Consider the following 243,793-nt stretch of genomic DNA (forward strand, 5'->3'; position numbering starts at 1 on the left):
CCGTGTGGTGTCCGTCCGCGTTCCGTCCGACTGCCCCCGGACGTTATTCCTCAAAATCCAATGCGCCAGCACATTTCAACATAGTTTTCGCTAGGTTCAATCCAACCGTAATAACGCGTTTATGAAAGAACAAATCTATTATTCTTGTGAAGTAATGTATAAACTTTTAATAGTCTTGGGTAGGTTGGCGGAATATTTCGGAACGACTGTCTGCCCTATCTCCTGAAATGTTGTTTACAATGTTTATTTACGTTTGGACCTGCAGTATCAACCTCGTCCGCTATAGTATGAGCGTTTAGAGACGGAGATAGACATCACGTTTCATCGCCCGAATATTTAATTCGCAATTAAAATAAGTTTTCTGAACGTCGCGTCTCTCGAACGACTGACTGTGATGGGAAGAAAGTGCACGTCGTAGATATCAGTCTTTGGATTATGTCGCATGGTAGAGCGAACGATATGTACACGTTGTTAGAGCAGGGAATAAATCTTTGAAATTTTAACGTTTTGACAGAGATCTACTTCTTGACTGATGAAGATAAATTGCTAACAAAATGTTGACAGTCGCATCTGCCTTTAGCATTGAACGTTGTGGATCAAGAGATAATTTATCGAGAACTTATTATTTTGAAAATTTTAATTTCAAAATAATGCTATCCATTTTGCACAGTTTTTTCAATGAAGGAAATGAAACTGATGAAGGGTGAATAGATTTTTATCTATTCATTAACGGATTCATCTTTAGTTCAGGGAGCATGGTTAGATACAGATTAGATAAATTATAGTGAATAAGGAGTAAAAAAGGCTAAAGAATAATCGAGTAGAGTGCATAAAGGGGGCTACCCCATTTGGCATAATACCATTTGAGGGGGTTAGAAGCAGAGGGGCGTAAGTAACATATTTGTCAAAATTGAGTTAACTACAGCAAAAAATGCTTTGGTTCTAGAGCTTTGCGGCTATAATGATATAATTTGTACTTTGTTTATAAAATATGTGAAAATTCACATAAAATTAGTATTTTTTAACCATTGATTATTTCCATTGATTATTTTTTTTCACTGAAATAAACTATAAATTTGAAATCAGGACCACTTGGGGTACTGGCTTATTTGGGGTAATGGCGTTCGGGGTAGTGGCCTTTGGGGTATCGGCATTATGGGTAATGGATATATGGGTGGCGTCATAGAGTCGAAAAGGTTCCTTCTTTGAATTCAGGAATTTGCTTGGTTTAAGACACGGAACGATATTTCCCTTCTTTCAGAAGGTGCATTTTCCCGGCAGACGGCAAGAGACGATATGACTCCTTCTTTCAATTCAAGCATTTGTTTCGCTCGGTTCAATGCAAGGGGAGATATGGTCCTTTCTTAGAAACCGTTTGCTTAAGTTCTCTTTCTTGCCCGTACAGAAAAAATATTCAATGTCAATTTAATTTAATGCTGATCTATCTTGCTGGACCTGAACGCACCTATTAATATTTCAAATGGTCCCGTTCTGACAGGAAGCATCTTTATTCTAAATTTGTCACGCCGTACAACTCCGTTCCCAATTATTACTCATATGAAGGAAATCACGTAACTGAATGGCTCTAAAAATCTTACTTATCAATTAAAGAGCTAAAATAACAATTATGCCAAATAGTAATTATGCCTTATGCCAAACGACCATTATGCCAAACGGCCGTTATGCCAAACGACCATTATGCCAAACGACATTATGCCAAACGGCATTATGCCAAATGACTTTATGCCAAACGGGGTACAATCGAACAATCATCAAATCGTCATCATTTTCATCATTGAATGCTTAATTTTTTTCCTACAACAAATATGATTTTGAAAAAGTATCAGCGGCGTGTGCTTACTCGCAATCTATGTGCTGATACTTTTACAGTTACATCAAACAACTGAAAACCGAAATACGCCGCTTCAAAGTTACGAGGTGATAATGCTAGAAAGAGACAAAAGATAGGAAAAATAACACGGTGTGTAGTGCTTCCCCGAGTCACCTTAAATGAGGTTTGGAACAAGCAACGTATCCATGTTGCCGCTGTTAAATTACCTTACGAAACGCGTAATAAATCTGTTGAAATCCCAATCAGCATAACTTTGCGTAGAAAAAATCCGTTTTTGATAAAACCGGTACCATCGGACGCGGAAACTTTATGTGACGTTAACTTTCATCATGTTTTAAGTTTCCTCCAAAAACTAGAACTATAATGCCGACCAATATTGGATGTAGATCGAGAATCCATAAAAATTACGAGATATGGCCATTTCCGTAAAACCGGTTCCGGGAACATGACGAAATGATAACAAATCGGAATAATGCAAATATGGGTATTAGGGTGGCTCAAAAAACACTTTTTCAAATTTCTGCATAACATTCTGTATTAAATTCTTCAAGATCTGAATGAGTATCATAGTCCTTTATCGTAAGTTGTGCCGTCCAACTGCAATTCACTGTTTTTGGGTGTTTCTGCATACATTTTTCCATACAGCATACTCCAACGAGTTTAGTACCGCCCAAACGTTGACCGATTTGGCTGAAATTTTGTCCAGAGCATCAAGGCATCAAATAGAACCGAATAAGAGGGCGGCCCATCAAAAAAATTGAGAAAAGTTTTTCCTATACTAATTTGAGCCACCCTAATGGGTATCTATTTTCATGGCTTTGGGAGACGATGATTACAGAAACATTTCCAGTGTGATAGTATCCACTGCCACCCTTGTAGCAGGCTCCAGGGGCCGGTTTTAAAACCATCTGGAACCATCTAAATTCATGTTTTCCATGAAATGCATTTTAAACATTCCCTCAGATAACCCGGAACATCTACGGTAGCCAAGAGCCAATCTAAGGTTTTGGATGAGAGTTTCCGCGTCTGAAGGTCCCGGTTTTATCAAAATTGGATTATTCTACGCAAAGTTATGCTTATTTGATTTTCGCCAAAATTTTGCATATCTCAACCTTTTAGTCAACCCCGCAAATTAAAAAAAAATCTAAATAACAAATGAATCACAAATTTCCACATAACTCAAGAACTAATCAAGCGATTGGAACCCAATGTGCCATGTGCGGGTTTTTGATGACAAGAAATGTGTCTATGGATGGTTCGAGACGCATCCCCGTTCTAAAAAGTGCACCCACACAAATATAACAAAAAATTCTGCATAGCTCGAGAATTAATCAAGCAAATGGAACCAAATTTGGTATGTGAAAAAAACAGTAGTTTTGACGTTTGCTCTGCGATTACATTCCATCTGGATTGTTTCAATTAATTTTGGGCGAGACGAGGTTCAACGGATCAGCTAGTGGATAATATAACATAATAATATTATAAATTGAGTCATATAAAATATATCGGAAATATTTCACGCCCTAATACACGCTTCGAGGTCGCATCTCTCCATCCTCGAATACGCCCCACGCTCGCCAAGTCGTTTGCCCATCTCGCTCGCTGCGCTCCACGCCGTCTCGTACCTGCCGGATCGGAAGTGAACACCATCTTTGCAGGGTTGCTGTCCGGCATTCTCGCAACATGCCTTGCCCATCGTACCCTTCCGACTTTAGCTACCTTCTGGATACTGGGTTCACCGTAGAGTTGGGCGAGCTCGTGCTTCATTCTTCGCCGCCACATACCGTCTTCTTGTACACCGCCAAAGATGGTCCTAAGCACCCGTCTCTCGACTGCTTGCAAGTCCTCCTCGAGCATTGTCCATGTTTCATTTCCGTAGAGGACAACCGGTCTTATTAGCGTCTTGTACATGACACATTTGGTGCGGTGGCGAATCTTTTTTGACCGCAGTTTCTACTGGAGCCCGTAATAGGCCCGACTGCCGATATCGGAAACGAAATTCCAAGAGACAAATTACGAGATTCGATTATGGAATGGAAAAGTGGGAGAGTAAGAGGTTGTATAAGTGAGTAAGAGAATCAGTGAATAAGAAGATGACACAGACAAACAGACATAACACATTGAATATTCACTCATCAAAGTCGTTCAAACAGTAACGAAATCTGTTGATTTTAGTTAGTTGGACAAACCACGAACCAGATGGTGGTAGTGTGCAAACATCAAACTCGAGCAAATCCGATGCGCGCGCCACGAGTGATCGATTGACCAACTAATGATTATTTGAATTGACCAGTAAATCAGGGAATGATGGAAATTTGCCGAGTGTTATGTGTGTTTGTCTGTGAAGATAATATAAAGATTGAACGAGTGAATCTGTGAATGGTTTTAAATTTGAATGACCGAATATTTAAGACTGTAAACTAAAAATGAGTCAGTCAGTACCATTTGACGCTTTTCTGGAGACTATCGTGCTTTTTTATAGGACTGTTCGAACTAAGATTTGATCAATAACTCTTGGTTGGAAAGCTGTCTATAGCGAATATTTTCTCACGCCTGCAATCTATTTACATTGCTCAAAATGTTGAATCATTGTTGATATCGTTTCTATGGAAATATGTATCCAATAAACGGATCTTTTATTGTACCCTACATTACCCTTTTTGTCTACTCTTTGCCAGTTATTAGTGAAATGGAAAGTGATTCCGAGACTATTCCGAGACGAACAAATCATTCTTCCCCTGAAGAAGACACTAATCCCGTGCCGAAACGTCGGACGAATAAAAACTCGTTTTATCATATGAGACTGCGTAGCCGTTAATTAATGATCTATGCTTATTTTTCATAATAATTAAATTATTTATCAAATGTTAGTTGTAATTTTTAAATGATTTGGCTCTTTTATCAATCACGTTATCAACTATTCCAGGTCAGTTCAATTATTCATATTTGGTGTTCAACAGCATTTACGGTTTTGACGAATATTAGGAGCTGGATTATAGTTCTAGTTCTAGATATGCCCGGATGCAAATTCCGGTTAATACGGTACATCATTGTGACAGCTGTAGAGCAAGATCCGTAATTCATCCACTTTCATTTGTCTGTGAGAAGTTAGTCGTATTTTTGTGGTCAAATGATCGAACGCGTGTTTACGGTACACATTACAGTTTACCCAGTACAGATGTCAATTAAGTTTAAAATTTGGCTTCACAAATTTAAATTATTTATGAAAATCATTTTACATGCTTGCTGCCAGAGCCTAAAATTTTCATCTTCATGAAGCAACTTTAGTCCGAATTTTAACAAACATCGCATGATTATTCAAAACATAGAATGAAATAATCAGACGACTACTCCACGAACTCATTCATTCGACTGTCACTGAGTGTACTTACTATGTGCAGAAAAAACATAATTAGCATTGTTTATATTGATGTTTACCATTGAAAGTGCCTCACGTATGCAAATCGGATTCAGTTCTATGTGATAAATTACTTCACTCATTTAAAATGTATTTAGATTTCAGATAATTTATCAATTTGTAGAATGTGCATGAATATTCAATGACTAATCGGGACCGCTTTGCGATTTGGGCGTAACTTATTTTGTAAACAAACATTGGAAGGCGAATTCCTGCTAAAACAAGCATTTTATGAGGAAACCACGGTATGGATCCGACAGATTAAGCTTTCCTCTACCAGATAAGGGAATTAGTTTAGGATGAAAACGCTTGTATTCTTCGGAATTCATGAAGCAATGTTTGTTTACAAAATAAGTTACGCCCAAATCGCAAATCAGTCCCGTAATATTCAATCGAATATTGACAGTCCAGAGCCAACTATGAATGCGTCTGAAAGTGAGCTGACAAGTGAAGGGAGGTGGACTTCACCAACAATTTTCGATTATTTTACACTCTGATTCTTATCCTTAAACTTTAACATGTCCTGTTATGGTTTCAGACTTTATGACAATTCCACTGTACCGTGCGGGACCGAAATCCGTACAGCACCGAAATCCGTCCACCTCATGAGATATCAATAAATTAAAGGGGGTTAAAGGTAATTAATTTAGAAATAATACATCTTATCCTGTTCAGATTCTTGGCAGTAAGCTTTTAGGGCATAGAATTGGAAAGAAGGCTTTGATAATAAAATAACAAAAATCAAAAACACATCTCCACCCACCAAACGCGGAGTTTGTGCCGCCATTTTGTTTCGGGTAGAGCATAATTGCACCAAAAGTAACTGTGTTTTAATTGCTAATTGCTAATCATTACATAAGATAAGCGGAATACAAATCGAAGGGATCGCTTCTCAAGATGCGTATCGAACTATTTACAGTGGTAGTTTAGTCAATCAGACTGTTTCAATTTAAATATTTAGTTAAATAATAGCTGTACGGATTTTGATCCTTTGATTCGGATTTCGAGTCAGGAGTAGTTGATTTAATTCATTATTTTATCATGTTTTTCGTAGTTTTTAATGAGTAAATGTGAAACACAAAGTAGGAGCTTTCATGCTCCTGTGTCGATGACAAACGTTTTATTTGCATTCGATTCCTATATTCTAATAACTTTTTCATATACTAAGGTGCTTAAGGTGAAGGTGGGTTGAGTACCAAAACAAAGCTTTGAAAGTATTGGTACAATAAAAACTGTCGTATACTGTAGTAGTATTGGTGACGTATTTATAAAAAGAACAAAGAATATTAGTAGGGTGGTTCAAAAAACGACCCAGCTCCACCACGCTCACTCGATTCCGTCCCATGCTCCGAGTGTCCTCCAAAAACTGATTTGAACAAAAACTGGTTGAACACTAGCCGGTTCAAGTTTGTATGAAAACTAGTATGAGCAACTAAACTTTTCATTACACTGGTTACAGCGCCTTCTCTCCAAACGCGTGCGAAAAGAGAATCCACATAGTTTAAAGCAACATTCCGGAGACTTCACTGAACGAAAACCGCATCGCAGGGAAGATCCATTGATTATGTAACGCAAAAAATAAGCCTAATTATCATGCTGAAGATTCGCAACCTCGATTAAAATCGACTCCCAACCATTGAAACCACAATTCAATGTCCATTGTCTATGGAATTAAAGCTCTTGAATATTTCATCCAGTCATATGGTCTCCCCCCTCGCCAGCGCCCAATGACGGAGTGCCACAATTAAAAATAATGTAAAATTCAACCTCGCCATATCAACTGTCATACAAACCTGAAACGACCTGTGCACGGTAAGCCTCCATTCAAACCAACCCAAACCATCGGATGACACCCAAATTATGAATCATAATCGACTGAGCGCGACGGAGCAAAATAATTTTTTTAACCACCCTATGTATTAGTTTGCTGCTGCCGCTGCCGGTGTTTACATTCGCTCCGCGGTCAGTTTTTGATCGTTTTTTCGGGCAAAAATAGCAGTTTATATTAGGTTTTCGGTTCAAACGAGTAACTGATTTCAAAAGGTGATGTTCAATTTGCATTCTATCAACATTTCGGGCTGCTCATGTGCGGAGAAGTGAGTAAAAACTTGATTTTTCTATGCCCTTTGAGAAGAAGTGAAGTGCAGTGATAATAAGCCCATCGAATCGCGAACGGCTATTAAATTGGCACGAAACTGCTAATTTACGATAAAATTCGAGCCGAAATTCATAGGACTCTTTGAAGAAATATGTTCATTATCACGGGAAGTGAATAAATATGCTGTGAACAGGTTAGTAATTTGAATATTTAACTTTTGTTCGATGCTGTTCGATGCATTCAAATGTTGGTGGGAGAGGAGTGCGGGAGGTGTGGGGTTGACCCGTGGAAGGTCCGGTGCCATATTGACTGCCATCTTGGTACTCCTCCAACTATGTCCTTAAGTGTACGGATTTCGATGCCCCACGGTAGCATATTTTTGAAATGCGAAGAATTTTAAATAAACGCACACCCTCTTACAGGATCTAATCTTATAGGGCACTGCACGGACTGCTTTGTCTCTCTCTCACTGCAAAGAAATTAGAAAACAACAAGGCCAGTAAACGTCAAAATTTATGAAGAACGAAAGAGAAAAAGATATTTCCGTGCAGTGCCCTATAAACATATTTACTTTTGCTTGCCCTTCACATACAGACATGATCTGCTCATTCAATGCACAAAGTATCGAGCGTCTCCATCAGAAAAGCATAAACCATATTATGTATCATTGTGCTCAAAGCACATTATTCACAACACGTAGGCCTACGAGTGTATTCACGCACTCACGCTTGTGAGGTACGAAATTGGAGTGAGCGAAAAGCTTAGGAAGCTTTTCGCTTGAACTTGACTGCCATCTGGAGTTTGAGACAAAAAGCAACAAGGTTCAAAATGCTTTATTATGGTTTGTATACAAGTCAAGTTTGGTTTAAAAATGTGCTTCACTACATTGATCAAGCTATCGATATCAGGACATCTATTTATTTACTTATTCATTATTTTATTTTAATAAATATTTATTTTCTTATTTTATTTTCGTTGATTTGTTAATTTATTTATTGAAATGCTTTTTTTATATTTTTGCCTTTCTCGTATACTAAGTATACGTAAAGGCTATATGATCGCTCCAAAAACAAACTTTTTATAGAAGGCCCGGATACCAATAGTGTTATATACCGATCGACTCAGCTCGACGAATTGAGGTGATGTCTGTGTGTATGTGTGTGTGTGTGTGTGTGTGTGTGTGTGTGTGTGTGTGTGTGTGTGTGTGTGTGTGTGCGTCTGTGCGCACCTACCCAAAAAAAATGTCACTCATTTTTCAGGTACTTATCCTTAACCGATTTACTCGCAACAAGTTGCATTCGACGCAGGACATTCTGTCATTGTTTCCTATTGAAAATTGATTAGATCGGACTATGGGCTCGGAAGTTATGGCCAAAATACCATTTTTTACAGAAAAAAAATGTCACTCATTTTTCAAGTACTTATCCTTAACCGATTTACTCGCAACAAGTTGCATTCGACGCAGGATACTCTGCCATTGTTTCCTATTGAAAATTGGTCAGATCAGACTATGGGCTCGGAAGTTATGGCCAAAACATCTCATTTTTATAGAAAAATTGAGTAAAAAAATGTCACTCATTTTTCAGGCACTTATCCTTAACCGATTTACTCGCAACAAGTTGCATTCGACGCAGAATACTCTCCCATTGTTTCCTATTGAAAATTGGCCAGATCGGACTATGGGCTCAAGAATAATGGCCAAAATACTATTTTTATAATGCACGAGAAAGGCACCATCACCGCTAGGTGGATTAATCAGGGTTTTAACTTATGTATTTATAACTTTGAAAAGCTTTAGCGTCGCAGCATGCGTTAATAAAAATGACAGTTGTGCGTTACTTCCATATCGAGTGGTGTGCCCTTGAAATCGCGAGTACTTTGAAATTTGGATTCCGTGAGGAGTGCCCTTAAAAGGCGTGATGCCACATTTAGGGGCCGCACACTTAATACGTAAGGGCTTTGGGGGGAGCAGGGTCCGTCGTTTTTTTTCGTTCCCTTAAATCGAAAAAATCTTAAATGGAGAAGAAAGGGTTGAAAACCCTTATTTATCATGTGCTGCTACATATTCACACTTTATTCAAACATCCTAAAGCTTCCAATCCCAACATGCGCGAAAAAGTAATCCGCGCACCAGTATAAGCAAGCTCCTGTAGAGATCGAACACGTTTAAATCGGATCGGAAGTTAGCTACCAGAAACGCAAATTCCCGACGAACCTAGCCCGCCATAGAATTGTGCACAGGCAATTATCGCTTCAATTCAGTGCCACGGTGTTTCTGGGCAAATCTTTAGCAATCGGTGTTTGTTTTACCTGCGGATGGGGACAAATCAGACCCGATATTTAATCTTTCAATTAAATCGGTAATAATAGATTGCTCAAATTGTGCGGGAAGTATTTCGTTCACATATCAATTGGATGGGACTTGTATTTATTTCAGGCTATGGGGTTTATTGTGAAGAGCTTCTGAGGACGAACGTGTTTGCTGGTATGTGATGCGTAGTTAAATCAGTTAGCACATCCCGTCGATGGACTGAACGGATTTGTGAACACTTTGGTTGAAGGGATTGGCTCGAGCGATGAGTTTACATCTGCTTTGTGGTTTTATTTTAGTCTTCGATATGATTGAAGTTAATACTTCGCGCAATAATTAACACATTATTGTTTGGGCCAAATAAAACATGATCAGATTGAAAACCTTGAATAATTCTTCTTCATCATTAATCTTCCTACATTATAATTTGTACCAGGTAAAAAGCAAAAATTAGCCTTTTTTCAAGATCGTTTATTTGGAAGGCTCAGGCGTGTATAACACTTTACGGAGCCACGGTTCATTATGATATGTACAATCATCTTATTATTAAGTTAGTAAGCTAGGAACATGAGCCAACGTACTCGTGGTGACTCGAGTTTAGATTTACAATATTTATAGAAGGACGGATCTTTGTATTCGGGATCAGCGAATTTCGGCTGCTCATCCGGGCATTAGGCGCCAGGGACGAAGTGGCGTGTCGTCGTGCTCGAAGAATGGTTCGACTGAGAGCATCTTCCGGATGGCCAGATTAACGTAGATCTACGCAACATTGAGGCAGAGACAATACAGAAAAAACTTTGACGAAAGTATTAGATTTTGATTTCAGCAAAACAAAGGAAACTATAAATGGCCTGCATATAGACCACGATTCCCCAAAAATTTGTCTTTGGAAAATATTATTCACTCCACATCACTTGCGGGTTTGGATTTAATCCTCAGTTTGAACAAGGTTTCACGCAGAGCAGACGCATCAAAGCGATCGCAGCGGAGCGGACACATCATCACGGAGGCGCTTATAACATTTTCGAAAGAAATCCATCGCATTGGTGGTGGTACTCGATGTGTTGCTGCATTCAACCTCAACGAACCAGCATTTCATATGAAGAAAGGGTTGACCATAAAAATAGCACTGTGGCGATCCCGCACCGCCAGTGCCGATGCTGAAAATTTATTACAAATTGTGGTGTCAGTTAGTTGGCAAATTGGGAAAAGAAAAGTTGGTTCTTCTCAGGACCAACATTTTATGAAAAGAGAGAGTTAATTGCGAAAATGGACTGTTTCGGTGGCATCGGGTTTGGCGTGGTAGCTTGGTTGCTGTTAGTGATTCCATCCATTAAAATTTACTGCATCATCTCCCTCCGGTGCTCTAAAATTCGCTATTTACGATTGAGTTTTGCACTTTGAAGAAAGTTTTTGGCTTTTGTATAAAATCAATGAAGACGCCACCTCAGTGGAAACTTTCTACAGCAACCACCCATCGGTGAACGTCGCTCGGACAGACAGATGCTAAGAGATAATGTTTGGTAATATGAAGAAACTTCGTCTTGAGTCAAATTTCTGATATTATTTCTCGCAACAATACGCATTCTAGATAACCAACATATCATAACCAAATCCAATCTTGCGAGGAAATTTCATAGGATTCTTAGAATTTGTCATTTTCCGAACGGTCCGTTGTCTGCTGCGGAATCCCGTTCAGAATGACTCGCGCGCGTCGAAAAGCAGCTTTCTTATATCTAATGAAGAAACTTCATAAGCCCCGTCCCTTCATTAATCGTTATGAGTGCACATTATATGTACACCCATATCAGATCTCAAAGGAGCGGGACTAACGGGCTTAATTTATTGAATACAAGAAAGCTGCTTTTCGGCGCGCGCGAGCCATTTTGATCAGGATTCCGCGGAAAGAGCAGAATGAGCGGTTCTACAAGATTTGATGCAGCGGAGCGGACACAGCAGCACGAAGGCGTGGGTAGCAGTGGAAATGCTTAAAAAAATCCAAATGGTGGAGGTTTAGCGAAAAATCATCAAGTAGCGGTCGGACAATTTCAACGCAAGGTGCTGACAAGCGTTTGGATGCAGTTAGTTATTGGAAAGACGCATTGGGAAAAGAAAATTGGTTCTTCTCAGGACCATTTTACGGAAAGAAAGAGTTAATTGCGAAAATGGATTGTTACGGCGGCATCGGGTTTAGCGTGGTTGCTGGTTGCTGTTAATGATTCCATCCGTCCAAATTAATTACATAATCTCCCTCCGCCGCGCTATCAAATTTGCTAGTTACGATTGAGTTTTGCACTTTGAAGAAAGTTCATATCGGATTGTCGGACCAATCTTCTTTTGTATAAAAACCTTTTTGGAGGACACCATCCTCAAAAATGTCCGAAATAAAGAAGAAATAAGCAGAATCAGAAATCAGAAGTGGCGTGAAGCCAAACACAAATATATTTATTTGCAACGTTTGGTTTTCGCCCGCGATGTAAGCGTACGTGGCAAAGTAAGGATTGTGATGTCCCCGACTGAAAGCCAGTCGAGTGGCTTCAGCGGCCGATGAGTCATGTCAATTCCACGGTTAGAGAATCGAAGTCCATCCAACTGGGAACAACTATTCGACTTCTTGATTCAGTTGGCCTCCGAGCAGTTTGCTCAATGTTAGGGGAGGAGGTTCGGTTGTGGGCACCGTTCGGTTATGGGCACCCCTATGTATCTTTTGACAGATAAGAGATGCTGTCATTCTGACAACCGTCATTTGTTTGCTATAATAGCATGATGTTTTGTGCTCAATATCAAACCGGATGGGCATCTCTACTTTGAACTAGAAACAAATAAATTTTTCGTACAAGAAAAACAACACGGAAGTTTTTTTTTTTACCTTTTTCAAAGTGTCATAAATTAAAGGATTTAATTCAAAAAATGAGTTCTAATGTGTATTTACACAGTAAATTTAATCTATTTTGAGGCCCAATGTCGATTGCCATCAAAATTTTAGCGCGAATTTTTTTTTCTTCTCGTTCCAAAAAGGCTGCGAAATTCGGTTGTGGTCACCTTTATTGGTTCGGTTATGGGCACCCTCATTTTATTGACAAATCATTCAATATCGTTTTACTTGCCCTTAACTTATTTCTAATAACGTTTTAAGGCAGTTTTTAGAATTAGTTTGACATAATTGTTCGAAATAATGAGTTTATTTATTATTTTTGTTCTTTGGGCATGTCTAGTCATTATACACACACTTTTTGGAACAAAGCGTTGACCGATTTGCTTGCAACAAGTTGGATTCAACGGGGAATGCTTTCCCATTGTTTCCTATTGAAAATTGGTCAGATCGGACTATGGGATCAAAATTTATGGCCAAAATATTATTTTTTGAAATGAACGAGAAAGGCACTATTGCCGCTAGGGTGATTAATCAGGATTTTTTTTTACTGTGATGCATACCAATAAAACGTAAACCAATGAAAAATTAAAACCCATTTACCTAAAGTGCTATTTTAGACCTTTCTTATGTGATTTTTTTCAACATCCTCCTTAACCTTCCTAATGCATTAGAAAAAAGTGACACATTGTGCATTGGGGTCCATTTGGACCCAAGATTTCATCTCGATCACAAAAACTCAAATTTCAACCGATTTTCAATCTTTAGGCACCAAACGAAAGCTGTAGGTTCCAATAACAAGTCCACGGGGTGATTCATTCAAATTGACCACTCTAGTCCCCGGGGAACCTGTGCTAAAGAGGTACTGTTTGAGCTTCTTAATTTGGTACCAAATTATCGAGTTTCGTGTTATGAAACATAAAATTGCTTGCAAATATGTGCTCTGATGATACCAACTGTATTTGCTATATTGTATATGCCATTTCTGGGCAAATTTATCCCTCGAGCGGTCATCGGAAAGCCCTCTGGAAGATCCGGAGCTTCCGTAAAATTGGCCAATTCTAAAAGTTCATCCCAGAGCTTCGCGATTTTTTGATAACCATTCATTCTGGCAATATGTGGGTGCTATCAATAGTTAAAGCCTTCTGTGACCTACAAATATCCCAGAAACGGTCCTCCGGAAGATCCGGAACATCCGTAAAACGGCCAATTCCAAAAGTTTTTCCTAGAGCTCCGCGATTTTTTCGTAATGATTCATTCTGGCAAATTGTGGGTGCAATCAATAGGTAAAATCTTCTGTGACCTCCAAATGTCCTAGAAACAGTCCTCCGGAAGATCCGGGACATCTGTAAAAGTGGCCAATTCTAAATGTTCATCCCAGAGCTTCGCAATTTTTTGATAACCATTCATTCTGGCAGATTGTGGGGGTAATCAATAGTTAAAGCCTTCTGTGACCCCCAAATGTCTCAGAAATCGGTCCTCCGGAAGATCCGGAACATCCGTAGAACGGCCAAATCCGAAAGTTTATTCTAGTGCTTAGTGATTTTTTGATAACCATTCATTCTGACAAATTGTGGGTGCAACAAACAGTTAAAGTCTTCTGTGACCCCTAAATGTCCAGAAACGGTCCTCCGGAAGATCCGGAACATCCATTCATTCTGGCAAATTGTGGGTGCAATCAATAGTGAATGTCTTCTGTGACCTCCAAATGCCCCAGAAACGGTTCTCCGGAAGATCCGGAACATCCGTAAAATGGCCAATTCTAAAAGTTCATCCCAGAGCTTCGCAATTTTTTGACAACCATTCATTTTGACAAATTGTGGGTGCATCAAACAGTTAAAGTCTTCTGTGACCCCAAAATGTCCCAGAAACGGTCCTTCAGAAGATCCGAAACATCCGTAAAATGGCCAATTCTAAAAGTTAATCCCAGAATTTTGTGATTTTTTGGAACATCCGTGAAAATGGTCAATTCCAAAAGGTAATCCCAGAGATTCGCATTATTTCGTAATCATCCATCCTCACGAATAATGGATGTAGTGAAAGTTTTCAGTAATCCCAAAAAGCTCCAGAAACGGTCATCCGAAAGATCCGGACCGTACGTAAAAGTGGCCAATTTCAAAAATACATCTCAGAGCTTCGCAATTCATTCATAACCGAATCGCCTGTGCAATCAATTGTGCAAGTCTTCTGCGACCCGGAAATGCTCCCGAAAGGAGCAGATACCACAAAATCTTTCAAAGCATTGCTATTTTATTCATAACCATCCATACGGGCAAATTGTGTACGCAATAAATTGTTTAAGTCTTCTGAGATGACCACAAACGGCCCTCCGGGAAATCCGAAACATTCGTAAAAGTGGCCAATTCAAAGCAATTTCTCGAATCTGTTTATATCATCCAATGGATTATGCAATCAATAGTGAAAGTCTATTGTGGCCCGAAGTGACCACAATACAGTCCTCAAGAAGCCCGAAACTTCCGTAAAATACGTTAATCCTAACATTTGATCCCAGACTTGAGCACTTTTGTTAGCATTCACGTAGTAATGGTGAATTATATGTGGAGTAAATAGTGACAGTCCTCTGTGACCTACCAAAGTTAATCACATTCGATTTTTTAGACATTAACATTCACATTGTTAACGGCTCCGGTTCTCCGGGAAATTTGGGACATCCTCTAAAAGTATGAAGTCTAGAAGTTTCTCCCAGAGCTACACATTTTATTTCGAAAACAGCCATAGCGGAGAAGTGATTGTGCAATCAATAGGGGAAGGTGGAGAGACTTGATCACCCCCTGTTTTATCGAGAACTTAAGTAGTTTTGTTCTAGCGTATTTTTAAGTATAGATCCTCTAGACAAATAACCTTTATGTGGTGCGTTGTTTTCTGGATTGACAAACCTTATCCATTCTGCAGGCCGGTTTGTGTGTTTTGACTTTCCCAAAGATTTGTTTATTGGCCACGCAAAATTTGAACAACTTTTCATAACAATGACGAAATGCTTTCGTTTTTTCACAGCACAAAGCCATAAATATGCTTAATGATCTGTACTGATGACAATGTCAACATTCCATCAATGTTTTAGAATATTTGGATTTGAAGTTATTGCCTCAATATGAGGACACTTGATCCCCCATTAGTTTTTTATTTATTTTATTTCGTCAACCAACGTAAACTAGCACATATACATATACATGTTTGTTTTTGTAATGCTATAGTATGATTAAATAATAGTTTTTTTTTTAGTAAAGTGATGTATAATTTTGATTTTGAATTTATATTGCTGAATTTGTAATGTTTGTTCCTTGAAAATATTGTCTGTTGTTATGCCGAAACATTGTCAAGTCAATATTTTCGCAGTGTTGATTGTAAACAGCCATCATTCGGTTGAGAAGCCCAAATTCGGCGTAATTTGTTCGGTAGTGGTTGGTTAAAAATAATGTTTTATGTCGAAGTAGCCGAGAAGGTATGTAAAAATTAAATTTCGATAATTCTTAGAGAGTCTGTGTGAAAATCGCGTATGTTTATTTATTCTTGGTTGTGATACATCGGAAATCAGAGAATGGGATCAAGTCAACCCAGTCTCCCCTAGTTGGAATTTTCTAGGACGCCTGAATGTGCACAAAACCGTCCTCCGGGAGATCAGGAATATCAGTGAAAATGGTCAATTCCAAAAGTTCATCCCACAGCTTTGCTAATTTTCGCTTTCATTCATATGGGTGAATTATGTACGCAATCAATAGCGAAAATCCTCCGCAGTGGCGTAGCCACGGGGGTGGTTTTGGACATAACCCGCCCCCCCCCCCCAGAGACAAAATATTTAGAAGAATTTTTTTTCTCAAAAAAAAAATGTTCAGAAATAGACACCACCCTCCGCCCCCCCCACCAATTTTCTGGCTACGCCACTGATCCTCCGTGATATGCAGTGACAATAATAAAAGTCGAGTCTAGTACGAGATACTGAAGACGGCCTTACTATTAAGGTCGAAATACATATCTGCAAAACACATAGTGGAATCAAATGGAATTGAACAAACTCGTCTGATGACAAGTAATGACATTTCACTGATAGCTCAAAATAATTTTCATATCAATAATAAAAATTCCTTCATAAAATCCGGAACATCCGTAAAAGACGCCAAATCCAACAGTTAGCGTAACAGATCATCATTAGCCAACGACGGCGGCGTGGTGGCATTCCTCGTTGAATTCCTCCGGAAGTTTGTTTAGATGTTCTTCCGGTAATCCCTTCGGAAGTTCATCAAGTAATCCCTCGGAAAGCTCTTAAAGGCATTCCTCTAGAAGTTCTTCTGAGAATTCTGAGAGTTCTTCCGCAAATCTCTCCAGAAGTTCATCAAGTAATTCCTCGGGGAGCTGCTCCGGGAGCTCCACCGAACTTCTTCCGGAAGTTCCTCCAGAAATTCTCAACGAAGTGTTCGAAAGTTCCTCCGCGAATTCTTTTTTGAATTGGCCACATTCACGGATGTTCCGGATCTTCCGGAGTACCATTACCGTACAGTACCGAAAACTTTTATTATTGATTGCAAACAAAATTTGCCAGGATAGGTGGTTACGAAAAAATTGCGATGCTCTTAGATATTATTTTGGAATTGAGCACTTTCACGAATGAACTGGATCTTCCGGAGGACCGTTTCTTAAGAACTTGGAGGTCACAGAAGACTTTCCCTCATTCCGTGCCGATAGTTCGAACGAGCCAGACGTGTGTGCTGTGTCTCATCGCGGATTGTGTTCGGTAGTGCGAGTCTATTGTGTGGTGCCTACCTACGGATCCAAGGCGATCGCTGTCGGCGAGTGAAGTAGCTGCTTCTGGCGACGCCAGTGAAGCAGGCTATTGTTACTGCTGCTACCTACAGCAGCAGGGGCAGATAAGTAGAAACGTTTTATTGTTCTCCCATCTGCTTTATTCGGAGTGGGACTGATAGAATAAATAAAATTAGTTTTTTTTTCTGATTAGCTATTAGTCTTAAGTTAACATAAGCAAAATCATCCTTCCACCTTACGGGGTGAGAATGGAGACAGAGACTGTGGAAGGCAATGGGCCTCCAAAAGATGGAGGGCGCACACGATTGTACCATGCGGCTTCGCCTGAGCCTTGGGTTGTTTACTTTCGGCAGAAAGTGAAGAGCCTAGATTTTCTGGGCATAAAACGAGATTTGACGCGTCGTTTTACGAAGCTTGAATTCAGCCAAATCAACAGGAACAAACTACGCATCACCGCACCTACATACCAGGTGGCGAATGAAATTGCTGGCGACAGGGCGTACAATGTTGAATATTTAGTTTATGTGCCCTCGCGGGAGGTCGAGATAGAAGGCGTAATCAACGCAGCGAGCTTGACTTGCAAGGATGTGCTTGCAGGAAAGGTCGCCTAAAGAAAGCCTGCAATCTACCGGGGGTATTCTGGACTGCAAGGAGTTGGATTCGCCAGCCACGGGAGAGTGGAAAATGGTGTATTCCAAGTCAGGCTCGCTTCGGGTGACATTCGCCGGTTCGATGCTTCCTAAGTATGTCGATATAGAAAATATGTTGTTTCCGGTGCGTCTTTTGTGCCAAGGGTATTTAATTGTACCAACTGCAAACAACTTGGTCACACTGCCGAGTTTTGTGACAACAAACCACGTTGTGGCAAATGCTCAGAAAGACATCGGGAGGAGTTCTGCCAGCAACAAGCAACAAAATGTGCTTATTGTGGTTTGAACCCTCCCCATGGTTTGCAAGAATGCCCGGTGTACAAAAAGCGCACCCAAAAAGTGAAGCGCTCGTTGGTACAGCGCTCCAAGCAGTCGTATGCGGAAATGGTTAGGTCGCAAGACACATCCGCCACAGCCACTGCATCGACTGCTATTTCAGCCACCGTTCGTGTAAGTGATTACTATGATTCCATATCAATTGACGAATTGGACTCTGACGCAGCCGACATGGATGATTCTGCGGAGGTACACGTGCCCGAAAAGAGGAAGCAACCGTCTTACCCGGGATCGCGCCGTAAGAGAACAAAAGTCATCCATAAAAGCTTGCCAAAATCTGAAGGTAATGGGGTTTATTTAAAATCCCGAAGCAATCTGTCCCTACTGCTTCTTTTGATCCTAGTTGCAGTAAGACATTCCCGCCATTGCCTAAATCCGATGTTTCGAAGAAACATCCGGCTAGGGAATCAACGAAAGAAAAAACAAATTCGCACTTCTAGAAAAGTATTCCGTCCAAGCGAGGATTGATCTCCTTTAAGGACCTTGTGGACCGTTTTTGAACTTGTTCAATATTCCGAATTCATTGAGGCCAATCATTGACCTCTTTATTCCAACAGTTGAAAGTTATCTGAAGCAATTGACTGTTTCATGGCCCCTTCTTGCAGAAATTGTATCTTTCGATGGATAATACGGCCAACACCGAAGATACAATCACTGTGCTGCAGTGGAACTGTCACAGTCTGAAAAATAAATTAGACGTGTTCAAGTTTTTGATTCGCAATTCCGATTGTGATGTATTTGCTCTCTGTGAAACATGGCTTTCTTCTGAAAATGAAATCAACTTCCACGATTTTAACATTATTCGCCAAGATCGGGATGATCATTATGGTGGCGTTCTTTTGGGGATAAAAAAATGTTACTCCTTCTACAGAATTCCCATTCCGACTGTTCCCGGCTTAGAAATCGTCGCATGCCAAGTAAATGTGAAGAATAAAGATCTTTGCATAGCTTCAGTGTACATTCCTCCAAATGCCTCTATTAATCGTCGACATTTTTGGAGCGCAGTCTCCCTCCTATCATCTCCAGTATTGATATTGGGTGATATGAACGCACATGGTATTGGATGGGGCGAAACGTATGACGATTATAGAGCGCCTATTTCTATGATTTGTGTGACGATTTCAATTTGAATATTTTGAACACTGGTGAAGTAACTCGAATAGGACCAAATGGTCAACAAAGCCGTATTGATCTGTCTTTATGTTCAAATTCACTATCATTAGATTGCACGTGGAAGGTAATTCAAGATCCCCATGGTAGTGATCATATGCCGATAGTTACCACAATTAAAAGTAGCTATCAACAGTCTGAGCCAGTTAATGTTCCTTTCGACCTCACGAAAAACATTGACTGGCCAAAATTTGCATCGGCGGTAAAAAATGGTATTGAATCAACTGATACTCTTCCACCTTTGGATGAATATCGATTCCTTACTGAGTTGATTCAAAAAAGCGCACAAGAAGCTCAGAAACGACGCGTTCCAAGTACATCCGTCATAAGAAGACCAGCCACTCCTGGATGGGATGATGAATGTACTAAGTTGTATTCTGAGAAATCTGATGCCTTCAAGACCTTCCGTAAATACGGAATGTCTGAGCTCCTTGAAGATTATTTCAGCGTCAAAAGAAAGCTCAAAAATCTTCTCAAGGCAAAAAACGTAGCTACTGGCGACGTTTTGTCGAGGGTCTATCACGAGAAACCTCAATGACAACACTTTGGAAAACGGCCCGCAACATGCGGAACCGCATTTCCACCAACGAGAGTGAAGAATACTCCAATCGATGGATATTCAACTTCGCAAAAAGGTCTGTCCAGATTCCGTACCAGCAGAACCGCTATTTCGAGAATCAGTTACTGATCCCGGTTCTTTGGGTGGACCATTCTCAATGCTGGAACTTTCTATGTCTCTTCTTTCATCGAATAACTCTGCTCCGGGATGCGATAACATCAAATTCAATCTTCTGAAAAACCTCCCAGATATCGCAAAAAGACGATTACTTGACCTGTACAACTGTTTCATGGAGTACAACATTGTGCCACCTGAATGGCGACAGGTCAAAGTAATAGCTATTCAAAAGCCTGGAAAACCAGCGTCTAATCACAATTCATACCGACCGATTGCCATGCTATCATGCATGAGAAAATTATTGGAGAAAATGATCCTTTCAAGAGTCGACCATTGGGTCGAAGAAAATGCATTGCTTTCAAATACTCAGTTTGGATTTAGAAAAGGGAAAGGAACAAACGATTGTCTAGCGTTGCTGAAGAAAGCAACGCTAGACAATCGTTTGTTCCTTTCCCTTTTCTAAATACAACTGGCCTTTGCGCACAAGGAGCAATTGGCTTCAGTATTCTTGGACATTAAGGGCGCTTTTGATTCAGTTTCCATAGAAGTACTGTCAGGCAATCTGCACAGTAGTGGATTACCCGTTATTTTGAATAATTTCTTGTACAATTTGTTGTCAGAAAAACAAATGAACTTCACACTCGGCACTCTGACAACTTCCAGAAATAGCTACATGGGCCTTCCCCAAGGTTCGTGTTTAAGTCCCTTGCTTTATAATTTCTATGTTAAAGATATTGACAATTGTTTGGAAGGACAATGCACGCTCAGACAACTTGCAGATGATGCCGTGGTCTCTCTAAGAGGTCCATGTGCAGCTGTCTTGCAAGACCATTGCAAAGTACCCTGGATAATCTGACTGTTTGGGCCAGACATTTAGGGATCGAGTTTTCACCGCAAAAAACTCAGTTGGTTGTGTTTACTAAGAAGCGGTATCCTGCTCAACTGAAACTCAAGCTGTTGAATGATGACATCAACCAATCTTTATCTTCTAAATACCTTGGGGTCGTGTTTGATTCCAAATGCACCTGGAAACTCCACATTGAGTATTTGATACAAAATGCCGGAAAAGGATCCATTTTCTACGTTCTATCTCCGGAACATGGTGGGGTGCTCACCGGAAGACCTCATCAAACTCTATAGAACGACTATTCTCTCTGTTTTAGAGTATGGCTCTTTCTGCTTCCTCTCAGCAGCTGATTGCCACCTGATCAAATTGGAACGAATTCAGTATCGTTGTTTGCGTATTGCCCTTGGCTGCATGCATTCAACGCATAACATGAGCCTGGAGGTGCTTGCTGGAGTCACTCCTTTAAAGCACCGTTACTGGGAGCTCTCACTTAGAATACTCATCAAATGTGGAACAAGTAACACACTTGTTCTAGATAACTTCGATAATATGCTTGAACTAACTTGTCGTTCAAGATTCCTGAGAGTTTATCTCAACTACATATCGTCAGATCTTTGTCTTCCGTGTTATAATCCCCTCGAGTTCACTTCACCAACGACAGTTCCTCAATTGTATACGATCTGTCCATGAAACATGCTATTCAAGGAATACCAGATCATCTTCGACAAATATCTATTCCCTCACTTTTTCTGAAAATATGAACATGTCAATTGCAACAACAGATATTTCACTGATGGTTCTCGCATCAACGGATCCACTGGCTTCGGTGTTTTCAATGTAACTTCAACCACCTTCCAAAAACTTCAGGAACCGTGTTCGGTTTATGTTGCTGAGCTGGCAGCAATTAACTTCGCTTTGGGGATAATTTCCAATCAGCCCGTAGACCATTATTTCATCTTCTCGGATAGTCTTAGTTCTATCGAGGCACTCCGGTCGATGAAACCTGTTAAGCACGCATCTTACTTTCTTACAAACATAAGAGAGCAGATGTGTGTTTTGATCAAAAGATTATTCAAGATTACCTTTGTTTGGGTCCCATCTCACTGCTCAATCTATGGCAATGAGAAGGCAGACTCGCTGGCAAAGGTGGGCGCACAGGAAGGTGAGGTTTATGATAGACAATTCTCGAGCAACGAGTTTTTCCCATTAGTCCGTCAGAGTACTCTTCAAAGTTGGCAAAGGAATTGGACACACAATGAACTTGGACGGTGGCTATTTTCCATAGTTCCAAAAGTTTCTGGGCGAGCGTGGTTCAGAGGTGAGGACTTAAGTCGAGGCTTCATTCGCGTGATGTCGAGACTTATGTCCAATCACTATTCACTAAACGCACATCTGTACAGAATAAACCTTGTCGATAGCAACTTATGTAGGTGCGGAGCCGGTTATGATGACATCGATCACGTAGTTTGGTCCTGCTCGGAAAATGACGCCTCCAGAGAGCAATTATTGGATACCCTTGTGGCCCGAGGTAAACAACCCTTCAGGGAAGTTCGAGGTGTTTTGGGAGATCGTGATGTTGTCTATATGCAGGCCATTTATAGTTTTCTTTGTGCTTCTGACATCAAAATCTAATATTTTGTTTTTTTTTCTTTAAAGTTTTTTTGTTCTGTCTCTGTCTTTTGTTCCGTAGAGCTCCATAGCTCTTGCCATCCGGAAGATGCTCCCAGTCGAACCATTCCTCGAGCATGACGACACGCCACATCGTCACTGACGCCAAATGCCCGGATGAGAAGCTGAAATTTCCTTATCCCAAATCCTAAGCCCCGTCCATCCTTAAACATTGTAAACTAACCTCGAGTCACCACGAGTACGCTGGCTCCTTCCCCTCTCTTATTAACTGTATAATAAAATGATATTGATTGTATATATCACAAAGAACCATGGCTCCGTGAAGTGTTATACACGCCTGAGCCTACCAAATAAACGAACTTGGAAAAAAAAAAAAAAGACTTTCCCTATTATTTTGCCAGAATGAAAGGTCACGAAAAAAAATCACTTTGCTGAAGTTTTGGAATTGTCCACTTTTACAGATGTTTCAGATCTTTCAGATCGAAGGATTGTTTCTACGACATTTGTAGACCACAGAAGACTTTCACTATTGATTGCACCCACAATTCACCAGAATGGATGGTTACGAAAAAAGTGCTATGTTCTGGGTTGAACTTTTAGAATGGCCTCTTTCACGGATGTCCCGGATCTTCTGGAGGACCGATTTTGTGGCATTTTGGAGGTCACAGAAGATTTTCATTATTGATTGCATCCATAATTCGCCAGAATATATTATTATGAAAAAAATACAAAGCTCTGGGACGAACTTTTGGGATTGGTCATTTTTACGGATGTTCCGGTAGATCTGGAAAAACCGTTTTTGAGACATTTAGGGGTCACTGAAGACTTTCACTATTTACTGCACATACAATTTGTCAGAATGGATGCTTGCGAAAAAATCACGAAGCTCTGGGATGAACTTTTGGAATTGGCCATTTTACGGATGTTCCAGATCTTCCCAAGAATTATTTCTGGGGCATTTGGAGGTCACAGAAGACATTTACTATTGATTGCATCCACAATTTGCCAGAATGAATGGTTTTAAAAAAAATCCCGACACTCTAGGGTGAACTTTTGGAATTGGCTACTTTTACGGATGTTCCGGATCTTCTGGAGGACCGTTTTTGGGACATTTGTAGGTCACAGAAGGCTTTAACTACTGATTGCGCCCACAATTTGCCAGATTGAATGGTTATCAAAAAATCGCGAAGCTCTGGGATGAACTTTTAGAATTGGCCACTTTTACGGATGTTCCGGATTTTCCGGAGGACAGTTTCTGGGACATTTTGAAGTCACAGAAGACATTAACTGTTTATTGCACCCACAATTTGCCAGAATAAATGGTTATCAAAAAATCGTGAAGCTCTAGGATAAACTTTTGGAATTGGCCACTTTTACGGATGTTCCAGATCTTCCGGAGGACCGTTTCTGAGACATTCGGGGGTCACAGAAGGCTTTTTTTGATTGCCCCCATAATTTGCCAGAATGAATGGTTATCAAAAAATCGCGAAGCTCTGGGATTAACTTTTAAAATTGGCCACTTTTACGGATGTTCCGGATCTTCCGGAGGAACGTTTCTGGGACATTTGGAGGTCACAGAAGACTTTACCTATTGATTGCACCCACAATTCGCCAGAATGAATGGTTTTAAAAAAATCGCGAAGCTCTAGGATAAACTTGTGGAATTGGTTGTTTTACGGATGTTCCGGATCTTCCGGAGGACCGTTTCTGGGACATTTGTAGGTCACAGAAGGCTTTAACTATTGATAGCACCCACAATTTGCCAGAATGAAACATTACGAAAAAATCGCGGAGCTCTAGGATAAACTTTTGGAATTGGCCGTTACACAGATGTTCCGGATTTTCGAGAGGACTGTTTCTGGGACATTTGTAGGTCACAGATGGCTTTAACTATTGATTGCACACACAATTTGCCAGAATGAATCATTACGAAAAAATCGCGGAGCTCTAGGATAAACTTTTGGAATTGGCCGTTTTACGGATGTTCCGGATCTTCCGGAGGACCGTTTCTGGGATATTTGTAGGTCACAGAAGGCTTTAACTATTGATATCACCCACATATTGCCAGAATGAATGGTTATCAAAAAATCACGAAGCTCTGGGATGAACTTTTAGAATTGGCCAATTTTACGGAAGCTCCGGATCTTCCAGAGGGCTTTCCGATGACCGCTCGAGGGATGAATTTGCCCAGAAATGGCATATACAATATAGCAAATACAGTTGGTATCATCAGAGCACATATTTGCAAGCAATTTTATGTTTCATAACACGAAACTCGATAATTTGGTACCAAATTGAGAAGCTCAAACAGTACCTCTTTAGCACAGGTTCCCCGGGGACTAGAGTGGTCAATTTGGATGAATCACCCCGTGGGCTTGTTATTGGAACCTACAGCTTTCGTTTGGTGCCTAAAGATCGAAAATCGGTTGAAATTTGAGTTTTTGTGATCGAGATGAAATCTTGGGTCCAAATGGACCCCAATGCACAATGTGTCACTTTTTTTGTGGCGCCTCTCCTAGATGTCGCTGGAAGCTGATTTTCGCAGGGAATCCTTATTTCCGAAAGTTAGGAAAAGTCAGAATTTTTCAGATTTTTATCTCGTTGCGTTACAAAGTTACAGCGGTGTTTTGGGTGTGCTTGGGTCGAAATGGACCCCAATGCACTAGGAAGGTTAATGCACCGAGGGAGGCATCATCACTGCTAGGTGAATTGATTTGAGTTTTTTAGCGTCTCCTGGCTTTTAGAATGAATAAACTATTCCTTGTCTTTAAATCTGGGTGATTTTTATTCATGCTTCTTTATTTTTAGCTAAGTTTTCAAGGGTGCCCACAACCGAACCACGAAATGAAAATGTCCAAAATGTCAAATTTTCTAAATTGTCAATATTTTTTTCTAAATCGATGAAATCATATTAATTTCTTTGCTAAGTAAGGTTATAAGTTTAGCTTTCGATTGCTATGCAAATGTCGACATAAGATCAACCAGGGCCAAAGTTATGGACCAAACACAAAAGGGTGCCCACAACCGAACCTCCTCCCCTAATAAAACGACACAAATTATTATGGCAAATATCATCAATTTCGAATAGCTACGTAGTCCTACGTCACCTTTGCGTACAACCCGATTGGGCTGCACCTTTGAGTTTTTTCGAACCCTCTCAAATTAAATAAAAACAGCAAAAACAAAATTCCCTGATTTTTCCATGTGTTTTCCATTAATTTCCAGGTAGTGGGCTTCGTGGCCGTGCGGTTAGCGACGTCAATCGTCTAGACGCATGTGCTATGGGGCGAGGGTTCGATTCCCGCTCCGGTAAGGAGGAAACTTTTCGCGATCGAAAAATTCTCCACCGGTCCACTGGGTGTTATGTGTCCTGTCCCCGTTGTCTAGGTGTTAAGTAGGGGAAGAGGCCCCAAAACGCCCCCCCGATGCAAAATGACTTTTGTGGTTTCCCTCATATTTACCATCATTCAGATGTCCGTAACAAAACTAGATCTAAAATTATGTAGGATAGGCGAAGAAAGTTTCAAAAAAGTGCATGGGAAGGTCGGAAAAACCGAAAATTTCCACATTTTGAAGAAACATCTAACATTTTGGCGAGGCAAAACGCCCTAGTGGCAATAACTTATAAAGTACTTGCGTCTCCACGGACTATCCATACTAGAATGCTGATCCGCCGACGCGTAGTACTTTGTTCCCTTGGAGCTGCCAGCTAAAAGGCGTTTTGCCTCATGAGTTTTCCGGCAACAGAATATCACCACGTTTTTGAAATGTGAATATTATCAATATGATTGAGATTTTTGACAATTTTTGAATGGCATCAACTAGCTATCTTGTTTAACTGATGCATAATGTAAAAATACCCATGAATAGCGTTACAAATAAGACAATAGAGCAGTGTTTGCTAAGCTAGGCCATAGATTCCATCGAAAAATCTACCGGATTTTAAGAATCGCTTCAGGATTGCTTCCTCCAGGATTTAATTTGAAAATTTCTTTGCTAAAACTTTAAAAAACATCTCAAGGAATTGTTCCGGAAATTCCTTTAGAGAAGCATTTGGCGATTTCTTTACGATTTTTTTTAAATTTCTTTAGGTGTTTGTTCGAAAATGTCTTGTGAAAATCGCTCGGAAATACCTAAAATTTTATGAATTTCTATGGAAATTTGATTAAGAATTCTTTCGGAAATTTCTTTGAATTTTATTTTAGCTGTCTTTTTTAAAGAAACTTAATAAAACTTCTTAAGAAAATGTTCCGGAAACATGTTTGGGAATTTCTTCAGAAAATCCTTCAGAACTTCTTACGAAAACTCCTTCAGGAAATGTGTTGATGCAAAAATATGAGATTGCTGGGTCCATGACGTTAGGTATAATACCTTTTTTATGTCGTGGGCTATTTTTGGGGCATTTTATGCTTAACATCCTTTATGCCTCACGTACGCAGATAGAAAAATGTGTTACACGAAAGTAATGCACATAAAGGGAATGCCAAAAAGAGCGTAATTTTAAACGATATTTTCGCTTGAATGTATGCAATTTGTATTGCATTATGCCACTATTTATTCGATTAAGTGGCATAATCCTATACAAACTGCATACATGAAGGGCGAAGTTAATGGAAAACATTCATGTATGCTCAGACTAGTGTAATTTTCCGCGCCTGTATTTTTTACGCGCTGATTAGTTTTCATTATTTTTTTCTGTGTACTCATGCCTAACGTCCTTATGGTCACTCCTCACCGAATCCAAGTTTCAAAGTGCTCGCGTTTTCGGGGACACATCACTCGATACGGAAGCAACGCACAACATCTAGTTTGAGACCAACATCTAGTTTGCCAACAGCCAAGGTACCGGTACTAGAAGTGTCAAACGGCCAATTTATAGCCTATTCAGATTACGCCATTTATGATCATAAATATCATGATAAACAACAACCTGATGCCATCCCCATTCATTCAATTTTCTTTCTCAGCGATATTTATTACGATAAATAATCCAATCGTAATCTGAATAGGCTATTAAGCTTATTGAAGCATATTTTAGCAAAATAATTTCAATGGTTGCAGCGTCACTAGTGTTCTATTACTGCTTTACTGTAAACACTTTCAGAAAATGCTTCGGATATTCTTTAGAAATTCCTTGGGATTTTTTAGGAACTCGTTCAGAAGAATCTTGAGGAAAACTATCCAAAGTTTTTCCGGATATTTTGCTTTTAAGAATTCTTTGGAAATTTATTTATTTATTTATTTCTTCGTCTTGAATTATAAAACTCCTCAGACTGCTTCTTATCTAATATTTCTTATTCTATTCTTAAAAACTAGTTTAGACACATTAAAATCAAAAACAGCACTTGCACTATTAAACGACCGAAAACAGTTTTCCAGAGGGTTGTTAAAACCATATGACGTCCTGTGACGCTGAATCATAATAAGATCGCGTTCACGCAGATGCCGAGAAGGAGCGTAAAACGTAACGTTTTGCAATAAATATGGACACTGCACGACATTTTTTAAAATATCAAAAACAAACAGCCTTTGCAGATTAGTCCGACGAAGCGCAAGTGTCTCCAGCCCTATAAGTTTGCAGCGGCTGGAATAGTCCGGGAGGTTTACAGGATCATTCCAGGGAAGCCGACGGAGGGCGTATCTGATGAAACATCGTTGAACCTTTTCAATCCTGATAGATTGTGTCACGTGGTATGGGGACCACACACATACTGCATACTCCAAGATACTTCGCACCGTTGAACAGTATAGTGCTTTGAGTGCATAGATGTCCGTGAAGTCCTTTGTATTTCGACGAATGAAACCCAATGCAGCAAATGCTTTCGCGGTAGTCATGCTGATGTGCTCATTAAAACGAAATTCTTCGAGAATACATTTAGAAACTCCTTTGAAAAATCCATTCGGGATTCCTTCGGCTATTTTTTCAAGAATTCCTTTAGCAAAAACCTTTCACAAATCACTTTACATTTTTTTGAACGAAAAATTCCGGACGAAAAATCGTCCGGATATTCGTTTTGAAATTCCTCCGGGATTTTTTTCGGTTTTTATCTTGGGAATTCCTCCAGAAATAATTTTAAAAATTGCTAATTATTCTTATAGACAATCTTTTAGTGAATTCTTTGAAAAATTCCTTGGAAAACTGATCCCGAAATTCCTTCGGAACTTCCTCCAGGAATTGCTTTGAAAAGTTCTAACTAATTTAGTATTTTTTAATGTATTCATAAAGAATTTCCGAGAGAATACTCAAAAGAATTTACAAAGTAATACCTAATTGATTTCCTGAATAAATTCCTAGACTTCACCAAGAATAGCTTCGGAAATTCTCCAGGAATTCTTTTGAAGAAGACAACACTTTTTTTGCGGAACAACGATCTATTAACTTTCACACAATTTCAATAGATTTGATTGGTATATAATTTTTTTCATCTTTTTAAAGAATTTCACTCATGATCACCGGTTATTGAAATTTCCCTGATTATGTCAGGAATTCCCTGGTAATTCCAGGTTTTCCAGGTTTTTTCAGGTAGTAGATACCCTGGTATACTACGGAAAAATTCTGAAATAAAAAAAATACCCAAATACAATTTTTCCGTAATTTACATATCCTTTGTGAAAAATCGCCTCCAGGTATTTGCTAGTCGGATTTGATCTTGTTCATTTAGTCCATATTAAACTGTAAACAACCACCTCTCGGGTTGGTATTAGTTACAGCACATCCGATGTGTGTTTTACTAATTTGAGCTTTCTGCCAGTATCCAAACAACACCACGTTTGGTGATTGATGTGTGTCGGCAGCTCAGTTCGCGCATAAACCACCCGAATGGGTAAAAGTTCGTTCAGTATCATTTCTACGCCGGCCGACTCGAGATGTTCAAACGCTCGCGGCTCTTGATATAAGCTCGCGCTACTTTTTTACTTTTCCACTGGATACGTTCCAGCTCCTTCCCTTGCGCGTTGTTATTTTTCGATCGAAGTGATAATTTGTGTGCACTCAAATCACTCAACCCGTCACAAATGCGATCAACAACAGTTCGATAAAATCAAGTTTCGTCACTCGGTTGGCGGTTAGTAGTTTCTTCTACTTTGGCTATCGTCGTCGTCGTCGCGTGTTTTTTGCGATCGATCATACATATCTCAATATCAGACGATGAAGATGCAGAAAAAATTCAATGTGATTTAACTGTTGATCGATCAAATTAGTGCGATCCGTTGGTGTTCGATTGGAAAATTTGGTTTGTTGCTTCATTTCGTACGACTAAGTTGGATAAGTAAAGTTAGTGCGGTTATCAGTATCCGAAACAAGCACGATCTCAACAGTCATTACATCAGTCAGTAGCAACGACGACAATCATGCCTGTGTATCTGGAAGTGAGCACCAACTGCGATGATGAACAGTACGATAACCACGGCTTTAGCGTGCCTAGTCAACCGAATCTGCTGTCATTGCAATGCATATCTAGTGTAAGTTTCACCACAACATAATATGTACAACATGATCTGTGTGGGCTGATGGGAAAGTAGCATAATATAAATGGGAACAAAGAAAGTCACCACATTGTGGGTGAGTTTAGGGTGAGTCATATTATCGAAGATTCACGTCCACATTAAAGACAGAAGCAATATCGAAGAATTGTTTCTCTATTCGTACAACTTGACGACCAATTTGGTTGCAGCAACGCAGTTAGGACCATTGGATCACATACATATGTTTGAAATTTAAATATGAGTAAAAGAAACTTGTCTTCAAGGTTATCGTTGCTCAAGCTATCATCACGAAAAACAATCTCATTTTAGAATGTGTTGCACACGTTATTTTGCAGTGCATTAATTTTATTAGCGCTCATAAAATATACTATTCCTGCCACAGGCTCGAAAACCTTTGATAGCTGAAGTCCCTCGTAATACTCGAGAATGTACAATGCCGTCGGTCGTAAATCGGAGCGTCTCGTGTCAATGAATTTACATTAAAATGCCACTAGACAAAATGTAATTAAAATCTTTTTGAAAGCATTTTGCTGTCATATTGCAGAGTTTCTTCGATCCTTTGTTTACCTCAAACGTTTAGGGTTACCCGGTCCAATTCTATCGCGCGTTCGTGACCTTTTCGATGCCCACGAAACGGGTTTTAAACGCCATGAGCACGCAGTGTTAAAATAACGCAGAAGTGTAACGACGTGGCGACTCTGCGTTACCGCTTTTCCCGGTGTACACTTGCGCCTTTTCAAGGCCACGTGCACGCAGCGTTGAAAAGACGCTAAGTGGGCATCGAGCCTAAGAAGGCGTCGACTTGTAATCGGTTCTCCGTTGAATATTTTGTTCGCAATGCTTCATTTCGACAGTCACCAATCTGCGACCAACATTGAAGTTCGCCGTATTTCATACGATTCACAATACCTCCTTTGAGGACAGCAGGGACTATGTCCAAGGGCTTGACGAGTTGACGCCTGCCTAGATGTGGATTTGGATGTGTCGAGCTCCAACAGTGGACTCTGTTGAACTTCTATAAAAAGCTGCATGTATCTGCAAGCTGGCTCCGCCACTTAATTCGCTCAGAAATCCCGAAAACTGTTTCCTCTACCCTCTCAATGCCCCACTTCATATCCGTTATAGGCCTTTCTTTAGGATTTTATGCAGGGCGACATCTGTAAGTGGCGGAGCCTAAGCTAGTTTCGTTAACTGTATGTACATACAGTACGTTACTCATAGCAGCAATGCATCATTTTCATAATGAAAAACATGATTGTCACAATCGTTCCAAGGAAAATAAATTCTTCAGCAACTTCAAACACATCTCGATCAAGAACTACATCAGATGGAAAACCACAAAATCTTCCTCTGCGATAAATCTTTCGCCAATTCCCAATCAGAATTTGGTGCTATCCCTAGCTTCTAAACCATGTTCTGGAACATCACACACTATGGGTTATATGTACGAACGCTCTATTAAAATCACGTAATGATATCCATCAGGATTATCTGCATGTTTTCCAAACTGCGTTTAGGGTGAGGGCAGGTTGACAATTGTTGTCAAACTCATCCGAACCTAGTCATAAACTCAGGAGAAACGGAAAGTGGAGTTCTAGCAAATGGACATTGCTTTCGTTGTATTTAGCCCCTACGACGATGGACGGAAATGTCTGTCGTGTCCCCAATTGTAAATAACATGTCTCTCATGAGGTTTTGGGTGCCAAACTTTTGCACACTTGGCCAGACGCTGGTGCTGTATCGTCAGTTTTCTCATTTTTTGCGTGCAAAGTATAACAGTACCTATACAGACGACCCAGTTCACTTGACTTCCGGTATGCAGGTCATCGCCACTCACTTTACCGCTGAAAAACACAACGCTTTTCCTGGAATTTTCTAGCCGTCGTACCGATCACAAGTACCGCCATTGAAATCTGAATCATTTCATCGCCCACTAAACAACATGACCTTCACCATCAACTCGCAAGTTAAGACCATTCTTGGTCTGGTTTAACTTTTCAATACTCAAAAACATTGACTTGCACCGCAGATGTATTCATTGGCGTAAATAAGGGGGGGCTAGGGGGGGCTTAGCCCTCCCTAGAAAAAAATTAGCCCCCCCTAGGATTTGATAAGTTAGTTAGCAGTGATATCAGTTTTCAACATATAGCATAATGAATTACCGAAAAAGTGTGAAGACAAAAGAGTTATCTCTCATATTCACTCTTTCATACTTAATGAAATGAGTGGAAGAAAAATTAAGCTTGTTTCAGAATTCTGAGAAAGATTCCCATCAGCATCCGAGAAGGATTCGCATCAGAATCCGAGAAGAATTCTCATTTCAATCTCTAAAGAATTCTTTTCGGATTCATCGAAGTATTCCAATCGTAATCCAGAAGAATTCCTACTGGATTCTTTCCAGAATTATTAAGCAATACCCTTGGGAATCTGTGAAGAATACCCTTTAAAATCCATGGAGGATTTGCTTTAGAATCTCTCGTTGATTTGCTCCGGAATATCTCCAGATTCGTTTTAAGATTGATTTAGAAATTCCTTGACAAATCAGAATCCTTCGGCGATTTGCTTTGTAATCCTTTGAAGATTTAATTCGGAGTCTCTCGACGTTTTGCAAATGATCTGCGCTGGGATCTCTAGACGATAAGGAATCCGGCTGACGATTAGCTTCGAAATCCCGCGAAGAATTGCTTCAGAATCATTCGACGTTTCGTTTCGGAATACATCGACGGATTGCTTAAGAATTTCTCATAGATTTTGTTCAGAGTCCCTTAACGATTTTTTTTGGAACCATTCGACGATTTGCTTCGAAATCCTTTGATGATTTGCATCGGAATCCCTCAAAGATTTTCTTCAACATCCTTGGGGGATTCCCTTCGGGATCGCTGGAGGATTCTTTTCGAAATAACTGAAGGATTAATTCGGAGTCGCTCGACGATTTGCTTCGAAGTCCTTCGGCGGATTGCTTCGGAATTCTTCGACGATATGCGTCTTCATCGGAACATTGCTCATGAAATACCTGGAACCATCATATTGAAATTCCTGGAGGGTTTTTGACGAAATCCCTGGAATATTCCCCTTCGAATTCCTGAAATATTCCCGTCGAAATTCCTGGTGGATTCCCTTCATGATCCCTGGAGGCTCCCATCGGTATTCTTGAAGGATTCCTGTCGAAATATCTAGAGATACCCATCGGAGACCCTGGAACATTCCAGTCAGGATCACTAAAGAATTCTCATCAGAATTCTTGGAAGATTCTCGGCGCAATCCATGGAAAGTTGCACTATTTTTTTTTCATTTGAGATAGATAGAATATTTATGAAGTATGCAAATATATCCACTGCCTGACGCTAGTCGAGCGCAATTAAGCATAGACTGTGAGTTGTTCGAGAATTTTTGAAAAGAGGGTCAATTTCGAGAAAAAATATAAAGGGGCTATAGCCCCCCCTAGGCATCGGAGGTAGTTACGCCAATGGATGTATTACAACGCACACCGGGGGAATCCGATTTCAAAGGTGGAAACTTTCTTTACGAACAATGGACGTGTATCATGGACGTGGTACACTACTCATGGTGACCAGCGAACCGGGAAAACCGGGAGAACCGGGAAAAAACCGGGAATTGAAAATCACCGGGAAAATGTCGGGAAATATGCGGGAAATTTAATAACCACCGGGAAAATTTTCTAATCTGCATTTGTCTCTCAGTAAAAAAATAGTGCAGTAATCTCAAACATCATGAGAGAATTGGTAGACTCATTCGCTCATCCATTCTATTTCAGAGTTTACAAATTTCTAAAGTAGCTCACGTATTTATGAAGACTCTAGATACCCCATTCAATCAAGTTGACCAAAGTTGATTTTTAGACATACTTTTATACCCGAAACATGAGCAATCAACTTTGATTGCACCGATTTTTTTTGTATTAAATCTGATTTCAGCTCTCCTTAATTTTTAATTATCTCAATCTATTCCTTTTAGGTTCTCCAATTTGTCCAAATAAATATATTTGGTATTCCTCCTCTTTTATTTCAAATATTGAAACATTTCCAAAACCTTTCAAAAAAGCTAAAAAACACCTTCTTTTTCAACAATAAATCTTGTATTCAACAAACAAAAAATCAAATTTGTCTTTCACGTTCCTCATGATGCATCAAAGAGTTTTGACGATGGAAATTTTATTCACAGTTACACATTATATTAGTTCGTGACATCATATGAGGTTTAGGTTCGGTATTCTTGTTTACGGACGAACTATACTTTCAAACGTTAACTAGAATATGGACTTTCGATTAATAGAACATGTTCATAGAAAATAAGGTTTATTATCAAATTGTGGAATGGTTTGAATGATTGCGATACAGAGAAGATGTTTAAACATTTTATTTTTTTAGATTTTTCGATATTTTTCTGCAGAATTGCAATGTTTAAATAATTTGTCATGAGTTCATACTTACTAGAAAAAAAAAACAAACTAATTAAGTGAAACAATAGTATCACTTAGCCAGCAAAAATCACTCTTTTACATTTAATGCATTAATTGCAGTATAAATGTTTATAGAAAAAACGAGCAATGGGTAATGTTTTCACCATAACCGCGAGTAGACGTAGGACTTGTATAAACGTAACGTATTTACATTTAACTTATAACTTTTGGATCTATGGAGTTTGATTATAGGTATTGATATTGGAAACGACAACTTCCATGCCGTGTAGAATTGATTGTAGATTTGTTTATTCAAAACTTCTGGAAATAAAACTAATTAAATACATAATTAAAATTACTTTGTTTCTAACTATTAAGTCCTTATTTACTCAAGCAAATGTAGGTCATTTATAGATTTCTTATTGATGATAGTATTTGAAGTTTACTATTTATAAAATTTTCAGACTTGGGCAAAATGTGTTATTTTAGAGGAACTGACCCGTTTTCCAAACAAAGAAATACAGCACTAATTTCGTTGCTTTTTTGCTAACATGCGTGCTTACTGCTGGAAAAAATCACAATAATAAGAAACAAGTTAAGGAGCAGTAATCCTACTAAAATAGAGGAGGTACTGTTAATACGTCAACAAAAATTATTTAATGTTTTGATTCCAAACTTCGAGTCTACGTCAAGTTTAATAATGCAATTTCTCAGAAAACGAAAAACAAAGAATAAGATAAAGTTTATTTAAATTTATTTCTAGATTAAAATCTAGAAATTATTTTTTGAGGTTTTTCTTAAAACATTTACATGTAATACAGCAAAAATTTCTAATCTAAAATGGATATTAACGCTATTGCTGATTGTGCATCTTTAATTGCTAATGCTTTCTGCAAAAAAATAAAAGACATCATCGGCCTCTAGCCGGGAACTCCTAGCGATGCGATGAGCGATTGCATCCATCGCAACCGACACCACGGCATCCGACCATAATCAAGCACAGTATGACAAAAAATGCGCCCACTTCATGCATATTCGCAGACCCACCACCCACCGACAGTTCTACCGCTGCTGACAGCATGCTGTCGCTGTGTAACACGGCGAACGGACGAACGAAACGAAAAATGAGCGAGCAAAAAGCACGTCAGTACGCGCTGCTGTCACAAATTGTAATGCCTCGCACACGGCAGGCACTGTTTCTTTTATACACAAAGAAAATCTTCCGGTAGACCCGACGGCCCGTGACATACCGCATTCTGATGTCCGTGTTAGGAATGCATGGGATTGGTTACATATGAAATTTTTACTGGTTTTGATAAGAATTGATATTTTCAATAGCTTATCGTTAATAATCTTAAGTTTCATAGGCAAAATGGTGGAGAGTGTCTGAGTCGATTGATATATAAATCTTAAAAATCCATCGAAAGATAAAGGCGCTAGTAATGTTCAAAATCTTCCCTTCCAGCGTAACGCTCTCGATTTTCAAAAATCTAAATGACACCCAGTATAGTAAAGAAAGACGTAAGTCCTACGTCAAAATTCTTTTCTATTTTAAATATTTATGAATTTGTGTGTTTTTGAATTTTTTTTTTAATACCGAGAAATTTTCCATAATACCGGGAGAAAACCGGGAAATAACCGGGAATTTGAAATTCAAAATTCACTGGCCACCCTGACTACTGTATGTAGTTATTGAGCTAGTTTTGCCCCAATGCCCATATATTAAGAGTTTTCATATTTTTTGCTATTTTATCTTAAAGACATTGTTCTAAAATTGTGTTTATCTCTTCACTGTGGATCCACAGAATGCGCTGTGTTTTATTTCGTCATTTTCACGATCGAAATACAAAAACTTGAAAAGTGTTGATTTTGGTTCACGAATGTTTCAAGATATTTAGGAGCGCATCTTAATACGAGCAACTTTGCTAAACATGCCGAGTCTCTATGTCTTATATATAACATACTTAAGACGTTTTATGTAAAAACCCCTTTTAAATCTTACTTTTCATTCTAACCCTTTCAAATGATTTTTCCCATTTTCCGTTCTACAAAGTTGTTAAACAAGCAAAATAACATGATTTTGCTGAACATTGTAACATTCCATCTCACATACAACAAAATTCAACTTCAAATTATACATATTTGTAGAGGTATTTCCATTTATAATTTCTTCCTTAATTAGGGGAACGGTTTGCCACTTCATCTCATAGCTCCTATTTCCATCCCATAAAAAACAAAGCAATAGAAGGGAATTTGGTTTGTTTATTATTTTTGTGATTTTTTCAGCAGTGAGCACGCATGTTGACAAAAAGAAGCGATGAATTTGCTCCCGTATTTCTTTGGTTAGCGATGAGATGGATATATGTACAGTGAGATGGAGATCGGAACAAGTCCCCTACAAAAAGTCGCAAATTTCTTCACAATATGCTGAAAGTCGCCCATTTTATCTTTCTACTGGCATTGAAGCTTTTGTCGACAAGAGTCTTCTCGGTTGCTGTGTAAAAAAAATTGGAATAACTTTGGATAGAAATTGGATAGGAGAGATAGAAAGTTACAATGTTCAGCAAAAACATGTATTTTGGCTTGTTTGACAATTTTGTAGAAGAGACGGAAAATGTGAATGATCATTACAATTAGTAATCGTTTTTTTCTTTCAGCCCTAGGCTGGCTCGTCTCCGTATTCGTTATTCTCTTTGTCATCGCTTTCACTTACTTACTTGATACTTGATGGGCTACAGCTCTTCGATGAGCCTACGCCGAATGGAGTATCCATCTCCACTGGACTCGATCCTGGGCCAATCGCTTCCAGTCGCCCTGGACATTGAGCGCCCTCAGGTCCTCTTCAACTGCAAAAAGCCATCGTGTACGCGGCCTTCCACGAAGCTTGCAGCCTCTTCCGGGTTTTCTACTAAATATTATCTTCGCTTGACGTTCTTCCGGCATACGAACAACGTGGCCAGCCCACCGTAGTCTGCCGTGTTGAAAAAGCTTAATAATATCCAGCCCTTTATACACCTGGTACAGTTCGTGATTTATGCGACGCCGCCAGATACCGTTCTCCTGTTTACCGCGGAGTATTATCCGCAACACCTTACGCTCAAACACTCCAAAAGCTCTCCGATCAACCTCCTTTATACTTGTGACAGATATATGATACCAATATCACTGTACAGCATAAAATCATATGTCTGTCACCCAGAATCACGCTGGTATTACGATAGCACGATGATTTCCGTACCCTGCCCTTCGACCGTTGTATTGTACGAAACAGAACATAATTTGTTATTTGAAATGTAATATGAAATTAAAACAAACATTTGCAAAGTGATGGAGCAAAACTCGTTTTTTTTGCAATTCCGGATCAATTCACAATATTTGAAATTCACGATTCACAATATTTGCAAAATAATGACTGTAAGAAGTGGGAAATGAAAAGTGAATAGTACGCAGCAATAAATCTGATTTTTGTTATTAATTTATTCTCTTTATTTCTAGATTGCTTTGAGAATAGGTCGTATGTGCAAACGAGAGATTCTCTTTGGTCACGCTCTCTTTCGCTAATATATCGGCTAGTTTTGCATGTTTTGCTACATTTCCACTTCAGCATGATAAACAAAGCTATTGTCTTTGGATATCTAACAAGAAATTCGAAGTAAACTTTTGTATAGTTTCGTAATAATCGAAAGAGAATAGATCCAAAGAGAGACTCTCTTTTGCACATACGACCTATTTTCAAAGCACTCTAGATTTTTCATGTGACTGAAACACAGTGCTGCCAAGGCGAAAAAATTGAAAAAAAAGAATTCAATGTTGAGCATAGACTAACGCAAAATGAACTCCCCCAAGAAATTATGACGTTTGAGCGGGTCGCATAATGAACGCAAAATGAACTTTTGTTCAAGAAGACGACCCGCTCAAATGTCAAAATCCGTCGGGTGAGTGAATTCGATGAACCCCTGCATAAGTCTATTGGGCAACATATTTGATGAATTAAAACAAACGCCACCTTAATTTCAGGAAATAGTACGATGTATGTTTATGCCTTTTCAGCATTGAATTCACCTTATAATTAGTTTAGTTCAATATTTTCGTTAAGCTCATTGGAATTTAAATTAATTAGTTCAATATTTTCATTAAACGGAATTGTCCGTACAATGCTCTAAACATTAAACATTGTTTTAAAAGAACAATACTTCATATTAATTATTCGTAAGCCCATTTTTTGCTACAATTATGCTCCTAAGATATCTTTCCATTGATTTGCCAGTTTTTGGGTTGTTTCCTTCTCAAAGGTTTAAGTTCTGTATCGTGTGATTTCAATCTTTGTTCAAGGATCCCATGGATTTTAAATGGAGTTGAGTTCTGGGGATAGACCTGTGCAGCGGTTCATTAAATTCACTCACCCGATGGATTTTGACATTTGAGCGGGTCGTCTTCTCGAACAAAAGTTCATTTTGCGTTCATTATGCGACCCACTCAAACGTCATAATTTCTTGGGGGAGTTCATTTTGCGTTAGTCTATTGGGGTGAATGCTGGAGCTTTGATTTGACATTGGTCAGCAGCTACTTTTTGAGATGGGAAGAATGTTTTGTATCATTGTTTTGGACAACTTCAAAATTGGATCTATGACCCAATTGAACGGTGCATGCTTTATCCTTCAAAATGTTCAAATGAATGAAGCGATCAATAGAACTACTGATAAACGTTAGTGTGGGGTTTGAGTAAGTTACCATCAGTGTGATTATACTGTTGATGTTCCAGTTTCAGCACGAGGTGTTAATTCTCAACGTGGCGATCGGTAAGCAGCAAGCCATGACCATGCTGCTGTCATGACATTTCGCTCCGGTCATTAGGGGCCCCACAGTTAGGTTTTTGGTGCCGTTTGCTCTGAAACCACCTCAAACCATAATGTAGAGTGAGTCCGAAGAAATAAATGCCCTGTGGAATATTTGCATGAGCTCGCACATTTCTGCTAAAATGTCCGAAGAATTGAATGAATGCGAATTCACAATTTATTTAAAAACTATGGGGAAATATTGTTTAATACTCAGAAAAACTATATTAACAATTTATGATTTCTACATTTCGATAAAAAAATATTGTTTCGGAATTGACGCTTTGATAGATACAACAGTGGAAATAAAATACGTGTGTCACGTTATCACTGTACACGTACAGCGTGATGCGAAAATCACTGTGGGGAAATCATATGTCTGTCGATAGTATTAACGTCCATGTTTAAAAGCCGTATAAAGCCACCGGAAGAATCAGAGTAGTATACAGCGTAAGTTTTGTTTTCGTTTGCAGACTACGGGACTTAAGCTGGTTACGAAGTCCGTAATAAGCGCTATTTGCAGCTGCAATACGCCTTTTCACCTCGCGGGTAACATCATTATCGCACGTCACTAATGTTCCAAGATACACAAATTCTTCTACCACTTCAATTTTTTTTACCATCCAGCACCATTTCGCTACCACCACCACTAATGAGCCCACGTTGAATGCCAGCGACCATGTAAAGCCTGTCCACGTTAAATTTCGGACAGTCAGATAATGTTCAATTCATTTGTCGCCATTTCATCAGTTTGGACGAGAACTAAAACATGCTGAAAGCAGCAGTTAAGCGAAGAGATTGAGCTGTCATGTAAATAGTTTGTCTCAGTGGTTGGTAAAAATGTTTAAAAATCGCGTTGGATGATAGGTGTCCGAAATTTAACGTGGACAGGCTTTACTTCGTTTTGCTAATATTGATCGTGAGTCCAATCCTCGCTGTATCCCTCTTAAAAGGCATAAAAGCCTCTTCCATGGCACGGCGATCAATCCCGATAATATCGATATTGTCCTCAAATCCCAGGAGCATATGCAATCTGGGATTTCCCGGGCAGCAGGGACTATGTCCAAGGGCTTGACGATCCCTCCCCAGGCCATCTGCGAGTTTTGGGGCTTGCCTAGGATGTTGTGGGGTATGACAGTGGGCCCTGTAATTCATATAACAAGCTGCATGTATCCGCAAGTAGGCCCCACCAAAGCGACCGTGTGTCGCTCAAAGCGCACAAGCCAAAGTCCTGTTGTCAGGTGGGACACAAAACAGATCTGATACGACGGCCCTTCGACGAGACAGGAGGTGTACGCAGGCTCAATAAGCCGCCTGGAAAACCAATAATTACGAACAATATAAGAGATAATACGACTCGATATAATCGACAAAGACCTAGGCGACGAATGAAGGATCACGATTGGAAGCTAGCAACATGGGACTGCAAGTCGCTAGATTTCGCAGGTTGCGACAGGATAATCTACGATGAATTACATCTCCGCAACTTCGACGTCGTGGCGCTGCGGGAGATTTGTTGGATAGGACAGAAAGTGTGGAAAAGCAGGCATCGAGCGGTTACCTTCTACCAAAGCTGTGGCACTACCAACGAGCTCGGAACCGGCTTCATAGTGCTGGGTAAGATGTGCCAACGTGTGATTGGGTGGCAGCCAATCAACGCAAGGATGTGCAACCTAAGGATAAATGGCCGTTTCTTCAACTATAGCATCATCAGCATGCCCAAACGAAGGGAAACCCGACGACGAGAAAGAGGCGTTCTACGCACAGCTGGAGCAGACATACGATGGATGCCCACCGCGGGACGTCAAAATCGTCATCGGCGACATGAACGCACAGGTAGGAAAGGAGGAATTGTATATACCGGTCATCGGACCGGATAGTCTGCACACCGTATCGAATGACAACGGCCAACGATGCATAAACTTTGCAGCCTCCCGCGGAATGGTAGTTCGAAGCACCTTCTTTCCCCGCAAAAAAATATCCACAAGGCCACATGGAGATCAACTAACCAAGAAACGGAAAACCAAATCGACCATGTTTTAATCAACGATAAATTCTTCTCCGACATCACGAACGTCCGCACTTACCGCAGTGCGAATAATGAATCCGACCACTACCTCGTTGCAGTATACCTGCGCTCAAAACTCTCGACGGTGTACAACACGCGTCGAAGTCGGACGCTAGACGCTAGACTAGCCCAAGGATACGCGCAGCAGCTGGAAGTGCCACTACCAACGCAAGAGCAGCTCTTGATGATGGCTGTAGAGATATTCGATCGGCCATTGGAAGCACCGCAACCGCTGCACTTGGCACGGTGCCCCCAGATCAGAGAAACGACTGGTATGACGGTGAATGTGAGCAGTTAGTGGAAGAGAAGAATGCAGCGTGGGCGAGATTGCTGCAACACCGCACGAAGGCGAACGAGGCACGATATAAACGGGCGCGGAACAGACAAAACTCGATTTTTCGAAGGAAAAAGCGCCAGCAGGAAGAAGGAGACCGTGAAGAGGCGGAGCAACTATACCGAGCTAATAACACACAAAAGTTCTATGAGAAGTTGAACCGTTCACGTAAGGGCCACGTGCCATAGCCTGATATGTGTAAGGACATAAACAGGAACCTTCTTACGAACGAGAGTGAGGTGATCCAAAGGTGGCGGCAGCTCTACGAAGAACACCTGAATGGCGATGTGGCAGACGACGATGGTGGTATTGTAATGGACCTGGGAGAACGCACGCAGGACATAACTTTACCGGCTCCGGATCTCCAGGAAATCCAGGAGGAGATTGGCCGGATGAAGAACAACAAAGCCCCTGGGGTTGACCAACTACTTGGAGAGCTATTTAAAAGACGATGGATCGGGTGATGTGCGTAGTTCGAGTTTCAGGGGCATTCTCGAGTCCCTTCGAAACCCGCAGAGGGTTACGGCAAGGTGATGGTCTTTCGTGTCTGCTATTCGACATCGCTTTGGAAGGGGTCCGTCCAGCTATTTGGCTTCGCAAAGATGGAGATGGAGGAAGCTTACATCAGACTGAAGAGGGAAGCTAAGCGGATCGGACTAGTCATCAACACGTCGAAGACGAAGTACATGATAGGAAGGGGTTCAAGAGAAGACAATGTGAGCCACCCACCTCGAGTGGTGATGAAATCGAGGTTGTAGAAGAATTTGTGTACTTGGGCTCACTGGTGACTGCCGAAAATGATATCAGTAGAGAAATTCGGAGTCGCATAGCGGCTGGAAATCGTACGTACTTTTGACTCCGAAAGACACTCTAATCGAATAGAGTTCGCCGCCGTACCATACTGACAATCTCCAAAACGCTCATTAGACTGGTAGTCCTCTACGGACACGAGACCTAGACGATGCTCGTGGAGGACCAACACGCACTTGGATTTTTCGAAAGGAAAGTGCTGCGTACCATCTATGGTGGGTTTGCAGATGGCGGACGGTACGTGGAGAAGGCGAATGAACCACGAGTTGCATGAGCTGCTGGGAGAACCATCCATCGTTCACACCGCGAAAATCAGACGACTGCGGTGGGCCGGGCACGTAGCCAGAATGTCGGACAGTAACCCGGTGAAAATGGTTCTCGACAACGATCCGACGGGCACAAGAAGGCGATCAGGTGGAAGATGACTTGCGAACCCTCCGTAGACTGCGTGGTTGGCGACGTGCAGCCATGGATCGAGCCGAATGAAGAAGACTCTTATATACCGCACAGGCCACTCTGACCTTAGTCTGAATAAATAAAATAAATAATATCAAAACCAGATGTTCTAGGTTTTCCAAACGGTTCTGGAGTTTGGATCAATCGGTCTACCAGGTCAACTGCGATCGATAGACATCTGAAAACAACCAGTCATGTTGATATATTTTGTAACTCAATAACGTATATTTTGCACTCAGTTATACCTAATCAGATGTTCTTCGTTCTCTTATATGTTCTGGAATTTGGATAAATTGCTCTACCAGGTCAACTACACTCGATACAAACCGACAGTCTTCAGTCATGTATGTATGTATGTATGTATGTAGTTAGCCACTATCCTGGAACTGCAAGCAAAGACACTTACACGAAACCCACGGGAAAATGAGAATCTCCTTCCAGCATAAAGATGCAACAAAAAAGAAAAAAGAAATTTGCAATAATTGTAAAGCTTACAAAACGACAGTATTCAGACATGTCAATAAAGCTCTTTAGATACAACACATATGATTTGCAACTTCAGGAGTTCCTCCAGAAATTCCTCCGAAAGTTTTACCAGGAGTTACTTCGGAAGTTCCTCAATAAATTCATCCATAAATTCTGCCGGGAATTCTTCCAGCAATTTCCCCAGAAGTTCATACAGGAATTCCCCTGGAAATTACTCTAGAAATTCATCTGGAAGTTCCTCCAGGGACTCCTTCGAAAGTTCTTCCATGAAATCACCCGAAAGTTATTCCATGAATTCATTCGACGAAACCTTCGGAAAATGCTCTAAAAATGAGTGAGTGCTGAATTCCTCCGGAAGTTCCTCCAGGAATTCCTCCGGAAGTTCCTTCAAACATTCCTCCAGCAATTCCTCCGAAAGTTCCTCCACGAATTCCTTTCAAAGTTGCTCCAGAGATTTCTTCAGAAGTTCCTTCAGGAAGTTGTTCCAAACATTCCTCCAGGAAGTTGCTCCAAAATTTCTCCGGCAGCTGTTCCATGGATTCCCCAGGAAATAGTTCCAAAAATTCTTCCCGGAACAGCGGTGTAAGAAAATCTTCGGCGGTCTACTACATACTTGTATGAACATGATTCGTGGATGTCATTCGAGTAAAGTTGAATTGGTAGACTAATTGATACGAACTTCAGAAAAGTTAGGACAACCTTGAACTTCTGGTTTAGATGAGTTGCAAATCATATACGTGAGCTCTACGGACGTGTATGGGCAATGGGCATGACTGATCGTTGTAAATATTATGATCTTTAAAGAATATGTACAGGAAAATTTCACATAAAATGAACTTTGATGCTCATTTGACCCACAAGTCCCTTAACTTTCCAGATTTTACCAGCAAAATATATTTAGTGCCCTTCTGTGGATCCACAGTGATGAGATAAACACAATTTTCGAACAATGTCTTAAAGTTAAAATAACAAAAAATACGAAAACTCGTAATATATGGGACATTGGGGTAAAACAAGCACAATAACTACATACAGAATCGTTCCACTTCCATGAAACAGCACTCATTGAATTCCTTGAAAAATTCCCTTTCGAATAAGCTCTTGTTGTCTGCTGTTAGTTGTTCGTAAAGAAAGTCGGATTTCCCCAGTGTACATTACAATGAATATCACCTTAAGTACAAATGTAATGCACTGTCAGTAACTTAATACATCACAATGCATTGTGTTAGTCACGGTTCGATTCATTTCTCCATTGTTAATAATCAAATCAAATATAACTCGATAATATTTCAAATTATTCTGGCTTCTTGATGATGATCCTTGAACAGTGCCACATAGTTCAATTCTGTAACTATTTACAAACATGAGATGAGAACTCAGCTGGTTGACTCTCTACAAAAGATTTGTAAAGATTGGTTGAATAATTTAAGTTCGTATTACAATTGTTACTTAGGATCACTAATCATGAAGTGCCCTCCAGATTTATGAGCATGTTCGTAGTAGTTAATTAGCTTGTCTCGCACGCCAAACAACTAACAGCGAAAACAGCTTACGACAATAGCTTTTTAGTCGACAACCGGAATGCACGATGTTGGTTACTCTTATCAAAACAATATAAAAATTCTAACACTTCACAGGGCATTGCTAACTACCAAAGACCGAGTGAGTGCTTTGAATTGTGGGCCACCACAACCCACAAACAATCTTGAGGGTAATAGGGGAGTGTGTGCCAAAACGCTTTCGGTAATCAATTAGTGTTTGACGATTCCTCAATGAATGCCGTGTAAAAATGCTTTCAACCCCATCACCGCCCGTCCAGCGTGGATGAATGCAATAATGATGGATTGGATTGTCGGTTGGTTCGACTTCTGAGATTGCGGTGTAGGCCTTCGCGATAAGACGGACGGGTGGCAGAAACAGCGGACACCGCGCTCACGTTGATAACATAATGGGAAAATTTCAATTATCTGTTAGCTACAAACCTGGCGAGTAAACTGTCATGTATGAGCGATTGAGTGGTTGTAGCGGGGCCACATTGCTAAAGACAGATAATACTTAAATGTAATTGAAACAATCGAATGCTTCCGAATATCGGATTTACCAGCAATTGATGTCAATTGTTTGGAATCATCCGAGAAAATAAGACATTGAAAGTTTACCAAATACTTTTATGGATGGATATTTACCTACTGTTCAACACCGTTCACGATATCAATATCGTTGTAAACAAAGTAATTAGTTACAAAAACTTTAAGAAGCTGCAATATGTGTAACAAATGTGACTAATTGGAAAAGTTGTTTACTTCAATATTTACCTTTCTCACCACAAGCTCTTCTTACCCTACTTAATAGCATTTCAAAAGTTTTTAGTTGAAGGTTTTCTACGCAGTCCTCACATCTGATAAAATAATCTGCATAGGGCACTTTGGGTTCTTTAATATTGTTACAGTACTTGTTAAATTGTTTTTCCAGCGTTGAACATTTTATAACCGTCAAAAACATAAAATGGAAATGCATCTTCATTAGCATCTCCAAGCTGTAGAAGCTTTTCACTATAAAAACGAATGATATCTATTAAATAGTATTTCAAGAAGAACATTTTCTAACGAAATTTTATAACCAACAAGTCGTTTGAAAATACATACAGATTAACAGCTCTTCTAAAGATGCCCTAAAGATAAATTTTCACTGTTTCGATTTGACGCTTTGTGTGAAAATTATTTGGACTGTAACGCTCTGAAAACCGATCTAATGAATGATTCATACTTATTGTTATCACCGTTTCGCCAAATGCTCTATAGTTCAAGCACACGCAATTTCTCAAGTCTAAATGTCTACTTTATTACACATATGTCTATTTCACTCGGTAGAAATTCATTAATTTTCCGATTGACCTGAACTTATATTTTAATACCACCTCATTTTTTCATAGCAGCCAAAGGACAAGATCAACCAAAACCGAACCGCAAATTTATTTTCATGAAAATATTTGGCGTATGCAAAAAAACACAAAATTCAATTAGACCTACAATTATTTAAAAAAAAAATAAACTGCGCTTGCTTGTAAAATTAAATCCTTTTGAATTGAATGTCAAATGTTTACCCCTTTGTTGGAAACAGCAGCGTATTTACATTTCGTCTTTTTTCCAATCGAACCATCAAAAGCGGTTCCAATTCGACTCGTTTACATTTAGCATCCTTAGACCCTTACACGCACAGCTGAAAGTATGCTCTTTTCGACAGAAATACACTCTTTTGCGGGAGAGTGGGACTACCCACAAAAGGTGTAAAATTTGATGTATAAAAAGGATAAGTTTTACACACTTTTCCTGTTTTTATGCATAAATGTTAGTCATTTGTGAATAAAAGATAGTCATAATTGTGCATAATATTTATTCCTTTTTGTGTGTAGTCCCATTCTCCCACGAAAGAGCGTACTTTGAAGTCATAATTGAATACTTCATAGTCAAAAGAGCATACTTCAAAGTCTTTTGTGTGTAAACTTTTTTAGCAGTGTAGGGCATCTTTAGGAGAGTTATAAATTGTATGGGAGTTAGGAAATGAAATTGAAACTGTAAAAATGCCATCTTCAGCAGACGTAATAGTTTTAAAAATTCGAACAGTTTCGTCGGGAAATTTACTGCTCAGTTGTATTTTTGCACGAATTTGCAACAGAATTCACTCGACTTTTATTTCATTCAAAACAATAGAAGATGACGTCATCAGCTACAAAAAATACTATTTCATCGACATCATAAGGGCATCTTTAGTAATGTTACAATTATAGTTATATTTATTTCCCGAGTTTTACATTTTATAACTGTCAAAGATATAAAACAAGAAATGCATCTTCAGTAGCAGTTATAAGCTGCACATGTTTTATACTGGAAAACGAAAAAATAATCTTCCTAGGCCAATTCAAATGTCAAACTGTTATGATGTCGACGAAATAGTATTTTTTGTAGCTGATGACGTCATCTTCTATTGTTTTGAGTGAAATAAAACTCGAGTAAATTCTGTTGCAAATTCGTGCAAAAATACAACTGAGCAGTATTCCAGTTATAAATTTCCCGACGAAACTGTTCGAATTTTTCAAACTATAACGTCTGTTGAAGATGGCATTTTTACAGTTGCAATTTCATTTCCTAACTCCCATACAATTTATAACTCTACTAAAGATGCCCTAAGATTATTTTCTCGTTTTCCAGTATAAAACATATGCTGCTTATAACTGCTACTGAAGATGCATTTCTTGTTTTATATCTTTGACAGTTATAAAATGTAAAACTCGGGAAATAAACATAACTATAACTGTAACATTACTAAAGATGGCAAGCAAGGGCAAGCAAGCAAAAAGTTCAAGTGATGCCAGTATTATTTTCACGATTTCATACATTTTCATACGTTGCCATTTCGACAGTTTTTCATTCCGCTGGCCCCTGGTTAAAGGGTTGCTACTGTTTATGAGTGTATTGAAGGGTAAGATGCGCGGCTACAAAGCAAGACCATGCTGGAGCTGGCTAGGTTCGATTCCCGGTCCGGTTCAGGAAATTTTCGGGTTATAAATTTGAGGACGTCGGCTCCGGCATAGACCCCGCACTCGCTGGCTATGTGAAAGCAAGGTCAGTGTACTGTCAAATGGAGATTAGCGGCCCAAGAACGAGCGTTCTGGAGTATGATATATGATGTCACATTCGGTTTTGCTCCGAGCACCACGGAGTGTACGACCAGTATACTGCCACTGCAAGCATAAAATTATCCCCCCTATGTCACACTTTTTGTATGAATCACTTAAAATTTTTGTATGGATTGTCACACTTCGGGCAACCCCCTCCCCCTCGAAGCGTTACGTAATTTATGGATACTTCCAAATTATAAAATTTTAACCGTGCATCGCAAGTTCGCACGTTTCGCTTATCTTATCCGATGCGCGGTCTGTAAGTCAAAATAAAGATCGTGTACAACTTATTGGACCACTTTCTGGGCTGTTCGTCGTCAGAGAAGTCCCGTCGAATAAAACCGATAACGAAACAATCAAATGTTACGATTGTTTCTAATAATAAAAATGTTTCTTTTCTGTGTTCTGAGACACGAATTGATAACGATAAATACTTAAAACATCTATTCTGTACGAAAAACTAAAATTTGTAGATTTATCTGATGGTAGTTAGCAGCACACTGATGAACATGACATTTTACACATTTATCGCTACGTCAGAGTTATAAATGTTAGAGCAAATATCCAATATAAAAAAGGGAACGTGGCATATTACGGCGCGAATGTTGTCAGTCATTGACAAATATAGTGGTTTATATTCAGTTAGGTATTTCGATATGGGTTCGTTCAACAATGATGTCACAGGTTATAGGGGGGGAGGGGGTCTAAGATTTTGTGACAGTACATGTACTAGGTATACAAAAAAGCGTGACAGAGGGGGGAGGGGGGGTCTAGAAATCCCAAAAAGTAGTGGACGTCATATTTGAATCACCCCTATCTAAGAATATCTGGATACCTACCCGTTTGTTGTATAGCTATGAGGTAAGATGTGCGACTACAAAGCAAAACTATACTGAAGGTTATTTTTTTAAATTCCATGCTGAAGATGGCTAGGTTCGATTTTCTTGACTTCCCTGGGCACAAAAGAATCATCGTGTTAGTATGTAATGATATAAACATGCAAAAATGGTAACCTAGATTAGAAACCTCGGTGTTAATAACTATGGAAATGCCTTATGAATACTAAACTGTTAGGTGGCATTGTCGCTGTGGGGGATGTGATGTCAATATAAAGAAGAAAAAATCATTATGACTTTCTTCAATCCGTTCGATAGACTTATAATCAACGTTTTGTTATTACAAACAAACCAACCAAGTTTCAGACAATTATATTGAACCTAGAAACCAAGCAACGCTAAAAGAGCAGAAAACTTCTCTGGCTGGCTCGGTGGAAAATATAATAACGAAAATCCCTGTGGCAGATCTCAAGACTACTGGGGATATGGGAAGTACGCCAATTTCTACAAATGAATGCCTGCCAGGACCTAGTGGGGTAGAAAACATGAATAAAAATCACGTTCATGTTAATAAAACTCCTGAAGGTACTGTCATAAACAAGGTAGGATCGGACATTACTATCCCAAAATCTCCAGGATCTAAGGAAACGTCGGGATTAAAACGAAATTCTAAAAGTCCGGCAGGCCATCGCGGTACACAAACCGCTACAAACATAAGTAAGAGCACTTTTCACAAAAATAAATACATTGCTAAATACATTAAAAGTTTGGGTAATCGCGGAACCAACACAGGGGAGCAGATAGCGACCCGCGAAAGCGATATTTCAGAGAAAAATGTCAAGCAATAATTTAAACATAAATAAAGCAACTATTATTAACAAAAATAACCAAAATTCTAGCAGCAACAACAAAAATATCACGAATCACATCACTAACCAAAACAGTAGTACCAACAATCACATACAATTCATTCAAATAAACTTACATCATGCAAAGGAGCCACAGCTATTTTGCACAAAAGTTTACTGAAAATAATTTCAATGTTGCATTGATTCAAGAACCTTGGACCAATAAAGGTAGAGTATTAGGAATACCTACATCATCTTGTAAAATAATCTATGACGAAAATCAGATTGCCCCCAGAGCAACTATTCTCGTTAGTAATCAAACTAAATTTCTGCCAATTACAGAATTTATTAAAAGAGATATTGTAGTGATTCAAATAGAAGTTCCTACCTCTAGAGGAATTACAGAAATATATGTTGCGTCTGCTTACTTCCCGGGAGATATAGAAGAAATCCCTCCCCCTGATGTTGTGGATTTTGTTTCGTTTTGTAAACAAAATAACAAACCGTTTATCATAGGATGCGATGCGAATGCTCATCACACAGTGTGGAGCAGTACTGATACCAATAGCAGAGGTGAGTATCTTTTAGAATATATTATTAACAACAATATAGATATTTGCAATAAAGGGTGTGAACCAACATTCATGAACACAATTAGAGAGGAAGTTTTGGACTTAACTCTCTGTAGTACAAACGTTTCTGAAAATATAAAAAATGGAATGTTTCAAATGAAGTATCATTGTCTGACCACAGACATATTTTGTTTCTGTATGAGGCAAACGATATAATCACTGATATTTACCACAATCCTAGGAAAACTAACTGGGATCTCTATTACTCACATCTTGCAAATGGAAGTTCACTCCCAGAAGGCAATTTCAACACAGTTCAAGAACTTGAAAAAGCTTCTGAACAATTAACACAAATAATTCAACAGGCGTTTCATGCAAGCTGCCCGACCACTATGCGTTGCAGAAGCAGAGATGTATCCTGGTGGAATAATTACTTAGAAACTTTGAGGAAAAAAACCAGAAAATTGTTCAATAGATGTAAAAGAACTAAGATATGGGATCAATATAAAATTGCTCTAACTGAATATAATAGAGAAATTAGAAAGTCGAAACGAATGGACTGGAGGCAAACATGCGAAAGCATTGAAAGTACTCCTGTAGTCCTTTCAAAAGATCATACAAATGGATTAGGTACTGTTAAAAAAGAAAACAACTGCCTTACTTCGAATGGAATGGAAACTTTGGAAGTAATGATGCAGACACATTTTCCTTGCTCAATTCTGCTCGACAATAACGATGGAACTGAAGACATCACAGGGGATGGAATTATCAGAGAAAATTCCCACGATAGCCCTGATGAAGAAAGCGTCTATACTAGTATTACATCAACAAATAATGTAAAAAAATAGCGAATGATATATTTACCGACACCAAGGTAGAATGGGCAATACAATCTTTTAAACCATTTAAGTCTCCGGGTAAAGATGGTTTATTTCCCGCATTTTTACAAAAAAGCAATGGAATGTTATCTCCATGTCTTAATAACATGTTCAAGGCAAGTCTGATACTTGGATACATTCCAAAACCTTGGCGACAAGTACGTGTGGTTTTCATTCCGAAGGCTAATAAAAAAGATAAGACTTCACCCAAATCATTCAGACCTATATGTCTATCGTCCATATTACTCAAAATTATGGAGAAACTTATAGATCATCATATAAAAGAATCTTATTTAGTGAAAAGTCCTTTGAATAATTTCCAGTTTGCCTATCAATCAGGAAAATCAACTGTGACAGCACTACATACGCTTATTTCAAAATAGAAAAAACTTTTGAAACAAAAGAAATTTTACTCGCTACATTTCTTGATATAGAAGGAGCATTTGATAATGCATCTCATAAATCGATGACGAGAACAATGTTGAAACGAGGTTTTGACATATGTATCGTTAAATGGATTAAAGAGATGCTATCAAAACGTGTAATGTCATCAGAACTTGGTAGTTCATGCATATCTGTGAAAGCTGTAAACGGGTGTCCACAAGGAGGCGTCTTATCGCCTCTCCTCTGGTCATTAATAGTAGATGAACTATTAACAAATCTAGAATTACTAGGATTCGAAGTAATAGGGTTTGCTGATGACATTGTCATAATAGTTAGAGGAAGGTATGATAGTATCCTTTCAAATAGAATGCAACAGGCTTTAAATTTTACAACTAATTGGTGCAAATCTGAAGGATTAAACATAAATCCATTGAAAACACACGTAATTCCATTTACAAGGAAGAGAAACTTCAAAATATCTGGTCTTCAAATGGACGGAACTTTGTTAGTACTTTCATCTGAAGTCAAATATTTGGGAATCATCTTGGGCTGCAAATTTCAATGGTATTCTCATCTAAAACAAGTCCTAGACCTAGACAAAGCAACAAGTGCTCTATGGATTAGTGCAAGGTTTATGGTAATAAATGGGGCCTTAGACCTAATATGATCTTTTGGATATATACGGCCATTATTAGACCCAGAATTACATATGCTTCGTTGCTATGGTGGCCAAAAACTAAAGAAAAGTGTGCGATGAAGAAGCTAGATAAACTACAAAGACTGGCAACTATATCCACAACTGGCGCGCTACGCAGTACACCTACAAACGCTGTAGATGCAATGCTCAACCTTCTCCCATTACATCAATACGTTCAGTTAGAGGCCGAGAAAGCAGCGCTACGACTTCAACGAACGACTTCTTTTTACGATGATAATGCAAAAGGGCATTTACGGATTTTGAAAGAAATATCGATAACTCCATTAGTTACAGTCAATAATAACTGGATGGAAACAAAATTTAACTTCAATCGACTATTTAATGTGGAAGCCCCAGACCGCACTATATGGAGCGCAGGAGGACCACAAATTCGCTCAGGATCAATTAATTTCTATACCGACGGATCAAAACAAAACGATCTTGTAGGAGCTGGTGTGACAGGTCCTGGTATAAATATATCCGTTTCAATGGGAAAATGGCCAACCGTTTTCCAGGCTGAGGTACAAGCAATTTTGGAATGCACTACCGTCTGTTTAACAAGAAACTATAAGCATGCTAATATATGTATTTTTTCAGACAGTCAAGCAGCATTAACTGCTCTGGCATCGTTCACGTGTACCTCAAAATTGGTATGGGAGTGCGTAAGTTTACTACAACAGTTGTCTAGTAGAAATACAGTTAATCTGTACTGGGTGCCTGGACACTGTGGAATAGATGGAAATGAGAATGCAGATGAGTTGGCCAGGTCAGGATCATCTCAACAATTTCTAGGACCAGAGCCATTTTGTGGAGTCTCCTCAAGCTCTATCAAAATGGAACTCAGGAACTGGGAAAAATGATGATAAATAGGAACTGGAATAATTCCACAATAGCCCGTCAAACTAAAAGATTCTTAACGCCAAATGCGTTAAACACACAAAAGCTTCTCGCTTTGTCAAAAAAAGATCTGTGTACTTATACAGGTTTAATAACAGGACATTGCTCGGCGAAATATCATTTAAAACTAATGAAGAAGGTCGAAGATGATGTTTGTCGTTTTTGTAATGAGGACTGTGAGACCTCTGATCATTTATTATGCAGTTGTGCTGCACTTATCAACAGAAGAATCAAGTTCTTTGATAAGGGTATCTTACAGCCATCTGAAATATGGTCTTTATCGCCATGTAAGGTGGTGCGGTTCATACGTCACATCTTTCCATGCTGGGATAATACCTAAAATCATGTGTTGAAAGTCACTTCTTATAGTACTTATCACCTTGAACAGGTAAATATTAAACGGTTGGTATATCACAATAGATCTAAAAAATGGTCGCAGTGATAATCACCCAACAGAAAGAAAAAAAAACGTTTTGTTATGGTTATATATCAATTATACCGTCATTGGAAATTACAGTGGGTCGAATGGGGGTGAGAACGGGCCACTGTTTCATCAACTTAGAATGTCTTCTTCTTCTTCTTCTTCTTCTTCTTCTTTGGCCTTACATTCCCCTGGGACATTGCCGCCTCACAGCTTAGTGTTCATTTAGCACTTCCACAGTTATTAACTGGAAGGTTTCTAAGCCAAGTTACCATTTCTGCATTCGTATATCATGAGGCTAACACGATGATACTTTTATGCCCAAGGAAGTCGAGACAATTTGCAAGAAAATTGTCTAGAAAATTGTCTAGACCGGCACCGGGCATCGAACTCAGCCACCCTTAGCATGGTCTTGCTTTGTAGCCGCGCATCTTACCGCACGGCTAAAAAGGGCCCCTTAGAATGTCACTATAATGAAATTAATGTATCTGAAGACAAGAATACTGAAATACAGACGTAACACTTCTCATTTCAACATCGTTCATTTGTTCGGCTGATGATGCTACGCGATTGTGCCAAGAGAGGCGCTAGCGCTAGTGTACATGCTGCTGAATGTTTTCTGTATTGATGACGATATGATGATGATTCATGTAGAAGTATGCGTTAGAAACAAATGTCAAATGGAAATCAATCATAGTCGACTGTATTTCTCACGATTCTGATAATGGATGGCAGCAGTATTTTCTGTAAAACCAATAATGTTCCAAACAATGGCCGGATGAGAAGCTAAAATTTCTTGATCCCAAATCCTAAGCTCCGCCCATCCTTAAACATTGTAAACTAGCCTCGAGTCACCACGAGTACATTGGCTTCTACGCCTCTCTTTCTAACTTCATAATATTCAGAAAAAATATTTTAAGCTCTTTTTAGTGGAATGTATTCAACCGTCTAAGACAGTTCGAAATAGTTGGTGGAATTAAATGGAGAATACTTAACTCGTCTTAGACGGTTTCATAATATTGATTATAGGTATCACAAAGAACCATGGCTCCGTAAAGTGTTATACACGCATGAGCCTACCAAATAAACGAAATTGGAAAAAAAAAATACAAACGATTTATATGATGAGTTACGCCAATTTGTCTATAGTAGTATCAATTATACAAAATAAAAACTATTTTTACTCTTTTACTAACGAATAAACTGTGATTTGTTTTTTTTTTTAGCTATCGCATCCAAATTGTTTATTCAACCCTAGTCCTAAGAACGATGAACCATACGGAAAGACTGAGAAACGTAAACTGCTTTGGGCGATTGCCTTCACGCTAGTTTTCATGGTAAGTAATGTATTTTAATTTCTAATCTTTAAAAAGTGCTAAATTCTTGCATTGCGATGTTCTATCTGAACCCAAACTTAATCTTGAAAACGACTGAAAACTGATTCACTACCGCCCCTTAACGAATATCAGTCACATATCGGATGATGCTCTTTCGGTTTCCCCTCAACATATGAAAAGCGACCGAATGAGAGTCATCCAGTAACCGAATGAGTTAACACTATAAATACGAATGAATTATCGATCGATTGTCGTCCGATTCTGTTATGAAAATAAAACGAAGAGAATATTAATTTCAGATGAAAAACGAGTGAAATACAAACTAGTAAAATATCGGCGGAAATGGTAGACATAAAAAAGAGAACATGCGTGTGTGTAACAAATTTATTTATTATTATTATTCAAAAATGGAAATGGATTGTTCAACAGCGGAGAAAATTTGCGGTCCCAATTTATGTTTCCGAACATACACGTGGCCTGATCCGCGGGAGCGCTAGTTTCGCTCTGCCTTTTTTGCATGTTACCGCAGTACTCTTTTCCGACCTCCTGGGTAACTAACTTTCCGGCAACTAATTCTGCGGCCGGATTCCGATTAGCCGGTCGTGGCGGCATCCCGATTCGGTTGCGGTGATTTTTGAAATTCATGTTTAATAATGTGGCCATTTCATGGGAAACTGTCCCTCAACTTTCGCTCTGAATGCCGATGCTTGTTCTTGCCTATTTGTTGAACTGTTCCGTGGCTGTATGATGAATTAAGTCAATAAGTAAATTGCAATTTGATAATAAACTATTATTATTAAATTACTTACCAGCTCAACCTTTTCAAACTACGCTCTATACTTCCGCGCCGACACAAGCGAAAATTCCAAAAATCTGAAGCACTGTACGAGACGAGACATAATAGCGATCAGCGAAAATATTTGAACGCTATACCGGGCCCGGGCGTCACTAACAGAAACCAACAGAGTATCATCCCAAAAATGAGTGATAATCGTCATAGGGCATGTCCAAAACACTTTTCATTCGCTTTCGTGATGACAATCAGATGGCGTGTGAAAATATAGAAAACGAATGATGAAGCATGTTGAACACAACTTATTATCATCAACAAATGGAATGATTGTTAGATGATCGATGGACGATAGATCATATACTTGATTTCGTCATATGATTTAGGAAGGATGCATTTTGAATACATAGGGTATGACAAATCCTACGTTAGGAGCATGATGTTTGGGCTCAGTGTACATTTAGTATTCCTATATTTGCAAATCCCAGAATGAAACACCTACACTAGAGTGATTCAAATTTTGACTTTTTTGCCCCCCGATGCTTAAACGATTACATTTGCCATTTTAATAACCCTCCTAAATTTTTAGCAATTTTGGATGTAATTTGACTGTGCACACGTCATTTGAAGTTTGTATAGAAATTACTGTGAAAACTGACCCTTATGTGGAAGATCGCTCCGTGAGGTGTCCCATGAACTATTCAAATATAATCAACACATTGCCTACACAGAATAGTTCTCAAACTAAGAGGCATTTGTTGGTGCGAAGCTATTTCTCGTTTGGAGGCAAAGTTATGAAGAAAACAAAAATGCTCATTATTGATATTGATTATTCTTTTACGTGTTAAATTGAATTTCCCACGATTCAGTATTTCCTTAATAACTTTTCTTGCGAGCATCAAATCGTTTCGCAATAAAGACGGCCTGTTTCCTTATAAAATTTCTTATGTTGTCGATGTACTCATATGTTTTTAGAGCTTAAAGGAAAGCGTTGGGGAACGGTTTTCCATGAAAGTTACTGTTTTCATAGCAATTTTCATACAAACTTCAAACCGCGCGTGCTCACTCAATTTACATCCAAATTAGCTAAAAATGTTGGTGGGTTAATAAAAAGGTAAATGCAATCGTTTAAGCATCGGGGGGGCAAACAAGTCAAAATTTGAATCACTCTAATCTACACTCTTAGGTTTTTTGTACCAGGATCTCAGCAATTTGTTCAACTTTTGCCGAGATTCGCACAGCCGAGCCCCTGCAATAATTCGCCGAAAATCAGCTAACAAACGTTCATTTTCGCCGGGAAATCAGTTTTTATTTTGCTGGGCACGCCTCTTCCTCTTATTGGCATTACATCCCCCACTGGGACATTGCCACCTCACTGCTTAATGTTACCATTTTTGCATTCGTATATCATGAGGCTAACACGATGATACTTTATGCCCAGGAAAGTCGAGACAGTTTTCAAACCAAACCCAGCCACCCTCAGCGTGGTCTTGCTTTATAGCCGCGCATCTTACCGCTAGGCTAAGGAGGGCCCCACGCGGCTGGCCTTTTGGCTCCAAAACTTTGAAATTGTAGTTTTATTTTGTAACATTTTTCTAATTTAATTTTTAGTCATTTGCTTATTGAAGGAGGCATTGTTCTGGTTTAAAACATGTTTCTACAAATTTGATAATCTATCTACATATTTACAACATTAAAATATACCTAATATGGAGCAAAAGATAGGTTCGTCGGAGGATAAGCAGCGGACCTAAGGTGCCTGCCAGAGTAAACGCGACGTGCGATGCGACAGCCTGTTGATAATGATTGTTATTCTTTTACGTGAGTCGCGTCGCGTCGCATCGCTCGTCGCGTTTACTCTGGCTTCACCCTAAGCCGGGCCCTTTTTGCTCACGAAAGCGTTAGTGAAGCTTTATAATTCCTTCCAGATGATGGATCTCAGAGGTTTTTGTTATGAAAGAGGTGTTGAAAATCATTCACAGGAACTTGTTCTGGACGCGTTGATGTTTGAATTGGTAGGTTTTCGCGCGCGCTGCTTTCTCACACTGTCACACAGTGGCAGAAAACCGTTTTTTTTCATTTTTCGTGAAGCTCGTTTTTTTAAATAATTTTACACATAGGGGGAATGATGGCTTTGGCAGGTTTTGTTCTATTATTGTCAGGGGGGTTTTTATGACCGATTATGCTCAAATTTGGCCTGAACATTCTTTGCATATCATATTTGGTCAACAAAAACCCCCCTGACAATAATAGAACAAAACCTGCCAAAGTCGTCTTTTCCCCTATATAGTGAACGTTCGCTATTTTTTTGTTGGGACGCTTTTTAGTTGGGGGTTTGCTAATTGGGGCAAAACCAAATTAAAAAGCAGTTAACGTTTGTTTCCGTGTTTGGCGGGATCGATACATTTTTGTGCGTGAAATTTTCCTTTGTTCAATGCAAAAAAAGTGGAAATTGACTTTTCCATTGTTAGAATAAAGCCGCTGTTTCAGATCTTAAGGCATGTGCTTCCGGAAGTCCTTGAGTAGCATATCATATGTCGGATAGCAATTTAACCTCAAAATGAATTCAGGGATCCAAAATTACTCTTTGGTGAAGAATTCGAGCAACATATTAGGTTTTATCCGGCATTTGTATGGGGACCCGCCACTGTGCGTCAACAGGAAGAATGCTCTACTTGTAGACAGCAAACTTATTTTTCAGGTACAATGACGACCAACCAGCGATCAGCGGGAGCGTAGTAGTTGCCAAGCTAGCACATGGTAGTGTACTGACTGGAATTTGGGACTCTCACCCACTAAACCCTCCTTGGGCTCTAACCCTAATTTCCCCCCGGGACAGCTTTCCAGCATTACTCCTCCAGAAGTAATGCTGGAAAGCTGTCCCGGGGGGAAGGCTGTACTTAATGTACTCATATTCACACAGGCACTCACACCATTTGAGACTTATTTGGATGCTCAATTCTAACACTCAACAACCATGCCTCGAGGAGTCAATAGCGGTTACTGACTGGGCCAACAGATACTACGCTAAGACATTCCTACCTCAGCACGTGTAGTCTATGCACAAACTTCAGTCATGCCACGGGGTGACCATAGCGAGCGGTTACCCGCTACGACACTCCTTTCCTCAGCACAGGCCGATCGCTCACTCTTCTGCCGAAGCAGACCACGCGCTACCCTACCGAAGTAGGGGCACTCCTAACGCACCATGAATTCAACCTACTACCACCTTGTCGCCGAAGCAGCTTCTCCAAATATCACTCACCCCATGTGAGTCATAACAATCCACTGGCATGCCTCGAGGTGTCAATAGCGGTATGTAGGGGCCAACCAACGATACTACGCTGCGACACTCCTGCTTCAGCATGCGCAGACATAGTGGTGATGCACTATGATGACCCTCCTGCCGTAATACAAGCAGATCACTCGCTATCTGCTAAAACAATACACGCACTACCCTACCGAAGTAGGGACACTAAACTTCTGTACGCTTTGAGCGGCACACGGTCGCTTTGATAGGGCCTGCTTGCGGTCACATGTAGCTTTTTGAAGAGGTTTAACAGAGCCCACTGCCAGACCCCACCACGTCCTAGGCAGGCCCCCTAACAAGCAGAGGCCGGCCGTGGGGAGGGATCGTAAAGCCCTTGAACATAGTCCCTGCAACCAGTGTTGGTAAAATCACTCATAAATCTCAATCAACGAGCGCTCCCGTACGAACGAATTCGTCTGCGATTTTAAAGGAATGCATCACGCTTGAATTTTTCATGCTAAAACGCATCATTTCACTCATTTGCCAAAAAATCATTTTGGTTTAAAAACGCATTTGAAATTAATTTGGGGGCAATTTATTGCTTATACATAAAAGAGTGTTTAATATTTTATGCGACAAACGTCAATTCACTGTTTTTAACGAAGAAGAACAAAAGAAAACCTACAATGATTCAAATGGATGATTCAACTCATCCATGAGTTTTTAGGTGTTGAGTTGGGTGCGTTTCAACTCACGCTTGATTTGAATCATCCATGAGTTTTGAGATTTTGAGTTTTTACCAACACTGCCTGCAACGCCTGTTGCCTGCAGATAAGCTTACTGTCTGAGGTCAAGCCAAGGTAGCCAGCCTCATTGATTCATTCTACTATCGTTTAAGGGATTTTGAGTGGAAGAAGATGATGAGCAGGGTCTTCGCTTCGCCGCATTAATACAGATTTTCTAGCTAGTTATTTACTCTGTAAGAACACCCTTGAGGGCCGAGCCTCATTGGAGTTTTGTCACTAGCGCTCTATCCACTCTACATTTGTAGACGAGAGATGTGTCATCTGAGAAAAGAGCCATAATTCTTTTCTTTCTGGTTGGTTAACTGCAGAAGCCCGACGTTACTGGTCTGAAGTGATGTTATACGTATCGGAAAGTGCTCCGCTTATTGAGGTAGGTAGGTAGCTGGGAAAATTGCATTGTTGTAGTTCGTACATCAGGCCATCATGTCAAATATTGTTGAATGTCTGGCGTAGATTGAAAAAAAACCGCGCAATGGGTAATGTTTTCAATATAACCGCGAGTAGACATAGGACTTGTATAAACGTAACGTATTTACATTTAACTTCTATCTTTTGGATCTATGGATTTTGATTATAGGTATTGATATTGGAAACGACAACTTCCATGCTGTGTAGAATTATTAGCAATTTGTTCATTCAAAAACTTCTAGAAATAAAACTAATAATGAAATACATAATTAGAATTGCTTTGTTTCTAACTATTAAGCCCTTATTGATTTTGATTCCAAACTCCGAGTCAAGTTTAATAATCTAATTTCTCAAAAATGAAAAACAAAGAATAAGATAAAGTTTATTTTAATATTCTTCTGGAAATTATTTTTTGCGGACTTTTTCGAAACATTTACATGTCATAGAGCGAAATTTCCTAATCTAAAATGAATATTAACACTATTGCTGATTGTGCATCTTTAATTGCTAATGCCTACTACAAATAAATGAAAGTAATTATTTTAATCAAATTTTTATTTTCACCAGTGTAGTTGTAGGAATCAGAACCATGTTTAAATGTACCAAGCACAACTTAACATATGGTCAGTCATATGACATAACTCGTACCCGGGTATACCCCGTTAGGCATAAGTACGTTAGGCATAAGGACGTTAGGCATAATTACGTTAGGCATTACGGACGTTAGGCATAACGGACGATAGGCATAATGTACGTTAGGCATAATGGACGTTAGGCATAAAATGACCCAAAGGCAGAATTATGCCAAACGTCCATTATGCCAAATGTACATTATGCCTATCGTCCGTTATGCCTAACGTCCATTATGCCTAACGTCCATTATGCTTAACGTACTTATGCCTAACGTCGCGGACCCCTCGTACCCATCCCGGGATCATGTGGATTATGAAACCATTTTTCTTCATCCACCACTGCTGCCCTCGCTGCCTCAGCCATCATCGGCTTCTGGCCGTGAACTCCGAGCGATGCAATGGGCGATTGCATCCATAGCAACCGACACCACTGCATCCGACCATAATCAAGCACAGAATGACGAAAAAAAGGCGCCCACTTTCATGCATATTCGCAGACCCACCGGCAGTTCTACCGCTGGCGACTGCATGCTGTGTAAATAAACACAGCGAACGAATGAACGAAAAATGCGCGAGCAAAAAGCACGTCAGCATGCACTGCTGTCACAAATTGTAATGACTCGCACACGGCAGGCAGTGCTTCTTTTATACACAAAAAAAAATATTCCGGTAGACTTGAAGGCCCGTGACATACCGCATTCTGATGTCCGTGTTAGGAATGCACGGGATTGGTTACATATGAAATTTTTACTGGCTTTGACAAGAATTGAAATTTTCAATAACTTATCGTTAATAATCTTAGGTTTCAATGAAATAGGCAAAATGGTGGAGTGTTTTCGAGTCGATTGATATAAAAATCTTAAAAATCCATCGAAAGATAAAGGCGTTAGTAACGTTCAAAATCTTCCCTTCCAGCGTAACGCTCTCGATTTCCAAAAATCTAAATGACACCCAGTATTGTAAAGAAAGACGTAAGTCCTACGTCAAAAAGAGGCTGACTGCATTGTCGAATTCCTGGTGGAGGTTTTGAAAAAAAAATGTTGGTGCAAAAGGCCCACTAAACGATCTCCATTCTGAATGATGCGCAGCTATCGCCTTAACCTGCCAGGTTAGATTTCAGTCGATTTCTTTTATTTGTTTTTGAGGCTTCGCCGCCATGAGTTTCTGGGTCTACCTCTGCTACGATGTACCGCTGGGTTCCAGTTTAATGCTTGTTTACAGATTTCGTTTCTCCCCCTACGTAAGCCATGGCCAACCCAGTCCCGCTTCCGATCCCGAATTTCTGTTGCTATCGGCCTCTGGTGAGATCCAGTTGTGTGTAAAGGTTGACATGCTTTCTTGACCCGTACGCCTATGTCGATCTTGGTACCGTCGTCTGACGCCATTTGGCTACCAAGATGTTGGAAGCTTTCAACATTCTCCACTGATTGCCCGGCTAATGTGAAACTGGAAGAGTCGCTGTGTTTACATCCAACGATTTGGTTTTGTTGACTTTGATGACTAAACCTGCCCAAGAAGAGCGCCTGGCAAGGTCGTTAGGCGAGGAGTACAACGTCATCAGCCAATTCTAAGCCGTTTAGATGTTCCATGATTATAGGCTGCCATAGCAGCCCGCGGTTTGATTCATAGTCAAACGCACCTACCAGAATCTCGTCGATTACAATGAGAAACAGAAGAGGTGGCAGAATACATCCCTGCATCACACCAGCTACGACCCGGATAGGGACGGACAACACCCCATTGTGAAGCACTCTATACGAGAAGGCCTCGTACTGTGCCTCGATGAGGCCGATGATTTTATCAGGAACCCACTTCCGTCTCACGGCCCCCAAAATATTCTCGTGATTGAGACGGTCGAAATCTTTTTCGCAATAAATGAGTACTAAGTAAGGGGACTCTTGAAATTAGTTGACCTGCTCCAGAATTATACAGAGCGTGACACGGCACGGAATCCAGCTTGCTGCCTCCGGAGAGTGGAATCTGTCCCCTCCTGAATCCGGGGTAGGATATCTTTGCCCAGAACTTCGAGAACGGTACAAAACAACATAATGCCTCGCCAGTTGTCGCATACAGTCAGGTCACACTTTTTGGACACCTTCACTAAGGTACCTTGCATCCAGTCGACTGGGAAAGTTGCGGTTGTCTCAGATATTACGAAATAAACAATGCAGCAATTGGGCTGATGTCATAGGGTCAGCTTTGAGCATCTCCGCTGATATGCGATCGACCCTGGGGCTTTGTTCGATTTTATACCTTGGATGACTGTTTGAATCTCTTGCAGTGATTAAGCTTTGGCATTGACGCGTGTTATACATCCGATCCTCAACAGATCATGCCGAGCTGGTAATGGCCTGACTGGCCCTTGAAAAAGTGTTCGAAGTGTTCGAAGCAGCGTTTCAGCTGGTCAGTTAGGACGGTCAATAACTGACCATTCGCGTCTTTCATAGCCTTAGTTGCATTCATCTTCGCCCTGCGTTGTGAGGAAGCGAATGTCCCCGGTTGCTGCGGCTCGCTCTCCTTCGTCGGCTAGAGAGTCCGCCCACGCTCGCTTGTCTCGTCGACATGAGCATTTCACTTCCTTCTCTAGAGCCGAGTTAACGATCTAAGACTTCTAAGGCTCCTCTGGTTTTTGTTCGCTCTATCGCGCCTTTGGCTGCTCTTCGCTGCTCTATCTTCTCATCATGTTTCTATAAGGTCTCATCGGTGATCCATTGTTTTTTCTGGGTCGCAGTTCGCCAAGATTATTCTTGCTGGTGGCGATGATTGCACGGTCCATTGGTCTTCCACGCTGCCACCTTCCAGAATATCTGCAACACGTGTCTCCAGTTCTTCAACGATAAACCGTTTCACCATGGCATCTACCCGTCGCCGTGTGTTGAACCGTCGTTCAACTCTCTCCTCCTGCCGGCGAATCCGCGCAATGCGCAGGCGTATTTCGCCGACGAGAAAGTGATGATCATACGGGAAATCGGCACTACGTTTATTTCGTAGATCAAGATGGCTCCGTTCCCATTTTCGGCTAATGCATATGTGGTCGATTTGATTTTCTGTAAAGAGACACACGTGACTTTATGAACCGGTCGATAAGGGAAGTGTGATCCCTCGATCACCCTGTCGCTATTACCACACACAGCAAAAAAATATTAATATGCTGCGACGCAATTTTGGTTGATGTACTCAAAAAGTCTACGTAATAATCAATTAGTTGTATTTTTAAGCTATTTCGATATTTTATTACATTACTCAACGTAAAATCTGACGGGCAAAATATTTTTTTCTGTTACGCTTAAAGTACACAAAATTACCAGTATAAATCGGTATTTTATTACATGAAAAATGATGCACATCATGCCAGTTGAAAATGTTGCACATTATTATTACCTATTCTGATGTATTATTGTGTAAAATCAATGTAAAATTGCATAAAATGGTGCGATCGCGCCCGAGCTAACCCCAGGACGAACTGTCAAACAGATTGAATTTTCTCTCGTATCGGTTGGCGCATAACATTGGGTTACAGTAAGGATTCAGACTATAACTCACCTTTTTTAACACCTTGGATAACCCTGAGAGAAGCCTGATGGGAGAGGAAGGACCCTTCCCAGGCTTCCGAATAGGGATGACTTTCGCTGACTTCGAGGACGATGGGAAGTAGCTGAATCAGAGAAACTTGAAGATCAACGAAATGTGCTCGATGTTTGGAAATTGTCAGCTGAGATTTCACATCAAACTCCTCCGAGAAGTCGTTGGGCGTCAGATGTATGTTGTTCGCATGCTTGTTAACGGGCTGATGGGCGCATGCTTCCAGCCCCCTGAAACGGCTGTCATCTGCATACAATATGATTGAAGCCGAAAACTTGGTGCTAAACTTGGTGCTAGCTGTCAAGCAGTGGCTTTAAGCACGGAACACAGTGACGCATGCGACAATATCGCTCGAGAAGAAATTTAATTCGAATAAAAAAAAAAAAGTTTTTTAAAGCGCTAAATATGTTTCATTAATGTATTGCAATTATCTCTACAGCTGATTCGTTAATTTCAGATACACATGTTTCGTTATAGCGCAAAAGTTATCAGCATTGTATTTGTCACAATAACAAATACCAAATTATTAATAATAACAAATTTGTCAAGTCTGCCTGATACTCATGTCGATATCTTAACGGTTTGATAGATGTCTGAAGGAATTTGACAAATATTTGGCATTGTGATAAAGAGTGGGCCTTTAATTTCTAATGCATCGTTCTGTTAAAAAAAAACAAATTTTTGCAAGTAGAAAAAATAAGACTGCAAACCAATTAATTGATTGATCAGCAGTGATTTATTTTTCCTCCAAATTTAAGAACACTATTCTCGTTGGAATCTGAAGCAAAATAAAAAAAAGCTGGTATCTCCAGCAGTTTTCTGTTCATGTTTAAATTTTATTTAAATAAATAAAATAATTATTTATTCTATTGCTCAGAAATGCGGCGTAATTGCAAAGTGCATTGATCCAAATTCCGTAGTTAAAATAAGGCGTTCAATCGCCAAGACATACACAATTTAAATCTCGTGATTCAATCTGCAGAAAATAGAACAAAGCTGTGCAACAGTATTGAGCTTTTGAATCTGAACTTAAATTAATCTGAGGCAACTGCTGGGAGAATGCATGTTTCAGATTCATATTAAAATTAAATGCAGCAGTACAATTTGAATCACTACTAATCTGATTTTATTCTTGGGTTACTTAGGATTCTTAAGATTAACTCATAATCGATAAAAATTCAAATGGTACACATTTGCGACATGAGCAGTATGGTTAGGTTTCTCGTCAGCTAAAAGAACTTTTTTCCGGTGCATGAAAAGATATTTTAGTTACCAGATAAACATTGTCGCTGTCCGGAACATCTTTTGCTGGCAAGGATAGGGGATCTAAATGTCAAAATGTAAAAATACATACGATTTGACAGGTAGGTACCCAACATGTTTCGGACAGCAGAACAAAGGGAACTGAAGCGACAATATTTATCTGGTAATTAAAATATCTTTTGGTGCATGATCATTGGCAGCTCGATAGTTATTATTTTTAGTCTCTTGACTTAAACGCTAAATCAGTTATGCTTCAAAAAACTATTATTCTGTCAACACACAAATGGTATAGTTTAAAGAAAATTTTTATCCAAAATGCGACATCCACTTCCAGTTGGATCAGATCAAATGTAAAGAAAAAAGGTTCCAATGGTGTTTCATAAAACACCTGTCGATGACACGTACAATGACTAGATTAATTTATCTTAGTTTCGACGCCCACATTATAGTGAGCTCAAGTTTGTAACCAAAGAGTTAATGCGTCAAGATCAAATAGATGAATTAAGTTCGTCAACTGAAAAGTAGTTGCTGTGCTGTCTCATATCTCATAGGGGCAGTTCAATAATTATCATATAACCCTGCTTGCAGGGCAAGATTACTTTTGATAGATTTACGTTTTAATGGTTTTGGGAGGTGCATCAGCTTTTTTTAAGACTGGGTATTTTTTTAAATCTTCGAACTACTGGCACTTTCAAGTTTAGGGTAAATGTTGCAACATTTCATAGACGAAATTCTTATTTATGAAAAGAAAGTTTGAAATGAAATTCGGATGTTTATAAATCGCTTAGATTTTTAACTATCTGAAATGAAAATATTCTTCGTTTTGGAAAGTGCAACGTATTTTGGATCCCCAAATGTACACATTTTGGACACCCCCCTTTTGAGTCTGTTCAAAAATGAATTTTCAATTTGCACAGGTCATTTGAGCAAAAGCAAAGTCTTATCTTTCGATTGACATGCATCAATGAGAAGATTGCAGCGATTTAAATTTGCAATTTCAACATGAACTGATTGTGTTCGTTCTGAGATATTCAATGACGTATGCTTTGAAGCGTAACGCATTGTAACGCTTACCTTCTTGAAAAAATTGATTTCATCAACATTTCATCCAAATATCGTTATTTTCGCACATGAAACTAGTTAAACACATTCGCAGCAATCTTATTTGCATAAAGACCATGCGGGATTCAGCAGCGGCATTGAATTTAGTTAAGATATCAATAAAATGTCAACAGGAGGGTCCAAAATATGTAGGGGTCCAAATCAAGTTGGTTACCCTAATTTTTCGGTAAATTTCCGGTGCAGGCATCCCTAAATTGTCAAAATCGAGCGCTAACGGCCGCTTATTTTGGAATGTCTGGAAGTAGTTTGATTTAAAACGGAAAACAGTACGGGGTTTGACTTTTCTCATACTGTGTATCAAGTGTGATATCACAAAATAAAATTTGAAATCGAAAAATTGCGTTTATTATGCAGTAGAAGAGAAGTCCAGCCCCGTACTGCTAACCGTTTTTAATCAAATTGCTCCTAAAATTTTTGAGAAGAATTTTAAAACACTTCCCGTATGTTTCCTCGTGCATTTTTTTTCAAATATTATCCTTAGACTTCCTCTTCTTCATGCAACTTTTATCCGCCAATTTTTTTTTTTTTTTTTTTGCATGATGACCTTGCATTTTGTAGTTGCTACTCCCAGAGACGATGGTATTATATAGAGACACGCGGAGAGAATAAAAGCAATTATGGCTTCACGGCCAGCAGACAAAAAAATTCTGTGCGATCGGCAACGTAAAAATTTGTGAGAACTTGAAGTGACTCTCAGTGTGAGCATTTATTTCGTTTGCTCCAATTACATATTTTCTCTTCTTTAGCACCATTACCTTATATTCAATAATAAGTATGATTAAATACCTTATATAAATATGTTATGAGAACTTTGAAAACATCTTCATTTACTTAACTTTTCAAACTTTTTTATAATTTGTATAATGTTGATTACAATACTTATCTTGCATTTAGTACCGATTGGTAATGTTTGTTTACTTTGCTCGTTTGGTACCGCGTTTGACGGTTCGTTTGGTACTTTCGGATTCACTGTTTGCGGGTCTCTATCTATAAACAACGTCTCTGGCTACTCCGTGATCGACCAGAACATGCAACCTTTATTCGCCAATAATGATAAATTCATGAGGATGATGGTGATCACTGCGATGACAAACGACACAAGACAAAAGTCAAATAGATTGCACCTTATCAGAATATGTTAAATTGTGACGGCTATTGAAATTAATTCATTGTTTTTTTTTTGGTGATAATTTCGGCTGATTTTGATGATAATTATATTGTGGCAGCTATTACCGCACGTAAAATGCTGGATAAATGAAGAAAACAGAACAATATAACTTAAGTTATTGAAATTTAAATTTTCACGATTGAAAATCATTTTGCGATACATAATTAAATACCCGCGCGAAATGCACGGTATAATATGAACGGAGCTTTAAACTTCAAAAACAGCACTAGCGCCACACCAACAAACGGTGGCTTCAAGAACTAGTGCTTGTTTCACGGGGTTGCATGCTTCAGGTGGATTTAAGAATGTTGATAATTTATAGAACGACTTAAAATAGTCTATGAGAGCGTGAATCTTATTTGAAAAAAATCACTATGAGGTGCTTCATTCTGGCCTTGATGATTTTTATCATGCGATTGCAACGGGTCTTTAGTGCAGGCAGCCCATCAGTACGCTGGTACTGCCTGCGAGTGACATTTCGCAGACGAATTAAATCTTTGGTGAGTGTGTCAATGGTCAGGATGTTTCTTACCTGTCGAGCCATTGGTACATGTTGGTCACGGGCCTGGGAAAGCGCGATGACGTGGGGCTGCTCATCAATGTCTTCAGATATGGCAGGATGTTGTTAGTAGACGATGTTGTCATCTACGCAGTTTTGGAAACGATCCCAAACGACTCAATGGTAGTTTCGCAGGGATAACTAGCGCCTATTCACCAAAGTCCCAACTTCTGCCACTTCCAGGTAATGGTCCGCATAGCTTAGCTTAGCTTAACTTAACCCTTGGTAGACCATCGGCTGCGAGATTTTGTCACTCATGTTGGTGATGCAGATGTCAAGCGTAGCGTGGACCTCGCCGTTGCACCAGACGACCATTCTGATTTGAGCGCGAATTGCCCTATGGTGGATGTTTGGCGCTCTTGGGGGTCCTACACTAATAACGTAAGCACTTATGGGGGGAGGGGGGTTGGCCATTTTCTTACGCTCAATATAAATAAGAAAAACCCAGAAAAATTGCTTACGTAATTTGTGTACGGCCCCTTGCGATTGTGAAATGTTCCTGCCGCCGAGGGAGTTTGGCGATGTCACTTCGCAGATCATGCGATGCTCCACCGCCGACTTTGACTGTTTTGAACAATAAACCACGATGGCGCCGACCGATTTGGTAACTTTTACCCCAATAAATTCCAACTTAATGCTCAACAGCAGGAAGCAGGCGACGTTATTTTGTTATGGAACGTACACACGGTCAAGCAGTTTGACCAACATTGACTCCACCTCTCGTTTATTCAAACATCCATCAAGTTTTACCAACAGCGGCACGAACAATCAATTTATTCGACTAACAATATCACACACGAACGACCGAAGCCCCAACTTGAGCACCAACCATCAAAAAATATATGGGGGTTTGTGCAACTTCATTACAAATGCTCAAACACGTTCGGCGAACCTTGACTCCACCCCCGAGAACTCAAACCAAAATCAAACCGTTTTAATTTTTTCCAACCGAGCCGCCAACTGTCAAATGGTTGTTCGAACAACTTCACACACGTTCGAACAAAGCAGCAACCGAAGCGTTTTCTTGGGGGCGGAGTCAATGTTCGTCAAACTGCTTGACTGGTGTGTACGTTGCATTAAGTATTCGATCCAACCTTACCAGCCTGAAATCCGGAGTTGTTGCACTTACCTGAGTTTCAGGTGGGTTTCGGTGATTGTGTGGGTGTGAAAGAGCTCTTACATTCTTGTGTACAATGTGCTTAATATTTGCTACTCACTACAGCGTGTTCGGCACTCACCTGGAGTGCGATCGTAGCAGGCTCGTCCAGGCAGCAAGTCAATCTGTCATATTCGACAGCAAAGACGCGTCGCATCTGGATAGGTGGTTCCTTTCCAGCTCATCTCCGATTCTCACAATGGCGATCCTGCCAGGAGCTGCGAAATTCGCAGCACATTTAGTAGGAACAAAGTGTACCGGAAAGGAACCACCTATTTGCATTGCAAAAAAAAAAAAAACAGCGGATCATCATAATCGCGCAACGAAAAGCGGACATCGAATGTCGCGCACTTGAAGCGGGTAAAAGACCGCGCTTTTGAAAATAGCGGATTTAGTTGCACGCTTCCAAGCGGCTAAAAGAATCGCGCTTTCTTGTAGCGGACGAAAGGTCGCGCATTGGAGTAGCGGACGGAAGGTCGCGCATTGGAGTAGCGGACGGAAGGTCGCGCATTGGAGTAGCGGACGGAAGGTCGCGTATTTTAGTAGCGGACAAAAGGTCGCGCAATCAAAAAACGGACATGTCGCGCAAGTTCGAAGCGGACATGAAGTCGCGCAAGTTAGAAGCGGACATGAAGTCGCGCAAGTTAGAAGCGGACATGAAGTCGCGCATTTATTAAGCGGACTCCAGTGTGGCGCATTTCATAAGCGAGCGCACATAAAAGACGACACAAAAGTCGCGCATCGTAAATAAAGATCACGTATACGAAAAAGATACATTAAAAAACGGACAAAATATTTGAGCAGGTGGTTAAGAAGCTGGACAGAAGGCCGCGCATAACAGAAGCGGGTATGAAGGGCATGCACCCAAAAAAAAAGAAAAGAAAAAAGCAACATGATCGTGCTACAGAAGCGGATCGTGAAGATCGCGTAATAGCAAAAGGTTTCGACTTTTATTTCATTGAGGTACTGACTGTTTATTTCGATGAAATTCACTTCCAACTGGCAGCAGCAGTGATAAGTGTGGACAATAACCTTTTGAGCATCTAGTTTACAGTGTCCATCGTTAAGAGACGATATCAGAGTTTGTATCTGTTGTATTAAACCTGCTAGGGTAAAACGACCTATTATGGAGGGGTTAAGCACCGTGTCAAAATAAAATTGATTACAAAAATTCTTCAAAAATTACCTGTTGGTCGATTTCCATATTGTAGTAGTTGAATAGGATGCTCGTTAACTATAGTTTCGTAAATATTACGTGAATTGTGTTGAACTTATGTTGTTTTGTTTTTATCACAATAAAAACAAACTACCGCAATAATAGGACGCAGTTGCCTATCGTTGCGATATTTTTTTGAAGGTCAGTCCTATTGTTGCGGTATTGCATGTAATTCTTATGGAGAGCGATACCGCAACAATAGGACCTTAGCACTACCGCAATAATAGGCTCAAGGGATTCAAATTTTTAACGAAAAATGTTGATTTTTCATCATTTTGAACGGATTTTTGTAAAACAAAAGCTGTTCTAGTCGTTAATTCGAAGAGTTTTAGCGTACCCACAATTGCTTTCAATGGTGTTATATCCAGAATGGACTACTTTAACACTACCGCAACCTTAGGGCATACCACAACGATAGGACGTTTTACCCTACTCTTTGTTTTGAAATTTGAATCATGTGGTCACATAATGGTTAGGAATCGATAAAATGTTCGAGAAAATCTGGATTTACGTAAATTTATGGAAAATTGGGGTGTTTAGAAGTAGGATGATAAATGAAGAATATGGTGAAATGTTATCTCCTGAATTTGCTACTGAATAAGCAAATAGTGACTTTATAAAAATTGTATTTTGAATCAACGCCAGATCTTGTATGCCACGTTTCGCTTGGTATCTCTGTATAATAGGCGTTCATAGCAAAAAAACGTACGGAGCATGTCGAAGATAACCGCACTCAACAACCACCCGCGATGATATGCCAAACAAGATACATATCCATGTTATTGGCAGACACAGAAAAGTTTTCACTTTTCAGAAATGCTAGTATAAAACAGTCGAAGAGTAGACCTATTTCTAGTTGGAATGTAAATCCATTGAAAAATAGGAAGAGGGCTACGATATTCAATATATGTTGAAATGTATTTATGCACAAAACTAATCACAATTGACACAAATAATTAATGATAAATAAATAACAATAATAATCAAATAATTCCATTGAATAATGATCTGCAACGTCCTGTACAACAGGAAGTAAAGCTATGTGCACAAACTATAATCATACTATAGCAGAAAAGTGATGCAGTAAGCGGATGCAATAAGATGCAGACCGGCCTCTGAAGTAGAAAACTTCCAAATCATTATGAATAAAGTATACCATGGAGAAAATTAGCTTAACCTTTGGGTACTGCTTCGTTGTAAGTATTACAACCTTTGATGAAACACGCTTGTTTGTTCACAGCTTGTGTGGAACTACATTATTGAGGCAGGATCCGGAAAATCAATCTATATAAATAAAAATTAGTTTAGGCTCCCTTCCTGATGATTTAACTCGTGAATGGGTTGAACGATTTTCAAAAAAATTCTCCCTAATCGATTCGTCTTACAAAAAGTACAAAAAGTTGATTAATTTAACGAGGAAAGGTAGAAAATCAGTAGAATACAGCTTTGGGTCAGTAGTTGAGGAAAAAAACAATAGCACGGAAATCGATCTAAAGTGCGGTAGTTCATTTTAACATTTGCAACCAAGGGCAAAGCTGGGTTTCTTTCGCTAGTATATCATATAGATTGTCCGGATCTGTTGTCTTAAATTTCATTTTTACGTATTTCAGCATTAAACAAAAAAAAATATAACATGTCTAACGTAAAACGAAATGAACCAGATGCCCATGGATTTGGCGATTGGAGATACCGAAGTTTCGATAATTAATTATCAGACCATCTGTAATACAATTTATTTACAGTATTTTCAATGAAAATTTTGAAAGTTAGTCCGTAATCACTGTCGTTTAATCAATGAGAAAATGGCAACAAAAGGAATATTACAATATTATTTGTAATTATTCAAAATTATTCATCGAATTATCTTTAAATGTTCAGACGTATAATAGGTACAAGATAGAATTATAATTATATCGGCAGTGGCGTGAATAATGAACATTTGCGTATTAAGTTATTCGGAGCTGTATTATGGACTATCTTATATACAAATGCATGTATTGGTTGGCATCGAAGGCATTCAACCAATGGAAGTGCAAGGTTATAGTGGACAATAAATTAACTAAAATAAACTTGCAAAATCCCAGAAGAAGAACATCTTGGAAAAATAATTGAGCTCTGCCAAAGCGTATTTTTTGCCAACATTGAAGTCGACGTGTAAGATGTATGAAATAAAAATGAATGCAATCACAATTACTTTTAGCTGTCTACCTCACAGTGACATTCTTTTGTCGAGGAATCTATTTCTTAGTTAAGAATGACCAAATCCTTCAAACAAGTCAGAATTTTTTCGATTTTGTTAACTTCCTCTCTTCCACTAGGCTAGCTAGAGCTTGAGGGTCTTACTCGCAGGGGCGGCTCTTTCAGCTTATCAAGGGTTCAACAACAAAAGTCACTATTTTTGATTGAGCTTAATAATGAATTTATTAATATTACTCACAAGGGGGTATGTGTGTGTGTGGATTTCGGTACGTTGGCCGGCCGGCGTGAATTGCTGATGCCGGGGGTAGCGATAGTTCGTCGTGCAGCGGGTGAACGGGACATTAGCCGCTGTCTTTCGGTGGGCTAAACTTCTCGCTAGACAGGTTATCCAGAGCCATCAAAGCTTACGGCCGGCTCTAGGGCGTACTGCCCTATTCTATGGCTTCTGGGTGACTAGATAAGGTCCGAACGTTCCGTATTCGGTGAAGGACGATTCTTCGAGGCATCCACCAGACTCCAGCTTTGAGCGATTCGGTTTCCGTAGCAATCGCTGGGTCAGTTGGGGTGTTGGGTTCAACTACCAGGCTCTTAAACTGAGCACTTTCGGGTCCTGATTCGTTAAAAATAGTAAGTACCACGAATTAACGATCACTTTGGCATTCTTAGGGACCTAATAGGTCAAATTAGACTCTTCCAATACGAATTTCGTCTTTAACGTCTGTACTCTTCGGTGTTCTTTGTAGGAAAGAGATCAGATCCTCTCTAGTCTCCGTTTACCTATAGCCTATCCATTCTTGCCCTGTAGCTTTACCATCCCTTTTATGGCGATAATTGCTCAACAAGCGACAACTTTTCGGCTGATACCCATGCAGCAGTTTTATGTGTGTTTTGTGTTCGAAAGTGTTTTACAAATTTTGTTTTATTTTATTTTAGCTCTTCGTTTTTGAATATTTTATTATCTTTTATTTACTCGTGTGCATGCTAATATTTTTAATTCTTAGGCTTTAGATTACATACATATATATTTAATATTGCTATACATAATAATTAAGTTTCATAATTAGTTAATGTTACTTTTTAATCGGCAGTCTACTTAGGGACATTTTGTGTGAACGGTAACAATTTTCATAGTTACGAAGACCGGAGTGGCCTATGCCGAACGTAAAAGATTTCTTCCTTCCAGTCGGTCTATGGTTGCACGTCGTTAACCACTCAGTCTACCGATGGGTTGAAAATCCTATTCCACTTGAAGATTCAACTTGTTTGCTGCGCACCTCGCCTTTATGTGTCCGTCTAGAACCATTTTAACGGAGTTGTTGTCCGCCATTCTGATAGTTGTCGTCCGTTGTCCGCCATTCTGAAGTCGTCCGATTATCGCGATGTGAACGACCGATGGTTCTCCCATCAGAACGTCGTGGTTCATTCGCATCCTCCATGTAGTTCCATATGCACTCCGCCATAGATGATACGCAGTAATTTTCTTTGTAAGATTGTAAGTACACGGTGGTCCTCCATGAGCATTGTCCAGGTTTCATACTTATACAGTGCTATCGGTCTAATGAGCGTTTTCTAGATTTTTGTTCGGGATGAACCACTGCGTCCATTTCATTGAACTTTTGTAGTTTTCTAGATAGTTTGATACGACGGCGCACTCTATTCGATCAGAGTCCAAAGTACGCGCGATGTCCTGTCACGATGTGTTGGTGATTCTTTCGATGCGTTCGCTCATTTGACTTTGCGAGCACATAAAAAGGAATGCCAATCAAATTTTGTCCTGAAGTACATCCGAACATAACAAGATTATGAGTGATGCTTGATCAATACATTTTTTATTTTGGAGAGAGAAGTGGATGTGTGGGTTTGAAAGAGCTCTTACATTCTTGTGTACAATGTGCTTAATATTTGCTACTCACTACAGCGTGTTCGGCACTCACCTGGAGTGCGATCGTAGCAGGCTCGTCCAGGCAGCAAGTCAATCTGTCATATTCGACAGCAAATCAGCGGACAGGTAAGACGCGTCGCATCTGGATAGGTGGTTCCTTTCCAGCTCATTTCCGATTCTCACAGTGATGACAGCTACATTGATGTCCTTCTTTTCGGGGATTATTTTGCTCTTGAGTAAGCAAGCGTTCCAGCTGACCAGACCAACCCTAGAAGCTATTTTCAATTTCGAAAGAGCCAGAGTGTAGAATTGGGTGTAATGAGTTTTGCAACTTCGTAGAGGAGCCGCAAGTTGGCTGAAAATCGGAGCCAGCTGCTCTGGTGTATAAAGGGGAGCGGAATTCTCGGTAGCAGCAAAGCGTAGAGATTGTTGGTCACGATACGATTGGAATCCAGGGAGAGGAAGCGGTGGGTTCTAGTCTACAGCCCTCTGCACTTCAGTTCCTTGGAAATTAGTTGGCGTATTTTTGGGGCGCAAGTTCGGCGGACCACCCTTTACAAACACAGGTGGGTCTCCCTCCGCTCTTGTTGCACATGCGTCAGGCAGATTTCCAGCAACGACGCATAAAATGTGTTGGACTAAAGATGTTTGGATGGGTTTCCCTCGCCTCCAATGCGATCGGCCCCCTTGGCATTGACCTGATCGACCATCAAACCTTCCATGCTGGACCTGAGAGAAAAACGTCAACGCGAGCAAACCATTTTTTTTATTAAATATCTTGGCTGTGCATATGCACAGCACATGTTTCGAAATGGACAAATTGATATGAAACTTGCGTAAAAGAATCCACGTGTCTTGGAAGGACTCGAACCCTCAACCTCCTACTCATATCTAGAGAAAGATGTGCTGTGCATATGCACAGCCACGATATTTAACAAAAAACATGCTTTTTAATTCTAGTTTGTATTCTATTATTTTTTTATTATCTCAATTAGGCCGATAGAAATATTAAAAAACAATTATGTCTCCCTCGAATTTATTTGCCCAAAAATAGTATTTTGAGGGGGCAACAAAAAAATCGGATGATTTTGAGGATTTTCAAAACATTCTTTAACAAATCCGAGGAGAGTTTTGTTGATTTTTTAAATTTTAATATTAATTTTTTACCTTCACCCCCCCCCCCCCTCCTTGACCTTTCGAAGACCTATAGGACATAATTTCTAATGTCGCTTCTGTGCTTGGCATTAAATTAGGAAAAAATGCTTACATTAAAAACTATATTTGTGATATTTACGAAGAAAACATTATTGTTTATATTCTGAATTTTCGTCCAAAAATCTCCTAAACCGGATTCTGCTCTTTTAAAACTCAAGAAACACCTTGTTTAATAGTAATAAATAAAACACATATTTTTTTATCTGTTCAAAAATCAGGTAGCAGAATTCGTCGGAGGCTATCTGTCCGGCAGTTTAGCCATCATGACCGACGCCGCCCATCTGTTGTCCGACTGCATCAGCTTCTTGATAGCAGTTATCTCCATCTGGATATCCAACAAGCCTCCTGACGGGAAGATGTCCTTCGGCTATCGCAGAGTAGGTAATAATTGTCACTTTAGTGGATGTCGACATAACATGGAGCTAATACGTCAATATTTTTTACAGAGGTTATCGGTGCTATCCTATCTATCGTGGGCATTTGGGCATTGACGGCTGCCCTCGTCGTTGTGTCCATCCAGCGGTTGATAGACGGAGACTTTGATATCGACGCCGATACCATGATCATCGTCGCCATACTGGGAGTCGTCATGAACATTATGACGGCATTCATTCTGCACGGATCGTGTAGTATCGTACCGCACATGCACCACGGCCATTCACACGGTGGTCACTCGCACGGTGGTCACTCACATGGTGGCCACTCGCACTCCTTCCCTCACACCAACTCGCAAGCGAACCTGATAGAATCATCGACCACGCCAAAATCCACACCACTGACGCGGTCCAGGTCGGGGTCCCCATGCAAAAAGACCCGCCATAAGCTGGAGAAACTGAAAATCTGCAACGAGAAAAAGTGCGATCGCATGGAAGAGCTGACCATTCCCAATCTACCGCCGAGCCCCAGCCCCAGTCCTAACGAATCGATTCCCAATACTCGACACAATTCGTTTGCAGCCAACTCGACCATACAGCGCCCCAACCTGGACAGCATGCTGTCTATAGCAAAGAAAAAACTCAACAAAGAGGCCCTGCGGCATCGGATGAGCGTGGACGCCGCGTTGCACTCTCCCGACATTATACCGTCCAGTAAATTCTTCTACAACAAGATCGGCATCGACATTGATCCTTCGATGGCCGAGAATCGGCGCGATAGCAACATTAGCACCGACTCGCACATACATGAGGAACCGTGCTCCGGAAGCGACCATAACGATGACGAAAACCTCAACGTTCGGGCCGCTATTATTCACGTGATTGGGGATTTTATTCAGAGCATTGGGGTGTTGCTAGCTGCCATCGTCATCAAGTTTGCGGTATGTATTAGCACCTAACCGAATTGCTCGAGTTTCATCCATGCTCTAATTTCGTTTTCCTCTTTTAGCCTAATCTCAAGGTTTTTGATCCGATATGTACGTTTCTGTTTTCGGTGATCGTGATCTTCACGACTGTTCGAATTTTCCGGGACTCGATGCGGATCTTGATGGATGCCGTTCCCTCAAATATTTCCGTCGAAAAGCTAAGGACTGAACTGGGGTGCATCAACGGTGTGAAATCCGTCCACGAGCTGAACGTTTGGAGTATATCTACCGGATTGAATCTGATGACCGTTCATTTGATGGTTGGTAAGTGTGGCTGAAGTTGTGCTTTGATATGTAGTTGCAAAATAAATTATACATCGACATTTTTCTCGCAGATCCAATAGCTAATACATCGGAAATTCTTATCGCAGCCCACACGATTGCTCAGAAAGGATTCCACATCAAGAAGTGTACAGTACAAATAGAGAAAATTTGTTTTTGACCTACGTAATAAGTGGTTGTCTGTGATTAAGTAATTTTAATGTTAGGCTAAGTTGTTAAAATACAACACAATGTACATTATTGAGGTATTAAACTTATTTTTCATTACGAAGCATATCGTTTTCGACTTCTTCTTCTTCGAAAGTTCACAGTTTCAATAGAGCTTTTTTCCGACAACAAACGGGTTCCATTCAAGCTTCGGTAGCGAATTCAACCTAGTAATTTCCGGACATGCTCCAGATAACGCCGTCAACACGACGTACCCGCATGCCTCGACATTCCGAGAGCCTATAAACGGCTCGGACTTCAGATCTTTTTCTTCTCTCGCATAAGCGCACAAGAGCTTATAGCTCATTACCACAACGGGTTATGAACAACAGAATACTCTGAAGGTTCGAGTCAATTTCACTACACTATAAAAAAAATACACGAGAGGACCGTGTGTTCTACACATGATTTTGCGCATGTTGTCAAAGCAAGTCAATATCACGTGTAAAGCACATGACATGGCTCATTCAAAACTGAGCATTTTTTTATAAACAAACCACACGGTATTAACGTGTAAAACAAATCGAATTCGGTTGCTCGACTTGTCATAGTCGCTTGTTTAATATTTGATATCTAAGAATAATAATGTTGAATTTCATTTGAATTGTGAGTGAATTTCGTGTTTTCTTTCATATTTTAATAATGATAATGATTGCATATCCGTCCGGATGCCAATTTCCGTCATCGGATCGAAATCCATTTCAATAAATAGTTATTCTATAACTTCGACGAATCAACGGTGGAAGTATAGAAAAACGCCTCGTTGGTTTTCGTACCTCTGACGGAAATTGATATCCGGACAGATAGAAAAAAATCAAGTTGGTAAAAATGTAATATCCAGCGGGTGGTTGTATTTATTTATGTTTAGAAAAGCCGAACCACTTCTACTACTAACGAGCTGATGCCGACGATTTTGTCCTCGAACAGGTAAGTGCTTTTATTTTCCGAAATCTGTAACCGGTGAATAAGGTTGTTATTATCCACACAGATCACCAAAAAAAATCAAGTTACCTACATCTAAAAGAGCTGCTGCCGGAGAACATGATCGGTTCGGTACTTATTCCTGCTAGCAAGAAGCCCCCACGTAGTACATACGTCGCAATGGATAGTCGGAAGAAGCCGGTATTAAAGATGCGTCTCCGCCGCCTTGAGTATAATGTCATCTTGCTATCAATTAGAAAAAGTAACAAATTAGTATGCCTCGATACGATTCAACATAAACGAGGAGCCACAGCAGATAAGCCAGATTTTCCAGAGCTAGAAAATTAATTTTAAAATATTGATGTATTGAATTAATGGTTTTCAACCGTATAACGGAAGTCGCATTCCGGATGGATCAAATTAAACGAAAACAAATTATGAAAAAGAAGTGAAAAATCTACATTTTCTTTCATTTAATTACAGTTCCAAGCCATATGGATTAACATTTTTTTTGAACATTTCTTCGTAGATTTATAGACGTTTATAAATATTTTTTTGATAAATAAATAAATAAATAAATATTTAATAAATAAACATTTTTCAATTGGTTGAATCAAACATTATACTTGTGTTTACTTAAGATAGCCAGGTGAACTTCACTTTTTCGTTTATTTATGTGGCAGGGTTGCTTGTTCCACACATCCTATACACATCTTCTGTCCTCCCGGTCACTTAACAATAAAATGCCCCTTCTTTTTCTGTTCATAAATAAATAAGTGCAATTTAAATAATATAAAATCAGTTCACTACCGATAACTGAACAATGTTGCGGCCTTTTCGAAACATGCATGAACATGTGCGTTTTTATTGAAATAATGACACATGGAGGATTTCTGAATCGTCTGAATGCATACTCAAATTCGTTTGAAGTAATTCATAACATGTTTTAGATAAACATATGACATCGTGGTGTATCAATTATATAATTTGCTATAAACATAGTCATTTGAACTGAGTTTGTGAAGAACATCTCAGTGATGTGAAATACATCAGACTTGATGGTGTAATTTGGAATGAAATATCAACATTCTGAAACACACGAGTCGAACGTGTATTTGTTATGGTTTTTCATGGATATGCATATCATATGGTAGTGTATCAATAATGAATTTGCATGTATACATTGACATTTGAACTAAGGATGTCAAGAACATCGTAGTGATGTGGATTGCACTAGAATTGATGGTGTAAGCTTATTGAAAATATCCATATTCCGAAAAACATGAATCGAACGTGTATTTTTTTATCAGTGTAAGTAAGTGTTTGGGGGCGATTCAAATATGACGTCCACTACTTTTTAAGATTTTTAGAACCCCCTCTCCCTCTGTCACGCTTTTTTGTATATCTTTCCTAGTAGATGTACTGTCACAAAATCGTGGACCCCCCTAAAACATGTGACGTCATTATTGAAAGACCCCTTAACAAATAATTGGAAACGCAATTGCGTATAAACTGGGCAGTTACATATCAGATGATAATAAGTTCCATAATCGGATTCACAACTATCACAAACAAATGATTCAACGCGTTGAATATTTGCCATGTGATAGTTCAGTCGGCAGTGACCTTTCAAGGCCTTGACTAAGACGCTGTAATTCTGTTTAGACATATTAGCCAAATAGCTTGCTACTACCAAGGATGGCTCCCGGATGTACAATTTTGTTTGATGACATGAATCCAGACTACTCCAATGCTAATTAAAAGCTCCACAAAACACTTGGATATTGGAATACCTGGCTCAGGATCAATAAAGTCATGTAATGCTCCATTACGAGGTAACTTGTCATCCAATTCGTTTCCAGCTATGGGAGAATGGCCGGGTACCGGTATATAAGGTGTAAGTGAATTCAGTTCCTCAATTTGAGTTCCACATGCGATTACTAACTTCGACCTTGAGTTGGCCAAAGCCAGAGCTTTAACAGCTGCTTGGCAATCTGAACAGAATTGTATTACTTTGCCCATAATGTGTTGTTGCGGATTGCACTCCACAAATATTGGCAAACGAGTGAAACTGTTACAATCTCAGCTCACGTGAATAGACGCCTGCATCTACTCTACCTTCGAGGAGGGATCCGTCAGTGTAACAAACAATGCTGTCCACTATACTTCTCTCCAAATGCAAATAGCCATATGTCCACTCATCCCGCGAGGGGAATCGTGTCGATAATGTTCTTTATGGAAAACTACTAACGTGTTTGATATCACTTGGAGCAAGGACAATTTTGTCCCAATTAGCCATAAGCGGTAACAACGAAGTGTGTGTGTACAACTGCGGTTTACAGGATTCTCTTCCATAAAACCGAATACCGATAATCGGAAAGTACAAGAAAATGCTTCTTGTTTGAGATGCTTTTTTTTTGTTTAAGATGGCCTAATTTAGACTGAATTGTCCTTACTTAACCTTTTTGCCACCACACAAGACATCCATAAGCCAAAATTGGTCGTACAACTGTTGTGTAAATCCTTTTGATGTCTTTGGGTTCAAGACCTTAAGTTTAACCACAGGTTCGTCGGCATTGGCCGAAAGCCATACACGACTTTTTGATTCTGAACTAAATGTTAGGAGCCCAGGAAAGCTTGAAATCAAGAATTAGACCCACATACTTTATCTGAGCAGTTACATTGATATCAGAACAAAAAAGATGTAATGGAAGAATTCCATTACGGTTCCGTTTTTCCGTGAAAAGAACAATAGATATTTTATTCGTATGCCTCGGGCTGAAAGTCTCGATAATAAAGACAAAAAAATATTTTATTCGGATTAACCGAAAGGACATATTGGCGAAGCCAACTTTCAACAACCTGAAGAACCTTTTTCATCAGGTCGAATAAGGTAACCTTAGGGAAGATCGGGTAACCAACCCCGGTGGGAACTATGATCGTATGCTGACAGGAAATGGGGGGTTTGCTCCTTTTCGGAGGTGCAAATCTTACCGAGCGTCTGTTCTCCATCTTAGGGGCGGCTGTTCATCGTCCGAGTGCCAGCGAGGGACTCTAAGTGAAACTGTGCACCATGGTCCACCGGGAATAAGGAGGAATGGTCCTCAGGAAATTTAGGGGGTTTGGTGGCAGGCCCTGCAAGCCAGCCAAAAAAAACTCACGCAACGAACAATCAACAAGAGAGTACGGACCGGAACCATCGGCGAATCGGTGAGTACGACAGCTGCCAAAGCCACGACTTCAAAATCATCATAGGAGATTCGAACGCTCAGGTTTAGACCGACTATTGGAAAGTTCAGCGCTCATCGGCTTACGAACGAAAACGGCCTACGACTAATTGATTTCGCCGCCTCCAAGAATGTGACCAGTACTTACTTCCAACACAGCATTCCGTATCGGTACACCTGGAGATCTTGTCCACTTCAGACAGAATCACAAATCGACCACGTTCTGATTGATGGACGGCACTTCTCCGATATTATCGACGTCAGGATATATCTTAGCGTTAACATCGACTCTGACCATTACCTGGTGATGGTTGAACTGCGCCCAAAACTATCCGTCATCAAGAATGTTCGGTACCGACGACCGCCGCGGTACGACCTGGAGCGACTGAAGCAACCTGATGTCACTGCATACGCGCAGCATCTCGAGGCAGCGTTGTCAGAAGAAGGTGAGCTCGACGGGGCCTCTCTTGAGGACTGCTGGAATACAGTCAAAGCAGCCATTAACGACGCAGCGGATAACAACGTCGGGTATGTTGAACGAAGTCGACGGAACGATTGGTTCGACAAAGAGTGCCGACAGATTCTGGAGGAGAAAGACGCAGCGCGGGCGGTTGCGCTGTAGCAAGGTACCAGGCCGAAAGTGGAACATTATAGATGGAAGCGGAGACAGCAGACCCGCAGTTTTTTTCTTTATTTCTTTTGCTAGACTGGTGTTTTTAATTAACTAAGCTCCGAATCTCGGGTTCAACAGTTTAGCCCCCCTCCCCCCCAAATTATAGTTCCGCCAATGGAAATTACATAGGAGTAGTGGACTTGGTATGTGAGGCCACTATCTAGCATAACACCCAAGTCTCGTATTTGCGTTACTCTTTGCAAAGGCTGGTTTGCGATGGTGTTATTAATGACAAAAACTTTGGTCTCTCGATAAACGAGATGATCCTGCATTTAGCAATGCGTCTGATTTCTACTTCACATTTCGTGGCAACTACTACAAACAGACGAAAGGAGCACCGATGGGAAATCCGCTATCACCGTTTTTGTGCGAACTGTTCATGGCGAATCTGGAGAACAACCTACAAGAACAAGGAATACTACCCCAGAAGTGGTGGAGATACGTCGACGACATTTTCAGCATCATCAACCGAAAGGATCTACCCAGGATTTTGGAAGCGATAAACAACGTGCATAAGGACATCAAATTTACCTTCGAAGAGGAAAAAGAAGGTAAACTACCTTTCTTGGATCTACTAGTCATCAGGGAAGCTAAATACAACATTGAGCCTCGAAATCTACAGGAAGCCCACGAACACCATGAGAGTCATCCCATATACATCAGAACCATTCGTACCAACATAAAATGGCAGCATTTCATCACATGATCCACAGGATGCAGACGATACCCCTGAGCGAAGAAGGAAAAACGAAGGAACTACAATACATCTTGGAAACAGCGAAGATCAACGGATACCAGGAGAGGACTATACGAGCGATCATCAACAAGAAGGAAATGACCCTACGACGAAATGGACATACAACGCTGACACCGATAGAGGAGCCGCTGAAAAGAGTTTCGGTCCCTCGACTAAGGAAATTCGGCATCGATCTAGTATTCTCCAGTAGAAGCAACCAACTCAAGTCTCTATTGGGTTCAACGAAGGATAAAGTAGAAATGTTGAATAAGGCAGGCGTTTATAAGATAAGTTGTTCCCAATGTGAAAAAATCTATGTAGGCCAAACAAAAAGATCATTAGACATAAGGTTCAAGGAACATATGGCGGAAGTGAGTAAGGCGAAAAGAGAAAACGATAAGGGATTACATTACGAATTTAGATCTAAGGTAGCAGAGCATGTGTATAAGGAAAATCACCCAATTACGGCATCAAATATTAAAATCTTAAGAAATGTCTCTTCCCCATGGAAACTCGATGTAGCTGAGAGTTTGGAAATCCACCGACAAAAAATGTACAAACAGCGCTGTTGAATAAGGATCAGGGAAATGGCAGCTCTTGGTTCTTCAAGTTTCTACCTAAACAATAAAGTAATTTACTGTATAGGGTAAATAAAGTAGGCAAATAAGATTAGATTAGGTACCTAGCGTAGTATAAATAGTGTAAGTTGCGATTGTTTTCTTCAAGTCGAGTCAAGTACAAGACACTGAAGACGACCACACAGTTGTGGTCGAAATACGTATCTGCAAAGATAACGAAAATTAACTGGTGGAATTAAATGGACAGTACTTAATTCGTCTTAGACGGTTTAATAGAATTCGATTACCGAGGTGACTACCGAGAGCTCAGCTGTTGAGAAATCGGTAATTCATTTACCGAGCCCGGTAAATAGAATTAAGTGTCAAGTTATTAAGCCGGCTTCGTTGACGGCCGCTCGACAACGGACCAGATCTTTACTGTACGGCAAATCCTTCAAAAATGCCGTGAATACCAAGTCTCAATGCACCATCTGTTCATCGATTTCGAAACGACATACGACAGTATAGACCGCGTAGAGCTATGGAAAATTATGAACGAGAACAGCTTCCCTGGCAAGCTTTCCAGACTGATCAAAGCAACGACGGATGGCGTGCAAAACTGTGTGAAGATTTTGAGCTAACACTCCAGTTCGTTCAAATCGCGCCGGAGACTAAGACTTTCATGCCTGTTGTTCAACATTTCGGTAGTAGGTGTCATGCGGAGAGCCGGGTGTAACAGCCGGGGTACAATTTTCTATAGATCCAGTCAATTTATTTGTTTCGCGGATGACATGGACATTGTCGGAACTGTACACCCGCCTGAAACGTGAAGCAACAAAAGTTGGACTGGTGGTGAATGCGTCAAAGACAAAGTACATGGTTGTGGGCGGAACCGAGCGCGACAGGGCCCGCCTGGGAAGCAGTATTACGATAGACGGGGATACCTTCGAGGTGGTCGAAGAATTCGTCTACTTTGGACCCTTCCTAACGGTTGATAACAATGTTAGTCGTGAAATACGAAGGCGCATCATCTGTTGAAGCCGGGCCTACTACGAGCTCCAAAAGAAACTGTGGTCAAAAAAGATTCGCCACCGCACCAAATGTGTCATATTAGGGTGGTTCAAAAAATCGATTTTGCTCCACAGTGTTCATCTGATTCTTTACCATGTTCTAAGTGTCCTCTGAAAATTTGAGCTCGGAACGATTAATTAAGACGCGGTTTTCGATTTTTGAACCACCCTAGTGTCATATACAAGACGCTGTTAAGACCGGTTGTCCTCTACGGACATGAAACATGGACAATGCTCGAGGAGGACTTGCAAGCACTCGAAGTATTCGAGAGACGGGTGCTTAGGACCATCTTTAACGGTGTGCAAGAAGACGGTGTGTGGCGGCGAAGAATGAATCACGAGCTCGCCCAACTCTACGGCGAACCCAGTATCCAGAAGGTAGCTAAAGCCGGAAGGGTACGATGGGCAGGGCGTGTTGCAACAATGCCGGACTGCAACCCTGCAAAGATGGTGTTCTCTTCCGATCCGGCAGGTGCGAGACGGCGTGGATCGCAGCGAGGTGGACAGACCAGGTACAAAACGACTTGGCGAGCGTGGGGCGCATTCGAGGATGGACTTACCCCCCTAAATTGTGGAAAGATTGAACGGGTACTGAAATGAATTTCCTCAAACATGTGCACTTTACGATCCAATCATATACAGATATAGGTGGTTGAAATTCAAAAGATTTCCAAAACTTATTAGGGCATCCAGGATCCATAATATATGAAAGTTCAAAACAACTCGAAACATTTCGGGCTCAAAAATTCTCCTTGAAATCCTTCTAGAAGCTTCCCTGGGAACTTCTGAATTCCTCCGGAAAGTTATCCACAAATTCCTCTGAAAATCGTTCGAAAATCCTTCTCATGTAATTGTAATTATCTAGAAACCCCCCACTAAATTTTGTTTTAGGAAATTCACGAGGAAATTCCTTGAAGATTTCTTTTCTTCTCTTCAAGATTTACTTCTAGATATTTCTTCGGCTATTCTTTCTTCAGGAAAAATCCGGCATTTCCTTCAGGCATGCATTCGAGAGTTCGGTCAAGAATACATACGAATTTCTTCCAAAATTCTACCAGAAGTTTCTTAAAAATTTATGACGGATATCCTCCGATTTCGCTCCAATATTTCACTTGTAAATCTATAAGAAATTCCTTCGGAAATTCTTCTAGGAACTTCTCCGGGCATTCCTCTCGGAACTCTTCCTTTAATTCCTCCAGGATTACTTCCAGGAAATTTTCCGGGAATACCTCCAAACATTCAATAGCGAAATCATCTAGCATTCCAATCTGGAATTCTTTTCGCAATTAAGGTACACTGGGGGAAGTGGAAAAGGGGGTAAGTGTAAAAAGCGACTCGAAAAATTGGAATTGTACATACTTTACACTTTTTACCACATCATAACATTATGCAAGAATATACTTTGATGTTCACACTAATACTATGTTGAAGTTTGTATAATACATACACTAACACGGTTAACACTTGAACTGTAATTTTAGGTTTCGCGAAAAGTTATTTTTTGCATTCATAAAATCAATTCTTATTTGCACAAATTGTCCCTTTTTCCAGTGAATTTATATCACATGTGACCATTAAAATACAATTAAACTAATCCCATTCAATTGGTAATGGTTTGTACCAAGAAAGCAAATTATTCAAAGATTTTACACTTACCCCAGGTATCAAACACTGCGGGGAAGTAGATAATGTTCTAATTACGCAATGTTTTCCTCCCTCCAGGGTTTATTTCGATAGCTGTGAATCTTAATAGGTTCCTTCTTTGTTATCATTGCGATTCCAGTGGTGATTGGACTGATATAAATGAGAAAATGCCTTATTAATCCACCTATCGGTATTGATATTTTTCACATGTTTTACATATGAAAAAAAATGTATGAAAAAGTTAAAAATAGCACTGATAGGTAAATATATTGTATAATTCACATTAATTTTTATTCATAACAAGTTTCGCCGTTGAATGCAATTTTTTTGCGAACAAATTGGTTAAGGACAAGTGCTTAAGAATAGCTGATAATTTTGTACGTGCTTTGCGCACACACATACATACAAATACGCACATACAGACATCATCTCAATTCGTTAAACTAAGTTGATTGGTCTATAACCCTGTAAGTCCCATTTTTCCTTTAAAAAGTTCATCTTTGGGGCGAACATAAAGATTTTACGTACACTTAGTGTTCGAGAAGGCAAAACCAGCCCTCCCCTAGCTATTACGAGATTTCCTTGAGGATCTTTTCCGTTAAGGTAATGAAATTATTCCACAAAAGATACTCAGAGCAATTATCGTATTGATTTGAGTTATATGTAACTACTCATCACTATTGAAGGTCAAGGTAACATGGGTTTTCGACTTACCCCATCCCACTAGGGTAAGTGGAAAAACAACTCCTGAGTTTAAAATCTATTTCCATAAATTTCAAGCGACCAAAATGGTATGAATTAACGCACAGTTGGTGCAAAATTGACTGTTTTTGATAGCCCATTTTGATTTAACGCATTTAGATCTTTTAAACTGGTTTTACACCAATTCAAACATGCACTATCGATTTTTCCTTTTCCACTTCCCCCAGTGTACCTTACTTCAGAATATCCTTCAAGAAATCCTCTAGAAATATCTTCATGAATTTCTCCTGGAATTCGTCCAAGTATTTCCCCAGAAATTCTTACAGCTATTTCTTCGGGAGTTTCTTCAGGTACTTCTCCAGGAATTCCTTCAGGAATTTCTACGGGAGATTTTCCGCGGAAGTGTACTAGAACTCCTTCCGGATTTCACTCGGAATTTACTCGGATATCTGCCAAGAGTTCTTCCAAAAATTTTATCGGAACAATCCGCAGGGATTTTCTTCAGCAATTCATCTGAGAATACTTTCAGGATTTCATCTGGGAATTTCTGCATTAATTTCTCCTGGTATTTTTCTGGGAATTCCTTCAGATATTTTTTCGAAAATTCCTTTAGGAACTTCTCTAAGAATTATTTCAGGTTTTCCATGTGGGAATTAATCCGGAAGTGCTGGTTTGAGTTTCTCCGGGAGTTCTTACAGGAGTTTTTCCAAGAAATTCTCCGGTAATACCTCCAGGAACTTTACAGGGAATTCCTGGACGATATTTGGGAGGAATTTCACGGGAAATGGGATTTCGGAAGTTCCTTCAGAAATATTTTTTCTCTTCCTCTAGGGTATTCCACCGGATGTTTCTCTGAAGTTCCACCAGTAGTTCCTTCGGGAATTCAATAAGCATTTCTTCCAGGAATTCATTTAGCATTTCTTTAGGCATTTATCTACAAATTCCTCCAGAAGTTTCTCGGAGAATTTCTCTGGGAGTTCTTACGGGAATTCCTCCGGGAGGTTCTTTTAAGAATTCTTACGGAAGTTCCTTTGGGAGTTCATCCTAGAATTCTTACGAGAGTTCCTCCAGGATTTCCTCCGGAAATTCTTCTTGTAGTTCTTCAATAAATTCCTCCAGATATTCCACCGGCAGTTCCTCCGAGAATTCCTCTGATAATTTCTCCGGAAATTCCCATAGAAAATCCCCCGGGAGTTCCTCCGGAAATTACTCTGGGAGTTCCTTTTCAGAGAAACACCCGGAGAAACTGACGGTGAAACTCCCGGAGGGATTCTCGTAGAAACTGCTGGTGGATCTCCCGGAGGAATTCCTGAAGGAACTGCCGGAGGAGCTCCCGTAAGATCTCCCGTAAGAACTTCCGGAGGAAACTCAGGAAGAACTCCTAGAAGAATTCCTAGAGGACCTCCCGGATGAGCTCCCAGAGAAACTATCGGAAGAATTTCGGGAGGAATTTCCAGCTTAATTTCTGAAGAAAGCCTAAATGATTTCCTGAAAAAAGCCTGAATTATTTCCTGGAATAGCTTCTGGTGGAACTCCCGGAGGAATTTTCTGAGAAACTCCCGGATGAATTGCTGGTGGAATTCCCGGAGGAACTCTCGAATGAATTTTCTGGAAGAATTTCTGAAGAAACTCCCGGGAGAATTTTCAAAGGAACCCCGAGGAAACTACCAGAAGCATTCTCGGAAACAAGAGAATTCATCTTATAGACAAATCTCGTCTAGCTGAAACCTTTGTTGGGGTTTGCAGCTGGACCATCATCATCATCAGAGGACCTCCCGGAGAATTCCCTGAGGAGCTCGCAGAGAAATTCTCGGAGGAGCTTCTGGTGGAAAATCTATATAAATTCCTGAAGAAGTCTAAATTCTTGGTCGAAATACCGGTGGAACTCCTGTAGGATCTACCAGTGGAAATGTTGAAGTTTCCACCGGAATTCTTTCAGGATTTCATTGCGAATTAATCTAGGAATTCCTCCGAAAATTCCTGAAGAAGTCTAAATTCTTGGTCGAAATACCGGTGGAACTCCTGTAGGATCTACCAGTGGAAATCTTGAAGTTTCCACCGGAATTCTTTCAGGATTTCATTGCGAATTAATCTAGGAATTCCTCCGAAAATTCCTGAAGAAGTCTAAATTCTTGGTCGAAATACCGGTGGAACTCCTGTAGGATCTACCAGTGGAAATCTTGAAGTTTCCACCGGAATTCTTTCAGGATTTCATTGCGAATTAATCTAGGAATTCCTCCGAAAATTCCATTGTTAATTTCATTTTCGGTATAATTTCTGTATAAATTTCCGGTGGAATTCCTGGAGAAATTCTTTGAAATTTTCACAAGAAATTATTCGAAACAATTCACGGAAAATTTTATGGAAATTTTTCGTGAAATTCTCAGGAATGTTTACTGGCAATTCTGCGGAATTTCCACGGAATATTCTTATTCCTAAAATTTTTTAAATCCATTATTGTTTTAATCATTATTGTTTCGATTTGGTTTCATGTGTTAATATTCATGTGTTTTTATAAAACTACTATAAAACTACAATTTAGAAGGCCCCCCCTTCTGGAAACCCTGGCTACGCCCATGGGATCGGGTGATGTGCGTAGTTCGAGTTTCAGGTGCATTCTCGAGTCCCTTCGAAACACGCAGAGGGTTACGGCAAGGTGTTGGGTTTTCGAGTCTGCTATTCAACATCGCTTTAGAGGGAGTAATACGAAGAGCAGGGATTGACACAAGTGGTACGATTTTCACGAAGTCCGTCCAGTTATTTGGTTTCGCCGACGACATTGACTGAAATCTACGACTACATCAAACTGAAACTAGTCATGGACTAGTCATCAACTCGTCTAAGACGAAGTACAGGAAGGAAGGAAGAGGCTCAAGAGAGGTCAATGTAAGCCACCCACCACGAGTTTCTATCGGTGGTGACGAAATCGAGGTGGTTGAAGAATTCATGTACATGGGCTCACTGGTGACCGCCAATAACGATACCAAAAGAAATTCGGAGACGCATCATGGCACTCCGCAAAACGTTCCGATCGAATAGAGTTCGCTGCCGTACCAAACTGACAATCTACAAAACACTTATTAGACCGGTAGTACTCTACGGACACGAGATCTGGACGATGCTCGTGAAGGACCAACGCGCACTGGGAGTTTTCGAAAGGAAAGTGCTGCGTACCATCTATGGTGGGATGCAGATGGCGAACGGTACGTGGAGGAGGCGAATGAACAACGAGTTGCATCAGCTGTTGGGAGAACCATCCATCGTTCACACCGCGAAAATCGGAATACTGCGGTGGGCCGGCACGTAGCCAGAATGTCGGACAGTAATCCGGTGAAAATGTGGTGGATCGATCAGGTGCATAACGATTTGCGGACCCTCCGCAGACTGCGTGGTTGGCGAAGTGCAGCCATGGACCGAGCTGAATGGAGAAGACTTTTATGTATTGCGCAGGCCATAAAAATCATGGAGTTTCGAAGAAATTGATCAATCGTACAATTATTTGCTTTGCATTTAGCATGGTGTTTCAAAGTTACACATTTTATTAATTTCTCACATTCATCAACGATCTAGATCTTTGTCTCAACAGCTAACACACATCGAAGATACACCTGTTAGTCTTGGCGTGGCTTAGATATTAAAAGTGGAACGTCCAGACAGAATTCAATAAATGAATCACCTCACGATTTCAGAGTCACATATGGCATCAAACCAGCAAATTCCATTGTAGTGTTCTTAATTTGATTCCATGCTGCATGCAAAAAGTTTTAAAATCGACATGTTCATTACTTTCTCAGTGAATCAAATATGTGCCAACGAAAACGCAAGGTGAAGACTGATCCGGCTATTTGGGGCAACCATTTTAAGGATTCTGAAGCGTTTGTCCCATCGTGTGTGGTGATTTTCTGACATCGTTCAGTTTTACATCAGATCGTTCAAACTACATTGTGAGTCTAGTTGTTATCAGTTGAAGTCAATATAGATACAATATACAGAGTGTTTGTGTAGTTGATTTTGAGAGTAGTATTATTAACTTTTTTTTATGTAATATGAAAACTTTGCTTAGACTTGTATAGAACTTCAATATAATTCACTACGCGTGTAAACTCGAATTTCCATAAGAAAGCATTGTTTATATATTTTTACAGGTGAATCCAATGCAATGATTAACCATAGAACGGTTTATTTTAAAAATGTATCTTCTTTTTTAAGCGTGAGCAAATTTCTCTTTTAAGTAGGGTATAGAAAACAAAATTAAATGAGTAGCAGATTGAACCCGACATTTCTCCAAACCAAACTCAGTACAAACTACTCAATATTCGAGAGTTAGGAACAAAACGAGAAAGAAAAACACAAAATATCAATAGTTTGTACTACTTTGTACGCGATCAATGATCAAAAGGCACTCATTATTCATTACATAAAAATTGGTGTGATTAAACGGCCAAACAATAATCTGTAGGAATGTTCGGGAGTCGACAGAATTGATCGATGGATTCTAAAAAGCTATCACTGGGTGGAAAAATGCCGAGAATTCTAGACAAATTAAAAAAAACAACAGAAAAATATTAAAAAAAAACTTAACACGGTAAATAGTTTCCAGAAACATACAACAGCACGATATTGGAAAAAGAATTTGAAAAAAAAATTAATCTGATTTAGACGAAACAATGAGGAGTACCTGCTGGTAGCCGATCACTTTCTATACACGCACGTCATTTATAAGTGTACCTAATATAATATATTTACGAAAATTTCAAACGAGATAAGATTGCCATTTCTGTTTACGAATTTAAATTAAATGGAGTAAGCATTCGAACGAATCACTGCATCGAAGCCCTTCCTTTTCTCTTAGAAGACGAGCCAGCCTAGGGCTGAAAGTCTCGCTAATAAAGACAAAAAAATCTTTTTCTCTCAGGTGGTGATCAGTTTGGTTAATTATTCTTCGACATTTCTATTGCGCGATATAAAGTGATTGGCTACCATGTAATACACTGATCATTAAAGCACATGTTTGCTTGAAATCCTATCCAATTTGTTAGTTTCCCTCAAATCTTCTTTTCCGTAGATAAAGGCGAAAGTGCGTCAATGTGCAGTGGTTACTTTACAATTGCCCTCTTGGTAAATTTTAACCCACCCAAATTTCGGAAAATCCTTTCCTCGTGGGTTGAAAATTTAAACTGATGCCTTAGATTATCCATCAGATTTCTTGGATTCTTTATTTTTTCCGAGTGGTGGTTTCAACAAAAATAAAAATGAAATGCTGTGATTCAAAAGATTACCACAAGTGCAAACTAATCGTGGTGCAAATGATAAAACAAGGAAGTTAGTAATGTTAAAGGTGAAAGAATAAAGGTCCTTCTAAATAATTCAAAACGATCTACTTTCTTAGTTTAGTATAAATAGTAGCTGGATAATAAAAGTGTTAGTGGAGGTGAACGGCGATCGTGAAATTGCTTACCAACCTATGTTCTACCAAGAAAAAAGAAGCAATTCCGTTCACCGTGGGAACCTTTCAGAATACACAATCCACGTTTCGCACGCAAATTTCGATGTAGATCTCCTCTCTTTCGCGTAAAAGATAATAGAAAAATATGCAAATCTCGTCCTTTCGACTACTGATCTTTCTACTTGTCGCATTAAACGTGAATTTCGACTACATTTAAGCTTTGATTCATGACTCTTATAACTAAATAAATATGTTTTATTATGCCTTATTTCTTCGCATTGTTTTATTGTTGTATCGTAATACCAGCTAACTAATAATAAGTTTATTCAACATATAAAAAGTTTGTCATTTCTCGTAAAATCACATTTGATGCATTTCAGTTTCGTGTTTACCTCATTTTTCACTTTCGAAAAGCTCGCTCGCTTGCTCAATATTTCACCCCACATTTGTCTCGAATTCTCATTCATTCCGGAATTTTCCAATCTCTCTTAGTGTCGTCTTGTTAATCAGTCAGTCGATCCACGTGTGTCATCTCTACTACTATTTCTACTACTAATGGTTATGTGTGTTAGCATGAGTGAATGCGTGTCCCATGTGCAGGGTTCGAGCCGTACGTGTACACATATGATTTAGCGCCTATACCAATGTCCAAGATAACGAAAAATCTTCCTCTATAATTACAAACAAACGATAATCTACGTAACATCCGGCTCTGGTCCGGTTGAGTCCAGTAAAGGTCAAGCATCGGGAGCGCGGGATCAGCTCGCGTCCACTAGAGGTGGCACCGATGCACCGTTTGTGTCAGCAGCTGCCGTATTCACCGCCGATGACGTCCCATTGGCAACGGCTCCAGGAACGAATATTTCCACATTCTGTTGGCTGTTGGCGAGTTTCTGTTTCCGTTTCAACTCCATCAGCTGTTTCCGCTGGGCTTCACGTTTGGCAGCGGCTGCAGCTGCCGCAGCTTTCTTCGCATCGGCTGCCGAACTGCCGTCGGCCTGGTTACTGCTACCGTTGGTCGTTGACGCTGTGGCCGGTGACTTGAAGGGTCGCTTCGTGAGCTTGGTACTCCGAGCGGTGCTGCGTACTTGCGGTGTGGGACTTTTTGGTGCGGGTTTCTAGAACGTAATAATTAGATAAATATTTAGATAATATTTCAATAGAATGCCTTCACTTATGGTATAAGAGTTAGTTCCACTTAGTACTTCTTCTTCTTCTTATTGGAATTACATCCCCACACTGGGACAGAGCCGCCTCGCAACTTTGGTTTCTAAGCCAATTTTTGCATTTGTATATCATGAGGCTAACACGATGATACTTTTATGCCCAGGGAAGTCGAGACAATTTCCAATCCGAAAATTGGAATGGAAATGGAAATTGGAATGGAAGTGGATATCGATGAAAATAGTACTAACTCGTATTATGAAAGAATAAAAGTATTTTAGTGGAAGAATTAAATTGCGAATCTTCTTTTCAAACCTTCCATAATAATGATACTCACCTTCCATCCATTTCTCCGGAACGAATCAATCTCACTAAAAGACGCGTCTACATCATTAACCTGCAACATCACCATATCCCAGAATCCGCGCAAATCCTCGCACGTCGTTTGAAATTTCTCCTCCGGTGATTGGTTTAGATTTTTATAACACAGACCTGAAAGTATAATACATTAAATGAAAATCGTGTCGAAAGCCATTGAAAATAATATAAACTGTCATACAAAATCTTGTGTACATTAAAATTTGAAGCAATCCATTTGATTGAGATTGAATTGAAAATGTGTTTCATGAATTCTATTTAACAACGGGCAGAAACGTTATGACATTTTTATAACTTCTATAATTTAAATTTCGAACTTGTTTAGCAAAGTTTCGAATATCGATTTAAAAAGGGATTTTTTAATGTGACATAATTTGTAAATGTGCTTTAGAGAAATACTTGCAGAATTGAAATTGGTTAGAATGGTTAGAATAGGTTAGAATTATTACGATAACAGAACAAATTAAATCTGGGAAGAATTCCCGAATGTTGATATGCAGTGAAATGCCGGCCATATCGTGAGAGTAATAAACATCAAGATAACAAACATCTCGACTCACAAGCTCGGAGAGAAGGTCGAATCAACTATGCATATGGTACATTGTACACGCATTAGCTGACTCAAAAAAATTAAAAAATGTCACATATCAGTCATATGACGACAATACATTAAAACGGATTGCAATGAAATAAACGTCATAAAAAATGCACCTCCAAATTTGCAGAGTAATCCGGGATGAGACATGTGACATATCAATAAAAATTAGCACTCACTTCTCATCTCAGCAGTAAAGTTTCCAAAAAACCGAAATGACTGGCTCTGCTTACGAATCCACTTATCACATTTCGCATGGCGCTGATGTCGTAATGTGTTAAAATTTTCGATAACACCAGAATTGCTTGGCAATCGCGTCGCATGTGATAACGAATACAAACAACAAAACCATTTGATAAAAGAGTCAGATGTGACGATATTTTTTGGTTTATTTTTATTTGAAATAACAGAAGCATGAGGATTACCCCGCTATGCCCTTCTTCACCGTAATTAGAGTGAGGAATTTAACGCGAAGGCACCGACTTAGCGCCGCACGGAATTGAAAATTCGGGAAGGTATTCGTTGGGTCAGGATTTGCCTGAAGCTGGCAATGTTACCGTGGTAAATCTTACCTCGTAACATACCACGTAAAGGTATCCCCCAACGTTGTGGATCTCAGAGGCAGATACTTCTGCCGGTGTAGCCAACAATAAATTTTATCCACGGATTGCTTTGAGAATTCTTCAACGCGGATTCTTCCAAGAATCCCAAAGCGAACTCTTCTAAGAATTGTTCCGTAAGTACTTCTAAGAATTTCTGAGAAAGTTGTTCCACGAATTCCTTTTGCTTTTTTTTTAATAAAAGTGATTCCTTCCTAATTAAATTTTTGAAAAAGATCAAGGGAAAGAAAGGGAAACAATGATATGGAACCGTTAAAATCAAACTTTAGGAAGCGCAGATCAAGAAGCTGATATCTTCATGAAGTCATTGAATACAATTTTTAATAGAAAAATTGTTTTCCCAGTACGATACAGCCAATATTATCTCCATACATTGGGATTGATTTAGTCTTAAATTTGCCGATTAGATATTCCAGGAGTCCGCCCAACTAAATCGCTCCACTAACAGCAGATCTAAGGGCAACATATTCCAGTTCACTTGATGAAGTAGATACCGTTACTGTTTGCCACGATACGGTCGATCCGAACACTTTCAAAACAAAACACAGATGTGTTATAACAATAATAATAACTCCCTGGTGTTGAAATGAAAAATTCAATGCGATATTGTTGAAGTTCGGATTTGCAAAATTAAAGAATATTTTCTTAATCCGACGTCCAATTTGCATCCACAAAAATGCTTAACGCTGATGAGGATTCATAATCTCTTTAATCTTGCAAATCCGAACTTCAACAATACCGCATTGAATTTTTCATTTCAACACCAGGGAGACTGCTTGAGTACATTGATATAACCAGTTTGCAGACGGTTCCTGATGTAGGCTTACCAGATGGTATCCTTCGGGACATGCCCTTCTTTTATTTTTCTTTAACTAATTTTATTTTCTAATTTTCTAATACATGCATTCATCTCTTAGACTAGGTGTTCCGTGTTTTCTTAAACACTATCATCCTTATTTGCTATGTTACAGTTTTAGTTATTATTAATACATGTCAATAGCCTCCTCTGGCAGTTAGGATATTTCCTCTGGTTGAATTGAACCATGTAGGAATTACAATGTTTTCTACTTAACCTAAACTTAACCTAATTTATACTAAGGGTACAAGGAGCTAATCGTTGCAATAGAAGATTGCAACGATTTTTGTCTAAAATTGGAAATTATTTTGTTGGACATTTGTTGCAATGTCTCAATATTAGAAATTCTATTAAGTTCAATGGTACAATACCACGGAGGCAACTTCAGAATCATAGTGACAATATGTCTGCTAGAAACGCTACAATAGATCTAATAATTGGTCGCAGTGGCACACCCGAACAGGAAAAGAAAAAATGTCTGCTAGAAGGTTTCAAATAAGAAGCTCTCGGCTTATGTGGGAAAATTATAAGCTGAGTTTTGGAAGCATTCGGGGAAATTTTCCATTTTAACAAGTAAGTGGAAAAAATATCAAAACTTTTTTGCAATCTACTACAAATGACACGAAGGCTTCTCCCTTTGACTGAAAGGCTCGTGTCATCTGCAAACAAAGATTTTTTACACCCTGGTGGTAAATCGGGTAAGTCAGAAGTAAAAATGTTATACAATATGGGCCTCAGTATGCTGCCTTGGGGGACGACAGCCCTTACAGGTAATCTATCAGATTTGGAATTCTGATGGTTTACCTGCAGTGAGCAATCGGATAAATTATTTATTTTGGATCAATTTAATAATGTACAGAGGAAAATTAAAATTCATCAATTTTATAATCAAACCTTCATGCCAAACACGGTCACTGCTTTCTCTATATCAAGAAGAGCAACTCCAGTCGAATATCCTTCAGATTTGTTGAGCCGAATTAAATTCGTTACTCTTAATAACTGATGAGTGGATGAATGCCCATGGCGAAAACCAAATTGCTCATCAGCAAAAATAGAATTGTCATTAATATGAACCATCATTCTATTTAAAAATAATCTTTTCAAACAGTTTGCTTATTGAATCCACAAAATGCTTAACGCTGATGAGGATTCATAATCTCTTTAATCTTGCAAATCCGAACTTCAGCAATACCGTATTGGATTTTTCATTTCAACACCAGGAAGACTGCTTGAGTACATTGATATAACCAGTACATTTAGTACATTGATATAACCAGTTTGATTGGGCGATAACTAGAAGCCTAAGCTGGATTTTTGTCCGGCTTCAAAATTGGAACAACTTTGGCGTTTTTCCATTTATCTGGGAAGTATGCCAATTGAAAACAGTTGTTAAATAAATTAACCAAAAAGGATAAAGAGCTCTCAAGAAGTTTTTTGCTAAGTATGTAGAAAATATCATCATCACCTGGGGCTTTCATATTTTTAAATTTTCTAGTAATAGATCTCACTTCATCCAAATTAGTTCCCAACGAAGGGTCGAAATATTCTCTTGAATGAGCTGAATGAAAGCTCCGTGTAACCTGATCCTTCATTGGACTAGTGAGACCTAGACTAAAATTATGGGCACTCTCGAACTGCTGAGCAAGTTTTTGAGCCTTTTCCCCATTTGTTAATAAAAAAATTTCTCCCTCTTTAAGCGCTGGATTTGGATTTTGAGATTTTTAAAAATTTTCGTTAATTTCCAAAAGGGTTTCGAACTGGGATCCAACTTCGAGACATTATTCCCAAAGTTGGTATTTCTCAGAATAGCGAAACGTTTTTTAATTTCATTTTGCAAATCACGCCAAATAACTTTCAACGCGGGATCGCGAGTTCTTTAGTATTGCCTTCTTCTCACATTTTTAAGACGGATTAGTAGCTGAAGATCGTCGTCAATAATAATGGAGTTGAATTTAACTTCACATTTTCGGAATTGCAATGCCTCTGGCTTCGACAATTAAATTTGTCAAAGATACGAGCGCATTGTCAATATCACTTTAAGGTGTCCATAGGAATATCAAAATTAAAATTCCTATTGATATTTGTTTTAAATATATACGTCCCAATCAGCTCTATGATAATTAAAAGCAGAGGTGATTGGATTATAAATGGCTTATTGTGAGATTTCAAATGTCACAGGAAGGTGATCAGAGTCAAAAGTCAGCATGAGTTACCAATTGACCACACAGCTGACTTGAATCCGTTAAAACCAAATCAATTGTCGAAGGATTTCGAGTGAATGAAAAACAAGTTGGGCTATTGGGATATTGAATAGTATAATATCCTGCAGAACAATCTTCAAATAAAATTTTACCATTGGAATTGCTTTGAGCATTATTCCATGAACGGTGTTTGCATTGAAGTCACCAATTACGAAGAATTTAGATTTGTTACGAGTTAGAATTTGAAGATCAGCTTTCAACAAATTCTTTTGCTGCCCATTGCATTGAAAAGGCAAGTAGGCTGCAATGAAGGAAAATTGTCCAAAGTTTGTTTCAACAGAAACTCCAAAGGTTTCAAAAACTTTGGTTTCGAACGAAAGAAAATAATTTATGTTTGATACGTCTATTAATAGCAATGGCGACCCCAGCACAGGCGCTGTCAAGACGATCATTTCTGTAGATAAAATAATTTGGATCTCTTTTAATGGAGAGTCCTGGTTTTAACTAAGTTTCAGTTATAATGGCAATATGCACATTATGAACGGTTAGGAAGTTGAATAATTCATCTTCCTTACCCTTTACAGAGCGGGCAATCCAATTTAAAACTTTCACACAATTATTTGGATCCATTAAAACGGAGTCCGATAACAGTTTTTTGTGTGTACTTTATACCAACCTGAACAGCTTCAGGTATGGTATTTGCTTTGAACATTGCATCAATCATGTGATGCAATTGTTCAGTTAAAAAATCAAAATCCGAAGCAGACATTACGTAGTTTATTATTGTTATTGTTTAGTTCCGTATTTGGGGGTGCTTGGTGGCCTTGCTTCTGCCTCATAAGCAGGAGATTAAGGGTTTGATCCCTGGCGCTTTCCAATTTCCTATTAGATAATTTCGTTAATCATATAACTCAATCTCTTTGCAAATCCAATTCTCAATGCTATCAAGTATGATTCTAAATATAGAATTGTTATAAAAAAGCTGCCTGTTACTTAGTAGCAGTAAATAAAATGTAAAAATAGATTGGTATTCATTTGTACCCGCATACGAATGCTGTATACGGTCGCTATGCTCGTGCAGGCCTCATACAAGTAAGAATGTGTGAGGTTGATGTGCGGGTAGCGATAGTGTGGTAGACGTATGCGTGGTATTAGAATCCAAAAGCATTTAAATTCTAATTGTAAAAAACGAATCCCATTAGAATTCACTTTAATACTTTCTCATTACTCTAGTACTTCTAATTCTCATTCATATATCGCATCACTTACCAAAGTGAATCCAGATAATATATCCCTTCATACTAACACAATATCCTATCCTAAGACTATCGTGGAGATGCAGAGGTATACTCGGTCTCTAGTAGCAACGAGAGATGAACTAATAATCCTTCCTTCCCTTGATGACCGTAAGGACGTGGCCGGCGCCGTAATTGACTTAGTAAAATGCATTGAATTTCCGAAATTTGAACATTGAGAATGATAGCTAAGCCCAAGCTCCATTCAATTGGTTCCCTGTGCAATTTCGCAAGTTCTAATCAATCACGGAGTAGCAACTACGAATTGTACGGCTATCCTGCTCATGCTCATGCTCATGTTATTGTTTCGTTCCGTATTGATGACTTTTCGGATTCCCGAAATAAATTATAGCCATTACCCGTCTGGGCGTCTGAATGGTTCCAAGCAGTGGTGGAAATCTGCGAACCTTACTCACAAAACGAGAAGTAGGCACTGCAAAAGACTCGCGAACATTTGTTTTGCCTTTTCCTTGCCTACCTACTACTCGCAGAGAAAACAAAAAAAAGAACCCCGAAAATGTTCGTGAAGCTTCGCGGAGTCATTCGAGTTAATTTGCCATTTGCCATTACAGTCATAAAACAATATCGGAATATGTTTCTCACTGATGTTCGAGCAAGAACACAATTGTTTATTGTTATTGTGTTTATGTCAAGTCAAATTTATCCATTGTATTCGAAGTAATCACAAATACTCGCGACCGTGATTTTAACTCCCAATTACACTCTTTTCTTACTCATGAATCGAGTATTTCCACCACTGGTTCCAAGTTGGCAATTTCAAATTAGCTAGTTTATTTTTAAATCGGGTTCCACAGCATTGTAAAAGTAAAACCAATATAGCACCACGCTTTGACCCATTAAAGCCTTTGAATTCGTCCTAGGTTATTTCCTTAGGGTAGCCATGAAGTGTTTTTCAAAAAAAAAAGCATCTGCAAAGGCATACACGGAGGCAAGTTTCTGATTTTGAAGGCAAACTTCTAAGGTGAATTTTCTTTGACTCTTGGTGGTTCGATGTTTTAGAATTTCCTTTATTTTTAGACCATTCCCCATAGTGTTCCGGACCTTTCGAAGGAACACATTCGGTAATCTTCCGGGCTAATTCCTAGTCACTTCACAGGTCTGGTCTATACCAATGCAATGTTTAGGAAAAGGTAGCTTTCTAGGACAGATTTGATGGACAAATGTCACTTTTCTAAACGTTTGGGAGCTGCGGCAGATCAATTACTGCGTGCCTAAGGGGCAAGCCAGAGTAAACGCGACGAGCGATGCGACTCACGTAAAAGAATAACAATTAAGGTACACTGGGGAAGTGGAAAAGGAAAAATCGATAGTGCATGTTCGAATTAGTGTAAAACCAATTTAAATGATCTAAATGCATTCAATCAAAATGGGCTATCAAAAACAGTCAATTTTGCACCAATTGTGCGGTAATTCATACCATTTTGGTTGCTTGAAATTTATGAAAAAAATTTAAAAATTAGGAGTTGTTTTTCCACTTAACCCAGTGGGATGGGGTAAGTGGAAAACCCATGTTACCTTGACCTCCAATTGTGATGAGAAGTTACATATAACTAAAATCAAAACGATAATTGCTCTGAGTATCTTTTGTTGAATAATTTCATTGGCTTAACGGAATAGGTCCCCAAGGAATTCTCGTAATAGCTAGTGGATGGCTGGTTTTGCCTTCTCGAACATTAAGTGTACGTAAAATCTATATATTCGCCCCAAAGATGAACTTTTTATTAGGAAAACAGGGCTTACAGGTTTATAAACTAATCAACTTAGTTTAACGATTTGATGATGTCTGTGTGTGCAAAACACGTACAAAATTATCTCCTATTTTTAAGAACTTGTTCTTAACCAATTTGTTCGCATAAAAAATTGCATTCAATTGCAAAACTTGCTATAAATATAAATGAATGTGAATTATGGAATATATTCACCTACCGGTGCTATTTTCTTCTTTCTCATACTTTTTTTCATATGTTAAACATGTGAAAGGCATTAATACCGATAGGTGGATTAATCAGGTGTTTTCTTATGTACATTAGTCTAATCACCACTGAAATCACAATGATAAAAAAAAGGAACATATTAAGATTCACAGCTATCAAAATAAACCCTGGAGGGAAGGAAAAAAATTGCGTGATCAGAACATTTTCCACTTCCCCTGCAGTGTTTGATACCAGGGGTAAGTGTAAAATCTTTGAATTATTTGCTTTCATGGTACAAACCACTACAAATTGAATGGGATTAGTTTAATTGTATTGTAATAGTCACCTGTGAAATAAATTTACTTGAAAAAGGGACAATTGTTGCAAATAAAATTTGCTTTTATGAACGGAAAAATCAACTTCTCGCGAAACCTAAAATGACAGTTCAAGCGTTAACCATGTTAGTGTATGTATTATACAAATTTCAATATAGTATTAGTATGTACATCAAAATATATTCTTGCACAATGTTATGGTGTGGTAAAAATTGTAAAATATGTACAATTCCAATTTTTCGAGTCGATTTTTACACTTACCCCTTTTTTCCACTTCCCCCAGTGTACCTTATTATCAACAGGCTGTCAAATTGTACTGTCGCGTCGCGTCGCATCGCACGTCGCGTTTACTCTGGCTTGCCCCTAAGGGTCAAATAATGGTCATTGTGTTGGTAAAAAATATATCGATATTGTGTTTCGATTTGATTCCCACCAGCATTCGACATGAACAAAATTAGGCACACGTAAAAAAAATTAATGTTGTTTATTATTAATATTTCTAATACATTTTTGCCAAAGCAGGCGCTTAATGACATGTATAAGAAAAAACTTATACATCACATTAGTCACATACACTCGGAAACTTATACTTTTCATTAACTTATGAATGTTATTAGCCTTTTGATATGGGATCATTCATTAGGTGGCATAATGAAGAGTATAAGTATTTTCGAATGGTTTTTTGCCATAACATATAAGGTTTTTTTTTACGTGTACCTACTGTTTACAGTTAATGAAGAATGCTATCACCTCCGTCACTCGTTTGATCTGAAAATTTGTTATGATTGCTCGATTGAGCTCAGAATTGCAAAAAGGTCAGTTGGTATGCTAAGAACAATTTCACATAACATTTTACGATGATTAAATGAACTTTTACTTGGCTTTTGGCTGATTTAGTAGGAGCTGGATTGTGTAATTTTGGATTTATTTATCGAATTGCATCAGCCGAAAACTATATAAAAGTTCATTTGATCATCGTATGTTCTGTGAAATTGTTCTGTAACATATCAACTGCCCTTTTTGCAATTCTGAGCTCAATCCAGCAATCAGAACAAATTTCCAGATCAAATGAGTGACGGAGGTGTATTTTCCTATACATTTTGACTGAAACCCCCATACAAACTTTAAATCAAATACGCCAGCTTATGCAACAAGCGATCGAGCTGAAATTTTGGGAGATTGATTTTCTCACCAAAAGACACAATCGTGGGGGGTGCCCAGTGGAATCCGACAACTTTTTTTTCTGGGCCAGTCTAATAGTTATACATATTAAAGCCTTAGTAAATATCAATTTGTGCTGAAAAATTAGTAATTTTAATACTAAATTATAAGAAAATTCAAATGCCTTGTTGAACTTAATGTAGCGTTAAAAAAAAACACGTTAATAAAGTTTAAAAGAAAGGAAAATTCTAATTTCAACCACAAATCTTTCAAATCTTAAATTATATAAATACTAAATTATAAGAAAATCCGAATGCCGTGTTGAACTTAATGTAACGTTAAAAAACACATTAATAAAGTTTAAAAAAAGGAAAATTCGAATTTCAACCACACCACCTTAACATCAATATTTCAAAAACAAGTGAGGTTGTCAAAATGCGTTTTTCTGTTTATAGCCCTTTTACATTATTGTTAACCATCCCTCGTAATAATAATGTGAATATAATACTCACTTAAATCATAATCAACGTTGGCTGTCTTGCCCCACTTTACCCTATTACACGAAATATTGCCAAACGGGCCACAGTAGTAAAAGTTTCTTTACAGTCGATGTCTGGACATTGCAGGAAACGTTTCACGACTGGGCCTTGCTTTGTTTCGTACCGCTTAACCAAGATAATTGACCTTTCCCTTCAAAATTCGTTTTATTATCTCAGTCGATTCTGCCAAGCTTATTTAAGATCAATCTTTCCCAAAGAATCCATATTTTTTTGAAGCCCTATTACTATTATTAATATCGAAAACAAAAATCGAAAAAGTGCTGTTTTTTTTTGAAGATTGGCCCGATTTTGAACGAACATTGAATGAATTTTTCAGGCCGGTTCACACGTGCAGCACTTTTCGGTTTTTGTTTTCGATTTAAAAAATAGTTAGAGGCTTCAAATAGTATGGGTTCTTTGGGAAAATTGACCTTAAGTAGGCCAAAGTATTGATTGAGCAAATAAAAAAAATTGACAAGAAAGGTCAATTCTTTTTCAACCGGAACACCCATTTGGATTTCAAGGGCTTGACACCTTCTGGTCGTTGAAATTTTGACAATAAAGAGCTGCTAAGCTACTTCGAGTTAGGTTCTAAATGAACGCTCACTAGCACAATAAAAACATTTTAATTTTTTTTTTTAAACAGGGAGTTATTTTCAAATATTTGCTATAATTGATATACAGAAACAGTGCTTCGAAAGAATACTGACAATATTACAATTCTTATGCTAGAATAAGCCTTTCCGACAAATTTTCAGCTAATGCTGATGAAATTTAGAGGTGACTCAAGTCAATTTTGCGTTTTTGAGCTATTTCCAAAGTATCAAAAAAATCTAACACGAAATATGAACGTCGAAAATCATCACACCAACCTCTAAACGAAAGCTTTTGGTATGCTCTAAAAGTCCTATGAATATTGCGATAAATGTCGATTAGATTCTGACCATATTTTAGTGTGTTTCAAGCATTTATGTGCTTAAAATTATTGTTTTATTCATAAGTTGTTGTTCTACAAAATTCTCGAATTTATTATGAATCATCATATATTCATTACTAGCAGATCGGAGCCTCGGCGTTGCTTAACCGGTACTTAGTTCGATTACGTTCCTGGTGCTGGGAATTTGTTTTCATCAGTACCCGCTAAGCTGAGGAGGTCGACGGAGGTCCTTCGTAGCTTAGTAGAGAAAGCACCTGTCTACCTTACTGCCATGCCAATGCTAAATATTGAATTAGCATAAAAGTTTCTACCAGTATCACCATATGTTAACAACAGTTCTAACCAATCCAAGTGTGACTTCAGACGAAAATTTTCTTCCATGCATAATTCTTCAATCGTTTCTTATAAACATAGTATTATGTTTAATATTGACATATACTGCCGTTATACGCATTTTTGTCCCATGTATATAGGGAATCCCAGCAAACATGGAACAAATATGCTTATGACGGCAGTATATGTATTTGCTATTTATTTGACGTATTCATCTACTAATTTAGTCACGCAACCGAGTGAAAATTAAGAATTGGAGATAACTGATGAATAAAACAGATACACTTTAATGCTAAATTAGTATATCCACAAAAGATAATGTGACATTGTCGCAACGTGTTTGCATAGAATTCTGGTAGATCAAGTGTTTAGTAATATTTTAATAAATAATATCCAATGAGTTTTCTACTCCATTCAATCTCAATTTGGTATGACCGAGCCTGGCCAAGATAGTAGTTCTAAAAAATTTTGTCATAATAAAATCAAGAAAAGAAAACCTTCCTGAACCAGAGTCAGTTAACATTCGTGTTTATGGGACATATTATACGGTTACTTTCACAGGGAGATCGCAGCAAGCCATGCGCGCGGACGGTTGCTTTTAAATTTGCTGTCACGGTTTTTGTTCGTTTCCGCAAGAAATAGATTCGGCTGATGTGTATTTTTTGCATTTGTACTAGAAGAAAAAAGTTTAAGTTATCTGAAGTTTGAGATTTACGAGTTTGGTGACTTTTTCTCAAGTGTATTCTTATTTGAGTGCGCGAAATCGTTTGTGTAGTTTGAATACGGGGATGAATTTGGTGAAAACATATATGAATTTGTGAAAATACCAGGAAAATATGGATCAATAAAGAATTGATCGGAATAGCGCTGGAAGAGTAGTGGTTTGTTCGTGGACACTAGTTGTAATCTGCTCATCCTCAGTTCATTTATACGGAATTGGATCAATTTGGTGAGATTGTTTCAATATGTTTTAATATGATTCAAAAACTATATACGCGCTGGATTTAAAAATCCGGAAGTTTATTTATGGATCCATTATCCAATTGATAATGGTAGCATAAACAGGCGGGGCTTATTGCAAGTGAAAGTGACCTCGGACTGGACGTGAGTTACCAGGCAGTCTGAAATGGGTCACTGGAGCTGCAGTAGAGCTAACACCTTCTAACTCCCGGGCTAAAGCTGACTTTATTAAATACAGCTTTCTTCCATAATACCACTGCCGGACAGTGGGGGTTAGATTGAAGATACACACACACACATATTATACGGTTACTTTCACAATGGGACTCAAATTCGGTTACTTTCAAGATGGGACAAATCGACTTTGTATTTTTTTTTCGAAATTTTTAGAATAAATAACACAGTTTTATTTAAAAGCATACAAATATAAACAAAAATATAACCATTGGTCATCAAAACTAATAAATGATGAAAAGTCATATGGGACAGTTATGCGATTACAGGCATTAAACCGCCTTCAAAAAAATGAATTCCCAAAAATTCAATGTTTCACATGAGATAATAATACCCCAAAATACCGTCAGTGACAAAGGTAACGACTAGTGAAAAATATTGTTGGAAAGCGATGTTCGTGCCACCAGTTTCACAACCTACTAAAGAGAGAATGAGCATGCAAAAGGTAGGTACAGAAAATTGGCAACAAATGGCACCCAAGCGGAAGACCGTATGGATGCGGCCGAACACAAATTTGGATGCGATCCAAAAAAGTTCTGTATTATCATCATCATCGCGACTCTGTCTGAATCCATTATTACGATTGAAGCCAAACATGCGATTCTCATTCCGCACGAAGCCTTCCAGTTAAAATCTGCCTTTTCAACGTATAGTTTTAGGTAGGTAGCCAGTCAATCCGGATTTCTTTGGTGCTCTGCTATTTTGCAAATTAGTATGGACTAACCAGTTTCCTCGCGGATGAAATCGAGATGTTCGAAATTTTAATCTAATTTACAAATATGTTATAGAAGTTTTTGCTTCAATAAATTAGGTTCTCTTCTGCGACACCGCCTCAGTTAATAAAGCACCGTCCGAACTGAACAAACTGCTTTAATGCGAGCAATGCCTGAATTAAGGAAAATGTGTTTCATTGGTATTCATTTCTGCCATATCCCGATTATTATATTTATTATATTGAACTGTATGTTTTCGAATGATTGGATTAAGAAGGAATTCGTTTGTATGATTATCAATAACAAAAATTCATCTAAAAAATATTCAGTTCATCGCACGAAAACAATGTCCACCTACCTTCAAACTGCTTCATCTTTTGGGAACATAGAAGTCGCGCCTTGCCGGCAGCCACTAGCACATAACCGGCCACTTCTTCACTGATCTCCACACCATCAGCCTAAAATAAAAGTGAAACGAAACCGATGATTCACCATCTTTCGTATCATCAAATCCAATTACAAGTGCTGATAGAGAGTAAGCACCATCGAATTGTTTGCGCACATTATCCGGCCTAATGCATCGACTTACCTTCAACTGATCAACGTCCCTCTCAATGTTCGCTGCCATTGTAAGTAGTCTATTCTGTTCGTTTTTGAGCACCTGAAGAAAGTAGTTTCCATCTTTGACTTGTGTCTTGGCCGGCATAACTTCCACGACCGGATCGGTTCCGTTCACATTCTCCTTATTCTCAATCGGATAATGATGATGGCCATTTTTCCTGCTGGCTGCACTCCTCGTCACCATGCCCACAACGCAATCCCCAACGTCTCCCCCGTTGACCGCCATCGTCGTCGGTTCAGCAATTATCATCTTTTGTTCTACACCACTGGGCTGCTGTTCAACTGATGCTTGCTCGATTGCTACTGGCACACTCTTCGTCGTACCCGACTTTGTAGTGATAGGCAAGCGAGATTCTAACGTGGTTCTTCTATTATCGTAAAGGGGAGCAACTGTAGCGTCACTGGTGACACCGGACGTCACAGGTTTCGACGGCGTGACTACTGATAACGTCGGTTCGGATCGAGATTCACTGCAAGCCACGGATGACTTGATGGTTGTGGTTTTGGTGGTTGTCACTGTAGTGTGCTGTTCTCGCTTCGATTCTAATGCCGAAGACGAGGACGATGAGGAGAGAAGTGACGATGCAGACGAGAGCGATGTGATCGTTCCGTTGGATGTGACTTTGCCATTGGCGAAATGCGAGTGATGATGATGGTGACTGAAAGATAGCGAGATCAGGGTAAGAAAATAGATTAGATTAGGACTGCACATGGATACAATAAATATTGTAAACAAATATGAATAAACAGAAATAGAATCACATTAACTGTTAAGGGTCCGTACACTAATTACGTAAGCAATTTTTCTGGGTTTTTCAATCCCCCTCCCCCATGTAAGATTTTTCCTATACAAATATTATTTTGTTTATATGGACTATGGAGCGTAAGAAAATGGCAAACCCTCCCTCCTCCATAAGTGCTTACGTAATTAGTGTACGACCCCTAACCTGAGAGCTGCGGACTCGATCGATTCTAATAGGGGAGGAGAAGACCACCAGCTGTCATCGAGAGAAAAAGTAGAATCATTGAAATTTCACACGATGCGGTATAGGAAATGAAGTATATTTTTGTATTAAAACAAAAATTAAGGACGTTTCTCAACAAAATCTTGGTTTACGGGGTTAGAATTTCAAAAGCACACAAAATAGACATGATATCTCGATTTTTATATTTTTTCGAATACGCAGTTAATGCTTAAGATTGTTGAATTTCTAACCCCACAAACTAAAAATTGTTTGACAAAAAAAATTCTATAACGTTCTAGAGACATTTTTATTCTCATTTTCTATAGCATGCCATGTCAAATTTCCATGGTTCTACTTTTTCACTAAACTTTTCCAGGTGGCAGCACTGATGAAGGAACCTCCCCCATGGTCAAGATATTTTGCTAGAAACCCTCAAATTTCCTCTCAGTGTTCAATGTACACGTTACGATTTTCTAACATTGCATTATCATTATGTTTATCTTTTAAAAATTAATTGCAAAGATCTCGACGATTCACTGCATTGGGATCATTCAATTATTACGTAAGCATTTATTTTTTGTTTTTCGGAAATCGCCCCGCCAACCCACCCTTCCCCACTCCTGTTAAAAATTTTACCATACAAATTAGAGTAAGAAAGAGACAGACCAAAAGATATTTTAGTTACAAGATAAAGATTGTCGCTGTCGTCGCTGTCCGGAACATCTTTTGCTGGCAGGTGCTAAATGTCAATGAAGGAAAAATACATACGATTTGACAGTTCGGTTACCCAACATGTTTCGGATAGCAGAACAAAGGGAACCGAAGCGACAATCTTTATCTAGTAACTAAAATATCTTTTAACAAACCCCCTTCACCCCTATTGAACTCACGTAATTAGTGAACGACCCCATTGCATAAATTAATGTGCCGATCGTAAAATTAAATCATGCTGTTCACTTATTATATTCATCGATAGGTTTGAAATGGCACCAAATAATTGAGTTTAGTTACAAATTAACTACAATTAGTATGAGTTGGGGGGTAGCAGGGACTATGTCCAAGGGCTTGACGATCCCTCCCCAGTCTATCTACGAGTTGTGAATGTCCTAGGAAGCCTAGGATGTGGTGGGGCTTGATAGTGGGCCCTGTTAAATTCCTATAAAAAGCTGCATGTATCCCCAAGTAGGCTCCGCCAAAGCGACCGTGTGCCGCTCAAAGCGCACAAGCCCATCCTGGTGTCAGGTGGGACACAAAACAGACCTGACACGACGGCCCTCCGACGAGACAGGAGGTTTGCGCAGGCCCAATAAGCCGCCTGGAAAACCAATAATTACGAACAATATACGAGATAATACGGCTCGATATAATCTGTAAAGACCTATGCGACGAATAAAGGATCACGATTGGAAGCTTGAAACTAGAGGCCTGGATAAGAGAAACGCGGATAGAAGATATAACTCTGCCAACACTGCAGTCAATCTTCTTCATCAAAGACCAACACATGAAAAGAAAGAAATGGTTTATGCACAGACAAACAGACATAACACATTGAACATTCACTCATCAAATTCATCGTATTTTAAACACTAACGACATCTGTTGATTTCAGTTAGTTGGGCAAATCACAAACCAGATGGCGGTAGTGGGCAAATGTCAAACTCGAGCAAATCCGATGCGCGCGCCACTAGTGACCGATTGACCAACTAATGATTATTTGTATTGACCAGTAAATCAGTGAACGATGGACATTTAACGAGTGTTATGTCTGTTTGTCTGTGGTTTATGTATGTAGATAAAATCTCACAATCCGTTATTTAATGTGTCCACATTACATAACAATAGAATCCAATGAATAATGCAATTTTATTTCATAATCTATAAATGACTTGCATATTTTATTGCAAATTAACGTAAAATTCATTAAAATTTCTCTTGTCATAAGACGAGTTTGTGCAATCCCATTGAATTCCACCACTTAATTGTATCTTGACAGATACGTATTTCGACCTCAACAGTAAGGCCGTCTTCAGTGTCTCGTACTTGACTCGACTAAGTCGGTTAGCAGTACATGATAAACGCATTCTTTTTATTTCAAATTTTATTTTATAATATCATACTTCATACACAGTATAAGAAAAATCCAAACCCGCACTGCTTTCCGTTTTTAATTAAATTGCTTCTAGAATTTTTGAGAAGAGTTTTAAAAAAAATTCCATCTGCTTCCAGTGCAATATTTTCGACTTCGACTTCTTCTTCTTCTTCATGCGACCTTTAATCGTCAATAGTGCTGGGCAGGGTTTGCAGAAATCGCTCTCAATAGATAACGAACAGCGATAAAAGAGAGGCAAAAATCTCTTCGAATCATAACAAGCCATGAAAACAAAACTATCGCACTTGTATACAAGTAGGAAGCAAACTATTCGGAAAAGTCGGTTCACACCGAGGGGGTTTGATAAAGCGCTTTGTTCTCGCTCATTTTATGTTGGGGATAATATTTATTCGCACAGCTATGTAAAACATGTTTAAATGCATCTTTTTTTTTTTTTTTTATTTCAAATATATTTGTTTATTAAGTTTCATCGCAATAGTTCATAATAATAATAAGATAATAATACATGGCAGATTGACAGCTTGTAATTTGAACATTTCCTACTGAACCTATGTTCTTCTAAAGGTTTGTTCGCTACTAAACTATAAACAATTTTAGGGGAAAGAATACAGATCACTGAATTTCATTCAGAGACTACTAGTTAATTATCGTATTTCTATAGTTATTACATATGTGTTGTTTGAGATGTTGCTTAAAGATAGCAAGACTGGGAGAATTTTTAATGTTTTCGGGAATTTTGTTATATAAACTTGGTCCTAAGTTGGAAAATCTTCGTCGTCCCCTCTCAGTTCTAAATCCGGGTCGCTGAAGATGATGCGCGTTACGTGTACTATGTCGATGAGAAGCGTTAGTGAATGACCAGTTATGATGAATGTCTAGTCGATTGATAATTTTGTACATAGAAGTACAAACATGCAGCTCATGTATACCTGCTATTGGTAGCACTTTATGATGAGGCATAGAGTAAAGTTCACTTGTTGGGAAAAGGTAAGGTAGCTTAAAGACTGCTTTGATACATCGGTTTTGCTGGATTTGTAAGGGTTTCAAATGCGTTTATTACTAGTACCCCAGGTGGAAATGCCGTATTGGTAGCGACTGTGGATGAACGAATGATATATTTTCATCAGCGCATGAGTTGGGGTAAACTTGGAAAGTTTCCGTAGCATTCCGCAGAGTGAGGAGCATTTGGATATAACTTTCTGGATATGCACATCCCAATTTATGCGGTCATCTATGTGTATTCCCAGATACTCATACTCAGATACTCTTTCGATTATAGAACCATTGACTATTAAATTTGGACATGTAGCTTTATCGCGTTTGAGCAAACTGAATATCATCATTTTAGATTTTTTCAGATTGAGGGCCAATAGGTTGTTTTCCAGATAAGCAGAGATAAGCTTCATGTCTTGTACCATATCTTGAACCACTTTTTCCGCGTTAGGGCCTTTTCAAGGAAATAGCGGTGTCATCCGCAAATAATCTTGGTTTGCCTATAAGTGGAAGCTTGGACATGTCGTTTATATATATGAGGAAAAATAATGGTCCAAGGTTACTGCCTTGAGGAACGCCGCAGCTTATACTACATGACTCGCTCTTCATCCTTCGATTACCACTTGTTGATTCCTATCTGACAAATAGCTTTTTATTAAACGGCAGGGCACTCCTCGAACGCCTTATGCGGATATTTTTTTCACGGCATCCCGTGCTTAATCGTATCCAACGCTTTGGACAAGTCCAGAAAAATAGTTCCTGCACAGTTATTTTGATCCATAGTAAACGAAATTTCATCAATTAGCTCTAGTACCGCAACCTCAGTTGAAGCTCCTTGTCTGAATCCGAACTGATGCTGATAGTGCATGTCAGTAGATTCGAGAAAGTTTTTAAGTCGCATGTATAATACCTTTCAAATACCTTATTAATAGCAGGTAATACTCGAGATGGGTCTATAGTTGGTTGCATCCATGGGATCTCCTCCTTTAAAGATGGGATAAACCAGCGAACGTTTCAGACAATCTGGGTAGTTCGTTCCGCAGATGCTGTCGTTGATGCATTGAGCTAACACACCAGAAAGAACTAGAGAATGTTTCTTCAAAGCTGCAACAGGAAATCCGTCAATTCCTGTTGCCTTTGTTGTATCCAGGTTGCTTATTATAGTAACGATCTCCGCTGCAGATGTTGGTCTGAGGAACATCGAAATGCTACAGCTCCCTATTGTGTTGAACTTATGTATATCGCCATCAGTTTTCAAGCTGCGTGCTAGATGCTCCCCGACCGTCGAGAAAAATGTGTTAAACGCATCGCCTACCTTCGCAGGATCCTTATGTTCTGTTCCATTGATTCGCAGTTGAATATTGTTACATTTCTTTACTTTGTTTCCGATCAGCTCATTAATTTTTTTCCAGAGATCTTTTGGATTATTTGTTGATAGAATCTTATAATGATTAATTATTTTAGAGCGTCTTAGGGGAAATGCTACAAGGTTAAAAGACTATTATTCTTCCATTTACTTCCACTATTAACTTTTTTATGTATCAACAAGCAGATACGCATTTCGTTTCCTACTTGGAAACTTCTTCAGTGTTTGTTATCGACAATAACAAACACTGAAGAAGTTTCCAAGTAGGAAACGAAATGCGTATCTGCTTGTTGATACATAAAAAAGTTAATAGTGGAAGTAAATGGAAGAATAATAGTCTTTTAACCTAGAATCTTATAATAATACGCTGACTTGGCCTTCCTTTTACAATCAGCTAGTTCCTTATTAGAATGGTCCAGTAGCAGTTTCAAATGTTGGTCATGACGATTCCGCTTCCATTTCTTATAAAGCTTGTTTGACTTTCTACTCAGATCTTTTATTTCTACATTGAACAACGGACAGCAGTTATTTTTAACTTTGATTTCAACAGATATAGTTGTTGAATTCATCTGACGAAGGTTAGCGTAATGATCCGTTATTGCTAGTAGGCGATCATTGGGGGACATCACATCAAAATCCGTTGAATTTAGGAACAATACAAACTGTTCATCCAGACGATGATAATCTGTAAGCACTTTGGTGAATACCCGTGTTTTTTTGCTTACTTTAACTTGGAACAGTGTCAGAATATATCGATGATCACTTAAGTTGCAATCCAGTGTATAGTTGTAAATTTGATTACAGTGTTCCTAATTAACGATTACATGGTCTAATACGTTGTTACTTATTGGTCGAGTAACATCAGTGTTACATACCACCATATTGTATGATGCAAGGAGCTGCAGATATGCTTGAACACCTCTTGAAGCTGTATTATTTATCGGTAGATTCATGTCCCCCAATACGAATTGTGGTGTCAATGGATCTGAAGAAGCAATAATGGTTTCCAACCATGTGACTAAACGACAAAATTCGTAATCTGGCGGTCTATAAAATCCATGTATAAAGAATTTATTAGCTTTGACAATCAGCTTTAGACCTATGTGATGGCATCCCTCGTCAATTGAATTTCCTGTCACTTCATACTTCAGCTCTTTCTTGACAAAAACAGAAAGTCCTCCAGCAGATGAAGTACGGCACGAATGTATGCTATCATATCCTCTAATATTGTAAAATGTAGACCGATCTTTCTTTATCCAAGTTTCCCCAACAATCAACACGTCGACCACCACCGGTAAATCTCTAAAATCGAACTTTTCCAAACGATTTAAGCCACGAACGTTAAATCGTAGCAAGCTCAATCCCTCAAATGAAGATGGTATATGGATGCTATATCAACCATCGAATCCAAAGAGCGTTGGCTGCTCGTCTAACTTCTATAGTCGTATGATAGGGTACTTTTTACCAATGTTTGTGAGGTAAAACCTTAGATTCCCCTGATCAAATTATTTAAATCTTCTCTGGACCTTACTGCTATTGGTTTAGACTGTTCATGGTATTTAAGAAAAATAATACCGTTCCTACCAGGCCAGATGTAGCGAATTTTCAAGGCTGCTTGGTGCTTTTTAAGTGCATGCCATATTTCCAATGGTAGGGGCGATAAATCATCCCGAATTATAACTTTATGAGTCCAACCAGTATGCCAACGGACTCCTGGTATCTGTGAGACCGTCAGTGGACCAAACATCCTTTTGTTTGTCATAATTTCCTCCTTTACTCGCGCATCTTTAAATGTAATCCTAATAGGGTTGCAACCTTCTTTAGTAGAACTAACTCGTTTGCAAGCTACGACCATCCGTTTGTCTACTTCATATCCAATTGTCTTGCATGTTTTAGAAACTAGATCCAAGGTGTCTTCATTGGGTGTTTTTGGTATACCCAATATGATAGCATTTGTGGATAACTCAGTTCTCAATTGAGCATCGGTTTCAACTTCCTTCCGGTGAACGAGATTGGAAACTGAATTCGTATGGTCAGATAAGGTTTTCAGTGAATTCTTTAGGTAGACATTCTCCGCCTTCAGAGTTTTCACTTCTAGTTTCAATTTTTGCAATTGACCAATTATATCGTCAAATTTGTCCGAAAGGAAATTTTGACTCAAAATAATTTTCTCGATTAGTTTGGACGAACAATCTTCAAGCATAGATGAGCACATATCTGGCAACTCTGCTATACTTATTTCTGATTTTAAATTCATTTCTAGTATTGACTAAGAGATGGCGCTGAATCGAATCAAATAAAAAGCGGAGTACGTGCACCGAGCGGGACTGATTGCCAAATTATGAGCAGACTCTCATACAGTACCTAAGAGAGTTTTAGTAGATCCAACGTCGTTTCACTGATTCACGGATCGGGTTCGTCTAGGCATTAGTATGAGAATATTGCCTTCTCGTTAATGATGTTGATGAGATAAGCTGACAGTTTCTGCTACTGATTCCTAGGTGGCCACGGTGGTACAACGATGATCTTCAGAACCGGTGCCCCCCGCAATTGAGGCTCAATAAAAGAAATGTATCATGGGTTGTTGCCCCACCAAATCAGTTCATTATCATAACAGCTACCTAAAAACGTCTATTATACTACCTATCGAGAGTGTGTACTAGAGTGGGGCGTCCTTTAGCATAGCATTAGCATTGTTACGGTGTAATTCGTAGATTGGACACTAGTGATACTCATGTTTTACTTTTGAGATCCTTATCTAGAATGCTATCAGAAATCAAGAAGGGGAGTGGTCCTTGATTCCAGTCTTAAACAAAAATAACAAAAGCATGAGAATTACTACTCCTGGCCACGCCCATCTTCACCATAACTAGGGAGAGGAAGGAAGTGTTGATGTGGTACTTACTTAACGAGAGGCCACCGACTTAGCGACACCCTCATAAGTACCACGGAGTTGGATAATGAGGAAGGTATTCGTTGGGTCAGGATTTGTAGCTGACAATGTAACCGTGGTAGATCTTACCCCGTAACACACCACGTAAAGGTGTCTACCCAGCATTACGGGTATGTGTACTAGAGTGTGGCGTCATGGTCATTTTTTTAAATCAATGGTTTTCCGAAGCCATTCTGCAGAATTTGGGACCGATTGATTGCTTCCTCGCTTTCCGCATCGCGTTTTAAGTTTGTATGGAAATTAGTATGGGAAAACGTATATTTTTGTATTTCTACTATTAGAGGTTTCAGTTCATCGTAAAACAAGTAGCACATTGCGTTAAAGTATAACCCAAAAGATGCCGAAAAGCTTTGCTGAAGAAGGCACGTTGCTGGAACGTCCAAGGAAAAAGTTATAACGTTTCGAAGATTTAATGTTCAAACCGTATGCAAAAAATCCTTTATTCTGCCAGCACTGCCGAACTACGTAGACCAATAATTTAACTGAGTGTTATTTCAAAATAATTGATCGTATAGGGCTTTAGAGCTAATGGGAGCTATCCGGAATAATTTCACAAAGAAAAAATCCGACAACAAGGAAGATGGATTTTGCCCTACACGGTAAAAAATATACACGTCCATGCGAACTGTTCTGCATTTGAATATGCACTACTTTGGAATCAAATCAATATCAATAGCTGAGCTTGTCGCATTCAAAGACCACCACTTCCATTTGACGTGCACAATGTTTTGAATTTAAAACAACAAAATAAAAAAATAGAATTACCTCAGCTCAGATTTGAATTACATACCTTTGCTTGAAAGTCCTCCGTCTTACCATGACTCCATCTCACACACGGTAAATAATCAACACGGTCAATTCAACTGTTCTATCCATTGAATTGGCAATTTTACAATCACTATGATTGATAGTGATATTCCTTTGATTTTGTACTGATGTCATACATTTCAAAAGTGCGTTAAATATGGACAATTCCAAAACATCAACACTATTGAACAAAGTGATTTTCCCTGGGAGTTGAAATGATTGGCACTTCGATCAGCACCAATAATGTCTTCACTAGATTTGGAAGTGATACATTATTGAATTCAGAGATGCAAGGTTATTGACTTAAAAAATGATCAATATTGGTATAGTTCTAAAAATAGATGACAGTTTGTATCAACTGTTCTGCTTTCTTCACAAGGATTTTCGAAGTGTGAGATGGAGTCATGGTAAGATGCAGGACTTTCAAGCAATGGCACGTTATCAAATCTAGGCTGTGGTGATTCTTTTTTTATTTGCTTAGTTTTACAATCAAAATATTGCGCACGTCAAATGGAAGTGGTGGTCTTTGAATTTGGAAAGGGCAGCTATTAATATTGATTGGATTCTAAAGTAGTGCAAATTCAAATGCATAACAATTCTCATGGACGTGCATATTTTTTACCGTGCACTTCGAAATACCTCTTGAAATAAGCAGAACAGATGAAAGAACTGTCATCTATTTTTAGAACAACACTAATATCGCTCCACTCTTAAATCAATAGCCTTGAACCTGTGAATTCAATAGCATAGCACTTTCAATTCTAGTGGAGACATTATTGGTGCTGATCGAAGTGCTAATCATTTCAACATCCAGTGAGTAGCACTTTGATCAACAGTGTTGATGTTATGGAATTGTCTGCATTCAACACACTCGTGAAAGGTGTGACACCACTTCAAAATCAAAGGAATATCATTTTCAATAATAGTGATTTTAAAGTTGATCATTCAATAGATGGAACAGTTAAATTGAGCGTGTTGATTTTTTACCGTGTACGATAACCATAGGTCGTCCGGTAGTGCTGGCAGAAACATTGATTTCTTGCATATGCAGGGCTGTTACAAAATAGTCGAATTCCAATCCGCGAAATCCGCGACTAGCAAATTGAAAACCGCGACTGTAAAAACAAATCCGCGACAAACAAAAATATAATTTTTTACTTATAATTATACGTTTTATAATTTTAAATTTTTTCAATATTTTTGCTTCTAATCTATTGGCATATTCATCGATAGAAAACAAAATGAAAAAACATTTACTTATTTATGTAATATATGAAAGAACATAGTTAACGCTTTAACTATATCATGAGCCACAGAAAATATATGTGCAGCGTTGAACTATGCCCGAAAGTAATTCAATTTTTAATGTTGCCGGGAAACCCCCCATTTGAATCGATGTTGTATCATTGCATTTCTTTATAAGTAGGCTGTGCAGATGCCAGTCTGTTGTCATAGGACTATATTTGAATTATACTTTTTAGTACACTATATAGTGTTCTTCTTATCTCTACTATCGTTTTACAAGGGCTTGGACGCATCAATAACCTGTCAGGCTATTTATTGATCAGTCATTGCATTGTGTACTTCCATCAATTCGCCAGTTAGGAAATAATATAAGACCATTTTTTTAAAAGCAAGCGATTCTCTACAGAACTCTGCAGAGGCCCGAGCAAAGCCTGACGAATCTGATTTAAAAGTACTCAGGCGAAATGTAACCAGAGATGAACAGGAACAGGCCTGCGAATTTTTAATAACTTGGATAATATTCACGATTTGAAAAATGATGTCATTATCACTACGTATGAGATAATGGATGGGTATTGCTAAGCTTACACAACACGGCAGACTCGACACGTTGTTCATTTTCCGGAAGAGCGTCAAGCGAAGATAACATGCACTAGACATCCTAGAAGAGGCCGTAGTCTTCATGGAAGGCCACGTACACGAAGGCATTTTGCCATCTATAGTGAGCATTACAACATCGTATGTGCTATCCATCGTAGGATTCGTTTGGACTCTCAAGGATCAAGTTCAGTCAGACAGTTTACTGCAACTCAGTAATCACGAACGAACTCTCAATGGATATAAGAACAGCTAGAAATTTTGAAGTAATGGACTAAAAAATAGCCTACCAAAAAGTTATTGGAATGCATAATAGAACAAAGGATTAATACTGAATGGTTTGAATAAGATGCCTGCAATAGTGGGAGTCATTGAGCATGGTACAAAACTATACGCAACTGATGGTCGGGAAATAAAAAAAAAACTATCGTTCAACCGACGATATTCGGATTTCTGAATATCACCCCAACAATTGAAAGGCTGTCTGATCTTTTCTCACAAAAAAAAGGTCGAACATTCCACAATGATTTTCTGTGTGGCAGCTTATATTGGCGAGAATGGTCAAAATGTGGCATTCCCAACCTAGACCTCAATCCTTCAGCTTCAGCAGCAAGTTAACATACCACCGGAGAACAGCGCGCATAAAAAAGATTACTGCGAGACACTCGAAGATGCAGATGAACCATATTCGCACCACCCTTAGAAAAAAGCCATACAAAGCGGCAGGAACCCCAAGATTCCAGTCCTCAGGGAGAAGCCGGAACCGTCGGACCCTATCATCGCAATTGTTGTCTATTTTATTAGTGTTTTTGTGTTTTTTTCTACCCAATTTTATTCTTACAATCATTTCAATGTGGTAATTTTAATTCAAATAACTGACGAAGCCCTTGGTTGACTCACAAGACGGTCCTTCTGGTCCGGCCTTCCTCTTAATTAAAATTGCTAAATCCTTTTAATTTCTTTCCTCATTGGCGTTGAACCTAAAATTATAAATTTCAAAACACCTAAATAAAGACAGCTTCGATCAGCTATCAGTTCCGTCCCGACAGTTGCAGGTGTGAATATTACTGCGTTTGATCCGACTTTATCGTCGACACTCTATGCAGCGCAAGTAATCATAATTGTAATCCCGCAATTAGCGGCACAAAAGTTCTAAGCAATAAAATAAATAGCTCTCGGTATTTCGGTAATCCAGAAATGCAATATGATCGATCTGACAATTCGACAGACTTTCTATGTGTCCACTCAAACCAACATTCATACGACTATTGAAAGATTATTCAAATACTATGTGTTTGGATTTCGACGGGTTGCCCATTTTGCAAACGCCCAAATAAATGACATGTTGACTTAATCCTAAAATTAAATTGAGGGAAATCGCGATTTTCGCGAGAGTGTAATTATCAATCCGTGATTTTCGCGACAATACTTGACGGAACCGCGATTTTCGCGACTGGAAGTGTAAATTCGCGAAAAATTCGCAAAATTCGCGAAAAACGCGAAAATTGCGAAATCCGCGACTGTTGTAACAGCCCTGCATATGGTTTGAACAATCAATTTTCGAAACGTAATAACATTGTTGTAGACCTTCCAGCTACGTACCTTCTTCGGCAAAGTCTTTCGGCATCTTCCAGACTAAATGCTAACGTATTGAGTCACGTGATTGATGATAAATTGAAGCCGCTGATTGCAAAAATGTAAAAAAGTACGTTTTCCCATACTAATCTCCATGTAAATTTAAAAGTCGATGCGGCATGTGAGGTCGCAACCAATCGAGCCCATATTTTGCACAGTTGATTGGGGTCTAAAAACGATTCAGGAAAACCTTGATTTCACTTGATCGGACGAAGTTTGCGTTTTTCCATACAACTGCGCCCCACTCTAGTGTGTACAGACATGATAAGTGAGAGATTTGCTCATTCTCCTTTGGATTCGAACCCTGGTGCTGGGAATTTGATTTCATCAGTACCCGCTAAGCTGCGAAGGACGACGGAGGTCCTTCGTAGCTTAGTAGCGAAAGCACTTGTTAAGCGTACTGGGGTCGTGGGATTGAATCCCGCCTAAAGGAAGTGGTTACCTTTCATTACATTTTTCGAACTAAATCTGTCACATGTTGTGCATAGCATAGCATATGTGATTGTACAAATCGTGGGTGCCTATACAATGCTCAAAAATGTTTGGGACCTAGAACCAAGTAGTAAATAAGAACTGAATCTTTCATTTTTTCAAAAGAAATAGCTCTGAAACATCAATCATAATATGCATGCAGACAAATTTTCAGCTTTATTAATCACCTTGATATAGAAATTTTCATTTCCGAAATCTCGAGGTGACAAATTTTTAAGAATGAAAGATAGAAGGAAAACACGGTGCGTAGACCCGCTCCAGTCACTATAAAAAATACACTTTTTCCATTAACGGTGGCACGGAAACATTTATTTATGTGTCCGACTGATAAAGCGCCGTCACCACTAGTAGGAATACTAGGAATACTTCATGTTTTACTTACGTCCATCAATGATCAATTTGAATTTTTTACCCGTACCTTCTATCCATGCCTTCTGTTTTTTTTTTTTTTTTTTGGTAAACTTGAACTGTCAAATATACTCTAGTTATGGTCACCATATATGTCGAAAAATGATCATTCAGCATTTGTAACAGTCATTCGAAACTTCATACATGCCCTATCTAAACATTATGATTTTATGGTTGATTTCATCGAAGCAAAACAATGTGAATAAATAGATGGCGAAAAATCATCTCGGATGCCATCGCCATATTTTTTTCACTACAGATTAGGAGAGAATTTGAATTGAAATATCACAAATAACTAGTGAAGTTACGAAATTTCGTTGAATGGTCTTTTGAATAAGAGGCCAATTTTAACCATATTATCCGTTCAATAATTAACATTTTGCCGTAGACGAGCTCGGTGGTCTACTGGCTACCGCTTCTGCCTTATAAGCAGGAGGTCGTGGGTTCAATTCCAGGCTCGTCCCTTTCCTACTTTGTATTTCTATCTTAGTTCTTTCTGTGTTTCACGTTCTACCAAAACGATTCCTACTGTGATAACCTTCCACACAATCCCAAAACCTCCCGTGGCACCTATGAGAGGTCGTAGAGTTCTCTGCATCTTTCTTAAGTAGGTGTCCAACAAACCATCCTTCCCCTTCCTCAGCATTCGCAAGGACGTGGCCAGGACAGATCTCGACTATTGGAGAGTACATTGCTTCCATCTAAGAGTTAGTGATTAGTCCCAAATCAATATCTGTGGTAACGGATGAATGTAATGCTACTCTCATACAATAGTCTTGGCTTGTACCACCTACGAATTTGTGCGAACTGCTAAATGCTAATGCTAGATAAGTGAAAATTTAACATAAATTTATTGTTCGAAAAATTTTTTAAAACGGGGTTTACTGAGAGCGCATCAGTTATTTTGGAGTTTCGCACCATATGACGCAATAAATCTCATTTGGCACCAAAAATTGAAGCACCACACATCAAATCTGCTTCGAATATTTTTCTCGGTGATTATAAATATTTCATTTTATTATTTGATTATGGCATTTCATGGATTCATGTACAATAAACTTTAATTTATTTTGTTGGGACTTAACGTATTTTATTATTTTATGTGAATGTTTGCATAAAGCTAGATCTAGAGATCTCCGCAGGGATCAAGATTAAATGGCTTAAAAAGGGTTTTAAATGGTGCCAACTGTCTTTTATAATGGTTTACAAATATATTACGAAAGGTTCTTGGTGCCTGATTCGTATTCGTGTTCAGTCATATTCCGATCTTGAAACCCGTCTTGCATTTACCCTTCAAAACCATTTCAAGAGTGGGCCAACTAGGCAGATACTACTCTTCAAGAGGTTGTGGTGTAAGCGATGAAGAATAAAATGCCTTGACTATGGTTTTATTGTTGTAGGATTCAAATACTCTTGCAGTAAATCATAAATCTAAAAATGTTACTTGAGCGGAACTTTCAATTTCTGCCAGGTCAATCCAAAGTCAAAATGAACGGTTTCACTGGCCTGTTCACCGTATCGTCCCAATCCAGATCCTGTAGCGTTACAAAACTCTGGAACATGGTAGCGTAAGATATGAAATTTGGAGCTGTTTGGAAGCCCAGCCTGAAGCCAGTTTTTTTGCAAATTCTTTAAGTTTTATCTCGTATCCAGCAACCAACTTTTCTTGCAGGCATGCAGCAAATACCTCGGCAAAGTTGTCAAGCACCTGTAAATTTCAATCAAATAATTTGATTTTATTTTATTTTTTATAATTTTATTATTATTTTATTACTCATGCGTTCATGCTTCTAATTCCGAATGATTCAAACAACAATTTGGGAATGGTACATGTTTTCGCTATGAAACACGATCATCTAACTTAAAAAAAAGTTGTACTAGACCCCCCGACAGATTATTTACATCCCGGTCGCAAATGAAAGGTATATGCCTCCTCTGTCATGTGGCAAAATTTCAGACATGCCGAATTTTTTGAAATAAAGTTATTGGAAAAAGACACCGTGAGTCCGATTGAGCTGAAATTTTGCATAGGGACTTTTTTCGAGGAGACGAAGTTTTTGAAATTAGAAAAGTCGATTTTCATTGTCACCCTAGTGTGTAGTTATTTTTTCTTGGTACCCCGTTCAAGCTTTCCACTATTTAGGGGGAGTCGGCAGAGCTAGTTTTATTGCAAAATACTTCAAAGTAAATATAGTACGTACCTAAAAAAACTCAACCTACCTTAGGTCTCCATTGGAGATTATATGATTGTTGTTGGTGCCGTTGACAGTTCCGTTCCCAGCCACCGCAATAGACCGACTCGGCGACGTCTTGGGAACTTTTTTAGGTGAGAAGATTTGGAGCTGCGCACGAAACTCGGGCCTCAAATGCCTCAACACTGGCAGCGCTTCCATATCTGGATCATCGGCTATTTCCTTATTGTTTTCATCGAGATTCTCTTTTGTTCCACTACCAAAACCCAGAGCACAACCACCACCACCGCCGCCCCCGGGACCGACCCCATGAGTTGCACCATTAGTGGCTACACTTCCGATCCCATTCATGTGCAGCGCGTTCGCGTAGTTTTTGCTTACATTTTCGTTAGCAATGTTGTTCAAATATTTCCTCTCATTGCTATTGTAGATTTGCTTATTAATCACAACACCTTCCGCGTTACCATACAACTTTTCGACGCGCTGCTGAATAAAGCTCTTCTTAACAACCTTTTCTGTCTCCTTCACGCTGCTAATTTGGGACTGCGATGAAATCACTTTTGTCCTCAACCCCCCGCCACTGAATCCGTTCCCATTAAACACGGCATTATCCGTCACATCCTGACCGGTGGCAGCACCGCCCCCGCCACCACCTACATACCGACCCGAACCATTCACCATCCCACCGAATTTGCCCCCACTGTTGATGTTGTTGTTGATTGTATTGTTCATACTGATGTAGCTGAGCGTGGGAGCAGTCAGCTGGAAATTGCCACCCTCCGACCGGTTGTAGTGCAGCGTGGCAATGATCGGTCGGTTCGGTGACACTTCCCGGGACTTGTTGATGTCCTGCCTCAGCTTCGAATCGTACGTCGTCAGATTCGAGTAGCCATTCACACAGCAGGCCAGATTCAGGTAGCTGGGCTTTTTGCTGGCAACCGGCGTGGTAGCCGTCTCTGCCTGTGGGGACGTCGTCGTGAGAACGGTGCTGATGTTTCCGGTCAAGGGATCCAACACGGTCGTTACTGCCTGGCAGTTGATCACCGGAATTTTGCAACGCTCCTTGATGCCGGCGGTGAATTCTCGCTGAATGTCCTTAGCCGAGTTGGGAGTGAGAAAGTTTAGCTCTCCGGAGGTGTCTGTAAGGGGGAGAACAAAAAAGTCGGAATAAATAACAATTGTAATCATTGATTGAGTGATAACGACGATATTAAAGGACCGTGGTCATACCCATATACTAACACCCCTCCCTTAAAATCAAAGTTCAATAAGCTTTTCTTTTTATTGCAAAAAAATACCATCTTGTAGGGCGTAGGCAATTGAATCGTGAACTTTCATAACTATGTTTAATGAATGTCGAATCCTTGTGTTCGAATTGACCGACTATCAATTATTGTAAACAAGCGTATCATATTGTGTTGTGAAATTATTTGTAGAAACGTTACCCTCAAGCAATCACAGCACAACAAGGCTGAGAACAAATCCTTGAAAAGGTCCGCTTGTAAGCATTTCTCTGGCGTGCGTAATAAAATAACTATTAATTATGGGGTCCTTCGCCATGACATCCTGTAGCCACCGCTCCTAGTTGAGCGCATAAAAATAACCAATGTCAGACATTGAATGGAACGCTGAGTCACCTCCTACACAATGTACAACAACTGGACTGGCGTGTGGCATAATGTCCAACCCAGTCACGTCAGTACATCGCAGATTTTACGATTGTACATGTGACCTTTAACCTCACTGAAAACAGCGGTGCGGTTAAAATTACTATTTTGATAGGTTAAATTAAATACACAACGCCACTTGATTTGTGCAGACTATACATTACAGTCATCCCAAACGAAATATGTTGTTAAAATTACCATGGATGCTTAGATAAGAATGACAGAAGAAAATACCATGTTTGTGGTTAACTTAATAATAATGAATAGTAAAAATAAAAATTCTGGTGCGTTCAAAATAACAACTATTTGGTAGTTAGTAGAAAATCAAAATAAACAAACAAAAAATAATCCGATTAAAATCAATGCATATTTGGTGCCATTTATTTCCGTTTTTTTCTCTTGAATAGTACAGAAATTTAAAAGGGAACGACACAAGGTTCCAATGCCGCAAAATCGAAGCCATATCTTGTCTTTTTTAGGGATTTGCCGGCTTCTTCTGGATTTTTTGGCTTAAAAAAATTTTGCCATTCACCTCACAAACAATATGCTGACCGAGGAGCTGTAAATTATCTTCTCTTGCCAAAACTCCGGAGCAATGCCTTAATGATGATTCCATGGTGTTGAAATTTCCGTCGAGTAAGTAATCAGAAAGTTTCCACCAGTTTTTATTTATTGGAGAACATCTGACAATTGTATGAAAAAGCATATTACTAATAGTTACGAAAGTAGGCGAAAAAGATCATACCTCATCTTAGCTACCAAACAATTCTTCTTGGTGCTGTTACTGAGTTGAAAACGTTTATTTTCTGCCGCCTGCAAAATGAAAATATTTATTTGCATAAAATTTAGTGTTGTCTTGAGAAAATTCATACATACGAACCTGGAATGCATAGCCGATTACACGAAGATCTTTGCTAACGCCAATGTTATGATATGAAATATATTCAATTTAATGAAAAACAAAACTCTCAAGCTTATTTTGTTTCTTGAACTAACGTCGCTGCAGAACTGATTTGATCGCGCCAAAAGTACCATGCATGATTGTTGATAATACCATGTACTATTGACACCATAGTATTTTCAACAAACATGTAGTTATTTTAAGCGTTTATTTGTTTAATATAAACACATTCTAAAATAGTATTTTTAAATACTGTTCCATGGTTATAATTACAACAATATTTATTTCAGTGTAGAAACCTCATGAGAGTGAGGAAAAGCTACTCTCCCCATTTGTTTTGCCTTGCTTTTAACCCCCTACAGTGAAAACAGTGGCAAATCATGCCGTTTTACATCCATTCATCGCATGGTATAGTGGTACACATTGATCGAATGGAATTGCATCGCTACAGATTAGGGTATTCATAAGAAGTTCAATATTGAAACTAATGTAATTTTGCATACATTCAGAAATATCAATTTGAACTCTATTAAAAAATAGATTGATCCACACTTGCCTTATATTTCAAGTTATAAGAAGTTCAAGATTAAAACTTTTATAAGGATATGATTAACATTAATTGCATTTATGTGCCACTGTCATTCCTAAGTGTATTTTTGTTGATTGTGCGAGTTATATAGAACTTCCATTTTATGATGGGGTGCCATAGCTTTCAGCAATATTATTTTTAAGAGCACCCTATTCCACATACGATCATACACGCGTAGAAATCTTCTACCATCTTGGCGGCTAATAGCATCGAAGTTAGGTTTTTCGCTTTCGATGGTCAGCAGACAGACAACCACCACCAATCTATTTTAAAGACGAAGCCGATAGTTGATCTATCTTTATTTTACCACTGGATCACTTTGTATTTTACCTTCACCGTGTTTTGCTAGCAAAAAGCACCGCGGGGAGCAATCAGGAAGTTCCGAACCCACTACAACCACCCGTCGTTGCGATTGCCCCTTGGCGCACGTTGGCTGCATCCGATTGATGCTTTCGGGGAGTAAACCGTTAACGAATCAAAGAAAGCACGTTCAAGAGGCTGATTTCACCCAGAAATGGAGAAAAAATGAAACTAATAATCTGATCCATATATGTACGTTCAACTTACAACAAAACGAACACTAAATACATATTAGCATTAAGTACAAATGGCGATGGTTTATTTAAACATAATACTGTTCTTTGGGGTATTTGAGGTTTTTTAATGGATTTGGATTAGGAAAAAGGTCATGCAAGTAAATGTGCTGCGTGAAAGCAATGATTATTGATAAAAATGAGTACCTGAGCAGCACGAACATAACAGCAAGTATGTCCTGGGGCCAGTGTTGTCCTACACTCAGTGCGAAAAATTCTGCTCTTTGATTTTACTTCATCTAAACGATTTTACAGTCTTAACTAAGTAAGTGTAACTAATAGAAGGATATTTGAATTTTCTAAATGTCATGTCAAACTATTGAAAAAATTCACACCAGAGCCTCAGGAGCGCGCGCGCTGAAAATACACTCCAGTGAAAACACTCCAGTGTATTTTCAGTGCGCGCGCTCCTGAGGCTCTGGTGTGCATTTTTTCAATAGTTTGACATGACATTTAGAAAATTCAAATATCCCTCTATTAGTTACACTTACTTAACTAAGATTATAAAATCGTTTAGATGGAGTAAAATCAAAGAGCAGAATTTTTCGCATTGAGTGTAGGACAACACTGCCTGGGGCTCGTCAGAGTTGTGGGGCTCGCCTAGGACGTCTCTTCTGCCTGCTAGTTCACCTTCCCATAGTGCCAAAAAAAACTCACACTTAAGGTATTTGTGTCGTATTTAGCAACTTTAGCATAATCAACGTCCATAGCCCACACTCCGGAAGCACTGGTTATGGTAAGGACGCATTCTAAGCTCGAACGTGAGTACGACAGCTGCCCAAGCCAAGACGTCAAAATCATCATAGGACATAGAAGATTAAAACGCTCACCTGGAGATCACTTGGATACAGACTCACAAATCGATGTTCTGATTGATGGACGGCACTTCTCCGACATTATCGACGTCAGGATATATCGTGGCGCTAACATCGAGTCTGACCACTATCTAGTGATGGTTAAACTGCGCCCAGACCTATCCGTCTTCAACAATGTTCGGTACCGACGGCTGCCCCGGTACGACCTAGAGCGACTGAAGCAATCTGATGTCGCCACTGCATTACGCGCAGCGTCTCGAAGCAGCGTTGCCGGAAGATGATGGCGTCCCTCTCGAGGACTGCTGGAGAACAGCCAGCCAGAAGCAGCCATTAAGGTCACTCCTGACGGAATCCAAGATTATAAGTGCTCGCGTTTTCGGAGGCACACCACTCGATTCAGAGGCGGCGCACAACTGTCATTTTTGTTGATTTAGCTTTGCTGCGTCGCAGCATGCGTGAAATAATAAAAATGACAGTTTTGCGTTGCTTCCGTATCGAGTGGTGTGCGCCCGAAAACGCGAGCACTTTTAATCTTGGATTCCGTCAGGAGTGACCTTAACGACACAGCGGAGAGCAACATCGTGTAATGTAGGACGTAATCGACGCACCTATTGGATCAACAACGAATGCAGACAGATTTTGAAGAAGTAGAAGGATGCAGCGCGGGCGGTTCGGCAGGTACAAGTAGGCGTGGAGCAAAGCGAGCGAGGTGGGCTGACCAGGAGAACGACTTGGCGATAATAATAAATAATGACATAGATTTGGCTGCTTGGCCATATCTTCGACATTTCTCAGCTAAATTTACATATTTACATACCCAAAATAGTCGCCAGCACATATATTGTCTGAAACTGACTTCAAATTGTTTACCGAACACACCTACGATCTATTATAATCGGAGAACGGATCGACAGTTGGCTACTTTTAAATGGACGCAAACTTGACAATAACACCGCACAATAACGATTCTATTACTGTTTTTCTCAAAAATGTGCCAACACCTATTTCAAAGATTATCGAAAACATGGTTCAATATTGCCACTGATGTTTTTCAAACTATTCTAGAGTTCTGAACTTCGGTCTACCAGGTCAATTACGCTTGGTACAAAACTATTATCAATCCATACAGGCACTGTCCTGCGGGCATCAAGGGCTATGTCAAGGACTCTCCCCATGGCCACTGCGAGCTAGAGGGGTTTGACAGTGGGCTCTGTTAAACCTCTACAAATCGATACATGCATCCGCAAGTAAGTCATACCAATGCGACCGTGCGCCGCTCAAGGCACACTAGCCCAGTCAAGAGCTTCGACAACGCAACGTCAACGGACACGAGCGAAAATCGAGATGGATACAGTGCAGCAAAGGTTGACAGTCGGATCATTCCACTCCTTGAGTAAAGCCTGTGGCACCATCTTGAAATGGTGGGTAATGCCACAGCTGCCTTTTGTCCCGTGAGAGGCAGTAAAGCACGCCGTCCCAATCCAGCCAGCTGGCCCACCCAACCAGATGGCAGTAGAACCAGTTGATTTCATCCTGACTTACGCCGATTCGGCTCTGAACACCAGCATGCCAAACCCACATGGCTTCACTGCATCAGCAGACATAACCATGGGATTAAGAATAGAAAGCGACTATTCCAACTGGGTTTGAGGGTTGTCCCAAGGAAGGATTTAATAGTCATGGATAAAATTAAACCAACCAACAGAGCAAAGAAAGTGAATACCTTCACAAGGAGAGGTTTGCATAGGTGTCCAACTAACGCATCGGATGCAAGAGAGATGAAGCTAGAGAAGACGAGTGGCGAAGCAGTCGTCGAGGAAAACGCTAACGGTGGACACGCTGCAGCCGAGCTTGACCGTTGTCATGGTGCAGCTCGATGCCATCATCGACTTCACCAATGGACGGGCAAATATGTCGAGAAACCTGAAGCTGAACCTATTTAAGCTTCGCAATTCGGTTATTACTGCAAAGCAGGAACAGGCAGTGGTCGCGGTTAGCATGGAAGGCGGAAAAGAGCACACGGACGGCTCCCTTCTCTTTCCATCGTACCACAACCATGGCACAGGAGGCGTTAGATTTCGAACTCAGCAATAGAGTGGCTGAATGGAGGACAGACAAGCGCGCCAGGGACTCACCCGGCAATAAGCACTACTTACAGAGCGCAAACCCGGAGAGCAGACCCATGCAAGCAAAGATGAAGGGCGTAAGAAGAGAGCAAGGCTGAAACAAGCCAGTCGGCCGCCGGAGGCGGGAAGCCAAGCCGATCAAGAGAAGCATCGGTTGGATGGTTCCTAGCAAACGGTAGCCATGAAATCGATAAAGGAGAAAGTGGCAGCAATGCGCCGGGCGAGAGCTCGGGAGAAGGGTATGCGCTGCTTATGAAAACAGAGAAAGAGCGTTACGGCGGCGTGCTCACCGCGATGGCAGGGCTGTGAAGCTGGCGGACCTCGGTAAAAAAATGTTCGTAGCATAAAGCAGACGAGAACGAGAGAGATGATCCTTGTACTAAGGAAGCACGCTAACTTTCACTTACTCAGTGACTGAGTAAAATTGTATTGCCCTCTCTTTTCTTCTCACGGAAATTTTACTCAGTTTCCGCCAAAAGCAGGATAACTCATAGCTATGAGTAGTCCCGCTTTTGACGGAAACTGAGTAAAATTTCCATGAGAAAAAAAGAGATAGCAATACAATTTTACTCAGTCTTTGAGTAAGTGAAAGTTAGAGTGAGGGTTCACAGGCAGGCGGTACCTCATATGGAGCGCTAGCTCAGAAAGTCCTAGGTGAGGGCGTTGAAGTGTGGACTCTGCACGATGAGGTGACCCTCCAATGTAAACAGCTAAACGAGTCCACGATAGGGGTAGAGATAACCTCTGCCATCAAAAACGAAGGTAAAGTGGTGGCAGCCAGTACTGGAATAAGTCGTGATCGTCATAAGGCAGAGAGCAAAACGCTTTTTTCTATTTCAGGCGATCAAATGAAATAATCGTGGGTTCTTTGATCAATTTCGCATGAAAGGCAGTCATGAAAGGATGTTGTGCTTTATTTTAAAATTTAAGTTTAAAGTTATTTTAATAGATATATGCGAAGAATAGTGACTAGTCGATAAACTAATCATATTCCTTTAATTCACCGGGTTGAAAATGGTAATAAACACAAAAATAAAGCAGATATTGCACACTTTCATGCTCTGTCACGGGACAAATATTTTTTTAGATTTTTGTGACATGCCATTCATTCTCCGCGTTTCTATACATATTGAAAGAAGCAGATATGTAAACATCGCGTGACATCTTTCATTGAAAATGAGAAATTCCAGTACTGGTGGCAGCACATGCGTACGAACAGGAGTTACCCATGTAGGCAGTGCGGCAAAGATGGCAAAAAGAACCATCGTGCACGCTATATGCGAGCAGGAACCAGGCATACAACCACGATATGGGTGAGCCTGCTTGCCCGATGAGCGATAATATGAGGAAATCGTACAAGTAACGCAGCTCACCCTCTACAATTGACCCAGTCAGCACAAGATAGTATATAGTGTCAAATAAGATGCTTAAATGGAGGCGATATACGCACTTCCCCATACAAATTGTACGTATATAGCCTCCACTATAACATCCTATACGAGTTCGTGTTGACTGGGTGGGTGACAGAGTGGGGAAGCCACTGTACTAACCGGAGAGGGCAAACGCTGCTAGAGGCCAAAAACAAGTGGAACACTGGCTCCTCCCGAGCGATGTCCAATGAGGATGAAGAGGATAATTGAAGTACTATTCCCACACCATAGGCCAACTCATTGACCGCGAGGATTGGATCAGATGACGAAAAGGTGGTGAGGATGGCGGTAGAGTAGCTACTAACGGTGGCCAATACCCTTGACCTGAGTAAAGCACCTGGTCCGGACCAGATCCCGAACATGGCGTTAAAGGCATCCATAATGACAAATCTGGACATGTTCAGCCATGCAGAGGAGCCAGGACGAGCAGCCATTCTCGAATATATTGGAGAGACAGCGTATGGTCATGTTACCGAAACATGACAAGCCTAGGAAACCCCTTACCGAACATAGTTGACCTGGTAGAAAATTTGGTCTGAACTCCAGTTGACATCGTTAATCAATTGATTTGAGCTCCAGATTGATTTCGAGACCTTGAAACCTCATATTTGCACATTTCTAATTAGTTAATCATACGCATGGTCTTGAAAGGCCTTTGTAGATATGATGGGTGATGGGATGATATTAGTTAAGAACCGAGGCTAAATGACCTGGTAAGCCAACAATCGGAACTCTAGAATGATTTAGAAAACTCAGAGCTTCCGATTAGGACATATCTAAATCGTGAAACATGCGCATAATCTCTAACAACATGTAAGGACATGATGGGTTGCTATCGATTTTGTACCGAGCTCAGTCTAAAAAGATATAAAGGAAGTCGATAGGAATAAGGGCCCAGATCAGCCGCCTAGGATGAAGATCTTTCACATTGGGTCCATGTACCCCTAGGGGTGCTCAGAACACATGAGTGAGTGAGTTTCTGAAGGAAAACTTTGTTGAAGGCATCATACATAGGACGCAGGCCCAACGAGCTGATATCATGATTTCATGTTGTTCCGACCACAACGCGATGTGCAACTATGAAATCAAGAGGACCTATGGGCGCTAAACTTCAGGAGGCGACTGGAAGCGATTGGCCCAGGATACTCCATTCGGCGTAGGTTCATCGAGGAGCTGTGGCCCATCAAGTATCAAGTAAGTAAGTATTAGCAACTCCTTATCTGATCTTTTAGTATAGGTGCTCAATTGCTTATCCATCGCGAGGATTAAGCGATTATTTATTTGAATTTGTACTAAAACGCCAGCGAAGGGGCGATGATGTAACAATGAATTGTTAAAATTCCTGTTTTTTTTTTCCTGTTCGGGTGTGCCACTGCGACCAATTATTAGATTTATTGTAGCGTTACCCGTATCCTCAGTTCCTGGTTAAATACCATAAAAGCAGTGAATACCTGGAAAATAGGCAATTAACTTTGATTGAACTGAATATTTTTATGTTGATAAATAATCAACCTAAGCACGTTTTGATCAATAGAAATTTTTTACTAGTGATTTCATCAATTTCGCAATTTTTGGAATTTTGTTTATCCAGTTTTTTATCCATTATAAAAATATCTTGAATCTATCAATTTTTTTTTATTTTTCGACATATTTTCAACATAAATTCCCATTCATTTACTAAATATTGGAATTTTCAAAATTTTTAAACTTTTATTTTCCATGTAAGAAGTTTGAGAAATATTTTAGAGTGTGTTAGATATATTGGATTATGCATGCAATATTTAAATTTATTTTATGGGAATACACCCAATATTTTTTACACGGTTGGTATTCTTTAATTTCCCGATTAACCTGATCGTTCAAAGCTTTTCAAATGCCACCTGAATTTTCTTTGATTTTTTGTAAATTTCTCCATGGGGTAAACTCATAATTTCATTAACGCTCAAGGTCTTGATCGACCAAAACCCACCGTGTAAAAAAAAAACTAGATATATTCATTTTTCAAAATAAATCAGATATATTACTTATAAAAGATAATAAGATACTTACATACAAAAAAGATTGATGCAGCAAAATATTACTCTTGTAGTGATCAATCTGATCACAAAGCACCCAAGTATTACTAAAACTTGATTTGAATTGCAAATTCTTATACACAGACGGCCACTCAAAACCCTTCATGCAAACTGAGCCACATGTCACATTGTAAATTGATGCACTTGTTTTCAGACGGAACAATTCCCTTCGCAGGCGGCGCAACCTAGAATTCAAACAATTTTCCCCCGCCGTTTCGCTTAGTCACTCTTCAAAGTCTCATTCCATCATCCACTTGCACTGTGTTGCCAATTCCCCGTTGCACATTCGGTATCCGACAATGATTCATCTAAAACTCCTCCATCCAAAGGTTCGTTCTTCGATTCCGGGAAGCGTAACGACAATATGCGTCAACCCCTCACCGGTGGTTATCGCATCAAGGGGGTGTCTACAAGGTAAACTCTCACTTGCGTCACTTGAAAACAATTCAATCAATCTGGACACACACTTAGCACGTTCATTCAATTCTTTTTTTCTGCTTCTCCTGTTGTGTCCCAACAGCATCCCATGGGACTTTCTGCAACTTGGACTTTCTTCCACGTTTATGTTCGCATCCATACATTGACCGAGCAGCTGAGTTGTGCGGAATTCACCGCTTCGTCTGATGCACGAACACGACCGTATACGATATAGGGTCCAGCAAACAGTAAAGTGGCATGGGAGGATGGAAATACTTCATTTGGCATAAAAACGATATACATAAAATATTTATGGCATAAATGGCTTTATGCAAAGTTTAAAAAAAGTCGCTGAGATCATTACGACATACTTCTAATGTTTAGATCGTTCATATGCGTAACGTTAATATACCAAATGTTGAGCTTCCTGAACAGATGCTTGCTGCTGGAATGTTTGACAGTCCAGCGGATTTCTTGCTCAGACGAAGCATAGGATGCTGGTGGATAATGAAATCGCTATCGTATAACCGTTCTACGCAAGTAACAATATTCACTCTTAATTTCTCAATTACCAAGTTTTACAAGCACACAAAAACGATTTCCTATTGCCCCATGGGGCTACACTTGATCGGACCGACAACTTCTGAGACGCACAATCGACTGCTACAAATCGAGTACTCGCGACCACAGTATGGAACTGAAAGAGCCATTCGACGAACCGACCGCGACGCAAAAAAAGGCCCTGCAACACAACACACAGAGGTGGACCCATCGAAGGCCTGAATGAGACTGCCTACGCACAGACTCATTCGCATTAATGGATCTCGCTGACGCCGACGACCGAGGAAGGAACGGGCGAGAGACTCATGAATAAAGCGCGACTACTGCGGTTGAATGGTTGTTGGAAATAACACGACCAATGAAGTGGAGTGAAAGGGAGAGCCCGAGCTCTCAACCGAGTAGACGGTGCACTGTGGGCCAATACTTTAAATTATGGAAGAATTTACGAACGTATCAAAAAAGAAGTTAAATGAAAAATGTTGGCAAATTCTAATGATTTTGTTACCAAAATTAAATGCTACAAAATTCGAATGAGGTCTGTATTGATAAATTAATTACGCTAGTAAACTGTGTTTTACTCCCTTCAACCATATCTAGGTATTTTTTTTTACACGGGTGGTATTCATTAATTTCTCGCCTAATCTTAACTTTCAATGCTTTTTATATACCACCTGAATATTCCACCTGAAATTCTTTGATTTTTTGTGAAGTTTTTCGTGGGATAACTCATAGTTTCATTGACGGTAAAGGTCTTAATCGATTTAAAAAAATGTAATTTTTTGTAACACGGCCAGTTTTTGAGAAAAACGGGTTTTATTTAAATACACACGTATTTTCGTGGAATCCGACCACTACCTCGTTGCAGTATGCTTGCGCTCGAAACTCTCAACGGTGTACAACACGCGTCGAAGTCGGACGTCGCGGCTTAACATTGGGCTACAAGACGGTAGACTAGCCCAAGAATACGCGCAGCAGCTGGAAGTGGTACTCCCAACGGAAGAGCAGCTAGGCGCAGCGTCTCTTGAAGATGGCTGGAGAGATATTCGCAGCAACCGCTGCACTTGGCACGGTGCCCCCGGATCTGAGAAACGACTGGTATGACGGCGAATGTGAGCAGTTGGTAGAAGAGAAGAATGCAGCATAGGCGAAATTGCTGCAACACCGCACGAGGTCGAACGAGGCACGATATAAACAGGCGCGGAACAGACAAAACTCGATTTTCCGGAGGAAAAAGCGCCAGCAGGAAGATCGAGACCGTGATGAGACGGAGCAACTGTACCGCGCTAATAACACACGAAAATTCTATGAGAAGTTAAACCGTTCACGTAAGAGCCACGTGCCACAGCCTGATATGTGTAAGGACATAAACGGGAAACTTCTTACGAACGAGCGTGAGGTGATCCAAAGGTGGCGGCAGCACTACGAAGAACACCTGAATGGCGATGTGTCAGACGAAGATGGCGTGGGAGAACGCGTGCAGGACATATTTTTACCGGCTCCGGATCTCCAGGAAATTCAGGTGGAGATTGGCCGGCTGAAGAACAACAAAGCCCCTGGGGTTGACCAACTACCAGGAGAGCTACCCAGTAAACCACATATCGTATAACAAACAGCAAATAAAGTCGCATTTGCGTCCATCAAAAATCTTAATCGCATTCCATATCAAACTTTGTCAGATTATTGTCGAACAATGTTGTATTGAATGCATCGTATACGATAATTTTTACCATAGAGAAAATCAATCGTAATTGTGTAAATAAAAACTCGTAATAACTTATATTCCTTGCAATATTCTATATCAGTGCGAATGAATGTCTACGTGAATCGTAATACAATCGAAACCACTACAGTCCAAATGGCTTGTAGACGTTTCAAGCAGTTGTAAAGATATAAATTGTGTAGTTTATGTTGAACAAAAATCCATAGTGGCTGGAAATCGTACGTACTTTGGACTCCGCAAGACGCTCCGATCGAATAGAGTTCGCCGCCGAACCAAACTGACAATCTACAAAACGCTCATTAAACCGGTAGTCCTCTACGGACACGAGACCTGGACGATGCTCGTGGAGGACCAACGCGCACTTGGAGTTTTCGAAAGGAAAGTGCTGTATACCATCTATGGTGGGGTGCAGATGGCGGACGGTACGTGGAGGAGGCGAATGAACCACGAGTTGCATGAGCTGCTGTGAGAACCATCCATCGTTCACACCGCGAAAATCGGACGGCTGCGGTGGGCCGAGCACTTAGCCAGAATGTCGGACAGTAATCCGGTGAAAATGGTTCTCGGCAACGATCCAACGGGCACAAGAAGGCGAGGTGCGCAGCGGGCAAGGTGGATCGATCAGGTAGAAGATGACTTGCGGACCCTCCGTAAACTGCGTGATTGGCGACGTGTAGCCATGGACCGAGCCGAATGGAGAAGACTCTTATATACCGCACAGGCCACTTCGGCCTTAGTCTGAATAAATAATAATAACTGGATTTATTCAACTGTTTTGGCTGTCGATCTTGGATATTATCTGTTGTATGTGGGTACAGAGCTTTCAACCTTTGACTGGCTCACCTCTGGATGGGGTACAGATTACTCATCCGTGTATTCCTGCTTCTGCGCTTGTCGCCAGCAGGAAGGAAGGAAGAATCAGAGGTTTCGCTTCCGGACTATCAACTGATATTGTTAGGAATTTGCCTACTATCTAGAAGGCGGGTTCCAATCAGAGTTGCTTGCATTTATAGTCGAGGGATTGAAAGAAGTTATGTTTGTACCTTCCCTGGAAGATATGCATAGAAGACATGTGCATTCTTGCTGGCATGATCGAAAACGTGGATTTGCACATTTTCCAACAAGAGGGCATTGTTTTAAAATGATTTGGGACCTGAACTACCCTTATTTTCTGCAAAACCATCTCCTCCATTTTCCAAGTAAGTCTCCAGTGATCACTTCGCACCAATCAGCTCCAGAGCCACAGTTCATCTTGCCGTGTACAGGTTACAACATGAGAATGCATGTGTGCAGATGGCGGATGGTACGTGTAGGATGCGAATAAACCACGCCTTGCATCAGCTGTTAGGAAAACCTTCCATCGTTCACACCGTGAAAATCGGACGACATCAGTAAGACGGCCACGTAGCCAGAATGCCGGACAGTAATGGGCACAAGAAGGCGAAGTACACAGCGAGAAAGGTTGATCCACCTGGTGGAAGATGATTCGCAGTCCGTAGACTGCGTGGCTGGCGACGTGCAGCCATGGCCCTACCTAGAACACAGGAAGTTTTGTATTCGGTATCTTTTATTCCAATGTCCTCTTTTTCCAACCAAATGTCCTTCTTTTTCGCCACGATTCGGGTGAATTGTCCTCCTTTGGATAAATTTCATATGATCACCCGATACAGATACAAATATTTAATTAGATTTATGTCCTACTGGTCTTTGTGAGGTCACGGGGGAGAGGGGGGTATAATAAAAAATAAATATTAAAATGTGAAAAAAAAGCTCCTCGGATTTGGGGAAGAATTATTTGAAAATCCTCAAAATTTACCGAAAAATTTAATGTTGCCCCCATAAAATTATTATTTTTGGGCATAAAAATTCGCGGGGGAAAATAATTGTTTTCAAATATTTGTATCGGCCTAACTATGATAAAGAATATTTTTCACTTGATCTTGAATGCCCTGATTGGAATTTTTCCCGCATAATCCGGTCGTGTCTTGTTTCCGTTTTGCCCGTTTCCTTGCCATGCCCATAAAGTAAAACTTATTGTGCTTCATATGATAATGCACCTGGATGAGCTTAGGTTGGGCGGAAAAACAATGGATGAGCTAGCAGCAAATTCATTTTATATTTCTAAAAGATGACCTCAAACTTTTGGCCGATGTAACCCATAAATGTTTTTCACTATTTCAGTGATTAGAAACAGGAGGGTGAAACTCTTGTCATCCGCGGTACAATAGCACTCTGCCAACATCGTTTTTGGTAGGGGAAGTGTACCGGTTTTGGCCACCTTAGTGCCTAATTTGGCCAATCCTGAAAAATGCATATTTTCCCAAACATATCGATCAGTTTCAACAGCAAAGAAAGATAAGGAATATATCTGCTGTTAGAGCTAATAAAACCCTCGAAAATGGCTTCACTTTTGGAGTTATGCGAGAAATTGGCCAAATTAGGAACATGGGCAAAACTTGTTGCGTTACTCTACTTCTGTTTTTGGTACCCAGTTTCTGGGCGGTATACCCGAATTCAGCACGGCACGGCAAATGCTGGGTAAAGCGTACCATTGGTACTTCGCGTACCTGAAGGAATAAAATAGACCCCATCTCGCGGTCCTTAGCCTCTTACCCAGCAACTCCTATCCCTACCTCCCCGCGGTGCTGGCCGGGATACGAGCAACCTTAGGGAAGATCGGGTAACCAACCCCGGTGGGAACTATTGTCGTATGCTGACAGGGAAGGGGGGGTTTGCTCCTCTCCGGAGGTGCAAATCTTATCGAGCGTCTGTTCTCCATGTCAGGATCGGCTCACAACAGCGTCTGTTCTCCATGTTAGGGGCGGCTGATCATCGTCCGAGTGCCAGCGAGGGACTCTAAGTGAAACTGTGCACCATGGTCCACCGGAAATAAGGAGGAATGGTCCTCCGGAAATTTAGGGGGTTTGGTGTCAGGCCCTGCAAGCCAGCCTTTAAAAAATCATAAGCAACGAACAATCAACAAGAGATTGGACCGGAACCGGACCGGACCGGAACCATCGGCGAAGACCACTGCGACGAAAAGGGACTAGCGATTGGAAACTCGGTTCGTGGAACTGCAAATCTCTCAACTTCATCGGGAGCACACGCATACTCGCCGATGTGCTCAAGGACCGTGGATTCGGCATCGTAGCGCTGCAGGAGGTTTGTTGGAAGGGATCAATGGTGCGAACGTTTAGAGGTAATCATACCATCTACCAGAGCTGCGGCAACACACACGAGCTGGGAACAGCTTTCATAGTGATGGGCGACATGCAAAGGCGCGTGATCGGGTGGTGGCCGATCAATGAAAGAATGTGCAGGTTGAGGATCAAAGGCCGGTTCTTCAACTTCAGCATAATCAACGTCCATAGCCCACACTCCGGAAGCACTGATGATTATAAGGACGCATTCTACGCACAGCTGGAACGTGAGTACGACAGCTGCCCAAGACACGACGTCAAAATCATCATAGGAGATTTGAACGCTCAGGTTGGCCAAGAGGAGGAGTTTAGACCGACTATTGGAAAGTTCAGCGCTCACCGGCTGACGAACGAAAACGGCCTACGACTAATTGATTTCGCCGCATCCAAGAATATGGCCATTCGACAGCACCTACTTCCAACACAGCCTCCCGTATCGGTACACCTGGAATCACCACTGCAGACAGAATCAAAAATCGACCACGTTCTGATTGATGGACGGCACTTCTCCGACATTATCGACGTCAGGACATATCGTGGCGCTAACATCGACTCTGACCACTATCTGGTGATGGTTAAACTGCGCCCAAAACTATCCGTCATTAACAATGTTCGGTACCGACGACCGCCGCGGTACGACCTAGAGCGACTGAAGCAACCTGATGTCGCCACTGCATACGCGCAGCATCTCGAGGCAGCGTTGCCGGAAGAGGGTGAGCTCGATGGGGCCCCTCTTGAGGACCGCTGGAGTACAGTTAAAGCAGCCATTAACGACGCAGCGGAGAACAACGTCGGGTATATGGGTCGAAGTCGACGGAACGATTGGTTCGACGAAGAGTGCAGACAGATTCTGGAGGAGAAGGACGCAGCGCGGGCGGTCGCGCTGCAGCAAGGTACCCGGCAGAACGTGGAACGTTATAGACGGAAGCGGAGACAGCAGACCCGCCTTTTTCAGGAGAAGAAACGCCGCCTGGAAGAAGCGGAGTGCGAGGAGATGGAACAGCTGTGCCGTTCTCAAGATACACGCAAGTTCTATCAGAAGCTCAACGCATCCCGCAAAGGCTTCGTGCCGCGAGCCGAAATGTGCCGGGATAAGGATGGGAGCATCTTGACGGACGAACGTGTGGTGATCGAAAGGTGGAAGCAGTACTACGAGGAACATCTGAATGGCGCTGAGAGTACAGGCAGTGAAAGTCAAGGCAGCGGAGGAGATGACTACGTCAGTTCAGCGGACGATGGAAGCCAACCAGTCCCACCTTGAGGGAAGTTAAGGATGCCATTCAACAGCTAAAGACCAATAAAGCAGCTGGTAAGGATGGTATCGAAGATGGGCCGGAAAAGCTGGCCACTTGCCTGCACAAACTGATAGTCAGAATCTGGGAAACCGAACAGCTACCGGAGGAGTGGAAGGAAGGGGTTATATGCCCCATCTACAAGAAAGGCGACAAACTGGAGTGTGAGAACTTTCGAGCGATCACCATCCTTAATGCCGCCTACAAAGTGATATCCCAGATCATCTTCCGTCGTCTGTCACCATTAGTGAACGAGTTCGTGGAAAGTTATCAAGCCGGCTTCGTTGACGGCCGCTCGACAACGGACCAGATCTTTACTGTACGGCAAATCCTTCAACAATGCCGTGAATACCAGGTCCCAACGCACCATCTGTTCGTTGATTTCAAGGCGGCATACGACAGTATAGACCGCGTAGAGCTATGGAAAATTATGGACGAGAACAGCTGGGAAGCTTACCAGACTGATCAAAGCAACGGTGGATGGTGTGCAAAACTGTGTGAAGATTTCGGGCGAACACTCCAGTTCGTTCGAATCGCGCCGGGGACTAAGACAAGGTGATGGACTTTCGTGCCTGTTGTTCAACATTGCGCTAGAAGGTGTCATGCGGAGAGCCGGGTGTAACAGCCTGGGTACGATTTTCAACAGATCCAGTCAATTTATTTGTTTCGCGGATGACATGGACATTGTCGGCCGAACATCTGCAAAGGTGGCAGAACTGTACACCCGCCTGAAACGTGAAGCAACAAAAGTTGGACTGGTGGTGAATGCGTCAAAGACAAAGTACATGCTTGTGGGCGGAACCGAGCGCGACAGGGCCCGCCTGGGAAGCAGTGTTACGATAGACGGGGATACCTTCGAGGTGGTCGAGGAATTCGTCTACCTCGGATCCTTGCTAACGGCTGACAACAACGTTAGTCGTGAAATACGAAGGCGCATCATCTGTGGAAGTCGGGCCTACTACGGGCTCCAGAAGAAACTGCGGTCGAAAAAGATTCGCCACCGCACCAAATGTGTCATGTACAAGACGTTAATAAGACCGGTAGTCCTCTACGGACATGAAACATGGACAATGCTCGAGGAGGACTTGCAAGCACTCGGAGTATTCGAGAGACGGGTGCTTAGGACCATCTTTGGCGGTGTGCAAGAAGACGGTGTGTGGCGGCGAAGAATGAACCATGAGCTCGCCCAACTCTACGGCGAACCCAGTATCCAGAAGGTAGCTAAAGCCGGAAGGGTACGATGGGCAGGACATGTTGCAAGAATGCCGGACAGCAACCCTGCAAAGATGGTGTTCGCTTCCGATCCGGCAGGTACGAGACGCCGTGGAGCGCAGCGAGCGAGATGGGCAGACCAGGTGCAGAACGACTTGGCGAGCGTGGGGCGTATCCGAGGATGGAGAGATGCGGCCTCGAACCGTGCATTGTGGCGTCAAATTGTTGATTCAGTGTTATCTGTTTAGATGTTAACTAAATAAATGAATGAAATGAACCCGAATTCAGACGCTCATTTTGGGTGATTGGTTCGTACGCAGTTAGTGCAAATTATCAGCAGTAAACTTTTCCTGGCGAAAACTTGCAATTAGTTGAGGTATATCGAGCCTTTTGTGTTTGAATGGCTTTTTAATGTTGAAAAACAGCCTGTCAATATTTCCGAAGCTTTGTTATCATGAATTAAACGAAATTAAAACAAAAACATTATACTCCATATTAAATGAATAAAGTAGGCGTATTAGTCCTTCAGTCCCATGATTAGAAACGAATCGCCTTATTCACAAAAATGGCATTAATAGAGTGTAGATCTATTGCTTAGTACCAGATTTTTTTTTCGAAATTTTGTCAATTCATTTTCCCAAAATTCAAGTTTAAACTTGGACAAAAAGTGCAACTTTAGGCTAAATTTGAGCAAACAGTCCTAACAAATATTTAGGATCTTTTATGAAAAAAGCGTATGGGTTGGATAAATTGGGATAAAAAAAATCCAATTTAAAGCGTCAATTTCGTTTAATGATTCAATTGGCATTCGCAATTTTGATAGCGCGTTTTTTTTTCAGTTACTTTTTTCAAACCATGGCCCATTGTGGGAAGGTATGAACATCGTGGGTAATGCTATCCAATGGCCCAAACAAAGTTAATACCGTACACATCTGTATAGGTATGGTATATCTAGCAGTGCAATAAGCTGGTCGAATACGCTTTGATGGGTGCCTTCATGAGGCGCCTTCCTTTGTACAGTGGGATGTGCGGCTGCAAAACAGACCACACCGGAGGCGACTGGGTTCGGATTTCGGCTCTTTCTAAGATATCTCCGAGTAACAAGTTTTCTCAACTTGTCTTGGCAAAGGGTAAATCATAACACAGCAATGCTTAAATTATAAATTTTGCGTAGGATTCTTGGTCTTCTAATTACCAACTGTGGAAGTGCTCAATAAATACAAAGCTTCGTGACGGTAATGTTTCACTTCGGGGATGTAATATCAGTAAAGAGCACTAAATGCGTTTAGTACTGACTGACACTTGGCATCGGACTGCACGGGGAGTAGACTGGACTGAAACACTGACTGACTGTCTGAAGTCCGAACGGAATACATATCTACCATCGCATCGAGTGCCGACAGGTCGCAAAGGGTGCTCGATTTGCTAACAAGATGTAGGGTTTTGCGCCCGGTGCATCGACGAAGGTGGCGCAGCGTAGGAATGCTAACATATGTCGGAGTTTGGGGTTGCAACACGTGAATTTACTGCAGCATTGGGATTAGGAGCCCATACAGCAGAACGAGATCACACATGTGTAGGTAATCAATAGGGGTTTTGTAAAGAATTGAAAAAGTTAACGCGATGACCTGGTTGGCGTAACATGGATTTGCTATTTGGTTGTAAACTAGCAACAAATGGGATTAGGTTTTTAGAAATTCTATATGTGCAAGAATTTAACGACGGTTCTAGCTTTTCTTAGGTTACCGATTATGTTGTGCGTTAGAATGGAGGTTGCTTGACAGCTTGGCCTTCTAGAATGCTTAGAGAATTTTTTTGAAGATCGCCTGTACTGCCGTCATACGCATAGTTGTCCCATGTTTGCTGGGGTTTCCTATGTACATGGGACAGTTATGCGTATAACGGCAGTGTACTCATAATAGAAATAATTAGAATTTTTCACCATTGATCACATTTTTTGAACGTTTGGAATGGACTAGCGGTAATCACGCCTTTCTTGTGTACATTCAGAATCTTTTTTTGACCTCATTTTCAACAGAAAATAATAGAACACGATTCAAAATGGAATACTGTTTTAAAAGGAAGAATTGGTTAAGGAAAAATGCCTGTATACTACGTTCTGAGATTTCATATCTTGGTCTTAATTTTCTAATGAACATAATGTTGTATGTTAGAAAAATTGCCGGAAAATTGCTATCATTTCAATTTGTTATTTTTAAACATTCATCGGTAAAATTTTCAGTCAAAAAAAGATTTTCAGCAGAATCCGGATCAGTCGGATTGACGACGTATAGCAAAACCGATTTTGCATTCTACTTAGGACTATAAACTATGGTAGCTATGATAATTTTCTCAATTTATTATTTGATTATGATTTCGTGTTTAACATTATTGACTACCAAAACTCATATTGACCGAAAGAATAATCTCGATCCATTGAGCCTAACCAAATCCAATAAAAGGGTTGAACCACTCCTTATCTCATTAGTATAGAAAGGTATGCGAACAACAAAAACCAGTCTGTCTCGGTTGACCATGATCGCACGCACATACCAACACACCTACTGAACATCCATTCATCCAAATAAGCGCAAACAAGAAAAGTCCAAAATCAAGTTTAGCGAAGTGGGATGTCCGTCAAACACCAGCAAAATTCACATCACGTTTCGGACGACAATATTTGATTCGTTTGGGTTGAATTTGATGTTTTGTTTGTGTATACAAAAAAAAAGCCAAGTACGGTCACCGGCTTTTGCTTTCAATGCCATTGAGGTTCTTTCACATACAAGAGTAGTGAGTAGATGTATATCAGCAAGAGTATTTCGCGCTTATACACCCGCACGCGATCACCCACTCACCCGCTCTGAAGACATTCGGCCTTCGTGGAATCATTGCACTATGGGAAATTCTTATACAAATGGGTGGCCAACAATATTACAACATATATTATGAGAAGAAACATTAAGAAACTCTTTTTTAACCCTTTATAAGCAAACATTTTTTTGTTTGTTTTTAATACAGCATGCATAAAATGGCAAAAAAAATATTTCCAATAATAATGTTGCTAATTTTTTAATCATTACGAGGTATAGAGAATAAAAACAAGTTTCAAAAACAGAAGTTTCATGCTAAGAAATGGTATGTAAAAACCTCATATTTGAAGAAAAATTGACTTTATACCATACAAATCAAAGTTAGGAATTATTTTCTATTTTGAGCTTTTTCTATTTTCTTTTGAGCTATTTTCAGCTTTTTCACCTCGCCATCCCATATCTTTGGACTGAATAAACATAACGCTCCAATGTTTTCCGATTCTCTTATCTAGGGTATATACTTTCATATGATATATAAATTAGTCAAATTGGAGATATTCAATTTTTCGATTAACGGCCACCCTTTTCCCCATTGTGCATTGGATTAAAGTGACGGCCGATGATGCTTGTTGGCGTTGTTATTTGGAATTAATTCCGTCAATTGTTTTGGAGTGTTCAAAATACCAGAAAATTAGCCACCCCCACGGTCTCAGTCTGCACATTGGGTACAGTTTATTCTAGATGGGTGTGATTCTCGTAAGTTCAAGAACGTTAATCGTGATGCGCCAATAAAAAAATATATTGCTGCATTTTCTCCGTTTTTTCACCGGTTTGGGTATAATTTTATGGCTGGTCATTTAGGTTGGACGATTTTCACCTGTCGGAGCGTGATTGTGTCGAGTACATTTGGATTCAAGTTCAACCAATTAGTCGTCCAATTTCGTCGAAAGCACGTTCAAGCCGTTAGTGGTGGCATGGCAGTGTGTTAACGTTCAATCGTCATTCCATGTTTTGATCGCATCGTTCTTCTTATCACTATTTTTAGAAATGGAAGCCTTGCTTATTCTATCGTTCTATATGGCATACCAGAAGCATGCCGGTTTATAAATATTAATGAAATTTTTCTCGCCAGTTTCCTGTTTGACTGTTTTTGCGTGTGGAATTTTAAAGTGGTTTACCTGAGTATCCGTGAGCTAGGCAGCGCGACATGTCTCCCAGTGTTCCACAAAATGTAACCAATTTTGGTAAACATTCGCTCAGTATGGAAAATACAGAATTCTGTTTTTACACTTTTTCCCCTTAATTTTTGAGCGTGTGATTTGTTCCCAAAATCAATGCATCATGCTTAAAAAAATCCTAAATAATGCAAATAAAATTCAAATTGTGCAGTAAATAGTCAGATTAAGTTGTGAATACTGAGAAAATGCAAATCGTGTGAAAACCAGAATTCCGAGTATTAAAATTACTCAAACTTAACATATTTGTACACATCGTGTTGTACAAATGCTCGATAATCAATTACTTGCTTGTTTTTTTTTTCGCACAGTTCAGGCACAAATCTTTTTAACTCAGACGGTTAACAGGACAAAAAATTGAAATGATAGTCCGAACTTGAATACATGTAAGATGAAAATATTTTAAAAGTCTCGTGTTTGATAAGACGACTGCCATGGTTGGTATGCCTAGTTTTGTTAATGGAAGAAAGTTTACTTTGCTAAAACCGGGGCACAACATTAGACATAATTTAAGTTATAAATAATGTTCATACGGTTCATTCTTATAAATGAATCAAACAAAGCCGTTAGTTAGCCCCTACTAAGATAATTTACATTAGCATTGTATGAACATTCAACGATATAAGACGTCGGTCTTAGATGATTCCGCTAGGTCGGATGATCTAAATTAAAATCTTGCAACTTCAAACATTCAGCCACATCTTCGGATACATTCATAAGCCCCTCACATCACACAGTAGGTGGCATCATTAGTAACTCAACTTCAGACACAGGCCATGGTAGGTCCAGATCGCTTTAATAATCATTGCGCTTGTCTAACGATGCAACCGACGCGTCGGTGGCGTTGCGTTCGGTTGCCATTCCCATAGCCGTAGCTGTTTCTGCTAACTTCGACGATACTCTTCAAAATTGCATCACGTTTGAGTTATGGTCGGCGTAGATGAATGCACTACTATTGGAAGCAAACAGCAGCAGGAGAAGTTCAAAATAATGACGCGCGATTGATTTACAACACAGGTTTTGGATTCTTTTTTGTGTTGTTACATCGAGGTGGGCAACGTGTTGCATCTAGCTTGCTGTTAACTAGCGGCTATTTGTTTTATTTGTTCACCCTACGCACCAAGCGCGGCAACTTGATCGTGCATATTTGCTGACCGCGAGTCATTTTGTAGTGAACACAACCTGTTCGGCCCTATTTCAACAAGTAATTTACACATATTCATGTGAATGTACAACATTGCCCTTAGGGTTTTGTTTGAGACAAAAAATGTATAAGGGCTAACAGTTTGGAAAATGGTTGGCCATGTTGAATGTTCAGATAGATAAGTATTGAGTTTTTATGCAACATTCATCAGCTTACAGATAAGACTTTTGATAATAAAAATCAATGAGCCTGCATCAAGACATCTCATAACACAATCATGTGGATAGACTAAGTGTCTCTTTTTTGCATACACATAGAGAGTTTTTCATAGAGAGCTGTGCATCCTCAACATGACACATTAACTATGCATAATTATCATAAAAAAATATGCGAGTTTGACCGGTAGATCTCCATTTCGGGGTAAATTTAGATTGAAACACAATTTACCAAGACAATTATTTTATAACATGTGTAGGGTATCCAATCATGGTTTGAACTAGTGAAAAGCGTATCATGCTTTGAACCATTTTGAAATCAGTAGAAATTACCATCTTATTGGTAGGAAATGAACCTAATACAATATGAATGGCATATTTAGGTATACTGGAAGTGATAGAGTTCATTTAAACATTCGTACATATTGTTTAAGTAATAAAATGGAGCGATTTAAAAATGTTCTGAATTTGCGCTAAATTCCCCCCACCAGTGGCATAATTTCAAAAAGCTCGTAAAGGATGCATTTTATGACACAGGAGTGAGATCAATATATCAAAAGAACGCTATTTTTATCTGTTATCGATTGACATAATCATAAAATTGAGAAACAGTTTTAAATAGTTAAAATAGTAACATTTATACAAGGAAAAAACTGATCATGGTTTGAACTAAATTCGTACCATGGTTTGAACTTATAAATGCAGTCATGTTCTGCTGCTGTCTGCTAGGAGCGCTGCATACGCCTAGCATTTTGTTTACATTTCTAATATGAAAAAATCGCAATGTTCATATCGTTAATTTAGACGATTTTCACACGTTTCGAGTTACTAATCTAATGCGAGAAGATTAATAGTAAAACAAATTTGCTTTTCTATTGATTTCCTCAGCGTTTCATGCATGTGATTAGTATTATATTTAGGAGCTGCTGCGTCGGGACAGGTATTTTAATATTCCGGTATTCGAAGCGACAACGCTTCCCGGCACTGAGGAGTTGGTTTCCTACTGAGCGCCCAGGCACATGGGGTGCTCATCAAGTGATAGTCAAATAATGAGAGAATATTCATTGCCAGGTTCAGAACATGGGTCAGGGACCTCACGATAATCCGATGTTATAAGCGAAAAGAGTAAACTACCGTCCAAATATTAAGGAGCGCAGAAAAGCAATGGGCACGATAGAGCAGAGAAGAATCAGAGTAGCCAAATACGTGGATGGACTACCTGACCAACGAAAGGGAGAAGATAATCGCCTTCTCTACAACGCATTGCCTGAGTGGGCGAGGACCTGTCCAGCTGATCAGCTGAAACGTTGTTTAGAGCACTTCTAAAAACTTCTTCAAGCTTCGACATCCAGCCAATCATAAACATCTCGGCATGTTCCGCAAAGGGTGATTGAAGCAGCCCCCGAAGCTGAAATTCAACAAGGTTTCCGAGATCAATCGCATATTAGCAGAGATGCTCAAAGATGACACTTCCGTATATCTACGCAAATGTTGCATCAACTATTATATGCAATATTTGAGACACCGCGTCCTAGAGAATGATCGCGCGATTTGCCGAAATGTTGTGTTTTGCATTGCGCGGCCGGTAATAAAGTTAATTAGTTCAGTGCGTGTTGGCTCTTGTTTCGGACGGCAGAATGATCGCGATAGTTTGCCGAAATTTTGTGTTTTGCATTGCGCGGCCAGTAATAAAGTTAATTAGTTCAGTGCGTGTTAGCTCTTGTTTCGGACGGCAGAATGATCGCGCGATTTGCCGAAATCTTGTGTTTTGCATTGCGCGGCCGGTGATAAAGTTAATTAGTTCAGTGCGTGTTGGCTCTTGTTTCGGACGGCAGAATGATCGCGATAGTTTGCCGAAATTTTGTGTTTTGCATTGCGCGGCCAGTAATAAAGTTAATTAGTTCAGTGCGTGAAATTTTGTGTTTTGCATTGCGCGGCCGGTAATAAAGTTAATTAGTTCAGTGCGTGTTGGCTCTTGATTCGGACGGCAGAACGATCGCGCAATTTGCCGAAATTTTGTGTTTTGCATTGCGCGGCCGGTAATAAAGTTAATTAGTTCAGTGCGTGTTGGCTCTTGTTTCGGACGGCAGAACGATCGCGCGATTTGCCGAAATTTTGTGTTTTGTTTTTCCCTTAGGACGGTTCGTAAGTAAATTGATGAATATATTTTATTATTTTTACAGCATATACTGTTATTGACAAACGCTCTATATTGTCGAATAGAGCTCCCTATTATTCACCTTTCCCACTAACACAAATTTTCCTTCCTGAGACATCTATGAAGGTAGTATGGGTTCCCCTGCATCTTCACTAGTAGATGTTGAACTAACATTCCTTCCTTCCTTCCGTGATTGTAAGGGACGTGGCCAGGTATACAACTGCTACTGTATAGGAAAAGGTACTAATCCCAAGTACCAATTTGCGACAATATACAGTAGATTGCTCAATTCAAGCTCTGTCTGGTGGGGGGGCGGGTGTCGCGGGAGAGGGTTCTCTTCGTCGACTTCCCCTCATTTGAATGGAGGTGACGGACAGGGAATTTCTTTGCGGTTTATCACCTCAGAATGCAAGTTCGCATTGTTTTCTTTCGTTCTGAGGTGATAAACCACAGAGAGATCTGCTTCTTGTCACTTTTGTTTAAGGGAGGGGAGGTCGACGGGGAGAGTCCTCTCTTGTGACATTCGCCCTTATTCCGGATGGAGCTTGAATTGAGCATTGTATAGCCACCCACGATTTGTACAATCACATATGCTATGCTATGCTATGCTATTTGAGACACCGCGTCCTAGTGAAGCTTCCAAAAAGGGAGAACTGGCGAGTGACGTGGCATCACTATGCATTGCTCTGAAAGTTCTGTGGTTTGTTGGATGCTAACACGCAAACCAAATCGATGGATGTCGATACAGATAACCCCTCCAGCTTTACGTTAGCTAAGCAAGCGGCCGAGATGGTCGAAAAATATAAATACCGTGGTAGACAGTTCGCGCCGGACAGCGAAACTAAACAGGAGTACGGATAAAGAAAGGTAGGGCTGTTTTCAGTGTTGACTGTTGGTAGCATCATACACAAATCTGAATCATCGAGGCTTCATGCACGAGCTAACTCGCTTGCGATTCTTTAGGGAGAGCATCATATGCACTTAGAAGTAGCAAGTATTCATCAACCGATGTCTACGTTTCAAAATTAGAGCATGGTGATCTGACAACTGAATCTTAAATGCTGATCTCCTTCGACGATGTCAATAGAAATTTGAAAGCGTAATTGGAAGTGGCTACGAAAGCCGACTACAAAAGAGAAGAGACGAAATTTGTGACGAAATCTACTGATGCCAGATTTTTTTACAATTCTTTATAATACACTTGCAAAATTTGTATAAAATCTTAACGTTATCCTTTATAATTCTCCATAACTTCTTCGAAGGATCCATCTGTCTGTTTTTACGCGAATAAAGTGAAAGATATATAAAGTTAAGAAATATTTTGTATATGCCAAGATTTTAAACAGAATTGTAAGAATTGTTGCTATGTCTGAAACTCGATTTGTTGCACCACTTCCTTCGATGGAAGTTCGAAACCAAGTTCGCTAGACAGGTGCTTTTCCTACTAAGCAACGAAGGACTTCCATCATACTCCGCAGCTATACTTAACAAACTGGCGAATTATGGTGGGCGCCGTTCAGAAATATCCATAAGTAGAATATAAGACCACTTTCGTTCTTGAAATTTGGAAACTTTTTTTCTTATTGGGTTTTCAGTTGGAGGTACCTGGTGGCTTAGTTTGGCAAGGCTGAACCCGTCCCTACGTTCCCCTTACTAGGACACAGACCGACAATGGACTAGCCCAGCGGTTCTCAACCTGGGGTACATGTACTCCAGGAGGTAACTTCGCTGCCCCCAGGGAGAACCTCGAACAAAAATGCGTAATGGCGGATGTATTACAATTCCAATGAAAACTTGTTGAAAAATAAATAAAATTTCTTATTCCAAAACTTTGTATTATATATAATATGAAATGACTTGTTTATAGACGTTTAAATCCTGTCTACCCCAAGCAGAGTAGTGTATGAAGGACTGTGTGACAAAAGATCATGAGGACAAAACGACGAATGAACAAATTTTAAAAATCTTCAAAGTAATCTACCTGATCGAGACAAAATATTGAATAATATGCTTCCGAACAAAAATCTAAAGGTTCGAAAGCCTCCAGTTGAAAGATATGGAGGCTTTTTTCCGGAAGGCTCAATAGCTTCGTTGCAAGAAGCTTGGAAGGCTTCTTTGAAAAGGCTCCTTCCGAAGCAACTCGTAAGCCTCCCTTCAAGAAGCTAGGAAGGCTCCTGCCAATAAGCTCAGAAGCCTCCTACACGGAATCCTCGTTTCTGTACTTAAGTCAAGAAGATCGAGAGGATCGGAAGCCTCTTTTCGAGAGGCTCGGAAGCCTCCTTTCGAGAGGCTCGGAAGCCTCCTTTCGAGAGGCTCGGAAGCCTCCTTTCGAGAGGCTCGGAAGCCTCCTTTCGAGAGGCTCGGAAGCCTCCTTTCGAGAGGCTCGGAAGCCTCCTTTCGAGAGGCTCGGAAGCCTCCTTTCGAGAGGCTCGGAAGCCTCCTTTCGAGAGGCTCGGAAGCCTCCTTTCGAGAGGCTCGGAAGCCTCCTTTCGAGAGACTTGGAAGCCTCTTGTCAAGTGGCTCGGAAGCCTCCTTTCAAAAGGCTCGGAAGCCTCCTGTCAAGTGGCTTGGAAGCCTCCTTTCAAGAGGCTCAGAAGCCTCCTTTCAAGAGGCTCAGAAGTCTCCTTTCAAGAGTTTCAGAAGCCTCTTTTCAAAAGTCTCAGAAGCCTCCTTTCAAGAGGCTCAGAAGCCTCCTTTCAAGAGTTTCAGAAGCCTCTTTTCAAGAGTCTCAGAAGCCTCCTTCAAGAGAGGCTCAGGCCTCTTTCAAGAGTCTCAAAGCCTCCTTTCAAGAGGCTCAGAGCCTCTTCAAGAGGCTCAGGAAGCCCCTTTCAAGAGGCTCAGGCCTCCTTTCAAGAGGCTCAGGAAGCCTCCTTTCAAGAGGCTCAGAGCCTCCTTTCAAGAGGGCTCAGGCCTCCTTTCAAGAGGCTCAAGAAGCCTCCTTCAAGAGCTCAGGAAGCCTCCTTCAAGAGGCTCAGGCCCCTTCAAGAGGCTCAGAGCCTCCTTCCAAGAGGCTCAGAAGCCTCCTCAAGAGGCTCAGAAGCCTCCTTCAAGAGGGCTCAGAAGCCTCCTTCAAGAGGCTCAGAGCCTCCTTTCAAGAGGCTCGGAAGCCTTCAAGAGGCTCAGAGCCTCCTTTCAAGAGGCTCGGAAGCCTCCTTTCAAGAGGCTCCGGAAGCCTCCTTTCAAGAGGCTCAGGCCTCCTTTCAAGAGGCCTGGAAGCCTCCCTTTCAAGAGGCCTGGCCTCCTTTCAAGAGGCCTCAAGCCTCCTTTGAAGAGGCTCAGAAGCCTCCTTTCAAGAGGCTCAGGAAGCCTCCTTTCAAGAGGCTCAGGAAGCCTCCTTTCAAGAGGCTCAGAAGCCCCCCTTTCAAGAGGCTCGGAAGCCTCCTTTCAAGAGAGCTCAAGCCTCCTTTCAAGAGTTTCAAGCCTCTTTCAAAGAGTCTCAGAAGCCTCCTTTCAGAGGCTCAGGCCTCTTTCAAGAGGCTCGGGCCTCTTTCAAGAGGCCTGGAAGCCTCCTTTCAAGAGGCTCGGAAGCCTCCTTTTAAGAGGCTCGGAAGCCCCCTTTCAAGAGGCTCGGAAGCCTCCTTTCAAGAGGCTCGGAAGCCTCCTTTCAAGAGGCTCGGAAGCCTCATTTCAAGAGGCTCGGAAGCCTCCTTTCAAGAGGCTCGGAAGCCTCCTTTCAAGAGGCTAGGAAGCCTCCTTTCAAAAGGCTCGGAAGCCTCCTTTCAAGAGGTTCGGAAGTTTCCTTTCATGTGGCGAGAAACCCTCCTTCCAAGTGACGAGAAATTCTCCTTTCAAGAAGTTCGGAAGCCTCCTTCAGAAAGAATTCATAAAATTTCACGAAACAATGAAAACTCTAGATTTTTTTTTTAGTTTTGTGATTGGTTTTTGATATATCTTATGAAATACGCCTATTTTCATTTACAGCGAAAGGTACCCCCTCAATGAAAGCATAAGTTTGAAGGGGTACCTCTCAAGAAAAAGGTTGAGAACTGCTGGCACTAGCTTATGATGGCCACTTGAACATCGTGTGCAGTAGTTAGATCGAGTTAATTTTTTAAATTTGCAGTTTTCGATTAACAGCGTTTGAATCATATTCCCAATTCCCGTCAAACAAAAGAAGCTCAGAAAGATCGTTTTAAAATTTTATTAGGTAAACACCAATATCTCAAAACGACATATCCGCTTCTGCAGGCAAAAATTCAAACGTCGCAGCGGTTCTACGCGGACCAAAACCATACACAGGTAACAGAAGCATTCTAATACGTCTTGATTACTCTGGTACGGTAAAGTGCTATCAGATTCTGTTTTATTATTATTTGATGATGAATTAGAAAAATAATGGAAACGTGATTTCGCATTAGATTTAAACGCTTAAAAATTTTAAGATTATTTAGTGAAAGCTTCTGAAACTGAATCAAAGCGAGCCAAAGATCAGAATCATTCACCAAGCAATCATCAAAAATGTTCAACTTACTGTTTAAACCACTACATATTCGGAAGCTCATTTCAATTACTATCCTTATGGGCCTATGGTGGTTTCTACAGCATCGGAATCACCTCCAAACAAGATTCAACAGGTAATGAGTTTCCGAACATTACATGAGCTTCAATTTGATGATGGGCTTTTTAGGAAGTCTTATGGTCGATCTTTACGTCTCTGGTAGAACCTCTTTGACGATACCGTTGCATAATTTCTGCCAAAGCAGTTTGCCAGCCGGACACGGAACATGTCGTCCAAGAAGAAGCTGTTGCAACTGAATCGGAGGGAATTACGAGGTCTAATGCTAACAACTAACTTCGTAATATTTTAAAGTCAATTTTGTAATTTTTGTCATTTTAATGTCAGAGTCAAATAATTTTGTCAGCTTTTATGTTTTTTAGATGTCTATTATCATTATAGGCGCTCTAAATCTACCGAAGCAGTTTTTCGACTCACATGGAACATGTTGCCCAATGCTTCATCGTAGCAACCGAATCGGAAGTTTTTTCTTTAAATGTAAGAAAATATGGTAAAGTGACCAATAGTGGACCCTCCACCCATTTTTGCATTATTACTGCACAATGTCAACATTTTGCTATGAAATTCCATCGGGAGATCCTACCTTACAGTCACAGTCCTATGATTTGATTACATGCATTGGAAATGCTATGGAAAGTCAAATTAGATGATTTTTTACAATTCTATAAAAATTAACACGAGCGTGTCCATTATAGGAATATTTTGGAGGGTCAATAATAGGGAAGAAGAACGTCCCGAAACGGGACATGAAATGAAGTTTCGATTATAGGGAAGCAATTTCCTATTATGAACCCCCAGGGGGTCTACTATAGGGCGAATTCAGTTAGACTTTAAAATGTTAATTTCAATGAATAACGTCGTGTATTTGGGTGTTTTATGTATGTATCGTGAAGAGGGGATACAGAGCTTGTTGTTAGATATCAAGCAGAGTTAATATGTTGAAAATATCTAAGCCTTATGACAGGAAGAGCAAAATTCCGCTACTAGGGGGTCCACTATTGGGCATTTAACCCTATTCAATCTCCGGTTCATAAAAATGACAAGTTAATAGCTTTTAAAGTTGTTCTCCAGCCGTACAAGGACCATGTCGTCCATAGACACTGTTGAACTGGCTCAAAAGACATTATATTTAAAATTTTGGTAGATATTCCATTAAAAAAATAGGAAAATTGCCATAAAAGGTATCAATTTCTCTAAATAAATAAGAAATTTCCATAAACAAAAAAAATAAAAAATTAAGAAATATAAACAATTTCAAACGTAAAAATTGCAATAACCAAAGAACATTTTTATAAAAAAAAATCAAAAATTTCCGAAAATAATTTGATTTTTTTTGTGAAAAGTTTTCGATTGTTTATGTGAAAAAAATATTTACTTGTGAAAAATTCTATAATATTGTTTATTTCTTCTTCTTCTTATTCAATGACTCTACATTCCAACTAGAACTTGGCCTACTTTGCATTTCTACTATTAGAGGTTTCAGTTCATCGTAAACCAAGTGGCACATTACGTTAAAGTATAACCCAAAAGATGCCGAAAAACTTTGCTGAAGGAGGCACGTTGCTGGAACGTCCACGAAAAAAGTTATAACGCTTCGAAGATTGAGTGTTCAAACCATATGCAAAAAATCATTTATTCTGCCAGCACTGCCGAACTACGTGGAGTAATAATTTAACTGAGTGTTATTTCAAAATTATTGATTTTATAGGACTTTGGAGCTAATGGGAGATATTCGAAATGATTTCACAAAGTAAAAATTCCGACTAGAACGAAAATGGGTTTTGCCCTCTGACAATTAAAGGTTGTCCGGTAGTGCTGGCAGAAACATTGATTTCTTGCATATGGTTTAAACAATCCATTTTCGAAACGTAATAACATTTTTTGTAGACCTTCCAGCTGCGTACCTTCTTCGGCAAAGACTTTCGGCATCTTCCAGGCTATATGCTAACGTATTGAGTCACGTGATTGATGATAAACTGAAGTCGCTAATAGCAAAAATGTAAAAAAGTACGTTTTCCCATACTAATCTCCATGTAAATTTAAAACGCGATGCGGCATGCGAGGTCGCAACCATTCGAGCCCATATTTTGCACAGTGGATTGGGGTCCCAAAACGATTCAGAAAAACCTTGATCTCACTTGATCGGACGAAGTTTGAGATTTTCCATACAACTGCGCCCCACTCTAGTGAATACACAATGAATCCCGCGGTGAATTTATAATTCACCTAATGTTTTTTTATTCCCAGTTGCAAAGGCCAAATCTAGCGAAATAATTTCCGTACATTGCTGAAATTTGAGTCGATTGTTCAGCATACATAAGCAAGGATTCTACCATTGTACCACCACTATGTGCGTAATGGTTCTCTCAGCTCGTGCAGAATCGGGTGTATTTATTGCTTCTTCCCTGGTTTCCTTATCGACATTTTATTTTCCATGGAATTTTTTTTTTTCTAGAGGGAATTTTGATTTCAGTTGAGTGGTTAATACCTGGAAAATTAACTTTGCTTGTCATTAAGACGAGTTCGTACAATTCCACTTAATTCCACCACTTTATTGTACCTTGACTGACTCGTTTTTCGACCTCAACAGTAAGGCCGTCTTCAGTCGGGTCAAGCACGAGACATTGAAGACGGCCTTACTATTGAGGTCGAAATACGTATCTGTCAAGGTACAATGAAGTGGTGGAGTTGTACGAACTCGTCTTATGACAAGTAAAGACATTCCACTAAAAGCTCAAAATAATCTTATCAATTAACTTTGATTCAACTGAATATCTTCATGAAAAATAATCGACCTAAGCAAGTTTTGTGCAAGTAACTCAATTAACTTAATTTCATCAATTTCGCTATCCAATTTTTTGGAATTTTGTTTTCCAGTTTTTCATCCATTATAATAATTTCTTGAATCTATTAATCTTTTTTTGATTTTTCAACATATTTACAACAAAAATTCCCATTGAATGCTTTAAAATATTGGAGTTTTCAAAATTTTTAAACTTACTTTATGTACTTATGTGAGAAGTTATATAGAAGAAATATATAGAAGAAATATTTTAGAGTGTATTGCTCACAACCATAAGCATCTATGGAATTAGGTTAATTGTGAAAATACTTAATCACAAAGCTTTCAATTTCACTTCTTCAATCTTTCACGGACAAAATCACGAAAGAACAAAATAAAAAATTTCAATATTTTTTTACACTGTTAAATTTTGGAATTTAATTCTTAACCACTCTTGAGCATGCATTGAAGTTTATATTATTGACAAAAATCAAAATCTTTACGTATTCTGATTTATATATTAACAATTGGAAATTACAAAAAAACATTAGAAGGATAAATAACAATTTTTGGATGACAAATATGTAAATTTGGCATGACACCAGAATCTCGACGTTATTGGAGGCCTTCCCACAACGGAAAAAACAACTTCCATAATTTATTGGATATTTTTACACTCACCTGAAAAGTCTGTCGAATCAGCGTCTACATCAAGTGAACAACTACCAATGGAATCTACACTTCTATCCATATTCCGCTCGGCGACTCCGGATAGAAGCCAATCCTTTTCGTACTCCGTCCCGTTGCAACTATAATTCCCAGGGTTTCGTCGATTGTACACTCTTACGATAACAACTATGAAATTTGGCACTGATCCAAAAAACCAATCCTATCTCTGTGCTATTTCTTGTCTGCGCCTTAAAAGCACTATCTGCACACGCAATGCAATCACGTTTTTTTGAAGAATATCTCCGATCCCGAATCTGTCGGCACACTTTCCACTCGAGCTCGATTTAGACCGTGAACACCATTAAATATTCTCGATTGGATGAAAGGAAAGAAAATCAAATCACGTTCGTTCCGAACTCTTATACGAGCACTTGAATCATTTCAACTATTTCGCCACCAATCAATTTTCTGCACACTTCATTCGATCCAATTTTCACACAATACTAAGCAGTTGTTGTACATCCAATTTGAACAAACTGCGGTCGCCGCCGCTTCTGCTGCTGCTGTACTTTCAGACTGCACTCCTAAAACATAAATAATGCAGACAAATCCCCTGCCAGTGCACCGAATTTGACAGCTAGCCAACTTTGTTCTCTCTTCGGATTTTTGCCTCCTTCTTCAAATCTCAAATCCACAATGACGAATCCACCTGAGAGGGCGCGCGCAGTTAGGCCAAGTTTTTCACAGTGCAGCCTTTTCGGTTGGCCGGTTCCAGTCGCGGGCTGGAGGATGACTTGTCGAGCACTGAGGCTACCACACTACTGTCGGCGATGCTGCTGCTGCCGTCGTTGACTGCCTGTCACACATCGTCTATAATTGAACATTCTCAGCGGTTTAGTGCCCGTGGCTTGGGTTACAGTTTGAGTGTACTACTAACGGAGATGCACGTTTTCCCCTACCCACACGACACGTTCCGACGCCAGCGAACTTGGATTAGCTACTGTGAAATGCGCGCGATGCGCCGGGTAGCTCTGGCTGCCACCACTGATGGATTTTATGCTCCCTGGAAGTAAGGAAAAAGAAATAGGAAATTAACTTAAATGAAATATCTCATCATGATCTTGGAGCTGAGTTTTTGTGGCGGAGCGAAGCCATCTTATAATGAAGGCTGAAAATAAGTCTCCGCAAGCGGTTATTTCGGGAAAATATAGAGAGGGCTTTCTTGAAAGGAGATCCATGAAATCCGTCGCATAAATGCTAGTCATACTTTTTTATGAAGCATCTGTAAGTTACATTCCTCATATATTACGGACGTTTCCTAAACGTGTATTAAAATGTTATGCATTCGGCATCTGAGTTAGAATTGTAATTCAGTCCAGGGAAATTTTCGATTTCCCGTGTACGGTGTACGGTGCTTGTATACAAACGCGGTATGAAAATCTTCTAAACGCCTCAGTCAACCAACCAAATGTAAGTAAGCCTCCATCAGGGCTGGATGTGGTATATGGTAAAGGAAGGGGGTTTGTTCGATAAGACCGGACCACGCTGGAAGTGGATGGATTTGATTCCTAGTCCTGTCAAGAAAATTTACAAAAATGATAGAAAACTTGTCGTCAATAACTCTTTTGATGAACACAAAGTTGGGCGATGGAAATGCCCCAGTTGGGGAAGTATGCCACAAAAAACGTTCAAGGTGGTTCAAGAGTATTTCTTCCATTATTAATAACAAGCACATATATGTTTTATATTCGCAAAAGAAACAATTTTGTCTTAATTTGTGTCGTTTTATTAAATGCGTGCTCACTGCTGAAGGAAATCACGGAAATAAGGAACAGATTCGCTCAGATACATGTTGTGATTGCTATGAACAGTAACTCTATGGATATCAAAACAACTTAAGGTCAAATTCCAGGAAATTTGGTCACCAAATCCACCATGACAATAGTAGAGCAAAATCTGCCAAAGTCCTATTATTCAAATTGCTTATATCGCATTCATTAATCCAAGTTTGAATTCGTGGGTGTCGTTGACTATCGCGCAAATGCAAGTTGCGTTTCAAGATTTTTTTTCGTCCAGGTCCGGTTCATATTTAGTCTCGACATGAGACTTCGCTTACCTCACCTAGAATGAATGGCCTTTTAGTTTCAGAAAGAGTGGGCCTCTTAATCCGAAACGAGTTCTACCACGCGCCACGGCGGCGTATCGTTGTTGTTTATTGCGCTAACCATACGCTATCTCCACAGGGTATTTGTAATTCTTGTTCAAAGGAGATTGTAGTGGGCTTTCACGTCGGATAAAGGAGGAGACGTTCATTAATTCTTAAACTGCTTTCAGTTTGCGAGAACATGGGTTACGTCAACACTAGGAATCGTCATATTTTCGATGAACTGAACTGAACTATATAACAATCGGGATGGGTGTTATTATGAGAGAAATTGAAAGTAAATGGAGTTTAGTTGCGTGTTCTGTGGATACTCTTCCTGATCACTTCTAATGCAAACTGCCGGCTATTACGATGATAATTATATGCAATACATATATGCATACATGCGATCTCTATCAGTCTTCTTTCCCATCCATTTTTTTAATTTCGAATGATTGGATAATATCAGGGGAAGATTGTTGTCGAATCACGCCATGGCTTCGATCAGTAATGCTGCCGTAATAGATGTGTTCAGACCTTATATTTACTTTGCCAGCATAAAAACTCAATCGCTGTGAATCGCGATTTCGATTCCTAAACATGACTGCTTAGTATAAACTCGAGCATTCCTCCATATTCACTTCCGCCAGTATACGTAAAGATTAAAACGACTAATTTAATTTTTATTACTAGCTCAATACCATGCGTGCCGTAAATGAACCAACACTTTTTCGTAATCACCTAGCCTGACAAACCCTAATTTTTACATGCTTCGTTAAAAAAGTGGTGCAGTATTTTATGTTCACTCACATTTGCGCAGATAACGCATAATTGCACTGGTGGCGTGGAACTGGGTGAAGATAATCGTAAAAATGCAACCGGAACACACGCAATAGCACTATTTGTGCTATTTACACAGTGACGGCGGAATCAAGTTGGCACGCGGCGCTAGGCCACTTGGATCATTCCAGTGCGCATCCTATGCGGTCATCTTCTCGTTCAGCTGCAATAATCGAGTGTAAATGATTATGATGGGGCGAAGCGCTTGATGTCTTGTCCAATCGCCACACGATCGGCGTATGTGAGTGTGGTAATGGCTGTGATAAATAAATAATTACCATTTTAAGGAGGCCATCACGCTTCTACACTCCCCGGAGATGATTGGAATGAACGCGTGCCGGTCGGCCGGCAGAGTGGTCATGACATAATTTTTTTCACCTCGGAGATGTGATGAACTCAGTGAAACTAGTTGCGATGCTCCGGATCGGAACTGGTTATATATTTAGGTGCGACTAAGCGACTCCCCTTCGCAGAATCGTAAAATCTCGATGTCACACGCAGTCGTAAGTGCAACCAGGGAACGCATTTTCACGGAGTAGCAACAGTGAAAGAATCTCCGAGCCGATCCCAAAATAGAATACTTTATTTTTAATCTAAATCCTACGGCTTATGTGGGTTTGAGTCGTTTGGAACCCTGATGCATTGTACTGATTCTGTCCCTAATGTAGTGATGGGCTTTCCGTGAGTGCTGTGGAAGCGTGATGCTTTCATCGTTGGTAACTAAAGGCTAAAAGCAGGCTTCGACTTTACTAGCACTACACTGATTAACGTCTAATAATTCATAGATTAGTGAATTACAAAGTAAACAAAAGGTGCCTTTCTTTCGAGCTTCCTAAAACGTCGACCTCACATTGCTTATGGAAAGAAATATTCTTGACCGTATCAGCAGCAACCTCGTATCGGTGGTTATGTTTAGGTTGCTTTCTTTTCCAATAACTCCGTCATCGAGATGCCATGACTATAGGTGGCAGTACAACCATCAGTATAGTTCTATGTTCAAGCTCTTGAAGATTTTTTTGAAAGCATAAGAGCTCATTGTAATGATTTTATATCAAGGAATATGTCCATCAAAACCAATTATAATATATATTATTATAGACATCATACAATTAAATGAAAAGTAGTTTAATTAATCATTAAACAAATTTTATTCTGCGAAATTCGCGACAAGGAAAACCGAAAGCCGCGACTGCAAAAACAAAACCGTGAACTAACGATCATTGCATAGTTGTGCTCAAAGAAAGCAATGTACAGCTACGCCCAAAATATTTAAAAATACTTTTAAATTCAAATATTTTCTACGTTATTGTTAACACAGTTTATAAATGAATATTTCCTAAAAACTTTCTGTTCAGATTCCCAGGTAGTCGAGCCCTTCTCCTCTCTCAGATCGCTTTCCCGACCAGTTAGTTATAACAAAATTATATCAGCATGGGCAATGCGTGTAGTTAATTCTCTGTCCCGGATGAAGAACAGAAAATTCCATGATCGTTATAACATGGTTATAACGCAATATGATATAATAATTTTGAACAGCAATCAGGGTGGCGACTCAAATTTGAAAATGAAATTCCCTGACTTTCCCTGACTTTCCAGACCATTTCTCGAAAAATTCCAGGTATAAAAAATGTGTTTTTTTAAATTCCTAGAAGCATATAAAAATCTCTGCATGTTTGAATTCTGTCCATATGAGTTCTTGAGTTACTGGATGCCTAATCACTTCTAGAAGCAGAACATTAAGGATATGTAGAGATTCGTAGGTAATTCTGGTCGTTCATAAAGAATCAAGTAAATACGCAGAACTCCTGAAAGGTTTTTATAATTCACATCTTTCCAAACATTGATTATAAACATTCTGGTGCCTTCATCCACCATTGGGAACTCTCATGGACCCTCTGGAGTCGCAGTAGACCTCCAAGACTACTGACACGACTTTTATTGACACGACTTTTATTGACACGACTTTTGAACTCTTCCAAACCATCGTGAGAGCTTCTAGAAATCCTTCTAAACCGTTAAAAAAATCTTACGGGTTGGATATTTTCGTGGACATCGAGAAACCTCCATTGGCTCAAAAGAATACTTACTGAGTAAGAATTTTTATTCACTCTCTGTGGAGTTAATAGACTTCTAAAAATAGTCACGGACGTTGCAATCTTCCAGATAATCAGGAATTCAATCCCTCCAAGCTCACATAAATCCATGCAGCACTTACAGTAAGCCCAGAAAAACATTCTAATCATGCAATACTTGAAATATTTTGGCCTGAATACTCTCAATTCGTTTAATATTTGCCGATTGTGGCCTTTGGCAATGGCCCCATGGAAAATATAAAAATAGTCATTTTTGTGAAAAAGTGGCATAGCTAGGCTCATATGCTAAGGGGAGCTATACCTACTCCGTATATTTGATCGATTTTTAGTTTTTTGCCAAAAGTTAATCGATGGTCTTAGAATTCCAACATTGTTTTATTTATAAAAAGTTCAACTACTATCAAGTATATGTCAGACAAGTATAACACCAACACACAATGAAACTTTATAAGGAACATTTTAAAGAATTTTTTAAAGAACTCGTGGTAACATGTTTGAAGATTCATTGGCATATTTTTTGTATGAATCCTTCCACCAAGTCATTTCAATTCAAATTTGAGTAAACACCATACAATCTACCAAGTTTTATGAGTAAAGCTATGGAAAAAAATACTAAACATCCATCAAGGAGCTCCAGGATTAAACTGTCGAGCGAGCTCTTGGAAATCCTTTGGGATTTTTTTTATATTTCAGAAGAATTCTGAAGTAATTTAGAAAATTTTCTGAAGGGAATAATTATCTTCACAAAAAATACTGAAGCATTTTCACTAAAGTATTTAATTTTTGGAAAAAAAATCTCAAAGATCAACCAGAAAATTTCCTGATAAAATTGTAAAATAAACATCAAAAGCAGCGAATGTAAAATTGAACCATTATTATTGACAACAACATTTTCCTCCACTTGCGTCCGAGTATGGCTATGGAGTTTCGAGAAAACATTTTATAAAGACCACCGCCACCTACGTGCATGAGGTAGACCATATGATGCTTTCTCTCTACATGACTAATAATTTGACCACCTAAGGACATGAGGATCGGCCAATGACTTTATAAGCCTATCATCAAATGGAAGTTCATGAAATGTTTTTAAAACCTACAGAATCTTGTTTGGAGATGATGCCGTGGAGTGTTGTCGAAGGTCCACAAAGATAGTATTCGGTGTTTTCTTTAAACAAGCTTCTAAAAATATAGTTGTTGGTTTTAGGTGGTTTTAGGTAGAACATTTTTGATGATTATTTGGGGATCGGTTCTGAACTATTTTCATCAAAAGGTATTATTAGAGTTGGCTACTAATAAGCAATTTAAATTTATCGAGATAGATCGCATTTTTTCCAATTTCCAACTTAGTCGAGTCAGGTACGAGTCAGTGGAAAAAAATTAGTCGACTCGACTTAGTCGAGTCAAGTACGAGATACTGAAGACGACCTTACTGTTGCGGTCGAAATACGTATCTGTCAAAGGTACAATAAACCAGTGGAATTTAATGGAATTGTACAAACTCGTCTTATGACCAGTATTTGAACGAACTTTCAGAACTTCTTTTGTTTAATGGGAACATGACTTGAACGCTACTGAGGAAACTGCAAAAAATCAAAACGACCTCGACCCAAAACCATTCAAACTAAATAATCTAAAATATTGAAGGAGACTTTTTATAAAAAAAAATGGATCAGGCCTCAACAGTGACCATTTGAAAAACGTAGCTTTAACACCTGTATTATTGCTTAGTGAAACAAACTCGATTACCAATGGTGTATATGGAATGGGTTCGGAGTAGACTTTTAGTCTAGAGACTGCCACCGGTCACAAGAAAAAGCTTTATAGCTTGATAGTGAAAGTGATTGTAGACTGTAACTGCCTCGGAGTTTTGTTTATCGGCTATGCAGTCTGATGACCAGTTAAAACGCTAGATTAATTTTGCTCCGAAGTTTTGGTACCATTATTGGTCTTTTTTCAATGGATTAAAATAATTCAGCGTGTCCTTAGTTTAACATTTTGCTCGAATTAAGAAAATCACTATAAATTTTCAATATAGGTTTTGTGATTTTTTCCCTGACCTCAATCAAAATTCCCTGACTTTCCCTGACATTCCAGGTCCAAATTGAAATTCCCTGACTTTCCCTGACTTTCCAGGTTTTTCCAGGTAGTCGACACCCTGGCAATACTTGTAACACAGCTAGTGATAACTTTGTTCTTCACAATAAAATAAATGGTAATAGTTTTAGTTATTTTTATCACTTTTCATGTAACACATCGAGTTATCTTTTTGTTCAATTGATAACATATTTAGTAACGTTTTTGTTAAAAATAGAAAAACAATTGTTACAATTTTTAATATTTTAACTACAAATGGTACATGTTTTATAACAACATTTTGTTAAAAAAAATGCTCTAACTGAATAACAAGTGCTGATATAAATATGTTACCATCTACTGGCCGGCTTCCCACACCGGAAATGTGGAACACACTTCAACACAATGGGATAGACGGAAGAGGGACGCTTTTCCAATTGGAACACAGTCAAGCGATTCCTGTCTGGCGAAATCGGGACGCTTAGTTTTTCCCCGACGGCCGGAGTGGGATTCAAACCATCGAGAAACGCTGGACGCTGTGAGAACCGTAAGCCTCTCCGGGCACACCGGAACGGTTTTTCTGAAAGGTAAGTCCCATCCTTTTAGGCCGCTTTTCGGACATCAACCCATGCAGATAGTCCCAACAGACCCGGCGTCCTAGGCAACCCAGGTAAAAAGTCCTTCAATTTCCAGCAATTTACTGTCTCCTCCGGAAATGCTCTGCCGAGGAACTGTAACGTCGATCCAGCTGCACATACTGACCCTATCTACGGGTCCAAACAGCTTCCAAATCTGACCTCTCAAGGAACTCCTGTTGACAGCAGCACCCCTCCGGACACATTCTAGGGACCCAATTCCAACGTCTAACCTGGTTTCTTACCCTCAGACCAGCATAGCTAGACTGGTACGTCGTTCACATCTCACCTACCTTGCACTGGATAAGACAGCTAGCCAACTTCCTTACCGACCGACCCTCATACTTCCGTCGTCAAACTCGGCTTCCAGTGGAATATTGACAAATATCAAATAACCTAACCAGCCTGAAGCTGTTAACACACCACAGCATTCCGTGAATCATTGGTTCTCAGGAAGTGAAACGAGTCTCTCTGGCCTCCAAGGATCGTTTCCTTGGAAGAAAGTATAACTAAGGATTGCAAAGGTAGATTCAAATATCCAACATTCGTAAATGTTTATTCACCCTGCGGCTCCACACCAGGCATTAGAAGAAAGATGAGTAACGTTATAGACTATTCCCCTTCCCATGTCCTCCTATTGGGGCACGCGCAGCATCCGGCCTGGAGTGGTTTAAGGTTGGACCCCGAGCCATTGCTCTTTTTTTTTGTATATTTATTTGGCAGGCACTCTGTGTTCTTAACCGCTACTGTGCCGTGATCTACTGTGGTACTCTGCTGTACAAAGTCCACACAGAATCTATTTTTAGATGTCCATAAATCGTTATTGTTGTCGTTGCCAGTCCATATCATCGTGAGTCCATTGTGTTCATTTGTCCATGTGGTGAATCCAGTGATCGTTGCTTTGTTCGGTTGCCATTAATCGAAGAACGTTGGAGGAATGCCTCCGAGAAGAACAGGTCTGTCAGTCGTCATCAGGCATCTGTGTCGGTGAGGCGCGTTCCCCAAAACGCCACCGTACAGACTGCGCTTCTGGCGACTGACAAGGGTTTGGTGGAGGAGCTGGGAATCGAACCCATGACCATTCGCTTATGAGGCGAACGTGTAGCCAACTACGCTACGGGACCCCCCCTAGCCATTGCTCTATTGGAATCGTTGTCAATTATGGTTCACTCATTCTTTTTCAAAGGACATTTGGCCATCGACGTGATTCACCATTAATCGGTCTCCCCGTTATTAAGTGGAAAGTGCTTCTGATTCATTCGGAAGCAACTAAAAAGAACGAAATAAGCTGGCGGCTCATAAAAAAAATTTAAATAAGTTTTGCCTTTCTCGTATACAAAGTATACGTAAAGGCTATATGTTCGCTCCAAAAACAAACTTTTTATAGGAGGCTCGGAGACCCATAGTGTTATATACCGATCGACTCAGCTCGACGAATCGAGGTGATGTCTGTGTGTGTGTGTGTGTGTGTGTGTGTGTATGTGTGTGTATGTGTGTGTATGTGCGCAAAAAATGCAAAAAGTCTAGCCCACTTTTCAGGCACTTACCCTTAACGGATTTGCTTGCAACAAGTTGCATTCGACGCAGAATCCTGTCCCATTGTTTCCTATTGAAAATTGGCCGGATCGGACTATGGGCTCAGAAGTTATGGTCAAAATACTTTTTGTTTAGACAACAACGAGTGGAAAAGTCTAGCCCATTTTTCAGGCACTTACCTTAAACGGATTTGCTGGCAACAAGCTGCATTCGACGCAGAATCCTGTCCCATTGTTTCCTATTGAAAATTAACCCGATCGGACTATGGGCTTAGAAGTTATGGCCAAAATCCTTTTTTTCATATAAAAGTACATTAAAAAGTATAGCTCATTTTTTGACCACTTATCCTTAACCGATTTACTCACAACAAGTTGCGTTTGACGAAGAATCCTGTCCCATTGTTTCCTATTGAAAATTCGCCGGATCGGACTATGGGCTCATAAGTTATGGACAAAAAACTTTTTTCATACCAAAAGTGCGTATAAATTACTAACTCGAAATAAACGAGAAAGGCACCATCACCGCTAGGTGGATTAATCTGGGTTTTTTTCATACTATTTGGTCATCCATATTAATCTGGTCATCCAGACATTGCAGACTTATAGAGAGAAGCACTACTAATGCAGGTCAATCATCAAGAGACCAATAGGAAACAATGGGTAGGCTTTTTCGGCTTCGCCAACCCAACCGGTTCTGTCAACTAGTTATAGAGTACAGTCAACGTTCTCAGTGGTAAGCGCAGATCTTCTCCCATACATCTTGACCTGCCAAATCGTACCATCTCCGATCCACCCGAAGTGGACAACGCACTCGGCAATCTTTGGCAACTTTAGTTTCGGTAACCGATTCCTTAGCCGAGTTCCAAATTTCCGAGTCATCCAGATAGCATAGGGTTTCCCATGCTGAAAAATCCTGTTTCTCGATCAAGCCAGGTCTGGCCAAACAATCCCAGTGGAACATCGTGTTTTGTTGTTTCCCAAAGTTGCTGTGGGGGTGAGTTTACCTTCAGTGTGTGGCCAGATGGCAGATACAACAATCTTCCGTATAACGGACAATATTTCATGGGAATTGATCAGCCAACAGTAGGCCATGATTCAAGCCTTTTCTCAATCCAACAACCAACGCTTGAAGACGCGACAACAGCTCCAAATCGTTGGATTCATTCAAGGTCTGCTCCTTACATTTTTTGGTCGTGCTTCTAAAGATTACGGGGGATGTGTACCGGTTTTGACCACCGTAGTGCCTTATTTGGCCAACCATGAAAAATGCATATTTTCCAAAAAGAATAATGCTGATCAATTTCAACAGCGAAGAAAGATAAGGGATATATCTCCTGTTAGAGCTAATAAATACCTCGAGAATTTCTTTACTTTTGGAGTAATGCAAGAAACTGGCCAGTTCTGTCGCTGACTTACAGCGCTCTGATTAAATTTTTATTAGTAACAGATGAAGTTACGTCAATATAATGTTCGAAGCCCTGATCTCAACCTTTCTTTGGATTGGTAAATTGTCTGGTCTAAAGGTTTTTGAACGACCAGCGAAAAGATGGGAGAAAAAAATGACACCCGGTATAGTAAAGAAAGACATAAGTCCTACGTCAAAATTGACTTGTTGGGGTATTGCCTCATTCAACTTTTAACAACTCCGTAATAAAGCAGCGCATCGAATTTGCCTTATTTCGCAATCATAATCAACAATAGACTGGACAGATCTCATCAGAAGAATAGATCTCATCCTTAGTTTAACGGTTACACGAATGAACCTACTTGTCCATGTTCTGTTTTATTCGACCTGTTTACCATGGAACAAATGTTTTTTTACAATTTCAATGTGTCTAGTTATGGTCTTAGTAATTTTATCTTAGATTATTATTATTATTATAATCTTTATTAAAGAGGTTTTTAGCCCAAGGCTAGTTCACCTCCGGTCTTAGATTATGTTAATGTCAATTCATCTCGTATTTTTAAGTATTTTCCCATGGATGCTGTGCTAAAAATAAAAATGTGCTAAATCAGTTTTTATCCAAATCTGTTCAAAATTTCGGAGGACACTCAGAATGTGTGTCAGAAATAGATGAACGTTATGGAGCAAAATAGATTTTTTGAACCACCCTAAATTGCTCAGGCATTTTGATACCAAACGAATAATAAATTGTTATAAGTTTTGTATTGCAATAACAGAGTATGTTATGTTCAAAGGCATATTAAAATTCACCTGCGATTATTTGATAGGCTCGGGCGCGTATAACATTTTACGAAGCCACGATTCTTTGCGATATGTACAATCAATAACACCTTATTATCAAAAGTGAGTAAGCGAGGGGCATAAGCCAACGTACTCGTAGTGGCTCTAGGCTAGATTTACAATTTTAAAGAATGGACGGGCTTAGGAATCGGTGATACGGAACTTCAGCTGCTCATTCGGGCATTTGGCGTCAGGAACGGTGTGGCTATTTCACCCCTTATGCAAGTTTATAAGTGTCAATTGTTTGATACAACATCGACTATGCAAATGCATAAATAATACTTTGCGGGTAGTTCTGAAACTTCGATATGTATTTCTGAAACTTCGAAACAAGATACTTATAGTCAGAGGCGCGGTCACGTTCTGAAACGTGGGACAAAAGATAAAAAAGGACATAACGTCTAATTTTCAATTTTTTAAAAAAATTTAATGCATTCTATCTGATCGAAACAATATATGTTAAGTCTGAAGTATCCGAAGCCTCCACTTGAGAGACATGAAGGCTTTTTGCCGAAAAGCTCAGTTGCTTCGTTATAACAGAATTAGAAGTATCCTTCTACGCTTCTCGGAAGCTTCCTTCCAAACAGCTTGGAAGCCTACTTTCAAGAGGATCGGAAGCCTCCTTTCAAGAGGGTCGTAAACCTCCTTCCACAAGGATACGAAGCCTGCTTTCAAGAGGTTCGGCTCGGAGGACTCCGACGTGGAAGCCTACTTTCAAGAGGCTCGGAAGCCTCCTTCCAAGAGGGTCGTAAACCTCCTTCCACAAGGATCGGAAGCCTGCTTTCAAGAGGTTCGGCTCGGAGGACTTCTTTCAATACCCGACTAGCAAAGTTGTTTCTAGTCGGTTGCCGCAACTTATACGTGATTGCATTTGGTCACAATCAAGTTGCTGTGACCAAATATTATTGAAGTGTGCTACTTGGGTAGGTTCGGAAACATCGTCTCAAAAGGCCCGGAAGCGTTCTTTCAAGAGACCTAGAAGCTTTGTTTCAAGGGGGTCGGAAGCTTCCTTCCAAGAGGCTCGGAAGTTTTCTTTAAAAAGTTTCGGAAGCCTTCTTTAAAGAGACTCGGAAGACTATTTTCAAGAGGCTCGGAAGCATCCTTCCAAGAATGTCGGAAACCTAATTTTAAGAGGTTCGGAAGCTACCTTTCAAGAGGCTACTTTGAAGAGGCTGGGAAGCCACCTTGCAAGAGGCTCCTAAGCATAATTTCAAGAGGCTCGGTAGCCTCCTTCAAAAGGCTCGTAAGCCTCTTATTAAGAGACTCATAAGACTTTTTTCAAGAGGCCCGGAAGTCTCCTTTCAAGAGGCTCAGAAATCTTCTTTCAAGAATCTAGGAAGCGTATTTTCAAGATGCTCAGTAGCCTTCTTTTAAGTGGCTCGAAAATCGCCTTTCAAAAGGCTCGGAAGCTCCTTTCAAGAGGCTCGGAAGCTTTCTTTCAAACCCAAGTAACATTTTTAGTTTTATAACGCTCTTGAAGATCATAATTCACTCTTCAAAGGTATTATAAAACCAGCATAAAACCAAATTGAACAAATTGATGTTTCGGGAACAGTAGGTTGTTGGCCCAAGGTTCCCTATCCACCGGGATGGGGCTGCCATCTTAGGTATAGCTTCCGGGGAATAGCATTTCATACTCAGCCGCTGGATGCCAGAACAGACGCTGTTGGAGCCGCACCTCCTAAATAAAACCAAGTAATAAAACCAAGATGTTAATAGGGAAGGGCTGAGAATTATTCTTTCAAGAGGCTTGGAAGCCTATTTTCAAGAGGCTCGAAAGCCACATTTCATGGGTCTCGAATGCCGCCTTTCAAGAGGCTCGGAAACCTCCAATAGTCATATAATCCTGTAGGAAGCTTGATGTATAAACTTAATTTAAACTGGAGAGGCATAATGAACATTTCAGCCCACTTTATGGAGTGCCATATATCGCGTTAGTTTTCAGGTCAATTTCTCGTATATCTTATGAGTTACCCTTATCTTCTTTACAGCAAAAAATAGGGGGAACTTCAATTAATGCAAAAGTTTGACAGGGTACCTTTCAAGAAAATAGTTGGAAACCGCTGATACAAAAGAAAAATTTAAAAAAAAATCAATTGATCCTTTTGAAAATTTGAAAACGCGAGTTTTGCGAGTGCGTAATTATAAATCCGCGATTTTCGCTACTAAATTTAAAGAAATCACGATTCCCGGGACTGGAAGGGTTAATCCACGAAAATCGCGGACTATTTTGACAGCCCTGTAAAATGTGCACATTAGTCTCAACCTTGAAACATTACCTGCTGCTGCTTAGAATAATAGAACAAAAACAATCGTAATGCCAGTCGTTCTGCTTGGCGGATATGAACTAACTAGTCGTCGTGGTCGCATGGGTGAAGTAGCTTTAATGTTGCTCGTTCGCTTACAAAGCATTTATTTTTCACCAATCTGGCATACTGCTACTGCGTAGCACATATTGCACGCCCCTGAATGTCATAGCTATGCGTATATGAGATGTGTAGATGAAGCTTTGACAAACGTTTAAAGGTCATGGAATGATCTAATCGCATTGCTGAGGAAGGCTTGCTCCAGTTTAGTGAGGCTTGTGGGTTACAACGCTACCATTCAACGGGTTTGATTTTGTTTGCTCACATTTTTATGGTTACATATAAAACGTAAAAACCTAGTTATAAGTTACAAGCCTTTCTTACATCAGCTTTTCTTCCTATTTGATTCGCTGTTCCCAGTGATTTGCTTTCGGCTTCAGCTTGCTTAGCATCACCACTTCCCAAATCGATTTTTAATAACAGACAACGCCGGCTAACCGTGCCGTTACTAATCAACATTTGTGCAGCTCCATAAAGTGCTCTCGAGTAACTTTTCCCTCTAATCGACACAGCCTGCTCAACCGAGCAGCTCTTCAACCTCCATCCGAGCGCGTTCGTTGCGTCCGTTGTTGCAACAGTCAGTCTTTGTAGAAATTTCGCCTATTCCCACCGCTGCAGCTGCTTGGTTGAATTAAATTCGCACAAAATGATTTATCAGAAAACAAAGTGCCTCCCCGGACGACGACGACGACGCGGTGCTGTAAATTTATTATTTCTTTTGCAATTATCAACGTGCTCTCGCTACGCCAATTTAAGTGCCTAACTACGAACGAACTTAGCAATAAATAACAGCCAGCGGAACCTCGAAAATCTCGATTGGAACTTTCCCATTACATCTGCAACAAAATTTTCCCTTTTTTGCTGTTTGCCGGTACTGAATGTCGCTGTCACTGCCACCGCCCCGGATTGTTGAATCCACTTTCCCTGACGGCGGCGATGGGGCATGAAACAGGAAGATATGTCAGTTTGTTCACGGTGATCACGCGTTCACTGTTCATGTTGGTTCGCATGCAATTACTCAAGTAGTGGAGCATTTTTGACTGATGTGGTAGAATACGTTTCTTGGATAACGTTCAGAAGTTCCTCAATATTTGGAGTAAAGAGATACGTCTTGTGAGGTGAGGCTGATACAGCATTTTCGATCAACTTCATGTGGTTATCTGTTTCAGTGTTTTTGTATTTCTTGAAAATCTTCTTCCGTCTTCTTTCTGCATTCCAACCTTAATCATACAAGTTTTCAGTGGTTAAGAAATTTGTGAACCTCTGCGATATCTGATTAAGTAATATTGTGTAACCAGACAAACATAGGGTAATGGGTTACAATATGGTTTCGATATCCCATTTCCATCGTAATTTCGAAAACCAGTTTAAGAGACAATCCAGAACGTCGAGTCAGTTATAAAAACAATATTGTTGCTTTCAATCGATATCGATCCTATGACGAGAATTGGACCTCAGATGGAAATATCTGCCACCATCCTACTGTTACTCCTGAGCTGTGATATGATCAAGCTATTGTGCACACATATGGTTAATGAGGGGCTTTTCCGGCGCTTTGCCTTACCTTTACTAGACAATAACTGTGTAACGGCGATGACGATCAATCTCTGATGATCATTTTCCCAAGTTATTTCGGGCCTCTCATAAAATGCAATAATGAGAAACTCACGAATGCACTATAGTAAATCTACCTTAGGTAATTTCATCTAGTTCAGATCATATATCAATTTAGAAACGCTTTGTCTCTTTTGGTGCGGTTTCGATTCGGTGTGCTTTCATGTTCCGGCGTTAGTGTTATTTATTGGTAACCTTCCTACGGTATTCAGGGCAATACATTGCCGAAATAAATACAAAGACAAGTCCGATTTTCATAAACAACTAACTAACCCGGCAATCGAATAAAATAAATAAAAGACCAAATATAGGTATGGTGAATCGATTCTTCGGAAATATTAATTTTAAAGTCCATTGGCTGATACATATGCCAACTTGTTTTTCATGTATGATCGGGGCTCTGCTAGACTGAACTAAGCTTTACTGGTAATTTAACCATTTTTTGCCAAACTTTTTGTGGCAGTCGTATCGATTGTTCCTTAAGCCAGAAATTGAGGACATTCTATAACAATCACACATATAAATAGACGTAAATCAATTTTGGTTTGCGGGCAGCAGGGACTATGTCCAAGGGCTTGACGATCCCTCCCCAGGCCAAGCTGCATGTATCCGCAAGTAGTCCCCGCCAAAGCGACCGTGTGCCGCTCGAAGCGCACAAGCCCAAGTACTGGTGTCAGGTGGGATACAAAACAGACCTGATACGACGGCCCTCCGACGAGACAGGAGGTTTGCGCAGGCCCAATAAGCCGCCTGGAAAACCAATAATTACGAACAATATAAGAGATAATATGACTCGATATAATCGGCAAAGACCTAGGCGACGAATAAAGGATCACGATTGGAAGCTTGGAACATGGACCTGCAAGTCGCTAGGTTTCGCAGGTTGCGACAGAATGATCTACGATGAATTACATCCCCGCAACTTCGACGTCGTAGCGCTGCAGGAGATTTGCTGGACAAGACAGAAAGTGTGGAAAAGCGGGCATCGAGCAGCTACCTTCTACCGAAGCTGTGGCACCACCAACGAGCTGGGAGCCGGCTTCATAGTGCTGGGTAAGATGCGCCAACGCGTGATTGGGTGGCCGGTTGCAACAGTCAGTCTTTGTAGAAATTTCGCCTATTCCCACCGCTGCAGCTGCTTGGTTGAATTAAATTTGCTGGACAAGACAGAAAGTGTGGAAAAGCGGGCATCGAGCAGCTACCTTCTACCGAAGCTGTGGCACCACCAACGAGCTGGGAGCCGGCTTCATAGTGCTGGGTAAGATGCGCCAACGCGTGATTGGGTGGCCGCCAATCAACGCAAGGATGTACAAGCTGAGGATAGAAGGCCGTTTCTTCAACTGTAGCATCATCAACGTGCACTGCCCACACGAAGGATGACCCGACGACGAGAAAGAAGCGTTCTACGCACAGCTGGAGCAGACATACGATGGATGCTCACTGCGGGACGTCAAAATCGTCATCGGCGACGTGAACGCACAGGTAGGAAGGGAGGAAATGTATAGACCGGTCATTGGACCAGATAGTCTGCACACCGTATTGAATGACAACGGCCAACGATGCATAAACTTCGTAGCCTCCCGCGGAATGGTAGTCCGAAGCACCTTCTTTCCCCGCAAAAATATCCACAAGGCCATATGGAGATCACCTAACTAAGAAACGGAAAACCAAATCGACCACGTTTTAATCGACGGTAAATTCTTCTCCGACATAACGAACGTCCGCACTTACTGCAGTGCGAATATTTAATTCGAACACTACCTCGTTGCAGTATGCCTGCGCTCAAAACTCTAGACGGTGTACAACACGCGTTGAAGTCGGACGCCGCGGCTCAATATTGGGCGGCTACAAGACGGTAGACTAGCCCAAGAATACGCGCAGCAGCTGGAAGTGGAGCAACTGTACCGCGCTAATAACGCACGAAAGTTCTATGAGAAGTTGAACCGTTCACGTAAGGGCCACGTGCCACAGCCTGATATGTGTAAGGACATAAACGGGAACCTTCCTACGAACGAGCGTGAGGTGATCCAAAGATGGCGGCAGCACTACGAAGAACACCTGAATGGCGATGTGGCAGACGAAGATGGCGGTATGGTGATGGACCTGGGAGAACGCGCGCAGGACATAATTTTACCGGCTCCGGTTCTCCAGGAAATCCAGGAGGAGATTGGTCGGCTGAAGAACAACAAAACCCCTGGGGTTGACCAACTACCAGGAGAGCTATTTAAACACGGTGCCTCACCACCGGCTAGAGCGCTGCACTGGGTCATCACCAAGATTTGGGAGGAGGAAGTTTTGCCGCAGGAGTGGATGGAAGGTGTCGTGTGTCCCATCTACAAAAAGGGCGATAAGCTGGATTGTAGCAACTACCGCGCAATCACATTGCTGGACGCCGCCTACAAGGTACTTTCCAAAATTTTATGCCGTCGACTAGCACCAATTGCAAGGGAGTTCGTGGGACAGTACCAGGCGGGTTTTATGGGCGAACGCTCCACCACGGACCAGGTGTTCGCCATTCGCCAAGTACTGCAGAAATGCCGCGAAAACAACGTTCCCACACATCATCTATTCATCGACTTCAAAGCCGCAAATGATACAATCGATCAGGACCAGCTATGGCAGCTAATGCACGAACGGGTGATATGCGTAGTTCGAGTTTCAGGGGCATTCTTGAGTCCCTTCGAAACGCGCAGAGGGTTACGGCAAGGTGATGGTCTTTCGTGTCTGCTATTCAACATCGCTTTGGAAGGGGTAATACGAAGAGCAGGGATTGACACGAGTGGTACAATTTTCAAAAAGTCCGTCCAGCTATTTGGCTTCGCCGACGACATAGATATTATGGCACGTAACTTTGAGAAGATGGGGGAGGCCTACATCAGACTGAAGAGGGAAGCTAAGCGGATCGGACTAGTCATCAACACGTCGAAGACGAAATACATGATAGGAAGGGGTTCAAGAGAAGACAATGTGAGCCACCCATCTCGAGTTTGTATCGGTGGTGTCGAAATCGAGGTGGTAGAAGAATTTGTGTACTTGGGCTCACTTATGGAAATCGTACGTTCTTTTGACTCCGCCAGACGCTCCGATCAAATAGAGTTCGCCGCCGTACCAAACTGACAATCTACAAAACACTCATTAGACCGATAGTCCCTTTACGGACACGAGACCTGGACGATGCTCGTGGAGGACCAACGCGCACTTGGAGTTTTCGAAAGGAAAGTGCTGTTGTACCGTCTATGGTGGGGTGCAGATGGCGGACGGTACGTGGAGGAAGCGAATGAACCACGAGTTGCATGAGCTGCTGGGAGAACCATCCATCGTTCACTCCGCGAAAATCAGACGACTGCGGTGGGCCGGGCATGTAGCCAGAATGTCGGACAGTAATCCGGTGAAAATGGTTCTCGACAACGATCCGACGGGTACAAGAAGGCGATGTGCGCAGCGGGCAAGGTGGATCGATCAGGTGGAAGATGACTTGCGGACCCTCCGTAGACTACGTGGTTGGCGTCGTGTAGTCATGAACCGAGCAGAATGGGACAGTTATGCGTATAACGGCAGTACAATTCTGCTGCAGTTTTATTAAAAAAATAAAGCCAAAATGATTTTTAATACAGAATCTTCCAAATTTGCATATGCCAAACTTTTATGCAGAATTTGTGAGGTTTTTATACAGTACACTACCGTTATATGCATCACTGTCCCATGTACATAGGAAATCCCAGCAAACATGGGACAAATTTGCGTATGACGGCAGTACAGTACAGTATAGTTACCTTTGATTAGAAAACTTTTTTTTAATAACAAAAAAGCTTAAATAGATTTTGTACCCGTAATGCTGGGTAGACCTTTACGTGGTGTGTTACGGGGTAAGATCTACCACGGTTACATTGCCAGCTACAGGCAAATCCTGACCCAACGAATACCTTCCTCATTATCCAACTCCGTGGTACTTATGAGGGTGTCGCTAAGTCGGTGGCCTCTCGTTAAGTAAGTACTACATCAACACTTCCTTCCTCTCCCTAGTTACGGTGAAGATGGGCGTGGCCAGGAGTAGTAATCCTCATGCTTTTGTTATTTTTGTTTAAGACTGGAATCAAGGACCACTCCCCTTCTTGATTTCTGATAGCATTCTAGATAAGGATCTCAAAAGTAAAACATGAGTATCACTAGTGTCCAATCTACGAATTACACCGTAACAATGCTAATGCTAATGCTAAAAAAGCTTAAATAGATTTTGTTCAGCGGTGACAACATCCCCAAAGTTGCTGAATTCAGCAATTTTTTCGTACATTCGACAACGTTTCTTTCAACTATCGGAGACGAGTTTAGTACTTTCCATTTAATTCCAATACGTTGGTGAAGGCTTCTGCTACCTGTTGATGGTGTCAAATTGACGTTTGAATATTTGTCTACAAAAGCACACAAGTCGTTTTGAAAATTTGGTATTGAGTTGCAGCTTGCGCAATCATGGTTGTAACATTCAATTAAGTTGAGTTATTAAAAAAAGAAAAAACCGATGAAAAGAAATCGATCAACACAGTTACGCCGTTGCTGTGATCCTAAGCGCGAGAAATAAATCTCGCCTGACTTTTGAAAACGTCGCATGTCCAAAAGAGAGGTTACCTTTGTTTAATTTCTCTTATTATTATTACAAAGCCATGCTAACATTTACATCGGATTTTTTTAGCAGAGTTCTGAAGAAAATAGCTTTGTTTAGCATGCTGAGGTGAAAAAAATCACACAAATACGAAACTTACCTAGATATTAGCGAAAGAGAGCATAATGAAAGAGAGTCTCTCATTTGGACATACGACATTTTCAAAAATAATGCTAGAAATATTCGAATTTCGATGGGCCGAATACCCATGAGACCGTAGTTGCATGAAGTAGAAAGCAACGTCATCGGATGTCCTCTTCGTCCTCTTACGCTAGTTCCAGAGACACGTTTGACACTTCACTTCTTGGCCATTTCCGCTGATCTATGTTTACCTTACTATCTACACTCGAAACAGGGAAACGTTTTGCCTTTCCAAACAAACCGCTCAAGTTCAGTAGTGGTGTAGACGGTGTGGAGATTGTTGGACATGTCTATGACGACGCCGACGACACACTATGGGGAAAAGGGTGGCCATTAATCTCCAATTTGTCTAATTTATATACCATATGAAAGTATATACACCCGATTCTGTTTTTACACGGATTTTTTTTACACGGCCGTGTAAAAAAAATCTTATACAACATTTTTTGGAACGCATCCCCCGTGTAAAAAAAGAATCGGGTGTACCCTAGATAAGAGAATAATCGGAAAATATTGAAGCGTTATGTTTATTCAGTCAAAATATATGACGAAAATAACTGACGAAAATAAAAAATCACTCCTTACTTTGATTTGTATGTTATGAAGTAATTTGTTTTATAACCATTTCAAAGCTTAAAACCTTAGCTTTTCGATAGTTTGGTTTGTTTTGCGAAGATTAATATCAAAAAGTTGTAGAAGAAAAACTTTCATTATAATAATTCTTCTCTATGAAATGGTTCCGCAAACCTAATGGCCCCAAATGATCCCTCATCTGTACATGGGGAGATGAAATATAAACCTAGTACCACCTTATAGTGAGTGATTTGCTTGCGCATATTTGTACTTTTACGGGAACGCTGCAATCATAGTTTTCTTGAAAATTGTGCTTTTTATTCTCTATACCTCATAAGTACTGATTGGAAAATGAACAACATTATTACTAGAAATATGATTGTTTGCTATTTTATGCATGCTGTATTGGAAAAAAAAAAACAAACAAAAAGGGTCAAAAAAAATTTGAATTGAAAAAAAAATTTTAGCCTGATTTTTTTTAAACAATGGCCCTTGAAGGATTAAAAAGGCTGATCCTTCACATGATACATGTTGCATAGAAACAGTTTTCATTGAAAAAATATTTTTGGCCACCCATTTGTATGAGAATTCCCCATAGTGCGACGATTCGGACTCTGTTTATTTGTTTATCTTCTATACATTTTTGTGGAAGGAATTGCTCATGAGAAACAACAAAATGCAAAGCCGTTTTCCCGTGAGTATTTTGAGCGCGATCGCTTTAATTTGTAGTAGTTGGACGGTTGTTCACCTTGAAGCCGTGTATCCGATGGTATTTTTTTGGGTATAAGAGGAAGTAGTGAAATGTGAGCTGATGATGCAGGGGATACGTTTGTAAGCAACTGCAGTTTATTTTTGTAGCTTTGTCATATGAAGAAGATTGGATCATTATTCGGATTATGACTCAGCATTGTTGAAATTTGGTCGACGTGATCGGGTCATTACGTTTCGCAAAAGACAAAACCACTATGCAAAAGTGTTTGCGTAGTGAGGTCATAACATTATTTCATACCAAAACGCGTCTAAATAAATGACAGCTAATGAGGTTTCATACGAAATTTTATTTGGTCTTTTGTAACAAATTATAAAACTGTAGCTCCAAAATCAAGTTTATCGTTTTGCAAACATGAATATTATTCGATCTGACGAATAGTTCAATTCGCGTCAACGAGTGATTATCGTTTCAAATTTCGTTACAAATTCATTCCATGGTAGACAAAATTGTACATGTTAAAGACTTTATTTTCCGTCTCGGACACAATGGATCTACATTCCAACTGGAACTAGGCCTGCTTTTCAACTTAGTGTTCTATTACCATTTCCACAGTTATTAAATGGAAGTTAAAATTCTTTTAGCGACATGCGCTGACATGCCCGATGGCTACTGCAAACTCATTAAATGAAAGTTAATATTCTTTTATTTATGAAATTTACATAAATAGAAAAGTTATAACATGAAAGCATACCTACGCTTGGTCAATGCACGAAGTTGTGTCTTGTGTGGCAACAAGCATAATTTTACTCGATGGATCACTATGCCCATTGCCCAGGAAGTCGAGAATGTTTTCCACCAAAAAACACCCTGAACTGAGAAAAAAGGAGCTTCCCATTTCCGGATTGACAATCCCACTTATACCTTTACTCGCAAGGCTGACTGGAATTTCTTGAAGATCCATTCTATTTGAAAAAAAAACATCTACAGTTCATATATGCAAGTGCGACAATCGCTCATCCATCATTCAACAATTTTAGGTTTCGTCAGATAATCTCACTGAAAAGGGAACGTAATTTGATCTCTAAAGCATCTGGCTTCGTTGCTGCTTTAATTTTACATAGTGCTGGTATGCTGGTGCCCATCACAGTGGCCTGCCACGTGAGCGCCGCCGCGTGCCAACAGTCAGTAAATTTATTTTGGAACAAATACGTTAAATTGTTGATTTTTTTCTTGTGAATGAACTGTCTGGCTAGGCGCATGCAATCGTTCAATCAACAAACAATGAATGGAGACCCTTTCTTTGGATCCGAAAATATATTTTCGGATTCAATCGACGCTTCTTATGGTAGGGCCGCTGACGTTGTTACAGCATCCAAATTGTGACTATAATTTACCCTTCCAAGCGCCGAACGGAACGGCTTTAAATAATTGATTATGTGTGATACAAACGAGCAGTGAAAGTACTCAACAGAATAACAGAGGGAGCAATTATGTTATCTGAATGAGATTTGCGCTCAATAAATTTTCTTAACTTAACCTAAGCATTACTATGAACGAGAATTAATATTATTTCCCGCATTTTGTGAAGTAGAATTATCAGACTATAGATCCATTAAGTTATGAGCCCAAGCAACACCTCTTGTTTCTCAGTGAGTAACAACAACTGTGGTGTGACTTACTAAAGGTCTGACTTATGCACAACGCGTCGTATTTGGAACTCCTTTGTGACACAAAAAGCGCAAGAGGTGGAGCCTATTTGCAACATCTTGCGGCTACAATGAAAATAAAAACACAAAAACCAACCGGGAATCGAACCATGGATCTTGAGATTTGCCACCTTCTACTATAACCATCACACCAACAATTCTATTTGGAGATTCTGCTGCAAGTGCACTACATAAATAACAAAGTCATTTGAAACTTCATTGTACCTTCTACGGAACATGCAGGGGATCGTCAAAAATAAAATACTGCTCAGCTGAGCTCGGGGTGTTTGCAACATATCAGAAACATCGTCGTTACAGCAATGAACCGAAGTGTTATTAATTCTGCAACTGATCTGTTTTGTTTCTGATATGAAACACATCGAATTTTAAACCACCCAAGAAGTCAGATGGGTAGAATATTGCGACGCCATTTAAACGGAAATGAAACATTGTGATTTTCTGAAACTGGGACGTGGCTTTAATGTGACTCGATGTAGGTATTGTCAGTGTCTTCAATGCAATTTATTAGGAACAAACATCTATTTGAAAGATGTTGCGCGTGCTGCTTGGGAGATTGAATATACAATGCGTCATGATATACATATGTGTCATTTGGATAAATTTTCGCTTAATTCGAGTGACTCCGAATGAGTTGTGCCATGGTTTGTGAACTGCCGCTTCTGCTCTTTATACAAGAGGTTGTGGATTACAATCATGCTACGATTTGTTCCCAATTTATGTTTTCTCTGGTTGCCCCAACCGTTCATCGCTTATCAATAATAAGCGTGTCAGAAAAGCATTATGAACCATGTGTTTATGAAGCATGCATACATTTGTTGGTCTTCAGTGGCGTTTACTAGAAAATATGTTCCTTTCCTTAAAAACGGGATTGATCTGCCGCCTTTTGGCTTGGTAACTGTCTTTGTTGTCGTTTGGACTACAATATTTTTAGATCCTGATCCATTTACCGATTAGTTTCATACACATGTATAGGTGATCTGGAAAAACCAAAGATATAATCACATACAATCAAGTAAGTTCATTGTTTTGAATCTATCAGATTTCAGTAATCAGCATTTTCCCGGACGTTCTGGGTCACCATGTTTTCCCCCAGGTGCATACATCGTGTTCGTATCCTTCCATAAATTCGACGGACTCTTTACAAATCTTTGTTGAATTTTGGATTTTTCTCGAGATGCAGGCAAATTACCCAACTATGGAAGTAGTGCGTTGGGTTCGCATAAACAACGCATTATTTAGTTCGGCATATAAACCATTGGAAGAAAGTTCTGTTCGGGAGTTCCTATTTCCGGATCATTGTTTGGTGCTACGCCGACAATATTGTTTACGTATTTCTGATATCCAAAATTCAGCTTAACTAACGCTAATCAGCCTGACATTTTGATGTAGGGCTACGTCTATGTTTTCTATACACTGCGATTGCGAAAATCGAAGAGGCTTACGAAGATAGATGTGGACGTTAATATCACAGACAAATAGACATAACATTCGAAAATATCTCATCGTACAGCGATCTACTGTCCAATTCAAAAATTTATTAATCTGTGGCTTATGATGTGCGCTTCGTTTTGGCTGGAGTTTGACGTTTGCTCACTAGCGATACCTGATTCTTGATTTACCTAAATCAGAGTAAACAACAGATGTTATTGTTTTCGTTACGATGCAATTGATCGCTAAATGTATAATGATTTAGGTCTGTTTGGCTTTGTTAATATATCAGCTTTTCTCAATGGATTTTCAATTTTTTGGACCTTTCAATCAAGAAAGAGTCTGCAGTCATCATGCGGTTATAATTTGTGATTTGAAGAATGAGAATATTCACTCATATCAACATAGTAAGTACCAACGTATCCAAAAACATGGAAAGGCAACTTTGCTCCAATACATCTAAGGTGTTTTAGTGCAATTAACATTTTTTTTTTCATTTTACAATTTGTAGGATCTCAGAATTCAGCTAGTTGAAACGTATTACAATTCCATGCATTGGTACCACCTGGTACATCCCTTTCCACATTTTTGCAGCTTTTTACAAGCTGCAGCATATTGCATGCAAGTCGTACCGCACTGCTTGTATGGAAGTTGTTAGAAATGAAAATCAGGAGACATCCATGGAAAATGTAACGCTTAAAACAGGAGTGGGAGTATTGAGTGAAGTGTGACGATCCATACAAATTTTTCAGATGAGCAATTCTCTGTGAAATCGTGATTTTTTTTCGACATTTCAATTTTGTATTTTTTGATTTCCTTGAAATTTTGCACGTACATTTTTATGGTCAAAATACATAATTTGCATAATTGGTTTGTCATTTTGACTCTAGCCTAATTTTTGACAAGGTCCTAAGCAAAAACGCATTCAACACTTTCAAAAAATGTAGCTTGAAAACGATCAAGGATTTAATATGGTTAAAAGATTCTTTCCCAAGTTGCTTCACTTCAAGGTTGTATTTATAAAAACAGACAATTTGTTTTTTGAGGTAGAATATTTTTTCCACAACCTCATACCATGAAAAGGGGCCAACCACTACTCCATTATTAGTATTTGTCAATAAAAATCAACGATTCAGTAAAATTTGATTCTAGTTTGAAAAGATTCGAAAACCATTCGAAAACGACTGAAAATTTGAAAAATCGGTGTATTTTATCTTATAACCGCTGTATCTCAGAGACGGTAGCACTTAGAAAAAAAAAATGATGCGCATCTTTTCCATTGGAAATTTTACGTACGTATATTTCGAATATGTTTGGAAAACCAATATTCAAAAAGCACTTGAGCACATAACTTTATTGTCCATCATTCAGGCCCTTGTCAAAAGTTAGGCTAGAGTCAAAGGCAAACTAATGATGCAAATTATGTTTTTTTGACCATAAAGAATGTACATGCAAAATTTCAGGGGAATAAAAAATACAAAAATAAATCGACCTTCGATTTCACAGAGATCTGCTCAGATGCTTCATAACAAAAGTGTGACATAGGCGGGAGGGGAGGTTGAAAATGATTAATTTTTGCGTTGCGTAATTAAAGAATCTTACCTAACCAACATTTTATGCCAAACAAAAGTCAAGATTATGAAGATAATTCAGAAAATACAAAAAATAATAATCATGACTTTCTAATGAGAATCACTGGATTGGAACTGAAGGAGCTGCTTCCGCATTTACATCTTCGAAGAATGACGCCATACATTTGAATTCTGACAGTTTCTAGTCATATTGAAATATGGAATTTAAATGTCTGAAAAATTAGGGATTTGAAAACTTCAGCATTTACAAATTTGGGAATTTAAGAATTTAGAAAGTTGGGAATTGGGAAATCCAGAAATTTAAAAATTTGGGAATATTTAACTGTTTAGGAATTCAGGAATTTGGGACATTAATAACATAGACATTTATGGGATATAGGAAATTTTTGAATTTAGGATTTTAGGAATTTAGAAATATAGAAATTTTAGAATATGAGATTCTAGGAACTTAGAAACTAAGAAAATAAAGGATTTAAAAATGTAGTTTAGGTGTATAGGAACTTAGGAACTCAGGAATCTAAGAGTTTAAGAAATTAGGAATTCATGAACACAGAAATTAAGGAGTAAAGGAATTTGGGAATCAAGAAATTACAGAATTTAGAAATTTGGGAGCTTTTAAGGATTTTTGATTTAAGACATTTATCCATGAATTTTACAATTAAAGAATTTTAAAATTAAGAAATTCAGTTTTTGGAAATTTAAGAATTTAGGATCTTAGCAATTTAAAAATATGGGATTTGAGAAATTTAAAAACTTATCTATATATTAATCTAAAGATTTTGAAAAGGGGTCTCCAGTAGCCTTGTGAGCAAAGGCGCAAGATTGCCAATCCGGAGATGGCGAGTTCGAATCTCGGTCCGGTCAAGAATGTTTTCGGGTTGGAAGCTTTCTTGATACCCTGGGCATAGTGTATCCATTGTATTTGCCACACAAGATACATACTCATGCAATGGTGGGCACAGAAAAGTTTTCAAATAATAACTGAGAAAATGCTTATAGAATACTAAGTTGAATAGCCGGCCAAGATCCAGTTGGAATGTAGAGCAGTTGAATAAGAAGAAGAAGATTTTGAAAAAATATAATGTATAAATTTAGAAATTTAGGTGTTTGAGAATTTAGGAATACCGGAATTAGGGTTTATAGGAATTTGAGATTCAAAAAATTTGGAATTTAGGAATATATCAATTTAAGAATACATGAATTTAGGAACTTACTGCTTCATAGCTCACGTAAGAACCATTGCACTTTTGCATGTATTTGGGATAATTTAAGGACAAATATCACAAATATAAAACACTTTAACCCTTAGACACTTGTATGAGGTTTGAAACATGCAACGTATCGATGTTGCAGCGGTTCAATTACCCTAGTGAACGCCTAATTCTCTGAAATTTTGAATGGTTGTTAAAGCAACTATGAGACCATGGCAGCTTAGAAATTTATGAATACAGGAATTTTGGAATATATGAATTGAGAAATTAAGGAGAAAAATCGTAGTGTGCCGTGCGCGAGTAATGACGCTTAAATTTTTGCTGCCGTGATTTTTTCTTCTCCAATCAGCGGTTTTTAACTAGCCAGTGGCCGGGAGTGTTAATTTAGAATGTGACTTCTTGATTTTCGATCCGATCGATAGATTCATGTTTTGTACGGTTTCGAACACCAGTTCCGGTTCGAAAGTGCTGCTAAAGTGTGGATGTGTTATCCAAGGAGGAATATTTTTTCCATATGGAAAGCATGGATTTTGGTGCCACCGCCGACAGTTGGATGAATTTCGGTAGCGGAGATGCGATAGATATTTTCACTCGAGCGTGAAGTGTCTGGTTTCCGCATTTGGACTAATTTGGTAAGATTGTTTCAAAATATTTATTTAAATGCTTCTAATACTGAATAATACTAAATACGCGCTGGATTTTTATAAATCCGGAAGTTTGCTTATGGATCCATTATCCAATTGATAATGGTAGCATGAACAGGCGGGACTTCTTGTAAGCAAAGGTGACCTCGGACTGGTCATTAAATACCAGGCAGTCTGAAATGGGTCGCTGCAATAGAGCTAGCACTTTCTAACTCCCGGATTAAATCTGACTGTATAAATATGTAAAACAGACAGCTTTCTTCCATAACATCACTGCCAGACAGTGGGGGTTAGTTTGTACACACACACACACACACACACATATGAATTGAGAAATTAAGGACTTTGGGAAATAATGAAAACAATTTAGGATTTCGGGAGTTAAGGATTTTAGAAACTTCTGAGTACAGAAATTTAGGAATTTAGGGGTTTAAGGAATTTTGAAATATAGGAATTTAGGAATAAATTAATAGAGTAGAGTGGGGCAAGAGTGCGCGTGGGGTAAGAGTACGTTTTCGATTTTTTGAAGTAACTAAAAAAGATAAACTAGCAGCACTGCATCAGTTTAACAGGTATTCTGGCCAACTATTATCATGTGTAATTGTAAACGATTTGGATAAACAACAAGGGAGATATGGAGTTAGATAACTTTTTGGTCATTTTGCTAAAAATAATTGGGTTTCCGCAACTAGTATTTCATTACCATATATACGTTCAATCAGGTGAACATTATACCATTTCGATAACCTATTGTATAGAGTACTTTATGGTACAGAACACCAATCCGGTTGGTTTTCCAAGAAGTCAAAACCATTCCTTGAATATGTTTTGGACTGTGGGGTAAAAGTACGCAGGAACGGGTGGGGCAAGAGTACGCATATGAATCTTTAAGTTATGATGTCAAACCCGTATCTCCGGCCGAAATAAGACTTCTTCCAAAGCGTAAAGATCCACAACTAAGAAAAAGGACAGAATTGAAATTATCACAATTTTTTAGGATAAGTTGAAGTAACTCGGTTTTAGAAAGGACTTAGCGAACAAAGCACTGAAGCGAAATAATGAAATTGTATTAGGACTTGTTGTACACCTATGTACCGAACTATGTCGAAAACACAATTTCATCTAAATGATAATTTCATTTAATCAAAAGAAACATTCATAAACTACGCAACGTTCGGCTGGGAGGGGTTGCGAGATGTGTGGAGATCCATATAATTTTTAGAGGATTCATACAAATAGTGTAAGATAGGGGGGAGGGGTGATGAAATAGCCAAATTTTACGTTACGTGATTGGTGGACTTCCTTTAAAGAAAATGCCTTTGTATACGCCACACGAAACCTGATATATATTTTTACCTCTGTAAACAATGGTTTTTCGTATGAAAGTGTACATTTTTAGGACCACCTCCCCCTTCTAAGAGATACGTAATCTTTAAACATTCTCTAATATATGCTGATTAAACATCAATTAAAATGTTATTAACTCTTATTTGTGTTAATATATACTTAAAGCACATGATTGGATAAATGCGTACTCTTACCTCACCTGATGCGCACTTTTACCCCACCGGTGGGGTAAGAGTGCGTTTTTCACTTGTCTTGCAATAAGGGTTCTACTAAAACGAATCTCAATAATTTCAATATGTTTTCCACTGGGCAACATAAAGGAAGAGTATATGAATCATCGACACTGATTTGATGTGCAGAAGCTTGCTTCATAAGGGCCACATGATCGATTGAAAACTAAGTGCGTACTCTTGCCCCACTCTACTCTACAGGAATTTATTTGGAAATTCAATAGTTTAGTAAGTTAGAAATCTATGAATTTTGAAATTTAGGAAATTAAAAATTAAGGATTTCGGAATTCACGAATTTAGGAATTTGGCATTACAGAAATTGAGGAATTTACAAGTTTGGGAATATAGGAAATTGGAAATATAAAAACTTAGACAATCTAGATTGAACTTAAAAAAACTCTTAATAATACCTTTTGGGAGGAATCCAATTACTTTAATTTTATAGCTCAACTGTGGATGTCAATAAACCTTCCATCCCAACATTGAAGATGATGCTTGGAAACCGGACCTATGGTATAGTATGTTGCATTCACTCGGTTATCTTTAATTCCAGTTTCTTTAGCCTTCTAGTTCTTGTCAGTAATTAGAATAACACTCTCATCGATATAATGAAATAACTACACTTTATTCTCATAAATGAAACGGAACAGCCACATGCACAAATAACAAAGTTTGTTTATTGGAGTCTGAACTGGTCTAAGTCTAAACAAATAAACGACCCTAAGGCTCCTGCCCGTACGTTCTTTGTGGTGAACTGGATGATATGATCTACTAGTTTATATAATAATGTTGTAGAACATTGACCCAGCTTCAAGTTAGTCAGACCATTTCAGTCTGTACAACCGTCTGATAAACAGTTGGTCCAACCATAACTCCAATAAACGTAATATTTTGTCATTTTCTTTGTGTATGGGATGATGTGTTTGTTGCTCTTCCTTTTTCTTCTTATTCATTGGCATAACATCCCCTTCGTCCCTTAGTGTTCGTTAAACACTTCCACAGTTATTAACTGCGAGGTACCATTTTTGCATTCGTACATCATGATGCTAACAAGATGATACTTTTATGGCCAGGGAAAGCGAGACAATTTCCAATCCGAAAATTTACTAAACCGGGTCGGGTCGGGAATCGAACCCTCCCACCCTCAGCATGGTCTTGCTTTGTATCACACTTTTTTAATGGGATCTGAGCAATTAGTTAAACTTTTACTGAACAAGTTTTTTGCTAAGATATCTGTCAAAGTTGCTGAAAATCAGCAAATAATTAGCCAAAAATCAACTAACAAACGTCATTCATGCCGGGATATCAGTTTTTATTTTTCTGGGCGCACGGCTGTGCGGATTTTTGCCGAGCTGCCGAAATTAAAAGTAAGTATGAAGCCGCGCATCTTACCGCACGGCTAAGGAGGGCCCCATGAATACTAAATAGAGAGTATTTTTTAAGAATAATTAATTGGAATTTGATTTGATTTTACTGGATTGGAGTTTGAATTGAATTAGATTGAAATGGGATTAGAGTTATTGCAATTGGATAGAAAATGGACATGGGTTGGAATCGGATTGGAATCGGATTGGTATAGATTTGGGATTAGATTGTACAGTCGACTCTCCACATGTCGATATTCTATATCTCGATATCTCCTCCTATGTCGATGGTTTTCTCGGTCCCTTCAATCTACATACATTTGGGCTTTTTACATATCGATAACCTCCTTATCTCGATATCTCTCTATCTCGATGTGTTCTGGTCATATTTTGTTCAGGATTCTTCAGGATAATATTTCAAGGCTACTAGACCATTTTTGAACAATAACAAACACATGAACAACAAGCGATGACATTTGTTTTGTTGTCGTTTTTCATAGCAACGAGCTTTTTTAAATCTAGTACCCATTTCAATTTTCCTTCCATTCCTCGATCTCTCCTTTATCTCGATGGTCCCTTAAATATCGATAGGATTGGAATCAGATTGAAATTGGATTTGAATAGTATTGGATTTTGTTTTGGGTTTAATTTGAATCAGTAATGGAATTTGTTGACTTTTGCAATGAAATTTTTCGTTTCGTCGCTATATATATTGACACTTATCTTCAGCGAGTGCTTCCCCGATAGACCATTTCTAAAAGTTATTCACTCATACATAAATGATACTGTCAAAACTTGCATTTGACAATACAAATTTTCAGCTGAAAGCTCTATTTTTTACATCGGTGCACTCACACAACTAATCGTCATTAGTTGTCAAAAATCAGGGATACCAAATCGACGACTTTTCCCTTATCGCCGAATCTGGCGCTAAGTGCACGGCGCAGAAACCCAAAGGTGGGAATATTTTTTTGGGATTTATGCGCAATATTACAGCGCCTCCCCCCAACGTGCACTTGTATTCCGCTACCGAGTACCGATTCCGCTGCGATTGTGTTTTGATCTTTGAAAATAATACGTATCCGATTATCTTTTTTTGTGTAAAAACTTTTCCCGAGAAGAACCTGCGCATTTTCGTCAGGTGGGCGGCACGACGCCATGTTATTGCATCCAACATCTCAAAGTAAAATTTTTGGTTGCATTTGTGTTGTTTACCACCGTCCCATTTGATTCCCATTGGGATTTAGTAATGTCAATGGGGACCAGTTGCGCGATGTTGGCTGCAAAAAACAAACCCATTGTGCGATATATGGATGACATCCACCTGATTTTCGTTAGTTATAGGCGTTAAAAGCTAAGTCAAAATCTTGCGTTTTTTGCCGACGACAACAACTAGGCGAATAGATTTTCTGCAGCAATTACCACCGACGGTCATTAATCATTCATTTACGGGTGCCTTCGCAGCGCTGTCATTTTAGTTAGTCACTGTTTTTCGTATCGGTCACTGTTTTCGGCTATTATTTCGTACCGGTGACGTTTGACAGTTTAAAAAATAGCAGCGCTCTTACCGCGCTACCAAATTTGATAACCTGTCATTTGCGCTACTACGGAACCGCGAAACAACTCACTTTATAATTCCTTTCACTCAAATCCGCCCTTGCGTGGATGAAGTCAAAAATAAAGTAAAATGCGAAAAAATCCGGTGAGTACTTTGCCTTTACTCCCGTGATGAATTTTCACCCACTATGAAGTTTCACCAACTCAAATTTATGTTATTTTCACTCACCCGAGACTGTGGGGAAAACAACTCAAATTTGGCTTCTTCCACGGAACAGCACACATTTGTTAGTAATATCATTCACGCGAGGGAGTGAGAAAACTACTTACTTTTGCAGAGCCTAAAATATTCATCTTCATGAAGCAACTTCAGTCCGAATTTTGACAAACATCGCATGAATATTCAAAACATAGAATGACATAGTCAGACGACTACTCCACGAACTCATTCATTCGACTGTCACTGAATGTGTTTACTATGTGCAGAAAAAAACATAATTCTCATTGTTTATGTTGATGTTTACCGCTGAAAGTGCCTCGCGGATGAAAATCGGATTCAGTCCTGTGTGATAAATCACTTTACTCATTTGAAACGTGTTCAGATTTCAGATAATTTATCACTTTGTAAAATGTGCATAAATATTCAATGACTAATATTCAACTGAATATTGACTGTCCAGAGCCGACTATGAATGTGTCGGAAGTGAACTGACAAATGAAGAAAAATGAACTTCACTAAAAATGTTCGATTATTTTACACTCTGCTTTTGAGTTAAAAATTTGAACTTCGTACTCAAAGTTGAGTTCTGTAAACTTTTTTTAAGGTTCTTTATTTTTTCTGTGTACCTTTAGTAGCGACCGGTTAAGTGTCAAGTGATGATACTGCGCTGCCAAACGACTAATACTCGCGGCTGTTATTCTTGCTCTTACTCTTAATAAAATCTGTCTCAAATCAGCTCACTTATGTTGAAATTTGATGGTCCTGTGAAGGACCTATTTCGGCTATTTGGGGCGCCTTTACAAACTTTTTCAGCAATTAAACGAATCTTACGAGAAAAATTTACTTTCTGTTGACAAGGGCACTCGATGATTCAACACAAAAAAATCCTATGCGTACAACCCGAATGGGTTGCGCTTTGAGTTAATTGCCGATAATTAGCACTAATTACGTACGAGCCTATCACCCAACATGTGCAGCTGAATTAATTAGGGTATACCACCACCCAGAAATCTGGTACCAAAAACGATGTTGGGTAGAGTGCCGTTGTACCGCGGATGTCAGGCTTTTCACTTTCCTGGTTGAGAGCGATTTCTACAATTCCCCCCTTATCCATCAATCTCTAGCTTACATCAACAGATTTTTTTTATGCTGGTGTAATTAAATGTCAAGTCTAGCTTTGTCGTCTCCCTCTTCTGTAGAATAGAAGCCTCCAGTACTTCCTTACGATCGAATTCTATGAGGTCAGTGACATCCGTAAGTCCAGGAGTATATGATTTCAAGACTTGAAGTGTTGTACGTAGACGGGTATTCAGTTTGGCCGGAAAACCATATTCAGATTTTATTTTACACGGCCCATTTTTTCACGTCCGCTGCTATAAAATCACCCTTGCTTTACTCTGCGCAAGAAATTGTACGAAACTTGCAGACCACACAAATTCCACTTCCCATGATTCACTCCTCATTTGAATCACCAGAAACTATCATAAACACACAGAACATGAATTTCATCTCAAAGGCCAAAGGCCTTCCCCCTAAATTTATGAAGTGCAACCGAGCAGCGCAGCGAACACTAAATTAGTACCTTTATGGGAAAATTGTGTACTTGGAAAATAGTTACGTGTACCGAGGTCTATGTTTGTGTTGTGTTGTGTTATAGCCACTTACAGCACCACCGCAGCAGATTATTTGACACGCTTGTTTGGCGCTGCAGCGCTTGGTGGGATGCTGACGTGAAATGCTTTTTTGTTGTTGTTTTTCCATCTTCTTTTCTCTGGTGTAATTGCAATATGCAGCACCCAAGAGATACACGTATTCTCGGCAAATTGGTGCTCCATTCCATGATGTTCATCTGCCCGTAAAGCTTCCCAGACCGTGACTGCTCCCGGTTTGCTGTTATGGGGTGTAAAACCGTGTACCAACTACAGAGTGTTTGATTTTGAACTTGGCAGAGATTCATTCTGCGCAGTGAGTACAACAAGAGCGATGGAGTGTGAATATATCAAGTAAATGATCGAAGATTGACGAGATTTTTTGTCTGTCCATAAATTTATTGTACACTGAAAGGCGGTACGATCAGATCAAACGTTTTTTGGAAAGCCTTATGGGTGCCATTTACCAATTGAATTGTTCCGATGAGATGTAAATGATGATCCATTTTTACTGACTCACGAAAAATCACCACAACATCACTGAATTCAACCACGTGTCGCCGCATGGGCCTTGCCCATCAATCAGACCGCTATATGTCCAAATATGACCAGTTGACATTTCATGAACGCCGCCCTCCTCAGTCACTTGAAAAGGCCATAGCATGGATTCATAATGGCTATATTTTGTCCAACAAATCTTTGAAATACGGCCGAGCCATGTATCGCCCCCAAAGACAGGCCATAAATTACTACCGAGATCATCAACTTCTTTCACTACTGCTTTTGCCGAGAAAATTGGCGATGTCCAGGTGTCAAACTTGAATCATAAATACAGCGCTTACCACGTGAACCTTGAAGATTCATACAAAAGTGCCATCTGAACATCGCTCATCGAACCGTACAGCGGCTCTTCAATTATTTAATAAGCCCACCATAAAAATAAATCCCCCATATGGAGCTAACGAATTTACTTGTAAACGCGAAAAGACATTCATTTTTTCTCTGGGAGCTGGAATCATCGTTGAGGTACGTTTTGCTGAACATTCAGCGTTGGCGTGGTCGTGCTGCCACTACTGCTGTAAATAGTTGATTCTGTATACGTGTAGGAAGGTGCAGCAGTCTCGATGGAATAAATCGCGAGGAACGCATTGCAGTCATCGCGTAACGGTGCCAAAACTGTGCACACATCCAAATCCAACTAGGTTAGGTGCTATTTGGAGTCGGTTGTAGACGTTGAGTTTGGATTGGCGTTCGACGTTCCCGTCCTAGAAGCGGAGATCTCGGTATACGGTTGAATCGATTTTTTTACTCGAGAACTGCTTCCAAAAGTGGATCGAAATACGATTGATATAATTATACTACCAGATATGTGCTGTGTGGAACGAAGCTATAATAAGCACAGTAGATAAATCATTCCATTCAATTGAATAACGTTCGATTGCAATCGTAGATGGGAAACTTATCTTGAAGTGATTCTGTTGTTGTAACTGAAATTATAATAATTATATATTTCTGACAACAATAGTTCTAACTGATAGCCACAGCAGTTTGAATTTTGAAAATCGATACAATGTAAGTACGTTTTACCTTTGGTAAGACAAATATGCTTGTATCGATAACCAGTTAGACAGTGGTTAAAAATAATGCTAGTTGAAATTGAACTCTGTACATATGTGGACAGCAATGAAAACCAGTGTGATTTGCAGGGTGGCCACTGAAATTTGATTTTCAAATTCCCGTTTTTTTCCCGCTTTTCCCGATAAATTTTGGCAAATTTTCCCGGTTTTTATTTAACTTCAAAACAAACAAGGTAAGAATTTTGGAACTTTAACTAGGTGTTTTATTTCCTTACCAAATCGGAAGTCGGCGTTAAATTGAAGCAACTGATTATTTGTAACGAATCTTTGAAATAGTTACATTAAATGACCAAAAACGTGCTATGCAAAATGCTTTAATAAGCAGACACACTGAAATTGTGCGCCAAAAAATCCACATGTAAACAAAACATACGGCTCGATTGCGTTTTGAAACTTTTTTTAGCGAAATCATTTTTCGGCGAGTGAGCAAAGCGATGCGATTCTTTCCGAGAAACTCAAGCGCGATGCTCCCCCTACAAAATCGCAAGCGAGTTGGCTCGTGCATGGTTGCTGATCTAGATTGTCGTTGTCTGACAGTTGATAAATAAATGCAACTTCCATCGTTGAACCTGATCTAATGCAATGTGTATAAAGCATACACTGCTAAAAAAGTTTACACACAAAAGATATTGAAGTATGCTCTTTTGACTATTCAATTATGACTTCAAAGTACGCTCTACACATACTACACATAAAAAGGAATAAATATTATGCACAATTATGACCTGGGAATCAATATTCGAGCGACGACTAACAACATATTACACCTCGCAACAAGCCTTTGTCAGAACCTGAACACAACATGACAAAAATCATTTGCCTTGCATGCTCTGATATTTCCGAGAATACGAGGCATGAAAGTAGAAACTACGTTAGCATAAAACCGAAATTTGCTCTAGAGAGAATGCAAAATAACGGAATGAAAAGTTAGCAACAAAATTGTCTTTTTTTTTTGTCGTGGACAAAATTTTTCGGATCTTTGTCATTATTATCTCCGACAAAAACAAAGCCTTGTCGTTGGTTCTCTTTTGTCGTTTGTTTTGTATGCGCATCGACGAAAAATTGATTCACTGATTATGACTATCTTTTATTCACAAATGATTAACATTTATGCATAAAAACAGGAAAAGTGTGTAAAACTTATCCTTTTTATGCATCAAATTTTACCTCTTTTGTGAGTAGTCCTATTCTCCCACAAAAGAGTGTATTTCTGCCCAAAAGAGCATACTTTCAGCTGTGCGTGTACTGCTTTGTGCTTTATTTATGTGTAAAAATGTAATTATTGTTTATTACTGGGGACATACTCGCTCTAAAAATAAAATTTCTATAGAAGGCCTTGTGTGTTTATTTCTGTGCGCAAAAAAAAAAATCTCGCGAGCATTTATCCTGAATCGATTTGCTCACGCCAATTGCATTCGTCGGAAAATCCTGTCCCATTGTTTCCTTATGCAAATTGGACAAATCGAATTTAACCTTCATAACCTTCTACTATATTAGGTTAGTTGTGGAAAAATATTAAACTAAAGATATTTCACTCTTCAAAACATTATAGACAAAATCACGAACTATCAAAAAATTACCATTTTTCACTCGAAATTGATATCAAAATGATCTAATGACAACACAAACTGGATTCAGAAAAAAGACTTACTCAATTTTTATACCTCAAACACACCATGTACACTGACCCCACAATCATGGGTCTCACACTAATATAAATCATTTCCATTTAACCAACATGCAAATTGGAGTGACTAATTATTGTTACAAAGTGACCTATATATGTGGGATCAGTGTACTTGAGTAATGAACAATAAACAGTAAATCTTTTCCCTAATCAACTTTATAAAAACTTTTTGAATTAAAGAATTTTGAATTTAAATTGACGAAATTTTGGTTTTTTCCCGGTACAGGTCCTGAATTCCCGGTTTTTCCCGCTTTTTTCCCGGTGATTTCAATTTCCCGTCTTTTTCCCGCTTTTCCCGGTTCGGTGGCCACCCTGGATTTGATACTTCAGCAATCATATTATTTGAGTTGTTAATGAGATAAATTAATCATAGTTTATCAACTTTTTACCTTGATTGATAGTCTTTTGTGAAGTAAGAAATGAGGCGTTGATGAAGCGTTAGTGTCGTTGTTGTAGTCCTCATCGATTTATGCTAGTCATGTTATCTCTAGCTTCGTCAATATTACACATACGGAACGATCTGACTTCAGTCAATTGCTTGCAACACCTGTCAACACCTTTGATCTTCGACACTAGGCATGAATCTCGCCTTTCGCTGACAGACGGGTGACTCTCATGCTCGTATAATAAAAAATAACAGCGCATCGTGCGGTTCCACCTTCAGGAATAAACCGGTACTCCTACTCTTGGCCGGTGGAAGAAAGCGCAGATTCCGCCGCGGCGGTTGACTGGCTGTGGCTTACTGGATGACTGGGTTGCTAGTGCAGTCGGTGCCGGTGAGTTATGGCTTCATGTAGGCGCAATCAACCGCAACATAAAGTTCATCATATTGTGCGGTTTCGCCAGCAATTTCCTGTGTTGCGGGGTCTGCCTCGGTCTCACCACGCTACCAAAAGACAGCCACAGAGAAATGCAAAACAAAACCATGCCATGTCTGTCGGTCGATCTATGGCCGCTGCCACACATTACGAAGACGGTTTGTGTTTGTGCAAATCTCAAGACAACGGACAGGTTCGCTCTGATCTGCCACTCCTCAAATGTTGTACCTATTTATTTACTATAAACTGAAGATTAGGGAAAGACATGTTACGATGACTAATGGCCAAGCATTAGTGATTTGACGGTGAAACTTTCGTGTCTTCTCCAGTGAATTAGCATTATGTTCGTGACGATGTTTGCCACCTTAGAAGACCGTTTGATCACGACAGCGCCACGTAAAATGTGGTTATGGCCCAGTATGGCCGAAAATTACAGCTATGTCAGAGTCAGGGGTGGAAAGTGGAGCCCGCTGGTTCCGTTAGCGACATTTGTGTATAGGATTTGTAACTTCAACCAGAACCGACTTCCTTAGTGCCGAATTCGAGATAGCGCAACAGGAATGTATGTAGGAGGTCTTTTAGCAATGTTGCATTACAGCGAGTTTAAATCCAGAAAGCCAACTTCGTGCGTAAAAATATACGAGCCGCAATAACGAGATTTACATTTGACAATGTCAATTGTATAGCGCATTGGAGGTTGAGGGTAGAGGAGTCGATATAGGTAGAAAACGAATTTCAAATCGTACAATTTTGATGTGACACCACATTATTATAGTGTTTGACCGTGACATAAAGGTTCGTTATCTAGCCTGCTTCAAAGTAACGTTGCATAGCATTCAACGTGATGTGTTTGTAGATCAAACTTTTTGTTCAAAATGTTCATCGCACGAACGTGTGACACTACTATTGCTGCAGTTTTGGAATCGCCTGTAATCTTTGAACTTTCACTTGATTAAAAAACGTGACCTCTCACTTTCCTCTTGATTAAAAATCGTGCATTGCTCTGCAACCCCGAAACAGTGAATGGAATAAAAACGATCATTGCTTTTTATCGTACTTTTATTCGAACTTTCCTTGCAGCACCATAAAACATACATATTGATCATTTCAAAGGCACCGAGTAGACTGTTTTTTTTCGCTTTGCGTAGGCGAAGTTGGATATCTTCTAAATTAATATAATTAGAGATCAAGCAGTCACGGAAGACGACAGCAACGGTCACGGCCCAGCGAATGGACCGCTAGGTCCCGCCCTGCGCCCGCTGCCAATAACCTGGCTTGCTAAATGGAGCGCGAACGTTGACATTCGCCGAACCCCACTACCGGCCGGTCGGTGGTGCGAGTTTAATCAATTAGATCATCAACTGCTGTTCCTCTGTTGGCAATCGGTGCAAAATTTTGCTGTTCTTTTTTCCGTGAACCGTCGGATGACATAATCGCGACGAAGTGTCGTTGAACATCTTGGTTTGGTAAAACTAAATCTTAGCGGTTGAGTGCACATAGCGTGACCACTGTGATCTGTGCATTGTTGATTATCACGGAATTGTTTGTATTAGGACGATGTACAACAAGCTTGGATAGACCATTCGCGAAGTCAAAGCTTTGATGCGGACTCTGCGTGATGAGCCCGAGGTATGAAGAATAAACCCAAAAATGTTTACAAAATTATTGGAAAACATTTTATTTATAACGAGTTGATAAACGGGAGGTAGTTTCGAAGGATAGTTTTGAAAATGCTCACAATTCTTCTACAAATGCAATCCAAATTTGGATTATTGTGCATTGTCTATTTCCATGGATCATCACATTTCCTGGTTATTCGACGGACCGGTGTTCCGGTGGAAATTCGGAAATAATATTCATGCAAAATTTAAATGACCAAAGGCCGTTCGTTCATTCATCCAAAATTCGTTCGGCAAAGAACGCCATTTGCTCGAGAACGCCAATTTTTTGATTTTCGGCCAAACGACGGAAAGGGCTGTTTGGCCGAAGACCACAAGACCGAAAATGTCATACACTATAACTTTCATCTACTCAGTGACTGAGGAAAATTGTATTGCTGTATCTTTTTTTCCCACGGAAATTGAGTGCAATTTCCATGAGAAAAGAGAGAGGGAAATACAATTTTACTCAGTCACTCAGTAGATTTAACGTGTATGGCCGAAAAATTTGTTCGACTGAACTTGGCCGTAATTTGGCCGAATATGTCATTTTGCCAAAGCTACCGTTTGTCCAAAAAAGGTTGTTTGGCAGAATTGGTCCCGAACGGGACGACAATTTTGTTCAGCAAATGATATTTTTGACTGTATATCCGTTCGGTCAAATAATCTTCTTATTGGCATTACATCCCCCACTGGGACAGAACCGCCCGCAGCTTAGTGTTCATTAAGCACTTCCACAATAATTAACTGCGACGTTTCTAAGCCAAGTTACCATTTTTGGATTCGTATATCATGAGGCTAACACGATGATTCTTTTATGCCCAGGGAAGTCGAGACAATTTTTTAAACCGAAAATTACCTAGACCTGTGCCGGGAATCAAACCCAGCCACACGCAGCATGATCTTTCTTTGTAGCCGCGCGTCTTACCGCACGGCTAAGGGTCAAATAGTATTTTCATCCAAATGACTTTTTCGGCCAAACGGTTTCGTGTACGATGCGATGCGATGGAAAAATCTGGACGTAAATCGCTCCCTGTGTACCATATGCTGGATCGGGAAATTGTTGTTCAGGTCAAGATGTGGAAAAATCTGAGATCATCGAAGAATAAACTCGACCGAGCAAGATACAAAACGGGCTACGGGCTTTCATGCAGCAGAAGAAGATAAAATAAGTAGATAACAAACCACAAAAATTCCGAACGGTTTTCCGTGAAAATTTTAAAACTTCTCATAAAAATTCTGAAGAATTTTAGTGGAAATTCCGAAAAATTCCTTTTGGAAACTGCGAAGAACTACCCATAGAACAATTTTCAATGGAAATTCTGAATCCACTGGATGCACTTGCGAACGATACCATCGCTCCCTTAGCCCTAATAAACTTTCAGAACGACGGGAGGCTGCAGAAAACGTCATAAGTCACAACCCTCCGCTACTTCTGATGTTTAAATAAAATAATTCAGTCCTTTCCATCTAATATTTTCTTCTCATATGCTCACTCGTGTCTCGAATTGGCGTTAAGCATTATCCTGCTTGCAAACCTCAACAGTAACGATCGTTCGAAAGGATTCTTCAATCGCCACACCACTAGGTGGCAATTGGCAATCCTCGACAGCGTAACGCAGCGATCTTTGGATTCTGACGTCCTCTAAAGTTTAATCAAAACCAACACGATCCTTGCAGGATGACATTAGGGTAAATCACTACTTGGGCCTACGGACCCGATTCCCGGCTCACTGCACAGAAAACTAAGGATTTATACTTTTTGGAAGCCGTAGGTTTATGGTTGATAATTTTAAAAAGTCTCCCATTTATTTCGCACAATACTCAATATTTTTCAACCATTTATTTCACTCCTATTTGGTCCAATTATAGAAAATAAAAATTTAGATTCCGAACATTCGCTCTCCATTGCTACATCACTGAGCCGGAGTGAATCTTTCCACTTTTACAAAACGGTATTTTCATATAAACACTTCCCGAAAATCGTCACAGTTCTCGATACAATCATTGCTTGAAGCTGTTAATCACCACACAATAATTCTAAACTCACGCACTTTAATCTTTTCTATTTGTTCGTTTCACTAGAACCTAGAACTAATATAAACACATTAGAATACATTTAAAAATGTATCCTTACCGAACAAAAATTCACCTCATAAGAATAAGAACTTCTAGCCGCACCGTGCTGCCAAAAGGCCAGGAGTCTTTTTTAGTATGAAAAAATCCTTCATCGTTCATAGGAAAACTATCTAATACGTTGACGCCATCATATTGTTTATAATTCTCTCGATTTCAAAAAGTGAAAACAAATATAGTTTTTAAGCGTTTGGAAGTAATTTGGATGAGTGAATATATCTTTTCAACCAAATAAAACTTATTATAAATAATACCATCTGGCATCATGTCGGCATTGAACGTGCATATTTTTGTTTACGTCGCATTTTCTACCGTCCCGAGAGAGAATGAGAGTAAGTTGTTGAGAGAATAGGCGAAATTTTGCTTAGGCCGGGAACTAGCTTGGAAGTGGGCCGGAAATGAAATCGCTATGTCTGAAATGAGTGCTGGACCTCGTTGATTTAAATCAAATAAAAGCTTTTTCAAACGATGTTTAGCAAGAATAGCTATTTTTTAAGTAGAAGTGAACCCCATTGTAGTATTGCACGGCCCACGAAATTTAGGAAAAGTTGCTTCCTGTCATAAATATCAATTAAATAATGCAGTCGTACGCATGTTAGGCCGGTAATGGGGTAAGAAACTCTAAATATTGTTGAATCAATCGAGTGATTTTTGAATGAAGCAAGCCTATTGTTGATGCAACAATATTTATAATAAAAATATTTTGCGCTCGATAATGGCGACCGAGTGAGTGCCTTTTTGTCATTCGAGAGGTAGAAAATATTTACACTTTTTAATCAATGTAGGCTTTGAAAACCATTGGCACTCATTCGGTATCTATAAATAGGGAATGTCAAATGTTTTGTTATTTGATATTCAATGAAATGGTACCCAGTTGCCTCATTTATTTTTCACTTAATTATTTTATTTTCTAGGAATGTGAAAGCTACAAGACATCGAGAAGCCTGTAATGATATGATCATTGTGTTTTCTAAGATGAAAAAACAATCTTGACGAGACGATATCCATCTAGTGTGAGGTTGGATTCAAAATTCTCTAGAACCAACTTTCTTTGCATTAGCCAATATCCTACGCCAACGTGCAAATGTAATCCAAATGTAATCTTGTAATCCCCAAGTCCCACCTATGCACAAAACAATTCGACATCACCTGTGCTGCAACACGCCTCCTCCAGGGCAGCGGAAGTGTCCGTAGCGGATGGACAGATAAACTTGCAACATCTGGCTGGCTAAAGGCACTTTAGGGGCCGTACACTTATTACGTAAGCATTTTTTCGGAGTTTTTCGACCCCCTCCCTCCATGTAAGATTTTTTTCATACAAATGATTTTTTTATTTATATGGTGCGTAAGATAATGACCGACCCCCCTCCCCCATAAGTGCTTACGTAATATGTGTACGGCCCCTTACTAACTTGATACTTGATGGGCTACAGGCAATTTACTGCTATTAAATAAAAGCCTGAAATAAAAACCTGAATATTAGGGGGAATGACGGCTTTGGCAGGTTATGTTCTATTATTGGCAGGGGGGTTTTTTATGACTGACTAGGCTCAAATTTGGCCTAAACATTCTTTGCATGTCAAAGAATATTGTGGCAAAATTTCATAAAATTTGGTCGACAAAAACCCCCCTGCCAATAATAAAACAAAACCTCTCAAAGCCGTCTTTCCCCCTATTACATTGTCTTGATTAAGAACCAAATTGCTCATGATCATGTTCGCAGATCTGTTGTACATTCAGAGCGGAAAATATAAAATCTGTAAAATGTAGATATCTATCATCCATTGATTCTCATACTCAGGCGTGGCTTATATTCAGAAAAGCGTGGGACACTAATAAAGTAAGAGGTTTTTAGGATGCTTTAACCTCTCTCTTGAAAAGATTTCTAAAGGAGTAAGGAAATGGTGTAAGGAAATAGTAATCTTTTCCTGCTATAGTTCTGGATCCCAAGCAATGAAGACCTAGTTTAAATCAAGCAAAAATGGATCTTCAAGCATGAACATTAGAGTGGGGCGTCATGGTCATTTTTTCAAAACAAAGGTTGTTCGAAGTCATTCTGGGCCCTGAACAACTGTGCAGAATTTGGGACCGATTGGTTGCTTCGTCGCTTTCCGCATCGCGTTTGAAGTTTGTATGGAAATTAGTATGGGAGAACGCATATTTTTGCAGTTCTACTACTAAACCAAGTGACACATTCCGTTAAAGTATAACCCAAAGGATGCCGAAAAATTTGCTGAAGAAGCCACGTTGCTGGAACGTCCACGAAAAAAATTATAACGCTTCGAAGATTGAGTGTTCAAACCATATGCAAAAAATCATTTATTCTGCCAGCACTACCGAACTACGCAATAATTTAACTGGGTCTTATTTCAAAATTATTGATTTCATAGGCCTTTGGCGCAAATGAGAGATATTCGGAATTATTTCAAATAGTACACATTGAACATACAACACAACTGTACAGTTTTCTATGAAATAGAAATAGATGCTTAACAGCCATTTGAAAAAAATTGATTGAAAACCCTTCCCTGGGCAATATCAGTGTCTAGTTTCGCTCTTTTCCGTATAAACTGTATCATCGATTAATTTATTTTATTCATTTTTATCTTTACTTCAGTAGGCAACCTGGAATATATAAAGCATTAACATTAATAAAGAATTGAAGCGAAAATGTGAAAAATTGGATACCCTGCAGAAATGGTTGACATTTATATATTTACTTTATAAAAAGCTTTTGTATCATGGCATGTTTTCTACCTCTTGAATGTCAACCTGAGGGGATCTCACGCCGCCATTACCTAGCGCAAAATACTGGATAACATTTTTGATTCCATTGAATCCCTCATTCAACGATCAGTAGGGGAAGAGGTTCGGTTGTGGGCACCCTTTTGTCTTTGATCCATAACTTTGGTCCTAGTTGATATTATGCCGACATTTGTATAGCAATGGAAAGCTAGACTAATAAGCTTACTATCTGCGAAAAAATAGTTTGATTTCATCGGTTTGAAAAAAAAAAAATATTGACAATTTTGCAAATCTGACATTTTTGGACATTTCAATTTTGTGGTTCGGTTGTGTGCACCCTTGAATACTCAGTTAAAAATAAAGAAGCATAAATAGAAACCACCCATATTTAAAGAAAAGGAATAGTTTATTCATTCTAATAGTCAGGAGCACTAAAAAATCAGTTCAATCCACCTAGCAGTGATGATGCCTCCATCGGTGCATTAAAGAGGATATTGAAAAAAATCACATAAGAAAAGTCTAAATCACTTTAGGTAAATGAGTTTCAATTTTTCATTGATTTACGTTTTATTGATACACCTCACAGTAAATAAAAATATGATTAATCACCCTAGCGGTACTAGTCCTTTTTCGTTCATTACAAAAATTAATATTTTAGCCCTAAATTTTGATCCCATAGTTCGATCCAACCAATTTTCAATAGGAAACAATGGGACAGGATTCCCCGTCGAATGCAACTAGTTGCAAGCAAATTAGTCTACTATTTGTTCCAAAAAGTGTGGATATAATAATTAGACATACCCAAAAATATGAATTTAACTAATTATTTCAATCGATTATGTCTAAATAATTATAAAAACTGCATAAAAACGTCATTTGAAATAAGTTAGGGGACAACTAAAACGATATTGAATGATTTGTCAACAAAATAAGGGTGCCCATAACCGAACCAATAAAGGTGCCCACAACCAAATTTCGCAGCCTTTTTGAAAAATGAAGAAAACAAATTTCGCGCTAAAATTTTAATGGCAATCGTCATTGAGCCTCAAATAGATTAAATCTACTGCATAACTATGCATTGGAACTCACTTTTTGATTTAAATTACAATTTATGACACTTTGAAAAGGACCAAAAAAAACTTTCGTATTGTTTTTTATTGTAAAAAAAATTGATTTGTCCCTAGTTCAAAGTAGAGATCTCCATCCGGTTTGATATTGAGCACAAAACATCATGTTACAATAGCAAACTAATAACAGTTGTCAGAATAACAGCATCTATTATCTGTCAAAAGATGCGTAGGGTTGCCCACGACCGAACCTCCTCCCCTATTGTTCAGTTTTTTGTGCGTGTATGTTGAGCCCGAAGAACGTGCCCTTTTGGCCTCTTTTACTATTCTTAATTTGAGGGCACAATTCCCGGACGATTAAAGGACCATTGTATCAAAATGAAGGAAAATAATAAAAAGAAACTATCTGAAGAATGACGAAATTAAAAAAAGATGCAGCCCAATCGGGTTGTACGCAAAGGTGACGTTGAACTACGTGGCTGTATGTAATGTACAGGTTTTCGACTTTTCTGTTCGATGAGAGAAACCAAAGCAAGCGTTTTTCAAGCCCAGGTTGAATCTGTTTTCGTTATTTCTAGACCAACATTTGAAAAGGGTGTAACAGCCAAAATTTATTCCTTCTGATTTTTCGTCTACAAATATAGCTATATATGTGGACAAAGAATCAGAAGGAATAAATTTCGACTGTTACGCCCTTTTCAAATGTTGGTCTAGATTTATCCTGCGCTCCTGAGATTGAGTGAGCATTACGCACTCTGGTCATAGATATTATTACCAAGATGTTGAGGTCAGAGCAAATTAGTACTCATTTTATGATTTCTCAGTCTAAAACCCCGGTGGCTCGTTACAGAAATTCACATCGTGAAAGCTGGGCTGATAATGGCGTTTGGTGGTCTTCCTATGGAGGAAGTCAGAGTAGACGCGATAAATAAGTTTGATTATAATTATTATTCCTCCATGTGAGTTGCGTCGGACTTTGGACACCTAGGAATCTGCAAAAAGAACCGAAGAAAGTTTCCCAGAACACATCCACTGCAGCAGTGAAGAAGATTCCGAGCTTCTCTACTGGCATCCATAGACGTAAGCGAGAAGAAGCCGTCAAACGCCCCCAAGGTTTTGAGAGAAAACTCGCGTGTAAGTTAGCTGAAATGAACTGCACCAGCTGGTGCATCCCTGTAAGTTGCATTAATTTGACTTCTATGCTGGCTTGAGGTCTCTAGTTAGCCTTGCGAACAAAGGTTCAGAAACCGGAGATGGCGAGTTCGATTCTCTATCCAATCTAGGATATTTTCGGGTGGGAAACATTCTCGACACCCCGAGCATAGTGTATTCATTGTATTTGTCACACAAGATACATACTCAATACTCATGCAATATCGGGCATATAAAGCTTTTAATTAAAACTAAAACAATGCTAATAGATTACTTTGAAAAGCAGGCCAAGTTCCAGTTGGAATGTAGTGCTATGGAAGAAGAAGCTTGCGATACACTTACGAGATTGACTGATTCACCGAAACCTAAACTGCTAAATATTATTATTATTGCTAAACTGTTAGCAAGTTTTCAATACTAAATATCATCATACCTAAATATTGTAACACACTGGAGTAGTTTTTACGCGGAGGATGTGGGCCGCGTGAATTAAAACAACGTAAAAACCGCGTAAATCCCAAAATGTGTCAGAATGAGCCATGGAAATCCTGAAATTCTAGTGAAAACAAAACCGCATAAAAAGCGAATCGTGTACAACAACCGCGTAAAAAATGACTTCAGTGTACATCGGTTATGAAGCGTTGACTCTTCCTTAATCGAATGGTCCAAGAAAATTGAAAATCCATCGAGAAACGGCTGAGATGTTAACGATCAAAGTCTATCATATTTTAGTGACGTTTTCTGGTTTTTCGAAAACGTAAAGTGTACCATAATATAGAAAAGACAGACGTAGTTCTACGTCAAAAATATATATAAATGATCCAAAATACGTATAACCTTGTAGCTTGATGAACTATTTTAATTTCATCCACACCTGATCCTCTTCAAGAATGTTTTTTGTTGTCATTTATTGAAGCTTACTAGAAAAAACAGCCTATTTTAAATTACTTACCAAAACAATGTCAGTAACTTTTAGTTGTGTTGAGAGTGCTGTAAAAAGAGAAAAAAGACCTATTTTTAACCAAGATGATTGCGGGTAAATTTTATAAAATATTTTTTTAAGCTTATTATAAATTTAATATCGTGAAAATACATAATAAGTCAATTCATGACATCATGACTATGAGTCATAATATTAGGAACATTACTTATGGTACTAAACCCATCCAACGAAAAAACATGTTGCCCACTGTTGATTACTCATCTCATACTTTTACTCATCACAGGAGTTCAATTACCGCGTACATATGCCGAAACACCTCAGGAAATCAAGAATAATATTTATGACGTATTTGCATTACATAACTGAAATCATGAAATCTTGTATAGAATTATTCCCGAACAGAGTTCACTTTTAAGGCTAGGCACATTTATTTCTGTTCTATTTACAACTCGACAGTATCTTCAGAACATTCTTGTTCAATAAATAATGCGTCAAACATTAAGCAATATCAACCTTTACTGAGGACCTTCCGACTGCTGAAGAGACAACCGCAATCAATCTTTCGAGGCAATGCCCTCCCTACCGAATAAAAACAAACATTCCGCAAACCCATAACGAGCATTACGAGTATATTGATTAAACAATCAATTTTGGTAGCTCGATATATTGCAGTGCCCGGCGTGAAATCGATCCGTTCCGTAGACTGTTTAAAACAATGAGCATGCATCAATGAATATTGAAGTATGTACAATCAAACAAACGCATTGGATAACGAAAACAGTCCTACGGGCTAAACGAAACCGAAGTTAGTGATGTAAAACGAGGTCTCGTGCGAGGCGTATGCTTCATGCTGACGCGACATCGCCGCGAGAGAGAACAGCGACTGCTGTTTGGTTTCGTTCATTTTTAACTTTACCTAGGTATGTAATTATTCGCGGCAAAATCACGCCGCGATAAGAAAATTGAAGACAACTCACGACGATCGATAATGGCAACGACAAGGTAGACCTCCAATGACATAATCTTTATTTTTTACTGCTTCCTTTTCAAATTATTATGCTTCATAGTTTCAGCGATAACAGGGCAAACCGGAATGGTTCTGTCGGTTTCGAAATTGTTATGGAGTTCTTATTCGAAGTAGAGTAGGTCGATTGACGTGAGAACTGATAATATAGGGTTGTTGTTGCGGTTCTTCATCTCAAAGCATTGATATTTAGCTAATCGAAATGAAGAAATTGAAATCAGATTGGCTTATTCCTGATTTTGTCATTATGATTATATCGACATTTGCTTAAATATTTTCTTTCGAAATTAATTAAATTTACGACTGTGATATGGTAAATGGAACAGTTCCCCTATTATTGTGTACATATGCTTATTGTCGCTAGTTTGCATAGCTGGTTTGTATGGAAGAACGACGACATTCTTTCGTTTCTTGGTCACACGTGAGTTCGTAAGGCAGTTTGTGGTAGTTTTTTGGCATTCAAAATTCCAATCCAAACACTATCTGTCGTGATGTTGTTTTTATTGATTACTGAATTTAAATCGATCTATCTTGATGAAAACAACGCATAGCTGATGAGAACCATAGATCATATTTTTTGAAAATGTTAAGGTCATTTGAGACTGATGATGATGTTGCTAAACGATATAAAAATAAGCGTACATTTTTAGTGATGAACTTTAGATTCACGACATAACGTAATCATCGTTTCAAACAAAAAGATCAAAATATCCCTCATTTAAAACAATTACCTAAGTCATTTCTATCTTCTACATATATATGACTTTTTTCCAACATGAACTACATCAGTTATCCAATTCAGACATATAGACAGGTGAATGGTTTAGATTTGCAAAATAGATTTACGATCGTAACGCCCCTTTAATCCCAACCATGATGATGGGGACCCACAAACAGCATCGTATAATCCAGATATGAGGTCCCGTTTGAAATGGTCCGCGCAAACACGTTAGAGAGCCCGCCGCCGTGATCGTCGTCACCGTCGCAGTCGTACTACTCATTCCCAAAACCGAAAATGGCCTATACGCGCCGGTACTGTGGGCTGCTCGTTGGTTGGAATGTGTAAAACTTTCGCTGCGATGTCAATTTTATGCCACCCCCCGGTCGGTCTTCTGTACGGGTGCTCGAGACGACCATTGCCGTTGATTTAATGAACCCTCCACCCAAAAGGCACCAGTAATGGGACTTATGTGTCCAACCAAGCAACCATGAATGGTGAACACTAGAAGAATTCGTTATAGCGGAGGTATTGTCGTTATTGGCGAAATAACTGAAATGACGTGGTGGAATCCAGTAGCAAAGGGTGTATTGTTTTACGATTTTGGAAAGTGTGAGGCAATAATAATAATTTAACAAAATAGCGAAGATTTAAAAGGTTAGAAAAACATGGTTACTTAGACAGTTGTTGTAGCAATTGAATCATTTATGAATGACTTTATTATATGTGATTCTGAAGCTGTCCCACGATAAAATATTTGATCGTAGTATTTGTGTTCGGTCATTTGGCCGAATGTTGTTTGACTGAGCGCCATTTGGGTGATTAGATTATTTTTGCCTTTCGCGTATACGTAAAGGCTATAGGATTACTCCAAAACCGAAATTTTGATAGAAGGCTCGGAGACCCATAGCGTTATATACCAATCGACTCAGCTCGACAAATCGAGGCGATGTCTGTATGTGTGTATGTATGTATGTATGTGTGTGTGTATGTGTACAAAAAAATGTGAGACACACTTTTTTGTACTTAGCCTTATTTGCTTGCAATATGTTGCATTCGTCGCGGAATCCTTCCTAATTTTTTGCTATGGAAATTGGCCCAATCGGCCATTGCGTTCCGGAGTTATTCAAAAAACATTGTTTGTTTCCCCATTTTTCCCAAAAATTACGAAATCAATATTTTTTTTCAAAGACTACTGCAATGCATTCAAATAAAGCAAATGAATGTGAATTGATGCAAATAACTGAATCTATCTCCCAAAAGTGCTGTTTTGACCTCTCTTATGTGCTTTTCTTGCTATATTTTATAATACACGAGAAAGGCACCATCACCGCTAGGTGGATTATTCTGGGTTTTTTATTCTTTACTAGCAGACCCGACGAACTTTGTTTCGCCTAAAATTGATTTATTATCTGATTAATTCTCGAGTTATGAATAAATTAGTGTTTCATTTGTATGGGCGCCCCCCTTTCCAAAGGGGGAGGAGTCTTGAACCATCTTAAGAACCTTCCCCGGCTCCAAAAACCTCTGCATACAAATTTTCACGCCGATCGGTTCAGTAGTTTCGGAGTCTATAAGGTTCAGACAGACAGAAATTCATTTTTATGTATATAGATTTATGTGATTTTTTATATTTTAGATAAGTTTATCACCACGAAATGAGTAACAATTCTGGTGTGCTAATGTAAACTTTCCGTAGGGGAGAAGGTTCCGGACCCCCTAAATGGCAGAGATCATAATGGTGCGAAGAAATAATTTCATGGCCAAGTTTCGTAGTCTATTTCGTTTCGAACATTCTCGAGCCCCTTCGAAACGCACAGAGGGTTACGGCAAGGTGATGGTATTTCGTTCTGCTATTCGATTTGGAGGGAGAGATTGACACGAGTGGTACGATTTTCACGAAGTCCGTTCAGATATATGGTATCACCGACGACATTGAAATTAAGGCACGTAACTTTGAGAAGATGGAAGAAATCTATATCAGACTGAAGTAGGGAAGCAAAGCAGATCCAGCTTGTCATTAATACGTCGAAGACGAAGTACATGATAGGAAGAGGCTCAAGAGGGGACAATGTTATCCATCCACCTCGAGTTCGAATCAGTGGTGATGAAACCAAGGTGGTTGAAGAAACCGTGTACTTGGGCTCACTGGTGACAGCCAAAAACGATACCAGCAGAGATTTCGGAGTCGCATCGGGGCAGAAAATCGTACGTATCTTGGACTCCGCAAGACGCTCCGATCGAACAAAGTTCGCAGCAAATAAACGATGGAACTCCGAAACAGAAGAGTTGGGTAAGCAATGTGGCAGGGGTGGTCAGTGGCAGGGTTTGCAGAAATCGGTTTCAATAGATAAAGGGATCGTCGTTTATCGCACTTGTATAGAAGTGCGAAAGTACAGAATTGTTTCTGAATATTTACAGATTTCGAGTTTTGCCTGTATTGCACGAAACCGTCGAAAACATCAAATAAACATAACTTCAAAAACTCAATAAAATGAACTCAATTTGACATTTATCGGTGGTAGGTTCGTGAGGTTCATCCTATCTCCCGCAGCAAGTGGATGAACCTTTGTTTATATACAAACCACCGATACCTGTCAGATATGGAAGAAATTCATCAGAACGCAGCCGTGGCTCCATACGTGTGACGTCACACTGTAAAACCTAATGGACTTAACCACGAGCGTCTTCTTTTTACACGATTCTTCTTCTTATCGGTTGGAAAAGTGACATCCGCTGCGGGCCAATGAATATTTTAGTGAACTCGGAGCATTTTAGTTCACCGGATGTTCATGTCGAGGTTCATTTTTTGTAAACATTACCCGCAGCGGATGTTTTCTTCTTACTGAAAAACGACTCGTGACGTCATCGTGATTTAGTCCATAAGTAATCCTCGAACCCAGCCAATTCGTTTGACAGATGTATTAGGGCTGAGTTTTAAACAGTAATGCTCATCGCACCATCTCCAAACGATTGCCAATCGCGTTCCAAATGTTCGATTCATTTAAATCAACTGTTGCGGATATATCCACACATATAGTATACCAGCCAAAATATCTGTTATCTGTGCTGTGGTAGGACAGGGTGTCGACTCAAATTTGAGAATGAAATTCCCTGACTTTCCCTGACTTTCCAGACCATTTCTCAAAAAGTTCCAGGTATGAAAAATGTTTTTTTTTCTATTCCTATAGAAGCACATGAAAATCTCTGCATGTTTGATTCCTATCCATATGAGTTCCTGAGTTACTTATGACTTCTAGTAGCAGAACATTAAGGATATGTAGAATTTCGTAAGAAATTCTGGTCGTTCACAAAGAATCAAGTAAATGCGCAGAACTTCTGAAAAGTTTTCATAATTCACATCTTTCCAAAATTTACTCCAAATTTCCACGGACTTTCTGGAGTAGCAATAGACCTCCAAGACTACTGACACGACGCTTTTGACACGACTTTTAAACAACTTTTTGAACTATCGTGGGAGCTTCTAGAAATCCTTCTAATTCCGTTAAGAAAAACTTACGGGTTAGGTATTGCTGTAGACATCGAGAAACCTCCATTGGGTGTCAAGAATACTTACGAAGCAAGTTTTTGGAGCGGAGCTTTGAAAAAAAATATCTATTAAACATCCATCAAGGAGCTCCAGGATTAAACTATTGAGCGAGCTCTTGAAAATCCACTAGGGTTTTTCTTTATGTTTCAGTGAGAATTCTGAAGTAATTTAGAATATTTTCTGAAGGGAATAATTATTTTCACAAGATATCCTAACGCATTTTCACTGGAGTAATTTCTGGACAAAATTCTCAAAGATCAACCAGAATATTTCCTGACAAAATTGTTTTATAAACATCAGAAGGAGCGAATGTAAAACTGAAACATTCTTGCGTCCGACTATGGTTATGGAGTATCGAGAAAACGTTTTATTGAGATCATCGCCACCTACGTACATGAGGTAGTTTATATGATGATTTAATCCACTGTCATTCTCTCTACATGACTAGTACCTAAGGACGTGAGGATCGACCAATGACTTTAAAAGCCCATCATCAAATGAAAGTTCACAAAAGTTTTCTAAAACATTCCCTACAGAATCTTGTTTGGGGATGATGCCGATGCTGTGGAGTGTTGTCAAAGGTACACAAAGATGATATTCGGCGTTTTATTTCAACAAGCCTTTGAATATCTAGTTTTTGGTTGTAGGTTAAACATTATTGATGATTATTTGTGGATCGGTTCTGAACTATGGCACATGATTCAGTTTAGATTGCTTAGACTAGATAATTTTCGAAAAATTAGGCGCTGAATTTTCATCAAAAGGGAATATGATATATTGTTGGTTACTAATCAGCAATTTAAATTTATCAAGATAGATCGCATTTCTTCCAATATCATAAGCACATTAATATAATTTTATTAAGACTCTCGCGATGGATGATTAAGTATTTGAAAGCTAGATGAGGAAACTTAAAAAAAATCAAAACGACTCTGACACAAAACCACGCAATCTATTTGTATCAGGCCTCAACAGTGATCATTTGAACAACATGGATTTGGAACCTGTGTTATTGCTTAGACATTAATAGAAACAAACTCGATTACCATGGGTACATGGAATGGGCCCGGAGTAAACTTTTAATCTAGAGACTGTCAACGGTCACACAAAAAAAGAGTTAAAGCATGATAGTGAAAGTGGTTGGCGACTGTAACTGCCTCGGAGTATTGTTTTGTTTATCGGCTATGCAGTCTGATTACCAGCTAAAACGCTATATTAATTCTGATCCGAAGTTTCGGTACTTTTATTGATCCTATTTCAATGAATTAAAATGGTTCAGCGTTTCATTGTCATAAGTGTTTAGCATACTGCGCGAAATAAAAAAAAATCACTATAAATTTTCAACATTGGGTTTTGTGATTTTTTCCCTGACCTCAATCGAAATTCCCTGACTTTCCCTGACATTCCAGGTCCAAATTGGAATTCCCTGACTTTCCCTGACTTTCCAGGTTTTTCCAGGTAGTCCACACCCTGTATTAGTGAAACCATGATACTAGGATGCAGCGTTTGTATTTGTGCCAGGCAAATTAAATACACTCTATATGCAGGGCTGGTAGCGACTGAAGCCACTCAAAATAGTGACTTTAGTGACCAAAGCTGACGAAAAAAGGAACCAAATAGTGACTTTCAGTTGCAGAAAAAGTGACTAAATAGTGACTTCCAATTTCAGTTGCAAGTTCGATGAGACGAAATCAGGCCTTATTGGGTCGAAGGAGATTTTTTTTCGTAATTTGTGGCGGAAAACATCTTTCACTCACCATTCTTTTCTCTTAGAACGAACTCAGAAGAGAAACGAAAATCGTACTCGCTAACTTTTATCTACTTAGGGTCTGTCTCATTTGGAGAATTAAACTTAAAAGTGACAGTTCGAAAATTAGCAAATAACCCGGTAATAAGAATGGCTGGTGCTGCCCAGCAATTCCAATGAGACATCGATGCAAAATGATTCGATATCTGTCAAAAGTAATCTTGCTCTGCGAGCAGGGTTATTTGATAATTATTGAAATGTCACTTTTAAGTTTAATTTCAGTTTAATTCTCCAAATGAGACAGACCCTTAGTGACTAAGTAAATTTGTATTACCCTCTCTTTTACCCCCTTTAACCCCACGGAAATTTTACTCAATATCTGTAAAAAGCAGGACAATTCAAAACTATGAGTAGTCTGCAAGCAAATCAAATGTTTATGCCACTGGAAGTGAGCGAAATATGGTTATCACTCTTAACACCTGTTTTTCTTTTCTGAAAATTATTTCTCGGTGAAAATCTGCGTAAATGAGCATTCTCTTCTCGTGAGAATGAGTGAAAGTTACGATCATTGGATTAGCTGAACACCTACTTAAGAAAGATGCAGAGAACTCTACGATTTGTTATAGGTGACACGGATGTTTTTTGAATTTTTAGTGCGACAGGAACAACAGTAGGGATCGTTTTAGTAGAAAACGATACAAAAATTATGGAAATTCATGTACAACGAGCCTAGGATTGAACCCTCGACCTCCTGCTTGTAATGAGGACCATGCTCTCTGAACTTTTAAATATTTTTACTCCAAAATACGCAGGTTTTCCGATTTGCTGTGCGTATTCATGAATGATTTTGCTATGGAATTCGACAGCGCATGCAATCTTCAAAATTGGTCAGACTTGATGATCGACAGTCCATGATAACTATGATACTAAATAAATATTTTTTTAGAGCAAACCCTTCATCACATCTGTCAAATCTACAAAAAAAAACCTGCTTGAGAACAAATTAAACTTTTTATGAAACAAATTAAAATTTTTATATGGATGCCCAATGAGGGAAGTCTGCTCAAATTGAGGCAACAACCTAAAATCCAAATATCCTGAAATTGTGGTGGAATGATGGCATTTTTATCAATGAAGGTCGTAAAGCATATTTATGGATTTGTGCTGTGGAAAAATGATAGCACTTGGTCATTATTGGGAGAAGTTGGTCTAATTTTGCGTGTCCACTAAAAACATCTTCAGGAGGAACAAAACACAGTGAATAAGTTTGTCAATTAAAAAAACTCGCAACATAACGATCATATGTCTGGATCTATTATAAAAATACGTCTTCCCACCATCCCCTACTGCATTAAGTTTGAGTTAAAACAAAACACGAAATAGACAGGTCTCCTACTTGCATGACTGTACACGAATTTATAAATTGTGACGTAAAATACCTTCAATTAGCTACTGGTGAAATGCCAATAAGAGTAGCGAGTTAAATGGCTGGCAAAGTTACAGAGCGATAATTTTTCCAAGGTCCGTCGCCATGAACAAAGCATCTTCCGATGGATACATAAAGCCTTATAAAAAATCTTAGTCAATAGTTTCAAAATAGTTGAAAATAGTGACTTTTTGCGAGAAAAGTGACTTTAGTGACTTGAGGTCGAAAAAAGAGACTTTTTAGTGACTAGCCCGAAAAAAGTGACCAAGTCACTAAAAAGTGACCCGCTACCAGGCCTGCTATATGAGAAAATGACAATATTTTTTACAATTCTTAATATGACCAATTCATCTATCAGAATAGAACGGACCTGTCTGATTTTTTATTTTATTAGGATAAATCGATGGCATTTCGAATTTCGATAAACATTAGATTAAGATATATAAAAGTTAATCTTACACAGATAAAAATATGTTGTGATTTTAAATGTATTTTCATGCACATATTTGGAGCATGCAAACAAACGTAACATTCAAATTGATTCAATCGATCTTACTATTCTTTTAAATCGAAATAAATTTAAACGGTGCTTGATTGTAAAATTCAATCCAATTCAATTGAATATCGAATGTTAATTCGTTTGATGACATAAGCAGCAATTTTACACGTCGTTGAATATTCAAAATTATTTGCTGTGTATGATTATTTGTTGTTTTACTTTTGACCCTGTTATACTTTTGCAACGACTGCTATCGAAATGCTGTAAGATCCAAATACCATAGAATCTCATGGGCACATATATTTTTACCTGTATCATCTATCTGATAATACTAAAACCGTAGAAAAAATATTTATGATAGAGTAGCAACAGGTTCTCCCGACATTGATCATACATGCCGGCACAGGTTCAAAATCTAGTTTGAAACATTATTTCAAGAAAAATCCTCCGTGGACGTGCTCACTCGAGAATTAAAAATGTGGCATATTGAAACTGAACTCAATAGTGTAAATGAATCGTTTGTTTGAGAAACTGCATATGTAACATTTTTGGCCAAAATGAGACTTTTATATATTCTGAATCAAAAATACGTATTCTGGCCAGGGCTGACAATCGTCATCGTCATAGCACGAAATGCCACAGTAGCGACGAGTTGCATTGTCTTCATTGCTACTCTACACATCGTCAATCGCACGACGTTAGCTTTCGTCGTGTAACCAAATCGGCATGACGACATCGAAGAACGAAGACTTCATATCGTTATTCTTCAAGCAGCAGCTGCCATGCGAAGATTTTTACTAATTCTTTGTAATAATGAATTTGAAGCAACGTATGAAAGCGTTATGAATGTTATCGATACATTTATGTTACCAAATTTCCTACTATTTGTTTATTTGAGACGCTATTATGTTTTTAACCAGTCCGTCTATAATGACGTGCAATTAATTGTGTGAAGAAGTGACGACGAAAATCGTCATAACTTTTGGCTGCGCGACTATCGTCGTGGTACGCATGCGGCGTGAAGAAAACGAATAGGTGTTGCGTCGTGCAATGTTATGAGGAAGATTAATTTTTTTTCGCTTTTTTCATATGACGAGAATGACTATTGTCAGCCCTGATTCTGGCAAAAAACAGGAAACATTTTTTTTTGCTCAGGAATGTATGAAATTTGTTTCGTTTGTTTGAGAAACTACATATGTCCACGTACTTTGAAGAGCAATTGTGGAGTACTGCTTACATTTTTGCACTGAAAGTTCCCCAGGGTGTTGAGTTTTGCCAAAAACTATTGATCTGTTTCGAAGAAATCGAAAGATTCGGTGCAGATTTGTTCAAAAACAGTTTTTTGTTGTTTTCTCGAAATAGTGTAAAATGGACTTATGCAGTTTCTCAAACAAATGATTCAATTGTAGTTTTCAGAGCAACACAACACAACATGCTGTTCCCTGCACGCATCATGTTACAATTTGTTGCCAATTTTCAGAATAAGGTTATTGAAGTGGAAGGAAATTAGTTTTGTTGGAATGTTCCTCTTTAACTGTTACAGTATTTTTATCAATTCATTATTCTTATACAAATAAGATGCTTTAGATGTTTTTCAAATTAAGATTACATATGTTCAACTTTTAACCAAAATATTACTTTGGTACACCTTCTTCGCAAAGTGAAGGGGGCAAGTGGAGGGCCATCAAAGAATAAAAAAAAAAAAAAAAAAGTAGTTTTAGTAGAAATTTTTTAGTCTTTCTGAAATGCTTAGCTGGTAGAAAGAATTATTATTGTTAAAATAATTGTGACATGGATCAATATACATTTTAGTGCCAGCCATCTGGATTCCGTGTTTATCGTTAAGTAATCGAAGTATAAGGCCAACTATCGAATGATTGCTTTTTAAAAAAGTTGCATGTTGTGGTGGTTTGTAGCAGAGTTTTACATTTTTTTTTTGGTTTTCATAGAATCTCTAGAGTTTATGACTTCTGAAACGAATTTGTACAATTGACAAATCATTCTTCAATAGATGTTCCAAGCTTTCCGAGACCCAAAGTTTTATGAAATTTAGTAAATCATTATAGAAATGTTCTAAAAACCCTTGTATTTAAGCTTCAATGTCGGCTACATTAAAAATGAATTTCGTCTCTCCCACTGCAGCTACACTGCAGCGTAATTTGTTACGTTTCGTCTGGTATGTACTGTAGGTGTTAACATGGAGATTCAGGAAGCTGAAAGTAGAAAGCGGTTCAAGATATAGGAGATATAAGCCCCGAACGCAATTGAATGGAACGACGACGGTAACGGCAGGATTTGAAAGAAAAAATATAGACTAACAAATGTCAGATCTGTCAGGTCGACATTCCGTTCCATAGCGTTCAGGACTATATTCTAGAAAACTTGGGACTTCCACAACAAACGACTAACTGGCATCAACGTTTGATAAGAAAATTATTTTGATCTTTAAGTGTCATAAGACGAGTTCGTACAATTCGTATTTCGACCTCAATAGTAAGGCCGTCTTCAGTGTCTCGTACTTGACTCGACTTTGCTCAACTCATTTAACAAAATCGACCGATGATCGATGTAGCAATACTAGGCATATTGATAGGCCTTAATAACTCCCACCAGTTATCGATTCTGAAGCTTAGAGAAGGAAAATCAGGAGAATCAATGGTAACCAAAACTTGAACCGTTTGAACAATATGTCGAGGTGGCTTCTTCGTGGCTACGTTCAACCCATTTCTGATGCCGCTAGTCTGAGAGTAGCAGTTTCAGCCGTAATATAACTAGAATAGCAATGTGCATTCAAGATTCTAGAAGAAACTACACGTCGTACAGTGAGGGGAACATTTTAAGCCGGCTTGCTCTGGTGCATCGAAAAGTGTTCGGCGCGAGATCCGAATTTGTACGAGGGTGTTCGCATCAAAAAGCTGAGTTCATATCAAAAGGCTATAACATGCAGCGCCAGATTTACCAATGAGCATCGTGGTTTCGAAGCGTTCTATGCGCAGCTGGAGCAGACATACGATGGATGCCTACTGCGGGACGTCAAAATCGTCATCGGTGACATGAACGCTCAGGTAGGAAGGGAGGAAATGTATAGACCGGTCATCGGACCGGATAGTCTGCATACCGTATCGAACGACAACGGCCAACGATGCATGAACTTTGCAGCCTCCCGCGGAATGGTAGTCCGAAGCACTTTCTTCCCCCGTAAGAATATCCACAAGGCCACATGGAAATCACCTAATCAAGTAACGGAAAACCAAATCGACCACGTTCTAATCGACGGTAAATTCTTCTCCGACATCACGAACGTACGCACTTACCGCAGTGCGAATATTGAATCCGGCCACTACCTCGTCGCAGTATGTCTGCGCTCAAAACTCTCGACGGTGATCAACACGCGTCGGAGTCGTCCGCCGCGGCTAAACATTGGGCGGCTACAAGACGGTAGACTAGCCCAAGACTACGCGCAGCAGCTGGAAGTGGCACTCCCAACGGAAGAGCAGCTAGGCGCAGCATCTCTTGAAGATGGCTGGAGAGATATTCGATCCGCTATTGGAAGCACCGCAACCGCTGCACTAGGCACGGTGGCTCCGGATCAGAGAAACGACTGGTATGACGGCGAATTTGAGCAGTTAGTTGAGGAGAAGAATGCAGCATGGGCGAGATTGCTGCAACACCGCACGAGGGCGAACGAGGCACGATACAAACGGGCGCGGAACAGACAAAACTCGATTTTCCGGAGGAAAAAGCGCCAGCAGGAAGATCAAGACCGCGAAGAGACGGAGGAACTGTACCGCGCTAATAACGCACGAAAGTTCTATGAGAAGTTGAACCGTTCACGTAAGGGCCACGTGCCACAGCCCGATATGTGTAAGGACATAGACGGGAACCTTCTTACGAACGAGCGTGAGGTGATCCAAAGGTGGCGGCAGCACTACGAAGAGCACCTGAATGGCGATATGGCAGACAACGGTGGCGGTATGGTAATGAATCTAGGAGCACGCGCGCAGGACATGCGACTTCCGGCTCCGAATCTCCAGGAAATCCAGGAGGAGATCGGCCGGCTGAAACACAACAAAGCCCCTGGAGTTGACCAACTACCAGGAGAGCTGTTTAAACACGGTGGTGAAGCACTGGCTAGAGCGCTGCATTGGGTGATAACCAAGGTTTGGGAGGATGAGTTTCTGCCGCAGGAGTGGATGGAAGGTGTCGTGTGTCCCATCTACAAAAAGGGCGATAAGCTGGATTGTAGCAACTACCGCGCAATCACATTGCTGAACGCCGCCTACAAGATACTCTCCCAAATTTTATGCCGTCGACTAACACCAATTGCAAGAGAGTTCGTGGGGCAGTACCAGGCGGGATTTATGGGTGAACGCTCTACCACAGACCAGGTGTTCGCCATACGTCAGGTATTGCAGAAATGCCGCGAATACAACGTGCCCACACATCATCTATTTATCGACTTCAAAGCCGCATATGATACAATCGATCGAGACCAGCTATGGCAGCTAATGCACGAAAACGGATTTCCGGATAAACTGATACGGTTGATCAAGGCGACGATGGATCGGGTGATGTGCGTAGTTCGAGTTTCAGGGGCATTCTCGAGTCCCTTCGAAACCCGTAGAGGGTTACGGCAAGGTGATGGTCTTTCGTGTCTGCTATTCAACATCGCTTTGGAGGGAGTAATACGAAGGGCAGGGATTGACACGAGTGGTACGATTTTCACGAAGTCCGTCCAGTTATTTGGTTTCGCCGACGACATTGATGTCATGGCACGTAACGTTGAGAGGATGAAGGAAGCCTACATCAGACTGAAAAGCGAAGCTAAACGGATTGGACTAGTCATCAACACGTCGAAGACGAAGTACATGATAGGAAGAGGCTCAAGAGAGGTCAATGTGAGCCACCCACCACGAGTTTCTATCGGTGGTGACGAAATCGAGGTGGTTGAAGAATTCGTGTACTTGGGCTCACTGGTGACCGCCGATAACGATACCAGCAGAGAAATTCGGAGACGCATAGTGGCTGGAAATCGTACGTACTTTGGACTCCGCAAGACGCTCCGATCGAGTAGAGTTCGCCGCCGTACCAAACTGACTATCTACAAAACACTTATAAGACCGGTAGTTCTCTACGGACACGAGACCTGGACGATGCTCGTGGAGGACCAACGCGCACTGGGAGTTTTCGAAAGGAAAGTGTTGCGTACCATCTATGGTGGGTTGCAGATGGCGGACGGTACGTGGAGGAGGCGAATGAACCACGAGTTGCATCAGCTGTTGGGAGAACCATCCATCGTTCACACCGCGAAAATCGGAAGACTGCGGTGGGCCGGGCACGTAGCCAGAATGTCGGACAGTAATCCGGTGAAAATGGTTCTCGACAACGATCCGACGGGAACAAGAAGGCGAGGTGCACAGCGGGCAAGGTGGATCGATCAGGTGGAGGACGACTTGCGGACCCTCCGCAGACTGCATGGTTGTGCACTCCAGCACAATCGTAATATATAAAGAAGCTAAACGCAGCAAATCAAGCGTTGCAGTTTCCGAGAGAAGCAGATGATGCAACGAAGCGGCACTGTGTAGAAGACTACGTGGAAAGTGTTGATGCAGCGGACGAAGCTGTTGAAGGAGGTGATTAAAGTGCATAAGCGAGCAGAATTCCATATTCGAAATCTAATGATCAGCTTCCCGAGCACAAATAAATAACTAATTGATAACAAATTCTGTTATCCGGTTATCGGACATATTGATAACTGAACTTGTTATCATTTTGGCTGACTTAACAGCCAACATAACAAAAATGATACCAGAATTTTATTCGTGAAATAACTACATGAAAACAAATTAAGTTATCACTGATACCAAATTGATAACACATTTTGTTATACATGTTATTTACTCAAATAACTAATTTAGTTATTATTTAGTTATCAGCTATCACTGTTTTATCGACCAAAATAGTTGAATCTTCTTTGCCGACTTCGTTACACATTGAAAAAAATGTTGCCATTCACTGGGATTCGAACTCGAATCGAGTGATTGCACGGCGTCGTCTCTAGGCACTCACCCAAAAGGCAAAACGCTTTCTACAATCTTGCATTTATTGAAAACTATTTATAATCAAATCATGATGCCATATGACCATTTTATGTAAATAACAGTCAGCTGTACAGAGTTGAGAACAGAATAACTTATTAATAACAAACTTTATTATCCAGTTATATTGATAACTAGAATTGTTATCATTTTGGTTGAATTACCAGTCAATATAACAAAAATGATAACCGAATTTAATTCAAAATTGCGAACCAGCAATCAATTAGAATAAATACGGTTTATCGTACTTTTATTGATTTTATTGATTTTTTCCAGTATAATAGGTTTATACATAATAGGCCCAATAATAAGCTTAGGTTATTTTTTCTCTCTAATTGTCAATCATTAGGTTACTAGCAGCGCCATGCTGTAGATCGATTTCGGTTCTAGTTTTATTCTAACTAAACCACAACCTTGTAATCCGCAGTGAAACGTTTCATGTTTTCATATGCATATATAAACAGCAACACTGCTGATCCCAGCAAGAATTAATCCGTGAAAAATTTTGCCATTTGGCGAATCCAGGGTCGGGGTCGACAGTTTTCGGGAGCTCCTAAATGTACGAAAAAGGTTGATTTTGGTTAAGGTTATGTGAGGGCCCGGGGTCATGACTCAAAGCCCCCCTCCCCCCTCTTCCTCAATCCGGGCATGAGTGAATCCTTTTCTAGTCAAATCAACCTCAAGTAGTTTTTATTTATATAAAGTCAAATCTATCAGTTCAGTCAATGTTCTATGACTTAATTCCTTCTGCAGATATGTTTTTATCGTTTTCGGCGGGTTTATATGATATTTGCTCATGCGAAAATCACGAGTAAGGTTGAGTAAATTGTGGAAAACTAAAATTAGGATTCGTATGGGTACCGAGTCCACAACGTGCATTTTAACCTACAATGTCTGCCAGGTTTGCCGGGTCGACTAGTTAAAACATATTTTTTGGGTTACTGTGACAAAACACCTTCCAAAGGATTTTATATTTCACATCTGAATATTCCCATGCGTCGACCGTCCTTTCAACATCGACTATTGAAGGTTTGGCTGCAGATGATCTAGCTCTGGTTTGTCTTTTGCGTCCAAACCTAAGTTTAAACTGTCAATAGTTGAGCCCATTGCTAGATCGACTAAAGTGCGAGCATGATTGGTTTCTCCACAACAGACCAGATCGTTGCAATTTCTTGATTATCCGACATTTGCAGTTAAAATTTCCACTTCTCGCCATATATATAAGCAGTAAGCACTGTGGATCCCAAGATGAATTATGTTGCGGTTAGTCAAGATTATCCACCGTTCCTGAATGAGCACATGCTTTTGGATCATATGTTCCGGGAGCTGCAAGGCCATTTTAAGTACTTGATAAACTAAAACGCTTAATTGGATCTCAGATACATATTTCATTATTCAACGACACCTGAAATGAAAGTAAAGTTAATAAGCATAGCATAAAACAAATAAGAAAATTTCAACTCTTGTGTAAATTCCTTTGTTGACAGAGAAATAAACAAATCAATAGATATCGAGGGTAACGGGGAAAATCACTCTGCTTAGACGAAAATTTCAGTTCAGTGTTTGGAAACAGTTCTTGTCACAATATTCATAGCATAGGCCGGCTACATTTAACAGAAGTAGTATGTTGGCAAGGGTAGAATGCTTAGCCCCATTTCTGAACGACGCGAAATTTAGAAGAAAATTTGTATTGATAATAAAATTTGTTATTATTCAGTTATCAGTTAATCACATGATTGATAACTAAATATCAAAATGATAATAAGGATAACTAATCGTGTTATCAGTTTGATATCATTTCAGTTATCTGCCTTTGCTCGGGTGTGTTGCAGAAATTAGAAGAGCTTAGTCTTAGTCAAAAGTCTTGGTCCGGACGAGGAGGTGGAGTTTTAATGCGTGCTAAAAAAAGCGGTGCTGAAGAAGAAAGATGCCTTCCTGTTTTCTGTACAATTCTGCGAAAGCATTCGAAGCATGCTGAAAGTTCCCACCGTTGTTATTTTTAATAATAAATAAACCAACAACTTTTAAAATTTACAACAATTCAGCATTCAAATTAGAATTTTCAAACCCTCAGTATGTTGAACAATCAAAAAAGAAATTATTCTATCGGTATTAAAGAACAAAATGTGAAATTGATGAAAATGCTAATTTAAAATTTTAATTAGCGTTAGCGTTAGCGTTAGCGTTAGCGTTAGCGTTAGCGTTGTTACGGTATACTTCGTAGATTGGACACTAGTGATACTCATGTTTCTTATGGAATCCTTATCCAGATTGCTATCGGAAATCAAGGTGGGGAGTTACCCTTGATTCCAATCTAAGATAACAATGGCATAAGCATGAGGATTACTACTCCCGGCCACGCCCATCTTTACCGTAACTAGGGATAGGAAAGGAAATGTTGATGTAGAACTTACTTAACGAGAGGCCCCCGACTTGGCGACGCCCTCATAAGTTCTACGGAGTTGGTGGTTTGGTAGGGTAAGGTAGGTCATGGAGGTTTGCCTCAAGCTGGCAATTCGACCCACAGACTATGTTGTTTACCTGTTTTTATTTAAACTCTAATTTAAAATTTTAATTGCCCAAAATGTGTTCAGACTGATTTTAGAGCGAAAACTATATTTTGAGCTTTAGAGGGTTAAAACTATATTGTTACTATCTGAAGTCCGTAATACATCTATTCACCCTACTAATGTTTTGCAAGTGCGACCGAATGTCTGTCACACAAAACATCCGTGTCGTACCGGTAGACCAAGCGGCCGGTCGAAAGCATATTCGCTTTACTACAGTCTGGCGGAAACAAAATGATCAATTTAGCAACCGCACCATGGACTCTTAAATTCTAACAACGCTACTCCTTCTTTTTCAATGGTTCTACCTTCTAACTGGAACTCGGTCTGCATTTCAAATAAGTCTTATAATAGGATTTCCACAGTTATTAAATGAAAGTTATTCTATTTCTGCCATTTCATGAATATGATATCTTGTGTGGTATGCACAATGGATACACTATGCCCAAGAATTCGGGAAAGTGTCATACCCGGAAACATCCTAGAATCGAACTCGTCATCTCTGGAGTAGCAATGCTACACCGTTGCATGCATGTGCATATCGATAGTTCTAGCATAATTTACACATTGATTCGTTATTGAATCCCATTATTCAATCCGCCAGACTATATTTTTTAGTGACTGTAGTCAAAAGTCGTTGACTCTTTTGCAGCGATGTGATCTGGTGTTCCAAATTTAACTGGTTCTGCGGGACATCAAGCGGTTTGGGATGCTCAGTAACTTGACGACGACGATGTTCAGACCCAATTTACACAGAACAGTGCTGCAATTCAGGGAATCATCGCTCACAAAATGCGCAAACACTTCAGTGGGTTGTTGCTCTGTCACACAATATTTCTTAGGTAGGCGCGCACTGGCTCGCACTCGAAAAGGGCCAACGAAGATGGTGCCGAAAATAGAATGATTGACACGAATAAGCATCAGTTGTTCACAGTAAACTAGTTTTAAATCAACAAAAACGACACTTTCGTGACAGAGGTGTTCTGTTCACTGTTATTGGAGGATCACAATGAGTATGGCAATCTGATCCGCATGGGACCGATCTTAGGTTCTGAGAGGTGGTGTTCTAAATTGTCTAAGACTAAGAATCTATAGTTGTAATTACAAACTCTCATGGGATACCGTCCGGACATTAAATGAATATTTGATTGCATGTTTATGAGATTGTTCATGGTTACTGAACACCAAAAAACTGAAAGATAATTGCATTTCGCGCCATATGGTGGCTAAAAGCAAAAATACGATTTGATACAACAGTTCTTTAGTTGGCTGTTAAAGAACCGGATATACTGAATACTACTAAGGAGAGACATAACTAAATAGGTGGGTATGCTAATCATCGCTCTGGCTTTAAATAAGAGCTGGTTGTTGCTTTAATGTATACAAGAAACATTCATGATTCGTGTGGACTAAGTTTTGTTTTCCCATGTCGATGTCATGGGTCATTTTAACAATCAGCTGTGAAATTTGTTCATACACTCACCATGATAATGGGTATATGATTCTCAGAACATGTCGTTTAGTTTTTTGCCTTGACAACGAAACCGGTTTGATATTTAGCACTTCCATTACAGCTTACAATGCAATGTGTTTTGATAACTTAAAGTGTTAATTTGAGTCGTCACGAAAGTATAATTTCAACATCGTCACTTTTGCCGGATTTATTTCATTTCATAAGCTCACGTCATGCCTTACAATTTATATTCAGTTAAACGCAATTTCAAAAGAATTCCTTCGAGTACGACATTCGAACGATGAAGTGGCGTTCGCAAACCACAGAGCCAAAATGCAATGAACAATAACTTCATCATTTCCTGCCACGACAGAAATTCCATTTTCTTCAATTCCACTGCCAACTCGTCTTCCCACACCGGTGGCTGCTGAAGCAACATACTATTCAGGCATGAATAAAATTTAAATGACACCTTTCTCGCAATATTTCCTTTGCTTGTCTACAAACCCACTCCGCGCTAGTCATTTTTCAAAAACAGAAAAATTCCAAACGTCGTTGTCAAACCACACACCACGTGTGGTGGGCTGCTCAATTCGTGTAATTATTCTGTCAATCCGAATAAAACTGTTCCACAAATTAAATATGGTCGCCTTAAGGTTTAGATAATAGCTAGATTTTAGAAGGACAACACTTTCAGTATGAAAATCATTACGCACTCCCCAAGTTAATCATAAGGCTGAAGCTTAGCTTAGCTTAGCTTAGCTTTTAGCTTTGACTGACTACACATATCTATGGTTGCTACTCCGTGATTGACCAGAATCAGTGAAATTGCACAAAGAATCAACTGAATGTTTGACTGGGATTGTTCAAGCATTCTCAGTGTGCAAGTTTCAGTGACTCTAATATTCAAATGATCAATAACGGCGCCGGCCACGTCCTTGTAGTCAGTTAGGAAGAGGGAAGGAATATTAGTAGGTGGTTTTTGCTATTTGAAGACCGTGTTTACCTCTGCGTCTCCACAAAAACCACAGGAAGGATTATCAGTTAGTTGGTGGGCATCGTTGGATCTGGATTCACTCTGATAACCGATACGACCGTGCCATTCTTTATACACAGTAATTTTACCTAACCATGATTAACTTTATTACCAGCCGCGCAATGCAGGACACAATATTTCGGCCGATCGCGGGATCGTTCTGCTGTCCGAAACAAGAGAAATCACGCACTGAATTCCCAAGTTAATCATAAGGCTAAAGTCCGATAAACCGCAAATTTACCCCCTTCAGAACGACCTGCTACGCAGATTTGACGTACAAATTTGGGATTTTTTCAGTTAGTATAGAAAGAACTGAAAACGTTTTGATTTATTTTTTCGAATGTCGTAGACTGTCCAAACTGTTCTGGAGTGCATCATAAAATACGTCTAGAAACGAAATGTCCTAAACCGAGATGTCCAAAAATATACGTATGTGATCATAATACATAAATAAATCAAATTTTTAATAAACGTAAACTATTTCAGAATCTCCAAAACGTCCGAGTTCAGAACATGTGATCTTCACGATCAACCAAGTCATGAAAGGTGTATACGTTCAGCGCTAAACATCCCAGTACGTCAATTGAGCCGATAGGATTTCATTAATTCTTTTAACAGCTACTACAGGCCTTTTTGGTTCTTCTAAAACGTTCTATAGTAAAGGCGATCAACCAAGTCATGAAAGATGTATCTGATCAGCGCAAAACATCGCAGCAGGTCCATTTAGCCGATAGGCTTTCACCAATCAATTTTCAAACTACTACATATCCTGTTGATCCTCCAAAACGTCATGAAGTTCAGAACATGTAATCTACCCGATCAACCAAGTTCTGAACGATGTATCCATGCATCGTTGAACATGCTAGCAGAACCATTGAGCCGATAGGATTTCACTCATTAACGCAAGCTTCAGTGGATCCTCCTTGATTCAATGTTCTTAGACTCAATGTCAACTCGTGGAAGCATATGATTCCACATTAAAATATGTTCTCGGTTACTCTGCCTCCCTTAGTTGTGCGGTAAGATGCACGGCTACAATATAAAACCATTCTAAAGGAGACTGGGTTAAATCCCGGAATATGGAATATTTTTTTCGTCATGTTGTGTTAGCCTCATGATAAACGAATTCAAAAATGGTAACTTAGCTTAAAAACCTCGAACTCTGATGGTCCTTTCGACAATTTTCTAAGGAACTTCTGTTCACAGTTCTGAACTTCTGAACGCGCCCAACAAAAAAAGACCATGTCTGTATTCTTATGGACATTGCTCGACACAATCACTTCCTTAGTCATTGGGATCAGGCTTCCTTGATCTAAAACACAAGATCATTTTGAAAGATCATGAACATCTCATGTTCAAAGAAATTTGAAATGCCTTCAGCGTGTCAGTTGGCGAGCAGCAAGCCATGACTCTACCTCTTCTGGTCAGATCTTCACGGCGTCCACACGCATCCACGGAGAGTCGCTGTCATAATTTCTTTTTTTTTATTGGCATTACATCCCTCACTGGAACATTGCTGCCTGCTTAGTGTTCATCCATCACTTCCACAGTTATTAACCGCAAGGTTTCTAAGCCAAGTTACCATTTTTGCATTCGTATATCATGAGGCTAATACGATGATACTTTTATACCCAGGGAAGTCGAGACAATTTGCAAACCTAAAATTGCCTAGAGGGGCACCGGGAATCGAACCCAGCCACCCTCAGCATGGTCCTGCTTTATAGCCGCGCATCTTACCGCTAGGCTAAGGAGGGACCCAGTCATAATTTCGTTCCGGCTATTTAGGGCCATACATTTTGGCGATCCTACCAGCCTACTTTTTGGATCCTGTCGCTGACTAAATGAGGTGAAAGGCGCGTCTGGAAGACCGTCGGAAAGGTTTGTGGTTTGCAAAATCACAGGACGCATCTCGAAGACCGTCGAAAACTGGTTTTTGGTTTGCAAAATCACAAGACGCGCCTCGAAGACTGTCGGAAAATGGTTTGTGGTTTGCAAAATCAAAAGACGCGTCTCAAAGACCGTCGGAAACTGGTTTGTGGTTTGCAAAATCACAAGACGCGCCTCGAAGACCGTCGGAAAATAGTTTGTGGTTTGCAAAATCACAAGACGCGCCTCGAAGACCGTCGGAAAATGGTTTGTGGTTTGCAAAATCACAAGACGCGTCTCGGAGACCGTCGGAAAATGGTTTGTGGTTTGCAAAATCACAAGACGCATCTCGAAGACCGTCGGAAACTGGTTTTTGGTTTGCAAAATCACAAGACGCGTCTCGGAGACCGTCGGAAAATGGTTTGTGGTTTGCAAAATCACAAGACGCGTCTCGAAGACCGTCGGAAACTGGTTTGTGGTTTGCAAAATCACAAAACGCGTCTCGAAAACCGCGGTGGCACGTCTGAAAGACAACTGGTAAAATGTTTTGTGGTTTGAAGAACCACAAGGCTCGTCTGGAAGACCGTAGGAAATTGGTTTGTTGTTTGCAAAATCACAATGCGCGTCTGGAAGACCGGTGGAAAATGGTTTGTGGCTTAGAAAACTACAAGGCGTGTCTGAAACGTGGCCGAAAAAATGTATTACAGTTTGTGAAACTGCACGCTGCGTATGGTAGCCATAGCAGGATTACCTGTATGATCAGATATCTTGGAATTTGCAAATCAATAAGGTTGCCGGAATTCACAAAGCTCAGCTTTCTCAGTTTTTTTTCTTGTCTTTGTCTTATTGTTCTGTGTAACACGAAGCTATGGCCATCCGGAAGATGCTCCCTGACGAACCACAACTCGAGCACGATGCTACGCAATACCGTTAATGACGTCAAAAACCCGGATGAGCAGCTGTGATACCTCAAACCTACATTCCAACCCAATCCGTCCTGAAATTATGCAATCTAACCTTGAGTCGCCACGAGTATCTTGGATTTGGATTTGAATTTGATTTGGATTGGATTAGGTTTGGATTTGGATTGGACTAGGATTTGGATTGAGCTTGGATTGAATTTGAATTGGATTTGATTTTGATTGAATTTGGATTAGCATGGATTTTCTTATCCTTATTAGGTTGTTTTTAAATCTTATTAGTAATGAAGTTCAACACCGCTTAGTTTTGGATTGCATTTGAGTAAGATTTGGAATGTTTTTGGAAGAAAAAAGAATTTCTTTTTGCCTCTCTCGTACAACAAAGTTGTACCGAAAGGCTATATGGTTGCTCCAAAAAAGAACTTTTGACCCATAGTGAATCGACTCAGCTCAACGAACTGAGGTGATGTCTGTATGTGTGTGTTTGTGTATGTGTACAAATTTTGTAGACACACTTTTTGGAACTTAGCATTATCCGATTTACTCACGCAACAATGCATTCGAAGGGGAATGTGGTCCCATTGTTTACTATTGAAAATTAGCCCGATCTGACATTACGTTTCGTAATTGTTGAAAAATTGAAAAAAAAATTCAAAATCGAGAAAAATTTGCATGCAAAATGACCGAAAAAAGTGATCTATCCCCCTAAAGAGCTCTTTTGACCTTCCTAATGTTATTTTTTTTTTCAATATGTTTTCTAATGCACGAGAAAAGCATCATCACTGCTAGGTGGATTAATCTTGTTTTTTTTTGTTGCTAAGATCTCTGATAACCAAGGGAAGCCAATGGTTTCGTAAATTTGTTTTTCTCTAATCATCCATTCATTACTTAGACCCACAGTTTGGGAACCCATGTTCTAAATCATTGTTCTGGTATTAAAACCATGATGTTGAGACAAGTTTATTTTGGTGTGTAGTTTTCAATGGAGTTAACCAGTTGCTCAAATGCAACAGATGTTCACCTTCATTTCATTTAAATAACCCAGGAGAAAAACAAGCATTGCATCCTATGCAAGAAGACTTTTTTTCTGCGTTGTTAATGAGAGAAGAAGGGGAATGTGGTGTTTGAGTAAAATGCCTTCAGCGTGTGTTTATATATTCACACCTCAGCCTGCCAATCGGCGAGCAGCAAGCTATGCCTCTGCCTCTTCTGGTCAGATCTCCGCGGGTGAACACGCATCCACGGAGAGTCACCGTCATAATTTCGTTTCAGCTATTTAGGGCCACACTGTAGGTACCTTGAGCTGAACTCGAGAACGTTTCGGAGTAGCATGATGAACATCTCGATTTTAAGAAAATTGGGTTTAAATGGCGCATAAATATTAGACCTCTTCATGTTGTAACAACTCAATCGATAAAAATGATAAAAATGATGAAACATACCTGGTGTGAACCCAGTTTTATGCGTTTGTATTCATGCGTAAGTATGAAGCCGTCGGTATCATACTTTTTCTGCCATGCTGTAAATTTAACTTTAAGTTTATTCCGATACAAGAACCGAAGGCACGCCACCTAGTTGTGAAGTAGCAAATCACCTAGCAAGATTTCAAAATTTGAATCTATTGCGTATTAAATATTAAATTGCGTCGTAGAGAATTTTCCAAGGACTTCTTTTGAAATAGTTTGACGATTTAGAGAAGATCTCTTTATTCAACCAATGGGTAGAAATTGCGCAGCAGAGATTAGGTAAAAACCAATCGGGATCGCGTCGGGCTATTCACAATTGTGGAGTGCTTTGAATCAAAAAGTTGATTATTTGTCGGAGTGAAATTTCAAAAGTTTTAAATCTAAATTAACTTATTCTAAATCTGAAGTAAGTTTCGGTCGCTTAAATATCAATTATGATTAAAATGTCTAACAACTATTATTTAATTCTTATTAGCGGTTGAATTTGTCGAAAACTCAAAGTTTTGAGATACGAGTTCGAATAATTGAACATTAAATCATTTGTAATTCAGGTAAGCCTAAATAATCCACCATTGTGAGCAAAGATGAATAAGATTATCTGCGTTGTATAGGACAGTGAAGCCCAAACAACGTGGGCGGTTAGTCTGGGATCAAGGATCCGTCCGGAGCTCAAGCGAAACTTGGCCAAAGTTGTTTGAAGGTCGAGTAACACCCGTCGTAGAGTACGACCGTGATCTCGCTAGCCAATAAGCCGCGGGGAATAGCCGAATTATTACGACCGGCGGCACTCCACTTCGCTAGGGGACATCTATACCCCGAGATTCGAACCTGCGCGCGAGTCACGTGGGTTGTTCCGACCGGTTACTTGGAAGTAACCCGCAACGAACTCTGGTGACGACCAGGAGTACTGTTGGGCCAATTTTGCCACGAGAAACGAGCCGAGCTCCTGTTTTTTCAACTCCGTGGGACGTCCGCAGCGGGAATCCGTCAAAAGCCCCGCCGATCAGGTCAGAACTGTCCAAGTAGCTCACGATCTATCAAATATGGGATTAATTTAGAGATTGCGTGACGTCACAGGGTTAGCTTAGGTTTTCTTGAATCAAATAAACTAGCTGTAATAATAAATAGGATTCGATGAATTCGATCGATTGAAATTCGCGATCGTGGAATTGTAAATTGCTTTAATTACTTCCAATTTAGAATTACACTACACAATCAAACGTCACGTAATAAATTGAACTATTTACTGACTGGTTTATTCCTACTTTAAGCTAAGCTTTTCCCTGATTGGTAGAACATCGAAGGTTGTATATATTTTTCGTAGATTAAGTCCGACATTGAAGTCGAAGAATTTGAACTTGGTTAATTGCCTACGATCTATTTTGTGTGTCGGAGTGTGAACTTCGGTTCTGGTTGAAATAAATCCTGCCCTGAATAGGCAGTCTCATCCGGGCGAAATTAAACGAGCTAGCGGTCCTTCGGAAACAGAAGGTGGCGCTTAAACCGCTTGCTTATATAAACCGAACGGAGCGTTTCAATGTTTTCAAAAAGTATCGAAAATTCAACCGGTCAGCCCAGAATCACAATTCTTATGCTAAAATAAGTCTCCTGTCAAATTTTCAGCTAATTCGGATAATAAACGTCGGATAATAAACGTCGGATATAAACGTCGAAAACTATCGCAACAACCTCTATACGGAAGCTTTTGGTGTGCTCTACAAGTCTTGTGAACATTGCTATTCGTTCCGTTCACGTTTTGTTCATGTAAAAGTGATTTTCAAGCTTTTAAGTGCATATAAATACTGTTTCCTCCAAAAGTCGTTGTTCTACAAATTTCTTGAATTTATGACAAATGATTGCTAATTTATTATATTATTATTCCTCTTTTTTCCCAGAAAATTTTAGTAATATAATTGTCGATGTGCGATTTACCGTTAAATTCTAAAAAATCAGAAGCTAAACATTTGTCATAAATTTGCACGCTGAGATTTCTCCAAACAAGTTGGGTAAATGCCTTGGTGGTCACGACATCAATGTTGTGGAGATGTAATTCATCGTAGATTATTCTGTCACAACCTGCGAAATCTTGCAACTTGCAGTTCCTAGTTCCAAGTTTCCAATAGTGATCCTATATTTGTCGTCTCAGTCGGTTTCGATATCGTCTGTTTGTCTGTTTAGAGTCCCACCAAACACCAGGATCCTAGTGCACTTTAAGCGTCACACGGGCGTTTTTTTTTTGCGGACACCGGCAACGGTTTATAAAAATTTAACAGAGCCCACTGTATAATCCCAACGCATCCTACGCAAGTTCCACAACGCACAGGAGCCAGAGGATGGGTCGTCAATCCCTTGGACATAGTCTCTGCTGCTCGCAAGGGAAACGGTAAATGACATTTTACAACACTGATTTTAAGAAAGTATAGAAAAGTAAAATGATCACGAGATCATCCATCTTAGTACCAATCAAGCCCGTTCTCGATTGGACGCGGTATGATCGGGGGTCTTTATCTTCTTCTTCTTCTTATTGGCATTACATTCCCACACTGGGACAGAGCCACCTCGCAGCTTAGTGTTCATTAAGCACTTCCACAGTTATTAACTGCGAGGTTTCTAAGCCAAGTTACCATTTCGTATATCATGAGGCCAACACGATGATACTTTTATGGCCAGGGAAGTCGAGACAATTTCCAATCCGAAAATTGCCTAGACCGGCACCGGGAATCGAACCCAGCCACCCTCAGCATGGTCTTGCTTTGTAACCGAGCGTCTTACCGCACGGCTAAGGAGGGCCCAGGGTATGCAGTACGCAGCGCCATAGCCAAAATGAAGGCTTCCATAAAAAGCCAATACGATTATTTGAATGATAAAAACATGATTTAGGGTCGGGTTTCGCAAATCTATATACATATCTTCTTCTTCTTCTTCTATATACATAAAAATGAATTTCTGTCTGTCTGAACCTTATAGACTCGGAAACTAATGAACCGATGGGTGTGAAAATTTGTATGCAGAGGTTTTTGGGGCCGGGGAAGGTTCTTGAGATGGTTTGAGACCCCTCCCTGCTTTGTAAAGGGGGGCTCCCATACAAATGAAAAAGAAATTTCTGCATAACTCGAGAACTAATCAGACAATAAATCAATTTTAGGCGTAACGAAGATCGTCGGGTCTGCTAGGTTATAATAATTAAGAACTGTATCAAAATTCTGTCAAACGTTTGAATCTGATTTACGAAAACATAAAAAGATCCCCTGTCATAAGACGAGTTTATACCATCCCATTGAATTCCACCACTTAATTGTATCTTGACAGATACGTATTTCGACCTCAACAGTAAGGCCGTCTTCAGTGTCTCGTACTTGACTCGACTTCGAGTCGAGTCAAGTACGAGACACTGAAGACGGCCTTACTGTTGAGGTCGAAATACGTATCTGTCAAGATACAATTAAGTGGTGGAATTCAATGGGATGGTATAAACTCGTCTTATGACAGGTGAAAACATTCCACTAAAAAGCTCAAAATAATTTTCTTATATAAAAAGATCAACAACACGAGGAGATAACCCCAATTACAAAAACAATAGTTCCGACCTAAACTAACAATTATGCACATGAGCGGTGGTTCGATTCGCCCTAAGAGAAACGGTCGTAAAATTTGCCATTTTAATTGATTCACTTATTCTCGAATTGAAGCGCGCCTATAAATCATCATCAATCAGAGAAACACTTGAAACACTTTCGCAATCTCGGCCTCGCACAATAATGATAGCGGTGAGAGGTGAATTAGCTGAGCGATTGGTGTTTATGATAGATAATTAATCGTCGAACAAATTACAGTTATTATTGCTGATAATTTTTTAGACAACATATTATTTTGAAGAGATTGTTTTCATTTTATCAACCTGTGGCATAGTGTGTACAGAAAATATTACAAGATGGCTTAGAATCGCGATTGTTGTAGTCCTTCATCAACCAAGTGTTGCCGTGTGTATGTCTACTAAAAAGTGAGAAACACTTTTTGGAATTTTAACATCAACCGGTTAGATCACAATAATCGACGGAGAATTTTTCAGGACTTAAGGAAGGACTTTTTTAAAGAAAACCCCAAACCGCTTTTTGTATCAGCTCCTATTAATTCCCAATAAAAATTGATTGTATCATTCATTGCGTTTTGTTCACAAAACCCATGAAAGGATAAAAAAAATTGATTGTTTATCTATTCCCTATTGTCTATTGCCCAAGAAAAAAGTTATCAGTGTTTTGTGATCTTGTTTTCCCCAATATAGTTTGGAGAGAACGAAAGACTGCCACAACTTATACGTCCAAATAAGGCAAAAATGTAAAGCTGGAAGGGTCAAAAGTAGGAAATCATCCAAAATAGAACATGAAGAAGGTGCACTTCAATTTGTTGCACTCGAATGTAATCAGAGATAAGTATGTATAACAATCTCTCAATAGAGAGGCTCGTGGATCCAATAAGCGCCCTCGCAATTAAAAACATACCACTCATACCAGACTAACACGGCTCCCAAAATAGGAAAGCTATCGGTAAAGGGTGCGGTGCAGACATCAAAGTTGAAGCTGGACGAACGGGCTGTGATACTGGCCCTTCATGAGGAAGCCGCGAAGCAATCGAATCAATTATCAATTTCAATTAAGTAGAGAGCCCGTTCGGTTTCTGAAATAGGTCAGCATTATCCGATTTCCCCTTAGTTCCTCAGTTATGATTGAGACCAGTAGGTAGCTTGCACAGATCGCCTCTTCACAATTCCTGTAGCAACTCAACCGGAGAAAACTAGAGCGAAAATGTTTAAAATTCAGTAATCAATTAGGGAAAATTAAATTTAATGAAAAAATAATAAGTACCATCACTTTATCATGATCTGATAACTCAGTACTAATGTTTATTTATAAATAACACAGCTATATATACAATAACAAGAAGTGCCTACAGACATATTGTTCGGCGTGTAATAACATTAAACCATAGATTCTCAGTATTAAAACTATATAATTGAAATGACCTCTAACTACATATTAAAGCAAATTTGTGGATTCGTACTCAACCACAATAAAAAGTGACTTTTACTAGTAAGGTCTATGAGTAGTAAAAGTAACCTCAGAGTCCCTGGGAACTGGAAAGATGCAAGAGTGGACCACGACAAAAGAAAATCTGATAAATAGACCTAGCCCGAAAGCGATGACATTAGAAACATGCAAAACAAGAGCTTACTTTTACTTTCCGTCTAATTCAACATATTCTAGCCGCTTGAAGTGTACCATACATAATGAAGCTTCGTTTACGTTTACAATTCACATGAGCAGCATACCAACAATCCCCCTCCATCATTGGTGATATTTTTTTAGCTCGAAGTCACCAAGTAACTATTACTACCAACCCAACAATGCGAAAGCGAGTTTGAGACTGTGGGAACTTACTGTAAACAACGAAATTTGGCTGAAATAAACAAACACAATCGCTTGGGATGGGAAGAAGTAAAAAAGTGGAACAGCCTGTGTAATAAAACTCGATACACTATCTTCACCATTCATTTGGGTTCGGTGCCAACTAAGAAAGGCAAAGTGCATCAAATATCTGTTTCTTGATTGCAGCCTATCATGCAAAGTATTACATTGTGTGTAGTCTGAAATGTGTTTCCGAATCAAGAATGATTGAGTTAAAAATATATTTTGAATATCATACAAGAGGTATTCACTCATCATACCTACTATCCCGTTTTGCTTTATCATCATCACGTTAAGGCAGTACTGCAAAAAACAGGTTTTTTCATTGATCTCGGGCCTTCATATCTGCTCAGTAAAAGTGATTTTTTTAGCGGGGAATATGCACTCTCACTTATTAACTTTCTCGTTAACATATTCGGGAGTGATGAAATCAGTATGTAAAGAATGCAGTTGAGCTGTTGTTTTCGACGGCCCTTACTTTGTACCACTAAATGTGCAAAAACGACCCATAAAAAATGGAAATAACATGTACCAATGGGGGGACCAGGGACTATGTCCAAGGGCTTGACGATCCTTCCCCAGGTCATCTGCGAGTTGTGGTGCCTGTCTAGGATGTGGTGGGTGGGGTTTGACAAAGGGCTCTGTTAAATTTCTAAAAAACTATAAAAAAAAGTATCCCCAAGTAGGCTCCGCCAAACCGATCGTGTGCCGCTCAAAGCGCACAAACCCAAGTCCTGGTGTTAAGTGGGACGCTAAACAGCCCTGACACGACTGCCCTCCGACGAGACAGGAGGTTTGCGCAGGCCCAATAAGCCGCCTTTAAAAACAACCATTACGAACGAAATATAGAAGATAATAAGACTCGATACAATCGGCAACGACCTAGGCGACGAATAAAGGATCACGATTGGAAACTTGGAACATGAAACTGCAAGTCGCTAGGCTTCGCAGATTGCGGCAGGATAATCTACGATGAATTACTAGCGGTTGTTTGCGCTTCATGAAATCTGCTGGACAAGACAAAAAGTGTGGAAAAGTGGGCATCTACCAAATCTGTGGGTCCACCAACGAGCTGGGAACCGGCTTCATAGTTTTGGGCAAGGTGCGCCAAGGCATGATTGGGAGGCAGCCAATCAACGCAAGGATGTTCAAGCTGAGGATAATATTTTTTTCTACTATAGCATCATTAACGTGCACTGCCCACACGAAGGGAGACCCGACGACGAGAAAGAAACGTTTTATGCACAGCTGGAGCAGACATATGATGGATGCCCACTGCGGGACGTCAAAATCGTCATCGGGACATGATCGCTCAGGTAGGAAAGAAGGAAATGTATAGACCGGCCATCGGACCGGATAGTCTGCATACCATATCGAACGACAACGGCCAACGATACATAAACTTTGCAGCCTCCCGCGGAATGGTAGTCCGAAGCACTTTCTTCCCCCGCAAGAATATCCACAAGGCACATTGAAATCACCTAATCAAGAAACGGAAAACCAAATCGACCACGTTCTAATCAACGGTAAATTCTTCTCCGACCACTACCTCGTTGCAGTATGTCTGCGTTCAAATCTCTCGACGGCTGTACACGCGTCGGAGTCGTTCGCTGCGGCTAAACATTGGGCGGCTACAAGACGGTAGACTAGTCCAAGACTACGCGCAGCAGCTGGAAGTGGCACTTCCAACGGAAGAGCAGCTAGGCGCAGCGTCTCTTGAAGATGGCTAAAGAGATACGACTGGTATGACGGCGAATGTGAGCATTTAGTTGAGGAGAAGAATGCAGCATCGGCGAGATTGCTGCAACACCGCACTAGGGCGAACGAGGCAATATACAAACAGACAAAACTCGATTTTTCGGAGGAAAAAGCGCCAGCAGGAAGATCGAGACCGTGAAGAGACGGAGCAATTGTACCGCGCTCGAATGGCAGACAACGGTGGCGACAAGCTGGATTGTAGCAACTACCGCGCAATCACATTGCTGAACGCCGCCTACAAGGTACTATCCCAAATGTTATGCCGACGACTAACATAAATCACAAGAGAGTTCGTGGGGCAGTACGAGGCGGGATTTATGGTTGAACGCTCTACCACAGACCAGGACTTCGCCGTACGTCAGCTATTGTAGAAATGCCGCGAATATAACGTGCCCACACATCATCTATTTATCGACTTTAAAGCCATATATGATACAATCAATCGGGACCAGCTATGGCAGCTAATGCACGAAAACGGATTTCCGGATAAACTGATACGGTTGATTAAGGCGACGATGGATCGGGTGATGTGCGTAGTTTGATTTTTAAGGGGCTTTCTCGAGTCCATTCGAAACGCGCAGAGGGTTACGGCAAGGTGATGGTCTTTCGTGTCTGCTATTCAACATCGCTTTGGAGGGAGTAATACGAAGGGCAGGGATTGACCAAGATTTTTTTTATGTACAGGTTATCCGACTTCGTCAGTAGATGGGAATAATCAGCGCGGGGAAACATACATTTTCAGTGCAAAACGTAAACAAACGAGCATAAATTCCATACAAAAATCCAAGATGGCTGAGTTGGGGATATTGACAAGTCGGATAACCTGTACATAAAAAAATCTTGGGATTGACACGAGTGGTACAATTTTCACGAAGTCCGTCCAGTTATTTGGTTTCGTCGACGACATTGATATTATGGCACATAACTTTGAGAGGATGGAGCAAGCCTACATCAGACTGAAAATCGATTGGACTAGTCATCAACACGTCGAAAACGAAGTACATGATAGGAAGAGGCTCAAAAGAGGACAACGTGAGCCACCCACCAGGAATTTGTATCGGTGGTATCGAAATCGAGTTGGTTGAAGAATTCATGTACTGGTGACCTCTCATGTACTGGTGACCTCTGATAACGATACCAGCAAAGAAATTCGGAGGCGCATCATGACAGGACATCGTACGTACTTTGGACTCCGCAAAACGCTTCGATCGAATAGAGTTTGCCGCCGTACCAAACTGATTGGGATTTATATAAAACGTATATCGATAGGAATTTTGATGTTGATATTCCTCTCGATGCCAAAAGTGATATAGACGATGCTCTTGTATCTTTGACAAATTTAATTGTCGAAGCCAGAGGCATTGCAATTCCTAAATGTGAAATTAAATTCAACTCCATTATTATTGACGACGTTCTTCAGCTAATGATCCGTCTTAAACAGGTGAGGTGTATGCAATATGTAGCAAAGAACTCGCGATCCCGCTTTAAACGTTATTTGGCGAGATTTGATGAAAGAAATTTAAAAACGTTTCTGAGAAATACCAACTTTGAAAATAATGTCTCAAAGTTGGATCCCAGTTCACTGGGGACTGCCGAAAATGATACCCGCAGAGAATTTGGAGACGCATCGTGACTGGAAACCGTACATACTTTGACTTCGCAAGATCGAATAGAGTTTTCCGCCGTACCAAACTGACGTTCTACAAAACGCTCTACGGACACTAGACCTGGAGTTTTCGCGCATTTGGACTTTTCGAAAGGAAAGTGTTGCGTTCCATCTACGGTGAGGTGAAGATGGCGGACGGTACGTGGATGAGGCTAATGAACCACGACAATCGAACGACTACGATGGGTCACGTAGCTAGAATGTCGGATAGTAATCCGGTGAAAATGGTTCTCGACAACGATCCAACGGGCACAAGAAGGCGAGCAAAATGGATCGATCAGGTGAAAGCGATTTGCGGACCCACCGCAGAACGCGTGGTTGGCGACGTGCAGCCATGGATCCATGGAATGGAGAAGAATTCTCGCTTAACTTTTCAAATGGTCCTAAGTAACATTTTTTTCATGAATTAATTTGAATAGCGCAATCAACAGACCAATATAAAAGCTTTTGATTGCAGTACCCAAATTAATTCATGAAAAAAATGTTACTTAGGTCCTTTTGAAACGTTGAGCGAGAATTGTATGTACTGCACAGGCCACTCCGGTCTTAGTCTGAGCAAATAAATAAATAAATAATAAAATAAATTTAGCCCAGAAAGAATCCAACCGTTTTGTGGCAATAGTATGAACCGAATGTCCATTAGGTTAGATACCCCGAATCTGTGAAATTCAGAAAGTTACCATTTTCTAGAAATCCCATTGTAATGCATTGTTATATTGGGCAGCTTAGTTTGAAATTCAACCGTTTAACGTTACCAATGTAAAGGAAATAATAGATACGTACGTTAGATATCGCAAACCATGCAAGATTTAAACAGTAACTGTCTTTTTTGGAACACTTGGCCGCACTAGAGTATAAGAGTTGACCTTTCAGGGTAGATATCTTTGAATCTATGAGATTTAAGAAGTTACCGTCTTGTTGTTCGAGTGATAATAATTATTGCGTTGGTGGACTTTTCAGTTAGTTCATTCGCTAGGTGGTGAACGTGTATAAGGAATCACCTCTTAAGTTAGTACAACTTAGTTGAATATTTCAAAATCTGAAAAATTTAGAAAGTTTTATCTGCTTTGGGTTTTTTATACATGCACGTACATACATTACATACATTTTACAATGCACGAGAAAGGCATCATCGCCGCTAGGTGGATTAATCTGGGTTCATTTTTATAAATTTGAACGCATTAAACCCATCTTCCCAAATAAAATTAGAATAAAATACCCCGCTAAATGTATTATTTTAGACGAATTGAATTAAGGCTATTTTTACGCACATACACATACATATACAATTACACACACCAATACACAGTGTATACATAAATATACACAGACATACATAATCTAAATGTGTCGAGCTCAGTCGGCCTTCTTAGCATTCTATAGAAAAAATGTTTTGGATAGTTTAAAAAATTTAAATGTCTCCTACATTTCCTTCTTAGAGCTACACTGCCGTAATCTGAAAAAGTGACGTATGCGCCATTTTACAACATACATGTTTTCCATTTTTCTGTTAAAGAGTACTGATGAATACTACTCGGTGGTTGATAAAATCGGGATTACTGTTTTTGAAAAAAATTCCAGTTTTTGCCATTCGGTTTTTTTAAATTTCAATTTTGTATGAAAAATTTTATGCCCAGAAACCTAGGTCTGTACCTACAGAATCACGTAAAACCGAATGATTAAAATTACAAATTATAATCACAAGATATTTTTTTATGAAATTATTTATGATTTTTTTTATTTGATTTTAAGTTCATCACTCTTACAAGGCAGCACTTTCTCCAAATGTAAAAAATTCTCGCCAAAAATATCATAACTATAGAAAAGAATATGTTTCGTATTGTTAGACTATTGTGCAATCATGGAATAAATATTTTGATGTGATCTCAGATACATTGTAATTTGTAGATATTTGTAAATAATTTTATTGATCAACGATAGCCTGCTAGTTATAAAACTTTCAGCTCCTGCCTAGGAAAAGAAAACAGGAATTTGATACGGAAAGGGGGTAAAATAATTTTTATTTTATTTTTTAATAAAATTAAAATAAATTATTAAATTAAATTAAATCAAATTTTCCTCTAACTAAACAGTAATGGACGTAATGAATCAACTAGCAGCACTGCTACATATTCATTTTCATGTTGAACACACAGAAGAAACTGAACGCACTTCGTTTTTATCACTCGTGCCGTGTCCCTTTCTCTTTTGGATATGCTGCATTTTGAATCACTCTCTCCACCCCACCTCCAAAATAAAGAAAAGAACACCCCTTTTGCGTATTTTGCAAAGAATGAAATTCCAGGAATGGTTGTTTTCCGAAAAAAATATGCCTCATGCTATGGCCATAAAGTGCAACATAAATGCGAAATGTGTTACTTACCGATTTATGATAGAAATATTGCAGATTAATGCCACGAAACAATCCTGTTTTATTAAAGGTTTTTGCACAATAAAACCCTATAAACTTTTATGTAAATGGTATTCTTCGCAGTCAGGAAATTTGATCACAAACGCACTAAAAATATGTAGTATTCCACTTCTTCAACAATTTGACCACATCTCTGAACCTTTTCCACAGCCCTTAATATTATCGGAAAATTGCAACACAGATTGCCACTTCCGCTGCACTGCTGTCATCACTGATCCGTTCGCGAGTTTTTCTTCACTGCGAATTCAACAAATTCCACCACAATGTTTGAACTCATAAGAATTTCCATATTCTGTAGGTACACCAAAAACTGTTCAACATACGCTATTCACTTCGGTTAAATGAAATGCAATAAAGTAAAACCTGTGCCAACTACCAGAATTTAGTTAAAATCAGCGGTACTTCCATCGCACTGCACAACATCACTACATTTGAAACGGACCCACGACGAACGGAACGGGAGCATATTTTTATGATGATGATGTGATGATGGAAAGCGGAAAAGAAAACAGGGTGTTAGTATAGGTGGGGTGTTCTCACTATATGGGTAAAAGTTTTGGCAAAAGGAAAATCATTAATCATAAAATTCCGAAAATTTAGGTTGCATTGCACGTTGCAATGTTTGAAATAACATTGATGTCAGATGAAGATATCGGCTTCAAACGATGCAGTAAGATGATTTATTGATTAAGGTATTCAAAAGTCACATCGATCCAAATGGTAAATGGTCTCATTTTCTCTTCTGCATCACCCTATATATTTGAATATATTACAAGCACCCTGGAACGTGAGTTACGCCTGTTACAGTTCCATTTGGCGGTGTGTGGGTGCGAGAACATACTTTTGACAAATGTTTATACCACTGCGATACCCTACGGGTGTGGTTAGACCCGATTGAAATATATTTCCTTTATATATAGGGGAAATGGCGATTTTGGCCAAAGCGCCTGGATCTTTATACAATACTTAAGTAGCGTTTGGGTCCTAAAAATCCCTATATCGAATAGGGTTGCAATTTATAAGTGCATTGTTTACTTATCAAGAATATACACTAATTAAATTTTGTAAAAAGCCATGCTCTTAAAAATAACTTTAAAAAAATAATAAATAATGTTTTTTTGTGTTGAGAGACGAGCCAGCACAACGCTTAAATTCCTTCAAATAAAGACAAAAATGTTTTTGTGTTTGAAACATTTTGAGACATGTTTTAGGTGCCTCACGTAAAAGAATAACAATTATTATCAATGAATTGTCAAATTGCAACTTCTGTTGCAGAAAATGACTACATTTCAGATTAAATGAACCATCAGCCCAAACAGTCAGATTGATATATTAACTGTCAATATTATACTACCAGTCTGAGAGACAAGAATGCTGTCCAATGAGCAGCTCGAAGTAGCTCGAAGTTGTTCCTGTCACGCTCATGCCCGTTTGTTGACAAAAAAGAACGAGCAGGACGGGAACAACTTCGAGCTACTTCGAGCTGCTCATTGGACAGCACTAAGGTCTCTGCGGAATGAAAGGCAGTGCAATAATGCTGTCCAATGAGCAGCTCGAAGTAGCTCGAAGTTATTCCCATCCCTCTCATGTCCGTTTGTTGACAAAAAAGAGCGAGCAGGACGGGACCTTTTGCTAGTGTCGAAAAAAATCTGATGTTTCATCGTTTCCTGAAAGAAAATCGAATATTGATTCATCATTTTAGGATAAGCATTAACGCTATATACATTATTATTATACATGAAACT

The 243,793-nt window shown here is 39.6% G+C and overlaps 2 protein-coding genes across 2 annotated transcripts; one reads left to right on the forward strand and one right to left on the reverse strand.

Annotated features, from left to right (window-relative positions):
- Positions 1-29,466: 29,466 nt before the first annotated feature.
- LOC134216779 (proton-coupled zinc antiporter SLC30A2-like) lies at positions 29,467-78,241 on the forward strand. Its single transcript, XM_062695584.1, has 6 exons — positions 29,467-30,099; positions 54,970-55,080; positions 76,547-76,709; positions 76,775-77,643; positions 77,712-77,952; positions 78,024-78,241. The coding sequence occupies exons 1-6, from the start codon at positions 29,989-29,991 to the stop codon at positions 78,128-78,130; spliced, it is 1,602 nt and encodes a 533-aa protein (XP_062551568.1). The 5' UTR covers positions 29,467-29,988; the 3' UTR covers positions 78,131-78,241.
- Positions 78,242-93,406: 15,165 nt separating this feature from the next.
- LOC134212641 (uncharacterized) lies at positions 93,407-242,476 on the reverse strand. The gene is made up of 8 exons (XM_062690668.1): positions 242,001-242,476; positions 206,371-206,408; positions 157,935-158,985; positions 123,821-124,931; positions 107,998-108,688; positions 107,767-107,866; positions 94,655-94,809; positions 93,407-94,271 (listed from the first exon to the last, which is right to left on the reverse strand). Exons 3-8 carry the CDS (start codon positions 158,002-158,004, stop codon positions 93,912-93,914), a joined length of 2,487 nt encoding a protein of 828 aa, XP_062546652.1. The 5' UTR covers positions 158,005-158,985; positions 206,371-206,408; positions 242,001-242,476; the 3' UTR covers positions 93,407-93,911.
- Positions 242,477-243,793: the final 1,317 nt, after the last annotated feature.

Source organism: Armigeres subalbatus, chromosome 2 (genome assembly GCF_024139115.2).
Source record: "Armigeres subalbatus isolate Guangzhou_Male chromosome 2, GZ_Asu_2, whole genome shotgun sequence".
Taxonomy (NCBI): Eukaryota; Metazoa; Arthropoda; class Insecta; order Diptera; family Culicidae; genus Armigeres; species Armigeres subalbatus.

Bases quoted from the DNA above. Each gene is read 5' to 3' on its own strand.
- LOC134216779 (XM_062695584.1), top strand. From the start codon at position 29,989: ATGCCTGTGTATCTGGAAGTGAGCACCAACTGCGATGATGAACAGTAC. The intron at 76,710-76,774 runs GTAATAATTGTC...TATTTTTTACAG, and splicing joins CTTCGGCTATCGCAGAGTAG to AGGTTATCGGTGCTATCCTA. The intron at 77,644-77,711 runs GTATGTATTAGC...TTCCTCTTTTAG, and splicing joins CCATCGTCATCAAGTTTGCG to CCTAATCTCAAGGTTTTTGA.
- LOC134212641 (XM_062690668.1), bottom strand. From the start codon at position 158,004: ATGGATAGAAGTGTAGATTCCATTGGTAGTTGTTCACTTGATGTAGAC. The intron at 108,689-123,820 runs GTAGGTTGAGTT...GCTATCTTTCAG, and splicing joins ATCTCCAATGGAGACCTAAG to TCACCATCATCATCACTCGC. The intron at 107,867-107,997 runs GTAAGTCGATGC...CTTTTATTTTAG, and splicing joins GGGACGTTGATCAGTTGAAG to GCTGATGGTGTGGAGATCAG.